At 41.8% G+C, this 276304-nt stretch overlaps 2 protein-coding genes and 1 pseudogene across 3 annotated transcripts; 1 reads left to right on the top strand and 2 right to left on the bottom strand.

The window, feature by feature from the left end:
• Positions 1-44868: 44868 nt before the first annotated feature.
• Positions 44869-242467, bottom strand: ANTXR1 (ANTXR cell adhesion molecule 1). Its single transcript, XM_081157157.1, has 18 exons — positions 242111-242467; positions 220013-220084; positions 215700-215771; positions 193436-193517; positions 192818-192851; positions 191468-191547; positions 188598-188666; positions 187130-187210; positions 175259-175319; positions 165912-166010; positions 149735-149804; positions 148259-148337; positions 120892-120987; positions 110927-110968; positions 102640-102735; positions 101181-101348; positions 89983-90063; positions 44869-48804 (listed from the first exon to the last, which is right to left on the bottom strand). Exons 1-18 carry the CDS (start codon positions 242260-242262, stop codon positions 48544-48546), a joined length of 1695 nt encoding a protein of 564 aa, XP_081013283.1. The 5' UTR covers positions 242263-242467; the 3' UTR covers positions 44869-48543.
• An 18604-nt stretch (positions 242468-261071) lies between these two features.
• On the bottom strand, positions 261072-266754 carry GKN1 (gastrokine 1; the record flags this gene model as incomplete). The annotated part of the gene is made up of 6 exons (XM_081156418.1): positions 261072-261178; positions 262695-262842; positions 263740-263850; positions 264803-264940; positions 265029-265082; positions 266743-266754. 6 exons carry the CDS (start codon positions 266752-266754, stop codon positions 261072-261074), a joined length of 570 nt encoding a protein of 189 aa, XP_081012544.1.
• A 718-nt stretch (positions 266755-267472) lies between these two features.
• LOC308566403 (small ribosomal subunit protein eS6-like) lies at positions 267473-268401 on the top strand (annotated as a pseudogene). The gene is made up of 2 exons: positions 267473-268124; positions 268298-268401. The product of its transcript is annotated as a small ribosomal subunit protein eS6-like (transcript).
• The last annotated feature ends 7903 nt before the right edge of the window (positions 268402-276304 follow it).

The raw sequence follows: 276304 nt of genomic DNA, 5'->3' as shown, positions 1-276304 counted from the left end.
GCAACATAGATTGATGTTTCTATCTATCTATCTTTCTATCTATCTATCTATCTATCTATCTATCTATCTATCTATCTATCTATCTATCTATCTATCTATCTATCTATCATCTATCTATCTCTATCTATCTATCATCTATCTATCTATCTATCTATCTATCTATCTATCTATCTATCTATCTATCTATCTATCTATCTATCTATCTATCATCTATCTATCTCTATCTATCATCTATCTATCTATCTATCTATCTATCTATCTATCTATCTATCTATCTATCTATCTATCTATCATCTATCTATCTATCTATCTATCTATCTATCTATCTATCTATCTATCTATATCATCATCTATCTATCATCTATCTATCATCTATCTATCTATCTATCTATCTATCTGTCTGTCTATCTATCTATCTATCTATCTATCTATCTATCTATCTATCTATCATCTATCTATCATCTATCTCTATCATCATCTATCATCTATCTATCTCCCTTCCTCTCTCTGAAATCAATAAAGACATATTTTTTAAAAAAAGGATAATCCCTTCACAAAATTGGATAGTCAACTCTCATTTTTCCACACTCCTTGTGCTGTTCAGGTACACAGCTCACATGAGAAAGACCTGTGGACGAATGGGCTCTGCTGAGAGAACACGTATTTTCAGTGGCTAAGCACAATGACTTTGCCATAGTAGTATCTTAATAAAAAATACTTGCCGACCTAAGTTATACTCCAAGTAGCTTTTTTCTCCCTTATTATTTTTTCTTTCAGTGCCTTTATTTGCGAGTTAGAGTTTGGTGAAGAAATCAGGAATGACTACTGGCATTTTCAGCAGAAAAGGGTTTGACATGGGGAACTGGGCCTACACAGGCGTTAGAAGGCCCAGGGAAGTGGGTCAGCGAGGCCACTGAAATCTCTCTGCAGGAACTGCAGGGCGCTACTGTTGGGGATCTCAGCTGCCGGTAGCACCTGGGAGGGTGCTTGCCAAAGATGCCTGGAAGCTACTGGCAGATCCCACAGTAGCTGCTCTTACCCCTGGGGAATACTTATTTTTACGTCTCTTTTCAAATTGTATACAAAACGGCTCTCTTTGGTGAACTCTATTTGGATCTCTGTGGGTAAGTGCCCAGTAGAAGGGAGAACTCAGAAGGGTGTGGAGAGTACAGGATATTCAACAGACATTGCTCAGCACAGTCCACCCTTTGGGAATATATGGCATCTATACTGACCCTTGTATCCGTATTTAAATTTCCAAAGCAGAACAAAAAGAATATGATTCTGGCTGACACACAGCAACTATCCCTGTTGAAGTGAAGATGTAACTCACCCTCTTCCCAATAGAGGAGATAAGTTTCACAGATTTATCCATTTCTTCCTCAATCACCATCCCCCTTGATATAAAAGTCTTATGTAATCTTGTGTTATTAACATTTTAATGATATTTTATAAGAGATTATTGTTTTATACAATGTTCACTTAAATTTATTCTCATTTGTCTTGATTACATATCATGCCTTGTGTCTGGGATTGCTTCCTTTGGAATTCCTTTGATGTTAGGCTGCTGGAGGCAAACTCTTTCTGATTTTAATTGTCTGAATATGTTTTTATTTTGCTGAATATAGAATTCTAGGTTGGCAGTTATATTCTTTCAGCATATCATATTCTGGCTTCCACTGTGGCAGTTTGAGATGTCAGACTATTGCTCTTACAGTAGTGTTATTTCTCTGTGGTGCTTTTTAGGATTCCCTCCTTGGTTTTGGTGTGTGGTCTGTAGCTTTGCTCTGTTGTTTCTGAATGTGGATTTCTTTTTATTTATCCTACTTAGGATTCATGGAACTTGACTTTATGGATTTTGCATTGCAAAGTTCTCATTTAGTAACTCTTTGAATGTTGTCACTTTCCCATGTAGTCGCTCCTCTCCTGATACCCTGATTAGGCATATGGTAGACCATCTCACCCCATCCTCCATGCCTTTTAGCTCCCATGCATATTTTCCATCTTTTTATCTTTCCGTGAATCATTCCTGATAATTTCTTCTAATCTAACTTCAGTTCACTAGTCTACTATTAGCTGTGTCTAATTTGTTGTTAAAACAGTTCTTTGGGGGTTTTAAAAACAGTAACTATTGAGGAATACTGTATGTGCCATAAGCTTTATCCATTTTCACTGTACAGTTAAATACATTTTAGTGAATTTATAGAGTTGTGCAGTAATCACCACAATCCAGTTGTAGAACATTTCCATCTCCTCAGAAAGTTCTTTTGCACTGACTTTTAATTTCAATTATATATATTTTTTGTTTTGTTTTTGCTTGGAAGTTCTTTTTTGGTTATTTCTCAATCTTGGCCACTGTTTTCTCTTCCTTGAAGCTATTTTCAGCCTTGTCTTTTACTTCTTTGAACTTGATATTGAGTTATTTTGGGGTCTATGTCTGATATTTCCAATATCTATTTTGTCTGCTGGTTCTGTCTACAATCACACCTGGTGCCTTGTTTCCTTGTATGCTTTGTTCATTTTGGCTGTTTCTTGAATTACTTTTGGGATTCTTTGAGGCCTAGGTTGGAGGTGGCTTCCTTCAGAGAATTTGAATTTATTTCTGTGAGGTGCGTAAAGCTCTACCGGTTCAGAGATGCTTTCTACATTCATGGTTTGAGATTTTGTGTCATTAGGTGATGTGAATTTGTGGCTTAAGTTTGTACAACTCTAGCTCCTAAAGGACCAGATTGGTATCTTGGTCATCACTGTTCCCAGCAGAGCAGAATTTTACAAAACCAGACTACCATGTCTTTCTTAGAGACCTGTCTCCTTTTAGGCCTTGGGGAAGTAGCTCTCAAATTTCAATGTGCCTGAGTAGCCTGTTAAAAAGTGCAGATTCTCTGGTCAATGGCAGAGGCTATGATTCAGTGGGTGGAGTAGCAGCCCAGTAATTTGCATTTATTAACCACCGACAGTGGTCTGGATATGGATGATGGAGGCCCACATTTTGAGAAACAGCATCTTTAGATATCATAGCCTCATTGGGTTTATTGTACAACCTCAGGCAAGACTGTGTGTGAGCCCTGGCTTTCTCTCTCCCAGATGGGGAGAATGTTCATTACAATGTTCAGTAATCATTTATCTCTTTATATTTATGGGCCGACCTACTTAAGTCTATTGTATAGACCACGTTATGGGAGGGTGCACCCTATAGATCCAAATCTGAATGAAATAAGAGCAAAAGTACCTTTTATAATAATTATAGATTTGTTTTTTGTCCAGTTTCTGGCACAGAGCTCCTCAAACCCTTGGAATTTCCTAAGTGATGATCATCATAAAGATGTTTTTTAAAGAGGCAACTTTTGGAAAGCCCTAAGGTCACTGAAGGATGGATGAGTCAGAAATGGTGAATGAGAAGTAGGTAAATGAGATAGAAGGTATTCTTTATTCTCTATTAAATTAAGAATTTAAAAAACTTAAAAAAATAAAACTATAGCAAGCCAAGTTTAAAAAGAGAGAGAGAGAAAGAAAAATCCAAAATTTGATCAAACTTAACTTGAACTTGATTTGTTGCAATAGCACTGTATCTCTGCAGGTCTGGTTTCCCTGGTGTATCAAGAACATTCCAGGTAAAGGCCATACTTCACGCTCAGCCATGAATCTCATGCTTTATACACTTGGAAATAAAGTTCTCGACTGCAGTTAAGTTTTCTTCTTTTTAAAAATATTATGAATGCTCCTGTCCTTTTGAAAATTGGAATGTGGACTGCAGTGTGGCAAATGGTAAGAAGTGGGAGAAACTGTAGGAAAATAATCTGATGTCAATTGACTTTTCTCTTGGAGTAGAGAAGTTCCCCGCCCCTGTGCTTGGGCCCAGGTCATCTGCTTCAGGCTAGAGGGCGGCTTCCCTGCTGTTACGGATGGGTCAGGGATCCCCCTTAGGTATTAGTGGAGCCAGACGTGTTTGGAGATGGCTGATGGGTGGCCTGGGGTCCCCAGAAGCCTACTTGGATGAGAGCATGAGCAGCCTCTTGCTGATTAACAGGATGACTCTGACTTTAACTCCTGCAGGGGATGGTGATCCTGAGGAGAGCCTGGTGCCACCACTTGGACCAGCCCTTGGGTAGGTGGCTGGTTTCTTCGGATGGCAGGGGATCTTTCACTAAAAATGTCAATAAGATAAGATGGGGCACAGCAGCCTGTTTTGGTATGTGTTTTATTGAGAAGCAAAGGGAGGCGAGGGGTTCTCAGCTTCACCACCCCACCAGGTGCCCTGACTTCTGCAGGGGTTTGGGGGGGAACCTGTGTCCACTGCTGCAGAGATAGGACTTATTCAGGGGCACATCTAAGTACACCCCCTGCACTGCTCAGGAGCACTTCCTAGGAGGCCAAAGGCCTCTGTGAACAGGTGGGAGGACCCAGATGAAATCCGGGTTACTGCTGGTCATATGTTAATGTGATCTCATTGGCCCTGCAGGCTTGTGGGGCCCAAGGAAACTTGGGTTACATAAAAAAGGAAACCATACTGTAGTTGGCAAACAAACTGCATCTTTGTGTATGAGTGTGTATGTGAGAGAAATGAGCTTTCATTTAGAACCTTTGGCAGTGGCTTCAGCTAGTTCCCCAGCACTTTTAAAATGACATTTTCTGAGCCTGGAAACCAAGCGGGCAGATCATGGAATTTTGGCTGGAGATCTTTTTAAAAAAAATGTAGGCTAGCAGTGAAAAAGGAGGCGGGAATTTGGCTGGGAGGCCTTTCTGGACTGCAGAGCAAACCAAGCAGGGTTACCATGGCGGCGCTTCTCCTGTTTATATAAACAAAGGTTTTTCCTGACAAACATACTTCATATTTAATAATCCTCAATCCACAAGGGCCTCTTCTCTTTGTGTGTAGCTAGTTCATGCCAGTTGGACTTGGGTAGAATTTTATTACTGTGTGTGGTTGTTTTCAGGCACCCAGTGCACTTCAAAATTAAGTGTTAAGTACTGATATCTTGAAGTGCAAGGCTGAGGGGTGTTTAGTGATGGGAAGCGAGATTAACCTGCAGTATGGAAACGTAAAACAGGCTTTTCCCAGACCTGAAGTCTGCTGGGCCAGGCCACACGGAGCGTTCAGACGTGGAGTGCCATTTTAGCTCAGTTCACACGCCTACTTAACTCCAACTCCACCGACCCGACTTCTCGGTCTCTCTCAAGAGCCCTCCCAGTCACCACACCTCACACTGCGGTGGCTGAGACGTCGCCCTCCTCTTAGCCTGCATTCAGTCATCTGTGAAGTCTTAACAAGCTCCTGTACTGTAAGAGGACGCGTGTGGGTATGAGTAATGGAAAACCCTGCTCTCTTCAACTGACGCACTAAAGGGGACTTACTGGATCATGTAAACTGGGAAAGCGGGTAGATCTAGCCCGAGGAATCGCTGGATCCAGCTCCCATGCCCGTATCTCCAGAGGGTCCCAGGTCCTGGCACATTAAGGAACTGACTGAAGGAGTGCTTTTAGGACTCCTTTTCCTAGGAACGTGGAGTGATCGGGAATGTCACAAGCTTGGGTACAGCTCTCTGCAGTTCCTCTCTTCTGGATATGTGGACACACCTCTAGACCTGCCCAGAGGCTCGGAGCAGTCTCGGGGGAGTCTCTGCAGTTGTCTCATCTCTGCCCTCTGCGGTCTCCAAAGGGAGCACTGAGAGGGTCCGTATCAGCTGTGAGCAGACTTCTCTGCTGATGCCCTTCCAGGGTTTCCCCAGTGAACAAACTGGTTCTCTTCCAAGGAGCCGAAAGTGTGTGATGCGCGTATGCATGGCACCAGGGGAGCAGGACTCCAGTGATCCAGGCTAACCTGTATTACGTCCCCAGGTATCTCCAGGAGCAGTCAATCTGCGGTTCATCCACTGGCTCCATTACCCCAACTTCAGGGCCCCTCACGACTCCAGTACCTTGGTGTCTGCCACCACCCAGAATGCCATAGGCATTTCTGAAAGTCCTCAGGAGTTTTGCTCTGTGTTTTGGGAACAAATCCATGTCTTCTGCCAGGTCCGGGTTGGGCTTCCGTCAGCTCTTCTCTGGTCACCTCTAAGTTGCAGATGCTTGAGATACTACAGGGCTCAGTTCCTGGAGCGGGTGAGGCTGTGACATGCCATGATGTCCACTCCTTCACCCTCTGCTCCACTGTCTCCTTTTCAAGTTTCGTTTCCTCCCAGACCCCCTGCTCCCCTCTCCTCCATGAACACCGCAGGTCCCACCCTTCCAGGCTTCTCTACTCATCGCTTCCTATTTTAACAGGTACAACAAGACCTCCGGGTCAAGCTGGATGGTGACCGCTAGGGCTGGGATCCAGATGTCTTCATTCTCTGCTTTTTAAAATTTTTTTTATAACCAATTAAAATTTTCAGTATCTGGGAGATATTTGAGGGAACTGTTTGTTTAAAATGCTAGATGGCGCCCGGCTGGGCGTGGCTCAGTGGTTAAGCGTCGACCTAGGATCCAGGAGATCGGGGTTCGATTCCTGGTCAGGGCACATGCCCGGGTTGCGGGCTGCAGCCGATCAATGACTCTCTCGTCATTGATGTTTCTCTCTCTCTCCCTAACCCTTCCTCTCTCTGAAATCAATAAAGATATTAAAAAAAAAAAAAGAAACCATCCTCTTTAAAAAATAAATAAATAAAAAAATAAAATGCTAGATGGCCAACAGACATGAAAGGATGCTCATCATCACTAATCATCAGAGAGATGCAAATTAAAACCACGAAGAGATAACACCTCACGCCTGTCAGAATGGCTCCATCAGTAAATCAACAAACAAGTGCTGGCGAGGGTGTGGAGAAAGGGAACCTCGTGCACTGCTGGTGGGAATGCAGTTGGTGCAGCCACTGTGGAAACAGTATGGAGGGTCCTCAAAAAAATTAAAAATGGAACTGCCTCATGATCCAGCGATTCCACTTCTGAGAATATATCTGAAGAAACCAAAAACATTAATTTGAAAGAATACATGCCCCCCTATGTTCATTGTAATGTTATTTACAATAGCCAAGATCTGGAAGCAGCCCAAGTGCCCATCAGTAGATGAGTGGGTAAAAAAGCCGCGGCACATTTACACCATGAAATACTACGCAGCTGTAAAAAAGGAAGGAAATCTTACTTTTTGTGACAGCATGGATGGGCCTGGAGAGTATTATGCTAAGTGAAAAAGATAAATGCCATATGATTTCACTTATATGTGGAATCTAATAAAATGAACTAACAAAGTGGAGACAGACTCATGGATACATGGGACAGACTGACAGCTGTCAGAGGGGAAGGGGGCATGGGAGACTGAATGAAAGAAGGTGAAGACATTAGCCAAAGAACATATCTGCATAACCCATAGAAACACAACAGTGTGGCGATGGCCATAGGGAAGGGGAGGGCGGGGGCTGGGTGGAGGTGAGCAAAGGGTGGGGGGCATGGGGACATCTATAATGTCAACAATAAACATAAAGTAAAAAAATTCCTTGAATAATAAAAAAATCAAATTAAATAATTAAAAAATAAAAATAAAAAAATGTTAAAAGTGGCACCTTGCAAACAGGGGTTTTAGTTTTGAGAGTGTAATTCGAGAACCTTGGGGAAGGCAGTGGAATGATTCAGCAGCTGTTTGCACCAGGGCCCTAAGGAAGGAGGGCGTCTGAAGGCAGCACCCACTTGCTCTAAGAAGTGGTTATGGTCAGAGGCAAGGGCCAGCTCTGAGTGAGGCAGAGCTCATGGGGTCAGAGGAGCGGAGCCTCATTCACCAGGGCTCAGACGGGGGCCATGCTGCAGCTCAGAACCGAGAGTCCTGGGGAAAGAGGGAGAGCAAAGGGCCAAGAAGGGGTCACCTTAGCAAGAGACAATGGTGACTGTCACAGAGTTGGCCCAGGCTCCCTGGGATATGTTGAATTAATTGGTTGGAACTTGTGGGAGTTCACAGTTCCCACAATTCTGCAGGTGGGACTGAACCATGAAAGTGACATTTTGTGTTGTTATTGTGACCCTCTTGCACCCACCCCAAGGTGGGATGACCTGGAGGAAGTAACGGCTCACTCAGTGGACAGAGCAGCCAAGTTGTTTGTCAGCAGAATAAAAATCTCTTGGGGAAAACTGAGGGGCGTCCGGGATTAAAACACAGGCTGTGACGCGAAGCGGCCACCAGGGGGCAGTGCCGCCCCGGCCTGTCTGAGTCCAAACGGGCGGAGTCCCCAGGGAGTCGGGGGGCACGGCGACCGCGGGGCAGGGCCTTCACCGTTTCTTTCCCTTTTCCTCTGCGGGGCGTGACTGCCCCGGGAGGCTGGGGGGCGGGGTGGGGTGGGGTGGGGTGGTCTGTCCCGAGCCGCGTGCAGAGCGGGACCTAAGAGCCACCCTGGGGAGCGCGTCGCGCTGCAGACCCGGGGCACGGGGCGGGCGGCCTCTGAGCCCTTCTCGCCGCCCCTGCTCTGCGGCCCCTCGGCCCCCGCCCTCTCCCCCCGAAACCCGCGGTGAGCAGCCTCCGTGCCTCGGGCACCTTTCTAGGCGCTGGGGCACCGGCCGTCCTGGAACTTGGGTTCTGGAGGGGAGGGACCGAAGTCCCCCGCAGCCTCTCCCACCTGGCCGCCTCCTCCACCTGTTCCTGGGGCCCTCAGGCGCAACCGGCCGGGCGGAAGAGTCTGCCTTTGGAAGGACAGGTGACAGAGGGGCTCACAGCCTTTTGCCTCCCGCACCCCCGAGCGTGGCTGGGATAACTGGGAGCGGTGCCCCGACGGAAGCCGCAATGGCGCGTAGTGACCACAAGGGGGCGCCTGGAGACACCAAAGGGGCGGTGATGCAAGGACCAAACTGTATTTCTCTGGGGCCACAATAAGTCACAGCGACCGGGCAAGCCCGGCTGCTCTTTGAACCAGCTGCCTCCCCCCACTGGCTCAGGAAATTCTCAGGAGTCCTCTGAACACAGAGGTAAACGTTCACCTGCAAGATGCGGCCGCCTGCCTTCCACCTGGGGTCAAGGCGCCTGCAGGGCAATTTACACTGAAAATCGAGTTTCCTTTAGATTTTGGTGGCCTCTTTCTGCCTCCTTAGCTGGATCCAAGAAATGGGCTGTAGCCTGGGGGAGCCGGGCCCTGGAGTCCTGGCTTCTTGTGTAAGGAGGAGCAGCCGAGAAATGGGTTCCTGGCTGATGGATGACCCCCCTAAAGCGCTGAATTAGGTGCTGGGCTTGCACAACACGGAAAGCCCTCCTACAGTTGTGCAAACCCTCATGCTCTCTCTTTCCTATTTTTTGGTGGCTAAAGCCCATCTCCTGCCCGCCGTTTGAGAGCGCCACCAGGCTGTTTTTGAGAATACAATTCAGGAAGTTGACACAATTATGCTCCTCAGCCAGGAGTCTGCATGTCTGACATTTGATTGCAAATTGCAACTTTCCAGGCTTCATAGCTCTGGTGTTGCAAGCGAGAAGGTGAATCTATCTGTAAATATCTTTTTCCTTAAACTTTGTTCTCTCATGCCTCTTTTCTTTTTTGGCTCCTACCCCTTTTTGGCACAAGTAATACAGCTGAGGTCAGCAGGGTTGGGACATTTCTCAGTCCACAGCAGAGAGAGGACCAGGAATGAATGTTTGTGTCCAAAGGTGTGTTGTCTGCCTTAGGGTCCAGGCTGGGGGGTGGCCAGGGCACCTTTGTCTCTGGCTGTAGCTAAAATGAGGGCCCAAGGTGAGAATTTATTTATTTATTTAATTTTTTTGATTTGGAAGTTAAATCTGGTTATTCAAAACAAAGCTGAATTCCTGGGTGTTGAGGTAGCTTTGGAACTCTAGGTCCCACTTAACGTCTGCTTCTTGCTCCATGAACAACAGCTCTGGTGGAGAATGGCCTAGGTTGACCGGCTCGTCATTGGGTTTGGAGGGAACAGCTTACTTGAGATCTGGTGGAGAGCTCATCTGAAAAGATCGGGGCTAGGAGATGGGGGCCCGGAGCACCAGCCACACCCCACTGTAGGTACAAATGGGTCCACCGTGCCTCAGCCTTGCTCCCCGAGATGCCTGAGTGGCTTGCCATTGTTTGAATAGTGCCCGTGATTCTCAGCAGTTACCTGCTGGGATAGAGCCACATTCGGTTAACTTCACAGCCGGTGCCGTGCGGGACCCCCCCTGCCCCGCGCCTCAGCTCTCTGGGGCCTCGCTCAGTGTGCGGTCCTGTACGGGCCAGTCATGTGCGGTCCTGGCTCCGACCTCTGTGTCCCGTCAGCACGAGACTGCCCTGGCCTGGGTAGTCGTGTTTTAGGCCAAGCTTTAACTTTGAAATTGTCTATTGCCTTTATGCATCTAAGATAACATACCTTTGAAACGCCAGAGTGATATTTTCCCAGCCCCCTGGAAGGCACAGCTCCCCCACCAGGGCAGGAGACCTCATTGTTACCTTGCCGCCCCTTCATGCTCTAAATGGCAACTGTCCTGTACACACAGGAGTCTTCCAGTCTCAGAGATTTCTGGCTTTGCTCTCTCCTGCCTCCCTAACCCACCACCAAGGAATTTCATGTAACCCTCCTACATCTCCTCCTTTGATTCTGAAATATAAAACAAGGTGCAAATCTGCCTTTCTCTGGAGCAATGTTTCAATCCGTTGAGATTTTCCTTCCCAGAAACTGTCAGTTTGGCTCAAATAAACCCTTGTAAGGCTTTTTTCTTAGGCTGGACATTCTTTTGTCAACAGATAGGAGAGTTTTTGCTCCCTTCCATCCTGGCCCAAAGGAAGGTGGGCAGTTTGGACAGGTAGAGGGCTCTACTCTACAAGGTCACCCAGGAACCCAGGCCGGTGAGCTGGTTCTGTCAGCCTCTGTAGATGGCATCTCTCTCTGGGTCCAAAGTAACTGCCATACATTTCCCAGCAGGAAGGGAGAGAATGTGTCCATAGCAAGTGCATTTCAGGAAATAATCTGGAAATTTCAAACCTAACTTTTGCTGATACAGCTTTGGCTCAAATAAGTCATGTGACTAAATCTAACTGTAGGGGGTGCTGGGAAACAGACTATATTGATGTCCTCTCTTCTAAATTGTCAACCTCTTCCTCTCTTCTGGTCCCAACCATCAGCATTTCAAGTGTTTCTCACCTTTAGGGTTCCACTCTCCTTGTTAGTGGTGAGCCTCCGCCCCTTCCTCACGCTCCCGCCTTCCTCCGGCCTATTCACCGCTCAGCCCAGGCAATGTGGCTCTTCCCCAACACCGCCCTGAGACCTGTGGCCTCAGTTTTGTTGAATTCATGCTTCCCAGAGCTTCCTGTTATGGGAATAAAGGGGTGTATTTGTCTGCGTGCATCAAAGCCCAATCAAACACCAACAGGACTTTGTAGCCGAGAAAGCAGGGGTTAATTAGTTGAGGAAATGAGGCAGAGCCAGAATCACAGGTAAGCTAGTGGTGCTCAAATATCTGGCTCCCCCAATGACTTCCAGGGGAAAAATCATTAATTATGGTGGCTAAAGGAGTTGGGGTCATGGGCTGTACTGATTGGTGGGGGCCAGGGTAAGGAGTAGAATCACTGTATCGGGTCCTGAAGTCAGCGTGGCTTTGTTCTGCTGGGTTCATGAGCGTGTGATCCGTAGAGCTGGTCAGCTTTCACGGGCCTGGAGCTGAAACACAAAGTCCAGGGGTTATCTTTAGCTTGACCCAAACTCTCTCTCTGCAGTCAACAGACCTGAGGCTTTATTCTTAAGAGAGTTTGACCCTGACTGGAATCTGATGTCCTAAGCGATCAGACAGAAAGGTGAAACGGGTCATGTGAAAGAAGTGGAGTTTCTATGGGGTTGCATCCCCTTACTGGATGATTCTTCAGCTTCCGGTGCATTGACATTCTCTCTTGAATGCTGTCTGTCTGTCCTTCATTCATTTGCTATCACACCTTCATGTTCCCCTCCCTTTGGTCATTCCTAGTCCATCCCTGCCTGAATGGCTCCTCTGCCCTCTGTTCTCTCAGCATTTCCCAGGGCTGGACTCCTTTTTGTTCTTTTGTCTGAACACCCACTTGAGCAGACCCACTCCGAGGATAAGTCAGTTAGGCTGCATGTAACTGATACCCACAGATGGTGGCTGATCTAAGCAGGAGGCTCGTCTTTCTCATGTAACAGAGTTTGGGGCCAGGCTGTCAGTCTGAGGTTGACTGGGCTCCTTTGAAAAGCCTGCCTTGCCAGCATTAGTGCGCGGCTCTTTTCCCCAGGGTGCAAGAAGGCTGCCACATCTTCAGGCATCACGTCTGCATTCCCCCAGGCAGGAGGAAGGGGGGCAAAGCAAAGCCAAAAGGGGGATGCCAACTAAGTCTGTTGCATTTTATAAAAGCTTTCTCAGGAGACCGCCCCCCCCCCCCCAGCACTCCTGTTTCAGAGCAAGGTCCCACGTCCCCTCCTGGCTACCAGAATGTCATGGGAAGTGAGTGACCTAGCTGGGCACAAGCAAACCTGAATAAAACTGGGAGCATAAATAAGAAAGGAGAAGATGAATACTGGATGGGAAAGCAGCAGCGCAATCACCCGTGACTTTAGCACCCATCTGCTGACAATTCAAAAACCCGTATCTTCTATACAAATGACCCATCAGCACATGAAACAATCCTAAACATCACGAAGCATCAGGGAAATGCCAATCAAACCTCAGTGAGATGCCACCTCACGTCCACGAGGATGGCTATGACAAAAAACAAGCCAACACACGAACAACACTTGTTTTTGTTCTCTTGGAACCACAGCTTGGTTTGCTAATTTTTTGCCACAAACTACGCATGTGGAATGTGGTGGATTTTCTTTGCTGGAGATAAAGCCGAATGACAAATAATCTTTGTCGTAATGGCATACAATAGTTTTGAACTTAGCTTTAGAAGAACCAGTGGCAATTCAGGTACTGGACGAGGTATCAGCTGCTGATGTGCTGGGCAAGGCAGCACTCGACGTACCGGCACCCCCTTCGTCACTGTCTTGTAAGTTTCATGTTAAATGGGGTGCTATGGCCTAAAAAAAAAATAATAACCCTTACAAGTCAGAAGAAAATACGGTGTTACTTGAAATTATTTGTGAACACACTTGTCAAAAGTTCAAAACTAAATGGTTGAAATGAAATAAATCTTACACAGTTTAAACCATTTCACTATCCATAAGTTTCTACGCATATAAACTGAAAACTCTGGATATGAAATAAATCTCAGCACTGATAACGATGCAATGTTTTGAAAAACTCACCTCTCTTCTTAGGAAGCAATGCATGCAAATCATGCATGTTGCCCAAGGATGCACCAGGCCTGCCTGGGCCCATTCGCTTTGCCTCCAAAGGCCCTTGCGCACGGTGGGGCCGGCCCTGCGCTGTGCTCTCCAGGGCCCTGGCCTTGTGTTCAAGCTGCTGCTGCAACGTGTTGAGCCCCACCAGGCGGCTGTCTTTTAGATGGAGAATAGAGCAGAGCCATAAAATGTGTCATTTCTAATGGAATTTTTTTTTTCTAGTGGTACACTGGTTGAAAAACACTGATCTAGAGGGGGAGGAAGCGTAGGCCAGGCAGAAATCAGTCTTACAATCTCAGAAGTGACATCCCATCACTTTTTGACTATATTCTTCCAATTCAAAGTATGCCACTAGGTCTAGGCCACACTCCAGAGGAGGGGGCACCAGAGCATGCATCCCAGGAGGTGGGGTCACTGGGAGCCATTTTCGAAACTACCCACCCCAGCGTTCTCTTTGGGCTCAGGATATTTCATCTTGCAGGGAACTTGGATCAATCAGTCAAATCCATCAAAGGTTAAGAGATGGGTAAATTTGCTGACAAATCTCTGAGTAGTTCCCCCCCTTCTCTGCAGCTCTCTTTCCCACTAGCGTCAGTTTCGGTGTTTTCAAGCACAGATGGTGAGATGCTGAAGTTGCAAACAGATTGAAGGGCCAGGCTTCCTCCTGGGACTTTAAAGAGGGAGCGAGCACTGGTTCTCAAGGCTGCTCCTTCTCTCCTGGTCTGACCAGCTCCCTGTGGCTTGGCTTTGCTCTGTGGTTTGTTTACATGGCTGGGCAAGAAAGATGACTTAGCCCAACCAGGCTCCTGGGCCACATGGAGCCCTGGCAGGACTGATTTCAAAGTGAATCGTTAGTCAAAATAAGCCATAACTAGTTAATGATCAGAAATCTTTGCCTTCGCTACAGATACACCACAAGAAACCACGCTCTGGGTCTTGGCATGCGCTCTTCCCCATCTGCAATGCCCTCCCTGCCTCACCAACCCAGCCTTCCAGGTGACCCTTCCTGAACCTTCCTATTTCTGTCCACACCACTCTTTCCCTTTCTTCTCTGAAGTTTTAGAGCAGCTAACATCTGTGCCACCCAGTTTAGCTTCTGGCCACATCCTGCCTCGTGGGATTCTTTATTCCCCACGTGTGGGCCTTAAGCCCTCCGGCCAATAAGATGTAAGTTTCTCCAGAGCAAGAACTGCTTGCTGTCCAATTCCTGTCAACCCACCGTGGTGCCCGGCCCAGGGTAGAGCTCATTGGGATTTGAAGGTGGAGGCTTAGGGGGTTCTTATATGTTGAGCCGCCGCAATCTCCCTGCACAGTGCCTGTCCCTGGCAGGCCTTCCCTAAATCCGTGTGAATTTGATGTTGGTGTCCGTGGCATTTGCATAGATGGAGCCTGGGATTCAGAGGACGGTGATGGAGAGGACTGTGGCCTCTTTCTGCAGGCGGCAGTTGTGGGGACAAAGCTCGTTTTCTTTTTAATCTTCACCTGAGGATATGTTGAGAGAGAGAGGGAGGGGGAGGGAGGGAGAGAAACATTGATTGGTTGCCTCCCGTAAGCACCCTGACCAGGATCAAACTTGAAACCCAGGTATGTGTCCTGACCGGGAATTGAACCTGCCACCCTTTGGTGTACAGGACGATGCCCAGCCAACTGGGCCACCCAGCCAGGGCCACCACTCGTTTTCACTCACATCCCCCCGGGCTCATTCACGCGTCCTCGTGTATTTCCCTCACGGGTCTCTGCGACGCTGGCACTCAGGGCATCTCCTGGGGCGGCCGGGGTGTGCTACCTGCATGGTGATGATCAGTCTAGAGAACTCTCTCTGGCTGGGGAAAGGGAAGCCGGATCTTTATTTCTGGGCAAGCAAGCTCCTCCTCCCCGACATTCCTGCCTTTGGGAAAGCAGTTGCTTGTCTGCTTTGAAGGGCGTGGAAGGGGAATGGGTGTGAGAACTGCAGGGGGGCTTGGCCATGGCTTGGACGCGTCCCTGCACAGGTGCCACCCAGGGGCTGGGCAAGGCGGCGCGGGTGGGTGGTGCAGACAGGCGCCGACCTCTTGCAAGGATCATACTGTGGATTTTGTCCTTGGCTTTGCAGTTCCGACTCAAAGGACAAGGCCTGAAGCGTCCTGGTGCCTCAGTTTGCCACTGGGAACAGGAGGTGGTGTGGGCCTTCTGGTGGGACAGGTGTTTCCTGGGAGCGCTGGGGATCCTTTGACTGCAGCTGATTCTGGGGGGTAAGCTGGGGCGGGGGAGCAGTGTTCCTCACGTTGTCCCATAACCAGCATTTATAACCAGCGTTACTGGGCACCCTTTGGGCTCTACGCTTTGGGGGGGATGGACCCTGAAAACACAAAAATGGCAGGTCCTGGTCCTGGAGGAGCTCTCGCAGCCTCAGGGGAGGAGAACAGGATGACGACAGAGCTCTGCCTCCCTGGCAGGGGCCGCCTGGAGCCTCGAGGAGGAGCCACCTCAGGTGGGAGGCATCTGAGAGCCAGAGGTGGCCATGCTGCAGCTGAGTCTTGACAAATAAGAATTGGTCACTTGAGGAGAGGATTTTCGATTCCTATATCGAAGGGCCCAGGTGCTGAGAGTGTACAGTGTGTTCAGGGGTGTAGTGAGTTGGCCTGGCTACAGTGCGAGGCTTCCAGGCAGGAGTAACAATCAGGCCTGCACTTTAGAAGGATCACTGAGCCTGGTGTGGAGGGGCTGGGGCCCGAGGGTCGTGGTGGGTAGGCTGGCAGAGGCTCTGCAGTCGCCCAGCTGAGTGCATCTGGAGGCCAGCAGGCCATGTAAGAGGCACCGAATCAGGAAAAGCTGGCATCCGTGCTGCCGGTCACTACCAGAACCAATGAGTAGTAGGTCGAGGGTTGAATCAATATGGGCTCTTTATTCAGATGGCGGGCGATCCGAGAAGACGGTGGGTTATGTGCCCTAAAGACCACCGTCTTCCATGTCATCTCAAGCTGGCCTTTTCATAAGGAGAAGAAAAGTATAGTGAAGGGTTTAGAATTCAGTAGAAGGTAGGTAAAGGGCTTGGAATTCAGGGAAAAAGTTTAATTGGATAAAAGCTGCAGCCCGGTGATTTTCTGAGCATCCCTTCATCTGCTGACTGGTGGTTCTTTATCTGCATCCTGGACAGCGGTCGTTCTCTCCCTGGAGCTCAATGGCTGAGATGCCATCTTGGTGGCTTGCAGTCCTTCTGAGGCACGGAGGTTGAATTGCTTGTGGGTCTCCTGAAGTCAGGGGAGGTCCAGTCACACATTCCAGTCCCTGGAATAATAGCTTTCTACATGCAGTAATTACCAAGCCTATTAGCTATGTATCTAAAGCCAAAATAGTTTTAACTTCTTGAGTTCCCCATCAACATCAGGGGAAGGTGGCCAGAGTTCCTGAGGCTGTTCGGTGTGTGTGCAGGTGTATATGCACGCATGCGAGTGTATGGGAGTTCATATGTGCGTGGGTGCATGTGTGTGAATGCAGGAGCCTGTGTGCGCGTGTGGATGTGGATGTGTGCATGCATGTGGAAGTGCATGTTAGTGCGCGTGTGTGAGTGTGGTGGGGACTGTGGGAGGGAATGATAGAGATGAGCTGGGGAGCCTATGTTTAGTGGACCTAGGACCCTATTATTCCTCATTGTACATCAGGTAAACTGAGTCTCTAGTATGTTAAATAACTTCCTCTCTTCATTCAATGAATATTTGACCACCACCCATTTGGAAAGGTGGTATTTCACTACTTTTGATCCTTACAGAGACATTATAAAGCAGTTACTATTATTTCCCCATTTTATAGATGAGGAAACAGGCTCAGAGGGATAAAAACCCTGATGAGATTGAACTGGGTGTCATGTATCCTATGTGGTGTCTGTGACAAATGTCAGCTGGGACTTTTTTGAACAGATGGGTTTCTCATTTTAAATATCCCAAATTGTCTCTCTCTCTTTTTAATCTCAGTGCTTTTCAGAGTCCTCCAAGTATATACGCATGAAGAAAGGTAAGGAGCCTGGCTGGTGTGGCTCAGTTGGTTGAGCTCCATCCGGTACACGGAGAGGCCACCAGTTGGACTCCTGGTAGGGGCACATGCTTGGGTTTCCGGCTTGATCCCCAGTAAGGGGCATGCAGGAGGTAGCCAATCCATGTTTCTATCTCTCTTTCTTTCCTTCTCTGTCCCTCTCTCTCTCTAAAAAAAAAAAAAAAAAAAAAAAATCAATAAAAACATTTAACATTTTAAAAAAAAGAAGAAAGGTAAGGATTTCTTAAAACAATAGGAGTGTATAAGCACACACTCCTCCTAAGGCAGCTCTACGAAGACAAAGTGCGTGGGAGGTAGAGGGGATTCCACAAGGGTCCTGTTTGCAGCACAGTTGACTTCTCTCTGTTTTAATTTAAGCCTCTAAGTCTGGTGCACATTAACACCATGTTAAACGGAAAGAGGAGAGGTTGAGATATATGCTGTAAACCAGCACTCCCATATTTCCCCGCTTGTCTGGGCCACCTGGGGATGCTGTCGAAATGCAGATTGGGACTCAGGGGGACTAGGTGGGGCCTGAGCCCTAGGCTGCAGGTTTGGACCACCCTCTGAGTAGCAAGACTGAATAAAGGAGTCAAAGGCGCCTGCGGTGAATGAAGAGGGGGCAGGGACAAGAGCCTGAGGGAGAAGAGGACGAGTTCTGTTTGGATATGTTGCGTTTGAGGCCCTTGCATTTTTCTTGTGGGAAATTGTGTGGTGATGACTAGTGGGGTTAGAGTTCAATGAGAGGTCAGCAAAAGGTCAGTGAGAGGTCGGAGTTGAAGATGCATACCGGGATCTCACCACCTAGAAGGTTATAGTGGACACCTTGAGGGAAATGAAATTGCTAAAGAAAAGGAGGGAGAGAGGGAGAGAGAGAAATTTGGAGAGAAAAAAGAATAGAGCAGCGGGACTAGAGTGGTGAAGAGACCGACAAGGCGTGGTTCGAACATCAGGGGAGCAGCCAGCAGAGTGGGAGCGACAGAAACCAAGCGAGAGGAAAGGCAGGAGGAGGTGGGGGAGCGTTGGGTCCTCCTGGGTCCAGACCTCCACCCCCACTCTTCTCCCTGTGCCCCGAGTCCTGGGGGAAGCGTCTCACAAGTGCTGCAATGGACTTTCTTGCCTTCTGGACTTTGGTTGGGTTTAAGCCAACCGGGAGCGCTGGCTGGAGGCTGGAGGGTAGAGCAGAGTGAGTTGGGGTATTTCCCTGGCTCTTACCCTCCACCACAGAACCCCACTCCTGTCGAGTGACCCTCTCCACATAGCTCACTGTTTCTTGTAGCTCTCCTCTCTGCTGCTGGCTCCAGTCTACTGCAACATCCCCTGTGAATAAAGGGACTATTTATAGAGGTGTAAGATAGTTTGGGAAAAGCAACCAAGCTTGTGTGCACCATCTGTATCCTGTTTGGAGCCTGACCAATAGAGAGGGGATGGTCGGCTGTACCGTGTTGCAAGAAGAGCTTTGGAACCAGGACATAAAATTTTGCAAGTGAGAGCTCGCCTTGTTTGCCCAGAGCCATTTCCCGAGTAGGATGGGCACAGCGAGTTGAAGGCCATGTGAGACTTGAGGAAGTGCAGGCCACCCCTTCAAAAAGCTTGGCTCCGGAGAGAATGCGGGAGTAAGGCAGCAGCTGGAGGGAAATGCTGGGGCTGAGGAAGGGGGTGGTGCGCTGGGGGCCCTGAGCACATTTACAGGCAGACAGGAAGGTGCCACCAGAGGGGAGGGACTGAAGATGCGGGAGAGCAGGTGGGTGATGGATGGAGGGGTCCCAGGGGGCCGAGGCCTAAGGATCAACACGGGACGTGGAAGACTCAGCTCTGTAAAGGAGGAGGCGTGTGTCCTTTGTAACAGATAAGGGAGGGGATGGGTGGGTGATGGAGCGGGGAGTGTGTGGAAGAGTCAGGGGCCTTGACCGGCCTCCTCTTGGGTGCTTTGATCTTTTTCCTGACAGAGGAAGCAGATCTGCATCTGAAAGTGAAGGAGTGAGGGATAGAATAAAAAGTTTGGAAAAAGCTTCTGGAAGGAGAGACACTGGAGAAAACATGAGTCTTCATAAGTTTTTCTCCCTGTCTCTGGCTGACTTCAGGTTGAGGGTGCAGCCCCCCTTCAGGTCTATGGGCACCTGTCTGCATCCTGCCTGTGGCTCAGCTCATCACGGCACACCTCTGGCCTGATCTGGAATTACAGATCCAGTAGTTACCTCCATCTTACCCTCTGGGCCTCTCCTTTGAGAGGGAGAATCTGACTGACTCAACCCAACCAATGGGTTGGTTTCTCTTGGGCCAGGCCGTCACTTGTGTTTCAGTCAGCTCTGGCCAGGGCGTGGGGTCACCGTTACAAACATGGGCCCACAGGCCCACCCTCCATCAGAAATTGTGGCTCTTAATGAGAGTAACACCCTCAAAAGAGTTTAGTACATTGGGCTTTATTTATTTATTTAATTTTTTTGGTTAACCCTCACCTGAGGATATTTTTTCCCCATTGATTTTTAGAGAGAATGGAAGGGAGGGAGGGAGGGAAGAAGAGAGAGAGAAAGAGAGAGAGAGGGAGAGAAACATCGATGTGAGAGAGAAACATCGATTGGTAACCTACGACATGCATTGAATCTGCTACCCAAGTGTGTGCCCGTGACTGGGATTCGAAGCCGTCACCCTCTGGTACACAAGCCAGTGCTCTAACCACTGAGCAATACCAGCCAGGGCAGTACATTGAGCTTTAGATTGATGTGAATGAAATTGTTTTAGTAAAATTCGTTTGGTTATTTTGGGATGCTGAAATCTCCCTAAGGGATAGCACGGAATTAGCTAATGAGTCTCCAAGATACTTCACTATGAGGTGGAACTCCCTAAGAGAAAAGAAGTGAGTGTTCTCATCATTCCTATTTCCTTCAGGATCCCATCAAATAGATCTGACTGGTGGGGATGTGATTCAGAAGCTGAGGTGGTGGAAATAAAACCTGGGCATGCTCATTACCGATGCCTGCCCCAAACTGCTGATCACAGGCCTGGCTGGGCCTCATAGCCCAAAGTAGAGGCTCTTCTTAAGGCACATTGGTGAGGTTTGGAAAGAGCTAGGGGTTTGGAGTTGGGGAGTCTTGTTTGAGTTCCTTCTGCACCATGTAATTTCAGGCAAATGTTTATCTCACTGAGATTATAATTTTTAAGCGATAACATCTCTGGATGGATAATACATTGGGTTAAATTCACACTAAGGTGTGATAGCAGATTACTCAAACTTTTCCTTGGAGTCAGCTCTGACTCTAAGAAGGCTATTGAACTCTGAATAACAGGAGTAAAAGGAATATCATGGAAAGAAGACATCAATAGGTCTGTAGGCCAGGAATTCTATAAAGAGATTTCTACACATTCAGTCTTGGGCTGATTATTCTAAAGTCTAGGGGCATAGGTGTGGTGTCCACCGAACTTACTATGTAGAAGAAAGACGTCACCTGGCATGCTTGCAAGGGGTTGGTCTCTGTCATGAACTTTAAAACCTGGGCTGTTTTCCACGACTTTCCTTTTCTGAGATACTTGCTGACTTTCCTCTTGCCTTCCCACAACTCTCCTGTTGAAAGAGACAGTTTGGAGCATTGTCAGAGTGCTCAGCTGTGACCCTTCAGCCTGCTGACCCCTGAAAGTATGTTTTCTCTCAATAAAGGGCCAAGTTTCCAGGCTTATTGCTATTTTTCTTTAAAAAATAAAAAAAACAAAAACCTGGGAAACCTTCCCAAAGCAACACAAACACTAACATAGAGACCCCACTGGGTCTGTTTCTCAAAGAGACAATCCATCAAGGCTCACATGCCACATGCATTTCTTTTGTAGAAGATTCCCGACTTGATGTCTCCCCACGGACTTTGTGAGGATGATCTCACCCACTGAAACTGGCAGGGAGGACGCATTCCGATTTTGTCCCAGCACAAGAACAGAAAGGTGGTTGTTAAGCAGATATTATCCAGTTAGTAATCAGACAAGCCCAGTCCCTTCTCAGAAAGATTCGGACCAAATTCTGGAGCTACTTTCTGCAGTAGGATTTACCCTAGACAGCCCTGTCCCCCACCAGGCATCTGCTTCTGGCTTCTGTAGGAGGTGTTAAGGTCTCTGTGAAGGGAAAGGGGACCCCGAAGGAGTGGAATGATGTGGAACTCTTCCTATTGCAAATACATAGAAATGCAGGATAAAATGAAAACCAAATCAATCTATTGCTGGAACTGAAGAGGGAATGGAAAAACAGCAGGAAGTGGCGAGCAGCGCCGCAGCAAGCCAGGGGCGCGGGAGTGTCTGTCTGTGCTCCTATTAGGCTGGGATAGGGCCCATGCAGCTGTGAGAGTTAAGGCCTTGGGCAATGCTAGAGGGGCCTAAACAAGAAAGCAAAAAGATAGGCAATTGCAGGGCTGAGCTCTCCGGGAAAGGAGCACTGGAAAAAAAATTCAGTCTTCGAATCAAGAAGATGCAGAGAAAGTTTGCCTCCGCCTGGGTTCTGGGCAGGGAAAAAAAATTGCAAAAGTGAAAAGTGCTTTGAGAGGTTCTGGAGGCTGAATGTACGCTGTCCATCAGCTGTGGACACCCTACACTAGGAGGTATGCATGAAGAGCGGTCCTAGTTACGGTACTGCTAGGACACATGCAGAAGCAGATGGATAATCACTCTGGTCTTAGGAGCTTTCCATTGAAAAATCAAGCTCAGTTGAAGATGAGTTTTCAGTAAAAAATATAAAACACCTGCTGGAAAGATCCACCATGAACAAGAATTTGCAGACATAATAAGCAGGAGAGTCAATAACACTGAACTTGAGGTCACAGAAAAACAATCTGAGAAAGACTACAAATACAGGGATGTTTACGTGGTTAAAGAGATGAAAAGGAAAAGTGGGAGCCACAGTGAAAGAATAACACATTATAAAAAGATTGAGAGAACATTGATAATACAACGTATTTGCATTTATGTTTAAATTAAAAAATAAGTAGACAAACTGAGGAAAACATGTGGGCACCAACCATCCATATAACCAGCAAACAAAACAACAAAACCCAACAACATTCCCTCCTTCCGCTAAAAAGAACCCCAAAGTACAAAAAAACTCCAAAAGCCAGAGCTTGGAAAGAGAAAATGGGAAGCCTACCTTTGTCCTTGCTTCTTTCTTTCTTTCTTTCTTTCTTTCTTTCTTTCTTTCTTTCTTTCTTTCTTTCTTTCTTTCTTTCTTTCTTTCTTTCTTTCTTTCTTTCTTTCTTTCTTTCTTTCTTTCTTTCTTTCTTTCTTTCTTTCTTTCTTTCTTTCTTTCTTTCTTTCTTTCTTTCTTTCTTTCTTTCTCTCTTTCTCTCTTTCTCTCTTTCTCTCTTTCTCTCTTTCTCTCTTTCTCTCTTTCTTTCTCTCTCTCTTTCTCTCTCTCTTTCTCTCTCTCTTTCTCTCTCTCTCTCTTTCTCTCTCTCTTTCTCTCTCTCTCTCTCTCTCTCTCTCTCTCTCTCTCTCTCTCTCTCTCTCTCTCTCTCTCTCTCTCTCTCTCTCTTCTTTCTTTCTTTCTTTCTTTCTTTCTTTCTTTCTTTCTTTCTTTCTTTCTTTCTTTCCCTTACCCGAGGACATTTTTTTTCCATTGCTTTTCAGAGAGAGAGAGAGAGAGATGTGAGAGAGGCACCGATTGGTTGCCTCCCACAGGAGCCATGATCTGGGTCGGGGATCAAGCCTGCAATCGAGGTAGGAGCCCTTGGCTGGAATTGAACTCGAGACTCTTCAGTCAGCAGGCCAAAGCTTTAACCACTGAGCCAAAATGGCCAGGACTCTCCTTGCGTATTTTAACGCAACGAAGCTTAATATGGTTTATTCACTCTTGTAAAATATATGTTAGCATTAGGATTATCATGAGACTAAGAATGTAGGCACTAAACTTAGTTGCCTAGTATATCAAAATAATCTTTCCATCATAATGACATGATAATGGAAAGAACTGGAAATACTGGACCAGTAGGGCTCCTGTGAATAGTTCTGTAAAATCACATAGTTGGAGAGAATGAATGGGGAACTTGAGTGGAGTCTTGAGATGGAAAAGTAAGTTAAAAAATTGTATAATTGTATAATTCAAGCATACATGCTAGAGAACTTGGGTAGTGGACATGCCTGGTGACCAGCCACCGTCAATGTAATGAATCAGTGTTAGTTTTGTCTCGTCTACCTGCTCATGCTTGACTCCACGTATCTGTGAATTTCCCTCTTTTTCTCCTGTGGTACACATTTTGCCGTACATGAGTGTATCAAACCATCACATTTTACACCTTAAGTTTGTACAATGTTGTATGCCAATTATATCTCAGTAATGTAGGCTATGGGCTGGTCATACATGGCCTTTATTATGTTGAGATAGGTTCTTTCTATACCTAATTTGTTGAGAGGTTTTTTATCATGAAAGTATGTTATATTTTGACAGATGATTTTTCTGCATGTATTGAGAAGATCATACCCTTTTTGGCCTTCATTCTTTTAATCGGTGTATCACACTTACTGATTTGTGTATGTTAACCATCCGTGCATCCCAGGGTTACATCCCACTTGATCATGGTATTTAACCCTTTTAATGAACTTTTGGAGTCAGTATTCTACTTTTATAATTTTGTTAAGAATTTTGACATCATATCATCAGGCCTCATGGCCTGTAGTTTTCTTTTTCTGTACTGCCCTTATCTGGTGTCAGGGTAATGCTGACCTCATAAAATGAGTTTGGGAGTGTTTTCTTAAATTTTTTGGAAGAGTTGGAGAAGAATTGGCATTTATTTAAAAAAAGTGTTTAGTAGAATTCACAGGGCTGGGCTTTTTTTGGGGGGGAGTTTTTTGATTACTGATATAATCTCCTTAGTCACTATTGGTCTGTTCATATTTTCTATTTTTTCATAATTCAGCCTTGGTAGAATGTATGTTTCTAGGAATTTATCCACTTCTTATAGGTTGTCCAGTTGTCCAATTTGTTGGTGTATACTTGTTCATAGCAGTTCCTTATGATCCTTTGTATTTCTGTGTTATCAGTTATAATGTCTCCTCTTTCATTTCTGATTTTATTTGACTCTTCTCTCTTTTTTTCTTAGTCTAGCTAAAGGTTTGTCAATTTCGCTTATCTTCTAAAGAAATCAGCTCCTAATCCCACCATCTTTTCTATTGTTTTTCTAGTATTTATTCCACTTATTTCTACTCTGATCTTTATTTCCTTTTTTCTACTAACTTTGGGCTTAGTTTACTCTTATTTTTCTAGTTCTTTGAGGTGTAAAGTTAAATTGTTTACTTGATATCTTTCTTTTTTTTTTTTTAAATCCTCACCTGAGAATATTTTTTCCATTTATTTTTCAGAAAGAGTGAAAGGGAGAGTGAGAGAGGGAGAGAAACATCGATGTGAGAGAGACACATTAATAAATATTGATGTGAGAGAGACACATTGATTGGTTGCCTCCCACAGGAACCTTGAAACCTGGACCTGGGATTGAGCCTGCAACCAAGGTACATGCCCTTCACTGGAATCAAACCTGGGACCCTTTAGTCTGCAGGCCAACTCTCTAACCACCCAGCCAAACTGGCTAGGGCTCTTTTTTTCCCTCTTAATGTAGATATTTATTGCTATAAACTCTCTCTTAGAGCTACTTTTGTTGCATCTTATAAGTTTTTTTATGTTGTTTCCATTTGTTTCAAGATATTTTTCTATTTTCCTTTTGACCCATGGGTTGTTCAGGAGTCTATTGTTTAATTTCTACGTATCTGTGAATTTTCCACTTTTTCTCCTGTTATTGATATCTATTTTCATACTATAATAGTCAGACTTTTCCATCCACATACCAGCTTGGAACAATTTCAACCTTAAATTTGCAAACACTTGTTTTGTGTCCTATCATATGATCTGTCCTGGAGAATATTTTCATGTTACTAATTTGCATCCTTTCATTTCAACTTGAAGAACTCTTCCATTTCTTGTGATGATGAACGCCCTCAGCTTTTACTTGTCTGGGTAAATTTTCTCACTCCATTTCTAAAAGACAACTTTGCCAGTTGATTGGCAGTTTTTTTCTTTAGTATTTGAATATATTGTCCCACAGGGTTTCTGCTGAGAAATCTGCTGATAGCCTTATGGGGGTTCCCTTGTAAGTTACAAGCTTCTTTTTTTTTTTTCCTTTAAATTTTATTTTTGTTTAAAATATTACAGATGTCCCTTTTTCTCCCACAAGCTTCTTTTCTTTTGTTGCTTTTAAGATTTTCCCTGTCTTTGGTTTTTTCAGTTTTATTATAATAGGTCTTGGAGAATATATCTTTATGTTGAGCTTGTTTGGGGACTTATTAACTTCATGCACTTGAATGTCCAAATCTCTCCCCAGGTTTAGGAAGTGCTCAGTTATTATTTTTTAAAATAAGTTTTCCACTTCCTTCTCCTCTTCTTCTTCTGGAACCCCAATAATTTACAGATTGTTCCTTTTGATGGTGGCCCATAGATCATGTAGGTTTCTTTCCACCCGTTTTTATTCTTTTGTTGTTGTTGTTGTTCTCCTCTGGATAATTTCAAAGTTCCTATCTTCTAATTCACAGATGTTTTCTTCTGCTCGATCCATTCTGTTGTTAATGCTCTCTATTGCATTTTTAAAAATTTAATTTATTGTATTCATCAGCTCCAGACTTTCTGTTTGGTTCTTTTTTATGATTTCTCTTAGTTAAATTTCTCATTTTGCCTATTGTTCACCTGATTTTGTTGAATTTTATTTCTGTGTTTTCTTCTAGGTCATTGAGCTTTCTTAAAACAGATATTTAAAAACCTTTATTGAGGAAATTGCAGATTTCTTGGGTCCCTTGGCATATGATGCTGGTTCTCACATCTCCCTCAAAGGCACGTCTGTCTGTGGATGGATGTGAAATTGTTGTTGAGAGGGTTATACAAGCATGAGACTTATTTGCCCATCTGGATGCCTTTATTCCCCTAGGATTCTTATTAGAAAAATTTTCCCATTATATTTTTGTGAAATATATTAGACATACTAAAAGTTTAGAGAATAATTTAATGGACACCCATGTATGCATCATCTAGCTTAAGAAATAAAAAAAGTACATTTGAAACTCAGTGGCTCAGTGGTTGAGCGTAGACCTAGGATCCAGGTGATCAGAGTTTGATTCCCGGTCAGGGCGCATGCCCGGGTTGTGGGCTCGATCAATGACTCTCTCATCATTGATGTTTCTGTCTCTCTCTCTCTCCTTTCTTCTTTCTGAAATCAATAAAGATATATTTAAAAAATAAAAATATACATAAAAAACAAACAAAAAAAACCTCCCTGTGTCTTCCTCTGCATCTCATTATCCGCCTTTCTTTCTAGTTCTGAGGTTGGTGTTTATCATGCCCCTGCATATTTTTATAGATTTATTACCTACACTTTTAAACTCTAGACAACACATAGAATTATTTTGCATGTTTATAAATTTCACAGAAATGGCATAATGTCACATGTATCCTTCTACAATTTGTTTACCTCATTCAATATGTGTTATGAGATTTTCCACATTGATACTAGTAGCTCTAGTTCATTTTTATGAATATGCCACCATCTATTTATTTACCTAGCTTGCTTTCATTTTTTACTATTACAAATAATACTGCAGAAAACATTTTGGTTCATGTCTCCTGGGGCACACTTAAGAGCTTCTGTAGCTGAGTTGAAGGGTAGGCACACTCATCACTTGGGTAATGCCACACATTTCTTGGGTAGTAATTAAAATGTAAACCTTCCTGTATCTTATAGTCTTGGCAGAGACCTCAAAGTCTGGGCCCAGTTTTTTCCTGATAGACTGTTTATCTGTTTTTTAATTTTTAAAAAATTTTTTACTGATTTTTTAGAAGTTTTAAAAATGTTTTCTGGATACCAGTTTTTTGTTGGGTATACTCATTGCAAATGCATCTCTTAGGCTTTTCTCTTTGTTACTGTTTACTCTGCTTAAGTAGGTTTTACAATTTGAACTGAGTCAAATTTGTTAATCTTTCCCTTTATTCCTTACTGTTTGTGCCCCTTTGGGTCTTATTTAAGGACTTTTTCACCAACCCCTATAATGGAAGGATTTGTTTCTTACTCAGTTCTGGCAGTTTATTTTTAGTGGCATAATGGGTTTTAGTTTCTATCCTCTGGTAGGGTCCTCTGGCCAGCTCTGGTTCTCTTCTAAGCCATGTAAACTATTACTTAGACCTGCAGAGACTCAAGCAGCTTCAGGGACTGCCAGACCCATTTCATCTCAAGGGTGGAGCTATCTTAACCTGTCTCATCATAATTCTCTAAAAGAATTAACATGATTTAGTCAGTGAGCTTGACTGGAATTTTTCCAACAAAAGCTTATTAAAATTCTTTCCTGAAATAGAGTTAGATGGAGATTGGTAATTAGAAAATAGAAATTGTTTAGTATGGGTTTTGGAGCAAGACAGGACTGGTTTTGAAATCCTAGTCAAATCACTAATTATGGGTCTCAGTTTCTTTATAATATGGGGATAATGACATCTAAAGTGAAGAATTTATGATGAGTATTAAATGCTCTGACCACAGAGCAAGCATACTAAGAAAAAATAGCTAAATTTGTTGAGCACTTAATATGTGCTAGTCACAGAGCTAAATGTTTTACATGAATTATCTCACTCTGTCCTTACGACAATCCTCTGAAGTTAAGTACCACAACTATGATCATATAGAGGTTAAGGTAAAGGTTTTGATTAGGTTCAAATCCCAGCTCAGCTATTAACTGTGTGACCTTAGATCTTGCATTTTGGTTTTCTCATCTGTAAAGTGGAAACATAATAATAGTGTATAGTCATCAGGTTACTAGAGTTGCTGACACAAAGTGCCACAAACTGCGTGGCTTAAACAAAAATTCTGTTCCACAGTTCTGTAGGCTGGAAGTCTGAGATCAAGGTGTGGGCAGGGCCATGCTCCCCCTGAGAGTGCCAGGGAAGGAGCTGTTCCCGACCTCGCTCCTAGCTCCTGATAGCTCCTTGGCTCATGGAAACATAATGCCCACCTTTACACAACATTCTCCCTGTGTGTTTGTCTCTGTTACCAATTTTCTCCATTTTATAAGGACATCAACCATATTGAATTATGGGTCCCCCCTACTCCAGTATGACCTCATTTTAACGAATTATATTTACAATGACCTTATTTTCAGATAAGGTCACATTTGGGGGTACTGGGGCGGAGGGAGAGCATAAGACTCCAACATACAAATTTTAGGGGAAAACAATTCGACTCATAACATTGTATGTGAAAATTTGTCATGAAGATGAAGAGTTGATACATTTAGAGTGTAGAACATTGGTACATAGAAAATGATCAGTAAAGTGTTAGCTCTTGTTATACTACCATGAGTCAGACGGAGAAACTGATGCTCGGGGAGGTGGAGTGACTTCCCTAAGGTGATATAGTCAACGAGTGGCAGAACCAGGGCTTCAGCCCAGATACACTGATCCCCAAACTTCTGCACTTTCTTCATCACCTAAAGAAAACAGAAGAGAGATTCATATTTCAAGGCTCCTTTTAGAGGGAGATACTCACCCGGGTATAATTGAGTGCAAAGAAGGTTCTGAAAATTGTCCTCAGCACTTCAGTTGCATATTTGCATCGCATGTAACTTTTCTTATTTTCAAGTAACATATTAAGATAAAACAGCTATCAATGATTGAAATGGAGTAAATTAAAGAAAAAATAAGTTATAAGTCATATAATTTTACTTTTCCTCATTTTTCCTATCACTTATTTACTGCAACCCATCACTGAAGTTCAATTTTTCTTCTTGCTATTTGTTCCACTTAGTATTTCCCAAACCCGGGACCCACATCTCCTCACCAGGGCTTCCCTGCTAGTAACTTCTCCTACTTAGCTGCCCTATGTCCCATTCTTATAATAAGGCTCTCACCCAGGTGTACTGGTTAAAAAAATCAAAGAGGTAAGCTTTGCTGGGGCACATGTGTTGTAGCCCCAGTCGGTTCCCAAAGGCTGCGACTCTGACAGCCTGGGAACAGGGGATGGTAGGACTCACACTTAGGGACACTTAAGAGATGGTCATGACTGGGCAGGTCTGGTCAAGGTTTGGAAGTTGAGAACAGTTTGCCACCTCCAGTCTCAAGTTCACATCTTCCAATTCCTGTTTCCAGGATGATCAGTCCTCTCTCTCCACCAGGTCCTGCGACAAGAGGCCTCACCCATGACATTCATGTCTAAGGTCCCATTTAGGAAGCCCTCCCCCTGCGTGGCAACATCTTTGGGGTCCAGGGAGAGTGATTTCTCTGTAAATCAGGATGCCTGCAGGCCCTGAGGGATTATGACTCCATTTTTCTTTTTCTCTGGTGTGGTTTGTTGTGCAGCTAATTCTCATTGGTTACGCTGAGGCGAGGATTCTTTGGGGTTCTGGAAGGAAATTTCCTCACATTTTCCATTCCTTTCTTCCCAGAGACAGTTTGCTGGCAGAGTACCGGCCACTTCTCTCGGCAGCCAGATGAGAAACAGAGCTTAAGGCAGAGGCAAGATCGCTGCTTATGTGGCCAGCACCATTTTTCAGCATTAAAAAAAAAGTCAGTCCAACTTGGGGTCTTTTTTTTTTTTTTTTTGAAAAGTGAAGGAAAATGCAAAACTTAAAAAGGCCCTTTGCTCAAGAGGAGTGGAAGCTGCTGTTTGAGGAGAGAGGGTTGTGGCTGAGATGACAATGCCATGTTTCTTTTCCCTCCCTGGTCACCGGCGCTCACCTTTGCGCATCACAAGCCCTGGTCTGGGTCTCCGATGGTGGACACAAGCCCTTCATGTGCCTGGGGCCAGGGTCTTCCACCTCCTCCTCCCTGACGACTGACTAACCCAGGCCCTGTGCCCCAGGGATCTCCCAAAAGGGCCTATGTTGTGGGGACAGCCTCGTCTTCCAGTTTGAGGCCATCCCGCCCGCAGGTGTTGGGCTGCCCAACCGCAGCCCCCAAATCACTCCCTCCACGCTGTCCCTTCCTGCTCAAGTCAGCTGTGGTGCAGGAAGGACAAGTCCCACTTTCGAGGACTTCTGAAGGGTTTTACAAATGTTGCCTCAAGTTCTAACCTCTCGCTTTCCATGAAGTTTGTGCTTAAGGAATTGCTATAACTGTTAAAGAAAATGATAAAATCAATACTTGCATGTGGTTAAAATAAAAAAGCAGACAATGTTACAGAAATTCTGGCCAGCAGTGGAAAGCTCCTGTCTCTTATGTCTCACCCTTAGAAGAAAGGACTTTTAATTGTTGCTTTATTTCTTTTTCAAAATCATTGAGCATTGTCGGGCTGCTTTTATTTATTGATTTGAGAGAGAGAGAAAGAGAGAGAGAGATTGAGATTTGTTGCTCCTATTATTTATGAGTTCATTGGTTGATTCTTGAATGTGCCTTGACCAGGAATAGAACCTGCAACCCTGATGTATGGGAATGACACTAACCAACTGAGCTACCTGGCCAGGGCCTATGTTTACTGTTTTTATTGATTTATTGATTTTTATTATTATTATTTTTTAAATGTATCTTTATTGATTTCAGAGAGAGGAAAGAAGGAGGGGAGAGAGAGATAGAAACATCAATGATGAGAGTCATTGATCAGCTGCAACCTGCAACCCGGGCACGTGCCCTGACCAGGAATCGAACCCTGATCACCTGGATCCTAGGTCGATGCTCAACCGCTGCGCCACGCCCAGCCGGGCTGTTTACTGTTTTTAATGAGGTCTTGCTAGAGAGTGACAATTAGCAGTGCACTATGTTGAATTAGAAACTCTGTTAGTTTTGACAAGTGTAGTAGAAAGATCTCGGGATTGTTGACAGGTCTGGGTTCTAGCTGTATAGGTCACTGCATTTTTATGGCTACTCATCCCTTCTTGCTGTGGCACTGGCATTTTGTGGAAGATTGGAGAAGCACTGAGGAGAGCGGACTAAATAATTCATCATTCTGAGGCTCTGGTTCCTCATTTTTAAGTCATTCATGCAATTAATAAGTGCCTACCATGTACCTGGTTTTGCATTAAATGCTGGAGAAACAGAGATGAAACAGTCATAGTCCCTTTCTGTCAGGTGGTAGGAGTAGGGGTTGGATAGAAACAAAAGAGTGAGATTTTATGGCGAGTGCTATGATAGATACCTATGATAGATAGATATGTCACCTTCCAGAATAGAGGAAGGTAAAGTCATGGACGGTTTCCCAGAGGAAGTAATATTCAAGCTCAAATAAGGGTTCTCCAGACGGACAAGGGAGAGGGAAGCATCCAGGCAGAGGAGGGAGCAGTACCTAAGCACGGAGAGCTCGGTGCTTCCAGGGAACCTGTAACCTTTCTATTTACCTACATAGAACATAGGTGCTTGTGGGGGAAGATGAGAAGAGAGACTAGAAAGTTACCAATGGCAGCTAACATGCCTCATATGTACAACTACTCTGCATATTTACGGATGAGGAAACTGAGGCCCAGACTCACATGACCTGAAGGACTTTCAGTTAATACTTGGGGGAGCTGGGATTTGATCCCTGGCAGACTGGTTCTATAGCTCTTTTTTTTGTTTAATGGGTTAGATGACCGAGGAGTTTGGAATTGTTTCTATAAACAAACTTTAAGGTAGAGGAGTGACATGATCAGTGTTGTGTTTTAGAGACAACTCTCGAGCCACCATTTGGAAACCTGTTAGGCAAGAGGTCAGGGTGCCCGGAGAGCAAATTAGGGGAAGACTGCACCGTGTATCAGGCATTGGAGGATGGCCCCTGAATTTAAAAGGGAAATGGGGCTGCACTGGAAGAGGCTATTAGGAAAGTTATTTCAGAGGCAGAATCAACAGAACTTGGTCACTGACCAGATGTGGGAGTTAGGAGAGTATGGGGTCAAGATTGAGGGGCTGAGCCATGGTGATTTGTTTGTTATATTTGGGAGAGGGGGAAAAAGAATTAATCAGGGTTGAACATAGTGCAATCAAGGCAGCTGTACAGTGTTCAGGCAGCCCCTTCGGAAGTGGTTGGAAGACGGGTCTGGAATGCTGGGGAGACATCTGTGTTGAGGGTAGATTTGGGAGTCACTGGCTCGTAAGAAGAACTGAATCACAGAAGTGGATATGAAGACACTATGTGGTAGGAAGAAAGCCAAGGTAAGAGTTCTGGGAAGCATCAGAATTTACGAGGGTTGTGCCTGAAAAGTTGGTTGGGACATCCCTGAGAACAGGTGGAGGGGTGTGGGTGATGGGAGTAGTTAGGAAGATCCCAGTACTGCTCTGGGCTCTGTGATACCTGGAGCCCAGGGCTGTAAGTGAGAGTCAGGTCTATGAAGGACAGGAGGCCAGTGGTGAAGCAGTGATGGAGAGAGGAGGGTTCTCAGAAATGGGGACTCTAGGGGGGACAGAGGAGAGAGGTGGCAGGGAGCATAGAATCCAGAAGTGTTGGGGGGGAGAGAAGACGCTTGACTGTGAATTGAGAGACCGAGGGCACCACAGAGAGTGGATGGGGGAGGGGAGGGAACTCTTCCTAACTGGCCTCTTTTCTCTTAGCTAATTTCTGTGTCTAGTCTGCTCAGGTGGCTGCCTGCTGCTACAGGGGGTAGTCAGACCTTCAGATTTGCTGGGTTGCATCTGGGTTCCTGAAGTGCTCTTGTGCAGGAACCACCATGTATGTTTACATCCACATATTTGGCTTCCACTGACCTGAGGACAGATGTGGAAACAGTAAGCCTGGCCGGCCAGAGGAAGCAGAGAGGCTTACAAAGCCAAACCTCCCTCTGTTTTAACTGGAACATCAGGACCCAGCTTCATTCCTCCAACCCGTTCTAGTCCAAGAGAGAATGGGCGACTTCTGGCCTCTCATTTTAGAGCAGAGTGTGATGATGGCATGCCACATGTCCGATTGGCTAGTCTGGACCACAACACGTCCCGGTGCCTGGCCGTTCCTGAGGTCTCCTTCCAGACTCCACAAAGGTACTTTGGCTGGTTTCTGAGTGTCTCCTGACTTCTCTCAACAGCCCATCTAGTAGGCATTTTATTAGTCTTGTTTGCAACCAAAAAAAAGGAAGCTCAAGATGACACAAATACTAAGTGGGAGAAGCAGAATTTATTTTATTAAACTTCTCTTTTGTTATGAAATATTTCAAACAGAAATATTCCAAGAATAACATATCTGATACCTTCTAGACCCACTGATAGCTCTATGAGACTCTAATATTAAGCCATCCCTGCTTCCCATTTTTATTTTTTATTTATTTATTGAAGAAAAATCTTTATTGATTTCAGAGAGAGGAAGAGAGAGGGAGAGAGAGAGATAGAAACATCAATGATGAGAGAGTCATTGGTTGGCTACCTCCTGCATGCCCTCTATTGGGGATCGAGCCCGCAGCCCGGGCATGTGCCCTGACCAGGAATCAAAGCTCTATCTCCTGGATCGTAGGTGGATGCTCAACCACTGAGCCATACTGCTTCATATTTTTAAAAAGAAAATATTAATGTCATAGTTGAAGCTATCTGTGTTGCCCTTCTTGATGTTTACCCCTCCTTCTCTCTTTAGAAGTAACCATATTTGAAGTTGGTGGTTATTATTACCATGCACATATTTATATTTTTATTACACATACTATACTAAAAGATAATCTATGGTATAATTTTGCATGCTTTCAAGTGTTGCATAAATGGTATCAAACTCAACATTTTTTTCCTGGATGATTCCATTTGAGTGCATTTAAGACATGCATTGGAGATCACAGACAATGTTAACCTGAGCTTGCATTGAGCAATCAGCCTTCATCGGCTCTGACAGGAAGTAATCAGACTCTGAAAGTTCCGTGTCTCACAGAGCCCTTCCAGTTCTTATAACTCAGAGCGCTAACTCCTTACTCAGTTCCTAATGAGTAAGGATGTTCAGGTCAATTTCTTGACTTCCTTGAATAATATTATAGGCTTTATTATTGGAAGTTGGTTTTGGTCAAGCCTTTCTTGCCAAACCATTCTGTATAATGAATGAAACATGAACAATATTTTCCACAGTGCAGAGGTGGGGTGGAGGGTGGGGGGAATGTGGCTCAGCCAAGAAGTCAGAGGACATAGGAGTAGCAGCATCTTTTCGACAATGTTTACAATAGTCGCAAGGTTCTTTTTACTCCTATGTCTTCTCAATGAGCTTTTCCCATTTGGCACAAAGAACTCTCCTGGTATTGAATCCAACAGGAAGTGGAACATTTGAGTTTTACTGAAGGTTATTTCTCAAGTTTTGCCTGGGTAGAAGACAATGAAAAAAAAAAAAATCAAGGTTATCTTCATCAATGATGAGGCCTTCAGTTCTAGAACAGTGATGTACAACTTTTTCTGTAGAATTCTAGGATGTTCAGAATTTTTGGACTTGATGGAAACATTCTAGATCTATGCCACACATGGCTTTTGAGCACCTGAAATGTGACTAGTGTAACTAAGGAACTGAATTTTAAATTTTATTTAAAATTATTTTAAAAAATGTATCTTTATTGTTGAAAGTATTACAAATGTCTCCCCACCCATTGACCCCCTCCTCACTCTTGCCTCCTCCCCAGGCCTTCACCGCACTATTATCTATAGCCTCGCAGGGTTAATAACTACTGTATTGAACAACACAATTGTAGAAGATTTAGATCAATATCTGTTGGGAGAGTTTCAACAAATCTTAATAAATCAAATAAATTCACATTAAGTTGCAACGATTTATTTGTTCTTTCTTTTTCCAAATCTGAAGTTAGTATAAGAAACTGGATAGCTTGGAAACTGTTGCATAAGGTGTCGCTTCTCCAAGAGCTGCTGTTAATCTGTTGTTTGTAGTGAGCATATCTTGTGATTCTGTTGGTGTTGACGAGTGCCAGGTATTAGTGGTGTATCTGCTTGTACCCGCTGTCGTTGCCCTTGCTTCATAGCTCACTCAGCCTACAGCACCATCCCCCAGCCCATTGATTCTGGCTCCTTTAAGTTCAGGTCGTCCTTCGCCTCCCTGTCGTGTAGCACAGCCTCACTCTGGGAGATGGGCAAGAGTAGGGACCAGGACTTAGTCACCTCTTGATTTCAATCCTGCTTTGGACTCTGTCCAAATCAACTTTATTTCTTTAAGTTTTTATTTCAAAGTCATTTTAGACTTAGAAAAATGTTCCGAATAGTACAATGGTACAAAGAATTCTGCTGTATATTATTCGCCCAGGTTCCCGTATGTTCATGCGGTTAACATTTTCCTACCTTTGCTTTCTTCTCCCCTCCCCTTTTCCACTCCTATGTCTGTGTATGTATTAATATCTATTACCTATGTGTCTCTCTCTCTCCATTTATATATATTCTCCTAAAAAAAAAAAAGTTCTCTTGTATAACTACAGTACAATTATAAAAATCATAAAATCAACATAAATACAATACTATTATTTATTAGTATTGTAGACCTCATTCAAAAATTTCCAGTTTTCCCCTAATGTCTTTTATAACAAAAATCTTCTGATCCAGTATCCAGCCCAGGATCACAGGCTGCAATTGTTTTCTTGTCTCAGTCACCTTTAATCTAGAACAGTTCTATAGTCTTTCCATGGGCTGGACATTTCTGAAGAGCAGACAAAGGTCAGCTATTTTTTAAAAAATCCCTCAACTTGTGTTTTCCTGATGTTTCCTCATGGATTTAGCTTCTATATTTTATCAAGAACATTATGCAAGTGATGTTGTATCCTCAGTGCATATATATAGAAGCACATGATATCACTTTTTCATTTGTGATTAATTACTTGTTGAAGGTGGTATCTGCTAAGTTTCTCTATTATAAAGTCACTGTTTTTCCTTTTGGAATTAATAAGTATCTATAGTAAGATATTTTGAGAATATGTAAATATCCTATTTCTCGTCATACTTTTGCCCATTGGTTTCAATATCTACTTATCATTCTTGCTTGAAACAATTGTTACTATTGTGGTTGCCAAATGGAGATGATTTAATTATATCACTCTTTCTGTAGTCAGCATTTATTTGTGAACATTCTACTGTAAGAAAACATTTTTCCTTTTTAATATCTATTTATTTATCTATCATCTATCTATCTATCTATCTATCTATCTATCTATCTATCAATCAATCAATCAATCATCATCTATCATACATCTATTTCAATATGGACTCATGGGTTCTTATTTGTTTTCATGGGTTATATTCTATCACTATCATTATTCATGATGCTAAACTTTACCAGATGTGGGGAGTGGAAATCCCTCGTTTGCTCTTTGACATATTTCTATATTTTTCTGAGTAATTTCTTACTTCCTGATGTGACTACATGTTTCAGTCTCATCTTGCACTTTTTGTGTACCAATCCTGGAATCAGTCACTTATTGAAAGACTAGCTTTCATTGTGATGAGCACATGTTGAGAGAGTGAACAGGAGGCAAAAACCAAGGAGAGGACCTGGGACCCTAAAAGTCAACATAGTCAGGGTATGAATGAACTAGAAAAATACTCCACCTCACAGATAGAAATAGCAAGGAAGCTGGCTTGTCAATGTTAAGTTAAAGGAGAACATTTTCTCTTGAGAATTCTTAAGCATAGGCTGGCATTCATTCAAATTTGTAACCCAAATTTACACTACCTGCATGATTCTAAATTACTTTAGGTTAGAATTTATTTTAAAATAGCTCTGGGTTGGTAATGATTCCAGATATTTGTAAGAAGCAAACATAAGTTCTCTTCGGAGAAATGCAATCACAACACAAACCTCAAAGTTTTCCATGAATAAAGTTCTGAGGAATGTGAGCTCAGAGTCAAAATCAAAAAGCATTTAAGGAGACAAGGCACTATGAGCAGAAACCAGCAGGAACAATAAACCACAGAATCAGAAGCAAAGATTTTAAATGTGGGAATTATTGAATATAAATTAAGCATGTTTTATATATTTAAAGAAAGAAAAGTGGTGATTAATAACTTAAAGTACAAGTGATTATAAAAGGTGAACAGGCACATTTGAAAAACAACCAAATAAGATTTTTATAAAAGACAAATATAAAAATTCAAATAAAAATTCAAATGATGATTTAAAGAGAAAAATAGATATAGGTGATAAATCCATGAGCAGGAAAACAGATCTGAAGGAATTATCCAAATTGTATAATAGAGAGACAAAGAAGTAGAAAATATGAAAAACAGTTAAGAGGCATGGAAGACACAGTGAGAAGGTCTAACATATGTGTAATTGGAGTATAAGAAGACAAGGAGAGAGAATGGAGGAGAGGAAATATTTGAAGAGATAATGACAGAAAAATTTTTAGAATTGAAGAAACATACATGCATACTTCAGATTCAGGAGGCCAAATGAATTTATAGCAATATAAACAAATTTTTGCTTAGATCAATAGCAGTGAAAGTGAGGAATATCAAAGACTATGGGGAGCAGAGGCTATTCCCAGTAGCTGGGGTGGGAATGCCATTTGTCAGCCTTGAAGAGCGAATCAGGGCAGAGTATTATACTTTCCACTACAAGTTTTCATAATATTAAATAAAGACACACAAGATAAAAAATTGTGTTTGTAGTATGATTTCAATATTTTTAAGGGGCATACACAAACAAAAATGACCTAAAGAAAATAAACTAAAATATTTAAGAGGTTTTGTCTTGGTATTGGAATAATGGATAACTTTTATTTTCTCTCTAACTTGTATCTTATAAACACACACTAAAACCTTAGAATAGTTTATGGAAAACATAAAACCATCCCACTGATTCCTCTCTATGAACTGTTCAAATCACTCAGAAAGTTAACATCAGTGTCCCTCAACAGGTGAATGGATTAACAAGCTGTAGTACATTCATACAATGGAATATTACTCAGCAAAAAAAAAAAAAAAGAGCAATCAAGCAACAAAAAGACAGGGAGGATCCTTAAATGCATATTGCTAAGTGAAAGAAGACAACCTGAAAAGGGTATACACCATATGATTCCAGTTTTATAATATTCTGGAAAAGACAAGACTATGGGGATAGGAAAAATAGCAGAGGTTTCCAGGGGTTCAGGGGGAAAGAAGAGGAGGGATGAAGGATGGTGGAACTATTCTTCATGACACTGTATGACACAGGTGGATACATGTGCATTTGGCAAATTCTGTAGGACTGTATAATGCAAAGAGTGCATGCTAATGTAAATTGGACTTTACTATTGATTTATCAATTGTAACAAATGTACCACACCAATGCAAGATGTTAATAATAAGGAAAACTGTGCACAGGAGAGGGGATATTTAGGAATTCTCTACACTACCTGCTCAATTTTTCTGGAAATCTAAAACTTTCCTAAAAAATAAAGTCTATTAAAAAAAAGAAAAAAATGAGCATTTGTTTCATTAGTTGATACAGAATTTAACAGGCAATAGGCTCAGCAAACTGAGGTGAGGAGACCTCTTTACTGTGGACTGAACAAAGCCCTTTCAGGCAGCTGTGAAATATTAGAACACAAATCTACAAATAAACAGCTGCTTTGTTTATGGATGCATTAATAGGTATCACAACAGCTTGACTCCTGATTCTGGATTCTTGCTGTTTCCTCAATGAACCATGACACAACTGTTGAATCTTGCTTATGAATTCATGGAATGGCAGGGAATCTGGTTCTGTGACAGGATATTTGATAAACAAACGAGGCAAATTGGAGCTGATTCTTCTGAGGACTGCCAGTGCTGGCGCAGTTTTTTCCTTCTGGCACCTACCCTAAGTTCCTGGCACCTACTCTTATTTTTCCTCCCAGGCCAACTGCAGAAAGGACTTGACCTCAGTTGACACAGAATGTGGAAGAATGTGTATGCATTGAAAAGTAATCCAGTCAGCTGACAAAGTTAATCAATTTTCATAAGAATTCATTCAGTACCACCCAGTGAGAGCCCACACTTTGAATATTTGCTCAAAGGCAGTGGGAAAATGAGAACTTGTTTATTACCTCTGGTTCTTGAAAGAAAACATAGTCTCAGATAGAGGCTCCATTTCTATTGTTGATTTGCTTAAACATTCAAACATGTTGAAAATCTTCATGTATGTTTATTCATTCAACTAACATTGATGAACAACTATTATATGACAGGCACTGTATACATAGGTTTGTTAGTAGAGAGGCTGCACTAATACATGTTCTATTACGTTGTCAGAGAGTAGGGATGAGAGGAACCTTTTTTTTTCTATGCTTATTCTTGCCTTGACTATAGAGAAGACAACTCTTTCCTGCACTTCCATTCTTCTCTTCGCCCTTTTCTTGCTTTTGCCTGGGAGTTGCGACCTATCTGATTGGCGAGATTATAAGACTCATCCATTTATAGGACAGTGCTATCAGTGGACACAGTTACTATTAATTACAAGCAAGAAAACTTCTTTGCATTCTTTTTTTTTCTTTAATCCATGTGAAATCTATTTTTATGTTGCAGAGATGGAAATTTCATTTTATTTTCCCCCCAATTAGGTAGCCTTTTATTTTATTTATTTATTTTAAAAATTTATTTACTTTTAGGGAGAGAGAGGAAAGGAGAGACATCAATTTGTTGTTCCACTTATTTATGGATTTATTGGTTGATTCTTGTATGTGCCCTGAGCAGGGAACAAATCTGCAGTCTTGGCGTCTGGACTGAGCTTTAACCAACTGAACAACCAGGCCAGGGCTAGATAGCCCTTTATTAAAGAAGTAGCTCTTGGAAATGCCACCATTATCATAAACTAAACTTATATGTCAGTTTCTGAAAATTGTTCTGTTGTATTACCGTCTACTGGCTATCCTTGTCCATTTTCTTTTTAAGTTAAATTTGGAATCAGCATTTGAAGTTACGTAAAAATCTCGTGAGGTTTTTTTTAATGGCATTAATTTGAGTTTGTAGATTATGTATTTGTGAGAGAACTGACATCTTTTCAGTATTAAATCCCATTGAGGGATGTAGTACATACAGCTTTCCATTTATTAAGGATAGTTTATAAAAGTTCTTATAGTTGTCTCCCTATATATTTACAGGCATGCTTCACTTTATTGTGCTTCATAGATGTTGTGATTTTTACAAATTGAAGGCAAGGCCCTCCACCAATAAAAAGATTATGACTCTCTTTATTTTGATAGTAGCTTTATTGCAGTGGTCTGGAATTGAACCCACAAGATTTCTGAAGTATGCCTGTATATAAAATTTATATATAATTTTAAAATTTAAATATACACAATTAATTTTTTCTATTATGAATGGACAGTTTTCTAACTGGTCATGGTCCCTGATGGTGCTGATCATGTACCTGGCTAGCTCACTGGCCTCTTTTATTAATTCTAATAATTTTTAAGTTGATTCTTATGAGATCTTTAGGTAGTCAATTATATTGTCTGCAAATACTGATACTTTTTTCTTCCCGATATTTATAATTACTTTTAAATTTTGTTTGTGTTATCGTACTGGCTAGGACCAGAGGCAGACAATACTGGTGATGGTTCTAATTCTCTCTTTTTTATTATAGAGGAAATATTCTTAACATTTCAACTTTAAGTGTAATGTTTGTGTCATTTTTTGGTGGATACCTTTTATCTATTTAAAAGCTTTTTTTCTCTGTTCCTAACTTGCAAAGGAAATTAAAATTAAAAAAATTAATTAACAATTATTATTAATTAGAAGCAAGAAAACTATGTCTAGGACAGTGCTGGACTGGATCTCTTCTTGTGTTTACTAATGGCTCAAGATTAAATAAAAATGCCCGGCCTGGCGTGGCTCAGCGGTTGAGCATCGACCTAGGATCCAGGCGATCGGTTTCTATTCCTGGTCAGGGCACATGCCCGGGTTATGGGCTTGATCCCCAGTCAGGGGTGTGCAGGAGGCAGCCGATCAATGACTCTCTCATCATTGATGCTTCTATCTCTCTCCCTCTTCTTTCCTCTCTCTGAAACCAATAAAGTTATATTTTTAAAAAAAATTAAATAAAAATAATAATCTTTAAAGACCTCCTAAAAGGAAATATTGAAAAACTTATAAAAATGCTGATCTAAACATCAAAATCTCTTGAGAACCAACAATCTAACAAGTAACATGGGTAGAGGCCAGGGCGTGGGGAGAGTGAGCATTTAGTTTTGGAATTTTGATGGGGCAAATGGAAACGTCTGACAAGGGCTGGCCATGGCACCCTGTTCTCCTGGAGCTCTGCAGGTCTTATTCCTCATAGCAGCGATCATGCCATTGGAGCAGGTACAGACGTGAGTGAGTCTGAAAGTCGAGTCAGCCTTATTGAAACACAGGAAGCGAAGCCAGGGAAACGGAACATGTGTCACACAGACTCTGACTATGGGAGCTCATTACACCCAATTCTGCACAGAGTGGAGAAGGCAGTCGAATGTGATGTTAGAAAGGACTTATTTGTAGTAAAAACTTACATGCCTGTGTAATGCAGGCAAGAATGTTTCTTTTTGGAGAAATGACTGGGACTCACATTACTCCTGACAAGAAAAAAATTCGGAGACATCCTAAATTAAATTACAGCAGGCCAGAGGGTGGACAGAAGAAAACAAGAGAGGTTAATCAGTTAACAACTGGGGGCCAAAACCAACAAGACTGCCTACATTCCTGAATGTATGTTGAAACTTGGAATTAACTTCAGGTGGGTTTTCCACGATTATTTAGAGAGAAGAACTGAGCGGCCGACCACCAGACGCCACCACATCTTGCTTAGGCATGAACTTTGTGGACTCTTGCCCACAGCCGATCCAAAAGAGCCAACACTTCTTCCTTACGGACCGTGCACCTGTCCCAGAACTAGCCCCTTTTACTTATAGCAGCTGTAAATTCTTTCAAAACAACTTACATCTTTCTTCCCCGAACTTAATGTATGAAAGAGCCCGTCAGCTCTAGGATGGTGTTTGTTTTCTCCATCCAGCCCTGCCGCTGTGGTTCCAACTGCAGCCCCCGGGCCTGGTCCTTTCTCTGGCCAGCATGTGGCTCCATAAACCCTTTCCTTTTGAAAAGCTTTCGCTCGTAAAGGTTTTTGTTTAACACTCTCATGTGGATGGCTTTATCCACACGAGGTTTTGGGGTCTACCAACTTTGCCACCGTCCAGAACAAGAGGAACTGAGCATGGCCTGTCTGGACCTTCCCTCAGCCCAGCCCCATCTGCTGTCAGTCGGCTCTCAGTGAAGGCGTGCCCAACAGTACAGCTATTGCCAGCAGAAATTACTAGGCCCTTGGTTCTTTGCTACACCCTGGCAACTGTATTACCACGTCTGATGTCTTTAGCCAGCAGGAAGCTGAGCTAACCTCCCAGGCCCTAGTTTACGGGCGTCGTACTTCAGGCGTTGGGCTGCCTGAGCCTGTGCGGCCTGGTTTGCCACCTCTTGCTTTCCTGCCCCTCTGGCCTAGAATCGCTCCTCTCACCTTCCTGCCTGAGGATCTCCCGTTGTCTTCCCTTCCACCCTATGGAGCCTGTGGTTTGAACCCTTGGGCCACCTCTGCAGACAGAGGCTGCTTCCCACTCCCTTGGAACCCGCTCCAGCTGGGAGAAGCCTGTTTCTGCGATTTCAGATGCACGTAAATCCTTCTGCATCTCCTTACCTAGGAGCCACTCTGCATTCAAGTGGGATATTTATCTATCTCCACAAGAGTTTTGTTGGAAATGTCGCTTCTCATTGATTTTAAGCCAGTTTCTTACAGAATCTATAGGTGTCCTCTAAATAATTCTAAGAGTAAACTAAACCAAAAGACATGTGCTCTGTTTCCTACAAAGTCGGGGTGGGGCTCACAGGAAGGGGAATGTCAAAAGTGATTGTGTTTAAAACAATGAGAAGATAGAGGGCTGTAAGTCTACCACGGCAGCTCCTGGGGGGAGGGGGGAAGCACAACTTAGAAAGTCCTGCTTTAGGACTTCTCTTTTAGGAGAAAATAAAAAGTTTTCTGTACTCTTAGCACTCATACCCAACAATTCTTGTCCTTTTAAAATGTTTTTCAAGAATGCAAATCATTTCACTACACAAAGGAAAATGTCTTTTAGGAGTGGTGTCCGTGTTAATATTTACCAGAAACTCCCAGCTGAGGGTGTCAACTGAAGTACTGAGTGTGCAGTTAATCGAACATGTTTGAACAGAGCTTGGCTTTGACCTGTTCAGGGACTCAGGCATCTCAGGCATTTTGTTAACTGCTGCTGTTGCTTCATAAGTACACTGTGAAACGATATTTAAAACTCAGTAAAGGAGATGTTGCACAATTTGAACTCCAAAATTTAAAATTTTCCCAACTTAAGTAGAGCAGGAAGAATTTATATAACTAAGTGAACATCTGAATGTTGGGTAAAAAGGAGAAGAATCGAAGATTATACCTAGTGGAATTATGAGGCTTCTAAATTGTTATTGGATGATAACTTCAAGCCAACACAATACAACTGTAATCATAATAAAATCCATGTGTTTTGCCTATGCCAACTTTATAGGCTTCTACGAAATGTTTGATAATTATAAGCAATGTTGAACTTGTTTACCATATATTTAGATGGACAAAGTATTATACTGATTGCTATATGCCTGTGAGACTCCAGAGTGAAACATATTTTTCCGAAGACAGAAGGTTAGATTTAGTGATGAATAATTGTGGATCTTCCGCTCAAGTTCACGGGCAGCTCCTGATCAATGATCTTAGTCCCATCCCTAAGGCTTCCTTTGCTTAGCCAACTGGATACATCGGAGCACGACACAGGGTAGTTGAAGGGATTTCATCAGAAAGTTGGTCGGTAATGCAAACAATATGCAGGGTTTAAAAGTTCTTCACACCATCCAGTAAGCATTTTTTCCACTGCTAGTATGTTTCTGGTTTATTTATTACACTTAAATGCAGATGGAATTTATTTTGGTGTAAGGAGTGATGTAGGACTCCAGCTTATTTCCCCCCCTTCCAAATTGCTAGCCTGTTATCTCATTCAATTCAATGATTAAGAATGTTTATTTATTTTTTTAAAAATGTCTATGTGCCCCAAATGCTATGAAAATGGAATACTAATGAAATCTTGGAAAGAAATTGTGGCATGATTTTCTGTTTGCAGATGGTTTTATTCCAATTAAGATAAACTCAAGGCTTAATGAGGACTTGTAAAGAAACAAATTCAGGAACGGGTAAGAGACTCTTTTACTTACCAAAAAATGTAAGTGGAGGAGCTGAATTGAAGCTGCTATGAAGAACAGTGGTTTGTATCAGAAATGCAGAAATAATAGACATATTTTGAAGTGTGTGTAGACAGGATGGTATTTACTGCAGCACTATCTATGTGCCTGGTTTCCTGAGCAGCTGCAAACCTCCGGAATCCTCGCTCTGTAAGTCAAATCAGTAACAGCCACATTTCTTGTTGCAGGCAGCTAGACACAATCCTAAATGAGACGATCTCTTTCTTCTGTGGGCTTCTCCGTCTCCATTTTTCATTTTCATTTTTCATTTAGCATGGACTACTTTTTAAAATTTAAAACTGTTACTGGAAACAAAGAATATTTTGAGTGTCAGACAGCTAAAGAAGAAACGGGAGTAATCAAGACAGTAAGGAGTTTAGCGGAGGGCACAAATGAAATTAATTTGAGAAATGTCATTTCATTTGCAGAACGATGGCCATTTTATTATGACCAGGATGTTAAACACTGGAACAATCTATGTTTTATTTTTATAACAAAGAGACAACCAGTCAATCAAATCAAAAGAGTTGATTTTAGGAATTTATTATATATTTTTTTAAAAAAAGCAACTTCCAGGGTTTGTCATTGTACAGGTTTAGCCCGGCCTCCTATGGCATGGTACAGCGATAACTGATTTTCTTTATAACAATGACTCAGAGGTACTAGAATCCGTAACTGTCTTCTGAATTATCACAGAAAGAAGAGAGAATTAGAAGAAGAGTTTAATGTTAAGTGTATTTTAAAAAAATCATATTCTAGTTCTTTTAAATTGGTTATCCAAGTATGATAATATAGCAGAGCTCAGATAACTAGAAAAGGCAATTGACGATAACGCCCCGTCCCCATCTGGTGTGCATTAGCAGGCATTTTACTGCATATATCTTTATATAGTTGCAAGCTAATTCAACCCATTTTACACAGCATTAATTCTTTTTATTGAGCTAGCATTGGGCTGAAACTGTTGCTCCTTATCTCATAAGTATTACTTTTTCTGATTTTTTTTGATGGTTTTCCCTCATCTGACAGTGTTTGGACTTTAATGTATATGAGATTTTGAGGTCATCTCTGCCCATTCTCCTGATAGTTACAGTGAGGTTACCCATGGCCAAGTATCCTAGGCTAGTTGTTAATTTTTCCTCCAGCTCTGTTCTTGACCTTGGTAAAAGAGAGACCTTGTGCCTCCCTGGAATATGTGCCAAACTCCAGGCCAGAACTGTTTGTGGGCTGGTCATTAACAGAGAGGACCCTCGAGGTTCTTATTAATGCTGTGCAAACAAGGGTCTCGTCATTTCAGTAACTATTTGTACATTTATAGAAGCAATACGGTCATGGGAAAAACCAACAAGCACAGCTTGGTAGAATAACCTGCCATGAAATATCATTGGCTTCATAATAATTTACTACAACTGTTTTTATTCACACTGGATGGGAAGTGCTTCCATCTAACACATGGAATACGAATATATACAACAAAAAGTTGGGTTTTATTATAAAAAAGACTTCACGAAGGCAATAACCTGGGGATTTAAAAAATAATTCTGTGCAGTTTCCTGATCACAATCATATGTCTGCTGCCTTTTACAGGGAATGACACAAGTATTGATAGATTTTATAAACCAGTTAAAGAACTTTCCTGCCTGTAATAGCCTACTGTTAAAACATTGCCTTGTTCGTACAGCATAGGTGTTTTTCCTTCTCAACTGTAATTCTAAGTGATTACGGATGACATGATGAGTCAGTTTTAAGGACAAACCTTGCTAATCTTCAAAATCATCATATATTTGCAGTTCCCTATTTCATCAAAAAGTTCACCGAAACAACATCTCAGAAACTGCACAGGGCTTCTGATGGATGTGCTGTTGGGATCCCGAGTGTTGCATTCGCACCTGATGCCCACCGTCTTTTTTCACAACAATGTCAGCATCTTGGCTTGAACTTTCTCATGGCTGCAGTGAGTTATGTGGCAGTGGTGTGGGGTGGACTGTTTTGTACTGCCAGCAGTCAAAACAGTTGTCATGGGCTCAGCATCTCTACACGGTGAGCCTGGGGGACCCATTCTTCTATGGAATGGTTTTCTGGAGTCCAGCAACGTCACTGCAGGTGGCCGAGACATCCTGGCCCCCACTTCATGAAGGACCATACTAAAGAAGAAGCCTAGTATTCTAAAAATAGACAATACAGGCCAGCTTGGGGGTTAGGGGAGGGAGGATGCTTTCATAAGTCTTGGAAACCATCTCCGATTTTAGCTCTATGAGAAGCTAGGGGATCCTCTGGGAGTGGCAGGCTGGGAGAAGGGCTGAGTCTGAGGTACGCTTGGAGAAGTGTCAGTTTGGCATTGACACTGCACATTTAGTGCCTGTAGTCTAGGCACTGGGCCTAGATCTATTTCCCCTGACTGTACCTTTTATGCCTAAGGGTTTCCTCATTACCCCATGCAATCCCTGTTTGTTTTTGTTTTCTACGTAGGGATGGCAAAGAGGGCTCATCTCTCTCTCAATTCTGACTGATGAGTGGTGGCTCTTTGGAATTGTGATTTGAGGATTGTGAAGAAATCAGTAGGCTCTATGGGAAATAGTGCTGTGATTGATTAGCAATGTCTGTCGTGGCTATAAGAATTGGTGTTTATGGAATGCATGCCAGGCCTTAAGTCCCTGTTCTGAGTAAAGTGAAAGAATGAGTTTGGCTTGATGTGTTCTTAGAGGATCTTTGGAGACCAGAGCCCAAAGCACTAAGTTTATATTTATATTCTGCTTTGTTCCTGAAAATATTTAAGGAGTTTGGGAGAAGAATTTTAAGATCTGTAGAAAGCTGGAGGGGGAGATAATTTTGAACAGGCTGGTGCAGGAGGTCCTGGACAATGGGCTCCGTTTTCAACCCTGGGTGATGAGGCCCAATGTTTAGAAAGTGCGTATGGGGCTTACTGCTCAAAACAGATTCGGAAAGACTTGGAGCAATGGAGTGAGCCCAGGCATGGTGGGAATTTCAGGCAGAGCATTTCTGGTATATTTCATTTGGATCAACAGCTGAAAATAAGTCATATGTTGAAAAGCCAAGGAGGAATCTACTTGCATCCACATAAGTGCCTTTTTGGGGGTTAATCAAAGAACCTGGGGATAGTTTCCTTATTATGTCAGGACCATTGTCTCTCAGCTCTATCTAGAAGTCTCTGGTGCATAGCTTTACCAAGAAAGAAAAATAAAATCAGTGAAATTGTGTGGTAGGTGCTAGTGGTGCCATTTTGGGAAGATCAACTCACATTTGTCTATAGAAAACGGGATCAATTACTTCTTCATATTCAAGTGATTTAAACCAAAGCCAATCTTGAGTTTCATTAACAGGTTGCTCGTTGACAATGTGTTGTCTGTTGATTTAGGGGACCACATCGGGCCAAAGCCAGCCACCCCAAGCTGCTGATGGCCTGTGGGTTTTAGAAACTGATGCTCCCATCAGCATGCCCCTTGTCAATGCCCACACCTGATTTCACTTACACAGCAACATGGCAACGTACCTTTTTCCATCAGTAAACACCTGCTCTTTTCCTCACTTGGAAACTGGGAGAATTTGGAAGGAAACTACGGCGTGTTTTAACTCCTCTGAAAATCCCAGTAAGACATGCTTTTGGATATCTGTCAGATGTTGAGTTTCTTGCCACAACGGCTACTCTGAGCTTTCCCCCAAATTGTAGGCAAAGGGTTTCCACTTTCCTGGGTGGTGCACAGGGGTGAGGATTCCTTGGTTCCTAGGCCAAGGGTCCAAGGTTAAATGATGGAGTTGGAGTGGAGGAGGAAAGCAGCATTTAGAAACTCAGCAATGTTATTTCTTATCCGACTCTGCATTTCACCCTCAGAGAAATGATTTCTTATTGGTCTCCATGAGACACAATCCCGCTTGGAGCATCTCAGCAGTTTCACTCTCTCTGGAACCTTCTAGAGGTGATGGCTGGCTGGCTATAACTGTGACTATAGTTGCCTCATCATGTTTTCAGACAGGACAAAATTTCGATTTCTTTCTGCTGATCGCAATTGTTGGCATACTGGCATGCATGACAAACCAATTTTTAAAGTGTGCGAACACTAGTGGGCTTTGTCACCACTCGTTTCCAAAGCAGAAGCCTCCTTTAACTGGAAAGACTTGTTCTACCACCACAGAGGAGCCTCCTCCCTAACGTTTTTTGAGAGAGCCCAGAGCAGGAACTTTGGGTTCTAGACAGAAGGCCTAGGAGGAGGCCGGGAGGGGGGTGGCGCCCTGTTGGGAGGGGGGGCCTGAGGGGGAGGGGGCAGGGTGGAAGGCGGGCATGGGATGGGAGGAGTGGGAGCACTGGGGGGCGGGGGAGGGCAGTGGGGAGCAGGGGGCGGCGGGGTGTAGATGGGCGCGGGCGGCGGCGAGCTGGTGTGGTAGGCGTTGTTGAGGGGGTACTTGGCGGGCTGATGGTTCTTGACTCTGGTGAAGTTGATGCAGCGGCCCTGGAAGAGAAGTGGAGAAAGGGAGCGTGAGCTGAAGCTTGCTATGACCTCCTAGCAGGGCGTGGGAAGCCTGAAAGAAACATGCAGACAATAGATACAACGTCTGTGACAACACACTCCTGGCGCACAGGAGAACCTGACAACAAATAAGCTCCCTGCTTCCTTTTTCTAAGCTTACTGTGTTGCAAAATGATTGGTTAAAATGCATTTTTCCTGTGGTCTCTCTCTCAGGAAGGAGGAAAAGCAGGGGCCTGATCTTAACCGGAGGCCCAGGGTCAAGCCGAGTACAGAGGCCATCGATTTTAATCTCAACAGTCTTGCCAGCCAGGCGTTATTGTCAATTGTTACATTTCATGCATGAGGAAACTAAGGCTCAGAACAGTTAAGTCACTTTCCCAAGGCCACGCAGCTAGTAAGTCAGTCCCGTCTCCTCCACACATCTTTCCCTGATGCCTCCAGCCTCCACTGAGGCTTTGCTTCCCTCCCTAAATTCTTCTCTAGTTACAATCTGGGCCACACACTGAAGCCTGCATACTAAAATCGTTTGATCTGTAAATGCACTGCCTCCCTGACCAGATGAGAAACTTCCGGAAGGGAGCAGCCTTGTTGTATACTTTGCTGCTACCCCACTGGTTTAGGAACTGCAATGCCGTATTTCGATGCCGGCCATCTTCTCTGAGCTTGCATTTCATGAGGTTAAACCAGGGCCTAACTTTGTTAGGTTCTGATCGGGGGTCTACTACCTGCAGAAATAAGTCATCATCTTCTCACTGCATTGCCCAGAACTCTCAGCTCAAGGTCGAGCTTTCCATGACTTAAATGATGTTGTAACCCAGTACTGTACATTCCCAGTTGTCCAAGCAGCCGTCTTTTACAGATTTATAAATCTAAGCCTTGGTTACAGTTTATTTATGATTCTGGATAAAGCTCTTTCCTTCAACATGCTAAAGTCCTAATGGTTACCATCTGTGATAAATGCCTGCAATGGGCAACTCAGAGTTGGGATTTATTGTACTATGTATTCTGCCCTTCATTCCTAGACATGCTCAGTCAGATCCAGAGACAGGAGATCCATTTCCTTTAAAGGTGAAGGGAAATTCCAGTCCTGGGGAAGGAGCTGCTGGTGCCTGGGGCCGAGTCCCTGTGTGGCTTCAGATTTCCTTTAGGGCTGGCCATCCACTGCTCTCTCCCTCCCTCTAGGGATCAGTGATGGTGGGCTGGGGCAAGAGCGGAGGCCTATTAATCCAGAAACTGGGGAGTGGGGGTAAAGTGGGGAAAAAGACCTCCCTAGTCAGCCTCTCCAGCTGCCATCATTGCCTCTTGGCTATAGCTGCTGGGGGCTAGGGTGGGCTGAGGTGGGGAGAGGCAAGGAGCCCCCTTCCTGTGGTCAGTAACACCCCAGGACTGTACTCACTGTCTCAGGCTTCAGAGCTCTGGGCTGTGGTTCATTGTAGACCCCAGTGCCTTAGAGCTGACACCACAGCCCAGAGCAGCCGAGTGGAGGGGTAAGCTCACTGCCTCTGCCACGCCCTGCTGCATGACACCCCACTGTGGGACTCGATGGAGATAATAATGCCACCTGCCACTGACAGTCATTATGAGGCTTAACCTGATCAATGCTGGTGAAGGCCTTGGAATAGTGCCCAAAACATGGTGTTTGGAAAATGAAGTTGAGTCTAGATGGGGAAACATGCTCAGACACAATAATGACCTTATCTACTGCAGAAAGGCCAGCTGGAGGTCGTATCAGGTTTTCTAACTCCTAGTTTCGTGCCTTCTAAGTGAGCTGCCGGCTAGAGCCTCTACACGCCACACCTGGCTTCTTTAATAAAACTGGCATACAGGAGAAAAAATGCAGCCCCAGAGGCCTGCCCTCTCACGAATCCTCTCACGGCCACGTAACTCCTGTAACTTATTCGTATCAGACCTCCCATAGTGCTTTGTACCCCAGTTCACTGCTGATGCATTTGCACATACTTATCATCCTGTAAAAAGGTGCAGATTACGCAGAAACAAATCCCCAGGGTCAGTTACAGTAAGACGCAATTAGGGCTTCAGGGAGGGGTGTGGCTAAAATTAAGTTCTTAAAACCTGGAGCCTGAGGAGCCAACACAAACACTGTATCACTTAGACCATATAATTGGCCTGAAGATCAGTTTACACGACATCATTTCTTGCTTGCGAGAGGATAATAGAAAGGCCAGATGTTCTCAGTGTCATGTATGCCAGCAAATCTGCACCAGTGTTTGCTTTAAACGTTGCTAGGACGATTGGAGCGCTCATTTCCTACACTGGTCTGTAACCCAGTTTAATTCTCCGCAGTATTGTTTTTGAGTGGTTTGACTCAGCTCTAAGATTTAGCTTTGATCTCAGTTTACCTTGGGGGTTGCTCATTTATGAAGAATGAATGCCAATTATTTTCACACATTAGCAACAAAATGCTCTGGATAAATTCTAAGAAGAATATGCAAACAATATCTCCTGCTAAGGGGTAGCTCAGCAGGATGTTCGGCGGTGTTCCTCCTAGGCTAGAAAATCCCATTTTTATCCTACTGAATCTGATGGTGTTGGGAGGATTATTAGAAATGTCCAGGCACATCAGCTTCTCTATTATCAAAACTCTATGTACTAAGTATTATTATCTTCACTGTACAGAAAAAAAGACCGAGGGCTGAGCTTTATTTAAACAATGTGACTAAGATTATACAGCCGGGGAATGATAGAAGTTGGATTAAAACCAGTTCTGCTTGCTGTAGGCACTAATCCTCTTTTCATTGTATTATCTTGAAGAGACTAAAAGTACAAATAATTTCTTGAGGCACTTGTAGATGTTATCGCACAGTGTAGCACTTGGCCACCATCCGTCAGATCTTGACCTAGCTGTCTAGAGATCTTTCCAGAATATGAGTCAATTCACTGACCAGCTCAAAATTCTTCAAGGCTCCCCATCATCTTTAGAATAAAATCCAAACCCTCCGATGGCGTATCAGCCCTTTTGTGATCTGGTCCTGACTTACATCTTTTAATTAATTCCTTGCTCTTACATTGTGGGATGTCCAGGCTGGCCCATCCTAAGCCCTCTACAAATATTTGTTCAATGAAAGGATATACTATGCCACTTGGTACTCTTAGTATAGACATCGCTTCCTCGCTGAAGGGTGAGCATCTCTGAGGCAGCATCTGGGTCTTCTCTTCCTGAGATCTTTAAAGCAGCACTAGGTTCAAGTTCAAGTTGGCACTCAACACATACTGCTCATATCCCCCAGGGTTTCCGAGGTGGACTGAACCTTTGTTGAAAGCTCAGGTTTTCTCTGCAAGTTTAGGTTCTAAGACGATCAAAGTTCCATGAACTCAAGGCTGTGAGTTCAGGTCTCCTTGGTTACCTTCTCATGGTCTCTTTGGACATCTAAGGTCTTGGGGGAAGGGTGGCAAGCATCTTATGTGCTCTTCTTGATTTCCACACTAGACATGTTAACACGTTACCATCAAAAATAGTTTTTTGGTTACTTTTGATTGATTTACCAAAGAGAATTGTCCCTCAACAAAACCCTTTACCTAAATTGGAGGTGACACACTCTGAAACAATCATGGTGTAAACAGATTGTATTGACCAGGTTCTGGCTTTTTCCCAGTTTTGGAGGGCGGACACCGATGGTTCATGGAGAACAGAGACAGGAAACTGGAGGTGTGGGCTGCGGTCTGCCCTGTGGGGCAGGCCTGGGAGGCAGAGTTCTACCTCCAGTTCTGCCTCTAATGCACTGACACAGTAAGTCACTTTCTCTCTATGGGCCTCAACTTCCTCATCTGTAAAACCAAATTGTGCTAGCTAGATGAAATCCAAGGGTCTTTCAGCCCTAATATTTTATGATTCAATAAAAATTCTAGTTGTTTTGGAACCCTTTCCTCGAATACTTTAATCTGAATTCTTTTGGGACAGTCAATTTGCATGTCTTTTTATACTACTTAGTTTGGCTAACTCTTTGTATTGCATGTTTTCCAGTTGCTTATCAGATTTACAAAATATTAATAAATTGAATTTCAAAATTGGACTCTCCATCTTCTGCTCTTTTGTTACCATGGTAAAAACTCAAGCTTGCCTGTGAGTTCTGAATTTGAGTTTGTGGGATGACAGGGGGGATGTGAAAAGAACTGTGGGCTGATCGTGTGCAAATGACTTGCCAGTGGTGAGCTCATGTGTGCTGAGTGTTATAAAACATCTGTTTAGGTATCAGGCACGATCAGTGGAGAGGGAGCTGGCCTTCAGAGATGGTTAAAAATATGCCACGCTCCCACAGATTAAACAAAATAGTTCTCTATGAACAGAGGTCACTTAAGGAAATTGGATTTCACAGGAAGAATACAAAAATAATCAGATGGAAAACATTTAACATGTACGCCAAGTTTCTTCTGACAAATACCTTTTTTCTCTGGCCTAGTTCTCTCGTTAATTGTCTTGTTTGGAGGGCTGTAGGTATTTCTCAAGTTACAAATGGACTGGGTTTCTGAAGTTTGTTTTAAGTCATTTGTTTAGAATTAGGAGCATAATTTCTAACTTAAGTCACTCTTATAAATGGGGGTTGGTTCTCAGGCTAGACCACAAAAGCTCATTGACATATTGAAGGCAATTGATGTAATCCTCCTGAAGTTGGTGCTCTAACGATAAATGAGACACATGAGCAATGAATGGATGGAGGGCTGGATTGGATGACTTCACAGCACTTTCTATCCCATGATTCTCTTCATTTGTTAAGTCCTTTGTGTATTCACCCTTTTCACAAGTGGATTTTGAGTGCTCACTATGTCCTGGACACCCGAGGTGTTGCCGACAGTGTTGAGCAACCAAAAGCAGTCTCTGCCCTCATGAAGAATATTGGTCACAGGTGGAGAGAGAAAGCTGTCGAGTGATCCCACAGACAATCATATTTGTGCCCTATAACACTGGCCTTGGCCACAGTTGATTGGACCGGGGGTGGACACCTACCTTGATTCTCTCTTCTGGGAGTTTGGAATTACGACTGAGTTTACAGGCAGTCAGTCAGTCAGTCAGTCAGTCAGGGCCGATCCCTTGCATAGAGGGGGTGTAAGTGGGAACTGGGGCTGGCCCTCTTCTGGCACAGGGGGAAGCAGAGCTCTGATTCTATCTCTTAGAGATCCTTCACACCCATTCATTCCTCCCTGCCCTCACTATTGCTCATCCTCTGTAACTTGGGTCACTAAATAAACCGGGCTCCCTGCCTTCAGCCTTTCCCTTTTCCAGTGATATTTTGGTTCCATATAAAATTTATATATACACACATAAATAAATAAAAAGTGTATGTATGCACGTGTATATATAGAGGTATATATGCCTTTATACATATATGCAAGATGTATATATGCCTGTATACATAAAATTTTATATACTTGCACATATAAATATATACATATACATACACATAGCCACGCATTCAGCATTGTCTTCCTGCTTAAATTCTTCAGTGCCTCCCCACCTTCTAGGGGAAAATATCCAAGTTCCTGAGCAGGAACTGTCCCCTGTCCCCTTTGCATTTCTTTCTGCCATCCTACCCCTTTTCTTTCCTATACTTCAGCTTTGGTCCATCGCTTGAAATGAAGTCACCATACTCTGGCTTTTCGTTTAACAGCTTTCATTCACAGGCCTAATTCTATGACAGGGACAAAGTGGCGCAGAGACACCTGTCTTGCTTTTTCCTCTTTTCCAAAGCCTGAGCTTTTCTCCACCTTGAACTTACCCTGTCTATAAATCTCATATACTACACTGCCTTTTATGTGCTGTTCATGGAACAGGAGCCAAGGCGGGTTCTTTCAGTGATTTGATTCATTTTGCTGACACACGTGCTGGCACGCTCTGCTTAATAACTTCTTCGGATGCCAAACTGGGGTTAGATGAAAGCGTGAAGGAAATATTTGGTAACAAGAGGAAACTAGAAAAGTGGACGGGTAGAAATAAAAATGGTACATCTTTAGTGGGACACGTGCAAACTAGGCTTTGTTAAGAATTACTACTGAGAAAAGACTTATTTAACAATAAAATTCACTTTTTTCATCTGATTACAAAGTTTCACATTTTCTTTGTGGAAAATTTGTAAAATGCACAGAAGAAGAAAAGAAGATTAGAATTTGAAATTGTAACACTCAGAAAGTTAATAGTCTGACTTATCCTTTCAGATCTCTCTTTTACTCTCTTTCTCTCTCTCACGCACACATGCAGTGGTACATATGTTTACAAAAATGGAATTGTTCTATACAAATTGTTTTCAATAATATGGTGTGGCCATTTCCTCCCTGACATTTTCAATATTATTTTCAATGGTTGCATAATCTTCTATGACATGGGAACACTAAATGCAGTTATTAAATTCTTTATTGGAATTAAGAGTCTATCTAATTTTTAATTATCACAACGTTTCTAAATAAACTTCTGAAAAGTTCTAGAGTCAATTGTTAGTCTTTGATTTAGGATTTTTACATCCAATTTCATATGTGAGATTGGCCATTTTTCTTTTGTTGTTTACTGTTTCTGTCATCAAGGTTATGTTGACTTCACAAAAGAAATTGGGAAGATTTTCATCTTTTTATATGTTCTGTATTTCTGAAATAGAGTAAAATAAGTTGGTCATCAAAAGCATAGAAAGTTCTTTCAAAATATTTCTGAACATGCTATTTTTCTAGAGTGGAGATTTTTTGATGATTTTAAAAGTTTTCCAGAGGTATTGACCTGTTCTCGAGTCCATTCTTTTCTTGAGTCCATTTCCATAATTTATCCTTCCTTAGAAAATTATTCGTTTCATCAAGATTTTTTTAAAGCATTTGCACAGACGTGTGCTTAGTACACAGAAAATTCTTAGTTAAATAAATCTATTTGTGGAGATACCTTTTTTGATATTAATGTCATATTAATATTATTAATATTATACATATTTACATGTTCTGACTTGTTTTGTGACTTTCAAAATTTTGTCAATGAATTGGTATTTCCAAAGACATTTTTTTTATTGATTTCAGAGAGAGGGAGAGAGAAAAAGAGACAGAAACATCAATGATGATAGTCGTTGATCAGCTGCCTCCTGCATATGCCCTGACTGAAAATCAACTGCAATCTCCTGGATCCTAGGCCGACGCTCAACCGCTGAGCCACGCCCAGCTGGGCCAAAGACATTTTTTAATGATTTATTTTTCAGTCCTGCTGGTGTTGCTTTGTTTTCATTAATTTGTTCTCATATTCATAGAGTCTTTGTTTCTGTTGGTTTTTTTTTTTTGTAGATTTGTTTTCTATTCTTTTCTAAGTTTTAACTAAATGCTTAGCTCATTTGTTTTCATTGTTTAATAATAAAAATTTAAAGTTATGATTTTCCTAAACCCCACAAGTTTTTATTGTGGCATTCCAATTATCACCTTTCTAGGATCCCAGTAATTGTAGTTTTGTAGCATGTTTTAAAACTCCTAAGTGTCTTATGGCTAACTTCCAGGTTTTTTTTTTTTGTTTTTGTTTTTTGCGGTGGGAAAATGTGGCCTATAAAAATACTTTTTTTTTTTTTCTTTCAGATTTTCTTTGTTGCCCAAGTTATAGTTAACTTTTACAACTTTAAAAAATAATATGAAGCTTTCTACTTTATGGGTGCATTGTTAAATAAATATCCATTCATTGTTTTTGTTAGATTAAAGCCTCTATATCTTTGGTTTATTTTCTTTCAACTGCTTGATCTATTGAATTCTAAGGATGGTTTATTAACTCTCCCCCCAATATTTTAAATAATTATATTTCCTCAAATTTGACTTTGTTGCTTCAGTAATTGGGCCACCCAAGAGCAGTAAGGAGGGGGGGACTTTCCCAGCAGTCTGGGCGGAGAGAATCTCTCCTGTTCCAAACAGTTCTCTCTCCCTGTTTGGCGGTAGTTGGTTTGAATGATGGCAGCCATCCTTCTGTCCCTCCTGTCACCATAGGCCTGTCCCAACGGCGAGGAGGAGCCTGTGCCTCCACTCCCTTGAATCCGGGTGGGCTTGTGATAGTTCTGAATAATGGAATATGATGGAAGTGATGTTGTGTCAGCTTTGAGTCTGATAGTAAGGGTCCTGGACATTTCTGCTTCCCATTCCTGGTGCCCTGAGTTCCCATTCCTAGGCCCCTTCACTGTAGGGAGAGGCCGCGAGGGGAGGCTGAGCACACGCAGCATCTTGGATGAAGCAGCCCTCTTGGACCTTTGGCCCAATCAACTTTGCAGTGACTCCAGCTCTAGCCACTGTCTGATTGCGCCTTCACGAGGGACCCCAAGTGACAACTACACGGCCAAGCCAGGTCAACCCACGGAACTGAGAGCGAAAGGAGCCCACTGTTGCTGTAGGTCACCATACTGTTAGAGAACGATACTGAAACTAGTCAGGCCTTTTACTGATTTGCCTTGGGCTCCCTCTCCCCCTACTACAATTTAAATCTAACTCAGTAAGGCTGTAGTAGGCCTCCACATCCTTGGGTCCCACACCTGCAGATTCAACCAACTACAGATGGAAAATATTAGGAAAAAAGTTACGTGGTTGCCGATGTGTTCTGTGTAGGTAAGCCTGTGATGGTTGTGTCTGTACTAAATAAGTACACACTTATTTTGTCCTGATTCCCTACACAATGCGGTATGACAACTATTTATATAGCATTTACACGGTGTTGGGTATTATAAGGACTTCAGATGTTAGAGGTTTCCCCCGCCCATACTGGATCTCAGTGAGGTCCACCTGCTAAGCTCTTCATGGGTTCCTGCCCTTTTCCTTATCAAACTTTGCCTTAATTCTTGCTGTAACTGCCTGTCACTGTACAGCAAGCTCTTTGTTGGCCACTGTATCACCTTCACCACCCAGAGTTGGCACACAGAAGGGCTGCCAACTATTTGTAAAATAAAGGAATGAAGAAGCAGACCCTGCTTTCTAGGAAGAAGGTGAAATGAAACATTTGTCAAATACTACATTAAGCCCTGCGAACATTATGATCCTATTTGTATCTTGTGAATAAGCTTAAAAGCCCATCTAATGGGCATGGGTAGTCATCACTGTAGCTATAATAGCCATGATTTATCCAAGCCGTGCATACGCCATTCTAAAACCTCACCACAACCTTGTAAAGCAGGTATTACTATCTCCATCAAAAAGATAAAGAACTGAAGGCTCTTAAAGGCCAAGGCCCTTCTCCAGGGCCACACAAATAGTAAGTGGCAGGGTCACGATTCAAACCTAGTTTGGTCTGACTTTGAAGCTGATGTGCATTAGAGGCTATGAGGGTTGAGGATGCCTGGAGGGGGTCTCTCCCAGCTGGGTCCTGGGTTCTGGTCACAGAGAGGAACTCTGGAATGAACTCACCCAGAGAACTCAAATAAACCCCTTGAGTCCAGACAGCCCAGGGTACCGAAAGGCGACCTCATGCTTAGTAAGAGCAATCTTTGCTCTTTGTCTGAAGACCCTGCAGTGGGTGTGTGTGGGGGTTGCTAGTGGTTTGGCCCACTCCCCATCTGGTGCCGCATCCACCAACTCGCTCCCGGCTCACCGAGGAAGAGAATTCTTGAGGCCGGGAGATGTGGCTGGACGGAGGCCGAGGAATGCTGTGGCCAGGCAGTGTGAGGACACACCACAGTCTGAACGCCTCACTCAGGTTTTCTGGGAGCTTCTGCTGTGAAGCGGCATCATCATGAATAAAGAAGAAGCCCAATAGAAGTAGCCCAATAGAAGTCCTCCTTCTGGTCATCGCAGTTTCCACTGGGCCCTTCCATGCTTTCCAGCCTTCTTTCTTTGAGGGCAGGGACTTAGTCATATTTGGTCTGAAACAAGCTTCTGGAAGAGCATCAGACACTTGCTCATTCAATCAATAAGCTGCCGGAAGGGCTGAAGGGCCACACTGGCAGCCTGGAGAGGGAGCTGCAGAGCGGGCGCCGTCAGCCTCCTGCGGCCCATTCTTCAGAGCCCAGCTCGCCCCTCCGTCCAGCCTCCTTCGCTTCTTCCCTGTCGTGGTGTTAGTGCCTCGGGGTGAGCGGGGTGGAACTCCAAAACTACCCTGGCTTGAGGTACCCTCTTCCTAACCCCTTCACCCTGGGGCACGTCCAGCCTGCCACCACGTCTGCTACTCTCAGCATTAGGGGTCCTCTGTGGGGGGCACACAGCCATGGGTGGGTTTATCAGCATGCTTATCTACCTTTGGGGCCAGGGAAAGGGCAATCAGGATTGTTAAGTTTGGGATGCTGGTGGTCTGGAGAAAGGGACACAGGAAGGTCAAATTTTGGTGGGACTGGGGGAGGCAAAAGGTTAAAAGTGTGCAGAGCACTAAAGAGAAAGGATGCGAGGGGCTGGCCAGCATGTGAGCACGTGAGCTCATCCCCTCGGCTGGGAGAACCACAGAAAAGGGAGGGAAGGTGGCACCACAGTATGTCTGTGCGTCTCTGACCTAGGGCTTCCCTTCCCAGAGGTGAGCAAGGAGCCCTAGAGAGGTGGTTTAGTCTTCAAGGAGGTTTCTTTCATACGCTAGTCACATGGTATCATGTGGACTAGTCACAGGGTTTTACTGTTTTAGGACTATTCTCACAAAAGGGAGTGAGGTTGACCTCCTCTGCTCCTTGCATCATTTTCAGAGGAAAGTGACATTTTGGAAGCTGTCTGATTTACATGTTTTGGGAAGGAAGGGTAGGACCTGAACCAAGAGATGTATGTGTCTGAGGACTGCTATGCAGGACTGCGCCAGGACGTGGGACAATCTTTTACTTTCTTGCGGAAAGAGCACCTGAGCTAATGGTGGGGCTTGCTGGGCACTTCCTGAAGGAATGAAATGCCAGCCAAATTCCTGGAACTTTGAAGTTGGGCATTTACTGGCCTAGGTGGGGATCTGGGGGCAGGAGAGAGGGGACAGAAGGGAAAAGGTGGTGGAGCTAAAGTGAAGAGCTGCAAAGGGAGCCAGCACTTCATTCTTCACGTGAACAGAGCAATTCTAGGAGGAGCTGTAGCCTAAATCAGAGGCGTCACTCTCTGGATTACTTCAGCTCATTTTCAAAGTGTATTGACACAATCTTCAGTCAATAAAAACCAACAGTGATTTCAACCTACTGTTTGCAAGGAAGTTGTCAAGTCATGGAAACATTACCTCTTCTTTAAGCTTCTGACAAAGTGATCATACACAACCTGACCAAAAGGGTGGTTTCTTTTACAGGAATCAAAAGGAAAGTCCCCAAAGTTCATATGCCCTGAAAAAGATGATCTTATTTGTTTTTTCAACTTGCTCATGCCAAAGTTAATCTGGAATTTGTATTGATATAAGTTATCATTTGAAGGCTAATGACACAGATTTTTTTTATTTTATTACCTTAAATGCTCCTCCAGAGGCAGGGGCTCTGGTCATATTGTTATAGTAGATGGCATCCGACCTGGCTGTTGGCAGGACCAGGTGGAGATACGAACATAGTTTATGCACCAGAGTTTAAAACTCAAAAGGGAAGGGTCGAGGTTTATTTTTTGTTTATATTCAGTGGCCCAATGGTTAACTAAAATTGGGTCTACATCTACATTTGAGATTACACAAATTATCTCTAATACTGTAATTTTAAGCCATTTCCAACTTTAGGGAATTCATATATATTTCCCTAGGCTTGGTCTTGGTTGATTTTCAGATATTCTTTCTTTTAACACCTCCATGTGATTTCTCTGACTAATGAATCCAACACTTTCACTCTAGGCAAACCTAAAAAGTTAAAACTTTTTTGGTTATTTTAGTCATGATAACAGTGATGATGTTTCCCAAGTGTTGGCCCTTGTTTGAACTGAGTTTCAACGATGACCTGTGAGTTTGATTCAGTCTTATTGGAGCTGAAGGGGACGATCTTGAGTCATTTTGCTCACGCAGAATGCTGTCCTTCCAATGATAGCTCTCCTTATCGTTCCCTTGTGGGAGAAATCACAGAACTTTCATCTCTCTAGGTTGGCAAATTAGTAGGAGGGAAAATTAGAAACCAAAGACAGAAAACAATGGGAGGGAAAAGTGTAGGGGACTCAGAAAGGGAAATCAGCCAGATACCAGCTGAAGAGTCACAGACACTATTTGTGTGAGAGTGACATAGGAGGTTGCTTCGAATATCACCCAAGAAGAGGAGCTGGCTGAGTAAGGCTTGGCACTGCCTCTGGTCCCAGTGTCCAAGTTGTTGACCACTGAATCCTTGTCTGTACAACTTTTCTCCCTATTCATGCAGCCTTGAAGTGATCTCAGCTGTGGACCATTGTCCCATCAGTGTAGCCTCCGGGACCTTTTGAGTTGAGGTGACCTGATGTCTGCTCTGAGTGGCTCTGGGCTGGGAGAGAGCCTTTTCTTTCCTTGTTTCTCTATGACCTCCAGGGACCCCCAAAGTGTGGAACATAATGAGAGTGAAGAGGGTCTTTCTGGAGGCAAATCACAAATGGATGTATTCTTTAAATTTACATCTGAAAATGCCTTAAAGAGTTCAAAAAGGAATAGTTTTAGAAAGAGATTATAAAAGTATGATTTATGCAAGATAAACCTCAGAGAAGGTTCTGGGCCAGGTGTAAGTGGTTTATAGACCATAAATGTCAGTCTCACCGCTTCAGAACACAGCTTTTCTTGTGAATGAGGAGAATCCTTTGAAAAGTTTATTTTGATGTGTCGGTGTTCGGTCCCTGGTCCTGTCCTGCTTTAGTCTAAGGAACCCTAGATAAGGATGCCTCCTCCTCCAGCACCTTTCGATCTTCAGCTCCTTCTTCACTACCCAGTGACTCCAGGGCAATGCCCAACCCCTCTGGCCTGAAGTTGCTCTAACTGATATTTAGCCCACCAAGGAGTCTCTGGGGGAAAAGACAGTTATATGACTCATTATAATTTTGCAGCGGGGACAATGACAGTATTGTCACTCTGGAATTAACACTGGGAAAATGTCATTGTCCAGTTAAGACCACTGGAAGAATATCGAACACTGGCTTTTTAAGCTCTCAATATTTTTTACTTTTAAGGGTTCAAATCTTGGGCCAGACTGCCAGAAAACATTACCTCATCATATCCGTCATTGGGTAACAAGAAAACTGAACTAAATGAAGATTGAATTTCATACCAAAGCTCTGAGTTCAAAACCTTGGGGGATCATTAGACAAGCAGAATGACAAGCAGACCAGAGAAAGATCTTTAATGATGGTGACCTTGCCAATGAGCGTCTGGGAGACCTGGGCCGCAGAAGTGAAGGTCGTGCCGGATGGAACGTAAGCAGAGGTGGCCACGGCAGAGGACTGCTGTGTCCCAGTGTGATCAGCCACTCACACCTCCTCACCGGGGCTTTGAGGCAGTGGGCTGGGACATTTTTCTACCCACCAGGGAGTCTAGCTCAGACATCACAGATCTAGTTCTACAATCATCCCAGAAAGCTCACATCTGCTTCCTTCTCTCTCTTTTCTTAAACTACCACTTCTTTTGTTAAATAAAAGCAATTAAGGGCGTTACAAGCTACAGAAAAAAGAGGAAAAAACCACACCCCTGAGGCTTACTACCCCAACACGACCACTGTTAATATTCAGGACTATATGCTTACTTCCACATTTCATCATTTTACTTTTTGTTGTTGTTGTTAATCCTTACCTGAGGGTATTTTTTCTATTGATTTTTAGAGACAGTGAAAGGGAGGGAGGGAGGGGAAGAGAGAGAGAGAAAGATTGATGTGGAAGGGACACATCAATTGGTTGCCTCTCGCATGTGCCCCCACTGGGGCTGGGGATCAAACCTGCAACCCAGGTATGTGCCCTTTACCGGGAATTAAACTCAATACCCTTTGGTGCACCGGCTGACACTCCAACCACTGAGCCACACTGGGCAGGGCCACCATGTTACATTTTAACGGATCCCCTATTTTCAGGTGAAGCAATAAGAACCAGAGATTTCTTTTCTTTTCTTAGAGGGGAGAACAGTCTAGGCAAATTTTAATGGATTCACTGATAGTCTTTGATGCACTGCCCCATGATTAGAACTGAGACCCCACAAAACGCTTTTTACTTTACTTTTAGGTCCCCTGTTACTCTCACTCAATTTAAAGGTTGAATTATGATACAGGGATAAGATGGAGCTTTACCCAGAGAATTTAAAATAAATAATCTCTCATATTGATGTAAGGGCTAATAAAACCACCAAACTCTTAATATCGCATGTGTGATTTTAATGTATTTTAGGTGTATAAAGTTATATAGATCTTTTTTGAAAGGTGTCTTTAAGTAAGTCTCAATGGACGTGACTATTTTGGGGACTGGTGCCCATTGGCTTCCGGTCCTCTGTAATTGGAGGGTCTCTTTACAGCTCCTAGTCAACAAGCAGCTGCTATAAATGTATAGTGTCATTTAAAAGCCTCACACTATTGCAAAAAAAGAAAAAAAATCTCTTCCCGTAAGTTTCCACTTCTCAGTGTAGAAATGAATATTGCTTAAATGTTTCCATCTCTTCTATTCTGTAAATTATGTTTTATTTAACAGACCTTCATTTTATTATGCCAGTTCATATGGGACATATCAAATAAAATCCCCCTTTGTATTTGAGGTAATCATAATCTCTTTAAGAGTCTCAAAACAAATTTGATACAGGAAAGAAGAATCTTTGGAGTGTAGGGAACTCCAGGGGTCAAAGGCTCCATCCTTTAGCTTCCTAGTTAGTTAGGATCAACCCCCAACAATCTCTGCTCAGTGAGATCACAATGGACCCTGTCTTTACAATCCACCAGAGAGCCAACCCCTTGCTCCATATGTCCATTCTAAGTATATTCAGCTGAAGCAAAGACATGGAATATATGTTTTGAGAAGTTGTTTTTAAAGAAATAAAGAAAATACACACACCTGCTGTAAGAGCAATGATTAGAATTTATAATTATTCCATAGTACAAAGAGGCCTTTTACGTGATATACACAAGCTGTAATTTTCCTCGTGTCACAGACCCAGAGGTTGCAAAGCAAGGACTTGTTGCTTCATCAACAACACATGGGAAAACTCTCAGTTAATTGTCTATTTACCTACATTTAAAGATTCCTCATCATTCTAGGCACTAGTGGGAATACGTGGTGGATGAGGAAACCGAGTTTCAGAGAATGATATTTAACTGCAACTGTTTGATTTGCTCCGGAAATTAAAGTCCAGCTCAGCATTGTCTATGGGTCCCTTCAGTAGCTCTGTGTGGAGCAGGCAGCAGGAATCATCACTCCCTTTTATGGCTGGAAAAACTGAGCCACAAAGAGGAAGGTCAGGACACAGCTCCAAGGTTGCTCTGCAGCCATGAAACTATCTTGGCTTCCTATGTGGCTATTTCTACCTGTTCAATAGGGGGAACCATCAACAATATAAATGTTAAGCAAAACAGACTTTGAGTTAGTTGGCCTCCCATTTCTTTAAACCATGGCTCTAACTCTGAGAATTTAATAAATGCAAAAAAGGTACTGTCCTCAGAACAGAGAAACAGTTTCTCTCCAGTAAAAATCTCCATACAGTGTACTATTTTGGTTTTCATTAGCTAAAGCCTATTTAAAAACTACACAGGAAGCATAGAAAGGCTCTGGAAGGGCTCATCATAACCGGGCAGGGAACTTCCTGATGGTGGAGGCTGTGGCCAAGTTCAGAGCTGCTGATCTGGGGCAGATCCTGCCTCAGGTGAACAGGGTACATGGGCACTTTGCACTTTGTACTGATGACCCCGGCTGGGGAGGATGCCCGGGCATGGGAGAATGGAGACAGGACTCTCGAGAGAACTGGACAAGCTGGAAAAATAGGCTAAAGTAAATAAGACAGTATTTAAGATTAAAAGCCAGGTCTAGCACTTAAGCAGAGAAAATAGATTCTGGCACATGGAGCCCTTGGCCCGGTCGCAGTCTGGGTGAAGAGGATTTGGGGGTTTCAGACTGTCTGGTCAACACGAGGCAGCTGTGTGACTGCCCCAGGAAAGCGAATGGATTCTCGGGTCACATGAGGAGATCAGCACCCCTCCCTCAGGTGACCAGCCTACTCCGTTGTGCTCTGTGGTAAGGAGGTCACACCTACAGGGAAGACATTGGGCAAACTGGGAAGCCTCCCAGAACTACTTTATCCTAAGCATCAGCTGGACTCCTTGCTAAAAACTGGGATGCCAAAACCCTGCCCTAGATGTATTGCATCAGGATTACCAAGGGAGTCTGTCATTTTTGAAATACTCTGAAAGTTGTTATAATCTGAAAGTTTTGTGATACATGAAGATAATGAATTTGTTAAGCATGTAGCATAGTGCCTGCCTCATGGTGAAGAATCCAATGATTAGAAATAAAAAATATAGTATTATAATAAAAAAACAAGATCTGCTTTAGCCAGTTGGTTAAGTGAGGCTGACGCCCTAATTTTTATCAACGGTGTGTGTGTGCTAGTAGACACTGGTATATTAGTTAGGTTCAAGGTCCTTAAAGCAAAGAGATTAACCTTTCTCCTTTTGAAGAACTTCTGGTAGGTAGGTTGGGGAGATACATATGCACAGAGAAGTGTTCTAACCACAGCAGGGGCCTATAGCTCACTGTGCTCAAGCATGCTCTGACTAAGCCCCAAATATAATAATAAGGCCTCCAGAATCCTGATAAGGAACCTGAGGACTTATTCCCAGTAAGAGGCTGGCTCTGGGGAAAGTAGCCCATTTGTGCTGGCAGAGGAAGTTCTGGTCTTGTGTTTTATTGCTTTAATTTTTTCAAGCATTAAGCCTATGAAATGAAGAAAAAAAATCTGTATATTATAGTCATTAGCAGAACTAAGAATGGGTTTCCTAATGTCAAAACAAGGTAGCTATTAAGGCTTCTGGCTTGTTTTAATTGGACCTGGGCCTTTCAGACCACCTCTCTCCAACCTTTGGAACCATCTATATTTCTTCTGCCTTCAGGGCCCCCACCCCAATTAAGTGGCAAGTTTAGGTGGGGCTGAGATATTTAATAGGCCTTTGGCTTTTTGGTAGTCTTTTATTAATGCTGCAAGTAACAGTGGTCAGAGGCTCTCTGCTGGATTTCACATTCTGGTGCTGGGTGCCTGGCTGTTGTGGTTTTGTTCCCGCTATGATTTCTGACTCTGGACAAAAGTTGATCAAAGTTAAGGCCGGAATTATTACCCCTCCTAGAAGAGCTTTAGGCTCCCCCAGACAGCCTGGAGTAGGTGCTTTATGAAAAAGCAACCTGGCAGGCACCATCTCCTTCTTGGAGGATTTTGGAAGATGTCACTTTCCTTTCACCCAGTGGGGAGGGCTAAATTATCCTAAAGTTTCTAAGCAGTTTGAATCTATGACTAGGGCACATTGAACTGACAAACTATTAAATCTTCTTATTGACTTACCCTTAGTATGAAAATACAGAAGGACACCCAATCCCCTTATTTTTTTCAGAGCTGAAAATAAAAGTTAAAATTCCCAGTTGTCTTCTATTACTATTGCTTTTAGCTCAAGGACTTTTAAAATAAATTAGCTTTAGAAATGGACCCAGGACTTCTAAAATGCAATGTAGGCAAATCCTGTCAGCTTAATTTTAATCAACAAAGCCACGGGGTGACTTTTCTGCAATTTTCCCATGAGGGCTGGGAGCATAGACTGTAATAACCTTTGCTCCTGGGTGGACACTGTTTTTCTGAGGGGCCTCCCACCCGGTTCCTCTCGGTCTCCTTCAGAGAGCTTAAAGAGGCCGAGTCCCTCCTACTGAATTCTCTGAGGGTTTGGAAGTCACCTGAAGAACCTGCCCCTGAGATAACCTGTGTGCACCTTTGGAAAGTAGCTCTGGGAACTGGCCTGGGGTCAGTCCTCTCGACCTCAGTCTGATCCGAGACAGCAAATTCACAAAACATGTGACTAAAAGGGGATGGACATTTTCGCATGATTTCTTCTCTATAAGAAACCAAGCTTTATAAGGAAGAGGGTCTTTTCTGTATACCCCCTAATGCCTAGAAAACTAAGTAAATTGTGAACCTATAAGTATGCCCCTCACACAGGTCCTCCCTCTAGGCCAGTTCCTTGCCCTGTCCCTACTCCTGACCTGCAGCAACTGATCAATAAGGTCATTTTCTTGTAATAATAATAATGATGCTATGTGCCGGTCGCTGTGCTAAGTGCTTTTCATGTACAATGTTGCGTTGAAGCCTCACAACCTTCCCATGACCTCATGGTGCAGGTTCAGATTAACCAAGATTACACAGTGCATGGTGAGTTGAGTTTCAAACCTGCTCTGCTTCATTGTAAAGTCTCTGTTCTTACACTCGCAGCAAAGCAATCCTGAGCCCTGAATTGGTGTTGCTGATACAATAATAACTACACTATATTGATCTCTCCATACTTCACATAGTGCTCTCACAACATGCCAGTGGCCCATCCTCTCTGAAAAAACCTAGAGAGATTAGGGACAAAGGAGCATTTCTGTGACCTGAACACTGGCCAGCAGCAGGGGCGGGAGGCCCTGAGGTCCTAAGCACTTTTGGTGGGAACTGCTGACTCGTGCGATGGATGTCAGTCCTTGGCAGGAAGCTCGAACAGATTATTAAACAGATGGCTTGTAAGTTCCAAAGACAGGAAACAGTGGTCACCCCTGTGAGCAAAGGTTTGCAGAGAACGAATTGTGCCAAACCTCATTTTTTTCTTTTTGCAAGTCTTACTAGATTCATAGATGGGGGCTGACAAATGTAGTTTATCTGCATTTCAGCAAACCATTTCACTCAGTGTCTCATAGCACATTTAGAGAAAAGATGGGCAGATGTGGGTGTGGGTTGGATGTTCAGTTGCAATTTAGATGGTTCAGAGAAGGTTGAACAAATAGCATCCAAAGGATGCTGATTTATGTAGCAATGACAACAGGGTCAAGGATATAACAAGCACTTAGTAAATATTTGTTGATCGCCTTACACTCATGGGAAGTCTTTAGTGGCCCCATGAAAGGGCTCTTTCTTTGACTTAGCAAACATTTACAGAATAGATGAGGAGTTTGGGAAGTGGGGGGAACAAGGTCTGATCCCCGATGGAGGGAGGGACAGGAAGGGTCTAGTTCTGTCCATTTCCTTTTGACCTCTGGAGCCCAGCCCTCAGACATGGTGATGATTGAGGACAGCTACGGGTCTTTCCTGGCATTTGGGATACACTGTGGTTCCTCAGCACTTAGGAATTCTGAGGGGGCGGTTTAGAGACTACTGTGGGGAACTGTGTGTGTGTTTGGCCTCCTGGCCCACTGCCCATCTAGAAGCAGATCAACTTCACTCATCTGCTCTTCATATTGGGCTTCTGGTAAGACTTCATTTACAGAAGCAGTTCTCTTTTTAGCTCAAAATTGTTTGAAAACTGCAGACGCTGACGATATCTAAGATTCCTTGAAGCTCTAAAAATTAAGTGGTTCTTAAAAATTGTGTGGAGGAGGGAGTGCTAAGGCAAGTTCCACAGAATACTGGCTTTTTTCCCCCATTTCCCTTTCACCTCTTGGTCTGCTCGATCTCCCTGGCAAATCTCTGAACACGTACCCACCTGTAGTCACACCATCTATCTCCTTTCTTCTGAGTGCTCCCTCCTGACAACTCTCAGGTCCCCAACAACTAGTCTTCCTGTAAGTTCCTTGTATCAAACTGCCTTCTCAAGTGTAAGTGACTGATAGCTTCCATTGACCAGTATAGATATTTGCATTATTAAATGATTGGTAGAATTTTCAGCAGTGTGGCCAAGTGCAGAATTGTAGGAAGGGAGAGAGAGATGCTTTGGGCCTGTGGAGCCTTCATGATCTTGCCTAGAGAAACATGGCCTTTTACCTAGGCTCATTAGTTTATTCAGAACTACTTTTTAAAGCACCTACAATAAGCCAGCACTCTACTAGACAGTGGGGGTAAATATTGAGTAAAAGTAACTTCAGTTCCTACTCTCATAAATCTTACAGTTTGGGGAGAGGTGGCTACTTTGCTTAAAAATTAATTCATTAATTCAACAATTACTCATTGAGTGCCTATTGTATGCTAGGATACAGCAGTGAGTAAACCTGATGAAGTTCATGCCTCTTGGGGTTATATTTAAATGAGCACACAATTAAAAAGCCGAGATGTGTGCAACGGATGTTGAAATGGAAGTTTCGACTAGACTCCCAAGTACAAGAGATTCTGAGCAGGTTCCTAATCACCCAGTGCAGATTTCAAAGGAAACATCTGTAAACTGGACCCATGATGCTCAGACCCCTCGTCTGGATGAAAGATATAAAAAGGGCTCAGGGCAGGGAGAAGGCTTTGTAGGGGTGTTTCTTTGATGAGAACTGTGCTGTGCTGAGTCCCCAGTGGCCCTCCCAGCAAGGGGAGGTGGACGGTTCTGTGGGCTTCCCCTCAGCAGGGTAGAGACGGGATCGAGACGGCTGCAACAGGGCTGGCCTGGCACGTGCCATGTGAGTGCCTCCTGCTGAAGGGGCTCTAGCCATCCGGAAGGAGGCCCATGTGGGGTCAGGTGAGATCCTGTCCAAGGCCAGCTAGTGGGGCAGAGGGACTTCAGCAGCAAGAAGCTGGAGGTGACTGCTAGGCTTGGAGGTTGTGGAAGCAAACACAGAAAACACTAGGAATGAGGAGATGGTGTGCATGTCAAGGAAATGGCGGGAGAGAGGATCCAGAGGGAAGCTCCAAAGAATGGCCCACAGGAAAAAAGTCAGCGTCAAACCCAGGCCCGGCCCACAGAGCATAAAGCCAGCTTCACGGTCCCAGCTCAAGGGAGATCTACTTATTCGCCTACCTCTGTTTACTAGTCCCTGCCAAGGAGGCATAAGAAATGGGTTAACAAGCTGAAGGGGACGTGGGGAGAGAAGAGCGAAGTAGGGGAACAGAGGAGAGACCCTCCTTTCCACTGGGTCCAGCCCAGCTGGGGGAGGAGGGGAGATTACTGGATCGGGTTTGAGGTTTTATATCATCTCTTATATTGGACTTCCTAACTACTGAATTTTGAGTGTGATTTTGACTGCAAACCTTCCTGTAACCTAAGAGTGGGCCGAACATTTATGGGGCCTGACCAGTTTGTATCTGGTGGCAGGAGGAAAATCTCTCTCAGTGAACAGAGTTTATAAGGGTTGGAGGGAAATAGAAATCAACATTTTATTTTGATCATGTCACAGGTCATCTTGTTCCACATACCAGGTACCAGAGCTCAGAAGGGGAGAAGCTGGCTCCCCTGAGCGTGGGAACTCCAGCATCATTTTCTCTTCCTGCTCTCACAGGCCTCAGAAATGGACTTGGCTATCACGGATACTCAGTTCTGAACCCACACCCAGCTCTTTTTTTCCCATAGGGCTGGCTGTGAGTGTGCAGATGGCTCTCCCTCTGGCCTCAGTCCTGCTTGGACTGAGCCCTGCTTGACCATGAGTCCTCTGGGGCCCGGCGGGGAGACCAGAGAAGCAGGACCAACCTCTCTCCCACACCCACATCGGTCCATCATGATCGGTGTTCAGTGCCCCCACCCACGTCCCACGGCTGCTGGCACCTCGGGCATCGTCATCTGTTCTAACTTGTAAAAGTCCGAGGAGATGCTGACGGGAACCCAGGCCTCTTGGCATTCAGGCTCTTTCCATGAACCACATTTGGGAGCCTGAGTTAGGTGTTGCCCTGACACTCTGAAACGGAATTTATGCACAAGCATGAAAGAAATACATCTTGGCATTTAATAGAGTGTCAGAGATGGTGTCTGTGAACCTGCCAAGCTGGGCTTCCATAGGATGAGCTGTTCCAGGGTGGAACTCTGGCAGGGCCACTGGCCCTTGCTAAAGGTGACCGAGGCCGTGGAAATGGACTGACATTTACAAAGGATGAGCTCTTTGGGGAGATGTGTGTTTAACCTTGTTGACAACACCTGCTACTTTGTTTGGCATTTTTTAAATGCATAGGACAAAGAAAAAAGGTCTGGTCCCTTTAGGAAAACAGGTTTGTTAATGGGGTGCCCATTTTTTGTGTGAGTTGGAAGCATGAAGCAGACGTGGGAATGTCTCTTGTGTCTCCATCTTAGGCGGTTGGCCATTTGGCTGATAAAGCGATCACAGGCTGCCTAGCAGCATGAAGCAGAGCTCAAAACAGTCTAGCTAGTGAATAAACTGCGCTGCGAATTTGAGGTTTCAGCCCAGCTCAAGCTGCTCTGTGGTTTTTAGGCCCCTCCCTTGTAGAAGGCACCGGCTAGAGGAAAGCCTCTTACAGCAATAGCTTAGGGTTATTTAATTTGCACTTTTTATTTATTTTGTACTACAAACCAACAAAGACATGGATACATATGTTGTTTCCTAATAGTGTAATTATTATATTAATGATTATTGTTACTAAACCAGCATAGGTTAAGGGGTTGCGGTGGGTGCCTGTTCTCAGATATGGCATCTCCAGTTGGAGCTGATGCCCCACAAATGGGCACTGGCCTTCAGCAGTGGGCCTGGACCAGGTTCACCTCAGCGGGCTATTGAAGGAGAACCTCATGCACCAATTTCCACAAGGAAGTCAAGGTGCTTTCCCTGATATTTGCCACCCACCTACCCTCAACCAAAGCACCATGTCTCAGATCCTGGGGAGTTCTCTTTGCCTTTGTCACCTCAGTGCTTTCTCTCCTCTCCCTCTCCCTCCTTCTTACCATCTTCCTCCCCTGCCTCTTTCCTTGTGCTCTCCTCCTTCATCTCCTTCCTGCCTCTCCTCTTCTTTAATACCTGCCACGTGCGAGGCATTAGACAGAAAGGGGTGGAAACCAGCTATGAAATGCTCAGCGAGTGGGACAGAAAGCACATGATGATGGTTGAGAGGCAGAGGCATCTACAAAGCTTCTAGGAAAGACAGGACTTGGGTTGAATTACAGCGAGAGGAGAGGAAAGGCCAGGATAGTTTGGGCCAGGGCAGGGAGTGAGCGGAGGTCTAGAGGCGGGAATGCAAAAGGCACGGCTGCTGTAATAGTGCTTTGTGCGGGACTCGCAGAGAGCCAGGAGGAGTCTGACTGACTGTGCGGGGCGGTGGGAGCAATCCTGCTTAGCGCAGCATTTCCCAAGGAGCCTTTCCTAGGGTATCAGTACCAAGTGATGCTCTATAAACACAATCAGTCATTTACAGTCTTGGGAAATGCAGCATAACATATCCCCCTTTCTCTAAAGGCCCATCAGCTTATTAAAGCATCTGTGAAACCCCGCAGAGAGAAAAACCTGTTGAACATTGTTAAGAGTGGTATTTTCCAAATGTTCGATGCCTACGAGCAGCTGTGGAGTAAGTGTCCTGCAAAACACACCTTGTGTGGGCAGTGGGAGTCACTGATGGACTCAGAGAGGGCGGAGTTCATTGCTGTGGAGAAGTAAAAACTCCCTCCTGTCTGCGAGGTGGGTGTGGGGTGTGCGCTGAGACGTGCCAAACACCTGCTCCTCAGTTGAGCCCCCTCTATTTTCCTGGGAAGAGACTGGCTGTGCTGGTAGGTGCAGAGGGGCGCGTTCTCATTCCTGAGCACTGAGAGCATGTATTGCCCTTGGGTATTAACGAAGGCTCAGTGCACATGCCAAGAAAATGTTTTCACTGGCCAGAGAAGGAGCTGCGCATCCATATGTATGCGCATCTAAACTTTTGCTGACTGGCAACCCTTTGGGAACTTATACTCTCCCTCCTCCTCTTTGTTTAGACAAAACCTGAGCATCCTCTAAGGAAAAGCTTAAGTCATGCCTCCTCCGCAGTCTTTTTGGACCAACCCTGGCCTCCTGCTTGCCCCCTCCACCCATGATCTCTCTCTTCTTCATCTTACGGTCAGCAGCAAACAAGCACTTTATGACACACCATCTGGTTCTTAAATACAAATTTCCTTCCCCTTCTCCTCTGTCCCCTATTCAGGAGTGCCTGCCCCATGCTGTGCCCCAGGGTGCATGGTGCATATGCTGAGTTTTGGCATAAACGACATTACATTCTTCTGCTTTTCAGGGCAAATGAATGTGTAACGGACTCATCTTCCCGCCAGCCCCCAAATGAAGTAGAAAGATAGTCACTTCACTTTTATTTCCACTGCAGTGATTTTGGAGCATAGTGGGGCTCGAGGCCCGTTATTCATCCCGGATGCCTTTCTAAAGGTCAGCATGAACAATCAAGAGGCACAGCCAGGCAGGGCAATGACTTAACACAGCAAAACAATGGAGTGACAAACGACGGCCATCTGCCAGAGCTGCATTCTGCTTTCTGGGCATCATTGAGAGGGATTAGACTTTCCAGGGCAGTGTGTGCTGGGAGGGACCCTGTGGGAGGTGGATGCGGCTGGAAGGACAATCAGGCCAAAAGAGGTTGCAAAAGTGGTTGCAACAACCACCTCGCTGATCTCCACTCTGGCCTCCCTGCAAATGATTCTTCCCACAGCGTCAAGGGCAGTCTTTGTATAACATGAATTAGATTACATCCCTCCTTCTAAACCACCCCCACCATGAAACCTTCACGTTACACTGAGAGTGAAGTCCAATCCTTGGGTTAGAGCCCTGCCTGCCATGGCCCCTGCCTTTCTCTCTGGCCGTACGCTTGCCGGGCCCTGGCCTCTGACTTCCTCCACTATGCCAAGCTTTCTCCAGCCTTGCGAGTTTTGCACTAGTTGCTTGTCCTCTGATCTTGATGTGGCCAGTTCCTTCTAGTCACTCAGATCTCACCTTCAATGTCAACTCTTCAATGTCAACTCTTCAATGTCAACTCTTCAATGTCAACCTCTCCAAACAGACTAGCTGTCTATTCTCTTTCTATTCCACTACCCCAGCACTTAACATTTGGGGTGCAAATTTCATGAAAGGACCGTGGCCTCCTGCTTCACGAGTGCTTAGGACAACAAATATATGTCTTGAATGAATAAATGCTAGTTTTCCCACTTATTTTGAGTCCTCTGAAGATAACTTCCTTATCTATAAAATGGGATTGAGAACACCTACATCCAAGGGTTATTGGAGGAAATACAATAAAAAATAATTGCAAATTATAAGATTCTTGGCAAATACTAGTTATTATTGCTCAAGTCAGGTCAGTTTCCTTTTTGGTAAAATGGGGATTAATATATGTTTTCCAGGAATTTTTCAAAGATAGAGTAGATAATACAATAAATGTACAAAAATTTACAAAAACTTAGAGCAAAGTTTAAAGTCCTACAAGCCCATCCTTCCCTGTGATGATAGTGGAGGGAAGAAGTAGAGAGACTTCCTTAAATGCTTATTAGCTAAAAAATAAAGCCCCAAGAGGCCTGTGTTTTAAAAATCAGTTTCTCCAATTATTTCTCTTTAATTTACTGATCCATAATTCTAAAGTCTGGCAGCCTCCACTCTGCAATGTACTTCTGCTCTTTAAGTCCACATGAAATCAGAATTTCATTGATCTTGTATTATATTCTGAAAGATTCTGAATATATTTCCAATATGATGCTAAAGATTTCGCTATCTCCAAAGGCAGGCTTGTATATTTTAAATTGGTCATGGACTCAATCCAAATTCCCACCTTCCTTATTTTCCTTTGGCTTGCCTTTCTTCTTCTCACTAGACCATTGGTACTGTAGTGACCCTGAACATTGTTTTATATATTGTGATTTCTAAAACTCTGGCAGCGAGCATTATGTTTCAGTCTTGAGGCAGCTCCCAATCAGTAAATTAGCTTGAGCTCTGGTCGAGTCGCTCAGATGGTTGGAGCATTGTCCCATACACTAAAAAAGGTTGGCAGGGGAGGGTGGGGGTTTGATTCCTATTCAGGGCACATACCTAGGCTTTGGGTTTGATCTCTGGTTGGGGCGCATATGGAAGGCAAGCGATCGGTGTTTCTCTCTCACATCTATGTTTCTTTCTCTCGCTCCCTTTCCCTCTCTCTAAAAGTCAATAAAAAGATATCCTCAGATGAACATTGAAAAAAATGCAGCTTGAAATGCCAGCTAACATTTCAATACCTGCCCAAGACTACTGCACACAGCAGGTACTTAACAATTGATTTCAACTGCTTGTTCTTGAACTACCCCTCTTATGTTATAATATCAGAAACTCTGATAAAAATATCCTGTTTTTCAAATCACTATTCTCTCCTTTTTTTTTTTTTTTTAAAAAAAAAGCACACCAATTTAGCAGGATAGTCTTCCTAATTCGGGGCGAAGGGGAAGGGAATGGTAGACTAGAATCATTACACATTTGGAAAAGATTAATGGCAACAACAAAGCAGACAAAAAGCCATTAATAGACTTGTGTTACTAGATTGCAACCCAAAAAATGTTGAGCAATATGATTAAATTTAATAGAATTTTGAAACCTGCTTGAGTCAACCAAGTAAGTAACATTTGTGGGCTGGCTCTGGCCTCTGCCTTCTCCACTCTTGAATTGTTTACAACTTAAGCTGAGTCAACAAGAGTCATTTGACCTTCCTAGAGGCTTAGAAACAAGAAAGTGTACCACTGACTATTAAATGTTGGGCTATTTTGATTGATTTGGGATTTCTGAAAGTGACTAGGTCCATGAATAAAGGTGGCACAGCTCTTTGGTGAAGTAATTGTACTAAATTCCAAGCAACCTTTTATGAAGGGAGTGTCCCCTTGCCCCCTGGTGTATTTTACACTTAAACTAAGTGCCATTTCTAACCAGCCAAGTATCAAGTGCTCAAGACTCACATGTAGCTAGTGGCTGCTGTATTGGAAAGTGCAGACTTTACTTTTGAGGTGTTCAAGATCTAAAAACATCTTTTGTTACTTGTGGAGGTTAAAAAGGGGAGGCCACAAATAATTTTTAAAAATGTGACTCCATCTGTGATCCCACTGAGTTGCCTAGTGTTTGTTAGTCTATACATGGAGGGAAGACCTGGTCAACTCTTCTTTTGGCCACTGAAGAGCCTAAAAGAAAATTCTTGTAAGACTTTAAACTCCTGTCATGAAAATACTTTATCTTCTGATCTCACGGACTTTCAGGGACATGTAAAACTATTTGAAATTGCATCTATCTATATCTATCTATCTATCTATCTATCTATCTATCTATCTATCTATCTATCTATCTATCTATCTATCTACCTATCTATCATCTATCATCTATCTATCTATCATCTATCATCTATCTATTTCTATCACCTATCTATCTATTTTCTGGAAGTGATAGGAAGATTACTTATTTAAAATCAAATGATGTTTTGATTGGCAAGGTGAGGAGAAAGTAGGAACAGGAGGTAGGACCCTCTTCTCTAACCCTGCTGTTTCTGGGGAAGATTTATGAGAAGCTGCATTTCTTTAGGGAGAGACAGTTTGTTCCATGGTTTACAAAGCTAGAGAATTCCAATGATCAAATTGTTACCCCCCCCCAAAAAAAAAAAAATCAACTTGAGCCTGGCTGGCGTGGCTCAGTGGTTGAGCATCGACCTATGATCCAGGAAGATGGAGCTTCAATTCCTAGTCAGGGCACATACCCAGGCTGTGGGCTGGATCCCCAGTAGGGGGCGTGCAGGAGGCAGCCAGTCAATGACTCATCACTGATGTTACTATCTCTCTCCCCCTCTCCTTTCCTCTCTCTGAAGTCAACAAAGACATATACTAAAAAAAATCAACTTGAAAATGGGTTAGTAGAAAACACGTTATCCATAGAGAGCAGGAAAATTATTACAGAGTAAATTTACCCCCAAATTATTGTTCGCCTTTGACACATAAATATATTACCTAGTGTGAGATATTTTGAGCATGGATTGGGTGAGTTTTATAAAGGGCAGACATCAGGGCCTGGCTGTGGATGACATGCAAGGTCAGAACATTCATTCCAGAATCAGAGTCTAGAGCAATTTGAAGGCACAGCAAAACTGCTGGATGGCACTGGAGTTTTTGCGCAGGTAGGGAAGATCTTTTGGAAGTATCCCTCCATGTTGTTTATGAGTGGTCTAGAGTTGGCTTGATGCTAATTATTTGTAAGGTCCAGTTTTTGCCAGGAGATTCTATCTTGACCCATTAACAAGCATATTTGCAACTTTAGGCAGGGGATCTAGTGCAGAACAAGTTTTTGCAGCTGATGGGCTGCAGTGTGGGCCACGGGCTATGGGTAGTTCTCATGCACTTATTCCTGGTTTGGAGAGGTGCTTACTGTTTCCAAGCACAAGTTACCGTGGCCATATCTGGAGGACCACGTGGCATCTTGTAGTCCTATAGATGTGGTGGGACCTTGAGGTGATGGCCTCATGAACTCTAGTAAGCTTGCTCCCACCACCAAAGGAAAAACACTCTCCTTTCCATTTGTCTCACCTAAGAAACCCAACCTTGCTAAGTCAAAACTACTTCCCTTGCTAGAAAGAGAAAGAAGGGGGAACACTGTCTGTCTTGCACAGCCATAGGGATGCTTCCACAGTCTACTTTTATTAGTTATACCATTAAGGGGAATGGATGTCTGTTATGATGTACAATTTTCCAGGCTCTGTGACATTTAAGAGTTTCCCATTACAAATCACCTTTAGTGAGCAGTAAAGAATATGGAAAAACTTATGCAAGATTTACTCACATTTAGAGCTTGTATTCAAGTCAGAGCTACAGAGTCCTTGAAAAGTAGCTATGCCATGGGTGGAGGCCAATGCCTGGATGCCAGTTGCTAGGGTCACACCATGTAATGAGGCAACCCAACCCAGATGTTGGGGGGAAACAGGAATGCAAAGAGGTGCTGAAGGCTAGAGGAGAGAACATGCCCAAAGCTAACTCTGTCATCTCCATGGATTCTGAACACTTTGCTCTTGATGGTATTAGCCAAAAAGAAAAGATGGAAAAACTCTAAAATATTAAACAAATATCATAAGGATGAATTTGTAAAGTGCGGCCAGTAAAGTTTTAGACAGTTGTTTTTCTATTAAACATTCTACTTTCAAACTAATTTTTTAAAAATCAAAATTAATAATAAATGGCAAAGATAAAAGGTATAAAGAGCAATTGTTATAAAGTTTAGGGCTTTACTAATCCTCAATCAGCCTCATTTTATATAGAGATGCCCCTAAGAGACTTTGTGAGCATCCTCTCTTTATTAAAAGGCAGAAGGTTTATTGAGACATCTTTGGCCACTATTAACATGCGGTTGCCTATGAAGGGAACATTATAAAAGTGCACAAGCAGCCGTGACCACCTGGGGAGTTGCAGAAGAACTAATAATCCCTGGGACAAGGAAACAAATGAAGCCATGTCTTCAGTGCCCCGACTAAAAGTATGAGCTATGGACCCTTTCCTCAAGTTCACTTGAAGCTTACTCAGGGAGTGGTAAGTCAGTACTGATTTTAAATTACCATGGTGCTACACTTTGTGGCAGTAGCTGGGTGCAGAGAAAGAAGGAGGGGCTGGACAGTGAGCAGGGGTTAGGGGAGGGCCTTGGAAGAAGCGGGACTTCAGCTGAGTGCTGAGTGGGGGAAGGATGGGGGATGTGAGTAGACAAAAGGCTGGAGAAGGCAGAGTCGGAAGGTGGGGTGTGGATGCTCTCCTCTCCCTCTCTCCACTGTCAGCCTGTGCCTCCTGCTTCACTTCCTCTCCCATCTGGGTCTTCACACCTGCCATTCCTTCCAACCAGAAGGCCTTTCCCTCACTTCATCACCAGAGCTCATCCTTCAGGTCTCCACCAAATGGTCTCTTCTTTTCAGAAGTCTTCCCTGGTCCCCTAGTCTGGGTTAAATCTTCCTCTATGTTCCAGTGGAACCCCAAATTCTTCCCCCCCATGCCACTCATCACATCAAGTTGCAAGTTAGTGCCTTTCTGAGTGCTCCAATGTATGTCCACAACTGCAGGGACCTTGCCTCATTCATGTGAAACCCCCACTGCCTGCCTGGCTGGGTGCCTGCTGTAAAGTAGGAGCTCAAGACCTGTTTTCTGAAAGAGAGGGTGTACCCTGTCCTAGACACTGTGTTGGCAGTTAAGGGAAAGACAGAGAAAAGTAGAATCAGGGAGATCAAAAAACACATGAGGTAATGTGAGAGCACAGCACCCTGTGCAGGAGGCCCAGCCAGAGTGGGAGGGCATCAGTGGAGAGGTCACCTTGGGTATAAAAATGCAAAGGTGTTGGGAGGTGCAAGAAGGTAAGAGGACGGAAATGGAGGGGGTTGGATGGTAGAAACTAGCTCTGCCTTCCAAACTTGGGTCTGGTCCTACCTTCTCTAGAGATCAAGCCCTCCACAATGCCTGCCCTCTCCTCCTGGCTGGCGGGGAGGACTCAACGAGAGCCAAGCAGTTCAGGGATGGCAGGTTCTGGTCTTGCCATTTCCACTAATTTCCTACATAACTTTGGACAGAGCATGAACCTCTATTTGAGTCTCGTCTTCCCAACATGCGAAAAGGGTGTGAGGCAGTGATGGGGAGCAAAGGAGAAAATGTACTGGGAAGCGTTTACACGTCTCTCCATCACCTTTCCAGACCTCAATTTCCTCACCTCTAAAATTAAGGGACTGGGATTGTGTGGATCTCCAACCCATTCCTGACATTGAGAATCAGGTTGAGGGGGGATGGTCATGGAGATGCTGAGAGAAGATAGAGGTATGTATGGATGATCTATAGCAGACTGGCTCTTCTCCACACTGTGAATCCTGGAAGGCTATCTTCTAGGTCAGACTCTGCTATCTATGATTCAACAGAACACTTTCAGGCCAGAACACAGCTTCCCGCCAGCCTGGGGAGGGATGATTCTCATTTGAGGCCTATTGCAGAGTCATAGGCTGTCCCTAGAGATGACCGTTGCCAATGCCCTCAGCCGGGGAACAGGCCCGCTGCAGCCAAGTGGCTAGACATAAACATCACATTTGAACAAAGTAGCAAACTTCTTAAAATGTTATGCGCTTGGGTGAAATTTTACCCTAGAACCAAGTGCTACCTCCCTTAATCCTGATTCTGTTTGGAAGGAAAAACTGAGGTCTGAGGATTTGAACAGGGATGCCTTTATTACTTAACTTTGTCTCGTTCAGCCTCTGTATTTCTCCTCTGTTTGCTATTTGCAGCTTGATACCAGGATTTGACCTTCTGTTGCTGCAGCTGTTTGGGAGATGAGGCAATTCAAAGGTGAAAGTTCAAAGAGAAACTAAAATGATGATGATGATGATGAGTGTGTGAGTGTGTATGCATGTGAAGGATTGGAAGAGAGAGGGAGAGGGAGAGGAGGGAGAGAGAAGGGAGAGGGACAGCCCTCAACCACATCAATTGCCTCCACATTTATTTATTTAGAGAGACCTCCTACTGAGGGGGAAAGAAGTTAGTGCAATAAAAAATCTCAAGATGGTATATTTTGCATCATCAACTTTAGATTTTGCTTCTCTGATGAAAGTTAATTTGGCAGGTTTGGGGTATAGTTTGGTTTTTGCTGTGGACAGAGGATGCCTTGAACATTTTATTTTTTAAATTCAGGAAAGTGAGCCAAGAATTCTAAGTTCTCATGTCCCTCTCCAATGAGATAGTGGAGGAAAGGTTTCCAAGGGTGAGAACTGAATAAATTCTACTGGGAATTCAAACATCCAAGGAAGGTGCTGTGCCAAAATACATCACACCCTCTAGGAACATTTCCTATAATTTGCTTTTTTCCTCCTTTTTAAAAAAATGACCTACTCTGACAAAAATTTAAAAAAGGTCAGGAGACAGTGGCCAGCAAATTGGACTTTTTCTCTGGATTTGTTGGGGAATTACAGTCTGGTGTCAGATATGGACAGAAATTTTGAAGATCTCTGCTTCCTCAATGTAAAAAGTCAATATAAAGCTTATTGTCTGTTGTGCAAGAAAAGACTGATCTTCACATAAAGACTTCAATTATAGATACCTTGATTCTTTTAGTCAACACTGATTTAAACATGAAACTAATTCCAAGAAGTTTTTCATAAATGTTGAGATGTAACTAAACTTCTGTGGAATCAATTGCAGTGTTCAGGGGGAAGGAAGGGAAAAAAATGAACTCCCATCTATTTGAATTATTTACAACTTGTCATTTTATTTAATCCTGATAACACCTAAAGAAGTAGGGATTATGAGATCACTTTAAAAAAAATGTTTTTCTTGATTTTAGAGAGAGAGGAAAGAAGAGGGAGAGATAGAAACACTGATGAGAGAGAACATTGATCGGCTACCTCCTGCATGCTCCCTACTGGGGATCGGGCCTGAAACCCAGGCATGTACCCCAACCGGGAATCAAACCAGCGTCCTCTAAGGGCATGAGTTGACGCTCAACCACTGAGCCACACTGGCTGGTCTATGAGATCACTTTTATGCATGAGGAAATTGAAGCTCAGTGAGGCTGGTTAACTTAACTAAGGTCACAAGGCAGAGATTTAACTTTAACTGGGATTTAACTTGGGTACCCTGATGCTAAAACAATCTCTCTCTTTTCCCATGCCATGCTGCATGGAGATAATGCCACCTTCATCTATGTCTTTTTATTCCATTTATCACCATTTAAATTCAAGCCTCATGATCCATGCTTGGACATTGCAGTAGCCTATTAACTAGTTACCAGCACATCAGATCCATTGTTTCTGAGCTTTGGTAGGATGACTTTAATCTAGCTGTTTTGTAACACAAGACATCTGTGGCCAAATCATACATATAAATTAAAAACAACTAAAAACTCTATTAATATCTAGTCAACCAGAGCTTATGCAAAACTTTTGAGAAACTTTATAGTAGATTAAATTTCTTAACATACAATATAATTAGGTAGTATAATACTTATTCCAGATGAAGATTAGCTCACAGCGGTTGTAGAACTGAGTCCCAATGTTTAGTTGGACCATCAGGGTGGTAAACTCTCATCCATGTTCACCTTCCAGCCTTATGGGGCACTTCTGACTTCCCCCACTCCAGCCTGAGAGGTTTCCTCATTGCTCTGCAGGTTGGCCACAGGCACTTATGGGCTGCATCCTGGTTCTGGAGACCTGCTACCTTGGCCCTTCTATATCCTGCCTGCTTGACTGAGCCCCAACTTTCCTCCAAAGCCCAACTCAAGTCCAATCAGTCCCTGAGGAGGCCTCCTGTCTTCTTGAGCTGCCAGTGGTCATCTTTTCTCTGTTGCTCCCCTTTCCTTCAGCTTTCTCTTGGTGCATGGCTCTCTTTTGGTCTGCTCAGGGAAGCTACCTTGACCACCATCCATTCTGTCTCCTCAACCAGTAGTTCATTCTTTGACGTCAGGACCAAGTCTCATGCTGGTCTGTCTTTCCCAGAGAGCTCTTCACAGCACCTCTGGAATCACTGGATGATTATGATCTTACTCAGTGAAATGAGTGAGCACATCCTGCTCTTGGGTTTGCTCTGTTTACGCTCAACATTCAGTAAACAGAGTTACTAGAGATGCAATGAAGCAAATTCAGAGGAAAATGGAAGTTAGGAGTTTCAAATGCAGAAGGTTTCTCTGTGAAAAGGAAATGACTGATAAGAACTGTGGGACCTATGGGAAGTTCCTATGGAATGTCAACTAACTTCATGTATTCTGGATGCTCAAATGATCAATTCTCACCAAGTTGTTCGGGTGTTGTTGGAAATTTGACATGTTGGTACTTAGGCCAGGTGGATGTGTTGTTTCACTAACAAGCAGTTCAAATGAGAATGTTTCTTTACACAGGCACATCTGCTTTAAAATTGACAATATTCAGGAAACAATGTCTTATCAACACACATAAAACAGTGGTTTTAATTGCCTAGTAAACAAAATGACTTAAAAAGTGATTTCCTCCTTATATTTATAGAATTACATTAAGTGAAAGAATTATACATTAAGTTATGTACAGGATGATCAAAACTGAGTAAAGAAAGAAGATAATATAGGTAAAAACTCCAGTGACTAAGAAAATGCTTTTTTAGTGACTATAAAAAATGGTGAGAAAATGGTTACAGGGGATGATAAAATTGGGGGAACCCCTTGGACTGGCTGAGCAGTATTTTCAAGTGTATCTAAAGCAATCCTTGGGGGTAATTGCTTTTAGTTTTCAAGTGATGGGGCCATTGCTAGCCCATGCGGCACGTTTGTGTGACTCAGGAAAAGGCCCATCTGCGCGTGCATGACCCTGAGAGACAGCGCCTCCTCAAGTTTGTGCCTTAGATGCCCCACTTGCCTCACCCTAGTCCTGCTCCTGGCCATCTCTGCTCAGATGTCCCACAGGTACCTCAAACCTGATACGTTAAAAAGCTAAGTCCCCATCTTCCTTCCCAAAGCTGTCTTCTTCCTGTGCCCTCATCTTGGCGACCAGTGTCATAGCCAGGTCAGTCCCTTAGGCCAAACCCTGGAGGTCCTCCTCGACACCCCCATCTTGCTCAACCTCCACACCCAGTCATTCTGTCTCCTCAACAACTCTTGAATCCAGACTCTTTCTTCCTTGCCCATCGCTGCTGAAACCAGAGGAGAGTTGTGGGAGGACCTGCCACCATGTCTCGTTGCCACCATCTCCACACTGCAGTTACTGTGCCTTTTCTAAGGCACAAATCTGATCATGCTCTGCTTAAAGCACTTGCGGTAATTCTCCACTGTCCTAGAGTGGGCTCCCGTGACCAGCTCCCCACGAAGTCTCCTCTCCTCATCTCTCCACTCACTGTCCTCTTATTACACCTCAATGCTTGTGTAGCCCTGAAGGAGCCACAGGCCCACCTCTGGATCCTTGCTCAAGCTTCCCTCTCTCTAGAATATCCTCCCACAACTCTCCTTCTGGTCTCTGCGTTAAAGTCACTTCTAGAAGGCTGGTGAGATGCCCTTCCTGGGTGCATCCCCACATCTCGGGTAGTCAGCTCCATCGCAGCTTTTCACATGGGATGGTGTTTGGGGACCTGCCCGCTTCTTCCTGCCTCTCAAGGGCAGGGACACAGCTTATTCATCGGGAGCCCCCAGTATCAACACAGTGCCTGGCTCATAGAAAAATGCTCAACAAGTTATTTATTGAATACATGAAAGACTTAAGGAATCCCTAGTGTGGACTTTCAAGTCTGAGAGTCCTGAACTCAAGCGTTAGCTCTGCCCCTTACCAGCTGTGTGTCCTTGGGAATGTTGGTGACCTCTCCTGAGCCTCAGTTTCTGCTCTGTACAATGGAGATCACAGTTATCCTCAAAGTTATTGTGAATGGGTTTGTGCTTCGAAAAACATCTGCAGTTAGTACGATGCTTGACCCTCTTCCAAATCATACATTGAACTCCAGGAAGCCAAAATTAAGTCCTATTCTAATTGGTGTCTCCAGTGATGGGCTCTTAGTGGGAGCACAATAGATGTTTGCTGAAGGTCTGTTTAGGGAAGACAGCCAAGGTGAAGGGGGAAGGAAAAAGGGGTAATGCAGGGAATGCGAAGGAGGGAGAAAAGAGAAGGAGAGAAACAGAGGGCACTTTCTTGGGGCCTACTTATGTGACAGAAGTCTCATCTGCTTTCGAAGGACTGCTCTGAGGACGCTCTCTCCCCTGGAGATAACTTGCCCAGATCATTCTCGCTTCTGCTACAGTAGGAGGACCTGGTACCCATGTGACCGGAAGGTGTCTTATTGGAAGCAGCTGTGCACACAGCAGCAGCCTGGGGCTGAGCTCTGCGAGAGGATTTCACAACCTCTGTGCTTCAGATGAGCTTCAAACGTTGTTTATGTACATTTATGTGTGTGTTTCCTGGGTCTTTTCTGATTGCAAGGAGGCCCAGCCTTGCAAAACAAGCTCAGTGTGCCTTAGTATGTTGTTAGTGCTGATAGTGATGGAATGTACCAGCCTCCCAGCGCCAGATCTGGGAGAGACCAAGGAGCTGAAAACAGAGAAGACATCCAACTCCAGTGGCTTTCTCCCAGAGCTTGTGATGGGAGGTGGGGTTTGAGTTGGGGTAAAAATGACCAAAGAGGGTTTGGACTGGTTGATATATTGACTGAATTCCATCCAGAAAAGACATGTGAAGCAGAGTTATATGTTCTCTTTTCCACCATTTTACCCAAGGAGTAGCAATAATACAGAAGCCAGAAGCTATGTTAACTACCTTTTTTTTTAAAAAAAAAATGTTTTTATTGATTTTAGAGAGAGAGGAAGGGAGAGGGAAAGAGAGAGAGAGAGGCATCGATGTGAGAGAGAAAGATGAATTGGCTGGCTCCTGCGTGCCCCCTACTGGGGATTGAGCCCACAACTCAGGCATGTGCCCTGACCAGGGATCAAAGGGGAGAGTTTTGGTTCATGGGATGACACTCAACCAACTATTCCGGCTGGGATAACCACCTTCCTGATAGGAGAGGGACTTGAAAGTCCATGGAGATTGCAATCATCCATTTCCCTTATGTCTATGAGACATAGGCATAGGGTTTCTAAAGTGTATGGGGAGTTGCCTTCAAACTGTTTCCAGAAGGAAAGAGAAGATGATGCCCTGGATGAAAAATAAGGAATTTGACTAGATCATTGATTCTTAACCTTGGCTGCTCATTAGAATCACCTGGGGAGTTTTTAAAACCCCAATGTCCAGACCTCATCCCAGACAAATTAAATAGAACATTTGGGGTGGGGCCCTGGCATCAGTGCTTTAAAGCTCTCCAGGTGACCACACTGTGCAAGCAGGCTGCAAATCGCTGGATTCCACAAAATTCCATGGGTTGTGAAGTTCCTTATATTTCTGCTTTGAAATTAGTAATACAGGAACAGAATTATCTGCAGTTGGGAACGATGTCTCTGTAATTGGTTGGGGCTTAATATTTAGATTTAAGCTAGGCTAGTTATTCCTCTATTGTGTCAATAGATTTGACTATGAAATTATAGATAACATATATATATATAATTAATCCTCACCTGAGGATATTTTCGCCATTGCTTTTCAAAGAGAGTGGAAGAGAGAGAGACGTGTTGAGAGAAATAATGATGTGAGAGAGACACATTGACTGCCTCTCACACGTGTCCCGACTGGGGTTGGGAGTGAATCCACAAACCAGGTATGTGACCTTGATGGGGAATCAAACCTGAGACCCTTTGGTGTGTAGTCCAATGCACTAACCACTGAGCTATGGGCCAGGGCTTCAATATATTTTTTAAAAGTTAAAAGGTAAATGACAAACTAGGTAAAACTTCAGCTTTTTATATAATGTTAGACTTTAAGTTTCATAAGGTAAGCACCGTATACTTAATGCATAGCACAAGGTCTAATGCATAACAGTTTCTCAAAACATTTGATGAATAAAGGTATAAAGAAGGATTGAGCAAATGAACATATAAAAATTAATTCTAAAATATCTAATTAAAATTGGGCCAAGGGCACATAAGTGCAATTGACAAAAGAAAAATACACATTAAAAAAATTGTTTCACCTCAGTGATAAAAAATGCAAATTAAATTAGCACCTATCAAATAGCTAAATTAAATAATATTGGTGAACATCTGGGGAGAAGGGCTTTTGATAGGTGTGGACATAAGGGTTAACCCCTAAGTGTTTCAGGAGGGTAATTTGGCAATATGTATCAAAGCTTTAAAGTTCTGAATACTGTTTTGGACATTTATTCTAAGGAAACATACATGAATGTGCACACTAATTTGACAACGAGGATACTGATTAGGGCTTATTTATAACAATAACCATTTAGAAATAAATGTCCAAAAAGAGATGACATGAAGAAATATTATGTCACAGATAGACAACAGACTATGACATGATCATTAAAATGATATTATACTAGGATATGTGGTGACATGGAAAGATTATCCCTCAAGTTAAAAAGCTCTGAGGGTCCGTTTATGTCCTTCCCAGATGAACATTCTCAATCCCTTCCACAATTTGTCCTTGAAATGTGAGCAAACCTTCTAAATTCAAAGAGTGGCCCAGGTGTATAAGAAGTCTTGGGGGCCATCCTGGAAAATGCTCACGGGACACAGGTTCTAATTTCCACATTTTGCTTAGTCTCTGAATGCACCCTGTGTTGGCAATGCCCCTGGGCAGCAACTCTTTGTGTTTACAGGGAACAATGAACAATATTGCCAAGGTGATAGTTTAGTGGGTAGAGATGATGGGAAAAGCATTTCCAGCAAAGGAATCAGAATATGCAAAAGCAGAGAGACTCAAAAGCATGTTCAGGGGTTAGTGAGCAATTCCAGACGGCTAGGGCCGATATGGAGTGATTGAGTGAGTAGCAGATGGAAGGGAAAGGGAGGCCTTTCTAGATCAAGCTAAGGATTCTGGGCTTTTTCTTCATCTTTGCAAATCTGAAGCCTTGGAATAGCTAGTTGAGACTGTATTTTAGAAAGAGCACAGCGGTGACTATGTACTAGAAGCATGAAGGGGGATGGTTTAAGCAAAGGATACCATATGCTTAGTGAACCCTTTGAATTTTAGGATCAGATGTGTTGCTGGCTTGCTATTTAAGCGGTTGATTCTGGCACTTCCTCTTTTATGTTGGCCCAGGACTTCCTGGTGGGCCCTAAGGAAAAACAGGACTGTGAGCCCACCCCAGGCAGAAAGAAGAAGAGGTCTCCTGCTGTGGTCCCATTCATGTTTTCCCTGACTTGGGGCTTGGACAGCTCTGAGGAGGTGGGCACCCATCCCAGGGAAGGGTGTGGCTCTGGGCTCAGGCCTCCCCCAACCATCTGCTGTGTGGTGGGGCCTGTAGGTGCTCAGCCCTTCAAGCAGCCTCAAAAGCTTTGTTGGGCAGACTGACTCTGCATCTGTAGGGCTGGGGTGGGTTAACCATGGGGAGGATGGGGCAGGCAGGAACAGAGAAGGAAGAACTGCCAGATTTCTGTGAGGTCTATGCGATTTGAAAGAATTTGGAAATGAACTGAGAATGTAATTAGGTGATTTTTGTTTTTGTTTTTGTTTTAAATCCAGAACCTGTGACTCTGGTTCATGAGCACATGCCTGGATGCAGTCATTTTGAGTTTATGGAAAATGTGGTCAGCCCCATAAATCAGTGCTGAGGAATTCTCAAGAGTCATCACCGTGTAAGTAATGTAGGTTTGCTGAGAGTCTCTTAAGGTGATGCAAAACAAAGCAGAAAAGGCTCATGGACAGAGCTACAATTCAGTTTTCCCTTCCCTGGAATTCTCCTCTGAGCTGCCACAGGGCAGCTTTGAATTCCTCTTCCTAACTGATCTGTGACCTTCCTTGTGTAACTCTGCATGTACATCAAGATGTTTGCAGCCATCGTCATAACTACATGAGCACAATTCTCTGCATTTATTTCTCCCATGTGTCTTAAATTTTAGCAGGGTTTCTACAAAGAAAGCCCGCTGGAAAGGAAGCTGGACAACCATAATAATTTTGTGACAAACCTGGGTCAACTGTGTCTTAATTCTCAGTCCTCCTGGACTTCAAATAGATTATTTTATGTGATTGGAGAATGGAGACTCAAGGAGGTGTTGTGTTTCTTGAAAGCATACAGAAAATCTTCAGGTGTTAATACAGACTATCACTCAAAAGAAGTGAATAAGAGATGCAATTTAGGTGTAATTTATTAGAAGAAATTCTATGTTTTCATTCGTTGTTGCTGGATTTATTCCATCAGTCGGTTCTTCTATCTTATATATGATAATATTTCTTTCCATCCCTCCTGTTTCCAAGCCCCTCCCCCTTCTCAGGTTGACCCAGTTTATGAATCAGTTTGGGCCAGACTGGTCAGTGGAGAATGAAATATTAACTGATCTAGTGGAGATGTTTTTCAGTTGCTCTGAAATGGGCTTGTACCAGCATGTTCTGTCACAAAAAATAGTACTTCTGACCCTGAGTGTAGGTAGCTTACTATTTCTTTCTTAATCTGTTAGCTGAGTCTCATGCATGCTAAAAAAATTAATTTTCCACGGAAACCAGATGTATGGTTTATAAGGCCAAATACCACCCTGAGTGTAAAGTTTATGGCCTGGGCTCATTTCTCTTAACTGTAGAGTTTATACTTTAAAATTGGCTCTAACAGTGTGTTTTTGTTGACCTTCACAGACAAAAATACAAATTCCATATGTCATGAAGGTCAAGGTGGCCAAGCATTTCTATGACCTGGTTTCTTTCATGTCATACTTGCCTGCTCTCCCTGCGACAACCTGGAGCAGGAACAGCTCACTGGGCAGTAGCTTGCACAAACTATGACACTTTTGACCAAATCCCTTCAGCCACAAACCGTCCATTGTCAGCAAGTGCGAAGGAGAGAGGCCTGCCTAACAGGGTCTGCCCTCACGCTTATTAGTTGTGTTGTGTTGAAGAGTGAGTACAGTAAAGATATGGGCACATTCGGTACACGCTGGTTGCAATATGGTTTGAATTTTTGCATAAAACCTCCACAGGAAGTAGAAAAGCACAATGTAAATAATTATAATAATATTTGCCATTGACTGAGCATGACTATGTGTTCAATATTGGCCAGATGCTTTATAAGCATTACCTTCTCCAACCAGCCACACTATGAAGTAGTTAGTATCACCCACTTTATAGAGATGGCGTTCAGAAGGGTTCAGTGCCTTGCCTGGAGTTAACTTCCAGCCAGGGAGGAAGTGAGGTTCAAACCCAGCTACCTGCTTTGAAGGGAGCTTGAGATCAGACACCTTCATTCTGCTTTTGGGTGAATGTGCCTGATTCCTTGAGAAGCAGATGGAAGATGCAGCTGAAAGCTGAGAGAGAATTTGGCTCCAAGATTTGCTCTGTTAAACTTATGGAAGAGAGACTTGCTCTTATAAATTGTGGCAATGACGTGATCTGAGCAGAACTGAGGTTGTTTCCAGTGTTGATACGATCGGAATAGAACAAGTGATTCAGCACCTGTTTCCTCATTTACAGAATGAAGACACGGGCAGATGGCTTCTCAGGCCTGCTGGCTTCTCCCTTTCTAAGTCCTCTTCGTTGGAGATGCTGCAAGTTTGGTCTGGACAGTTTTGGGGAAAATCTTACCAGGATAGAAGGTCCTCCTATGATTTTGGACCATTTGGACCCAACAGCTGCTGGAAGATGGTGGAGTTTTCTGTGGTCCCATTCCCTTGCCCCATCTTGTGGCCCTGGCATCCTGTTTGTCACCACTGCCCAGTGTGGTGGGGAGCAGAGGGCCTTTCTCCTGGCCTGGTCCAAATTCAGAACCAGCCCCTCTTTACCAATAAATCAAGTTCAGGTCCTAGGGAGCTAAACCCAACCTATTTCTGTCAAAATCCTTTTCAGAAAGGCAAGTCAAAACTCAGCGTCTTATAAAAACACAGAATTTTGTAAACTAGTATCTATTTGTCACTGCATGAGATAATCGCTGGATTTGGTTCCCCAGAGTTATTCTAGCTCGACAGAGACAGAGGGAGACAGAAAAAGACTGTGTATGTGACACCGTTATGGAACCCTACCGTGTCTCCCGGCTGTGGACGCATCACTGACACGCGATCGTATCCTTTCCTCAGTAGGACCCACAAGGCATCGAGCTTTCCCTGAAATGAAAAAAAATGCACCAAGGTTACATATGAAAGCAGACCAGTGGCCAGCACAGACATGTGGAGCTTCTATGCTCCTTTGCTCATGTGAACAACACAGCACCGGCAGTGTAGCTGTGACGGGGTAAGTGACTCTCTAGTCCAGGGGTGGGGAGCCTCCCACCCTCGGTCCATATATGGCCCATTAAATCATCCCAGCCATCACATTAGGGGTGAGTTAAATGTTTGACCAAATATAGCAGGCTAATTTTTAAGTTGATAATTTTGTATGACCTTCGAACGACGTTTTAACTATCCAAGTGGCCCTTGGCAGAAAAAAGGCTCCCCACCCCTGCCTAGTCCCTGAGTTTAGAAACAAAGGAGAAGAGACACCTTATAGAGGACACCCGCTGCTCATGCAGTAGATACTGGGGACTTCAGTGCAGCTCAAGTTTACAAACACAGAGAAACTCAGTCAGGCTGTTGGCTTTTGCCCTTGTTGCATTTCTGGGCATATCCTAACACAAATCTATATTTTCAACTTTCATTAGAGTTTCTTTTTTCCCCACTTGGTGCCCAGAGTTCACAAATGAAAATGATGACAGATCCTGGAAAATTACTAAACAGAAGTGTCTAGAGGGTAAGACCAACGTAAGGCCCCTGGTGTGTAGATACCTGGCTATCCCCTAGGTTCACTCAGGAACAACGACTTGCTCAGGAACCCAAGGCTCAAGGGACATATTACCCAAAATCCCAGATTATCCCAGATCACAACCTCTTTGGAGTTGAGGTAACTGGTTGAATTTGAGAAGAGTGTCTTCCCAGTATAAGCTGAAGGCAGTCTCATGCCTCTGGCCATTCTAGTGCCCTAGGATGCTGAATGGAGGCTGGCTTCTGCCATTGCAAATACCGAACAAAAAGACATTTATTTACTTTTGTTCTTAATATTACCCTTGGCTGGTGACTCCATCAACAGGCAGGAGTCCCCTTTACTTTGCCTCATTTTTTGTCATCGTTCTTGCAGTAGGCAGAAAAATCCCCTCTCCCCAGCTTTCAAAGATGACACCTTATTCTCCGGCACCCGTGAACATGTTACCTTCCACAGCAAAAATAACTTTACAGGTGTGATTAAGCGAAGGATCTTGAGATGGGGAGATAATTCTGGGCTATCCGAGTGGACTCCATCTAACTACATGGGTCCTTAAAAGAAGGAGGCAGGAGTGTCAGAGTCAAAGAAGGAGACATGCCCACAGAAGCAGAGTGATCTAAGTGACAAGGACTCAACCCACTGCTGCTGGCTTTGGAGATGGGAGGGGGCTATAAGCCAGTGAATCTGCCTCTCAAATCTGCAAAAGACAAGGAGACAGATTTTCTTCTAAAGCTTCCAAAAAGAATGCAGCCCCGGCCTCACCTTGATTTTAGCTCAACGAGACCCATTTTAGGATTCTGACTTCCAGAACTGTAAGATACTAAATCTGTGTTGTGTTAAGTCACTAAGTTTATGGTGATTTGTTACAGCAGCAACAGGAAACAAATACAGCCCTTATCACTCCCTGACATATTCTATGTTTATTTACTTAGCATCTGCCTTTGCCAACTAGGATGCCAGCTCCATGAAAGCAGAGGTGTCATTGGTTTTGTGAACTGCTGTGTGCCCAGCCTTTAGGACAGCATCTAATGCTCAATAAATATTTGTTGGATGAATGAATGTACTCAGTGTCACTAAGTGCTGGGTTAAGTGTTTTGACATGTGTCTTCTCATTTCATTCTCCCAGCAGTTCCAGAGTTTTATGGAAAGGAAATGGAGATTCAGAGAGATCAACTAATCTACCCAAAGGCACACAGCTTGTTCACTTGAGAGGTGTGATTGGACCCCAAGTCTAATTCTAAAGCTCATATACTTCCTACTGTACTGATGGCAGATTCTTCCTTGTGCAATTTTTCTGGCTGGAGAGCCCAAATTTATTTATTTTATTTTAATTTTATTTTTAAAAAATGTATCTTTATTGATTTCAGAGAGAGGAAGAGAGAGAGATAGAAACATCAATGATGAGAGAGTCATTGATCGGCTGCCTCTTGCACCCTGGACTGGGGATCAAGCCTGCAACCCGGGCATGTGCCCTGACTGGGAATCGAATGGCGATCTCCTGGATCCTAGGTCGATACTCAACAGCTGAGCCACGCCCCACAGGGCTGGAGAGCCTGAATTTAGATCCTTTAGAATAGAGATTTTAAACTGTAGGTTGCAACTCTTCAAGCACTCATGAAACAATTTTGTGTGTTAAGAACAGAATTTTTAAGAAATTAAATAAGATAGAAAAGATCAGAGTAAATTGCACGTGGTGAGGATAAATATTATTTTGTGTGTGTATGAGTGTATGTGTGTACACGCACACAAGTACACTCAAAGGCAAATACTGGGCCAAAATGTGTTTCCCACCTGGGTCTCGGTCAGGCATGCTGGGGAGCACTGATCTGGAAGAGTCTTTGAAAGATAGCTCTGGAAAGGCTGGGGGTGTCTGGAGAGTTCAAGTTCCTTGACACAAAGCTTTCACAGTGGCAATGCTAATTTAAGAATATCCTCTCCAAGACTTCATGTTCTGAAATTATTTTCTAGTGGGTTATATTCAGATACCAAATACATGCTCTTGAACCTTTGTCAACTGTTGCTCAAGTTCTTGTGGGTTAAACTCTGCCTTGCTAAGCACAGTGTTTCTCATCTCCTTTGCAAAGTATTTACAAAAGCCTCTGAAAATATTGTGAAATGACTAGAATGCTGTGTTCAGCATGGTTTTCTGCACTCACCCGTCTCAATCATCAGTTACATGTTTTCCTTCAAGGTTCTTTGGGACAAGCATTTACATTTCAGCATATAACCAGGTGGATTTCCTGGAAGAATGCCTCTTTTTCTTTTTCTTGCCCTTTTTTTGGGGGACTAACAGTATTTGGTTTTGTAAATCAGCCCACCCACCCACAGCATTCTGGGAGCTACTTGCTCAACTTTTTGACAAATGAGGGTCAATGAGGTGAGGCTGAATGAAAATTTGGCTGTTGAAGCATATTAATTAACTCAGCAGAAATTTAAAGCTACATGCAGAGCAAAAGAGCAGAAGCCACCTGGATGTATAACACCAGGAAAATGGGTCGTAAATTATGTTTTCCTTTGTGTCAACAGTTTGTAGTGTAATATTTAAGCACAAAATGACTGAATTCAGACTGCCTGAGTTTGTACTCTGGGTCTACCCCTCACGAGCTCTGCTGCCTCAGACAAGTGGTTTCATCTCCCTAACGCTTACTTTTCTCATTTTTAAATGAAGATAATAACACTGTCTATCCTATAGACGTGGTATAAGGCTTACAATTAGATAGGTACTTGTCTCATAGGAAGTATTCATTAAATATTATCTATGATCATGGTACAGTCATTAAGATGATCATTTGGGAGCCTCTGTACAAAGAGGGAAAACTATGCAATGCAGAGTGTAAGAATCCAATAATTTGGACTTTATTAGCATATCTCTCCCTATCCTCTCTTCTGTGCTTTTCCAACCACATTTCCCCCTTTCCCTCGAGCCATACTTCTTTTTCAACAAGACAATGTCTGGCTTCCCTGGCAGTGTTCAGTGGCCCCAACACTCCGCCAAAGGTGCTCTCGCTAAGACCACCTATGGCATCCCGAGTGCCAAGTACTGCGGCCACCTTTGTGCCTCGTTTTACTTGATTCTTCTGAGGGATGTGATGTGCGGAGCTTCTCCCTTCTGCACACTGGCCCTGGGCTTTTGTGCCATCAGCCTCTGCCTTCTCCCTCCCTCCCTCCCTCCCTCCCTCCCTCCCTCCCTCCCTCCCTCCCTCCCTCCCTCCCTCCCTCCCCTCTCCTTCCCTCCCTCTCTCCTTCCCTCCCTCTCTGATGAGTCCTTTTCAGACCCTTTTGCTCCTCCCCTCTGCCTACCCTCGACACAGTGGGGCTCCCCTGGGCCCCCCTCTAGTCTCACCCCCAGGCTGAGGCTCGCCCTGCGTACTCTCATCTAGTCTCATGGCTCGAACTTCCCCCTTTTTGCTGATGCCTCACAAATTGTATCTTCAGCTTAGTCTGTTCTTCAGCTCTGGATCTGGGAATCCAATGACCTGCCAAATCTCACTTGCAATGTAGACGTAGCACAGGTATTGAAAACCAAACATCACAAATGGAACTTTCTTTCTCCAAACCCGCTCTTCCTTTTTAAACCCCGCCTTGGTTCATGGCACCACCACCCATCCACATGGGCAAGCTGGACCACCCTCCCCACCTCCTCACATCCACACGCCCACCACACCTCGTGGATGTTCTCTCCGCAACAGCTGTCCAGCTGCCTCTTCCTGCCCACCCCTGGCCCACCATCTCCATGGGTGCTGCCTCCGCCCAGGCCCTTATCTTGTCGCTCACTTGGTGAACAGTGTCCTGATTGGTCCTTTACCTTTAGGCTCTCTGCCCTCTCTCCTACTTGATTAATAACAGTTTTCATTGCTAGTCTAAATGAATGCCTTGCAGTTAATAAAATAAAGCAAGAAATATCTTAGTAGCAGTGTGAATTTGGACAAGTTGCCAAACCTCTCTGTGCCTTAGTCTTCCCATTTGTATAATGGGAGTAGTGTTCGATTTTACTTTTGAGGGCTGCTGTGAGGAGGAAAGGAGTGAGTGCACGGAAAGCCCTGGATCGGGCCTGACTTGTGGTATGTACTCCATCCAGGTAAGCTGCTGTCGCTGGACTCTCCTGGCCAAGGAGAGACTAGCTAGTTCTAGTTATATCCTCAGTATTCTGAGGTCTGACCATCCCACAAATGAAACTGCAGTCCCCACTCCATGGCATAGAAAACAGCCTGGGTAATGCACACATTCTATACCTCTATACCTCAGGGGGCTTTTTATTCGGGAGCCTAAGTAAGCTTTAGAATAAGTATGTTTATTCCAGAAGAGAATAAAAAATAACTCTCTAAAGCAAAGAGAAATGCATATCAAAGGCTCTAGGAGCCTTGATTTTTTGAATGTAGGCAAAAGCCTGTCATTTCAAGGCAGTGGCTAATGTGCTTATTAATAGCATCCGCTTGGGGCCAGAAAAGCCTTAGGGAATTCTTTCAACCGTCCCTGGGCTTCACCAGAAGTCTGGGGAGGAGCCTGCGAGTTGACTCTACCACTCATCTCAGCTTCGAGTGTCCACCACTTTCAGGCTTCTCCACCAGACACATTCAAGATGCTGGTCCTCACTCTCCAGGAGAAATGCCCAGCTGCTTCTGTGAACGAAAAGATCTCCCCAATCCCCTGGGGACCCTCTGCCAGACTGTATTAGCTGACGTTTAAAAATAGCCTCCTTTCATTTGAAGTTGAGACATTTTGACTATTAAGTGAGAAATTTACCAATTCTAGGCTCCCAATGCACCTCAGCCTCAGACAATAATTTCTAATCCACAAAGTCAGACAAACTGGAAGTCCTATGTCAACTCGAGCTTTTGTTTCTTCCTAAACAACAAGATTGTGCCAGGAAGGTTGATGCCACCGTCATTCGAAGCACGTGGTGCATGGCGTGTGTGGCTGGGTTTTTCTTTCCGTTTGCTTTCTTTTTTTTGGCGAGCAACAGCTGTGTCTTCTTTGCTGGCTCGTCTGCCTTAGCCAGGCGGAAGTTAGTCAGAGGCTGAGAATCTGGAGCGTGGTTCGACTTATAGGGCCCTTATAGACTAACACTGGAACCTTTCCATCTTAAAATATATGGTAAATATTGTGCTCCCTGTCTCCCTTCAAGTGAAATAAATTAATGCATGAAGTTGGAAACTTTCCTACACCTCCCCCCATACATACACACACGGTAATTTCTGTTTGTTCCTTCTTCTGTTGGTCTTTGTTTAAGAAACGTTGGGAACTTTTCTAAAAGGTAGTGACGAGGGACAAAAAATATCTGTTCAGCATCAACAGCACATCTGACAACATTTAAAGCTCCGTAGTGTCTTACTGGTCTACCTACAGCTTCATCCAGTACAGTTGCACGGTTACAAGGTCAAGGGGCTAAAAGGCCAAGGACAACAGGTGGGCCTAACAGAAAATGAGCAGGACACCGCCCCTCCCGGGCCCTGCAAGAAGCATGGGCCGGGCTGGCTTTTGCAGAGAACAGCCAGTCTGCCTGGCCAGCCAGGGTCTGGCTTTTGTCCTTCAGCTGTCATTTCTGTCATTTCCAGTCATGTGGAGGGGCTACTGGAAAATGAGAAAAATGGTTTCTCTGAAGGCTGCAAGCCTTCCAGCAAACCTGCAAACAGTCCTGGTTTTAATCTATCGGTGGCCATATATCTGGGCATTACTTAACTTGTCTGAAATGGTCAGTCCCAATTTAATGAGAAACATGGGGTGCTGTAAATCCAGGGGGTGGAAACCAAGCTAAGGCAAATTCAGGCCAAATAGTCATGAGCCTGGAATGAGGAAAGGGTGAAGTGTGGTCAGCGTGGTCAGTGCCTTAAATTAGACTGGGGGACGGTGGAGAGAAGCCCACTGCGGACTCCTTCGCTTGATGAGTTCCCGCTGGGTTTGCTTAGCAAATGTGCCCACCTGCTTCTCAAATCTAGTTCACGAAATGCGTGCAAAAAGTGAATCAAATGCAATACATTAAAAGATGTATTTGAGCCCTGGCCGGTGTGGCTCAGTGGTTGGAGTGTCGACCAAGCACAGAAGAGTTGTGGGTTCTATTCCCAGTCGAGGGCATGTACCTGGGTTGCAGGTTCGATCCCCGGCCCTGGTGGGCACGTACGGGGGGGCAACCAATTGATGTGCCTCTCTCACATCAATGTCTCTCTCCCTCTTCCCCCCCCTTCCCTTCCACTCTCTAAAAATCAATGGAAAAAATATCCTCAGGTGAGGATTAAAAAATATAAAGATGTATATGATTCTGACCACTTTCACTGGAGAACTAGGAGTCTTCCCAGTATCCCAAGTTTTGCCCAGGGTAGGGGTGTTCTCCCTGTTTACAGTAGGGGCAGAGTAGATCGGTTTGTCTCTGCGAGCTACCTGGCCCCATCCACTCCCTGTGTTTCTCTACCTTCCTGGCTCTGTGCCTTGGAAACCTGACCTCTTCAGATGTCATCGTCCGGTTTCCCTTTGGTTTGGCCAATAAGTGGCACCAGAAGGAGATGAGAGGGCAAGATTAGGGAGAGGCTGGGGTATTTATTCCTTCTACTCCCCCCTTGACCGCCTGCCTCCAACAGTGGGTGCTTTCTTACAAGGCCCCTGCAAACATTTTCTTTTCTTTTTCCCCCTTTTTTTCCATTTATCCCTTCTATGCCCTCTTCCACCTCCACTCCGCACTGCTCCCCGCCCCCCGCCACATTCATCACACCGTTGTCCACGTCCCTGAGTTCTCTCTCTTTTTCTCCCCTTTTTTGCTCAATCCCTCCCCCCACCAGAGCTGTCTGCCTGCTCTCTCTATCTGTCTGTCTCTATTTTGCTTAGCAGTTCAGTTTGTTTATTAAATTCCACATATGAGTGAAATCATATGGTACTTGTTGCAAACATTTTCGGTGATGGGCCAGAAAGTAAATATTTTAGGCTTTGTAGGTCAATAGGCAAACGAAAGGAAATCATGTAGGCACTTATACAGCCATTTAAAAACATAAAAACCATTCTTAGTTTGTGGGCCATATAAAAAGAGGTGGCAGGCCAGGTTTAGATTGCTGATCCCTCTCTATGGCCACAGCTCCCATTGGGAGACTTCAGCTCTAGGGCACTGGCTCCAGTGACCCCATCTCTCCTCCTTGCCCTTAGGCCTAGGGGTGTAACAGCTCCCACTGTCACTGGCCCTGGGCGCCTCACCACGGCTGTGGGTTCCCGTAGCCTTCCCTGACCACACCTATGTTAGTTTAACCCTTCTGAATGTGTCTTCTGTTTCTTGCCTGGATCATGACAAATCCAGTGAGATGGTTCAGGAAAGGGAAGCAGAGTTTACGGTACTTCATGAGGCTAATGTTTTGTCCAAGGCCTAGAGATGTCTGCAGGCACTGGGGCTAGAATGGGGTTCATCTTAGAGCATGCATCATGTTAAATAGTATAAACACTGACCTTCTGGTAGGAAGTCTGCCCTGCTTCTGGACAAACAGTATACAATTTGATTTTTGAGTTCCTTTCTGTGCTTCTACTTTCAAACCTCCTTGTTCGGGCCCTTTCCTTATCCCACTCAGCCCAGATACACATAAGATGACCTCAAAGAGATGGCAAGAAGAATGTCACCTTCCTGGGACCAGGAAACCTAAGCGATCCATGTGAGTCACAGGAGACAGTGTAACCGGCACGAAACTCTGGAAATGGTTTCATAATTACATCCTATGCCTCAGCTCTTTAACAACAGAAGGTGGAGTCCCTACTCTGTGCAGGTACAGTGCTGTTTACTGCTGGTTCAAAGATCAGTTAAGCATAACTGGTGCCTTCCAGGCGTCAAATCTGGTGGAAAGAATATTCATAAACATGAGCAGTCACACCAGGGCAACTGTACATCTCCCACCTACCAGTGTGAACTGAGCGAGCACTGGCATGAGCTGCTCTGCAAGCAAGAGGTGTTCACACTTTCTCAGGTCCTAACAAGGGAGTCCTGCTGAGGTGCTTAGTGAGCATCGCAGGTCTTTCCCACCTGGCTGTTTGAGTGATTCTTTGAGACTCAGATTCTCAGTCCCTTGGCATTAATCCAGTATGTGTTTGTGGTAAAACAGACTGTGAAATCCAATGTGGGTCTCCCTACTGAGACTCCTGACAAATCAACAAGTATAATCATGGACCCTTTGCCAGACACCACAGTTCCTGCCCTCTGGGAACCTCTGTTGAAAGGCTGGCTGGGACTTTCTGTGACAGTTTCTTAATGGGGCTTGCTAAAACCCAGATAGCTGGGCACCATCCCCAATGTTGTTGATTCAGCAGATCCGGGTTGGAGCCTGAGAATGTGCATTTCCAACAATTCCTGGGGGTTGCTGATGCTGCTGGTCCAGGGACCACACTACGAGAACCAATAATTTAACACAATGAAGGAAGCTCAAGAGCAAGGGCTGTGGAGGGAGTGGTAATTGGGGCAACAGAAGGGTATCACTTGGGGAATTTAGATGTGAAATTTGAAAAGGGAGGCATTGGGGGAAAATGGAATTTCACTTAATGAAAATAAGTGAGCAAGGTATGATGGATGGAATACTTTTGAAAGCCTTTTGTGAGACTCTGAGCCATTAGGTTTGAGACATTAGGCCTGGGAATCCATATTTTTAAAGCTTTCCCAGGTGCTGCTCATACTCGGCTAGATTTCAGAACCTCTGTAGACTCAGAATCCAGGGATGCCTGGCACGTAGTAGATGCACAATAAACACTCAGTGAATTGATACTAATTCCAAGTGGCTGGTTGGGAATGTTTTTAGATTCCGAAACCTAGTTGTCCATGTCCCTATTTATTTCATAAAACTCAGTCCTAAATCACCAGTTAATAGAGGAATAATGTGCCGTCAAGTACAAATTAGATTTTTCAGACAGGATTAATGTTCTCTCAACGTCCAAGAATGCAGAAATAAAGACCTGGTTATAACCAAATATGTTGTGTTAGTCACAAGGTACAGATGGCTGCAAACGGCACCATAGAAAAACCTCTCTTCTTCGTCTCTGAGATCCTCGTTGGCTCCTTGCTGTCTGTGCACCCATGCACGCCACTGCACGCTTCACATTAGAAAATAATTACAAGCAAACAGCTGTTAGTCAAGCAGCTACATTTCGCCCACATCTTTTCAGAGTTCAACCCATTGCCTCAGGGGTTTTATCTTAAAAAAGAATCTCACTGTTTTAAACACGGCAAACCAAAATGAAAATACATTGCAATTAGTGTGGGCATGAGCTGGCTTGGCTGGGAAGAGGCAACTACCAATGAAGTATCACTTGCTGTTTAAAATGGTTATTTCTTTTGATTTCATTGGAGATGGGATGTCCTAAAATGAACAAATAACTCAGAGAATAATGAATATTATTTTGGCTGTCATTGGAAGAGGGGTCAGGCTATGTGTGTGTGTGTGTGTGTGTGTGTGTGTGTATGTTTGTGTGTGATAAGAGCTGACTCATATACTAAGTCTTTCATTTGAGGTTTCGGAGTTCGTCCAGTTCTGTTTGGAGCACAGATCTAGAGGCTGTAGACCTGAGTTGGGGATCTTGGGTTCTAGACTTAGGCAGAGCAAGGGCTTTGCTGTTCTCAGTTTTCTGAAAGAGTTTTATGAAATGAAGGAGAGGGGACAGATTCTCTCAGAGTCTTTTCAGCTACGATTTTCTCATGTTCTTTGACAACTGGCATAGTGCAGATGTTAATGGGCAAACCTGAAGAGCAAGGGTACTGAATGAGTCACATATATTCAAAGCCATTTGTACCCCAGAGCAAGAGAAAGAGGCCTTCAGAAAGCATGAACTGCCTCCTATGGTTTAAACTTCCTAATAAGCCGAAGAGATTTTAAAGTTTGAAGCTGTGGCAGGAAGAGAGATGGTGGAGAAAAAAGAGGTTTTGCTCATAGTCAGAGAGAGTGAGTTCCAAATGGGTGGTCAGTGCAATCCACCAGTATATGCTGATACACTGGTGGGAGGGGAACGGGCTTATGTTATGGCAAGAGAACTAGAGATTAGGCTTTAAGGGGAATCATTCCATTTTTGTTAGTTAATGAAATTGCCTACCAATGAAGTGAGATGCTATAGAAATTTATGAAGATCCTCTGGAGTTACTACCCAAGTCTACTTTCATTCCACTACTTGCCACAAAGAATTTATATGCATAAATGCATAACCCATGGACACAGACAATAATATGGGGAAGGCCTGGGGATGGGGGCAGACGCAGGGTGGAGGGGGTCAATGGGGGGGGAAAAAGGGGACATCTGTATTACTTTCAACAATAAAGACAAATTAAAAAAATAAAAATAAAAAGCCTAGTTCTCAATCTTGATAATGTGGAAATGGAGAAAAAGTAAGTACCTGTATTTTTAAGTCCATGATTTGAGAAATTTGTTCCATTGTGATAATCTGGAATTTGGTTTGATATTTTACCACGTCAAAGAGTCAGATTCTTACTAGGTAAGTGTTTTATCAGGAGTGAGGGTGGATTTTTGAGTAGAAAGAAACACACCTTGATGGGAGAGTACCACTTGCGGGGGGAGGAGGGCCGGCGCATGTTGTTGTTGAGGTTCCGAGGCTCAGGGAATTCGTACTCCTGCTCTGGCATCTTGACTCTTGCATTCTTTGCCTTTTCCAATTTAGCCCCTTCTTCTGTGGAGCCCTTTTCTCCCCAACGAACCTATATGAAATAACATACAAAAAATCAAAATGACAAAATAAAATATGATGCCCCAGAGAATGGGGATCACAAATACATGTGTGATAAGCAATGCAGGTGCTCCCCAATCCTCATCTTTGGGCTTTGAGGGCCAAGGAAGAGAGAGGTGTGGAAAAGGGAAATGGGGAGGGCTGAAGAAGTAAAGAGAGCAAACCATGTGGATGGATATTTAGGGGTGAAATTGTCCAGGCTGTGGAGACAGCAGGTACAAATTTTTTGCAGGGCCAGGTAAAAACTTTGAATTTTACTCCAATGAGAGAAGAAGCCACTGGGGGGTTTGAGCAGATGAGCGATCTTCTCTGATTCATGGTGGGGAAGATATGGGGGTGCACAGTCAAAAGGCTGTACCTGCCATTTCTCCATCTGATGCCTCATAATTCACATCCCCACCAGACCTCAAGTATGAGTTTTCATCAATTGGCTTGGGTCTTCCATCACTGAGTAGTCAGCACATAGATATGAGTACAACAGTCCACCCTTATCCATGGGGGATACATTCCAAGACCCCCAGTGGATGCCTGAAACTGAATAGTAGCAGGCCCTGTATATACTATGTTTTTTCCTATATACACTTACCTATGATGAAGATTAATTTATAAATTAGGCACAGTAAGAGATTAACAGTGATAATTAATAATAAAATAGAACAGTTATAACAATATACCATTATAAAAGTTATGTGAATGTGGTTTCTCTCTCTTTCTCTCAGAAAACTAGCATGAACTTCTTTTTCCTTCTTGACAATTTCATGAATTGAAGATTCATTCTCATGATAGGTCTTAGCATCTTTAGCACATGATTTTTTTCTTTCTTAGTAAGTCAATAATTTTTACCTTTTCACTTAAAGGAAACATTTTATGGCTTCTCTTCGGCACATCCGAATGGCCAGCATCACCACTCCTAGGCTTTGGGGCCATTATGAAGTAAAATCCGTTACTTGAACACCAGCACTGCGATGCCTCCCCGGATGACCTGATAACCAGGATGGCTACAGTGACTAACCTGGGGGAGCCTGTGCAGTGTGGATACACGGAATGAAGGGGTGATTCACATCCAAGGAGGGTTGGAGGGGGACAGTTCGAGATTTCCTCATGCTACTCAGAACGGCGTGCAACTTAAAACTTATGAATTGTTTATTTTTGGAATTTTCCATTTAATATTTTTGGACCACGGTTGGCCGCAGGTAACTGAAACTGTGGAAAGTGCAACCGCAGATAAGGGGGGACTACTGTACATTCAGCTGTTCTCTTACCTCCATCCTTTTAATGCCTCCAACACCTCTTCCACCATAGTAAGAGGCATCCACCGTAGGCCACTTTTTCTTAGGCAGACCATCATCGTCTTCCTCCTGCAGAGAGATCGTGGACATGAAGGAAGCAAAGCACAATTGCCGTAGGTATGTGTCCACGGCGGCAACAAGGACAAGAGTAGATGACCTGGGTGACAGCCAGGGCTACCTCTTACTGGGGCCTTGGGTGAGTCACTTAACCTTTCTAAGCTTACTTTCCTTCTCCGTAAGTGGGAATAAAAGCAGTACTACCTGTAAGGTGTGGCACCATTCTGGGACTTGTTCTCAAAGCAGTTTCTACTGCTTTGTAGGTAACTCATCTCATCTACGTGCTGATGTCTTGTGAATTTATATCTTCATCCCTGACTCCTGTCAACTCCAACTGTTGACTTGACACTGGGACACTAATAGTCATCTCAACAATAGCACACCAGAGAGAAGTCCCGATTTCCCCACTTAAACCTGCTTTGTAGTCTTCCTTACTGCCTGGGAGTCATTCTTGAATTTTCTCTTTCTTTCACTGCCTCTCCCCAACCCCATCTCAATTTATCAGCAAATTCTCTTGACTCTACTTTTAAAAGATCCTAAATCTGTGACTTTTCCAACTCCAACTCCATCACCAAACCACCACACTGGGCCTAACTCCCAATAAGCTTTCTCCTGGATACTGTGGTAGCCTCCTAACTGGCCTCCCTGCTACCCTCTGATCGTTCTATGCTTCCTGTAACCCATTCTCCACAAAGCGGAACCAAATCCAAACCCTACTTTTGCCTTGTGAGCTCTGGCCTTTGCTCACCTCCCCAGCCTTTTTCCTCACCACCCTCCACTTCTCCCCCGCTCCAGCCTGCTTGTCCTCTCTCTGTCCCTCCAATGCTCTGAGCACTGTCCTGTCTCGAGACCTGGGTACAAGCTGTTCCCCTGTCTAGGAATGCTTTTTCCTTGGTCTGCTCATGGCTGGATCCTTCCTATCACTCCTCAGGGAGGACTTCCTGGACATCCTTCTAAAGTAGCCCCAGTCCTTTCACTCTATTGTTTTATTTTTAGTTATGGACCTTATTATGGCTTGGTATTTATTTACTGTCTGTCTCTCCATGCTGGAATGTAAGTCCCCTGGAAGCTTTTGTTTGTCGTGTTTACCATGGTGTCCTCAGCTTTTAGAACAGCACCCAGCGTGTGGTAGGTGCCCAAAGATTATCTGTTGAATTTGCAAATAAATTTAACAAGATGATTCAAATAAAGCAATTAACTCAGTGTCTGCAACTCAGCTCAGTGACAGAAAATTGGCATTTATTATATTTTTTTAGGATGAAGGAAGGAAACAAGAGGAACTTGTAACTGTATAAATGGGAAAGAGAAGACTAATTAGCAAAACTTCTCATAGCGCCACTGCAGTTATTCTTGTTGTGAGAAACAGATCACAGTCTACAGCCATGGATGGCTTATAGGGCGGTGGCATGGTTTCTTTGGGTAGAGAAAGAAAGCTAAAAAAATGGGTCTGCAAAACAGAGGAATGAGACAAAGAAGACGAAAGTGCTCAGAGCAAGCCTGCTTGTGTTGGTGGCATCTGGGGAGTCAGGCACTCAGGGTGGAGTCTTATGTAGGGCCACCACTATGTGCAAAGGGGAGTCCCATGCAGGAGGTAAGGTACAAAGCACAGGCAAGTGGTCCACAGAAAAGAGAGCAGAACCAGAGGTGACGACAAACAAAACAGTAACATCCTAAGGCACTGAGACTCCCTGGGTGACTTATAGTGCTTAGGTTGGGCAGGATCCTTTTGGAATTAAAAAAATTTTTTTTAACATGTCTTAAAGGACAGTGATAACAGCAGATCAGAGGACTTGCAACGTTCTGGCAACTGATACTTGGGCTGGTCTCTCTTTCTCTCTGTCTTTTTAAAACAGACCTGTCCTTCTTCACATGGGACTGTGAGTCCTGAAGGCAGAATGGATTCTGTTGACCCTCGTATTCTAGGTCTAGTACAAAGTCTGGTGCACAGTAGGTGCTCAATAAACACATATCGAATTTGTGATAACCATAGTTGAATATATGTAGTCTTTACCATGTATGTGCCAGTCACTCTTCTAAGTGGTTTATATGTATTAAGCCTTTAATATCACAATGGGCAGTGAGGTAGGTGGTGAGCTTATGCCCATTTTAGGACAAGGAATAGAGAGGGTAAGTGACTCAGGTCACCTAGCCTGTTTGTGGCAGAGTTGGGTTTGGGCCCAAGCAGCCTTACTCTCGTTTGACTGTTTCTCAGTGTTGGAATTTCTGGCTTTTGTCCCTTTGTGCTTTGCTTTCCAACCATTTGATGGTATCAAATAAATGTTAGTTTTCTACTTCTTAGCCCTTGTAGCTGCTAATTTTAAAGACTTATCATTGTAAAACATGACAAAATAATAAAATAAAAACAAAAAGCCTGAATAATAAAGTAGTTCACAGTATTTTGCCTAATGACAGAATTTCAGAAGGCTTGTAATGTCAAACCAGGAACCTTAGGCATCTTACCTATATAGTTAAACTTCACCACTGGAGGCGGATGTGTGTGTCTGTGTGTCATCTATGGAATATGGCTTCAAAAAGCCTGGGCACCCTGGCCTAGTGCCATTTTCTAAAGGAGGAAACTAAAACTATATCACCCAAAGATGAACATAGCAGCACCAAGGATGTAAGAGATTCCAAGAATAAAGCTGCTTTACTCAATAGGGGACTGAAATGGTTTGATGAGTCTCCTAATTTTTTAAATGACAAACATGAGAGCCCATCTAGTTGAGTCTTTCCATCGCCCAGAACTGGACAGTCAGATTCAGAGCAATGAAGAGACCAGTGGAGGTGAAGTTCTGGTTTCCACTTGCACACCCAGCTGCCCTTCCTCTCATCCCTTCCCTTGCCCAGGACTTGCTGCTGCCCCCGTTTCTGGGCTGAGCCTGAGTAAGGAGCCGGGGCCGGCCTCCTGCGCATGTGCAGGGCCCCTCTTCCCACAACAGGAAATGCCAGCACTTAAATCAGCTCCACGTGCTCCTGATCCATCAAGCCTGCCGTTTAATCCCCTGACCCAAGCTTGCCTGCCAAACTCAAACAACAGCAAAAGACAACACGGAGGCCCAGGGTTTGACCAACGAGAGAGTCAGAATTTCCCTGCAGTTACCATGGCTCTGTTTACATATTCTAGCGACGGGAGGGTTTTGCAATCTTCGGATGAGAAGGGAATCTTTGATGTGTCTTTGGCCAAAAATTGATGGAGTAAATTCACAGTCTCCAGCAATTCCACTAGGAAAATCGGCAGCACCCGAGGTGACCTTCTACATCTAATGAAGTACAAGCGCTCTTGGCAAGTTGCCCTCGCTGCCCTTCAAGGATGTAGCAGGGAGAGGAAAACTGCAATATAGAAATTCTCTATGATTATTGGAGAACAGATGGATAAGCTGAATTGCTTTGTGTGAGCAAAGCCACAGGAATCAGGGGTTGGTGGGCAGTTGACAGAAGATGGGCAGAAAATAGTGGAACTGGGTTACCACTAAAATGCTAGGGCCCACCTTGAGGAGATGGCCGCGAGACCCTCCCAACAGTGGAAACGACAGTGATGCTAAAGAAGAGGCTGTTTAACATTCTGCCAGAAGTTATTCATTGTAAGCACATCTTTTAAACCTTCAGCAAAAGTCCCTATGCAGATGGCCTTGTGCCAGCGGTGCCTTCGGGGGAGTGCAGGAATCGGGCTTTTTAGATGGTGTCTGGCAAAAGAAGAAGAGGAGATATCACAGGAGAAGCAAGAAGTAGGAGTTAGTGGTGCCTGGAGAAACCGCAGAGGTTGGGGAGGGTGCTGGTTTCCCATCAGGGGAAGTTATGTTTAATTCTTAAAAGGATGTGGTAGCCCCAGACATCCAGTTGACCGATGTTTGGGTCACACAAGCGGCAGCACATTTCTCAGATGGTAGAGGCCCATCTGACCTGCTTGTCCTCAGGCAGACCTGGGCATGTCCTCGGTCACAGTCCTGCGCTAGAAAGAAATAGCTGTAGACTCTGAAGTCGGATGCACACACTGGGTTCGCCCCCAAATGGGTTAGTCCTGTGCTGCCCTCAGACACTGAACTTTTCCGTCTTTCCAGTCATGCCAGGCTTTTGTACTGTGCTCCATGCTTCAACATTTACAGCTCCTTGTGCTTGTAACATCCCTGCCTACTTCTTCTACACATCTTTTAAGATATGGCTCAAATGTAACATGTTCTGTGAAGATCTCCCGGAGTCCCCAGAAAATTTAATGCTCCCTTCTTTTGTCCCCCACAGCTCCTTGTAGTGACCTCCCCTCACTCAACAAATGTTTAACTATTTGTTATTAAGCAAATCAGTGAGTAGAAGGGTGAGATCTCTGATCCCAGGGCTGCCTCACTCCTCTATATAGACTGTGCTCTGGACAATACCACAGACTTGATGTGGACAGTGCCCCCTGGCGTTGTGCATATGGTGCCCCACTTAGACTTAATCTACAAGTTCTTAATATTCCTGCTTCTATGATATCCAGATGGCCAGCTTGACCCAAATAGGCTTTCAAACCCCAGTTCACTGCAGGTACCAGAGAGAACTTAGGAGCATGTAACAGAAACAGAATCAAGCCCAAGGAAATAGTTTTAAATGAGCCTTTGAATTCATTTAACATTTCATTGAACTGTAACACATCTTAAATCCTTATAATAAGCCCTGATAGCCCCAAATGAAGTCATTCCTACCTTCTCTCACTCAAGCCACTGTAGCTGAGCCCCTCTAAGCTAGCACAGTGTTATATTTTGAGAAAAATAAAGAGAATGTAGCTGTCAATGAGATCATTTACATTTATAGAGGAGTAAGTTTTGTAAAGGTGATGACATGAAGTAAGTAAAGGACAAAGGCCACAGAAACTCCCAGACCCAAGAGGCTCTGAGGGGCTGAACCTAAAGTAGAACCGGCTGTCTGCGTCACCTGAAGTCTGTGGGGATAATCCATAGAGGTCACCCTGTCAGTCTTGGAGATTAATTCCTAGGAGTGATCCGAAAAATCCAGCAACACCTCTGTTTGTAAATACAAAAATTCCAAATGACCTAAGATTTCCCTGTTCTGAGCTGCAAAACATGTCGTGGCACCAACATACCTGTTCACATATCCACAGTGACTGAGGATGTCGCAACACCTATCCTGCATTCTTCAATAAAGAATAGTGTGTTTATTATTTTTTAGAAGCAATGTTCCTTTTTAAACTATTGAAATATTGAATACTGAATTCTGGGCCTGTTCTAGGACTTCTTTTTGATGTGTGTGCATGTGAGTGTGTATCAGTGTGCAGTTGATGCCCACTGGCTGTAGCGTGGCCCTTCACCCCTCCAGAGTGGGAGGTCACTCCTGCTGTCTGCGTAGACGTAGCCGTGAGGGGCACCAAGACTGTTGCTTGGTCCTAGACAATTTGTATACTTTTTTCATCACTCAGTTATTTTCATCTAAAAAATTCTTGTCTCAGAGAAATTGTGAGGGTCAGTGAGCATGATAATAAACCTAGAAATAAGTTCATCATTCAAAGGCAGGTGCTTATTGTTAATTGGATGGCCATCCAGTGTGAATGCCTTCAATATACATCTCTCTCCCTCTCAGAGTCAGAAAATCCATGGAAAGCGACTCTACTTAGAACTATGCCATCAGCTGAAGTACCCCATTATTGGATTCTCCCATAAACTGCCATCTATTTGGAATAACTAGAGACTTAGTGAGGAATCCTTATCCTGCTGCCAATTAGAGAAGAACTGCCCCTCTGAGTTGTTAAATTTAAGCTTCCTTGCTTTTGTTGAGATCTCGAAATTTCAAGTATTTTTTCTTTGTCTCTCTTTATACAGAAGTATCACTGTTGGTTGCATGGAATCTCAAAAAGTCATGACTTTTTATATTGTGCATATTGATAATCCCTATTAAAGAGGATCACTGTGAACACATTATAAAGTTGTGTTCATTCTTGAAGTTTAGTTATTTAAATAGTAGATATTCTTCCCTTGGGATATGATGCTAAAAGAGCTGATGGAAGTTGGGATAACTGATACTTAACTTGTTCATATATATGGATGGCAGAGAGTGTTTGACTTCATATAGGTAATAATTGAGTATTAGACAACGTGTTAAGCTCTTTGGGGATAAATAAAAGATGAATTACATATAGGACTTGATCTTTAAGTAGCTAATAGTCTTAAGCTTTAACGCAGAAGGAAGAGTCAACGAAACACCTTGGGAATGCAGAGAAGGGAGAAATAAGAGATTAGTTCCGATGACAGGAATTACAGTGTGGTTTGTAGAAATAGCAGCACATGAGCTGTGCTTGAAGGACTGATAGGATTTGAACACAGGGAGCTGGGGTGGAGAAGGCTGTCTAGATTCAGACTATGATTTTCAGGGCATTGTGTAAAATACTCTGTGTGGGCTAAGTTATATTATCTGTTTCTGTAAGATTTCTTTATTTTTTTCCTGCCAAAACACATTAGGTGGGAGATTAGGGCTTCTAAACTCCCAGGGCCAAGGGCCTCTCAGGGCCAAGGCACATGCTAAGGTAATCAGCGCCGCCTGCAGCCCGCCTGGCCAGCGCAAAGGCTTGTTTAGGTCTAACACACCCCTTGAAACCTCAAGTATCCCGAGGTTGTCATTCTGTTTCAGAAACCAGGTCTGTCTTTCTCAGGTGAAATTTCTCTAAGAATATTAGATGCAACTGGAAAAACTCAACTATTTCTTTTGCTTTCAGCTATTTCCTGGTATTTTTCTGGTTGGAGCTTTTACCCTCCACCAAAATTATGTTGTTGAGTATAAGAGCTCATTCTACACATACCCATAGAGCTGTCTGCGTGTGCCGTCCTATGCTAGATGCTGGGGTCTGGGGTAAGCCCCGCCCCACAGTCTTGTACCTAAGTCCCCCTGCATATTTTGGCCACAGTAGCTGCCACATCACCTTCCAAAGACTAATGCAGAGCCAGCACCAGAAGAAAGGGCAATGGCTCCTCTAACTGCACATAATGAGGGGAGGGAACCCTCCCCTTGAGGCAAACAGACCAACCTCATCAAGAGTTTCGTGACCTAGTTTTCTTTTGGAAGTATAAGAGACAGCTGCATAGAACAGAAGCACAGCCAAGCTGGAACCTGCTGAGCTAACCGCGGTGCTTTCTCCTGAAGGATTAGGAAAAGGCTTTCATGGATGTAAAGAGGGCTCCCCGCCCCCCCTTCTTTGCACAGCAATGTAATTTCCTCCCCTGATTTCTGGGCAGGAAGTTAGCATTCCAACAAGATGTGCTTTAATTGATGGCAGCTAGTAAATCCCTTGGCTTCCATGCATATGGTTCAGGATATAAGAGCCACATGGAATTTTAAATTTAATCATTCTTTCTGTATGTAGGAAACTTGACAAAGGCATTGGGAAGAGGAATGGTGACGGGGTGGCGCTTGGTTTGCACACAACAAACTGTAAGGATTGAGGACAATGAACTAGAAATCTCATCATTAGAGCCGTTGGTCCCACTGGGTTTTCAGACCTGGACCCTGGTTTCTAAATTGGTGAGTGTTGCTTCCCGGGAGGCCAGGTCTCCTGGGAGTGATCGGAGGACCAGGAGGGCCACTGGCCAGGCTCTCCTGCCCCCAGATGCTCCTTCTCCTCATCAGCCTTCAATGCCTCTGCTCTACTCTACCCCAAGCAAACTGCTCACTGGCCAATTTATGGTGGAGTCTAAGGTATTTTTCTTCCTTCAAATGATGAGAATTTGAGAGCAAAGCCAGGATATTAACGTATCCCCTTCCAATGTATTTTCATTGCTTCCTGGCAAATCTTTAGGTAACATTGTTTTAAATTAAAGAACAGGCTATTCCTAGAATCACTGATTTCCCCTGATTTACACACATAAAGCATAAGTCTCTGCAGGGAGAAAAGAACCCTAAAGTGTCTCTTTTAGAGGAAAAATCGGTACCCTGGAGCTCTGAATAATTGTATTGATAAAAATATCTATGTTTGCATCTCAAATTCTATCTTTGCAAGGAGAAAACCTTCCAAAACTATCTGTGACTGCCAGTTTAGTTCAGTTCTTATTCATCTTTGGTTAAGAAAGAGCCAAAGACCTCCCTCCCTGCAGCTTCATATGCACTGGGGGCCTGGGCTGGCTTAGCTCTGCTTTGCAAGGGGCCTGAGTCTCAGGCCAGCCCACCCAGCTCTCCGCCCCACTGCACCACCCTGTCCACTTGGTTACACCCTGCTCTGGTCACTCACCTCACTTTCCTCAGCAGGGGGTGGCGGCATCTCCTTGATAATCTGAAAGAAAAAAAAAAGAACAAGTCAGTGGAAATCTCCAGCCATCTGCTTTCCAAGAGGCCTGCTCTCAAGAGGTGCCTTTGTAGTGTGGCCATAATTACCATCATAAGAGGTCCAAGCAAGGCAGGCTTAATCAATGCCATGATGTCTCTTTCTGGACAGAATAGCTCAGTTAGTTAAAGCACGGTCCAGGCTGAGGGTTCCATTCTCAGTTGAGTCTGTTGTGGTTTTGTATAAAGAAAAAATGTTTCATAGGTAACAGTTTCATCTCTTACCCCAGGTAGCTATCTTGCAAATTTATTCACTCATTCATTCAGTCATTCAGGCCTGGAATCATTCACCCATCCATCCAAGCAGCTATGTATTTAACAAAGAATTATACACAACAGAGGTTAAGATGGTGCTGCATAGATAAGTCAGGAATGGACCACACTCAAACTGTCGGTAGCCCTGTTAACTGTCACTGGTCTCAAGTGGTACCCACCAAAGAAAGGTACAGGGTGTGACAGTCAGGCAGACCGATTCCCAGCAGTGGGCAGCAAAGAAGGGGTAGCCAGGATATTTTTTCTGGGCTCTGAACTTAAAGGGGTAGAAAGATTTACATAGCAACATTATAAGACTGTATTCTGCAATTGCCCTGTCATCGAGGCTGAAGAGACACATTTGGACACTCTGGGCAGGCAGCAATTGGGAGCCCTTTCCAATCAATGAGAGGATGAATGACACATGGCAGAAGGACCGGGAAGGAGGACAGCTGGATGGCAGTAAGCAACCTCTTCTTACTCTTGTGTTCAACTTGCACACCTCATTTATAAAAGGAGAGCCCCTGCAATTAATTGGAGTCTTTTGCAAGGCAGTTTAGCCCTGATCTACTGTGACTCTAGCATGTCCTTTGGTGGCTCCCTCCTCTCATCTCAAGCTTATTATTGGAATTTTGGGTCACCAACATACAGTCCTTTTCCTTGGGAATTCTGGTAAATACAAGCTCATTATGTATCTTTTGATGTCTTAGGGTCAGGGCTGTTGTGGACCGCTTGTGGATGGATGCTTGGGCACTGCCCACAGGACCAGTTCCTTAATCTTCTAGTTGGAGAGCTCTCCTGGCTGCAGGGCAGACCGCATACTAGGCACCAAGCTCTTCCCTACTAAGCTCATATCTCCTCTGACTTAATGATTATTCTGGGATCTCATTTGGGCTCTGATTTCCACTGTTATCATCCATGCTACCATTATCTGTAATGCCATCTCTGTATGTTGAGACAGGCTACTGCCTTGAGGCTCTATTAACAGCAGCCAGGGGACTGGGAGTCCAATCATCTAAAAGGACAGTATTCAATTAATTAAGAGGCAGAGGCTGAGGCCTCCAGGGGCTTCGAACTCTCATTTCATCTGCCTCCACTTCCTGGCCATTGTGGGAAGCCCGCTGAAGGTCTCCGGAAAGCACGAAGCCATGATTTTGCTCACCCACTCAACGCTGGCTCTGAATTCCTTCAGGAGATCTCTGGGGAGGGCCCTTACTGCCCAGTGCTGAGTTCTCATCATCCCAGGAGCCCTGATGACTTAAAAACAGGAAATGCCTGGGAACGGGAGGGAGAGGTGGGGGCTGGGGACAGCAATCTAGAATGTGCCTCCTCTCTTTGGACAGGGTTAGGGAGTGAGGTGGGATGGAGCAGAAAATTTGGGAAGACAGACAAATGATGACAAGGGCGCTGTGGGCATTACACAGGAAGGACCCTGGGATGTGGACGTTCGGTGCAAAGCAGCTAAGCTTTTGTCTTCACTGGGCTACCAGCTGCCTCCCTCACTGCCCGCAGCACAGGGGAGTTGTCAAAGCAACCCCAGACCTGCCTTTTCTTACAAGCACAACATGGTAGAACTAAATGGCAGTGCTGGGGGTGGATCTGGGGACACTTTTCGTATTTCTCCTCTCAAGGCCAGCCCCACTCCTCCACTTCCTGCCATCTTTAGGCTGGGTATTTGGATGGGGAGAGGTGACCATTTGCCTCCTTGGTATAGCTGCTCTGGAGTCTTTTGGGGATTAATGGGTGGACTGGTGAAGTAAAAGAGGGTAAGAAAAATGAGGTGGAATAAGGGACTTCTGAATTCTCTTAGTGTTTCTTTGCTACCCAAAAATTTCTTGAAACTGTCTCTGCTGTGCATTGGGAGATATGCCTCCTCTCCCCACTTAACAGTAATTTTAGCTCCGATTTTATCCATCTTTGTTAAGGTAGACATGAGATGGGGCCAGATTTGACAAAGAGTGTTGTAAGGGTAAAGGAAAGAAAGCCAGAAAAGATCAGGTAGGATATTATTCAACTGAAATCTTACTGGCAACAGTAAGTCAAAACAAAATCAAGTTTTTATGTGCACCTCTTAGTGTGGCTGATGGAAATGGTCACGAAGGAAGGTGCGGAAATACAGTTAGCATGGCATGAATACCATGGAAAGATCATACATGCCCAGGTCCCGTGTGACACCTGGGAACTTTGGTTTTAAGAGTCAGTTCAACTGTTTAGGTCTCCATAAAGCTGTTTCTTAAAATTTATTTTATAAAATGTTAAGGTGAAATAAAACACCTGGTGAGTTTATTTTGTTTGTTTCTATTTCTCCAGAAGTATTCAAGTTCAGCTCCTAGTTTGTATGTTTTGATACAAAAAGAACTGGTTTGTTCTTTTTTTTAAAATCCTCACCTGAGGCTATTTTTTCCATAGCTTTTCAGAGAGAGTGGAAGAGAGACAGAGAGAGAGAGATGTGAGAGAGACACATCAATTGGTTGCCTCCCATCCACGTGTACCCCAACTGTGGGTGGGAATTGAGCCTGCAACCGAGGTATGTGCCCATGACTGGAATCGAACCCAAGACCCTTTAGTCCATGGGCCGAAGCAGCTCTAAGCGCTGAGCCAAACCGGCTCGGGCATTGCTTCGTTCTTGCTAACCCAGCTGCGACGGGCCTTGCATGGAGTGCAGAAGGCGGCCTACCCGGTTTTAACGGGGCCTCTTCCTGGCCCAGGTGACAGCCACGCTGGCTGTCTAGACGCTGCCCCTGAGGTCGTGAGCGAGGGCAACCCGCTGCATCGGAGGCAGGCACCGGGGCTCAAGGAGAAGGCTCTGATGCTGACAACAGCAGAACAGCACTTTCGTGGCATTCGGTCTTATTTGGAACCACACGAATAGCTTTTTTTGTTATGAAAAGAGAAACTTGGCAAAACAACAAAAGCTGGATTTCTATTTTAAGCCGGTGCAGGGGAATAACAAGACGATGAGTCACAGCCATCCACCTCTGTTGTCGTGACACTTGGACCTAAGAATGTCCTTCCTTCCGTCCCGTCTCCGTAACTCAGAGCCACAGCGCTACACTGTATTCATGTCCACCAGGAAAATTCATGTGTTTATTTTTTTTAAATCAAGCAAAAGCGCTATATTTATTGTAGCATTACTTTAATTAAAAATTTAAGATGCTTTAAATGGTGGCGTTTTTGAGTTTAATTTTTAAAAGTGTATTGTTTTATAAGATTGCAGTTTTGAATGTTCTGCTCTGAACCTCTTCCCCCATTAGTCCGGTTATTTTCATGGGGCTGAAATTCCATATGCAGGGGTATTTTTAGGAACAGCCTTCATGTTATAGGAGAAGTGATGGTATTTAGAGAGTGTTCGGTGTGCTTGCTACTTTGGTGTATGGTTAACTTTGGAGACAGAGAAGGAGAGACCGTTGGCCCGGTCTGACTTCCTCATCTGATTTATGGTCTTTTGTGCTTTCCATGTATAGTAAAACCCCACGGGACCTGAGTAATCATAGCCCTTGGGGTTTTGGTAATTTTGGATTATGAGCTCATGTGTAGTTTGCATTTGCCTATGGGAATTCTATGAGGACTGGTTTGAGGGACCAACCTGCCAGAGAGGATTCACGTTTCCTTCTGCAGATTCCTAAACACTTCTAAACTGTGATGTTCTCAGCTTGTAACTAACAAAACCCCAAGTAGTATATATCTGAACTTTAAAAAAGAGAGGTTATGATTCTGAATTTTTAGGTACATGCGCACACACACACACACACACCCCAAACTCATAGCCCATTCTTTCACTCAAGGTCCCAGTTTTAGGCAGAAGACCCAGTTCCAACTCCCAAACTTTTGTGGGCCTATGTAAAGCTATTTAGACCAAATGCCTAGGTTATTTAGATCAGAAAATCCCTCCTAGGACCACCATTGCTTTGAGGTCAGCTAACCATAAGAGTTCCAGATCCATCTTTATTTTGGCCTTAGAAATGTCCCCTATTTTCTTGTGAGCCTGGCTATACATTTAAAACAACTTTTATTATATTTTTTCCAGGAGTTTTTACTGTTTGTCTTGATTTTGTTAAGCAGTCCACTGTATTACCAGTTAAGAGTACTTGATTTTCACAAATGGTTACCTCTTGCATGCTTAGAGGGGTTAGCTCAAATAAATGTATTTAGATGGCTAAAGATATTTTGAGCCTTTGATTTAAAACACTGCATATCCTGGACTTTTAGGCTGATCTCTTAACACCAACTCCTCTGCCACCTCCCTGGCCTCATGGGTTCTGTGGGAGGAGGAGCTACCAGGACAGAACTGTGTACAGAAGAAAGAAAGGCCAATTGAGATCTTAAAGGCCTTCTAAGGAGAGCTTTAATGTCTCAGATAGAAGGGGATGCTTGCTCTCACACTTTTACATTCTAGACTTCCATTCTGATTCCTAGTCTTTATAATAAATATACTTCTAGTTAAGATAAAGAAACTAAGGGAAAATAAGCAACTGGGTGTGGAAAATGCCTATGAAGTAGGAGATGCTAGCTGATGGCAGATAAATGAATCTTACTACTATACAAACAGTATAAATACAATAGAAACCTCATAGCTGATTAGAGTGGGTTAATGCTGGCCAAGTACTGCCTGAATCCAGTGATTGTACACTGCAAACGTTTATCAAAGGCTAATGCCAAGGGTGTTGATCTAGAATGTAGTACAATAAATTTTCAAAGAAATGAGCTTACGTTTTTTTGGCATTTGGAACTCAAACTTTAAATAATTTTTGGCCCCTCATCTCATCTTCCTTAAGACTGAGACTATTTAAAAGGCCAAATTCACCAACAACTAGAGTGAGCGTAATGGCAGGAATTTTCACATTAGTTGATAGTGCCTAAATGCTTCACACAGTAATTTAAAAGACTAGCTATGCATATTTCGTCAGAGTCACTGCAAAACAATGAGTGAGCCCAGTGAAACAAATCCATGAATTTAGATTCCCTGAGGCTTGGAGGAGCCTCTGGACTGCCTGGGTTATAGGCAAGGTGATGCCAGCCACTGGCAGTGCTTGTGGGATTCCAGCAGGGCACACAGGGAACAGGATGTGTTGGTACTGTTCACAGTATGTTCAAGCTTGTTGGCAATGACACAGCCTTCAATGAAAGCAGGAAAAAGGTCGCATTTCAGAACTCAGGAATCAACTACTTCAACATTCTCTAGGGTTATGTTTTCTACACAGTTTTTGGCAGAACAATAGTGCCCTTTTAGATGTCAGTATGTCAATGGGTAGGGGTAGGGATAGGCCAAGGAAGGGTTCCAGGGTCAAAATAAGTTTAGATATTCACAATGCAAATTATCTCACTAAAGGCTCTGAGAAGTCTTGCAGTGAAGACTGAGTTTAATGGTGTCTTTCAAACTTATTGTCCAAATACCCCTTGTTTGGAAGTGTACCTATTCACATTGTAGCTACTACTGTTCTGTGGACAGAGTTTGTCAGTGCTGCCCTTGATTACTTGTATCATATAATCCTTCGCTGGATTTGATGTGTAACTAGGTTTGAGAACCACAGGCCGGGAATCTTGAAGGGGAAGCGTAGATTCATTTACAGAAGGTACAAAAATAAGGGAGCAATCTTACAGACAATATGATCCCAATTTTCTAATTTTTCATGTGAAGAAATTAAGGTTCAAAGGATTTACCTTTAACTGATAGAGGAAGACCTCTATGGGAACCTGTTTGTCTTTAATGATAGCTCACCCCTTCCCAGTTCACCCAACAGGCTTGAGGATGTGGTGGGTGGGTTATAAAGCACCCACCACATCCAGCTGGGCAGGAATGAGGGAAGCCATGAGGCAAGGTAAAAGTGAGCACAGACTGTGTGTGTGGGGCGTGTGCTGCAGAACTCCAGGGTGAGGGCAGGCCATGGCCGAGCTCTGTGTGTTAGTGAGAAATAATCTTGTCCGCTGCAGGGTGAGGAGTGTCCATATGGGAATGGGTGGAGTCTGGAAAGAGAGCATGACAGGTCTAAGCTAGGGAGCTGCTTGTACTAGTCAGGTTTCTATTAAACAAACTGTCAGTAAATCCCTTTGGGGATGTTAGGCTTGGTTGTCAGCCCTGCAAATTAGATATTATGCTTAAAGGTGTGGAGAGCACTATCAAAGACTTTATTTTTATTCAATTTAAGGCATATTAACTTCTTGATCAATTTTTGTCCTTTGCAATTTGTCATTGGAGAGGTCTAAAGGCCTTATTTGTTGAACTATCCTTAAAATTCAATAGTGAGTTAAACATGATCTTCTACATAAATTCTTTAAAAACCACTGTTCATTAGAGATCAACAAGACCATTACAAACAAAACAAAGGAGAACAGACCTCTGTTTACGTGGGGAGAAGTGAGTGCACCCACATTACCCCATTCCAACAAAATAAATAAAAATATTTGCCACTATTTGAACAGAAATAAGTGTGCAGTTGCCCCATCAGCATGCTTGGGCAGTTCTCTTCTGAAGTGATCAGTATCTTGGCAGCAGGAAAGGAGACTACATACAATTGCTGGATCTAGGTGTAGGAGTGGGCAGGGCAAGTGAGGTGGGAATTAGGGAAGTGAAGATGTTCATAAGAGGATTCAGTAGATTAAGAGACCATGCAGGCATTTATTCTATCCCCCAGATCTTTGATTTGGAGGAGTCAGTCCCCATTGCCAGTCAGAATCTATCAGTGTCTTGCTATCTGCTGAAATTTACGCCGATGTGATGTGGCGGCCTTTGTTGTGCACATAAAAGCTGCCAGCCTCCCTGGGCTGCAGGCTCACATCGGGGCACCGGCTCTAACATCTCTCCTGCATATCCCTCTAGAAAACACATGACCGTGTCCTGCCCCCTTCAGAGAGTCATTACTCATGAAGGAAATGAGTGATAAATTTGGTTTGGGGGACACCAAGAATCAAAAATCTGGCCAACTTTCACAAAGAAGGGTGAAGACAGTTTTTTGTAGACATCATAAACAGGAAAATTAATCTCCAGAGTCTTTCTTTGTAAAGAAATTCTTCAGGACTTACAAAATCAGATCACATTAAGGCATTCTGGCTGCCTTCCAAAGCAACATGGACTTAATCAGATAAATTCATTGAAAAATAATTTGAATATTGCAAAATAATATGGCCTTGGGTGACACTGCTTCCAGTAATGAAAGACATTAATTAAGAGATGTTTCCCTGCAAATAAAAACCACAGTGAGATATCACCTCACTGCAAAGACCAGAGATAACAAATGCTGGCGAGGATGTGGAGGAAAGGGAACCCTTGTGCACTGTTGGTGGGAATGTAAATTGGCGCAGCCACTATGGATAACGGTATGGAGGTTCCTCATAAAATTAAAAATAGAACTACCATATGACCCAGCAATTCCACTTCTGGGTATTTATCCAAAGGAGAGCAAATCACTCTCCTAAAGAGATATCTGTATCCCCATGTTTACTGCAGCATTAGCCAAGACATGAAAACAACCTAAGTGTTGGACAGATGAATGGATAAAGGAAATGTGGTTTATATATAATATTATATATAAACAATGTGATACTACTTAGCCATAAAAACAAAAGAAATCCTGCCATTTCTGACAGCATGGATAGATCCTGAGGGCACTGTGTTAAGTGAAATAAGCTGGACAGAGGAAGACAAATACAAATACTATATGATCTCACTTATATGTGGAATCTAAACAAAAAATTAAGTAAAAGAAACAGAGATCAGATCAGTGGTTGTCAGAGGCAGAGGGGTGGAAGGTGGGGGAACTGGGTGAAGGTGATCAAAAGATATAAACTTCTAGTTATAAATAAGTTCTGGGGATGTAATGTGCAACATGATGACTTTAGTTAATATACTGTATTGTTTATTTGACAGTTGCTGAGAGTATATCTTAAAAGTTTTTATCACAAGGAAAAAAATTTGTAACTGTGAGGTGATGGGTGTTAACTAAACTGACTGTGGTGATCATTTTGCAATATATACATATATCATTACGTTATGTTGTACAACTTATACAATGTTGTATGTCAATTATATCTCAATAAAACTGGAAAAAAAATTTCCATCAATATAAATTGAATGACACACAATACAGTAATATATTCTTATTAGAGTAAATACTTTTAAATATTAATAATGATAATACACAGCACTTACTATGTGCGAGGTGCTGTTTTTAAGTAGTGTATATATCTGTAAACCCTTTGCCGTATACCTATGAGGTTGGTGCTCTTGTTGCCTTTACTATATGAATGAGGAAACTGGGGCACAGAGAGATTAAGTAACTTGCCCAAGAACACACAGCTAGTTAAGTAGTGAAGCCCTGCTTGGCTGTTTAATGTTTCTAGTTGCCCTTGCCCAGAGGTAACTGTTTTTAATAATCAAAGGGACAAGGTGAACACAAGTGACGCTTACTACAACAGTGCTTGCTACCAGCCTCACCAACCCTGGCCACTCACTTCTTTAAGAGCCCATTGCAAGGCCCCCTGCCCCCCTAAATTCCAGACTTGAAAATGTGCCTCTTTAGTTCTTTTTAAAAAATCACTGTAGAAAGCACTCTGGCTGACTCATGTTTTTTGTTGTTGTTTGTTTTTGTTTTGTTTTCCCACTCAAACTAAATAGCTGTGCAGCCTCAAGTATTTAAAACAACATCTAACTCTTGGGGCTGCTGTGGCAGGAGTCAGTTTGACATCTTGGTGAGATCAGCCAGTCTGGACTACACTAATTGACCCAAGACTTGCACCTCCCTGATCCCTCCCTGCACACACGCATTCTTGTCTGCTCTAAGTCATCTCTTTCCCTCAACACCCGGAGGCTTCTGCTGATGCAAGAGTCTCTCTCTTTCCAGAAGTTCTGCCACATGGATGCACCTTCTGGCTGAGTTTCTCATCTCCTTCATTTACCGCCTCTTTAAATGGTCACTTGAAGCCCCTTCCCTCCACTTGCCCATCCAGCACTCTTGAGTTCATGGTCTTGGCTCACTCAGTTCTACATACAGATGTGAGTCCCCCTGCACTGCGTGCTGAGTGGTGGAGTTTCAGAGAGAACATGTGACAGGCTCTTGGCTGGAGATCCCCCTGCCGTAGGACCCTCCCTGGGAGCACTAAGACACAGGAAACAGGAGATGCCATGGCAGCAGGGCAGCGCTCGCTTCCAGCTCCCCTGGGCTTACTGCGTTCTTTCAGGTGGGCTGACTAGTTGCTAAGACCAGGTGACCTTGGGAGAGTATCAGCTAGGGCAACTCAGTAAGTGTATGTGTGAGTGTGTGTGTGCACCATGCATACACATGTATATATACTTATTACATGTCAAGTAATACTTGTCATTTACAATCTTGTGTGGCTCCTTCCTAAGTACCAGAACTACAGCAGCCACCTCAACTGCCCCACCTAAAGGATGTGTCCACTGGCAATCCCACTTCCCTAACCCATATTGATTCCTCATGACTCTTGCCTGGTTCCATCAAGCAATGTTAGTTTACTCCAATTTGTATAAATGGTATAATTATTTGTCCTCGAATTTTGCACAGTTTTTTGTCACTCTATTCTACTCATGGTCCTGTTAACTTTGCATCACCCTTTGCTTTGAGTGGCCCGAGGCCTGAGGAAGGATGAGGAGCTTCGGGCACTTACCACGGTGCAGCAGAGGGGCCAGAACCACCAGAGGAGAGCCAGGGCCAGGAGCAGGAACAGGATCAGCAGGGCGATCGCCAGGATGGAGCCATCGGACTGCGGGGCCAAGAGAAAGGGTGGTAAGCCATGGGCAGGCCAAGTGTGCAACAAACCTGAGAGCTCAGAGTGAGGCAGGGCAATACCTGTGCTCTCCCTCTCCCATCACCAATATGCAGATTTAAGGCCCAGAGAAGAGCACAATTTGTCAAGCAAATTATTGAAACTGCCCATCATTCTGGGCAACCACTCCATGTAGCCAGTTCTCATGAGAATTAGATTTGTTTATTCAGTGAGGCCCTGCTCTTCTCTTTGAGCAACACTCTAAAGGACCAACTCTGAAAGAGCAAGCAGGTGGCTGCCTACACACCCGGGCATTGAGGTGGCCTACCACTGTCCATCTGCCTTTGGACCATCACCCTCTGCCCAGTGGCACCTCCCACATCCTGGATCTGCCACCACCTGGCTTGGACCCAGGGCACCTCTACTCAGGACTCAGCCTGTTCCCCAGAACCCGTTCACATAGGTGCATGCAACCAATTCCTGAGGCTGTGAATAGAAAGTTTAGATCTGCTGATAAGAAGCAATAAAGGGGAGAGGGATTGTAGGGAGTGAGGGTGGAGAAGCTGCTGCTGAACCTGGGAGGGGAAGGTGTGGTGGCTGAGTCAATGCTGTCAGGGTTATAGGAGGGCCCGGGAATGAGGCAGGGACCAAAGGCAAATTCCACCCACTTCAAAACATGCCTAGGCCAGCCCTGAAAATAGACATGATTGCTGTGGCCTGAGATAGTTGTTAACTTTTAGTAAACAGAGATCCTACTCAGTGTTGGTATTCTGGGGTTGCTGGTTCAAGCAGCAGGTGTAAGTCTCCTCCACCCCGCCTCCCTGGCTACTGGGAGTGGAGAAATGGGTACAAACTTATGGGAGAGGAGGTGGCAAGGGGCTTATTGTCGTAGGTATTAATTGTTATAGGTACTCCTAAGTAAAGCTGGCAATTCCACTTTTAGCCCAAGAAAATAGTCAGATAATAATAATAAAGGGGAAACCTAAATGTTTAACAATTAAGAATGGCTTAATAATACATTCTAGAACTACCATGCAATTACTATGCGGACACTGTTTTCAAATAACATTTAAATGACATGGGATAACATTCCTGATATAATCAGTGGAAAATGAGAGAGAAAGACTGAGGGATATTTACTAAAATATTAATGGTGGTTTTGCTGGTAGTATGTTTATTGTATTTTTCTTTTTTTAAAATTCATATTTTCTTTTAAACACATCATGAGGGAAAAAACTATTTATGTTGTACTTTAAGAGCCCGCATTTGGGTCTCCTCCTTTTGGTGTCAGGGCTCACCTGGCCCAGGGGTTCTTACCCAGAGCCAGTGGACCAATGTGGTACCCAAAAGAGCTCCAATGGATGGAAGGTTGTGACCCTCCTGAAATGACACCCACAATTTTTGGTACCTGTGTCTTCTGGGGAGACCACTCACAGTGCAATCAGATTCTCAAAGCTGCCCTTCTGGCTCTATTTATAGGGGAGGGAGGTGGGTGGCCTGTGCAGGGTAACAGTAGGTTAATGGCAGAGGCGGGACATGACTCACTCCCACTGAGTGCTCAGGGGGGGAGCAACTGGAAGCTGTTTAAAGGCAGCTCTTACTCCCTGGAATGTCTTTGACCAAGAGGCCAGGGAACTAAATACCCTAGCCCCCAGCAAGCCAAGGCTCGGGAATGCCAGATTGCCCCTGAGGGAACTGCAACCTCACAAGTGCAAGTGCAGGGCTGGGCAGTGGGTGGGGAGAGAGCACAGGGGCCTGCTATGGCCATGGTCATGGCCATGGCCAAGAGGATGCCTCTGGACCTACAACTTTTATGCATGAGCAACGGCAGAAGGCGATGCTCTCAGTGATGACAGAGACCATGTGTGTTTTCCAAACTTATTGTTAGTTAAGCACAACCCTCCTGATCTCTCAGTCTCTATATTCCACGCCCATACAATGGAAATGCAAAACCTCACCTGCCTCACTGCACTGGCGTGAGTATAAAATGAGCTGTGAGATGGAAGGAGGTATGGTCGGGCAATTGGGATGAAAGCTATCATGTCCAAACTTTGAGCTCGCCCTTGCTGTTTCCCCACGACAGAAAACATGGTAGGCATTAAGGGTCATAAATCTGTTTGTACTTGGAATAATAAGTGGTTTTGGTTACCGAGAGGCGTATAAAACAGTGGTCTTCTAGTATTGAGTTATAATTAAGTGAAGACTACAGACTACATTCATTCACAACCCTCCCTCCCCTGATTTTATATTTCACTGTAGACAGAGAAGCAGAAAGGCTGATGTGTTGTGGGGAAATATTTAATTTTCTTTCAGAAAAAAGGGGGTTTCTTGTGAAGTGGGGAGCGTGGAGGACCTGGCCCACAAGGGCAGAGAGGAGGCTGCTGCGCTGGGGGAAGACATACTGGGTTGGGACCAAGATACCTTTGGCCTTTCTCCTTCCAGGCTTGGCCTGCCCCTTATGAGCCACAGTTCTCTTTGGCTGTATGTGAGGAGGGCGTGTGGGACTCAGGAAGGGGCAGACGCAATGAGGGGCACTGGGGGAATGCAGTGTCCAGGGTCAGGAACTTCTGGAATAACTTTCTCCTGTTCTAGAGAAAGTCCTCCTTCCCTGAAAAAGCCCCCAAATGCACTGCCTGGCAGTCAAGACCTTCTAGCCGCCATTACTCACGCAGTGTGAAAGAGCACCAGCAAACAGAGGGCATACTTTTTAATAAACTTAAACCCGAAGCTAATGTTTTACTGGGAGATAATATACACACAGTCTCAGAGGTTTGCTCATGTATTCATTCAGCAAACATTTATTAAGGATCTATTCTGTGCCCACTGAGCAGACCTCTGGGCTACAGGATTGATTAGAAAGAACCGAGGTGCCCACAGTCTGCTGAGGGAGATATATAAACAAATAACCACAGGCAAGGGGCTGTGTGTTATTCAACATCTGTATACCCAGCACCTCTATGTGCCAGGCAGTGAACAAAATAGACAGTCTCTAGGCTTAAAGAGCTTCTGTTCCAGTGGAATAGTAATAATGATAATGATGATAATAATAACTGTTATTGGTACAGTTAATATTTATTGAGCACTTACTATGTGTCAGGGACTATTCTATTACTAACATGCTTTCTATATATTAGCTCATTTAATTCTCATTAATAACCTTATGAATTCGACAGTATTTTTTTTCAATTTACAGATAAAAAATATCGATGCAAAGACAGGTGAAGAAACTTGCTCAAGGTCACAGGGAGAAACTGGAATTTAAACCTCCGCAGTTTGGTTCCACAGCTCACAGGTTTAACCAGCCGACCATCACTCTTAGCAAGTGCTAAGAACCAAGTGCCTGGGAACTAACATTGGAGCTCTCCTGCAGGGCCAAGGAGAGCTTGGCATTCCTGCATAGAAAGGCAAAGGCAAAGTGCATGGCTTGGGGGTGAAAGGGAGGTGAGGTCCCCACTGTGAGAGGCCAGCAAGCCAAGTATGGATTCTATCCAGAGCCCAGGGGGATCCTTGATGGATTTAACTCAGGGCACTGTGATTAGATTTGTTTCTTGGGAAGCAGCTGTGGACACTGTAGAGTATGGACCTGAGGAGGGAAAGATTGGAGGGTCAAAGGCCCAGGTGGAAGGCTGAGGAAATTCTGCCAAGTTCTTTTAGGAGGACTTTTTATATGGTCACTCCTTCCAAAATTCTTGCATTTTCATGGATGTGTTCAGTACTGATTTTACTAACACTAGCTGACTGTTATTGTGTATTTATCCACCTTCCTGGGATTATGCAAAGTGCTGTACATGTATCATCTCATTTAATTAAATAAGCCTCATTAAAGCAGACTTGTTGTAGGGTCTGTTGTCCCCTTTTTGCAGGTAAGGAAAATGGAGACTCAGTGAAGGTATGTAACCACAAGCCACTTATGAACATATTTATACGCCCACAATTTTAATGTTGCAAAACTGGGAATCAAACCCTTATAGTTTGATTTTGGAACCTTACCCCTCTCTCACTTAATCGTTACACTATTTTGTCAGAATTATAAAAATCCACTTAAGAAATAATCTGTACTTGAAAGACTAAACTGTAAGTAGCCACATGAGAGATTGAGACTGAGTTTGTAACTCCTGCCTCCCCTCTGATGGAAGGAAGTTCACTCGCATGGCCCAGCGTGGATCACGTGTCGCATGGGAGGCCATGTACTTCAGAATGAAGCTGGAAAGAGCCTGCTTTCCCCTTAAACATAAGCTTGGCTTGAAGTGTCAATCAATAACCTTGTGAAGAGGGACTGACAACTCATGTAAGGGTGGCTGGATGTTACCTGTTGAGTACATAGCACTATGTAGAGACACAACACCTCTGCACGGCTTCGTAAACGGTATTTGCTTCATTCATGAAAATAGTGCAGTGATTCTAAGCCAGTCCCTTCACATCTTCACCAAGTCCCAAGGCACCCCTCTCCCCCACCTCAGGTTCTAAGAAATAGGCTCTGCCAGTCTCAGGGAGGCATGCGGAATGTTCCAGAGCCCACACAGCATAGCCTGGCGCCCCAGAACCTAGGTCCACTCTGGGCCCCGTTCACTGCTCTGGCTCCTTGGGCTCTGGCCTCTGACTGCCCTCCTGTGGCCCAGCTCGCTGTGTGCTGGCACGCCCTGCGCTAGCTGCCACCTGGTCCAGAAAGCTTCTACTTGGATCAGAGCCCAGGAGGGTCATGGGCTCACTGCTGCTCTCAGCCTGATTCAGGACCCATGTATGGCTCAGGGCAAAGGCGGGCCACGGCTGGAGAGAACCCCAGGCCCACATGGCCACCACCACAGGGCTGAGTGGAGCCATTGAGGTCAGTGGTCCCTCTTATGGAATTGTGCCTGCCCAGGCCTTATCTCCTCAGGTGTCTAGCGGACAGGGGACAAGGTGGCTTCTGAGAACTCACTTAGCCTGAGCCTGCCCACAGGCCTGGAAATAGACCCCTACTCCGGACTCTGGAGTTGCTTTAAGTGGGGACCTGCACAGACCGGATTTTAGGATACAGAAGCTGACTTGCCCAGCAAATTCTCAGTCTGACACCCGCAGGGCTGGGCAGTCCCTGCACGCAATTCACCAGAAACCTTGGAAAAAGATTTCTGAGGGGGAAAAAAGCTGCAGATAAATAGCCAAAGACTGATTCCTACCATTGTTATTCCCTGAACAGCCTAAATATCAACACAAGTTAAATTCTTATTTTATTTTAAAAACTAAAAACAAAGTTTAAAAAAATCAACATGGCACATTAATTTAAAAAAGTTTTTGACAAGAGGTGGGGGCTCTGGGCTGTGTTACCAGAGCTGAAAGGAGAGGTGTGGTGAAGCAAGCAGCCTAAGGCAGGGCGTCTTCCAGGCGGGGGAGGGGAATCGCCTCTTTTCTTCAATGAAGAGTTTCACCCCTTTTCCCCTGGTCAAACGCTGCAGGATAGAGTGCTCTCACAGAGGCCTCCCGTGGGGCACGCAAATGTGAGATATTCAATATTCAGCCAGCCCTGCTCCTCCTGGGCGTTTGTTGTTAGGATTGTCTTAACAGCAATCCTGGCTTGAAAGGCCAAATCTCTGCATATTGGCTTTCTTCAGTGCCTCTGCTCCCAGCCCACCAAACAAGGGCTTGTCTTCTAAGACAAGGAGGCATTGTGCTCGAGGGCACAGATTTGGAAACTTGAATAATGAAAGCATCCCTTAGTTGGTAGGTTTCTAGGTAATTTTGGATTTCTGACACATGGCTTGCAGGGAGAGATGTTGTCTGGGCCTGCCGGTGGTGGGACAGGAGAGAGGCAGGCCTCTGGACGATAGGGCGCCAAGCATTGCTGCTGCTTTCGGTTTGGTCTGTGGGGTGCCATGGTCCAGGGAGGAATTAATGGGAGGCTGGGGGAAGCTCACTCAACTTAAAGAAACTTTGAGAAATCCTCCATCTCAAAGTCTGGAGAGGGATTCTGCATGATGCCCGGCATGAGACCATCACAGAACCAACGAAGTACTTGGAGTTTGGCCTGGGTGACTGTCCCCACTCTTGTGTGTCCTTCATATCGAGGGCACCCTGTGGGTACATCCCAGACTTTCTCTTCCCCTTTACTCATTCAGTAAATAAGGCTGGAGTCAACCTAGCATGCTGCCCATAGGGAGCAGAGGTGGTCCTCTTCTGTACCATGCAGGCAGATTTTCTGGGGGGGACCTGACGCTTATACAATTTTGGGGGGCCCCTTTAAAAAAAAACCCCATAAAAATACAAATGTAAAATAATAAGGGCTCCTCTCAGGGCCTTAGAAGAGTCTCAAAGGGACCCTTTTAAATGGGGATCCCTGAAACTTAAGCTTCATCAGCTTCCTCTGCCCCGGGTTGTAAGTTTTCCCCAGACAGGCCCCATGCCCTCCATGAGGCTGGTAAATCTATTTAATTCTGGGCTTCAGTTTCCAGCCCGCTTGCTGCCACACTCAGCCATAGTCTCCAGCCCCAAATAATAAAGGCGATACTGAGGCTTTCATCTACCATTTTGGGGGGCTCATTTCTGTTTGTCACATGCTTTATTGCCCCCACTATAGTGGTCCCCAATATCTCTTATTTTAACTTACCTCTGGATAGGTCCTGGTAACAATTACCTTTGACAACAAGAATATACACAAATTATTAACAAAGGTGCTATGAGGGCCCTCACAGATGGGTGGTGGGTTTGCCATAGTTCTATGCTCTGTTTAGCAGATCTTGATATTAACACTGAATTACTGAAGAAGATGCTCAGAATCTTTCACATGATTAGACTATCTTTTAAATATTTAATGTGAAAGAATGAATTAGCAGGTTTATTCTGCCACATTGAAAGAATATTAGTCAAACTCTGCCACAAATATGACAGAAGATTAGCTGATGATCCATTAGAGCTTCTTAAAGCTGGCAATGCTTTCCTAAATTAAGCTCATAAATGGTGGTGGCACAGGCACCCCAGGATGACACAAGGAGGGTTTGCTATGGCCAGAGGTTCCCCAGGGGCCCCTCTGTCTCCATCCTGTGCCAGTCCTTCTCTCTCAGGTATTCAAAAAGTTGTCTTTGAAGCACTGTTGGGAAGTCCTCAAGGGAAAGAGATCCTTTAGCCAGAGGCAGCTCCCATCTATGACTTTATCATTTCATAGCAACCTGCTTTGTCTAAATACCAAAGAAGCCATCAGGTGAGAGGGAAATTTGCAGAGATAAAGGGACTAGGAATGCATTGACTTGTCATGCTTGGATGGGAGACCCTGTGAGCAGTCAGAGGAGTGTCAGCCCCAAGGGGAGGGAGGCTGGAGGGCTCCACTGTGCCTCTCTCTGCTCCAGGCTGCTTTCTTCTGCCCAGAGCAGAGGCTGGAACTTGGGAGGTGTCACATTCCAGTGCTCTGAAGTGGAATTTAGAACCATCCTCAGCAGCTGGTCTGAGCTCTGTTTCCTGCCCAGACAAAACTGGCAAAGCATGGCAAGTTTTATTTTGAAAGATGAAATTTAAGTCATTTTATTGCTGCTGAGACATTCTGGATGGGCAAGTCCAGAGACCAGAATTCTCTCTTGCTCCCAGAGCTCATATATTCTGACTGTTATTTCTGGAAGTAGCCTTAGCAATTCTAACTTCTCTGCCCACTCCGCCCTGTATTTTATTGGAACTCTATTCCCCTAGCATCTGTAACTACTCTCCTGAGCCTCTTTCCTCCTATCTCTGATTATTCCTTGCCCACCTTCCCCATGGGTTTCTCTTTGTATGCAGTCCTTCAAATGTCAGCATGCCCCATGGATCCATTCTTTTTGTAAGAAAAATATATACTTTTTATTTTGCTTAAAGTGCTTATCTATTTTCCCCCACTTTAAAACATTGTGGTGAGAAATATACATATATATATATTGAAGTGTGCAGTTCAGTGGCATTTAAGTGTGCAATTCAGTGGCATTTAGGGCATTGATGGTGTTGTACAAGTCATGGACACACTCTTGGTCCATCTTATCTTTCCTTTCTAAGACTTTCCAGGAGCTCTCATTTCCTCTTACAGTTTAAACTCTCATCTGGATATTGATGACTTAAGTCTTTCTCTCTAACCTAGATTTCTCCTCATGCTTCAGGGTCAGAGTGAGGGTCATTCAACTGCCTGATAAGTCCTACTGAGACTTCAAACTCAAGAGTTCAAACTGAGCTCATCACTTTTGCCTTCAAACCTGCCGGACCTCCTTCCCTCATTCAGTGGCCCCACTTATCAACCCAAGTGGGAAACCTGGAAGTCAACCTCAATTTTCTTTCGCTCCCTCTCTCCTCCCTGATGCCCATCAGTACATCTGATCCTTCGAATTCCTAAGTACATTTCCAATCGGCAGGTCACACCATCTCCAACACCTTTGATTGGGTTTAGAATCCTATAATTTCTTTCCTGAATAGTTGTAGCTGTCTCTTCACTGTTTTCTCCAGCACCGTTCTTGCAACCCTGACTTCCACCCTCTGTAAATCAAGACTTATCTATCTAAACTGTTATTCTGACAGCTCTGTCCACCCATGAACTCTTTAATAGCCCTTCCTTGTCTATAGTTCTTGGGAATTTGATTAAAGTGATACACTTCTTCCTCAGAGAGTACACATTTACATTTACACACAAGCCCACAAGCTTTGATAACAATTTCAAGGGGGGGGGGGGGAAGGGTGTCTATCAAATCCTCAGAATTCGCATCCCCTAGGCACAAGAGTCCTTAGACCACACAAGGTCCTTCACAACCAAGCCTCTATTTCTCCAACCTGCTCTCCTACCACCTCCCTCTTTACACTTTGTGCTTTGACAAAACTAAAGTGCATATAGTTCCCTGTTCATATCTTGCTGTTCTCATTTTCTTCTCCCTGAAACACCCCTTCTTCCTCTCACTGCTTGGTTAACTGTTTCTCATCTTTCAAGTCTTCCATAAAGCACTGCCTGATTCATTCATGCCTTACATATTTATTGAAAACCTACTATGGGCTAGGTCTCCTACAAGCACTGACATTAAAGATGGTCATGGTCTCTGTAGTCATAGACCTTGTAGTAGAGTGGGGAACACAGACAAGTAAATACTACCACTGAACTCTGAGTCCGTGCTCCCATTTTATATTATGTCTCTCTCTTAGCTTCTATTGTATATTATAGAAATATCATTATGTGCTTGTCTATCTCACTGAACTATAAGCCCCCCGAGGACATGTATCTGACTTTACTCATCTTTGTAACTTTGAGATGTAGTAAAGTGTTTCCAATGTAGAAGGACTTAATAATAGTCACTCAACTTATTTATTAAATTGAGGGAAATAAGAATTTAGTAGGCTAACACCTTATGCAGCCAATAGGTGGCAGAAATGGCACTGGAGCCAATGTTGTCCAAGGCTGCTCACCTTCCCCTTCAGGGCTCCATCACTAGAAACAGCTCACCACTCTCACTATAAAAGAGCTTGGGCTTTGGAATCAAGAATAGATGATCTAAATCTGAATTTTTCTACTTACTAATGTGTGGACTTTGGATAAGTTACCCAACCTCTCCTAACTTTCCTTATCTCTACATATATGAAATTGAGATATTTCTACTTCCAGGGTTGATTTGATACTTACATGAGATAAGGTATGTGTAGAGGTCCTGGCACATGGCCATCCTTCAATATATGTTACTTCCCTTTCCATTCCCTCCTTGTTCCCCTGCCCAGGCCATGTTTCTGATGATGAGCCAAGGCTTGGCCTAGGTAAATGAATTTGATTCTTGGGAACAGAATGCTAACTTTGGCTGGAGCTATGGTGTTGATGGGTGACCCCAGGTTACATATTTAGGAAACCACAGGCCCTCAGGTTGCCATCCTAGTGTCAAGGAAAGGGAAAACCAAGTGAGTTTTCCAATGCTGAATTTAATATCCCTCATTAAATCTGATCAGACATTAATGAGAGTGAAACATAATCAAACATGATTCACTCTTGCTACCTGAGAGGTAATCTGGGTGAGAAATGGGAATAAAATGGACAGATATTGAATTCCTTAACCCATAAAGTAGGCTGTACATAAAAACTATTAGGTGAGAATTACCTATGCCCTTGTGAAACTCTTTGAAAAGCATGGCTAACGTAATGAGGCTGTCCATGTAGTACACATGGCAGAACTCCCACATCCAAATTAACCTAATTCCAAGCTAGTGGCTTTGGATGCTGTAGCCATTGCTCAAAGCATTCTGAAGCACCTCCCTTGGAACTGTTTTTGAAACCACTTTATAGGCCACACAAAGAAAATCTTGCACCATCTGAGTCATGCTTTGTCAAGGAGGTTCCCAGATTGATAACCCACCATTCATTATTCATTATTCATCACAACTACAACTTTTGGGGTTGTTTTGAAGTCAGATGATGAGGATGTGCTCCTATTGCCTTAATGAGGATATTCAAATACTGTGCCTTCAAAGTCATAGCAATTTCAGAGCAGGAGTTCAGAAGATACTTGGAATAGTGACAGTGCTGTTGGAGAAAAGATATGACCTTCTAAGGTAAATATTTTGAAGGAGTAGCAATCAATTGAATATAAATTCCAGTTTGCTATGAACCTTATTACTTTATGCTTTATATGGATAATACCAGAAGGACTTAGATAAGCCAGCATTAAGATGTGATTAAGGGAAAGATCGATGTGATACTCCTACAGGTGCAAGCTTTGAGGTCCTCTATATCAGGGTTGTCCAGCATCATCTTGGTCCTGTTGCCACCCTGACCTATTAGAGACATTTCATGTCACTAGTAATGGCGAGAGTGGTAAAAAGTAAATCTTGGGTTCATTCAGTAGTTTCTTTCAGCTCCATAAAATGCATAGAGCTTGTTAATTAAAACCCATTTTTAGAGAATAGTGCAGACAAGATGTAGCTTGTTAGTGCTCGGAATGCCTTCGTTCCTGTGAGTGGGCTGTTGGAGTAGGGTTACAAAGAACAGTCACTTAGTAATTTAAAATACTAAGATCCTAGAAGAGAAAGGCTAATTTTTAATCTTCATTTTTCGTTCCATTAGATACAGGATTTTGCCTACTTGCCTTTAGTGTAGCTATTTATTTAATGCGTATGCTCAATTGGTATTATTATCAACCCTCACTCTTAGTCACCATCATTATTGCCTATTTTTAGTAAGTAAGCAGACCTGCTGCATGCTGTTGGTTGTTGCTTTAGATTATGAACTCAGGAAGGTGGAAGCCATGCCTATGATTTAGGTGGCACCTCATAGAGATAGATGATACCAGCAGTTACATGAAAACAAAGTCTCTAAACTGTATAATAGGGTATCAGGAAACCAACAAATCATTTTCTATTGCATTTCTAACACATGTTTAGCAGTAGGAGACACAGAAGGAAGAAAAAGTCAACCTCCAATCCTGGAAGATGTTATCACAGTCCAGTTAGGAAGTTAGGGCTGACTCACAGGGCTTGTTTAGAAGCAGCACAGGTTCTGTGTAGTTAAACTCTAAATGATGCTACAAACCACAGTGTTTGAGCTCAGAGCACAGGGAGGCCAGGAGGCTTGCCAAGGTCAGTGAGGCATCCTGGGACAGGTCCAGGCAGCACTTGGCAGGCCTTGCAGCCACAGTGACATTTAGGTAGGTGGAGAGAAGATGAGAGGGCATGCCAGAAGGAAAGTAAAATGTGATCAAAGGCACGGAACTAAGAATGAACATAATTTTATCTAGCGTGTAGAAATATAAAATAAAAATGTTTGATCATCAGTGAAGATTTTTATCTATTAGGGCTCAGTATATTCATAGCTTTTAAGGCCAGCAATTCAGGGTCAACTAAGGCTGCCAGGTTGGACTCAGCATTTGTTAGATATTTATTTTGGCTGCATTTGCACCTTTTACGTACAATCTCAACCTTTATAGATACCTTTGCTAAGACCATGAATTTCAGCTATGTAAGGAAAATAAAATTGTCTTTCATATTTCCTTGGCCTACAAATGAAGCAGTTTTCCTGATGCTTGGTTATGTGTAAAAGAGACCCAGAAATATTTTAGTTGTCACTTATGCAAGTGCTTTTTTATTAAAAAAGAACAAAACATTAAGCCCACTGCTTTGGGCACTGACTAAATTAATATCTGTTTCAGCAACCACAGTCATGGCAAAAGAGTGCTAGTTATGCAATGCTTGTGGCACAGAACCTTCTTTTGGAAAGATATAAATTTTATTACTGACCTTTGAATTTCCTTGGTGCCCTAATGAACAGGTGAGAAGCTGGCTGCTTTGCAAAAGAAAAAATGTTTATATACCTTCGTGTGACTTTGTAATTCTATAGGGAGCATAAGGAAGAGCTTGCCTCCTTTTTGGGAGTGCAAACAATACAAATTACGTTAGACCCAAATAATATCCTGATTACAAAATACATGTAAGGACCCTGGGGCTGGCTGTGATTTGGCGCACTGTGACTATGAAGTGCCAACCAGGACAATATGGTCTGGGGCAGGTTGCTGTCACCTCTGATTTTGCCAATTTTTGACCATTTAAAGAGTTGGCAATTATTCTAGTGTTGGCAGAAAGGAGATCTTCTCAGGCTCTCTGCTTTATGGTCCTGTTCCCCAAACTGTTCATTTCTCCTCTCTTCTCTCTCTCTCTTTCTCCCTCACACACAGTTTTTGGATCCTCTTTAAATTGTGCACTTCTTCCTACAATTGTTCTTTCAACTGAATGTTCTAATCCAGAATGCTCAACTCAAAAGATTCGGCTATTTGAAACAACCCCAATAACTCAGGAGCAGGCATAAATGGACACATTGTACTAAAGCTTATTTACTCAGCATATGCACTATACTCTCTCAAGTTCTTCAGAGATAAGAATTCCTATTTTATATACAAATTACATAAGCCTGCTTGTCTTGATATCTCGGCTCCCAGAAGCTTAAACTATCAAATTAGAAAGGGGGGAGGGCATCTCGAATGTAAGATACATGTATAATACTGAGAAACGAGAGGTCAGGAAAAGCAGAACCATAAACTTAAAAAACATAGTGATCAGATCAGAAGGCCACTCTAGAACAAACAGCCTCAGAAATTGAGGGTTTCATAGTATTCTGGCAAATTTTAGTTCATGATAGCAATGGTGGAGAATAAAATGTAAACATTATATAATATTTCATTACATGCATTTTGTGTGAAAAGGTTTCCTAGGAAGAAAGACCTAGGAGTAGGTGAGGAATGAACTCCATTTGCGTGTTTTTCTTGGTTCCCTAGGTTAATGATCTCACTCCAGTCGCTTTGAACCTGTGACAACGATGAATTGGTCCTCTCTCCCATCCAGAACTAACTAGTGAAAACGGTCCTTAAGATACATGTCTATTTCTCTTTTGCATCACCCCGTCCCCATTAATAGTTTTCTTTATCTATCTTGTTTTTTATTCTGTTTTTTTAAAATTTTATTATTTTTGTCTTATTTTTTGGAGGGGCTTACTCTGTTGTTCTCTACCTCTGTTGAGGCCTATACTCTGCTAGCTTTTCTTCTTTTCTAATATAAACATTTAAGGCTCCAAATTTCCCTCTCAGAACCACTTTAGCTGCATTGCACAAGTTTTATGTGGCATCTTCATAATTGACTAGTTTTCAGTATTTCACAATTTCCATTATAATGTTACTTTGACTTATAAAAGATTTAGATGGGTATTTGAAATTTCCAAACACATGAGATTTTCAAAATTGATTTGTAACATGATTTGCTATCAATTTTTAGTGGAGTTTTTTGATCACAGGATATGGTCCATATGACATGGATTTGTTGAAATTTGTTGAGACTTTCCTTAAAGTCTAATACATGGCTACATTTTATAAATGTTCAAAGTGTGCTTGAAAAGGAATAGGTATTCTCTCTAAGATGCAGGTTTCCTATATACAGTAAGTCCTGAAATAGCACTCCTGGCCATCTCACAAAGTTGGCTGTAATGCGGTTGGTGATCAGTTCCTGCCCTCTGCCTATCCCCCACTCTCCAAAGGAGAAAGGTCAGAGTTCTTATTTTCTACTGTGGACAGGGGTGGGAGGTACAGAAGAAGTGATTGATACATGAAATTCAGCATACATTTCATTACCTTTACCTTTGTATAGTACAGAGTGATGGGAAAGATTTCACTGAATTTAAGATGCATCCCTTGTAGGATGCCTCATTATTTTATGAGCCATTAGGGAAAAACATTGCCAATTAAATTATGCTACATTATTGATGATCTGAAACATCTTGATTTCAGTGATGTTAAATGTGAAAAAAAGTGTACCTCAGAATTATGAAATAATGGTATTTTTTCATTAACCATATAATTTCATAACCCTCATTTCATTCAACCAAAAATTTTTGGGGCCTACCTAGATCATTTTCCTATAGCCTTATTGTGTGGCCACTAGACCATGTGTAACTACATTATTCAAATAGTTTATATTTTATTAATTTTTTTGGCTGCTTGATCTATTAATTACAGAGAAAACTACTTAAATCTCTTCCTGTGAAGGTGGATTCATCAATTTCTCTTTACAGTTTTGTCAATGTTTGCTTCATATATGCTGAGGATATGCCATTAAGTGCCAACTAGAATTATACCGTCTAGGTTAACTGTTCCTTTGAACATGATATAATGGTCCCTTTTATACTAATAATGGTTTGGTTTTGCCATAAAGTACATTTTACCTGATATTAATATAGCTATACTAGTTTTATTTTGATATTTGCCTGATATAACTTTTCTCATACTTTTATTTTCAACCTTTCTATGTCTTTCTATTTTTGAATGTTTTATTGTAAATAGCATATAGTGTTTGTTTTTATTTAAACACAATCTGTGAATCTGTGTTTTTTAACTGCTGAGTTTGGTCCATTACATTTATCTTGGTAATGGATTGTTTCAATTTGACTTTTATTTCTAGAAGTAAATATTACCATCTCACTATGTGCTTATTACAGAGTTTTCTGCGGCATAGAGTCAGAAAAATATTTTTTTTATTTTATTTACTCTCAAAACAAGGAAATTTCAAACATAGGGCAAACATTCTTTAAAATACTTAGAGATTAAAATGCTGAAAGTCAATTGCTCAAAGATCCAAGAAAAACAAATCAGCACAAATCCTCCAAAACATATTTGAAGAGATATTTTTATGCATACAAAGGTTGTCAAAATAGAGATATTGGCAAACAACATCTGAAAGCTGAGTTTTGCATTTTGATATTCCTGTGGTCTTCTGCTTTTTCTAATGACAGTACAAGAAACCACAGGCCATCTTGTTAAAATAATAATAAGAAAATACTACGACATTGTAAAAAGACCTTGAATTTGTATGGTTCTACTGAGATTAGCTAATAAATAGGTGAGAATGATTTGTAACTAGTATAACAATTATTTGTAAACAGAAGGGTGTGTTTTGAGGTTACTCAACAACAGATTGTTCTCAGGAGAAGTTTTAAGCACCCTCTGGTCTGAAATATCATCTCATTTGTATTAGGTGGAGGTTGGCCAATCTGAATCTCTCTAAGAGAAGCTGTCTCCAGTGTCACCAACAAAAGGTTCTCATATTTATTTTCAAAATATCAAAGCCAAACTCATTTGTTACACTTTACAGGGCTGATCGTGTTTGCCTTACCCCTTCATTAGCACACTTTTTGTTCTAGAATTACAGACTCTCTGCATAGGAAGGAATCTGAAAGCTTTTCTAGTCCAATTGCCCATCTGATGCATGAATGGCACTTACATAATTCTGCCAAGTGTCAAGTTGCCTGTGCATGCAAACAACCATACCAGGGAACTCCCTCCCTCCTGAAGCAGTCAATTAGAAAGACTAAAAACGGAGCCACAAACTGTGTCCATCACCCTATTCTACTCTTTGGATCTCTGCAGTAAAAGCAGATATACCTGTTTCAGGACAGCCTTTCAAATATTGAAAACAGTTATCAGGTCTTTCTTCATGCCTCCAGACTAAAGAGGCCCACTTCTATAGATTATTCTATATAATCTACCACATTTGGTGTTATTTTTCATATATTCAGTTTCTCTAGGCTCTCCCTGATGTGTTTTTTGTATTTAATACAATACTCGAGTGGATACTTTACCTTCACCAAGTCAGAGGTTCCATGACCTCTTTAGTCTGAGACACCGTACTTCTGTTAATTCAACCAGAAGTCAGAGTCTCTTTGGGAAGCACATCAGTGTACTGATTCTTACAGAGCCCACAACATCCGCGCAAGGAGACTCATACTGAGTACCTACTGAGTACAGGCCCTGTTCCAGCTAGTTAAAGACCAGGATGTTAGCCACATTGATCTGATCCCAAAGCTCATCTTTATTCCCACTTTTCTTCTCCAACTAAGTCTTTCCCCTGTGTTTTGCTAAGCTATGTATTTCGAAGGACATATCCCCTATAATTACAGCAAAAATGAAGGCCGCCCTTTTTCAAGGGCTGGCTATGAAACATTGAGTCACTTGTAGCCCTAGGACTGTGGATTGGTCACTTTTGGTACAAAGCTCCCTCCAGCCCAAATAATGTAAAAGTACACTGGAGCCTATTCCCTTTCCAAATGACCAAATTTATAAATCAGTGGTATCAAAAGTAATAATATTTTGTTAGTATACTTGGAGCATACAAGTGCTGGAATCATCTTCCTAAAATTTTGCTTTGTGCTTCCTTTGAATGGCTTCCCATAGCCCAAACTCCACCTTCTGTCATTCAAATCCTCTGCAAGGTCAGCCTTCTATTTCCCCTCCAGTCCAGTCTCCCCTTACTCTTCCAGGTTGTGTGAAAGGGGGACAGGTGGGTGTGGGAGCTAGTTGGACAGGAAGCGGGATGATGTTAGGGTGAAGAAATCTATAGGGGAAAACCACGGTGTGGCCCCTGGTCCTGTCCTCCTGGATTGGTTGTTGGTAAAGGACTTGTCTTCTCCAGGGGTCTCTTCTTAGAATTGCAACAACAGTTTAGGGAGGGTCTTGTTGGGGAAGACATTTTGGGCTGAGCAAATCATGAGCTGCTCATGTTATTCCTGAATGTCTAGAATGATTAGTCCAGCTCCTTTGCGGGAAGGTGCACATCTTGAGTAACTGGGTCCATTAAGGGGACAGTCCTGAGTATGCACTTGCTTGTGTCAACTTACTTATCCAAAGGTCTGTGTGGAAGCTCATCAATCTTTGGAACAGATGGGGAATTTCTGGGTGCCTGCACGATATTTGCCTTTTATACTCCAAAGTGTATAATATTTCTCTCTTGGAGTATACATCCTGCCTTGGAAGCTATGCTGTAGGAATCTGGAAGTCAAAGACTGGCTATTCTTCTTTGAGGTCTAACACTTTGCCCACAGTACTATTTCAATACATGTTGGTCCTGCTCTTTGGCCCCATTCACTGTACTTCTTTTCTTAATGAAGATACGCACATGCTTATAGCTGTTGGTATGAATCATCCATCCCAGAGTAGCTACCTATTTTGATTGATGGACTGTTTTGCTGACCTTGGAAAAGAAATAGAAGAAAAATGTCTTCTCTATTTTCTACTTTTTCTGAAGAGCAATAATTTTTTATTATGTTGGAAGGCAAGATTGCCACCACTCAACACAGGCTACTGGATTCATTCCCTACCAGGCCGGTGAAATTCAAGAAATTTTGGCAAGGGCAGGCATGCCAACTCTCTGTTTACCTAGATAGCCTAATGACTACAAAACTGGGCTGGGTTTGTATTTTCCTAAGTTATTTCAAAACAATTAGTAAGAGAATTAAACTGACTTACAAGACAGACCCAGGAAGTTGCCTAGGACAGAAGTCTGCAGACAGTTCTGCGATGTGGTCCCTGCCCTCCCTTTGCAGCTTCTCTTAGCTGCAGCCACTATAGCCTCCATCTCTGGGCTCCAGATCACCCCCTTCTGAGCCAGCCCTGATCAAGGCAGTTCATGCACCCTCAGCTTTGGCTGGTGACATTAGTAGAACTTCCATAGCCTAAGTTTCTGGTATTTCAGGGTGAGCTCAGGCTATGCCAATGTTCCCCAAGTCACACACAGCTTTTCTGTAGTTACCGTGAGACCTATTCTTTTTTTTAAAGACAAAATATATTTATTTCCTGAATGAGGAGAAATTGGAAGTTAACATCAAAACTGCATCATGTATTAAGTTTAAATTAAATATTAAAGAAACTCCAAAACATGGCAGATAAAGACGGTTTTTCCAACTGGTCCCAATAGTGTTGTCTCTGACCTTCTCTGCTGTTGCCCAACCCAACCAGTTACAGTCAAACTGGCCCAAAACACACTTTTACCCAGGCTGCACCCTTAGCTAACCCCAGTGCTTTCTTTATGACCCAGTTCACTTATCATTTCTTCTGTGATTCCTTCTTTGATTCCCCAGACACTCCACTTCATGGTGTCACTGGCTTGAGCATAGTCCATTTCTCTTAATATTAAAGCACTTATCACATTAAATTACAAATCCTTGGAGTACTTGTTTGTTTCCTATGTATTATATCTTTGTGTTCCTTGGACTAAGCAAAATGAGTGACTTAGATTCTATATTAGTTTCTCTGGTTCTGCCTGGTATCCAGCCTTGTGCTGTAGATCTTCATAAACAAGGGGCGTGCCTTGAATCTTGATCCAGCTGAGTGGGTTATTTCCAGACCCCCTTCTCCAGGTCCGAATTCCTGACAAGGGTCTCCTGCTAGTGGAGCTGGTGTTATGCTGAAGAGGTTTTTGACTGTTGCCCTGCCTGGGATCACTGGTTGTTGTTTCCCAGCTGGCTGTTTTTTTTTCTTCTTAAATCATGCTCAAGCTCCCCATGCTCCTTGGATGCACATATTGGATTACTGGCCACCCTCTTTGGAAGTCTATCCTCCAGCCAGGGCTCAGTGTGTTCTAATCCTACTTCACGCTCGCTTTCTACTCTTCCTACCAGCAGGTGCCATCATGGTCTCAGTATGACCCTTGAATAAATCCATTCATTCACTCAGTCACCGGCTATCTACTACTATGGCCAGGCATTGTGCCAGGTGCTGGGTTGCAACGGTGAACACGACGTGGCCTTTGTTTTTCCTCAAGAAGCATATGGGCCACACTGTACAAGAGAGGCAATTGATCTTTTAGTGTCTGTGCTTTCTTTACTCCAAGTCCAGTTGTTTCCAAACTGATAACCTACCTCTGTAGGGCTGCTGGAGGCCACTTTCTTGGGAGATGTTGGGAGTGATGAAGTGTTAAAAACAATACAAATGATAACTGGGCTCTCTCTTCCTGAAACAATGAGCAACAAGTATGTAGCTCAGCAGGCCTCAGTGTGAGAGGAGGAAAACAAAGAACAACTTGGACCATGGAAATGGGGCATTTGGAGAGAAAGTTTTGCAGTCTTTGTCTGGCAACACAAAATGGGAAGGTCCCTAGACTGGATGTATGGGCCAAAATTATTCTTTTAGGCAAATTCCTATTTTTATAGCAGAAAATATGATCCAAAAGAAGGAACACAAAAGAGGTTTCTCATTTTAAAATCTTGGGATTCTTAAATGAATGGAATTGGGAGTAAATCAAGAGAAAAAAATCATTTTTCTTTAATAGATTAAAAAAAAAACTTTGGAGAACAATTAGTATCAGGTAAGTAGAATGATAAGAGACCTGGATATTTATGATTTACTTGGCAAACTTACTAAAGTGCAGAATCCTGGGCTCCCTGCTAAAAAAATTCTGATTCTTTTGGGTTTCACAACCTTGGTACTATTGACATTTTGGACTGGATAATTCTTTGTAGTGGGGCAGGTTCTTTCCTGTGAGTTGTCATGTTTCTCTCTCTTTCTCTCTCTAATACCTATAGAAAAACACCAATAGTTCAGGAAAAGAACAGTTTAAATTCTTAAAAACCTGAAGGATAATATGATTTAAAAATCCTTGGGAAACAGGTTGGCACCATGTTCATCCCCACAGAAATCAAATCAAATCAAATCACACTCCAAAACCACAGGGAGTCGCGGCTCTGTCAGGGGCCACTGGAGGGTCTAGCCTGTGGTGAAATTCTCTCCGGAGCTGCAGCTCTCATGTGTCTGAAATGGTCCCTCCTCTGAAAAAATGCCCACAAACATGCTGGGCATGATAGAATACTTTAAATAATAATAGAAATTTTCTATGTGGTAATAATGCATCAACTTTAGTGAATACTTGTTTTAATTCATTCTCCTATATAGTCTAAGTATTCTCTTTATGTTACTCTTAATTGATTTACTGAGAAAACCTTTTTTTCAAAATAGTGAACGAGGTGGGTTGGGGAGCTGGGTGAAAAAGGTGAAGGGATTAAGAAGTACAGACTGGTAGTTACAAAGTAGTCATGAGGATGTAAAGTTCAACATAGAGAATATAGTCAATAATATTGTATTAACTATGTATAGTGCCACATGGGTACTAGACTTATCAGGGGGATCATTTTGTAAGTTATATAAAAGTCTAATCTCTATGCTGTACACCTGAAACTAATATAATATTGAACTTCAACTGTAATGGAAAAAAACTAGTGAAGAAACTGCTACCTAATCCCACTTGGTTTCTCACCAGGCCTAATCCAGTGGTGGTGTTTTCCCTTGTTATCCTGCAGGCAACATCTTCAAAGTTTTCTCTAGTCTGTTCCTAGGCTCATCATGGACTCAAAAGAAAGCATACCCTCTTAATCAGGGACACGTTGCCTCTTTATAATCTGCAGAACATAAATAGCAAATCTTTTCATGAGACAGGCCATTGGACTTTTACTTGGCAAGGAAAGAGAATGTCAACAGGCTAGTGAAGAGCTGTGATTCTTTGACAGACTACCATGTACCTCCAGCCCCTTCTACACTTTACCTTTAATCTTCACAGCAACCATGCAAGACAGGCCCTGAGAGAGGCTCAGGTTAACGTGCCCAAGAACACCCTGAAAAGTGGAGGGGCTAGGATTTGAAATTGGGATTTTTGACTCAATATCCTAATTTCTTAATTTCTCCATTATGATGCAATTATAGGGCAGTTCTTAAAATGACAAACTTCTTTTTGATATTTCCCTTAAAATGGCACCGTATTAGTGGTTTTCTCATCTATTGCTAGAGGCTGGGCAGAACAGAAGGCCGATTAAGACTATGGAGATGGGATGCCTTTAAATATGCTGGTAAGAGCATTTCGGCAGTTTGACCATTTTCTATAGTCATGGAGCTCAACAAAGTTTACCATTTGTATAGGAATCTTTTAGCTCTTGGATGGAAAAATCATTTTCCTGTAAAACTTCATGGAATTTCTGCTCCTGGCAGGGGCAGCAGTTATTCGTTGTGAATCTTGAAAACTTGTGACACAGTTGTCCAAATGGGCACCAAATAAAGCGAGGAAAGAAAAGCCTCGACTACATATTTTAAAATTATCTTTGGTTCCAGTTGATGCAGCTGGCAGGCTGCAACTGGCATTGACAAGACTAACCCTTTACTCAGACCCAAGGGATCTTTTTTTTGATCTAAAAACCTTGTCATCTGAACCAGCTGCTGCCCAAGAAACGAACGAAGTCCAAGGCCTCAGTTCACATTCTGGATGACCACACATCCGCCTGCTTCTCTGTTTAGCCCAGCAGTGGCTTCAGTCTTCTTAATTTGAGCTTCTGTGTAGGGCCCTGCTGGGGACTGGAGTTTTATGTTTGAATATAGGTCCCTTTGTCTGGATGAATTTGGACACTGAGTCTGTCCCCGTTAGTCACCTGGGCTTGGCTGAGTGACAAACATGTACTTCTAAGGATACATCTTGTCTTAGAAGAGTCCCTGTGTTATAACAGGACTCTGAAGCGAGCAAATAACTTTTTGGGAAGAATCTGCAACTAGTTCAGTGATTTTGACCAAGCTTCTAATATAATAACAGCTAATATTTATTAAGCACTTACTACCTGCCAGGACTTCTGCCAAGCACTTTAAAAAAAATCTTTATTTGAGAATATGCTTTTATTGATATTTAGCGGGGGGAGCGGAGAGAGAAAGAATGGGACAACAGGCCAACCAACTGAGCCACCTGGCCAGAGCTTTTAAAAAAATTAATGAATTAAGTTTATTGGGGTGACATTGGTTAACAAGACCATACAGGTTTCAAGTGTACAACTCAACAAAACATCATCTGCACACTGCATCGTGCACTCACTGCCCAAAGTAAAGTCTCTTTCGGTCCCCATTTATTCCCCCTTTCCCTCTGGCTATCACCGCACCAGTGTATGTGTGTGTGTGTGTGTGTATTTTTTTTTGCTTAATCCCTTCACCTTTTTTCACCCAGCCCCGTCTAACCCCCTCCCCTCTGTTCCATGTATCTTTGCTTCTGTTTCTATTTTGTTTATTATTTTGTTCATTAGGTTCCACATATAAGTAAGATCACATTGTATTTGTCTTTCTCTGGCTTCTTTCACTTAGAATAACATCCTCCAGGTCCATCCATGCTGTCACAAAAGGCAGGATTTCCTTCTTTTTTATGGCCGAATAGTATTCCATTGTGTAAATGTACCATGTCTTTTTTTTATCCACTCATCTACTGATGGGCATCTGGGTTGTTTCTAGATCTTGGCTGTTGTAAATAATGCTTCAATGGACGTATGGGTGGATAAAGTCTTTCAAATTACTGTTTGCGGTTTCTTCAAATACAGTATATTGCTAGAAGTGGAATCACTGGGTCAAAAGGCAGCTCCATTTTTAATTTTTTTGAGGAACCTCCATACTGTTTTCCATAGTGGCTGCACCAGTCTGCATTCCCACTAACAGTGCACAAGGGTTCCCTTTCTCCACACCCTCACCAACACTTGTTTGTTGATTTATTGATGACAGCCATTCTGACAGGAGTAAAATGACATCTCATTGTGGTTTTAATTTGCATCTCTCTGATGATTAGTGATGTTGAGCATTTTTTCATATGTCTGTTGGCCATCTGTATGTCCCCCTTGGAGAAGTGTCTACTCAGGCCCTTTGCCCATTTTTAAATTGGATTGTTTGTTTTCTTGGTGTTGAGTCGTATATGTTCTTTATATATTTTGGATACTAACCCCTTATCAGCTGTATCATTGGCAAATATGTTTTCCCATACAGTGGGTTCCTTTTTCATTTTGTTGATGGTTTCTTTTGTTGTGCAAAGCTTTTTAGTTTGATGTAGTCTCATTTGTTTATTTTTTCTTTTGTTTCACTTGCCCTCGGAGACATATTAGGGAAAATATTGCTATAAGAAATGTCTAAGATTTTTACTGACTATGTTTTCTTCTAGAATCTTTATGGTTTTGAGACTTATATTTAAGTTTTTAATCCATTTTGAGTTTATTCTTGTATATAGTATAAGTTGGTAGTCTAGTTTCATTTTTTGTACATCTGCCCAATTTTCCCAACACAATTTATTGAAGAGACTATCTTTACCCCATTGTGTGTTCTTCCCTCCTTTGTCAAATATTAATTGACCATAAAGGTGTGGGTTTATTTCTGGCCTCTCTATTCTGTTCCATTGATTTGTATGCCTGTTTTTATGCCAGTATTATGCTGTTTTGATTACTATGGCCTTGTAGTATAGTTTTATATCAGGTAGTGTGATACCTCCAATGATGTTACTTCTTCCTATCCATGAACACGGTATATTATTCTATTTATTTGTATCTTCCTCAATTTCTTTCTTCAATGTCATATACTTCTCTGAGTACAGGTCTTTTACCTCCTTGGTTAAATTTATTCCTACGTACTTTATTTTTTTTGTTGCAATAGTAAATGAGATTGTTTTCTTAATGTCTCTTACTGATAGTTTGGTGTATAGAAATGCCACAGATTTCTAAATATTAATTTTGTATCCTGCTATTTTACCAAATTTATTTATCAGTTTTAGTAGATTTTTTTGGTGAAGTCTTTAGGGTTTTCTATATACAATATCATGTCTTCTGTAAATAATAACAGTTCTATTTCCTCCTTTCCAATTTGGATGCCTCTTAATTCTTCTTGTCTGATTGCTGTGGCTAGAACTTCTAGTACTATGTTGTATAGAGTGGTGAAGGCAGACATCCCTGTCTTGTTCCTGTTCTTAAGGAAAACACTTTTAGTTTTTGCCCACTGAGTATGATGTTTATCATATATGGCCTTTATTATGCTGAGGTATAATCCCTCTATTCCCACTTTGCTGAGAGTTTTTATTATAAATGGGTGCTGGATTTTATTAAATGCCTTTTCTGCATCTATTAATAAGATCATGTGATTTTTGTCTTGCAGTTTGTTTATGTGATGTATCACGTTTATTGATTTGTGAATATTGTACCAGCCTTGCATCCAGGAAATAAATCCCACGTGTTCATGGTGTATGACCTTTTTAATGTATTACTGGATCCAATTTGCTAATATTTTGTTGAGTATTTTAGCATCTGTGTTCATCAGGAATAGTGGCCTATAATTTTCTTTCTTTCTAGTGTCTTTATCTGGTTTTGGAATTAGGATAATGCTGGCCTTGTAAAATAAGCTTGGGTGTCTTCCCTCCTCTTGAATTTTTTGGAATAGTTTGAGAAGCATAGGTGTTAGTTTTTTGAATGTTTAGTAAAATTCATCTTGGGGCCATTCTTGATTCCTCTCCTTTCAAGCCCTACATCTAATGGTTCAGGGAAACCATTAGCTTTGTCTTCAAAATATATCAGATGCTGACCACTTCTCTCATCTCCATTGTTCCTTTCTGAGTCAAGCTGCCATCATTTCTGGCCTAAAATATTGCCATACCTTCCTAACTAGTGACTGTCCTTCCATCCTTGTCTTCCCACAGGCTGTTCCAGCAGCCAGAGTGATCTTTCAAATATAAATCTGATCATGCTGTGCTTCTGTGCAAAATCCAAAGTTCTCACCAGACCCTCCACTCTCCATCCCTTTTATCTCATTGTCATTGCTCTCTTCACTAGTGCTCTTCCAGTGACTGATCATCAGCCTTCCTGCTCTTCCTTGAACACACCAGCTGCCTGGTCTTGGGGGGATGTGTGTGTCTAAGCACTGGGGCTCTCTGTTTGGCATGTTCTTCCCCCAGTAGCCTCACAGTCAACTTCAAAGTCTCTACTGAAATGCCACCTTCTCAATGTATCTCTATCTACATTACACTCACTCAAGAAGTACCAAATCCCCTTACTCTGCTTTATTTTTAAAATAGAATATATTATCTTTTAATGTAGTGGGTGATTCATTTGTTATGTTTCTTGTTTACTATCTGCCTTCTTTTTCCTCCCCCTCTCTACTAGACAGAGATTTCTGTCTGTTGTGTTCTCTGATGTATCCCAAGCACCCAGGACAGTGCCCAGCACATTGTGCATGATCAATGAATATTTGTTGAATAAATGAATAAATGGACCTGTATCTCAAATCTTAGGGTGGTTGTAACTTTGTTGTAGACATACAGCATTCTCAAATGCAAAGGGGAATAATGCAGAAGATGTTATGAGGTGGTGTTGATCCAGGGTCAGTTTTCCAGAAAACTTAAGACATGCACTCAGATGAAGATGTAAGGTGTAAATGTAGGCTGGAGTGAGTTGGGAAAATGGCAGAGGGACTTTACTCAGTTTTTTTCATTTTGCAGTACATTAGTAATTAGTGTTAATTAGTAGTACATTAGCAGTTTTGCAGCACATTTTGCAGTACTTTCTTCTTGGCTTACAGGCTCAGGACTTAAATTTTTAGTCCTGTTTCTGCCATAACACAGGTTTGGTTCTGAGGTATTTCCCCTTCTCATTTCCCTGCCCTCGAGGCCTCAAGGTCATGGCTGTTTCTCTGGTATGATCAAACAAAATGAGAAATACAGGCCCAAATTGTTGGATCATTCAGAGCAGGGAGGAATCTGGAATGAAGTTGTTAGATTTGGGGTATTTTAATAATTTCCTGAAGGTTGGCAGGTTCCAAAGGGTCAATTTCTAAAGGAACCAGACAGGGTACATTTGAAGAAATTTCACTGCTTGTGCACACAGTTTTCGTATTTGGTCTCCAGATTTGATGTCCCACTGACAGATCCTTGAGATGCAGACATTTCTCAGACACTTGTTTGTGATAAACCTAATTGCTATGGTCAAATAAAACTTCCCTCTAGTCTGTATCCATTGCACTGGATGACACTGCTTTCAAGAAAACTGGTTTGCTCTTAACACAGGATGAAAAGTGTGTGGGAGGGGTGGAAAGGCCAGAGGTGGGAGGGAGTGTTGTCTGTCAAGAGGCCTGACTTCCTGCTCACTTATTTTGCCTGGTTTCAGTGCTGCCTGCCCTCTCTCCTCCAGCTGTGATGGTGTTAAGGACACAAACCCCAATTCCTGAGGGGTTCTAACAACATGTCCTCCAAAGGCCGGCCAAGAATTGATCATAGCATCTGCCTAAGCTGACCATCAGGTCAAACACATTTGTCTCTAGAATGATCTAAAGGAAAAAGTGCATTTGGCTGCAGAATCTGAATATTCAAACAAAAGTTATTTTGGAAATGCTCGTGTCAGGGGCTGGGGTCTCTATACAAGCTGACCAAGCCCTGACTGCCCTCTGATGAGCTAAACTCCTGAGATGCTGACAGTGGGCAGGAGCAAGTACACAGGCCAAGGTATTCTCAACCATAGCCTTGGAACTACCAATCTAGGGCCCAGCCCAGACTATTTCAATTGGTCTGGCACGAGGCCAGGGTGTCACTATTTTTTAAACGCTCTCCAGGTGATTTTATGTATAACCAGAAGCCAAAACTACTTGACAGCAGGATCTATAGAAGGGGCATCGGAGGAGCTGGCAAGGAGTACGCAGTCCCTACTGCTGCCTCCCAATCCCTATGGCATAGAGCCCCTTTCTCCCCTTTCCTGCTTCATCAATTTTCCATTTTCTCCTGGATTGTTTCCATACCGTACAAACAAGCTTCGGTTTCTTCCATTCTAAATAAAAGACTCTCTTTATACTCTTTATATATCTTTCTTCAGTTACTGCCCATTTTCCTGCTCCCCTTTAGAGAAAAACTCCCTCCGACGTGCTTTCTGTGTATACTGTCCAATTTCTTTCTGTGCATTTTCTCCTAAACCCGCTTCATCCAGACATCTCCCCTTACTGCTGCACAGACACGGGCCCAGAGCCTTGCTAACTGGTCATGCCAGTGCATTCAGGTCTCACCCACAGTCACAGGAATGGGGAACCTGGAGAAGCCGAACACAGGTATTCCTGATACACCGCAGGGCGCGGCACGCCCCTCACCCAGCCCATAGTTGGCCCAGCAGTGTCAGGATGAAAGCTCAGTGAACAGAATGCAAACCAGACAGCTTTCCAGGGAGATGAGAATGACAATGAAAACTTTGGTAAAAAGAAAGGTGATGACTTACACAATGTGTAGTGGTGATGATGACAGAACTGGAGATGAAAGACAGGCCATCGTTCATGCTGACCTGGAGTGCGGCTTTCCTGAAAAGACAACAAGGGAACCATGGGGTCCGTGGGGCTAAGAACCGGACACATTGGTCCCCTGTGTGCTCTGCTCAGAACTACCCTTCGGACTAGTCTCTTCCCCTGAGGGCCTTAGCTGTCTTCTTTGTAAAATGTGGAGCATGGACTCTAGGACCCCTCCTACCTCTAACATTCCAGGGAGATGTCAGGATACGCTTGGCTGGCATATCAAGGCAGTGCCTTCAGCCCTTCTTGCATTGCAGCAAATTGCACTGAATGTGCAAAGCCTGCTTCCACTTAATTTACTTGTCACATTGTAGTAAGGTGAAGGATTCTTTAAAAATGGTCCAAATCAGTGGGGCTAAATGGATCAAGCTATAAACCTAATGTTCTGTTGTCTTTATCTGGATTCTCAGAGATCTGATTCTGGTGGGGGTAGCTTTGTTACTACCCAGCAAACACAGAAGCATAGTAACAGATGAACTAATTTGCCTTCTACCTTTTATCTAGATGAGACTCACTGCAACAGGAGCTTAGCTTGCATTTTGCAGGAAGGACACTATTAATTTGTAGAATCAGTGGAATGAATGAATCACAGACTGATGTTAGGCAACCAGAGTTGGAGGCTTACAATTTGAACAAATGATTAAAGGCACAATTCAGAGGAAAGAGTTTAGCATTTTTTTCCTTAAAGCCACCATTCTATCTTCAGCCTGTTACAGACACATTCACAGAGTAGCTAGTTTCTTCTGGTGACTATTTTTGATGACATTTCACTAGCACTTATAATTGCACCATCATGACATTTCCCCCATAAGTTAGTGCAGGGAGCCTTGTGCACTCTGGGTGAACACTGTATGCTCTGCAGAGGAGCAGAGGAAGGAGCACTGAGCTTGGCTTCCAATGGTCTGAATCTGGGCCTTGAACCATTTGTGGACCCACTTAGCCTTTCCAAGCTTTCTTATCTCTACAGGGGTAATAATCATCTGGCAGGGCAATTATGATGACAGGGCAAAGTAATGTATGTGAGAGTGCTTTGGGAAGTGTGAGAGCTTTCTGGGACATAGTTGTGATTAAGCCAGACAGACCTTGGTTGGTGCCCAAATGCTTCCATTTACTGCTGTGTGACCTTGGGCAAGCTCCTTAAATTCTCAGCCACAGATTCCATCCACATCTGTAAAACTGGGAAGATGTGAGTATCTTGTTTGTCGGAAACTTGGGAGGGTGAAGTGGGACACCCTTTGTAAAACATTTATCCCTGTGCTTGGTTCACTGTAAGTATCGTTCATCATCATTACTTGGAGGAGTCTAGAGAAAGGCCCCATTATGACAATGAAGGGACACTGTTTTCTTTTCCCTTTGTCCCCTCTCCCTTCTCTCTTCTCCCCGAGGCTCAGTTGCTAGTGGAAACTTACATGCCAACTTCTTTTAAGACAGGTGCTGGACACAGCAAATACGTATCTTCCACAGCAAAGGGCTTTTCATCTGTAAAAAGGAAGTCACTGGATTAAGAGGAGTGAGGCAAGTTTATGACTTCAAATTCAGTGATTCCTAAAGACCATCAGCCAAGTCCTGGGAGACACTAGAAAAGTAATAACTGTTTGAAATAAAAACTCATTTTGAGCTGTAAAATCCACTCAAGGTCTCCTGCTTGAATATTAGTCTCTGATCCTGTATGTCCAGTTGAGTCCATCAGCAAACAGAGACCAAGTTCTTACCATAGACCAGGCATAATTGAGGAGAAATAAGAAAATATTAGGCTGGTCCTCAGGGAGCTTCAGGTCTAAGTCTAGTTTGAGAGAAAAGCCATATTCATGGGAAAAGTTCACTGACAAACACAAGAAGTGGCTAAGCCAAAATAGCATTTGGCTTCAGAAGTCAAAGAGCTCGCTTTAGGTGCATGACAAGGCAAGATCTCAGGGAACACAAAACTCGAGCTGTGCTTCAGGGGAGAGATGGGGAAGAAGCATTTCTCTTGGGAGGGATGGCATGGGCAAAGACAGAACCAATGAAAAATAGGTTCCAGGGTAGGACATAAATGGGATTTGAAAAGATCAGTATAGGAAGAAGTTAAGTTTAGTCCGAGTTATTTGAGTTAGACTGAGGGAAAAAATGTTGCTGGTTTTTGGGGAAAAACTCAAAGGGGTGAGTTTTAGAAGTTTTAGCTGTTGCAGCTATGAGAGATGGATTAGAGTGGGGGCACCCAGGAGGTGGTGAAATTCTTGCTCTTATCTTAGGAGAAAGAAGCTGAGAAAAGCTTAAGCAGCTTTAATCAAAAACTCGTTAAGAACTTCGCTGTGTTCCAGATTTTGGGGCCAGAAGCAGGGCTGAAGAGTTACTAAACTCAGTATATAGAAGTCACTCCTTCATATATTATATGGAGTATGTGAATGTTGAATTATAGTATATATACACAACATAGTATATACACAAACACACTATACTTCAGCATTTATTGGGTACATACTCTGTACAAAAGACAATGATAGGACCTGTAGGTGATACAAAGATGAATAATATGTGTCCCTTTAATTAAGCTGTTAATACAAATACCTACATTAGAAGATAGAAAGAATATATATATATTCTTTCCATAGCAAGACGATATTCTGCTGTTGGCATTTGCTGTGAAACTGATGTTTCTTAATGACATTTGAATGTGGCTGGCACTAAACACTTGCCCGCATGGAGATTAGAGAGCCCCATGCCTTCCATGCCTGGATTTAAGGATCAGAGACACCTGGGATGGGAGTTAAAGGACATATCTGAGTGCTAAGCACAATGTCCTCATGGAAGGAAGAGGAAGAGAATGGCCAGTTACAGTATTCCCCTGATGTCTAGGGAAATTATCAGTATGAAAAGTTAGGGAAGTAATTTCATGTCATGCCATGTCATTCATTCATTCATTCATTCATTCATTCATTCATCTATCCATCCAACAAATATTTATTGAAGGACTACTATGTGCTAGAAACACAGGCTCTGAGAAGAGAAACGTGGCCTCTGGATTTTATAGGAGTCACAGGGGAGATAGTTATTAAACACATTCATTTTTATTAAAAAAATTCTTTTGAATGTCTACCAGGTGCCAGACACTGTGCTAGGCCTCACACTGAACAAAAGAAATGAAGCACCTCACTCAAGGAGCTGACATGCTGGTAATTACACAAATTACTATGTAATTATAATTGTGGTGATAATAAAGAAGGGGAAGGAGGGGGCCTGCTCTCGTCTGGAAGGTCAGGAACGGCCTCCCTGAGGAAAGGCTGTGGAAGCTGAAGGCCGGATGAAAGGGAGATGGAGTGGGAGGGAGGCCGCCCTGCAGAGATCCTGGGGCAGGAAGGAGCCCAGACCACTGGAGAGCTAAAAGAGAGCCAACAGGCTGTTAGATTAGAGTGAGATGAGGGCTCAGCATGAGACTAGAAAAGGCAGCAGGGCCAGACGGCCAAGGCCTTGTAGACCATGGTGGGGTTCTGGGGATTTTTCCTAAAAGCAACCGGCAGCTAGCTAGTGGAGGTTCCCCTCCAATTTAGAATTAGCTTTGGCAGGTTATGGAATGTTGCCAGAATAGTGAGGGTGTGTTGAGTAAAATTATGAATCTTATGACGACAGTGGTCGATCACCCAGACCCTGAACTGAGTGTTATTATTTTCAAGATGCCTTTTTGTCTATGGTGACAATAATGACAGGGGCAGGCTGCATGTGGGTACTCTCTAAGGGCTCCGTGTACATCACATAACTGAAAGGGAAGCTTGGATTCATATCCAGGCAGTCTGCCTGCCATCTCTTGATAAGAACCACGCTTTATCTCCTTCACAGTGACCTTGAGAACTAAGACAGGGTTCATTAGGCTCACCTTCCAGGTGCAAAACGGAGGCTCAGCGAGGCAGCAGTGACCCATGGTGGCACAGCGAGTCAGAGGCAAAGCAGGGCCGGAACTGAGTTCTCCACCACTCTTTCCTCCTCAAAGCCCCTCCGTCCCAGGAAAGGCTTGTATTAGAGAATAAACTGAAATCGGGACAGGCGTGGCTGACTAGAACCTACACTGATTTTCTTTTGGCCATGGCTTATCCTACTGTACATGTACTAGTAATACCTGGGTGTGCGGATTGCTGCCCACGGAGCCTGCTCACAGAGCCACAGAGCAGCCACAGAGCAGCCACAGAGCAGCCACAGCAGGCCTCATGACTCCTGGCTGCATTCCGTGGGAAGAGCTGGGTCACCCCGAGGAGGGCCTCCAAGTCAGTGCACTGCAGTGACATGCCGGGGACACTCCAGGACCTGGCATGCCCCTGTGCTGTGTTAGTGCCCAGGCTCACTTCCTGGGCTTTCTCTGCACAGCTCCTGTCCCTTCCCTCTGTCCCAACCAGAAAGGAGGGAAAGGATGAGATTGGCCTAGTCAAGTAGACATTTCTCTTTCTCTCTCCTTTCATTTTCCTTTCCTGCCTGGGAGTCCAAATATTTCTGGAGCAAAGCAGAGGAAAGCCTGGCTGGGAGGGCTGAGGACTTTGCCGAGCCTGCAGGAGGGGCCTGACACAGCCTTCCATCAGTTTATCAGCTTCCGAGGCTGTGGGCCCGCTCTGGGGAGCTGGCATTTTCTGCTCGGAGAGGAATTGTTTAGTTTGGAGCCTGTTTTCACTTTACCACAAAAATGAGTGACTTTTTTCCCCTTCTCTCTAAACAAAGGAGGACCATTTGGTTTCCATAACTCAAATCATCTGACTCCTTCCTGGAAAGTCCACTTGGGAAGCAGGGCACAAAGCCTTCCTCCTGGGCTCGGCCACATTTGGTTCAGGTGCCAGGCCAACCTCGCTGCCACCTTTGTGGAGCTGTGATGTGTATGGGGCCATGATCCACTCTGAAGATGACTGAGGTCCGGGGTCCTCTGTCCACCAGGCAGCAGCCATTTCGCGGCGTGTAGCACTGAGTGGGGGCAGGGCCAACAAGGACCAGGATCTAGCACCAGCACGTGGCTTGTTTGCAACGGCAGAAAATTAGGGAGGGGCAGGAGTTGGAAACCAGAAGTTAGGGGAATTTTTAGATGATGTGTAAATATAAATTTGTTTGTCTTTTACCAAAAAAATTTAAAATTCAGTGCATACCCATGACAGGTTAATCTGATGCATTTGTCTACAAGACTCTGATAATCAAACAAACTTGATTTAAATACGGATTTGGGGAACAATGAATGTCATTATGCCAAACTGCCAAACACGCCAAGCTTGAGAGCTGGGCATCCCTGAGATGAGTGCAGAAAGCACAGCATGGGGCAGGGTAGCCTTCGGGGTCAAGCAGATCCAGGTTTAAATCCCTGGTCTTCTTTACCAGTGGGTGACTGGGGACAAGTTGCTCATCTGTAAACGGTGATGATGACATCATTGCACAGGGTTGTGTGGGGAGTAAATAAGAGTGCATGAAAGTATACACCGCGTTACTTGGCACTTAATAAATATTCAGTTAATATTATTCAACATTATCACATGAGCATCCACACCTTTAGAATAGTCTATGTGAATGTGTGCTTTAAAATCAGAGGAACTAAAGATTGAAATTTCCCAAATCTCTGATTGCTTAGTTTATTGTTTTATCAAACTAACATCTTTTTAGGCATTATAAATTCCTAGGAAATAAAAAGTTTTAGTGAATGTTTATGTGTACATATATATGTTTACACACACATATATATACACACATATACACATACATCTGTATCCACACATTATGTCTATATTTCTATATCTAATTTATATCTATATCATCATCTATATCAGTGATTTTCAACCAGTGTGTTGCAAGAATTTTTAAAATATACAATACTTGACTATTCAGTCAGGGGCACTGACCTCTTTTCCCTTAGACTGTCAAATAAAAAAATGACAACAGCCAACACAACAATAGTCATCTGATGTGCATGAATCAAAATTATACCTATTTTTCTGTCAGATCAGTAAAAATATATTTTTTGGTGTGCCACAGAATTTTAGTAATTAGTGTATGTGTGCCCTGAGATGAACAAGGTTGAAAATCGCTGATCTATAGCTATACCGATTTTGTCTAACACTATATACCCATGGTATCACTTGACATTATTGTTTTTTTTATTATTTACAATTTGGGAAACTCAGGCTCTGAGAGGTTAGGTAATTGAGTCAGTAGTAAATGTCAGAGCTGGAATTCAAACCCAGGTTTTGTTGAGACAACTTGCCCAAGGTCAACCCAACTAGTTTTTCTACAGATGTAATTTAAACCAGTTAGCATTTAATATTGTCACAGTCGCACAGCTTGTTTTATGATGTAGCCTGAAGCACCCTAAAGCTGAGTCTATTTACACCTGACCACTTTGGAGGCAAATGGCCAAGACTCCCCAAGGTTAAAGTGGGATAAGAGTAGGAAGCATGTTTCCTATGAGAGGGGACCAGGGTTGAAAAACTCTGTGATGAGGTTCAGGCCCTGATCTACTATAATGAACCCATGTTCCAGAGCCATACAGCCAAATGTGTACATTCCAGGGTTTGGACCTTGGATCAATGCAATTCTTTTCAGACTGGTAAAGAACTTCCCAAAATTCTTCACTGCATTTGGTGACTGTCTAATGGATTTGGGATAAAACCAGGATTAAAATTCATTAGCCAATTCAAACACCAATCACAGTGAATCCTTTTATAGGGCTGATTAAATAATTCAAATACTTTTCAGGTCTTGGCAATCTTTTCTTGATATAAATATTTATTTCTGACCAAAAGGAAAAGAAAAATAACCCTTAGTTTTATCTGGGGATGCTTGCTGAAAGTCTCCAAAAGCTGATGTAAGCTCCAAAGTAGAGTTTACATTCCTACTGTGAACAAAATAGTGGAGGCGAGGGACTAAATGAGCTCACCCTGCTCTTTCTCCCAATCTCCCCTGGGTCGAGGGAGCATTTTTATGGCATCCCTGAGCCAAGTATAACTGTTCAGCACCAAATTATCAGCTAGTTTGGGAATGTGTCTCTGAATGAGAACAGAAAGGCTAGAGTTAGGCTGGATGTTTCTACCCTTTCACTGCCTTCAAAAGTAGCCAGCTTTAAAAATAAGTTAGGCTTTTCAAATATTGTGCAAAAACCTGAAATAAAATCACATTCCTCAGGACTCCAGGTTGGTGAATTTCAAAGCATCTAGGTTGAGCTTTCTGGAGCCCCAAACAGAAAAAAGGTTGTGGATTTCCCCACTGGGGCTCCTGCAATGACAGTTCACAAACTTGGGAGTTCTGCAAAGCTAAAAGAGATCCATTGCTTAGAGTAGAAAGAAACTAACATTTATTGGACATGTACTATGTGTCAGGCCCTGGGCTGGAAGGTTTTCATAGGTGGTGAGATAATAAGCCTATGGATTTTTTTTGTTAGAAGACATTAAACTCTCCATCAGGGGACAAAGCAGAAATTATGGAAGTGGAGAGAGTAGCTTCTACTTGGAAAGGCTGAACAGTGGTTCTGAGTTTGGAGCAATGAGAACCAAGAGTCAAAATAGAATAGGGAGAGATGGTAGTGAAGTGCAGGTGGGTGGGGCCAAGTTGGGAACAGTCCTTAGAACATAAAATATCCATTGTAGTGTCCTCTCCTGCCCAGCCGAAGCCAGAAGGATGCCTATAACGTGGCAGAACCAAGCTGGCCACCATCCTTTCCCTCAGATATGACCCATACCTACCTACCCCTTTCCTGGCCTGGAGTTGTTGCAAGATTTCATTAGAAGCCCTCACTGTCTAGTGACTATGAGATTAGGCAATGAGCTTGGCCAACAGGTTCCAGGTAAGTTCCCTGGCTTATACCTAACTATTTCACCAGTTCCTATTTGTTATAGGTACCACGGACACATCTTTTGGTTTCCCTTCCTGTTCTCTAGGGCAGGTTGGAGAAAGATGAAGATTAATGGGCATATTAGGAGCCTGCGCTCTGGTGTCCCATCACAGCTCTGCCACCCACTGGCTACGTAGCCCTGTCTGTAACCCAGAGTTCTCACCTATAAGATGGGAACAATACTAATTTCATAGGTGGTTATACATTTTAATGAGGTGATGTGATTAAATGCTCAATACTTCATAAGCACTTGACATATGTCAACTGTTATTAGTAAAGTAGGGCACTTCTGGGCCCACTGTCTGAGGCACCTGTAAAACACAAGATGTGAATGTGTGTGCAAACTGAGTAGGTCTTGCAGCTTATCAACTGTGTTGTCTTAGGGCTATATGGTATAGGTGTGATAAGAAGAAAGTCCTCTACCCAGAAAGGATCTGTGGACATGTACATAGTGTAATGGTTCTCCAACAGGGGTGATTTTGTTCTTCAGGGGACAGTTGACAATGTCTGAGACATTTTTGGTTGTCAAACTGGGGGAGGAGTATTATTGGCATTTAGTAAGTAGAGACCAGGGATAGTGTTAAATACCTTTCAATGCACAGGGCATCCCTCTACCCTCACCAAAGAATTTTCTGGCCAAAAATGTTGAGAGTGCCAAGGTTAGAAATCCTGGTATGACTACCATGGCTTTATATCTTTCTTTGGCCCCTTGTAGAGAGTCCTACAGATATTATGGGTGGTTCACAGCCCCCACGGTACTGGTAGAATGCTCAGGAAAGTTCAGAGGTGTTATAGGATGATGGGTAGAGGAGGTAGAGAGCGTAACAGTTCAAGGGCCACTGGAAGCCACCTGGTTGGAGTAAGGAAGAGAGAGTTCCTTGGTAAATTCCTCCATGCAGGTTTCGATGGGTCCAGGTTTGCCTAGATAGCTGGCACAGCACCAGAGCCACTCTGCATGGTGGGGCTGTATAACTGAAATGGGGTGCTCCAGAAGTGGGGCTTAGATTGCTGCTGAGGTTCTGAGCTGCTGTGGGTGGGAAGGTTATAGAGTCAGAACACCTTACCTATAAATAGCAATATAGGACTTAGCTGAATGCAGTCTTAGAAGAAAATGAAGTGGGTTATCTGGGTCACTGTGTACATGAGGATCAAGATTACATGGTGGACCCAGGAGAGAAAGTATAAGGTGAGGGACCATGAGTCTATTCCCAACGGAGCTAAGGGACAGGAGGCAGCAGCCCTGCCAGTCTCTGGATTGTCTTTTTGGGGCTTACATTTTTCCTAGTTCCACACAAGGTTGTGATCCTCACAGTTATGGGCATACCAGCTTTTAGAATTGGTCTTCAGTCCAGCTAATCTGGTTTCTTACAGTTACTGTTATTTTTATTAATTATAAAAGTAACACATGTTTAGTGTGAGAAGTTGAGAAATACAGAGAGGTATACAAAAAGAAACAAAATCCTTGGCAGTCCTAATTTCCAGTGATAAACGTTGTTAATGTTTTGGGGTACACTATTCAGATTTTTTCCATGCATATTGTTTTTTTACATAATTGGAATCATATTGCACAAAATGTGATGGCATTTGGCATTCATCTCTATCTGAAGTTAACAGGGGCAGTTTTAGGTGTTGCATGGAAATGACATGAAGATAATGGGGCTCAGGGCTCTTGCAAAACACTTTATCCTTTCAATAAATCTACACCAAAAATTCTTGACTGTTGACATTTATAAAACTTACAAATTATTTTCTAAGCAAAACATCAACCTTTAAAAATTTTCTAAGCTTGAAGTCCGAATAAGTGGTGCACTCAAGACAGCTGCAATTGACTAAGGATAAATATACTTTTTAAAGCTTTGTTTTTCCTTGGTTGAAGACAATTCGGGATTCATGCACAAGGTATGTGTCTCCTGACACACAAGCTTCTGCAGCTGTGCACAATTAGGTTTGGAAGGGTTTTACCTTGGAACTGGGATTGAGGAGCAAGTCTACAAAGATGGCCAAAGCCTTCCACACAATCATGGCCATGAACTAGGCAAATACTGGCTGCTCTTAAAGAACACAAACCTACACAGAAACTAAGAAGAGGGGTGAGATGGAGGCTCCATGTACACACTGGAGTATCAGTGGATGTCACTAAGCTGCTGCTGTATACACATTAGGGGCCAGAGCTGAATTGCACAGAGGAGAAAGCCACAGGTAACACTCTTTGTCTTCCATTCCCTCAGCAGTACTCAACTTTTCTTCTAAATGAATGTTGAGCAAATATTTAAAGAATGTCAGTTATAAGGGGGCATGGATTATTAACCTGCCTGCGCTGGTGTTTCCACAAGTTTGGCCCATCTCTGTGTTAATCACTTTCTCCTTCATCATCCTATTGAAGTGATAAAGCACTATTACGTGAGGAAGGGAACAGTCCCTGCAAGTCCAGCTGTGTGGTGCAGAAGTAGAGGGGGTGCAGCTTTCCCTATCAGGGCAGCAGGGCTGGGCGAAAATAAGTTTCAGGGAAGTTCATAAGCAAATCTCTCCCCCAACCATGCCTCAAACAAGCACACTGCTTGCCAGAGTCCACATGCAGCTTACAGTGTTCGCTTGGAGGCAACTGCACACTTGATAGAGCAAGGGCGACACCAAGGGTGACTGTCGGCCAGGGACTGCTGTTGCAAACTTTGAACTGTGTAAACTCACCCCCTGGAAGAAGTTTTTTGCCCCCAAATGAAAATCTTCCCCACCTAATTATCTCTGGTGGCAACTCCTTTTTAAAATCCCTACTCCTTCCCAGATTACTGGGGCTTTTGTCTGACCAAACAAAACTACAACACATTTCCACTTATCTATATTTTTGTCTGGGCCTGAAGAATGGGAACATGCACTAACGCAATCTCATCAGGGGCCACTTCAGAAATGAATGGGCAAAGCCCGAGCTCCCTCTGAAAGCAGGAGCAAGGGGAAACACCACCAGATGCACGAGAAGCTCCTGACGTTCAAGGAAGAGGGGCCACGCAGAAGAGGAGCCGACCTGAGAGCACACAGTCAGCTGCATACACTGACACAAAGTCAGCGTGGGCTGGGGCTCTTCCTTCCCTGGTCCAGGGCCTTTTCCTTGAATCTGGGTTTAAGTCTTGACTCTAATATGCTCTGTGACCTTGGGCAAATAGCTAAATCTTTGTGAGCTGAGGTTTCTGTCTGCAAAACAAGGGGGGCCGGGGAGGGACCAGTGCTCAGAGTTACATGGATATTCAGAGTCAGGGGACCTAAGGATCTATGGGGATCTGTGTTTTGGAAGCAATGTTGAGAAGAGGTCAAACCCCTCAGGAGTAGGCCGCCTGGGGTCCAAATGGCTTCTACCTTCTGCCATCTGGGTGACCTTGGGCACTTCATCTCTCTGACTTTCAATTCCCTTGTCAGCAAAATGGGGATACGACGAACTCCTTCACTGGGCTGCTGCAAGGATGGAACGAGGTAGGTGGGGGAGGGCACAGGGCAGGTGCTCCTCAGTGGCTGCTCTCACTGGGATGAAGCTCCCTGATGACTCTGAGTTGCACAAAGTGACATCCCATCATCTTCATACAACATCAGACTCCCAGGTATGCATCCAAATTGCACTAAGTACCCTTGACCAACAGATGCAACACTCTAACCAGTGAGGCAGGAAACAATAGGCTTTTGTTTGGGAAGTTTTGTGCTCTCTTTCCCTCTCCCTCCCTCCCCATCTGCCACCATAGGTGCAGGTCAACACTCTCCTTAGGGTGCCCACAGCACCCCGGGGGGACCAGATGTTTTCTAAGATAAAGTATAGTTTCTGGATAATTGGACAGATTTTTAAAAACAAGCACACTGGGACTTCTACATTCCAGCGAGTGTTGTCTCTCTTTCTCCTGGGAAGCTGACCCGCTCTTTGGAACTCCTAGAATTGCCTTCATGATTAATGTTCAGTTTGAAAAACTCTGTTCAAAGGGGGCAAAGTTTTATCCTTTGGAGAGTGAACAGAAAGTAAACCAGAGCCATGTCTAGTGAATAATGTTGGAGATCAAGCTGGGAAATAACATTTTTTGCATCAAAAAAAAAAAAAAAAAGAAGTGTGTCTATAAATCCGGGAATCTGATTTCTCACATGGCTTATAAATGGAATTTTAGTGAGTTTGTTAAAAACAAATTTCTTTTGTTTATGGCCATACCTCATACATCTCCACACAACACCAGGGTAGTCTAGCATGTTTTTTATTATTGCATTAGTAAAAAAGTCAAATTTTAAAAATTTACTGTTCATTAAAATGGATCATTTCTCAGCTCATACCCCAGTGTCTCCTTTTTAGTGTTCTAATCTCTCTGTAAATGGATTTCCAATTGAAAGTGGATCTTTTCTTGGCACAAAACACTGAATACTGGAGTAGGAAAAGTGCAGCCAGAATAAATAAAGTTCGTGTGAAGATTTCCAAGATATTTTTTTGGCCAGGAGTGAGTTCAGCCTGGTCATTGGAGAGCCAACCAAATGCTAACTTAAGATGTGTGCTAGGCTTAAAAAATTAACAAAAATTTTAAAATTAAATTTTAAATAATGGTTGTACTTTTTTTCTTATTACACAAGGACCGGTGATTGTAGAAAGTTTAGAAAATACAGATAGAAAGAAGAAAGTAAAAATTAAGAGTGGTCTCATTCAGAAGTAACTACTGTTAACATTTCAACGGATGTCTTTTAGTCTCGTGCATCCGATACTCTTTGTAACTTATTTTTAACACACAAAGCTACATCATTAACATTTCCCCACATCAGTAATTCTTCTTTCCCACAACATTATTTAATTGTTTAGGAGTAAAGTGTAATTTATATAACAAATTATCTATTGTTAAACATTTGTTGTTACCCTTTAGATGTTTTGGCTCTTCCTCCCCTCCCCTCCCCTCCCCTCCCCTCCCCTCCCCTCCCCTCCCCTCCCCTCCCCTCCCCTCCCCTCCCCTCCCCTCCCCTCCCCTCCCCTCCCCTCCCCTCCCCTCCCCTCCCCTCCCCCTCCCTTCCCCCTCTCCCTCCCCTCCCCTTCCCTCTTTTGCTCTGCTCCTCTTTTGCTATCATTAGCAATATTACGATGAACATCTTGTAGCCAAGTCTTTGTAAACATTCCCAATCATTTCCTTTTGACGAAGTTGAAATTGAAATTCTGGGTCCAAAATGTATAAAAGCAATTGATTCATTTTAAGAATTGACTTACAAAAGACTTAGTGGTCTCTCACTAATGATGAATAAAAACACTGACTTCCCTTTATCTTTGCCTATATGGGGGGTTGTATTTCTGTTAATCTTTGTTAGTTTGATAGATTATTTCAATTTGACTTTCCTTGGTTATAGTAGCATTTTTCATATGCTTATTGACCATTGTTTTTCTTGTAAATTTCCTTTTCATATCTTTTACCCATTAATGTGGTCACTCCCCCCCCTCCCGCCCCCCGCCCGCTGATTTTTAAGAGCTGCCTGTGTGTACGAAGGTTATTGGCTCTTTGTTTGTTACATGTTTTATAAATAATTTTGCCAGTGTTCTGCTTCTCTTTAGATTTTGCAAGGAGTGTAAGAGGAAAATTAAAAAAATATGTACTCAAACTTTCAAATTTTTCTTTTATGGCATCTCCCTTCAGTGTTATGCTTAAAAAGTCTTTCTCCACTGGTAAATTATGTAAATATTTTTGTTTCCATCTAGAATTTTTATAGTTTCATGTTCACATTTAAATTCTTCATCTGGAATTTGTTTAGATTTAAGGTGTGAGATAAAAATGAACTTAATTGTTTTTCCAAGTGGTTAGCCAATTGTCTCAACACCATTTTTTGAATAATATACTCTTTCCCCTCAGCTAGAAAGGTTACTTTATTTTATACTAAACTAACTTAAGTGTTTGGCTTTGTTTATGGACTTTGCTTTTCCTGTTCCAATGCTCAGTTTGCCTTTTGTGGCATCAGCCATCCATTGTTTCAATTACTTTGTATACATCTTAAAATTGGCTAGGGCAAGTTTCCACATTTTTTCTTGGCTATTCTTATATGTTTACTCTTCCATATAAACTTTAGAATTATATTGTTAACTTAAAAAGTCCCATTAGATTGTATTAAAAGTAAATATTAACTTGAAGACAACTGTTTCTTTATGATACTTAGTTGCTGTTCCATTTAATAATAGTGATCATGATAATAATAAATTAATAGCAGCAGCCAACATTGATCCACAGTTTGTTGTGTGCCAGATACTGTTCGCTTCCCACGTTAAACCTCAAAACAATCCATGATAGAGGTGCTATTATTGTCATATTATTTTACGGATAGAGAAATTCAGGCATGAGGATGTTCAGTAACATGCCATGGTGACACAACTTTAAGAGAGAGCTAGGATTCTTTTCCTGGGTGGTTTGGTTCCAGTCCCTGTACTCATGTCTGGTAATTTTTGCCATAAGCATCTTTACTGTAGATATCTTTTGCTGCAAATGTGAATTGACCTATGGCAATTTCACTGGAAAAGATAAAATAATAAAAAATAAAAAAGGGAAATTTAAAAAGATAGACTGAAAAATAAAAAATTAATAACAAAGTTAAAAAAGACTTTACTGTGAAAAACAAAAATACATTGTTCACAATATTATACATTTTTGTTTGTTGTTTTGTCTTCTTGCTCGGCATAGCATTTTTCTGTTTTTGCCACAATTTCTTACTTCAATTAAAGAGATATGAGCTTCCAAATAAATAATTGATTATTAATGCTCTTGAAGACTGTGAGTTAGTAGCTGCTTCTCTTATATTTGCTATAGCTTGGCAAACGTTTGATTCTGATGGGTGGAAGAGATGATTGTGTTCACCTAAGGATTTGCAAACTGATATGTGATCATTTTCTAGAAGTGTGCAATCTGGCTTCACAGTTGTTGTTATTGTCCAGTATTTTAAGACCATTATGTCTACTTGTCACTGGATAGACCATTATGAGGGCTAATATTTAGACATAACATAAAAATGGGTATAACTGCACAAGAACTCCGCCAATGGACAAATGAAACTGACAACTAGCTTAAACACATTAAGTTTGCCAAAAGTACAGCAAACTGTCAACCAGTTGTTTTATCCTTTACAGAAAAATTGCCCTAGTGCCAATTAGTGTTCAGCAAATATGTTTGCAGTGAAATGCTTGTGGTAAAAATGTTTATGACAAAGATGTTTATGGCTAAAATACCTGGACCCATATCAGATACTGGCCATCTGTCCCTTAAAGTCTGGTAAAACTTGGGTGAAAAAAATCTGGGTCTGGTGCTTTGGGTGGGGAGGGAGGGGTAGGATTTCCTCGTATCTCTCTTCCAGTTCATGCATTTCATCTTCATCTGTGTCTAATCACACTGCTTAATTCATCTATTAAGTTGTATTTCAGTGAATAAACTTTTTCAGTTCTAGAATTTACACTATGTTCTTCTGAAAATCTGCCTTTGTTTAATGTTCTGCCCCTTTGGTATGTTTTATCTCTTTACACACTTTAAATGTGTTTATTATACATTCTCTTTCAAATTGTTCTCTATTCCCCTTTTCTTGCTTCTCCTCTTGTTTCTTTCGTCCATCTTTATATTGTTTGCCATTTGGTACTGTGAGCCCATCTTTGGAGGGGGTTGTTGACTGCAGGAATGCTGTAGGTTGGGCTGGACGTCCACTGCCTCTGCCAGGGCCACAGATCAGGATGGTCATAGACACATTTTGGGTGGTATAATATCTTACCTTTATTCTTCTGCCTTGAGTCATGAACAGCTTTTCCAGTCCTCCTTTACTGTGTGGTGCAGTCCTTTGTAGCTTAATTTCTGCAGGGCATTCTGTTCTTGCCCACTGCTTTGCACAAACTGGTGTCCTGTATTTGCATCAGTATAAGGATCCAGACCTGCAGGCCTGGAGTCCACAGAGCTTAGCTTTCTGCTTAGATAATGCATTCCCTATTTGCTTCCTGTACTTGAGGGTTTCCTCCTCATTCCTTTGAACAAAGTCACATGTTACAACTTTTAAAACCATATTTTACCTAGAATTTCTGGACCTATTATATCAACCACATGTCCAGAAATTGTTTTGGATTTCTAAGTGGTTGATTCATTGATGTTATTTTTAAGAAAAGGCAAAGAAAGTGGGTGTTAACCTATGTTTTTTATTTTCTGGTTATACTTATCATCTAAGAATATATTTAAATAATTTTTAATTTTTGGCATTCATATGTTGGCATTTTACTTGTGTCTTAGTATAATAAATGTTTAAGGATGTTCATAGCCATTTAAAAAGGTATATGTATCTTTCATTTTTTATTCAAAGACTCACAAAATCATGTTAATACCTCTCACTATAAATATTCATTTTCAATTTGTTCTTTTATGTTTAACAGTTTTGCTTCATATAATCTGCTACTGTATTATTTGTTGAAGACTCTGAGGCCTGTATTATGTTTGTACAGGCTAGAGAGCCACAACAGCCTTACCTTCATTATTAGGCTTTTAATTAGTCTTTTTCTAATTAATAACACTTATATTTTCTTGTTGTTATAAAACATAATGCAGCATTTAGGAAAAAAATCTTGAGAGAGGAAATATATACTATAAAAATGAAAGAACTCTGTAGGGGGAGCACACTCAACTTTCACACTGGGACTACTCAGGGATATTTCAAAATGTTTTCGAATAGCAAATACTTTTTGGAGACATGAGAGTCTTTCCAAGTATTAAGAAAACTAACCAAATGTTTCAAATGTTTGGAATTACTCCAAGGCCAGGAATTCCAGATGTTTGTAAGGAAGCCATTGCATATCTCTGTTTAAATACTCAAGTGGGTTTTAAGATGGCAAGGAGGGGGAAAAAGGCATACCCTTCAATTCTTCCTCTGTAAAAGCAGGGTATTACCTACTCCATAAGGCTATCAGGGGGGCAAAACTAGGGGTAAGAGGCAGGTCAATAAATGTGTGTGTCCTCCTGGTCCTCTGTTCTCTTTCTATCTCCCAGGGCTGTTGTGGCAAAAAGATGTGAAGCATTTAAAAGCACATAGCACTGTAGAAAATGCAGTATATTATTACTGTTCATCACTGCAGATAATGAATCAATAACTTTCTGTATGATGGATGCCAGATGCAAATAATAACCAGGCTTCTTGGACATCTGTCCTCCCGCAGTCAGTCTTCCCCTTGGCTCCTGGACAGCTGCACGAATCACACATGTCTTTAAATTAAGAACTTTCTTGCTACAAATGTCTTGTGAAATTGCCAAGGTTATGATAATTCATCTTTTGCATGAAATGCACTTAGTTTTACTTTCATATTCCTGTATTTCATGTCAGATATTCACTATGATGAGTTTCTTGGCAACTCCAAGCAAGAATCATCCAGGCTCAGAAGAATTCCAGCATCTACACATGCAAGCCTTACAGTGTGGCTTTTGGTTCATTCCGAACGAATAAGGTTAGACCATCTATTTTTCACTCCTGTGCTTGAGAGTCCCTAATACTTTGTTACGGAAAAGTCAAGCTTTATATCCCCTCACCAATCAGCACTGGCACTGCCACCTGGGAGGGGGTAACTCAGTACACATGCTGGCGGACTGGGAAACGAGGGCCCTGCTGCCTTTCCCGAGGAGAGCCGGCGTGTGGCAGGGGCTCGCTCTGTGCTTGCTGCGGGAAGACCCTTCCTTGCACGGTTGCCCGGGGGTGGCCCTGCTGGAGGATGGGGCTGGGCATTCCCTTCCCTGAGCAGGCTGAAGGAACCCACAAACTCCGCAAGGACTTACTGAGGGTGACCGACTCGTTGATCTTGAAGCTGCAAAGGACCCTGTCCACGTTGCGAGCGTGCCGAAAGCCATTCCCTCTCACGACTACTTGAAATGATTCTGAAATGAAGAGTAACGACACGACACGTTATTTGACTGCAGGTCATTAACCTTGGATTTCCCATCTTCTCTGATTTAGGGTGTTTGTCAGCTATTTCACCAGGCTTAAAATATTTGAAAGTTAGTTCCGGTCAGAAACCCAAAGTGACCATGTGAGTGCCTTTTGTCACTTACTAAGAGTCCACAAGGAAGACTTCTTACTTTGAATTCCCTTCTTGCCTTTGCTCTTGCTCTTCCTTCTCCCTGGAATGCTTTCCTCCCTGTCTTTGTCATTTAAATGTTACCCACCTCTCAAGTCACCCAAATTTTAAAAACTGTGATCTCTGCAGCCTGCGGGCCACAGGGGAAGGAAGGACTCTCCGTTTCTTCTATCAACTCAACTGCTCTTGTGTCTCTTTTACATATTGGATGCCCTTGAAAGAATTTCTCAGGTGCCTAACATGTCAGGGCATTGGCATTCCCAGTCTGTCCTGAACAGTGATTACATACTATCTGGTGTTATTCTTTTGTCTTTTCTTCCACAACTAGAAATACATTCCTTTAAGTCGAGAATTATTTGATACTGCTTTGGCCCCCCTGCTCTGCAGGGCACACAGTACTCATACCTTGTGTAATGTAGTGGTAATTGAAGTTTGCAAAATATCAGAGTCTTGCTTATCCATGACCAGTTGTCAAGGGTTACCTGTTTGAATTACAGGTGATCCCTTACTGTAGTTAGTACTCACTTCTCTCTGAATAGAATGGAGAATACATATCACAGGTCTCTGGCCTTGCATATTAATTTCATGTTGGCATAATGCATGTTGAGTCAATTCATGGTAATAAAATCCTTATGAAGTAGAAATAATGATAGTTTAAAAATAGTCCTACCAAGGGGGCAAAAAAACCCAGCCCTTGTTAATTAGTTAGCAAAATGTTTAGGAATTTTTGCTTAAGTTTGATGGTAGCTAATAGTCAATGTTCCACTTTCTTTTACTTTTGTCATCCTACTGTGTATAAAAATTGGGGCTTGGGATAATGCTGCATGGCATATTAAAAAAGAAATCAACTAAAATTCATAGGAAAAAATGCAATCTTTGTGAAAGTGGATCTTAAACTGTAAATTGCTATCCAAGTAGAAATTTTTGTTGGAGGAAGAATGCAATTAGAAGACTAGCATATGGGACTGTTCCAAACTTTAATAAATGTCATGAGTGTATGTCACTTTAATTCCCAGGAAACTAACTGAGAGGTCTTGTTTGCCAAGAGAATAATAACTGATGTTAATTGCTCCCTCATTTGGTGCCAGGCCCTGTGCTCAGCGCTGTATGTGTCTGATGTCATTTAAACCTCCCCACAGCCCAAGGAGGTGAAAATGAGAAAACGGAGGTTCGTGAGGTTAAGTCATCTGTCCAACATCATACAGCTAGTAGCTGTCAGAATCAGAGCTGGAATCCAGGTCTGTCAGGCATCAAACGCCATGTCCTCAGAGCTCGGCCACTGTGCTCTTTACCACAATGCTAAAATGGATCCTCATTGTCTTGTGACATATGACTAATCTAAGAGATTGATGTTGTGATTTTTTTTAAAGCTTATTTTATTTTTATTTTAAGCAGACTTGCCCATTTTGCAGAAAAGTGGAGCTGGCCTGGATGGACAGCAAGAAACTGAAACTGAAGCAAAAGAACCCAGAGGCACTGCATGTGCCACAAAGAGAACAATGAGAACAGAATGCTTTTTACAAGTATAATGAACCATAACAAGGAACTTGAGATTCTGACATTTTAAAGAACTTGCCCAAGGTCAAGAAATTAGTAAGCAGCAAAACTGGGACTTGTATCCAAGTGTTCACTGCCTTAGTTTAAAACTGTATTAATTAAGGTCATGGGCACATGGTCTTTCAGGACCATAAGTCCTATAAATATTAAGTATTTATATATCATATTAATGCATATACACAATTGCTAAGTTTAGAAGGATCTGTGACATGATACCACTGGTTCAACAACATTGTGGAAGAACCCTTTGTATCTTATTTACTCAAATTAAACCTATAGAAGCCTCTTTCTGGTTTTAGTTTGAATGCTAGGCTTCCAAAAATCTGCCACTGAACGCTTTTGTTGATTCAAGATGTTTTCTGCCTCATTTCTGTGCCTACTTCTGGTTTCCTCCAAGATCAGCGGAGAAGAAGAAGACCCTGGAAACGCAGGCTGCGTGCCGAGGTCTCTTCTCTAACAACATCGCATGTTCTAGCATTACCGGCTCGGCTGCTGAGTCCTCTATAAAAGAGGCTGCCCGCGCCTCTGGTTGGCCCGGCCTCCCGGTGTTTAGGAAGAAAGACAGCAGGAACCCATGACGTGGCAATGGTGGAAACCCAACAATTTAACCCCCGAGGCCTGAGAGGAAGATGGAGGAGGTAATGCTCTGGAAACACAGGGGAGGCGAGCTCCCACCCTGCGGGGTGCAGTTGCTGTGCTAGTGCGCACATGTGGTTTGCAGAAGAGCCCAAACATCTGACTCAGCAGCCCGACTAGAATGTCAGCTCATCACACACACAAGTTATGTAACAAAACCCTGTCAAGTGAATGCGCCAGCAAGTGAGAACCAGGACATAGCGATTTAACTCCCCTTATCCACAAAGCCCCAAACCTACCCTTCGAAATATGCTCAGCTAAGTGTTCTTAGGCAATTTGCACATTGGGTTAAAGCTTTTAAGAGGTGTCTGGGGATTATAGGGCTTTAGGAAGGAATTTCTACTTGAAAACCATATTTAATCTAATCTTTTAAGACACATATTTTTAAAGGTATCTTTAAGACATATGTTCATTATGATTCTCTTGTCACTCGTATTCTCAATTATAATTTTAGCTTCCTGATGGTAGAGGCCGTCATCTCTATTTCTTCAGAAGCTTTGACTGTATCTAACTCAGGGCTGAGTCAGTCTCAATATAAGCTTATTGAATGAATAAATAAATGACATCTTGGTTTAGAAAGGGAATAAAGGGGAAGGACAAGGTGGCCATTTATTCAGGTACCAGTTGGGTTTAATCCTGTTTGTTTTCTGAGGATTAATAAGGTCAATGAATGAAATGATGTTTAGCATCATTAGTCCTTAGGGAAATGCAAATCAAAACCACAACCAGATATCCCTCTACCCTCACTAGAATGGCTACAATATGAGGGACGGATAATAAGTGTTGGTGAAGAAATTGGAGCCCTCCTACACTGCTGGTGGGAATGTAACATGGTGTATGTGCTTTGTAAAATAGTTCAGTAGCTCCTGAAAAAAATTAAACACAGAGTTACCTTATGACCCAGAAATTCCACCCCTGTGTATACATCTGACAGAACTGAAAATGTAGGTCTACACAAAAGCTTGTACATGTATGTTCACATTCTTCATAATAGCCCAAAATGTCCATCAGCTGACGACTATGTTATTCTTAGAGGGGAATATTATTTACCCATGAAGTTCTAACACATGCTAAGACATGGACAAACCTTGAAAACATTATGCTAAATGAAAGAAGCCAGATACAAAAGGCCATATATTATATTCTTCCACTTATATGAAAAGTCCAGATTAGCAAACCAATAGAGACAGAAAATGAGTTGGCTGTTGCCAGGGCTGGAGGAAGGGGGAAATAAGGAGTGACTACTTTGGGTTTCTTTTTGGGTGATGAAAATATTCTGGAATTAGACAGTGGTTATGGCTGTATACCTTTGTCAATATATTAAAATCACTGAATTTACTTTTTACAGGGGTGAATTTTATGGTATGTGAATTTTAGCACAATTTAAAAAAGAAAAAATTAAGGTCAGTGACTTATTCCACTCTCTTCCCTCCTTTTGTATCTTATTTTTTTGAAATGTGGAACACATAATTTTGAAATGACTTTAATAAAGACTGAAAATGAGATACCTCTATAGTCTCCATTTTCTCTGGTTTTCTAAGACTTCCCTGGAAAACTATTAGTGATATTTCATCTTGTGAGTTTGCATTTGCTCTCCTATTAGATGCTTAATGTAACATCTACAATATAATACAGTGACTAATGTATGTTAAGTGCTTTCTGATGCTTAAATTATTCTAGAATTTTAAAATTGTATAGCTATTTATTTCTTTATAACAGCTTTAGTGAGGCATAACTGACATACAATCTTGCATATAAAGTATATAACGATAAATTTTGACATATGTATATAATCATGGGACAATACCACAATTGAAACAGTAACCACAACCATCACCCTCAAAAGTTTCCAGGTGCCCTTTGCAATCTCTGCCTCTGTCCTTCCCCACTGCCACTTCCAAGCAACCAGCAATTGGCTCTCTATTTTATACATGTTTGCATTTTCTAGAATTTTATGTAAATGAACTCATACAGTAAGTAATTTTTTGTATAACTTTTTTTACTCAGCATAATTACTTTAAGACTTATTCATAATTATTTTGATGTTTATGCAGTCTATCCCTATCTATTGCTGAGTATTATCCATTATGTGGATAAACAGTAATTTGTTTATCCATTTACCTGCTGATAAACATTTGTGTTGTTTAGTTGTTAAAACGGGATGGTTATAGGCACTTGTATGTAAGTATTTGTCTGGCTATACATTTCCTTTTCTCTTGGGTAAATGCCTAGGACTAGAATGGCCATGTCATATGATAGGTATGTGTTTAATTTTTTAATAAACTGTCAAAACTGTCTTCCAAAGTGATTTTGCCATTTTTACATTCCCCCAACAGTATATGAGAATCCCTCCTCCAAACAGAAATATCTTTAAATGAAGAGGAAGATGGAGCAGAGAATTAAACTATCCATCCAGAGAGGTGCCTAAGGGCGAGGCATGAGTGCTTTGAAAAATAACGAAAAGGGAAAGAAATGAAAAAGCTATTTGATGTTGTTTAAATGTGTCCGTTTTTAAGCATCTGATTTCCAAATGGTAAACGCAAAGCCTAAAACTACCTTCCTTTTCTGCTCCCTCGCTTAGTTTTATTACGAACAGTGGGAAACAACACAGCGGGAATAATACAACTGCTCCTGAAATGACAATGTGAGGAGCTAATTATAACCTCCTTCCATTTCTGGAGTACAAACACTTCAAATGTGGAGCAGTTGGCAGGTTGCACACTTGATTCCAATTAGTTCCTTCTTGGACTGCTTGCTTACACAGTGCGCTGTGAACCGTTCAAATTCACGGCCAACTGAGTGGGGCCCGAGGAAAACCGTGCTTAGGCGCTTAGGCAAAGGGGTGCATTTCCTACAAAAGGGCTAAACTAGGCTGGGCCAATTCTAATTATACAGAGACTCAGCTGCAAAAATATTTAATTAGGAACATTAAAAAAGAGTCTGTATTGGAAGGGAAGCAGAATTATTTAAACCCAGCTGATGTTAAAGGTGCTATAAGGCTCTCCATACAGCAGGTGACTTCCTACATGTTTTAGAAGAGGGACAGTAAATACAGTGACAGAAGAACCATGCTAAATGGTGACCACAGGGTTGGCCTGAGAATTAGGTGACAATAGGGACTGTTGAGGAGTATGGTCAACTGAAAAGAGTACATCTTTTAAAGGGAAGTATTCAGTCTCCAATAATTATTATCTTGCAATAAATACAGGCCCAGTGTTGCTAGATCTGATTTTTCAAGACAAGATGAAAATTTGAATTCTTAGGTGAAATCAGATTTTTAAACGTTAGCAATAAATTTAAGATATCTTAAAAAAAATACAGTGCGGACCAAAAAGAATGTATGTGTAGCCCAGACAGGATTTGTAGGCTGCCAGTTTATAACCTCTGGTGGTGGTTTCCAGATCATCTCTTCTCCTATGGACATGCCTTTGTCATGCCATTCTTAACATACGGGGCTTGGAACCATAGTCTGAACCGGGAATAGTAGGACGTGGAATTAGCTCTCTTGACCTGGACACTGGATGACTACATCAGCTTTTTTTTTTTTTTTTTGGTCAGAAGCAAACTTGTTAGAGATCAAGATAGCAATGATTCTTCTTGTTATTGCTTTTCCCTACACCTGCTTGGATGCGAAACTGGCTCTTTGAACCCAAGTTCAACATTTTATATATATTTGCCTATTAAATTCCACCCTGTTATTTGCAGCCCAACATATAAAGATCTGTGTTGGATCTTAGTTTTGCTGTCCACCCAGTGCATTATCTCTCTAAACTCTATCAATGTTCTCCCCAATATTTTTTCAGTAGAGAAACGCACAGGCATGTTTTTCTCATATAGGTATAATGGTATCAACATTAAGATTCTCACATTGACCTTTAATCCTCATTAAAATGATATTGATGATAATAATGTCCCCTTGTTTTGCATAACAGTCTATGCTTTTCAAAGCACTTTCATGTAACTGGAAGGAGCCTGGCAGGAGCCTGCAGAAAATCACAGAGGGGGTCTGCCTAGGTCTACTTGACAGGAGTTCATAGTCATGGACAACAAAATAGGCTCCAGTGCTTCATGAAAGCCATGTTTACTCCAGAGAATGATCAGCAATGGACCTTAAAGAAACCCATGGAAGAACTTTTGGTGTAAGGATTTCTTTAGAAAGCTTCATTTTCTTCTTAGTAAAGTTATTCTCTAATCAGTATGGTTTAGCCATTTTAATTCTAATTCAAGAGATATGGGAGCTTGGCTCTTCAAAACCTAGGGTAGCTTCCATCACTGTGTCTTATATTAATTTTTTCTTTATAAGAAATAAAGGAAATAGAATTGGATAGTTTACTCAAACACTGGAAATGATGGTTTGTCTACAAAATGTCATATTGCACATAAGCCAGAGATTTAAAAAAATATCTTAAGTAAGGTTCCTTGGATTGAATTTGCCAGAGATTTGTCTGTTCTATTGATTCTACCAAAGAAACAGCTCTTAAAAAATTTATCAATTGAATTGTTTTAACTTGTTTAAATTTATTAATGTATTTTAATATTTTCTTCTTGCATTTTCCTTGGCTTAAAAAAATCCTTTATTTATTTATTTTTCTTTTTCACCTCATAAGAAACATATTAAAACCAATGCATTTTCTGTGATCAGTTCTCGTGGACCCTGATATTTCTGTGACATCATTTTACATGTGCGGTCTTTTTCATTGTCTTGAATACCTCAATGGTATGTAAAGATTTCGGTTTACCAATCTTTGATTCAAGAATTATTTAGGAAGATACTTTTCTGCTGTCCAGGTTGAAATTTTGTTTTTATTTTTCCCTTGCTCTTTCTGTCTTTGGCTATTATTTTCTAATTTTTCTTCGTTTTAATTAGACAGTTCAAAGGTATGATAACTTCCTAAGGGGAATTGAAAGGAGTTAATAAGGGTGAAATTAGCAAAAACCAGGGCGTTGTCTGTTGAAGGAATATGGGAATCAGGGCCTTCAGTCAACAGGTATTGACTAATGGTTAAGCGCCACGTGGTCTATTCGGACGTGGAGAGAAATAAAGTTCCTCATCTGTCCTCAAGGGCCCTGAAGGAGGCGACTTGACTGTGCTAGAGAATGAACAGAAGTGCACGCATTGTTGAGAGTCTGATTCACTACAAGGCTGGAACACATTCAGCAGGATTGCTGGACTGCAAGCCTGGGTTTTCCTCATCAATGGGGTAATTGTACAATTAAGGAACTCCCCTGTTTTCCCGTTATTTTTAAATGAAGGAACTATAAAAATTGTGGGGGCAGGTTTACCTTGAAGCTTATGAACACTGGTTGAGGCTCCTCACTACACAGACCCCTTTCAAGGCTCTGGCACTGGGTTCACGTGGTCATATGCTTTTGTCAGATTTGCAAAGGTAAGATTTTTCAATTCCTTTTCTATATTTATTGATTTTTTTTTTCTTCTTTTTTTAGAGAGAGGGAGAGAGAGAGATACTTCGATTTGTTGTTCCACTTATTTATGCATTTACTGATTGATTCTTGTATATGCCTTGACCGGGGATTGAACCTGCAACCCTGACGTATCGGGAGTGATGCTTTAACCAACTGAGCTACCCGGAGAGGGTCTCAATTCCTGGGTCTGTCCCTGTAGCAATTGCAGCTGCCCCTGCCGTCTGTCTTACCAGGTAGCAATATTTAAAGGTCAGTAGATAATCTTGGTTAATTGCTTTTCTTTGGGAAATTTATACATCTCTCTGAATCGTCATCAAGTATTGTTAACAACTTTGTATGTTTACATATATACTTAATGTTTTGTTGTTGGCAAATATTATTCAGTTCCTCTAATTCCTTGAAAGTCTTTCAGTTATTCTAAAATGCAGTGTAGCCAACAAACTGGAATGAAATCATTAAGAAATTACTTCATTTATACCAAAACATGTCAAAGAATCAAAATGTATATTGTTTGAAAAAGACTGAAAGTTGTTCTTCAATGCTTATAGGGTTGTATAATATATTTTCTGTGATAAATTAGTAACTGGCACTGGTATTTTAGAGACTAGGAAGGTGATATTGACAGTAACCTCTCAATGGTGAAAGACTCGAGCTCCTGGAGCACAGGCACTCACAGGGAGCTTTGTGTCTCCAGCAGCCAGGACAGTGCTTGGCGTTCAGTAGGTGCTTATTAATACTTTTTAAATAAATAAGGGCAATGGGAAGCCTGTCAGGACTTATAAAAAAGCCCTGCGTGGTTGAAGTTTTAGGCAGTCTGTTACAATACAAGACAATAACAAGACCCCAATTTGGATCAGTTAAAGACAATATTGTGATTCAGAGAAGGCTGATTTTTGTCTAAGTGGAAACTTCCTGTATAAAGGACAATATTATAATGATCCTTTACTAGGGCAATTGGAGTTGCCTACACTATTTTGTGAGGACTGGTAGATTGAACAATTAAGATCAATATTGAATTATGGAGAGAGGCCAGCACCAATTAAATAATTAAATAGGTCAACATTCCAGGGGTGGCCTGTGATCACCATGATCATGAAGGGCTGCCATGAGCATGAAGGGTTAGACTCCACTTCTATTCAGATCAGGGTGTTGGTGATGTGTGGGAATCCAGTGGTATTTCTGCAATACTTTCATAATTAATCCCGTGAAAAGAGGGAGTTTGGGCAGACTTTTCCCAAGTTTCAAACAACTGACATGTTGCTTCCTTCTTTTCTTTTTTTCCTAAAAGCAAATATATTTAGCAATTTCTACTTCTCTCACCACCCCCTCTTCCGGTCTTGCTTCCCTTCTTTCCCACCAATGAAGTCAACATGTGATTTGAGCTTAAAATTTCATTTGTATGAAAGCAATTAGCACTTAATTTCAATTTACCTCCTGCACATATGGTGGATGGTTCAGCGGCTAGAATTTCGATGCAGGACTTCTTCAAAATCTAGAAGGAGAGGAAATAAGAAAGTCAAAGTACAGCTTATTTGTTAAAACAGAGAAGTAGGGTTTGCTTTTAGTTCCCAAGACAGTAAGAGTCGAGCACATTCTGTTGCAGTGGGTGGGTGGGGAGCACTTTACTAATGTCCTTAATGTCAAACACTCAGTGAGCCAACATTCTGTTAGATGCCGCCGTAAGAATCATTCATTCATTTGTTCTTTCGGCAGATATTTATTGAGTCTATGATATGCCAGACCTAGCTGTGGAGAGGTTTGACATCTTGTTGGGGAAATATACAAATGAAAAGACAAATAACAATGGCTGGTCATATGTGATAGGTGCCAGGAGAAGGGGCAGACAGAAGGAGCTGTGGAGCTCATGGGGCAGAGATCACTGAGGTCTGGTACATTGGGAAGGACTTCATGGAAGAGATGGGCGCTAAGGGTAGGACTCAGTCAAGTGAAGTGGGGTGAGTTAGGGGCAGTTGGGGTCCAGGCAGGGAATGGCATGAACAAAGGTGAGAAAGCAGAAACACACAAATCTCTTTAGCTGGAACAAAAGGAGCTTGAAAGGTAGAAAAGAGAAGAGTGACAATAAAGCTGGAGAGCAAGAGGCAGAAGGCCAACCCTCTAGAGGGTCATTTTCAGATTACTGTACTCAGTTCCTTTTTTGTTAGAAAATGTCTGGAAAGAAGTTGATGAAGAGGGTTTTGAAAGCTGCTTTGCTGTGTCCCACACTTCAGGAGGATTCCCTACTCTTTACTTAAGTGGGAAAGTAGTTTTCCCCCAAAGGAGAGTCTTGTAGGATTGGGTGGAGTATATGGGGGAATCTCATGACTCTTAGGGAGTCAATAAAGAAGGCTTCCTATGGCCAAAGCAGGGTATCTGGCTGGTAGGGTTTAAGCTTCTCTCCACAGTCTCTAAATCCTGTCTCTTATCTAATATTGATTATAAAATTTCAACCAAGCATTTTAAGCAAGTATAGGACACTGAGTTAATTTACTAAGCAAATGCAGTATCTTTATTTGGGCCTTAATTTGGAAATTGAGATGGTTCAGACGGCTGAAGGAAACCATTTTTTTATTTATGAAAGGGTTAATTGTTAGAGGAATTGATGATGAAATTATAAAACTTAAAGTCAGTAAAAGAAAAAGTATCTTCTTGCATTGGGAAACACTCTTATTTGTGTTGGTGTATTTATTTATATATGTTCCTCTGTTCCAGCTTAAGTGAAACATGCCGTGAGTTACAATCAAATAAAAGACACAATAAATTACAAAGAGGAGGAAATGGATTATAGGAAAGATAATGAGAAGATGAAAAAAGGGGTGAGAACATCACAGAAAAAATATACTGTGAGGAGTTTATTTCCTTGCTAGGAGGGGCTCATGGATTTAGTTCTCAGCTTTCTAGTAGCAAATGAGGATAGATAATATTTATGAGATTCTCAGTCTGTAGAATGAAAACAAGCCAGTTTCTCAGAAGAGAAAATATTTACCCATTCCAGAGAGAAATCTGGATGTCCTCGTAGAGAAGCATTGGGAAAGGAAATGAACAACATGCTTCAGAAAATCTTGATCTCATGTGCAGATGACAAAACATTCAAGTGTACCCACTGAAACACGTGCCCTCACAACCATGTATTTTAGGCAACTCTCTAATACCTGAAAGTCATAAAAAGCAGCTTTTCTTTTTTCGATAGTTCTAAAATTCAGATTTCCAGCCACATTCCTTTCCATTCTTGTATAATTTAAAGGTATTTTTGTACTTTGATCCTGCTATTTGTTTTCAGCTTCCCCCTGATTTCACAGTGGGAAGCAATTTGTGTCTTTCGGTCAGCACTTGCCTTCTTTCCTTGGCCTCTGGCTTGCTTACCCAGCCACCTCTGCCCCCACCCCAAACACAGGACAGTTTCCGCTAGTCCCCAAACCTGTTCCAGCTGTAGAACGATTCATGTGCCCCCAAATCCCAGCACCCAGAGCCCATCTCTGCTAGAGTCAGTGGTCCTCACATAGCTGTCTCTGGGGACCTGGCATCACCACTAGCTCTTGAGTTCCCTTCATTGTCACTGTGACTTGGGATCAGGGACCCCAAGGATAGATGCTGGGCTTCCGAATTTCCTTGCTGGCTTCTCCATTCTCTTCTTTCCCTGGGATGGTCTAGTCCTTTAGGTCTCTTATGTAAGCAGCAGCGTCCTAGGATTGGGGCTTACCAAGATCTTGATATGCAGGTAACAACTATCTAACTTGAATTGCGATGATAGTTCACAGTCTCCCCCCAATTTGCTGTCATTGGTCTTCCTGCCTGAGGGAACACCTCAGCCAAGGGTTGACATGACTGAGCCACCCCCTTCAACATGTCCTCAGGCAAGTCTTCACACAGGCCACACTGGAAGAAACAGAATTCACCCACATGGAGGAACTTACTAAACAGTGGCCTTAGAACAACCGCAAAGCTACTTTTTGATGTTTTAAATAAAATTCCTGAGGCATTTGACATCCCTTAATAAATCACTTTATCATCCACAACAAAAGATTTCAAAAACAGTTTAAGGATAAAAACTGAGCTATTGGATCTATCCTGTCCCCATCCCTAACTCCACCAAAACACATAAATGAAATTTTTCACCCATGTAAATTCTTGACTTTGAACCAATGTTTTTGATCCAACTCTAATACTTAACCAGGGGTCAATAAAGGCAACACCCGTGAATCTGGAACTGCAAAGACACACTCGCAGGGGCTGTCATCATAAACACATGCTGCATTATTCTCTCAGTGTCTGCAATTAGCTGATAAATCTAAGGAGTGTATGAAGGCCCAAAAAATGTCAGCCAAGCGCTGTGATTCAATCCAGTAAAAACATAACTTTCCCAATCTTAACTTAAAACATCTGGAAGGAATGCATTGCCGCCAATAGAGTAAAATTTATCAGTGAGGGGGATGGGCAGGATTCGTCTGGCACTGTGGCTTCTATTAGCTTGAAATGTCTGGTTTCAAAAGGTAGGAAGCCACAGTGACACTGAGTGGATTTGGGGGGTTCCCTTGGTTATTAGCAGCCCAGACTGTACGGTAATCAGTCTGTTTGAACTTCCCCACCGCAGATCAGCTTAGGGTCTGGAGACTAGATTGGGGGGGGGGTGGAGGCGAAGGGTGCGTTGCTCCATCAGAGCAGTGGTAGCCATGGAAGAGGTGTGGACATAGCACTGGGGAATCATCGCTGGAATGAAATCACTAGATGGAGTGGAAGGGACTCTGACATCAGGGTGATGTCAGAGCTGAGAGTACAATTGGCCTGTAATAGAGACTCGTTAGACCACGACTTGCCTCAAATATAATCCAATGTGAGGGGTTAGGTCCTGGCCCTGATCCTGTACTTACTTGAGCTAGGGTCCTTGACAAATCCTTTAATTTTTCTGAACCCCAATTTTGGGGACCAATTTAACATACTGAGTAACATTTTAGAATCTGGAATCCTATTGCTTGGGGCAGCTCATTCCTGAGCATGTGACCTTGGGCAAGTTGTGTAACCTCTCTGAGTCTCTGTTTCCTCAGCTGTAGAAGTGGGATAGGAACAGTACCTACCGAGTAAGGTTGCTGAGTTGGGAAGACTGAATGAGGTAACGTGATAAAGCCCACAGAGCAGTGCATGGAACCTGCTGAGTAAGTCCTCAGCTAATGGGAGCTGTTATTAAAGGTTAAGTACTTGGGCCCTGGGGGCAGATAGATTTGGGCTCTAAATAGATTTATGTTCAAAATCTAAACTCTACCCCTTACTGGCCATGTGGACTTGGACAAGTTATCAAAACTCTGAACCTCAGTTCCCCCTTCTGTAAAATGGGGTAAGAAAAGCACTGACCTGAAAGGGCTATAGGGCTATGTGATGGTAAAATGAGTAATGGATGTGAATGCAGAGACACTTAGTTTGTAAAGTGAATTGGACTTAGGTGGCAGCACTTGGATTGAAAGGCAAGGAAGAGAGAGAGATTCACGGAAATCTGACAAGGTTTCCGTTTATGGACAGGTCAAACAGATGTGATTGGTCAATAGACAGTTATTGACAATCCTTGGGCCACCAGCCAGAAAGTGCCTTTCATGAAAAAAAGTCACCAAGAAACGTGTTCAGAACAACCGTAGTAGTAAAGCACTTAGGAGAATGTCTGACATACAAAAGTAGGTTTACGGTGGCAAGTATGCGAAACACAGTTTATTCTTGTGTTGTTACTTATTAATTACTGTAATATTTTCCGTATGAACAACTGCAAAGCTTCTTTTGCCCATTCCTGTATATTCGGTCCTCAAACCATGGAGCTGTTACTATTAGTTTTGTTATGACCCCAACTGCTGCTCTTTCTACTGGGCCAAGATTGCAGCTCATAGATGCTTATAACCCATCAGCAGCACTGGCTTCATGCTTAATTTGCTGGAAAAAGAAAAAGATGGCTAATAATAGTATCCTGCCACCTCTTGGAAAGATTTCAAAAAGAAGATATATGGGGAAACATGTTTGAAATCCATAAAGAACTATATAAATGCGACGTGTTGCTACTGGTATACTTACTTTTGCACATCTCGTTAGATCGCTGGCAGAGGAAGAGAGGAAGCAGATGTGAAAGAACTTTGCCAAGTAATAAGAACTACTCAGTATATTTAAAGTGAAATCCATTGTGGACCATTTCAGGTTGTATATAAGAGTTTAGTTTTTTGGAATCTAAAAACCTCAGGTCCTCTTTCATAAAGTTCTCAGTTTATACAGAGATTTTGCAAGAACCCTTAAAGGATTATAAAAGTTTGCATAGAGTATTAGGAACACATTCTTTGCCACAGGCACACCTAATTTTTTTTCTAATTGCTCCGCCTCCCTCCCCAATAAATAACCAATCTTTATTCACTTGGCCATTTCCTGTTAGATAATTGTGCGTGTGTGTGTGTGTGTGTGTGTGTGTGTTAATAAAAAACCAGCCTCTTTTATTCATTCATTGAATGGTTAGTTTCACACTCAGGGAGAGTGTGGTGTGAAGGAGCATAGGACAAAGGAGATTCTGAAACTGAGGAAATCCTCCACCCCCCCAAAAAACCTCTTTCCTCTCCTGTTTTCAGAAGGAAAGCTCAGATAGCTGTGAATTTCAAAACGTGGTTTATTTCGTAAGATGAGCTTGCTGACCTGGATATTGGCGAAGCCAGTGGCCCTCCCTGGGCGCTGACCCCTGCAGCGAGCATTTCACTGGATTTCCTTCTAAATTCTGCCCTTGCTTTCACAATGGACCTTAACAGATTCCTAGATGTAGGAGGCGGAGCTGGGGGAGTGGAGGTGGGGGGCGTGTGTGTGCTGAGGATTAATTGAACGTGGCTTTCTGCAATCTTTGTAGCTTTTTCAAGCTATTATTTTTATTACATATGAACTTCTTAATAAGCCAAATAGAAATAATAGCTTAGTTGAAATGCCTGGCCTGAATGCCTGCAAAGTCTGAGTCTAATTAATGACTGCTGAGGCCATTAATTTTTTAAGAAATATTTTCTGCTCACTACGGAAACTACAATTGATTCTATTTCTGTTTCCCAGGCCTGCAAATGTGCATGGAGCCCCAGATGCCATCTTTTACAGATATAATCTTGGAAGAGAGGTTGGGGGAAGGACCAAGGGGGTTTTATAAGACACAGAGCTACAAACATACCCCCCTGTCATGCAGTGTATGTCGTGAAGGGCATGCTACCCCCTGGGCTGCTTTACAATGAATAAATGGCCACAGCATGGCCTTCGACACCATGGGAAATACGACAAATGGATCAATTTCTGTGATCACACAATTTAGCAGCTGGCCCAGAGGAATGGCACAGAGCATGAAAAAGATCCAAGAGCCAGGCAAATGGTTCCAACACTTGGTGCTGCTGGAGTTCAAGGCAGGGCAGGTTCGTGGTGGAGAAGTGACCAGGGCAGGCTCCCTGGAGAATAGACGACTGGATTAGGGCCTTGAGGCAGCATTCAGATGGCGCGAAGGAGGGGAAGGGGGGGTCAATTTGATTATCCCAGTCACATAAGCCTGACTGAAAAGAAGGGCGGCTGCAGCAGAAATGCAGAACTAATGAGCTCTGGAAAGAGGATTAGCTCTGTAAAGACAGGTACTTTCCAGGACTGTGGGGATGTGATGCAGACTGTGATTCGGGGGAAGCCCTGAGTAGCTCCTAGTGGGGTCTTGGAAGAGTAGGCGGGAGGCAGGGCCTGGAAGACTGGTGTTGCCTTTTGTCGTAGCTTTGCTAGGATCCGGGCCACATTAGGGACTACACTCCTTTCACCTTCCCATGAACAGAAGGGATAGGTCAGAACAGGATATGGTTTTCATAAATAAAATAAATACATATACACCGTGGGATAGATTTACTCCTCAGTTTTGCCGATCTTACAGCTTGCTCGTTAACAAGGACGTTCATGCCAAAACTTGCAAGAAATCCTTGCAAATATAGTTGTTTGCTCAATACTTGATGTTGATCAAACATGCGGAAAGCTCTGTGAGCTGACTCACCCTCCCATTAATAGGAAGGCCGACGCAAGCCCAAATATTTATTTCAGGGAAACGCTCCTAGATGGAGATGGCTGGGTGCTAGTAACTGAGCTTTTCTTCTCATAGACAGTGAGCCTGGTTCCAGGCACTGCCCTCAATTGCACACAAGGTGGGGACAGCTGGGAGGAGGAGCTGGCATTTCAAGTGCTGGGATTCAAAGCTGCAGACCCATCTCAGTGTCATCTGAACCCAGCTTCCAGGCAGGTTCCCGTTTCACTGCCGGCAGCACTTTTGATAAAGCAAACAAAGATCCGGAGCCTGGTTGGGCATATTTTCATTTGAGGGCTGGCACTGCCTTTCCCAGTTGTGGTCACTGGAAATTCCCCGAAGAAGCCACAGTAACAGAAGGCAAAGGAATAGCTTCTTCCTTTACAGTGTTACTGGTTTAAAGGGCTGCAATCTTCCACCCAACCAAAGTTTGTCTTATAATTTTATCAACCGGATATAATACTGTCCTCAGAGGTAGTGTCCTGATCAAGTGGAGGGAAAGATGTTCCTTCCAGCCTGTGTCAGGCGGCCAGCTTCTCATGATGACGGAAATCCATCCGCTGAGCAGAAGTTGGGATTTTCAGAGATGCTCTCCACCCAGCAGTAAAAGGCAAAGAGCCCTCCCGCCCACACACGGTGCACTCAGGTTGGACCACATGGGTTCGTCTGGCCTCTGCTGTAACTTGGTGAACTGCGTCAAGCCACTTCACAATTTTGGTTGTCAGTGTCTCCTTCTCTAAAATGGAGCTGCTTCCTGGCCTGGCCACATCATTCACTAGCGCCTTGTGGCCTTTCTCCTCATGGCCATTAGAGACAGACCTGGGTCTATTCTGGATGACAGCCCACTGATGTGTGGCCTTGGACAAGTTAGCTAACCTCTCTCTCCTTTAGAGTGTCTGCTTCTGCAGAGGGAGTAACATCTACATTAAATTATGGTCATGAGAATTTGATAATTATGTGAAATGATTTGCATGGTGTCTAGCACATGAGAACTCACTAAATGGTGGCATTTCTGATTTTTATCTTCCTAAGGAAATGAGGTGGGAGAAGAAGACTCTTGAGTCAAGGAACTGGCTTCTAGCCTCACTCTCCCCGTTAGACCTGTGTGCTCTTGAGTAGGTTATCTGAGCTTCAGTTCCTTCACCTGTAAAAATGGGAATAAGAGGACAGTGGCACCTTGGTTTTCGAACGTCTCTGTTGACGAACATTTCGGGTTACCAATGCTGTAAACCCCAAAGTAAGTGCTTGGATTTTTCAGCACGCCTCGGAAGTCAAACATGCCACACGGCTTCCACTGAGGGCAAGATCCTGAGGCCTCGCTGTTGGCTGTGGATCCCTCGGTTGTCTGTTTCAGAACTCGAACAGTCTTCTGGAAGGGATTACATTCGAAAACCGAGGTACCACTGTAATTCCTTCACAGGGTTGTTATGATTTTTAAATGGGATAATGCTAAATGGAATAAAGGAACAATGCTTGGCCCCTAAATCAGTTATCTGCAGCTGTTGATGTCTTTCTGCCTTTTCCCTATGTCCTACGGGTGGGAGACTAAAATGGAAAACAGATGAGAGCACTTTGAAAAATATGAGCAGGCAGACTTGGGGTGGTTTATTCAACCTTCCTGCACCTCAGTTTCCTCACCTGTAATCTGGGAATAATGAGTTCTTCTTCAGGGAGGGTTTTTGAAGTGCCTAGCAGAGGAGTTGGTGCAGAGAAGATGCTCAATAAATCATAGTGCTTTTTCTTCTTCTTTACAGACCTAATTATTATTGATCCTCAGTGTTTATTTATTTGTCATCTAGAGGGCATATGGGTAAAGTGCTACGATCTCTAGATTCCCCAAGAGTCTTGATTCCAAGCATGATTGTTCTATTGCCAGACTTTGTGCCTGGCTATAGCTTCTCACAGTTCCTATAGTAAACTACCGTGGCCTTCCGGGCGCCATGTGATTTAGCCTCTGCTTGCATCTCCACTTCATCTTCAGCCATTCTCCACCTTAAATACTGCCCTTCTTACATTCTTCTCTGCATCACCCTAGGGCTCTGCTCTGCCAGGAATACTCTATCCATGCTCTTCAATGAATAGCTCCATTTCATCCCTTAGGTCATCTCCTCAAAAGAGCCTGGATTCTTTGTCAGCCCCTTCACTCTTAATCTCAGAACTGTAGTATGTTATTTCTTTTATACCATATATCCCAATTTTAATGATACATATTGATTTGCTTGTTTTTAATGTATCCCTCCTACTAGATTATAAACTCCACCAGGGCAGAGTCTCTCTGTCTGCTTTACTTGTAATTGAATGGCCAGACTCCACCATAAGAGGTTTTTAATGAGCATTTGATGAGTAAATAAATACTAGCCCCTGCATCTTAAAATTAAGGTCATTATGGGTAGAGGACTTTATAAACCATTTGAGCTTATTGAAAGCTGCCCTGTACTCTTATTTTGGATAATTAAGCCCAGTCCTCTTTTATTATGAGAAAATAATCAGCCACAAAACAACATCCATGGGAACGAGCTGTATTAGATGCCTCACATGGGGGGAAAAACGAGAGCTTTCTTTTCAGTATCCAGAAGGAGAAATGAACTTACTTCTTAAAAATAGCCAACTTTTAGGCCATAATTATTTGTCTGACTTGAGAAAGATGAGCCCTACTGCGCTTGTCCCTGTTTCTCTGTCCAAGCAAACAAATTAACAACTACCATAAATACAGGTTTCACATATTGGAAGGATCGAAACCACTAGCATAACTCCCAGATAAAAGCTCCTAAGAATGTTATCATTCAGCTAAAAGTTTGGAGTCTCAAATTATTATTATTTTTCCCTTTTTGGGGGATGTTTTTGCTAAAATTTCTTGAACATCTTTGAGTTGTTTCCATTTGGGGGAGGAGAACTTTATAAACACCCTGACTCAAGTTGAGCTTGGGTGAGTTGCTAAGGTTGAAATATTTAGGGACAACAGAGATTTATGCAGATAAAAATTATAATTTTTATTATATAATAAAAATAATTCAAATTATTTGAGGAGGAACCAACTACTGAATGACGTAGACACATGTCCCTGTTTAGAATCCAGCCATCTGAGGGCAGGGCTTCTGCAGTCGCCTCATGATTAAGCTCCTGCCTCTGGCTCTTCCTAGTCTTCCTTCTATATACACAGTCATCAGATTCTCTTCTTAAATATCACTTGTTAGATATTCAAATGTTTCAGTGATTGCACCCACTAAGTTGAAATTAAAGCCTCTTTAAGGCTCTTGCCAATTGGTTCCAACCCAATGTCACATTACTCCTGACTCCTTTACTCAAACTCTCCCACCAGACAGGCAGGTATTATTATTGTCGGTGGAACATGCTTTACTCTGGGCTGAGGTCATGTCATCTCTTCTTTGGTGCTCCCTATCACCCCTCCTCAGTGGTTCAGGGGCTTAAGTCTGCCCCAGTTTCTCATGAAGGCTTCAGTCCACAAGCATCCACCCCTGAGCTTCCAAAGGATTCACAATCAGGCCTAGATCCTGCTACTAATCATGTCTTACACCATTTGGATGTTGTTTTATATGATTATTGCCATTCTTGTTGCTTATATTGTCAAGTATGCCACCCTGACCCTAGAAATTATTTACAGCAGGGGTCCCTCACCTGGGAATCCACAATTGGGACTGATAGTTCTTTATCCCTTTAATTACTTCCACTTTCTGGTTAAGGGAGTTTAAGTGAGTTTCTGTTCCTTGCAAACAAACACATCTGGAAGAAGATGCCTGTCACATGTACATGCTTAAGAAAGGAGTTTCCAGCCTGAGGTGGGATTATTTTTCACAAATCTGAAAACTTAAGGTCACATGTATCAACATTCGGAAATACACCTGGGGCCTTTATTTAAAAGTACAGATTTAAAAGATACAGATTCCTGGGAATAGGGCCTGGGGATGAGTATTACAAACAAGATTCCCAGGTGATTTTTATATATATTCAAGAAAATTTGGAGAATTAGGGGAATCTGACATTAATGTTTCTCATGTGATGGTGAAGGGACATGAAAGAGGAAATAATTCATATGCCTTGAGAACCAGCTGTGTGCCTGGAAAAACCACCAGTGTTATATCTTGCAATCTTGTTATTAAACAAATCTATAATATAAGTCTTATCATCAATCCCTTATACAAATAAGAAAATAAGTGAAATGACTCATCTAAGGATCTATAAGTGGTAATTTGCTGGGCGAGCATTTAAACTCTGGGCTGACCAGATCCTATCAAACCTTGGAGGGAGGGAGAGGGAACATGAAGGCACATCCATGCTGGAGGTTTCTTAGGTCAGTCTCGGGGAGCTGGGCAGGTCCTGAGCCCCTGGCTGGTAACCTCTGTGCCAAGACTCCATCTAGGAGGACAGTGATCCTCTGAGCTCAGCATTGGCCTCCTAAACCCTGAGTATGGAGCCTGGTGAGCTCCACCTGGAGAAACCACTGGCTGTCTGCCTGGTCCCAAAACTTAAGAGGCAGAGGCTGTAGCGTCTCTGGACTTCATTACAGGTGCAGCGCACACACTCACCTTCTGGCTGAGGCTTTAAAGACCAGCGTCATGCGATATGCCAGGTGGAACAAGGGCCTGGCCTCTGTATGGAAGGTGGAAAAGAGAGTCCTTGGAAACCAGTGTTCTGTTCATTCACAGGAAAGGGGTGATGAAAAGCCAGGTTGGGATGGAAAGGAGGGTTGGTGATTGTGCAAACCCTGGAGAACACTGAAGCCCTAATATTTGGGGATTATAGGTCTAAAGCAGTGGTTCCATTAAAATCACCTGGGAAGGTCTTATAAAATCCTGCTCTAGGTGATTTCAATGGGCATTCAAGGTAGAGAACTACTGGTTGAAAGTACCTCCCATGGCCACGTGAGACCAGTTGAACTCACAAATTCTCTGAAGGCAGCTTGCATTTAGTCACGGTTGGGAAAGCTGAGGCCTATCAAGTGTGTACCATTAGCAACAGTCTTTCCAGTGTGAGAACTGGGGGCAGCCTGAGCTCTGGCCGGCTGCCAGAGCAGGGTTCCTGTCCATGCTTAATTTTCCATTGTAGGGTAGAATTGGCACAGGAGAATGAAAAAGGAAACAGGTGCGAAAGGCAGGAGGCAGAAGTGGGATATGACGGATACAAAGATATACAGAGGAATGTTCTCTCAAGAAGGAAAACACCAGCCTCAGAAGAATGGAACTGGAGTATTTACAGCAGGTCAGGGGCAGACAGGGCCCAAAATCCAGTCTCAGAGGAGGTGGTCTACTCACTGAGTGGATGATGCCTTGCAGAGCCTGAAAGCCATCATTTACAGGAAATACGTGGTCCTTACTGTCCGCAATCCGGGCCAGCTGAGAACAAACACACACGAGATGTGTCAGGCTTGGACATGGAGAACTGAGGAAAGTCACTGGGTTCAGGGGACTCCATTTACTTTGAGAACCCAGAGGAACTTGAGGCTTTGACTCGGCTCAGGGGCCTCACTGAAAAGCCTCAGTAATAATGAGCTTTCCAGCGGCCTCCCTGGAGTGAGCCCAGAGGGTTGGTGCCAGCTTTTACATTTGTTTTAATACTTTTTTCCTTGGGAGCAGAGGTAAGATTGCCCAGCTAGATGAACATTTGGCCTGGGTTGGTGTATTTATGAATTTGGGGGCAGGCCATTGGCTCATTTTTCTCCCATTCACCCAAATTTCTGTTGGCAACTGTTTTCGAACCAAACAAACTCATTTCCTTTCAGAGCAACTTTAAAAATAAATTCAGGCTTTGGTTTGGGTGAGGACAGAGATTGGGGATGCTTATCTTTGCCCAATGTGCTCACTGAGGAGAGGACCCTGGTTATGGTATGGCTGCTCCTGCTTTGTGGAGCAGAGGACTGAGAAAGGAGAAACTGCTCTGTGAACTTTCCTACCCTCAGGTCTCTGTACATTTCTGTGATTGCCACAGACACAGTCAGTGCCGGGATTCTTATTGATTGCAAAAGCAACATAGAGTCATTGGGAAATTTCAGAAAACCCAGGATTGTTAAAATAATTTTTTAAAAAGTTACTCATGATCCATCTATTCATCCATCCATCCATCCATCCTCCACCCATCACATTTCTATTATTGTTAATTTGATATATATACAGCCTTTCATAGTTTTTCTATGCAATATACATTATTTATTTAGAAAGTGGACTCATACTAGTTCCAATGTTTTGCAATCCTATTTTATTCACTTAACAACATATCCTGAGCACCGTCCCATCTTATCACAACAAAAAGAAATTACAGACTACACTGAGCATCATTTATTTAGGTTATTAGCAAATTTTCACAATTTGCTTATATATACTTATACATACTTTTTTGCCCACTTGCCAATTATTTCCTGTTTTTGTATTGAAAATGCACTGCATGTTTTATGGAAGAAAAAGAATGTTTGCCATTTAAATAATAAAAGATTTTTTACATTAAGTTTAAAAACAACCAACAAGTTTTCCCAGTTAATTCAGATGTTTTGACACCTTGGCAATTTAGCATGCACCAAGAAAGGCAACCAAGAAAGATGCTGCCTGGATAGTCAAGTGTATCAACAAATGGCTTTACATTCCTTACTCATCCAGTAATTCCCTTCCTGCTTAGCATTTCTGGAAAAATACTCTATCTAAGGGGTATTTATGTTGCTGATGAACACTCTGTACCGAATCATTCACAAACCTGGTATGCTCCCAAACTGCAGGAAATCCATGATCATACCTGTGTTTCATTGAAATCCTTCACACCGACACAGTAAACAATTGCACCAAGGTCTCGGGATCTGTTAGCCTGGGGCAATGAAAGAATAGACATTAGAGAAAAAAGCAGTGGCAAACATACTCCTTTTGCATTAGCCAGACTAACTACAATGGTCAGGTATTTATTGAGCACCTACTATGTGTCAGGTACTGCAATGTAGACGGTAATCCCTGTCCTCAAAGACCTTATACTCTAGTGAATGTCTCACTCTAACATAATGGACATGAGGGGAGTGATTAATCTAATTGGAAGTGTTGAGAAAGCCACAGAAATGGTCTTTGAAAGATGAAGGGAAGAAAGGGAAACTGTAGGCTAAGGTAAGTCATACTACCTATTCTGGGGAAATGATTATCTTTTCTATTTCTCTGATGATTTTTTTTGGCATACTTTTTCTTCCTCTGTAATGGCAGCATGGTATAATGGAAAGGATGTGGCCTTTGGAACCCAATATACCTGGGCTTGATACTTGGTTTTGCTCTGGAAAGTGTTATGGGAATTAAATAAGATAATAAATGCAGAGCTCCTCACACAAGGTCTAGGGTGATGCACATGCTTATAAATGTCAGTGCCCTTTGTGAATAAAGCCATTTTCATTGCCATTGAACACACTTGTTTAATGGTATGGGGATTATGGTCCATATTTGAGTAGGTGAACCCATGACCCTTTCTGCAGTTAAGTATTGAGAAGGCAAGATAAAAAACAACATCCAGGTTTTGGCTTGATTTTAATATTTGATTTATGAAAGGCTCTAATAATCAATTTCCAGGTTCTTCTGTGTTTCAGAATCAAAAGCAATAATTGGAAATCCTTGGTGCATACAGTAGGTGCTTAATAAATAATTGATAGCAAACATACAGTAGGCGCTCAATATGTGCATGTTGATTTGAATTGTGTTCTTCCTCCCTTATGTTAGTACTCAAACTCACTTGTGACAAATACTGAATTTTATTTTATTTTATTATATATATCTATATGTATCTATATATCTATATATTGATTTCAGAGAGAGGAAGGGAGAAGGAGAGAGAAATAGAAACATCAATGATGAGAGAGTCATTGATTGCCTTGCCCCGACTGGGGATTGCACGCCTCAATCTCCCGGATCCTAGGTTGATGCTCAACCTCTGAGCCTGGCCTAGCCAAATATTGAATTTTAGAAGGCACAGAAACATACATCTTTTTCCCTTCATGTTAGAAATATTTCTTGAGGCTTTCAGAATAAAACAAACTTTTAGACACAGTCTAGCTCCAGCTTTATCTGCAACAACTTCTGTGACACTTTTCCTCCAGTTGGGCTTTATATAGAATTATCAAAAATGGAAAGGTTCATTTTCTTTATATATCTTGAGTTTTATCTTTCTTTTTCAGAAACCTTCTTTCTATTGGTGTTGGCACTCCAAATATTTTCCCAAGTTTGTCCATGCCATACCTAAAATTCTTTTCTATTAACCCTTATTTTAAGCATCTGACAACTATCATTTATTTTATATTCAGTTATTTCCTTATTAGGGTTTTTACTTTATTTGACTGTTGTTGGGCATCCAGATAAGCCATTTTGCATTCCCATGACATAGTTTCAGCTTTAGAGTATAGAAATTATATCATTTCCCAAATGCTCAGGGAGTGTGTGTTTCCCACTGTGAATTATCCTTTGTACTAGTGAGTGCTGGGGGAGTAATGTGCTCACCTACATAATTTCCTCATGCCAGCAGACACTTCAACAAGCAGAATATTACTGCCTGGTAAGACCCAAGAGGGCAGCAACTGTCTTACTGTCTTACGCACCCCTGCGTCCCTAGAGTCTAACAAAGTGCCCAGCACATGCCAAGTTCTCAGTTAACACTGAGTGGATGAATGAATGAATGAATGAATGAATGAATGAATGAATATATACTTCTTGCTCGCTGAGGGAGCTAGGTTTAAATGAAATAGTAGTCAAGAGCTTGAGGTAAGCGTAATGCTCTGATTAACTCTTCCCCAGAGGCCAGAACCTCCCTCTCTCACTGCATGTCTTTTTCCTCATTGTGTTTCTTTCTCTAATTTGGCCTGAATAAGCCTTTGTCACTAATGAGACTTTAATACATTCCCACGATTAACTGGTTTCCTTGGGCCATTTATATACATAGCTCTCACATCTGAAACTTGAAAGGAAAAGATTTCCTAAATATAAATGCTATCGTTTAATTTTTGAATAAACCCCCTTTTCTGAATCTCTTTATACAAACTGAGAGTTTCATTTAGAGAGAATTATTTCACTTGCTTTGAGGGGTATTTCATGAGAACACAAAGAAAAGGAAAAAAAGAAATATCGAAGGAGAGATTACAATTTACTTTGCCTCCAATTAATGTTCAACTTTGGTTCCTAGAGTGAGAATCTCAATGATTAATATATTCTGCCAATATTGGCTCTTAAATATTTCAAGTAATTCTTTCCCCTTCTGTTTTCAGTAGACAATATGAAGGAAAATTCAGAAAAAAATGTTTTTGCTTAAAAATGATATACAGTATTTTAAAGCTGCTGGATCGACATACTGCTTCCTATAAAGGCATGATAGATATTTTTATTCCCCCCCCCCAAACATAGAGTAATACAGAAATATTTTGAAAGGGGAGAAATATCTGCCACGTATAAGACATGAAGATTCACTTTAAAAGATAAATTATTATTATTATTTTTTTACATATAAAACACTATTTTATCCAGGTTTTATTTTCCCCCCACCAAGAATAACCATCATTTTGGCCAAGTAGAAAGATTGCAGCCCATTTCAGAAGGAAGAAGGCCTTTTCCATGCCTGTTTGGACAGACACAGGCCAGACCGTCGCTTACCTCCCTCTCTGAATAGAAAAAGAGAGCTTCATGGAGTTCTCCATCAGTCAGAGCAATGATGACGCTGGCTGTCCTGTATCCTGCTCAACACAACACAGACCCGCTCAGTCCATCCTGCCGCACCAAGGGAAACCCTCTCTCAGCCCTGAGAGTCTCTCTCTTACAAGCTCAACCACCCGAGGTCAATATCGTGAGAATCAGCAACTTTTCTTTTGGGACTGGAAGCAATTCCAGCACGAAGAAGAATGCAGAGACGGACTCTAGTGGGGACTGGGCTTTGTCTCTGGGTTTCTCAGTCTTATCTCAAAAAGCAGCCAAACCTGGTGAAACGGTTTCTGGACCGATAACTAGGAGTAGCTCCAGTGAATCAAATTTCTCTTATTTCTAGGAACAGTCCATGTGACGGTCACCAAGGCCTGGGGACAAACTCTACCACCTGGGCTGTCCAGGGGTCCTTCTTACATGCTGTAGTTGACCACGTGCACCACCCTTGAAGAGCTGGGCAAAGAATAACAGCCATCGTGATTTAGATTTATATGCTGACTGAATTAAAGCAGTTGGAGTTGGAAAAACCTACTATTACTTCTTGCAGTGATTTTTAGGCTTCTAGCAACGTTGCTGATGGTTGAAATATATTAACAAGTGTTGGTGTTGATCTTGGATCTGTTTTATTTGTTGTAGTTTAGAGTGAAATCAGAAGTAGACACTTCTACAGGCCTGGGAGAAAAATTCCCACTGCAATATTGAATCTTGTAAATGAGATTTGCCTTAGATAAAGAAATGTTATTCATAAAACACACTATAGTAATTTTAATAATAGCCAAAATAATACGAACAATAATAATAATAAAAAGTAGTTCTATGTGCTAAGTACTCTATTATGTACATTTTTGGTATTTTTTTCATTTAAATGAAGGAAATTTCAAACCAAACTGGTGTCTTAATCTTAATTTCATATCCAATCATAGCAGTGAAGGGATGAAGAAGCTTGGAGCCCAGAGAAGGAAAAGAAAATACATTTGACATAAAAATCCAAGACTTTACTAACCCATTCAAGTATTTACTAATTTAATGAATTCAACATACAAAACTGTTCATGGGCATTGCAGACTATAGCCCATGATCTAATTAATTTTAAATCACTTTTCTTAACATCAATAGGATAGTAGAATTGGACCTCGTATCTGTCATCTTTCAATGCATTCCTTCTTTGTGATGAAGTGTGTGTCCAAGGACTCTAGTCAATATCAAATATGTCTTTTGAAACATGAAATTGCCAGGCACTTTTTCAGAAACAAACACAAAAGAAAGTTAAATAATTCATAAAGGTAATTCATAATATAGTCTTACCTTGACTGTTTTCATAATAAATCTGCTCACTGGCCTGGAAAACACATGAAAGGGCCATTAGACAGCCAGCCAGCCACTGTTTGCTACTCCAAATCCCATACTGGACAGTGGGCTCTGATGCTGGATATGCAGCCAGGGCTCAGTCTTCATGTAATCTACCCATGCTTCATGCAATGGATGGACGTCAATGGATGAACTTCATCTAAAGTTACCCTGATATTTAACTAATATACTGTGAACATGGATGCATGTCCTACTTCTCATAGACTGAACTTATCTTCCTTAATATTGAAGTCACTGAAATTCTGTCTCAATCACTGAAGCAACACGTAGAAAAGGTGACCTTGGGAATGGGAGGATTTGCATGTGGCATGACTCCTGAGTGTCAGCCAAGTGCTAACTAACAAACCTTTCATCAGTGTCAGGGAAGGACATTTCTTCAGTTCTTTTGGATAGTGTTATCAGCGTACAAGTTTACAGGGAAATCTTATTTTACTCTCTTGCCATTGGGTATTATTCAGTTCCCTTAATACATGAGCCTTATCTCATCAGCCATCCTTATGTTGATGTTTCCATGTTACACTTTGCGTTTGGAGTTGAAAATTGTTTTAAAATTACCCTTTCAAATCCTTCATGCATGTAAGTGTCTCCTCCTGGCAGGACCTTCTGGAGTTCTTCGAGGCCTTGACGAATCTGTTCTCTGAAATCCAAAGAAACCCTATTAGTCATATTAGAGCATTTTTTTACTGTGCTGTTGATAGTCATATGCATTAGTCTTTTTCTTATCTCCGTGGACAGTCTACATTGCCCCAGTGGTCCTCCAAAAAGCCTGTCAGAGGGAAAGTCTTTGTAGCACATTACCCATTTAGGGTCAGCCATAGCGCAGGATGAGTGAGATTTCAAGGACTGAGGGGAAGGATACTTTAGGAATCTCCATCTGCTCCGGAAATTCTTCCATTTCTTTTATTTTTGGAGAGAGAAGAATGAAGACAGAGAGACAGAAAGAGAGAAACATCAATTTGTTGTTCCCCTTATTTATTCATTCACTGGTCGGTTCTTGTATGTACCCTGACCTGGGATTGAACCCCCAACCTTGACACATCAGGATGATTACGCTCTAACCAACTGAGCTACTGAGCTAGGGCTTCCATTTCTTTAATAAGACAAAGTTTTCATTCTACTTTGGAAATGGGCCTTAAAATGCAACTGCTCCTGAGGGGAAACACAGCAACTTAAACATCTTTATATCAAGATGCAAACGGCTCTTGTGAACCAGAAAGAGGTGAGTACCAAGAAGTCAGGGCAAGGCCACCACAAGGACCGCAGGTGGGAGGAGCAGGCGTCTGGAGTGAACTCTGCCATGCTCACAGTTGTGCCAAAGGAAACCGTGTAGTCAGCTTTAAAAACAAAAGTCTAGGCAATGTATGCTTTCCAGGACAACCAAGTGTTTTCTGTGGGCTGATGCCTGTGTTTTCTTACTCTGGTTGCTCACGGTGGCCTTGGGCAGGAAGAGGAAGTGGGTTATGGCATTAGGAAAGGGTCTGATTGAAAGTGGGAAACATGAATGGTCTGGGGATCAAATGGAATCTTTGTGGACCATTCTCTCTGGGATGTAAGATGTGTTCCTGTCTTTTAAATAGCCCCATACTGTGCTGAAAGGGCAAGACAGTATAATTTCTGTACAAACATTAGCCTTATTCATAAACTGTAAGCCTATGAAAAGTCCGAAATTACCTTCCTCTCACTGGGGTCTCTTTAGTGGCAGAGGGTGGAGGTGCTCTATTTAAATTAGGAAGGGAAGCTTCTTTTGAGTAGGGAAAGAACCTAACACTTATTAGATGTCCACTACTCAAAGATTTGTTTTCATCCTCACAGTAACCACTCAAAGTGGTTGTCCTCATATTATAGGTGAGGCAACTTGGGTTCAGAGGAGTTAGATAGAAGATCAGAGACTTGAATTCAAATCTGTATGACTCAAAAAGGCTTTCTACTCTGCCAAGCAGCCTCCTAGCAGACAATAGTGCTGGAGAAGTGGGAAGTTGTCATAATACTTGAACTAGTGAAGAGCAATAGCAATTTCTAATACCATCTGAGTACTTAAAGTGGGCCAAGGAATGTTTGAAATACACCACACACACAATTAATTCACTTATGCCTTATAATAGCTCTATTTAATAGATAACACTGTTATTTCCATTTCAGAGAGAAGGAAACTGAGTCACAGAGAGGCTAAGGAACTTGCCAAAAGCCCCTTAAGTATTAAGTGACAGAGGTGGGATTTGAACCTAGAGGCTGTGTTCTCAATAACCATGGTAAACTGTTTCTCTTTTGAATGAAGGAAGGAAGGAAGGAAGGAAATTTACTGCGGTCCATTCTGGCAGGATGTCTAATGCAAAATTAACCTTTTGTTAAAACTGATGTAATGGGGTAGCCATGGGTGAGGCTGGATCACGAGGCTATTGAAGGGTTTAAAAGACAAACTGAAAAGGGGTTAACCTGAGCCTGCCCCTGGCCTGGGCGACAGATGCTTTGCAGGTGGAAAGTGACTTTGGGAAATACACTGACTATTGTTTGATTACCTTTTATCAGCTGCCCAAGTCAAAAACTGAAAGCCTTCCTTGACCCTCCACCTCGGCTCTCCTCTCTCCTTACGTTGCCCTACATAATCTATCATCAAATTCCATTAGTTCTACTCTAGAGTATGTGGGTTTTTTTATGGTTTTTTTTTTTTGGTTTCAGAGAGAGGAAGGGAGAGGGAGAGATAGAAACATCAATAATGAGAGTCATTGATCGGTTGTCTCCTGCACGCCCTTCGCTGGGGATCGAGCCCACAACCCAGGCATGTGCCCTGACTGGAAATTGAACCATGACCTCTTGGCTCATAGGCTGACGTTCAACCACGGAGCAACATCGGCCGGGCCCTTAGTTCTACTCTAAACATATCATGAAACTTTTCTATCTCTTCTCCCGATGCCATGGTCTAAGCCACCATCACCTCTTAGACCACTGGGAAAGTCACTGGCTATCTTTCGACTGCCCTCTTGCCCTTCTTCCATTCATTCTCCACATGGAGGCCAGAATGTTTTTAAAATATCAACCAAAACATGCCATTTATTTCCCTGCTCATAACCCTTCAATAACAGTCAATTACACTTGGGATAAAATCCCCAAATCTTGCCCTGGCCTGCTAGTGCCTACCTGGAATGGCTCCCTGGCCTCCCTATTAGCCATATCAACACCACTCCACCTCCACTCTCTGCACTCGAGCCCCTCTGGTTCTCCTATATGTCCTGTTTTGGTCTCCACTATATCTTCTGTGTTTACTACAGTACCAGGGACATTCTAGACATTCAACAAATATTTACTGAAGAGGTGAAAGGGGGGAACAGACGTCTCAACCATCCTGCAGAGAGGGCAACCGTGGGGGCAGAGATTAGCTTTACTTGGCCATGTGCAGAGAGGCCAGGCAGGAACCTACCTGGTAACTGACCTTAAGTCTGTGCCCATGTGGTGGTTATAAACCATTCGCTATGTTATACTTCTTTACATTACCCCAATATTTCGTAAATCCCATCAAAAGCCATAGTTTAACTTCAACTCTGTTGCTTGGTAATGAAACAGGGCATATATCTGTGCGTTAGAAAGAAAGGGGAGAGTAGTGTCTTCCACCAAGTCCACCATTGGGAAGGCAGAGGGTGGCACTGGCAGTCATCTGGTAGAGGGCAGCTTGGTCCTGCAGGCTGACAATTTAATGAAGGTAATCACAGTGACAAGATGGCATGGGGTGAGGCTGGGATAAGAGGGTGAGGCTGGGATGGGAAAATTGGAGTTTGCTCTTGAACACATGAAAGTGGTACCACAGAACCTTCAGAATAACTGGGGGACACTATGGAGGAAGGAGCTAAATTCTGACAATTAGTGGGGAGGAGATCGGACATTTAAAGGTAAATGTGAAAAAAGTAAATGTGGTCTTACTCTTGGTCATGGACTAGTGAGGTCTGGGATATATTGGTAACACTAAAATTGGAATATTGGGTTAAGACAGAAGCTTTAAAAAGAGGGTTAAAAAAAGCATATTAGGGGAATGGAAAAGGTTCCTTGGCTTCACTGTATTCTTTTCCTGCCAAATAAAGTCTGGGAACTGGGGTGTTTTCTCTGAGCCTATTTCCTTTTCTTTATAAGTATTTTCTTGAGCTTTCTATTTTTTGTTACCAGGACAAGCAAAGGCTGGTTTGGAAGCTGTCCTTATTCTTGATGCTTTGTGTCTGGCAAGATATTAAGTCACTAGTCCCAAGCAGTGCTCACAGCCTCCCAGATACCACCCTGACTTCTCCAAAGATCAAATGACTTATGGCCCTACATCCCCATTCCCTGCCCCTTCTCTATGTACCCACAACATCTAAGCAAACAAAACAGATGGTTTCATGGGAATGGTGGGTTCGTTTCAATTCTGGGACAATGAAACTATTGATAAGGGCCTATTTTTTTTTTTAGCTCTCTTAGAAATGGGAGAAAATTGGGAGAGAGATCTGTTAAAGGGGGTGATAAGAACCTCTCTGATGACTTGGTTATTACCAAATGAAATGTTATCTTCCTGGGAAATGAGAGGTCAGGAATCCTATGAAGGCAGGCTGCTATTAAAGAGTCTCCTGTTTTCCTTGGTGGTTGCACATGTCTGCCAATGTTCTTACTTAGAAGTTAAGGGTTCTCAGGCCACATGTCTTGTGTTCCTTTTGCAACCCCTGCAGCACTTAATTATGGGCCTAGAGAAGGTGATATGTTGTTGAATGAATGGTCCTGGTTTGGGCACATTCATCAATCCATTCATTAATTTCCACAACTATTTATTAAGCATGGTACACCCAGCACTAGTCTGGTTTATAGGGACGGGAGGTGGGGTTGAGGAGAAGTGGGACAGTGTCTGCTGGACTTTCTGTTGGCCCTGAGAATTTTCTACACTTCATGAAGATTACTTTTTGAGATTCCAGCTGTGTTGGGACATTTGGATATTTGTTGATGAAAACATGAAAGGATGAACATAAGCATGTCAAGAAGCACTTGAATAAGCATTTATCCCAAGTATCCCAGTGATGCACCTACTGAAAAACCCTTCTTGGGTTATGCAATGTCTACCACATTTTCAGTCTATAAAAACAGCCTCCACCACCCCCTCAAATAAGCCAGCATCAGCTTTGCATTGTTGACTTCTTGCCTCCAATAAAAGAGCCTCTGTGGAGCTGGACTTTTCTCAAAAGCCCTGCAGTTGTTGCCTTTGCAGCCTCAACTTATATAGTAAACAAACATCACTGCTTATTACCACTAATGCTGCATTCACATTTCCAGATGACTTTAGGGCTCTAGCATTGCCTACCAAAAACACGGAGCGAACAAAACAGTAAAACATAGATTAAAGACATGTTGCTACTACTTTTGGAATCATGAAATTCCACAACCAACTGTAATCATTTGTTTATAATATATATAAACCATAGCCTCTTTGGGACTTTTCCTAAGAATAGGTCAACATGATTAATGACATGAAGATACATATTGAACCAATGATCATTATATATATTTATCCTCACCCGAGAATATGTTTATTAACTTTAGAAAGAGAGGAAGAGAGAGAGACATAAACATCCATGTAGGAGAGAAACACCGATTGGTTGCCTCCTGTATGCATCCCAACTGGTGTTGATCAAACCTGCAGCCCAGGTATGTGCCCTGACTGGGAATCAAACCCACAACTTTCTGGTGTACAGGATGACACTCCAACCAACTCAGCCACCCGTCCAGGGCTTTATATATTTTTAAATGAGGTATAATTTATGTACAGTAACATGCAAAGATATTTACTCATTTCCTTTGCAATTGTTGAATTTATTTCTATAAAGTTATTCATGATAGCCCTTTATTATCTTTTAACATTTGTAGGATCTATAGTAACATCCTCTCTTTGGTTCTGCAGTTCCTCTATGGATTGTAATATTCCTCTTTATCATATACTACCATAAGTTAATATTATAACACTTCTCATATAATGGAAGAAGGCTTTAATATTATACTTTCACATAATCCCTTCTCATTCTTCGTGCCATGACTGTCATGTATTTTACTTCTATGTATGTAATAAACTCCAAAACAGTGTTATTATTTGTCCTTTTATGAAATTCAGAAAATACTTATTTCTGTTACTCTTCCTTTTTTCTTTTGTAGATCTAGTTCACCTGGTATTTTCCTTCAGCCTGAAGAATTCCTTTAGCATTTATTTTCTTGTAGTGCAGATTTGTTGGTGATGATTCTCTTAGGGTGGTTTTTTTTTTCCCTCCTCTGAAAATGTTTTAATCTTGCCTTCAGTTTTAAGGATATTTTCACTGGATATAAAGTTCTAAGTTGACTTTATTTCCTTAAGATTTTAACCTTTTGTCCTCTGGATTGCATGGTTTTTTTTCCCTTCTGATGAAAAGTAAGTGATATTCAGTGTTGTTCCTCTGTTTGGAATATGTCTCTTCTCCTTCCCCTCTGACTGTTTTTAAGATTATGTCTTTATTCTGGTTTTCAGAAATTTGACTATGAAGTACTTAGGTGATACTTTCATTGTATTTGCCCTGTTTGGGATTCTTTAAGCTTCTTGGATCTGTGTGTGGAATACTATGTTTTATATCCCAATTATGCATACATTTGACCAGTTGATATTATCCCACAAATTATAGACCTGCTTCATACTCCTTACCTCCTGATCTTTTCCATTTCTCTCTTCCAGTTTAGATAATTTATATTAACTTGTTTTTAAGTTCATTAATCCATTTTCTGTTGGTATTGTATTTTTCAGTTCCACAGTTTTCACTTGGTTCTTTGCGATTTTTTTTTTCTTTCTGATTTCTCATGTCTTCTTACACTATATTCACCATTTTTGTTAAATTCTTTAAAATGTCTATAATAGTTGCTTTAAACTCTCTGTCTGCTACTTCCAATAATTGAGTCATCTGTGGTTTGCTTCCATTTTCTTGATTATGGGTCACGTTTTCCTACCTTTTTTCATGTTTTATAATCTCTTAATTTGTATTTCAGACATTACGCAGGAAAAAAGCAAGTGGAAACTTAGGTATAACATTGTTTTGTTTTGTTTATTTATTGAGGAGTGCAAGCTTTTTATCACGAGGGACTGATTATTTAGATCCTCCTTGAGTTAGGTTGAGCTTGGGTGGGGCCACAGCTTTAATTAGAGTGTGTTCCCTGTTAGTAATCCAACTCTCAGCATTTTGCCCTGTCCTGCCCTTATGGTCTTTTCAGTATTTGAGCTGTAGCTTCTTATATTTTTGCTTGATCTTTAGATTTAACCCTGGTAGGACTCTGGAACACAAGCAACACAAAAATCCATGAGATTATGCAATTTCCCTCTACTCTTCAGCAGCTTCTCCAGTGCTACTTTCTTGGAACAGTGCAGAAAAGAGGTGTGGGTGAGGCGGTAGAATTGCAAGGCTGATAGATTTCTCTTCTCATTTGGGGCTCTTTCAGATAATCTATTCCTCTGGCAAACATTGTTGTCTAAGGTTCAATTGGCTTTTCTTCCTCCCTGCAGAGTCTCTGTCCATGGCTGACCTACTTTTCCAACTGCCCATACCCAGACCAAGCATCCACCCCCAAGAATGGAAGCTTCTGCAGATCTCTGCTCAGCTCTAAAGAGGTTGTTTCTCTGTAATTCAGTTCATCGGTGCTTCCTGTGTGTCTGCTGGCCCCATAGAAACATATGACTTCTATTATGCATGGACCTTTCTGGTTGACCATGGAAATGAAGGTTTTTCATATCCTAACTAGAAGCATGCATACTGTAAAGTCTTTTTCTAAATGTTTGTGACTACACATTTGTCTCAAATCAGGAAGAAAAATGCTACTGACTGATTACTGGCATATAAATATACTCAAGTATCTCTCATCTTTGAAAAATTAATCCTCTCTGACCCTACATCTCCCTCCGGCTACTGACCGATTTATTTGCATTCCTCTTCATTACACAGCTTCTTGAAAAAGTACTCATTTTCCCACTCATCTGTCTTTCCTGGTGGAGACTTTCTTCAAATGGAGTGATCTTTTGCTATCTTTCACAGTGAATGAGAGAGACTACAAGATTTGTTAGAAGCTCTATATGCATGGTGGGGCATACCGATTGGTGGATGACCAGCTTTTGTCAACAGGCTTTTTTGTTGAGCATATGTAACTTTTTTCCCTTTCAGAGAGACTTATTTCTACAGTGAAGCAGTTTTCAAACTCTTTCCTTGGGTGTTTGGTCTGGAATTGACAAGGAGGAGAGCTAGAAGTAGCAACGTTTGTTATGCAGATGTCTACATAATCTCCCAAGTCTGATGTCTGACCATAAAACCATTCTTGTTTAATTTTGCCAGAGAATATACTTCTCTTCTCTGGTGGAGCTACAGAAAGGGTAACTTTCAAAATGTAGTGGAGGTGGGTGCTTCTGAAGGTTGAATAGCTTCCTCAGATAAACTTGTAAACAATTTCCAATTTTCATCATGTAGCCTTCCCTTGGCTTTTACAGTATCTGACAGTTCCAGTTTTTGAGCTTTCCAGGGTTCTGCAAGGCTTCAAGTCTTGTTTCTCTTCTGCAAGATTATATCTGACTTTTCTCCACACTTCTTACATTATTTGTCACTCCTCTGTCTTCTTTCTGTCCTCATATATAGTGTTTTAATGATTGAACTATTTCTTAGTTTCTTCAACGATAGTCTTTGTGGTTTTGTTTCACAGTCTCCTGGTTTGGGGTGCTTTTTGTGATACAAAGGGCCAAAAATGTCTCTACACCTCATTTTAAAATTGAAATCCATCACCTTTCAACCCATTTGGCTCTCCCTTTTGTCTCCACAACTCTGCTGAAACTGCTTTTGTCAAGGTCACCAGCGATCTCCCCACTGCCAATCCATGGTCACTTCTCTGGCTTCTTATTACTCAGCGTCCTACAGCAACAGACACAGTTAACCTTTCCCGCAATTTAAAATCCTTTCTTTTCTTCATTTCCATTACAGGATATTCTCTCCAACTCCCTCTTCAGTTGTTCTTTCTCATATTTTTGTGTAGGCTTTTTCTTTTCTTCTAGAACTCTAAAAACTGGAGCGCCCCAGGGCTCAATTAGATCTCTTCATCCTCACACCTACATTTTTAAGGTAATTTCATTCTTCTCAAGACTTTGGAGGAAGATAGACTTGAAATTTCATCCTAGTTCTGCCACTTCCTAGGCATTTCAACTTCAGATTTCCCAAATGTAAAATGAAGGCGTGGAACTGTTAAGATCCACCAGCTCCCCTCCAACTCAGAATGGTGCATCCGACTTTATATGGGGGTGAAAGAGTGAGTAGAAACAGAACCCAAGCATTGGCTGGGAAGTGGAGAGGCCACACTTGGCAGATAGGAGTAGTTCATGATGCGACATGGGGTTAAGTGCAGACCAGTAACTGAGATTCATGAAGAAAAGCCCGTCAAGTAATTTCCAAAGGTTTCAGCCTAAGCTGGCATAAAGGACAGGAGTGATGGTTTAATCACAGGGCAATGTGATGAATTTGTTCAAACTCCTCTTTATACAGCTCTGTTTTGGTTGGTTACTCATTTGTACAATGGTTTCCACCATGCATTTCCTATGGCACCACTTGGCTTCTGAAACAAATCCTTGTAAGATATTCCCCATCACTAACCTTTTTCCCCAGTTGAACCATATTTTGCAAGAGATGGGAGTGGTAGAAAGTGGGCTCTATATCCAGGGCTGCCCAAATATATAGCTTCCTTCCATGAGAACCTTCAGTTTCATGCTCTTTTTAGTTCAATAGGGACTGGTTCTCTCTTGGTGCTGGTGGCATATAAAATGTTCAGGTTGATATAGTTGAGCTCAGTACTACTGACCACAATGAGTGTTTGGAGAAGCGTAGGATAGAGTGGCACTCTGCCAAGTCCTGTGCAACAGAGACTGTGGAGCCCACCCTCTTGGATGAAGGCTGAAAGTGGAAAGCCCTAGGGTAGATGATCTGTTTTGGTGAGATCACAGCTCTTTAGTATAGGCTGGTGGAGGCTGCAGTTCTCTCCAAAGAACTTCCCTATCACCCTTTGGAGCAATATTGGGCTGTAGGTGAGAGTCGGCAGAAGTACACGAGGTCCATGCCAGATAATCCAACCCACAAGTCATACATGGACACAGTCTATCTGAGAAGAAGAGTTGGAGGATCATACTAGACACTGGGAGAATGTTGGGCAAAAAGAACTCTTACAAATAACTAGTGGGAGTATGAACTGATGCAGCCCCTTGGAAAACAATTAAATCACGCCCAGTGAAGTTACATATTCACAGATTGTAAGACCTAGTAATTCAATCCCTAGTTGTGTATCACAAAGAAATTCTTGCTTCTGACCCCCACCCCTTCCCAGGAGACAGGTATAAGAATGTTCATTGCAACGTTATTTATAATAGCAAAAAGTTAAAAGCAAACTAACTGCCTCTGAGTAAGAGAAGAGATAAGTACATGATGGTACATTATTATAATAGAACCTGATGCAATAGAAAAGTACACATCAGTTTAAATGAACCAAACACAGCTACATGTATCTACATAGAAAAAGTCTCAGGAACATAATGTTAAGCATAAAAAGCAAGTTCAAGAAAAATACGTTCAATATGACCATTCGTTATAAAATTTAATATGAGAAAAATATAATATATTGGTCATGGGTGTATAAAAATATACAACATCCTTTAAAATGATAAACCCCAAATTCAGGATAGTGATTGTCTCTGATGAGGAAAGAGAAAGGCGAGTGTACACAGGGCATGTTAATACCTGTAACATCTTATTTCATTAGCATTGTGGTGGATAATGACTGTTCATTATTCTTTGTACACTTTCGTTGCACTCAAATAATGAATAATTTTAAAAATTGTTGAGGGTGAGTAGCAAAAGCTGAACCTGTAGTTCACAAGGAGGCATCGCTAAATCTAAGGTTCGAGTCCACGCCTGGGGCTGAGGCAGGTGACGGACAAGCAAGGTGCTTCGGTCATGGACCTGCCTGACGTTGACCGATAGTGGAGGTGATTTTGTTGGGTCAAAGAAAATCTCTTGGTTTTGGCTGTCCAGCTTCAGATATAGAAACCCTACCTACCATTTTTTGGTTCTGTTGACTACTTCTGAAGTTTGCCTTGCTGGCTTCATCAGACAAGAATATTTCTGAGTGCTGCTCTGTCAATTGTTATCCTTTAAATGTATTTTCCACATGAGGGATAGTAGGTGAGGAAGGGAAGTAACTTTCCTGAGTCCCTGTGCTGTGCCAGGGTCTTTGCTGGGCACTTTTTATGCATTAATTCACAAAAGTGTCACAACAACACCATGTAGTGGGCATTATTATCTTTGTTGTACGTATGAGAAAACAGATCCAGAGGAGTGCAGTAACACATAGGTGCTGGGGGACCCGACTGGAACCCAGAATGGTCCTGGTACAAAGTCTGACTTGTGCTACTACATCTGTGGTGTCCAAAACAGGGGTGGGACAGTGTGCTATACCCAAAGACACAGGGAACATACATAATATACATAGACATTGTTTGTTTGTTTGTTTGTTGTTCATTTATTTTCTGGAGCATAAATTGTACTCCAAAATTTGAGAAAGAACTCAACGTGATTTTTATATAAACTCAAACTATGGAATAAGATACAAATGCACATGCATTTTTTAAAATGAAAGGGTGTTAAGAGACTTTTCTTGCTTTCAATAAACGACTTCAAACTATAGCCTAGGACCCCCAAGGACACTTTTACTTTCTTCTACTAACAGGGGTACTTCAGAGAACAAGCATGAGAAGCGCTGGACCACACGACTCTCACAGATTGGTCTGTTCCCAGCCGCGCTGAATTGCTTCAAGGTGGGTTCTTCTTACCATCACTGAAACTCAGTGGGAGGAGCCCTTAGAGAATTACTTCTAGAGACATTGCCTGGGCGCTCCTGTGTGGAAGAGGTTGCTCTGGAGCCATCAGGCAAGGGAAACGCTAACTTTTATGTGGCCTCATGCTCAAGCAGAATTTTCTACCTACACACCTCTATGCTAAACACTTCAGGGAAGGAGGTAGGCCAGGCAGAGTTGGAGACACACTCTTTGAATTACTGTTGGATATGCTCTGATGATTTGAGTGTGTGTGTGGGGGGTGGGGGGGGGTTTCCAGGAGGATTTGGGGTAATTCCTGAGCTGTTTGTCAAAACCCCAACCACCACCACAATAATAACAAGGCCACTTGCTATACGCCTGGGGCTGTTAATGCTTCCAGCAGCTCCATGAGGCAGGGACTATCATATTCATTTTATAGGTGAAAACAAGAGGCACGGAGAGGTAAGGAACTTGCTCATGAACTCAGACCCCATGCTATCGTCTCTCAATCAACAGGACAGGAGATAAATAAATGCTCCGCTCTATGCCTCTTAATTTGTCAGCAAATCTTGTACTTCAATGGAAAGTACCTCAAAATGGAACAAATCCCAGTTCTTTCAAGCACACAGTATCTGAGGACTTTTTCTCTCTCTTATTTTAAATTTAGAAAAGGCTTTTAGAACTGTCTCTTGGGAACGACAACCTGTAATCATTCTGCTCCAGGAATCAAGTGGTGTGTTCAGAATATGTCATTTTCCCCTGTGACACTAATGGCAAAACCACACTCCCAACCAAACCAGAAGATGACTGAGAGGGATAGAGGAGTGTGGTCTCTTGGTTTCCACTCAGCAGTTTGAGCCAAGCGTTCTTGGCGTTCACTGCAACTTCTTAAGCAGTAAGCAAGACGCTTAACCTCTTCACCCCATCTGCGAAGTGCCGATGCTACCTCTTTACCTCTTTGTGAGGGATACTTCCAAGCTGAAGTTGTCAAAAGGCCACGAAGATAAAACGTCTAGAAGGCATATGTTCCCAGGGAACTGTTTTTCTGGAAGAAGCCAGAGGGTTTGGGGTGGTGAATTGTGAATTGGATTTTGTTTTTAACTTAAAGCTATATGTAATAGTAAAATTGTGGGAAACCCTGTAGTACAGTGGTTGAGGGTATGGACATTGGGGCCATGATGCCTGAGTTCAAATCCAGATTCCTACACTTTTACAGCAGAGTGGCCTTCAGCCTTCTCTGACTCGGGGTCCTCATCTATATAACATATATAATAAATAATATAGTTCCCATAACAACCTTACAGGGTAGATATTATCATTTTCTCTAATTATAATTGAGAGAAAAATTCTAGGATATTGGTATATAATAAACCATTACTAAAAGGTTGTAAATAGACTCATATGAATGCATATGTATTTATGCATTTGCACATATACATAGTGCTTGCTTCCATTTAATTATTCCACAGATAAGAAACAAGAGAGCAGCATGCATACACATGCAGTGAACATGCAAGCTATTGAATGTAGTAGGAAAAACAATCGCTGGATTTAAAGATTTTCATTTTGTGAGTTTAAAAAAATTCTACTGCCCCTGGCGACTTATATGAATTTGGGCACATAATTCAATCTCACTGAGAATGATTTTGCTTAGTGAAATGAGGTGTGCTGGATAAGATAAAATAATTCTTTGACTTGTTGTTTTGTTATGCTTTGTTTTATAATCTTGCAAAGTTTGGCGAAATTTTCTGTTAAAGATAGTGAACTGGGTCTACACATTTAACCCTCCTTTCTGTCTAAATGATGTAGGAACAGCTAAACTAGCATAATAGGGGAAAATGTTTTTCACTGCTGGAAAATAGGTAAGGATGCCATATACATGCTAGACACTTGGAAGAATTTCTGCAAAACTAGAGCTGTTGACATCATGGTGAAGGAAAGACCTACTAGCCTGGAATTCCAGGGCATGAGAAGAAAAGCCTGTGGTTGGTGGTGGGATAAATTCTTAACACAGGGATCCAATGTCTCTATACCTGACCATTTTCCTTTGGCTTCAGTTTCTTCCCTACCTTGGACATACTACTGGGTCTTCAGCCTTTCCAGGAAAAAAATTACATTATGTACGTCTAAATTTTCCTGTCTTCTTTAGCCTGGAATCTTCACAGTTTCAATAAAGATTTACATGATGTCTGACAGAACTTATCCCAAAACCCAGTACTGAAAAACTTAATTGTTTCTCTTTTGATTTACTATCCTATGGAAATGTCTCAGAAGTTAGGAAGAAAAGGACCAATTTAAGGAATCTGAGAAAATTCCCCTTTTGAAATTAACTCATGTAAGAAACATACAATTCTAATTCATACTCATAATGAAGATATTCCATCTCTAACACAATAGCGAGGTGCCACACACACACACACACACACACACACACAAACACAAAGGAAAAATTCAGAATCAGGAAAATATTCATAGAGGTGGAGGACATTATTTGTCAGTTAAAAAATGAAATGGCACTAAAAATATAGAACATTGATGAAATAAATTAAAGGCATAAATAAGTGGAAAGACAGTCCCTGTTCATGGATCAGAAGACTGAATACAGTAAGGATGACAACATGACCCAAAGGGATCTATGATTCAATGTAATCCTTATTAAAATTCCAGCGGCATTTTGCAGAAATAGAAAACCTTATCCTAAAACTCATATGGAATCTCAAGGGACCCCAAATAGCCAAAACAATCTTGATTAAGAAAAGAAGTTGAAAGACTCACACTTTCTCATTTCAAAACTTGCTACAAAGCCACAGGAATAAAAACTGTGGGACCGCATAAGGACAGACATAAGGACCAATGGAATAGAATAGAGAACCCAGAAATCTGGTCAAGTGACTTTTGACAAGGGTATCAACCATCCAATGGGGAAAAGACAATTTTTTCAACAAATGGTGCTGGGAAAACTGGATATCCATTTGCAATAGAATGAAGCTGGACCCTTATTTTAAATCATATACAAAAATTAACTCAAAATGGATCAAGAGACTAAAAGTGAGAGATAAGACTCTTAGAAAAAAACACAAGGCAAAAGTTTTATGACATTGGGTTTGGCATATTTCTTGGGATATGGCATCAAGTATAGGTAACAAAAGAAAAATTAGATAAATTGGACTCCATCAAAATTAAAAACATTTGCATCAAAGGACACTATCAACAGAGTGAAAAGGTAACCCATAGAATGAGAGAAAATACTGGCAAATTTTATATATTAGTTAAGGGATTAATATCCAGAATATACAAATAACTCTTAGAACTCAACAACATTTAAAAAGAACCCAATTAAAAAATGGGCAAAAGACTCGAACAGACATATTTCCAAAGAAGTTATACAGATGTACCAATAAACACATGAACAGGTATTCAACATCACTAATCACTAAGGAAATACAAATCAATACCACAATGAAGTAGCATTTCACACTCAATAGGATGGTTGTTATAAAAAAACACACACCCAGAATATGACAAGTGTCAGAAAAGATGTGAAGATAGTGGAATCCTTGTGGGTTATTGGTAGAAATACAAAATGGGACAGTATGGTGATTCCTCAAAAATCAAACATAGAATTACCATATAATCCAGCAATTCCATGTCTAGGTATAAGCCCAAAAGAATTGAAAACTGAAACCTGAACAGATATTTACATGCCAATGTTCATTGCAGAATTATTCCCAAAAGACAAAAGATGGAAACAACTGAAAAGCCCATTGACAGATGAATGGGTAAATAAAATGTGGTATATACATACAGTGGAATATTGCTCTGCCTTAAAAAGGAAGGAAATTCTAATACATGCTACAACATGGATGAACCTTGAAAACACGCTAAGTGAAACAAACCAGGCACAAAAGGACAAGTATTACATGACTCCGCTTATATGAGAAATCCAGAGTAGGCATATTTTCTAACATTCATGGACAATAAACAAATTTTAATCATAAACTAGTCCATCAACAAAATTATTAAATTTTAAAACAAGAAATTATATAAATCACATTTTCTGAAAAAAAATGCAATGACTCTAGAAATTGGGGAAAAAATTAGTGTGAAAACTGTGAAATACTTGTATTAAATCCAATATAAAATTATAAATGTAAACTATTTAGAACTTAACAATGAGAAAGATACATGTCAGAGTGTATGATATTTAACAAGAATGAGGTTTAGAGTATAGTTTATATTCATAATAACTTTTATTATTAAACAAGGAATAAATAAACATAATGAATAAACTTTCAATTCAAGGAGCCAGAAAAAGAGATGAAATAAAAGATAAGAAGCAGAAGACAGGAACTAATAATAGTAAAAGAATGAAATAATGAATCATAAAACAAAACAAATATACAAGAGAATTGATGAGTAAGTTTAAGAGACAAACCATTAAGCAATTTGAATGGGAAAAAAAGAAAAAAAACTTTTACATGATGTAGGAAAAGAGATATAACCACAGATACATAAGAAATTTTGAAAACTAAAAAAGTATGTTATAAAATTAAAATATCAATACGTTGGTAATTTCTACCACTTCTCAAGGTGAAAAATATGGTAACAATAAGTCACTTAAGAATTTAAGATAACTGTCAAAGAACTGCTTTACTAATGATTTAGGCTTAGATTGTTTTCCTCTGAGTAGTATTAAACCTTGAACAAACACATACTTTCTATATTAGTTAAGATATTCAGCTTGTAAAAAGACTGCCAATTCATTTTTCTAAACTCGCATAACCCTCTTATCCCTAGGGTGACAAAGATAGTATAAAATAAAATTACTGAACACTCTTAATATTAAATGTTGATAAGTAATATCTTCAGGCTTATAGTAAATCAAATCCAGAAATATAATGAAAGAACAAACCATGATAAATAAAATTTATTCCATGAGTGTAAAGATAATTTTTTATCAGGAAACCTTTTTATTTAAAATTTTCAAATGGACAAGACAAAGATAATGAAAGAAGAAAGCTATAATTATCTTGATATGACCAAAGGGCATTTAATAAAATTTAACATTTATTTCATACAAAAAATTTTAAATAAATTTGGAAGAGTAATTCCTTAATATAGTAGATAAAATATCTGTATGAAGTCAATATCCAATAAAGCACATAATTAAGAAACACAAACCATTCCCGTTAAAGTCATTCCCATTAAAATTTGAAAATTTTAGCCAATGTAATAAGACACACAAGAAGATACAATAGCTATAAATGTTAGAAAAGAGAACAGGAGTTATCATTAATTACAAATAGTACAATTGTTTTTACCAGAAAACCACTCCAAAATTAACTGGAAAGTGTTGGAACTAGTAAAATGTTTCACTAAAATGATGGGATAAGAAATAAATTTATAAAACCTATAGTTTTCCCCCAAGCCAGTTTTCTGAACAACTTCGGGATCATAAGCCTCTTCTGATACAAACTACAGTTTCTCTGACTTGCAAATTTAAAAAATTTCGTGGAGGTCAATAAAAGCCCATGGACTCCCAAATTATAGGTTAACTGCTCTATAGTGAATAGTAATTTTAAAAATACAACAGAAAAGAAATTATTCACAGTGGAAACAAAAGTTTAAAGTGCCTAGAAATAAACTTAGGAAACACTGTATGAGACTGATCTGAAGAAAAGAACAAAACCTTACTGAGGGACATAAAGAAGTGTTAGCAGATATAGCAAAAATGCAATGCGATTTTGCTAAGGTTATTATGTATTGTTCATACAATTCAAGTGAAAAAATCACAAGAATATTTTGGAACATAATAAAAATTATTTAAAATACACACTGTAAAACACAACATACAAAACAAAACACTAAACACCAGGGAAAATTTCACCCAACATTAGAAGTGAGGAATCACTGGTCTTCCAGATGTTAAAACTGATTAATTAAAATATGTAATTTGGTTCTAGCATAGGGACGGAAATGTATTACATCAGAATAGAAAACCTAGCAGTGGACCCAAGTTTATGAAAGGGTTTAAGTTTTCACATTGGTAGCAAAAGACAATTCAGCAAATGGTGCTAGAAAAATTGGCTAAACACTTGGAGAAAAAAATTATTCATCTTGGCCTTATCCCATACATCAGAAAAAATTATAGAAGTAATTAGCTAAACATAAAAAAATTACAGAATATACTGTAAGTAAAGATAGTCATAAAAAGGACAATAACAGCCTACTCACAATAATGAATACTGGTGCTAAATTTTTGAATAAAATACAGAAATAGAATTCAGCTCTACATTAAAATAATAATATATTACAACCAAGTGTAATCATAAATGCAAGAATGATCCAATATACAAAAACCTTCTTAATGCATTTCACTGTATTAGTAGGTCAAAGAAAAAATATGATCATCTCAAAAACTGCCAAAAATGCATTTGATTAAATTTAATATCTATTCCTGATTTCTTTTAAATTGTTGGACTTCCTTGACATGATCTCATTTCCAATGATGAAACATTCAAAGTATTTCAATTAAGATCAGGAAAAGACATGCAGGGAGTTTTAAGGAAATTATATGCAATAATTAACATTAAAATGATTAATTTGAAGAGTACTTAAATTAACATTATATCCTTTATTGTGCTAATGAAGAAGCCTAAAAAATTTGTTAAAATTTGTCAATTGTTTTGCAAACTGATGAAGCTAAGAAATCTTGGAAGAGCAACATGATGTAATGCAAAGCACATGAGTTGGACAGAATCCAGAATCAGAATACTAGTTCTGCCATTTTTATTATTTGCCTTTAGCAAGTTATCTAAATTTTCTAAATCTCAGTGTCACTACCTGTAAAATTAAAGTAAACAGCAGGTAAAATGGAGCAAACTTGTCACTAGCCATCTCTCCTGCTGATTATAACAAAACTCTGCACAAAATAAAAAAGCAAACACACAAGGGCTCTGAAAAGTAAACAAAGCAGGTGGATTAAGGCAGTCTGTTAAAACTTGGAGAAACCACTCACACATAGATGAATTCAAATTTTGTTTTGCCCTTTTCTCTCATGTCTTTAACCTGAGTATGGGTCTCAGTACATGGCAGTGGCCTGGAATGTCACCTAAAAGGCCCAGAAGCCCCCATATTTCTGACCTCTGGCGAAAGGGGAACTTGTGGTTCAAAGAATTTGGAGAGAATCTCCATTTTTATTTCTCTTGTGTTACTCCTGGTTTTGCCCCAAGGGTGGCCTTAGTAGAGAACTATACACAGCAATGTGGTGGCCAAAACTCCAGGAGAAACCTCATTTTTCTTGCTAGAGGACTTGGAAAGAGGGGCCTCAGTGGGTAAGATAGTGCTGGGGAATTCTGGAGAGGACAGAGCTGGAGAAGGGGATACCTCTAATTCTGTGTATGAAGCTGTGTGAGTCCCAGGTTCATCTTGAGCTGCACATGTGGAGGACAGACCCAATGCAGCTTAGCAAAGCTTTTAAAAATGGAACCAAAATAAAAACCACCACCCACAGAAGAAGTGATAGAACTTGTGGTCTGAATCTAACCAGGGTGATTTCTTACTAAAGCAAGCAAAGAAAAAAAAATCAACATTTTCTAGAGGATTTGAATATGACTCAGAATCTGAACAACATAATATTACAAATTTCTAGGATATAATCTAAAATTACTCAACATACAAAGCACCTAGAATATGTGACCAATTCTTAAGGGAGAAGACAAATAAGATGGGAATCCTGAGCTGTTGGAATTAATAAAGAACTTAAAGCAGTTATAATAACTATGTTGCATGAGGTAATGATAAACACACAAAAAATAAATAGAAAGATAAAAGTTCTCAGCAGAGAAATAAAAAAATTAAAAACAACCAAATAGACATTTTGGGACTAAAAAACACAGTATCTGCAGTAAAAAATTAAATAAATGAGCTCAATGGCTGAGTGGAGATGACAGAGGAGAGAGTCAGTGAACATGAAGATAGATGGATGGAAATGATATAATCTGAAGAAGAGAAAGAAGAAAGATTGAAGAAGAACTGAACAGGGACATGTGGAATCATATCAAAAGGTCTAATATTTGTGCCATTGGAGTCCCAGAAGGAGAGGAGAAAATGACTAGCATATACAAAATATGCAGCAAATTCCCCAAATTTGGTGAAAGACATAAATTTATGGATTCAAGAAGTTCAGCAAAGCCAAAATAGGATGAACTCAAAGAAAACCATGCTCAGACACTCATAGTCAAACTGCTGAGAATTAAGGATAAAAAATAATCTTGAAAACAGATAGTGAAAAATGGCATATTACACATTAAACAATGAATCAAACAAATTACCAGAGACTGCTTTATAAATTGAAGCAATAATGGTTGTATAGAGGTAGATAAGAAATAGTACATAAAGTGCTTAGCAGATAAAAGACACAAATGATAGTTATTATTCAAACAGTAAATCTACATTTTGTCACATTATATTTATTTTCCATTCTACTTTTTCAACCTTCTCATAGTTTCCCCTATGTGATTTGATCCCCAAGAATTGGATACAAATATACCTTTGATATTATTTCTTTTGATTTACCCCAAATATTTGCTCTTGTTGAAATGAGAGTCTCTGCTAATTCATGTTTTGTTCTTAAACAAGTTTTTAAAACTGTATGTTTCCTCAATTATTACATATAATAATGCATCTTTTACTGTCTTATAGGGATGTTGTGAAGGTCAAATGGGATATAGAAAAAATATATACAAATTCCTGTGACCAACTTAAAACAATGAAAGTCCAGCTTGGACCAGCTTGGAAGTTCTGAAAGCCTAATTCTTTTAGGCTGAAAGTATCCTAGAGAGAGATGGCTTGCCCACATTTTCACATAGGCTGATAAGGTTAGGGATGTGTCAGTAAACCATGTTATGCCTTGTAAGTTGATCCCTAGGTTAGGCTAAGCAGTCACCACATGAAATCCTTACAGCCTTTAGGAAAGCTTTTCTGGCAGTTGTTTGCTACATTAGCAGCCCTTATATATTAAATCTCAAGCAAATGGGAGATTCTAACCTCTGTCTTCTCCTTGGCACAGGAAACTAAGGATAGTGAAGTTAAGGCACAAACAATTAGATTGAAAGTAGGATTCAGATGGGTAATTTGAACTAGCATAACCAAAATGGGTCTGAAAACCTAGGTACCCCATTAGTGTTTATAAATCTGTGACCCTCCCTTTGCCCTCCCCAACTTCCCAGAGGCTGTGAAAATAGCACAAAAAATATCCACAAGGGATGTGATGTGTGAACTTGGTCTCTTGGCCGAACTCTTAGGCATGGAGTAAGTGGAGTCACCATGAAGTAGTGCTAGGCAGCCTCGGGTTGTAGGAAATGTGAGGAATGGGTGAGAGGGAAGTTTTCTCTGAATAAAACACATCTCCGCATAACGGACGCCACCATTCAAAGCCTGAGAAAGATTAGGAGTCTTGAATGTAACCCAAGGACTAGAGACACTTTCTCAGAGCTTCTTAAAATCTTTGGCCAATGTTTAAAAAATGTCACACAGGTTTATTGGGCTTTGTGATTCTCTGTTTATTAACATAAGGCAGCAAAACAGAGTGGGAAAATGTGGGGCCTGCGACCAGTGTGGGTTCTGCTTGGTATCCTTAGGACTAGATGTGGCTTCAGCTTCTCCTTCTGTTAATAAGGAATAAATTCCTATCTTTTTGTTTGTTTTTTAAATCCTCACTGGAGAATATGTTTTAATTGACTTCAGAGAGAGAGAGGAAGGGGAAGAGAGAGAGGAAGGGGAAGAGAGAGAGAGGGAAACATCAGTGTGAGAGAGAAACATCAATCGGTTGCCTCCCATAAGCGCCTCAACCGGGGATTGAACCTGCAACCTAAGTGTGTGCCCTGATTGGGAATTGAACCTGCAACCTTTTGCTGCATGAGTTGATGCTCCTATCAACTAAGCCACCTAGCCAGGGCAGAAACTCCTGATTTTAAAATGGGGTTTCTGTGCATCTCAAATGGCATGCATGCATATAAAAGATACTGCTGAAAGAAAAACAGGATTTGAAAGCATCTAGATGGCACGGAGTATTCTTTTTGTTACAAATGGGAAACAAAGACATAGAGAAAAATGAGGACTAGCCCTGATTTGCTGTGTTGGCGCAAAATCCAGACACCTTACTCCATCCTGTTAGTTAGTTTTAGAGGAAAAATATTATGGAATAAAGTCTTCCTGCCCTCCTTAGACTTAACCGCCTTCCCTTTTTCCAACATGTCCATATATAAGTCCCACATGTGTTCCCCCCATGGTGCTTCTCTCATGGGGACCATTTTACTTTTTAAAGAGTAGACAAAGTATCATTAACTCAAAACTGTCATCTCCACTCTCAATATGCCATCCCAACTGAATAAATGACATCTCTATTATCGATAGTTTTCATCTGCAGGTGGTAAAACCCCAAATAATATTTTTGTTAAGCTATGTTTAACTAATCCTTTTATGTCAACAACATTTTTCCACATCTGATTCAAATTTCCTTTTGTTTTGTGGTATCGTAAACCCTCCCTTTCTATTCCCTGCCTTAGTAATTATGTATTACAATAGTTCAAGTTCTTACTTCTCTCAGTGTGCTTGTTATACGCCTGAAACCTTAACCCACAGAATAAATCTAATTTAAATAAATGTCCCCCAAGAATTGGGTTTGCTAATATTTTGCTCCAAGTTAGCAGGCCAAGTCACCAATCAAATGCAAGATTTACCTTAATGTAATTTAGTCATTTATAAAATTTCACCAACATCAGGAAATTCTATCAAAATCATCGCAGAGTAAACTAGCAGATGGGTCAATGTGCAAAGTTCAAGGCTTAAGTGAAAATAGAGAACTATTAGATTAAAATGACCGATAGGTCAAGGTTGGCAGTAGGGCAGAAATAGGAGAACTACTCAAGAAAAGATGAGCATTTTTATGACAGGGATGGGCATCCTTACCTGTCTTCTGTTAGCTTCATTAGGGTTGTTCCTTGAGTAGAGAAGACAATAAAGGACATTCTTAGCTGTGGGCTGGAAAGGAAAAGAAATTCTATTAGGGCAGATAAAAAGACTGGAATGCTATTTTCTTCCAGGCTTCCTCCTTGCCCTTCCCTTTATATCACAGCAGCCAAAACTGAGGACCTACAACCCAAGGGACTTCCACAGTTGGTGTAAGTATTTAGCCAGCAGCAGAACTGAAGCTATGGACCAAAGAGAAGACCCACGTTGTCTGCCTGGAGGCTGGTTCTGATTTGACACCACCACTCAGTGAGTGCGGATTATAAGGAAGGAAGCTAAAATTCATCACTGCCTGTTCTCTGTCTGAAGAAATGTGTCCCTAGAAGAGGACTGGCCTGCATGGTGTCTATAAAAAGGGGATCCCGATAGATAAAATTTGATAGTGTCTCTGCAGTCGTCTGGTATGTCCTATAAAGGAAGAGAGTGTCTGAGTGTTGTAGCTTGATCCCATCAGCCATTAAGATCACACATGAACTCCTTTTGCTCTGAAAGCAGGATCACGATCAGCTTTTAATTTCTACTTGGCTTCCCAAGGACATTATCCTATAAGTAGAGAATGTCTGATGGGCCACAAGAATATCTAATCCACTTGGTAGTTATACCTCTCATTATTAATGACTACACTGGCATGATTTTAATACGGCTGTACTTAGGAGCTTTGTCAATGTAAAACTGACAAATTTTACATGTTCTGGGAGTCAGAACAACTCTCAGCTAAGGACCAAACATGCTTCTCTGTCTGCGGGATGGACTGTCGGACTGCCGTAGATTCACCAATAGAATGCCATCCTGGGGGGCTCTCTCTGGGCGGCCAGCTGGTTCACGCATCACAGCACCAGCCTATTTCTTCACAATGCAATAACCTCCCAGACCTGATCTGGCTCCAATTCTTATAGTTCTCACTTCCTAAATATTTCTCAAATCTGTCTCTCTTTTTTTCATCTCTTAGCTTAGGAACTTGCCCTCAATTATTTGACCACTGCAGTTATTGCCAAGGGCTGACTTGCGTGTCATCATTCCTTGTTCCACTGTTTCCAGAATTATCTTCCTAAAATAGAAATCAGATTTTGTCAATCATTAGCAATCAAACCTCTAATGGCTCCTACTGCCTCCAGGATAAAGTCTACACTCATTACCTACTATATGTTTGAAGCATTCCTGGAAACCTTTAACATGGTATTTAATGCTTGGTAGGAGCCCAAGCAATACCTAGTGTATTGAATATTGGTTTCTTGAAACAGACTTGGTTTCTCTGTGCATAACAGAGGCTGCCTGTTACTACCTCACCAGTGCTAGCCCAGCAAGATACCATGTCCTGAATAACAATAATAATGATCATATTAATTGTGGCCAAACTTATCAAGTGCTTACTATGTGCCAGGCACTGCTGTAAGTGATTTGCTTGTATTATCTCATTAAACTTAGAACAACTTTATGAAGTCAGTGCTATTATTATTCCTATTTTTACACAAAAGAATATTGAGACCCATTGGGAGAGTGGTGGATCTGGAGCTTAAAACCACACATTCTGATTCTAGAACTTGGGCTCTTAACCACTATAATATTCTGTCTCCCTGATATAGAGTTCGGCTTTTGGAAAGAATAAATTTTATTTTATTTTATTTTTAATATATCTTTATTGATTTTAGAGAGAGGAAAGGAGAGGGAGAGAGAGAGATAGAAACATCAATGATGAGAGAGTCATTGATCGAGCCCACAACCCGGGCATGTGCCCTGACAGGGAATCAAACCCCGATCGCCTGGATACTAGGTCGATGCTCAACCGCTGAGCCACGCCCGGCCGGGCAGAATAAATTTTAAATGTGGGAAATGTAGGTCTCCAAGGGGCCGTTGGAATATTAGTCTGGGCTAGAGACATAATTTGGGAGTTCTCAGCATACTGATGTGAATAAAACTGTTCAAAGAAAGTGTCATCAGTGAGAAGGGATGCGAGCCAAATTTAAAACCAACATCAGCATTTACGGGCTTGGCTCTGGTCAGTGAGACGAAAGGAGAACTAGAAGCCAGAGGAGAGAATTTCAAGGAAAGAGAAATCTGATTCAAAGGAGGCTCCTCTACCCAGCAGAAGCAGCCCTGCAGGGTGCTCACTGGCCCTGTCCCCCAGGGCGCCACTTGGTGCCGTGGGCGAGAGCAAGCAGCTGGCGGGTGGGGATAACAGGCAGATGGCAGTGGGTTAAGGGATGGATAGGAAGTTAAGGACAGAGAGACAGCGAGTCTTTAAGTGTAGCTCAGTGAGAAACTGGTAAAGAAATAGGTTAGTATCTACAGGAAGACATGATCAAGAGATCTGGTGTTTCTCTTTTTTAGACGAGGGGCGGGAGAGATTAGTTTATGTCTATCAATAGTGGAAATGGAGCCAGGGGAAGATAGAGAAAACACAAAAAAGAAATAAAGACATGGAGGAGATTGGAAACAATGGGATAAAACGGACTAAGATTCAGAGATTGACCTGAAACAAGGGGGATACTTGAATCTCAAAGACTGCCACACTTTGAGGAGTTCCACATGCCGGGAGGACCAGAGGAGACGACCAGAAGAAAGTGCCTCGTGGTCTGGGTTAAGCCATGCCAACCACAGTGGTCCTCAGTTTCCTTATCTATAAAATGAGAGGATTTGGATTAAGTGGTCGCATAGCTCTCTGAACCCCTACCTCTAACTTTCTTTGATTCTAAGATACTTAAGTGTCTGGAATTGCTGAAGGAACTGGCGAAGAGAGGTGTCGAGTACCCACTCTAAATCCGGTAATGGGCTAGCTGGTTTGCACATGTTTTCTCCGGTAATTTTTACATGTAAACTAGGGTTCAGCTGAGGTGAGTTAATTACTGTGGTTGCACAATGGAGATTAGATTCAAATCCACATCTGCCCTACTTCAAAGCTTTTCCCAGTAGACTCCTCTGCTGCGGCAGAACAGAAGGCTAGAAGGGCAGAGACACAGGAGATACTGTTGAGTGTCTGGAGGCAGATTTATTTTCTATCACTCCAAAGGATCAATGGATAAAAGCGCAGGAAACGATATTTTGGCTCAATGACCAAAAAACAACAACACTTTTCTGGAAACTGGAATTGTTCAACTGTTGGACTGTTTGCCTCAAAATGCAGCAGTTTCTCACCAGAGCTATTCAAGTTGGGAATGAATGCCTCTTAGGGTACAGAAGTTGGTAGGTTGTTCTTTTCGATTCTAAGTTTCTATGATTCTCTTAACTCTTTTGCATTTAATACCACCAATGTATCTGCTTCTCTCCTTTCTCTCTGCTTTCCCCCACCTTCTCTCCTCTCAGCATCAGTTTTTCTCATTCATCTGGGTTTAGATGCCTCTTCCTGCTGTAGCTTCCAATTTTTGGTATCACGGAGAGGGCACCTCCCTCCAATCAGGCAGGCAGGTACATGTTGAGATCAGCAACCAGCTTTGCAGGGCATACATTTGCCATTATCCTGGTCTCAGAGGAGAACTTGTCTTCTGAGACAAAAGGACTTTATTCAAAAAAGTATATGGGTACTCATATTGGCTGGAAGACTCTACAGAGGCCATCAGCAAGAAAAGAGCTGCCTTAGAATTTACAATTGGAAACAATTGTACCAAAGACCTTGACAGCTGACATCAAGCACCTCCATGAAAGCTATCACACTTGTTTATCCCTTGGAGGCTGCACCTAAGGGGTGAAATGACCTCCTTTCCTTTACTAGTTGGTGTCTATACTTATTACAAAGTGGGACCTCTAAGGTCCCTGCAATGTTTATAGTGACGATGTTTAAAACTGCATTGCCCTCTTGGAGAGTGATGTTAAGAATTCTGCCTGATAGGGCACACAGCTAGTTAGCCAGAAATGAGGGAGTTCCCAGAATGTGAGACTTTCAGTGCTAAAACTGGAAAAGTTCTGGGAAAACTGGGATGGATTGGTCATTTTACGCACACCTTGCACTCCCTCTTAGAATGAGCCAATTGCTTCAGCTTGATACACTGTGCAAGAGCATGTTAATTATCCTTCTAGAAGAATATATTATTCAACAAAGGAGGGACAAAGTGAAAATTTTGGTCTTAAATCAAATTGGGGTCCTCTTGAAAACACAAAGCCAATAGTCATTCTAATATGTGGCAAATATTAAAACAAAGTCTCGTCCAAGATCTGAGAGTCTATCTTTGTCCAAAAGCACTCCCGAAGCAGTTAGTAATCTGTAGAATAGCAAATACTGGCTGGTGTTGCTCATGGCGAACTACACATGTGTTTCTCACCTGATGAACTTATGAGCCAACTGTTCCACAAAGTAATAGATCTCATTCCAGTGGTGCAGCACACTTCCTGATCTAGGAAAATGAAAGCAGACATTACTTAATCAGGTGTTCATTTGTCTTTACCTCTTATCATTTCTCTTCATATTCTATTAATTGATATTCGATCTATCCATTAATTAGGCTCATTATCTGAAACTTCTATAAATTTGGAAATTATTTGAAATGTTAGAGTTCTTAAATTTTTTGTTAAAGAACTCCCTTTACCACACTTCCCACCTCTTCCCACTCCCATGCCACACACTCATACACTAAAAAATGAACAAACCAACCAACCAACCCTGGGCTCAACCAGACTTACAGGTTAGTTTCAAATCTTTAAGAAACTATTTTTTGTGTGCTATTTAAATTATCCCTTTGATACGGGAAAAACAGCAACTCCAATTCATTTAAATGAAATTAGCTTAAACTAGATGCCCAAACAAACACAGATAAACAAACCCCCTCCTCAAAAAAACAGCCCAATTTCATTTATAAGTATAGAGGCAAAATTTCTAAAGAAAATATTAGAAAAATAAATCCAACAAGAATCCAAAAGAATAATAATTAATTAATTGGCAAAGGTTATTTCAGGATGTATCGATAGTTCAACATGTAAGGAAATCTAATGTAACTAGTCATTCTAATAAATAAATTAAAACCACACAGACTTTTATTTATTGAAAAGGAAGCCCTTACCGGAAAAAGAGAGAAATATTCTCTAGGGCACATGAAATTATAGAATTTTAGGTCTGGAAGGGGCTTCTTTATTTCCCAAGGTTGACTTCTGTTTTACCGATACTATTTATTATGGCTTCAGTTTAGCTTATAAGTATTTTCATAGTGCTCGTACTCAATCTGTTGCAGTGACTTCTTAGTAGGTTTCTCTATTCTAACCCATTTTTTTTTTAATTAAAAAATTAGGCAAGTAATGAATAACAAATCATGGAAATTCAAGAATTTTTTTTTTTTTAGCTTGGGGAAAAGAAGGAAAACAAAAAACAGAAGTAAGAAAGTATACCTGAAGAGAACATATCACTTGTAACCCACTCTTTTCTGTAGCTATGATGTCTCTTTGCTTTCACTTAAGGATCTGTTTCAGCTGAGCTCTGCATTTCTGCCTGTCATTCTAATAATTGTTGAGGTTAGAGTTTGTTCCTTTTAGTCTGACATTTTTCTACTGCAAACATTTCCCACTGGTTTCAGATTAATTTTGTTTTTTATGCACTCATTTGCCTTAATTTTAGCTTCTCGAGAGTTATTTGTGGCTATTTTTCTTTGTTTCAGACTATTTTATAGATACTTAAGACAAATCTGTGCAAAGTAGATTTTATGCCTTCCTCTTCATGGTACAATATCCTTAAGAATTCTCATTGAATGTATTCCAGCTCTACAAGGAGAATTTATTTTTCTCTGCCCCATATCTAGACAGATATGTCTGTCAGACAGAATGTTATGGTCCTACAGTGGAAGACTCCGTATCATAAGGATATCATCTCACTTTACCCAAGTTAATCTATAACTTCAATTCTAGGAAGAATTCTGATAGAATGTTTTATAAAACTCCAAAACTGACTTTAAAAATGAAATGAAGATGAAAGGTTTAAGAGTCATCAGGGCAATTATGAAAAAGAAGAGCTAAGCTTGCCCTATCAGACATAACAACCCCGTATGCATGAGACATGACACAATAGCAGAGTCAACAGGGTAGAGCTGAGGGCCTAGACCTCAGCCCACGTGAGGTCTTGCTGTAGAGTGAAAGAAGTGATTCAAATTGAGGAGGAAGAATAAACCCTTCAATTTCTGATGCTGTGATAATGGGTTTCTTACTGGGAAAAGCCAGTTAGATCACGGTCTCATGCCAAATGTAACCCCAGGTGTATTAAAGCCCGATGGGATGACAAAACTTCAAATTCACTGGGCGAGCTACAGAAGATTATTATGTCGTCAGGTTAGTGAAGGGGTTATTCAACCCGACACACAAAGTAGGGATTTTTTTTTTTAAAGAAAAGGATAATTTTGACTACCTGAAGTACCTAAAATTCTGAATTACAAAATATACCATAAACAAGTTCAAAGACAAGAAGAGAGTGAGGGAAAATTTATCTGCAACAAATATAAAAGGCAAAAGATTAGTGTCCAGGATATGTAAATAACCAGTACAAGTAAACATTAAAAAAGCAAACAACAGAAAAATAGACAGATCCGGCAATCCCCTGAAGGATGGTAAATCGGTATTTGAAAAATCATTCAACTTCTCTAGCAAATATAGAATGCATACGGGATGGGCAAAAGAAGGTTTATAGCTGTGAGAATGCAAAACACAGAGCTTATTCTTGCACTATTATTTATTAATTATTGTATTATTTATCTGTAGTACAACTGTAAGCTTACTTTTGCCCACTCCTGTATTTAAATACTTGTTTGGGGACGAGCAAGCAGTTTCATGTGGCAGCAGCGTAGAGCCCACAGATTAGGGGGCAAGGAATTGGGAGATGGGGAAAGGGGTCAGGGTGAGGAGGGTGATGGGGCCGCTTCCTGTCAAAAAGAAACCTTTCCAATAACCCTTTTCCATTCCAGGCTCTCCTTTTTTATACACACCTATCATCTACTTGTGACACTAGACGTCCATGCTAGCAAACTCCTACTCACTCTCCAAGATGCAACTCAGTCTCTGCCTTTGACAACAGAGATGGGGCTCCTTGTCCCTGCACCTTGCTCTCAGGGTACCTTGTGTGGTTCTCAGTCATCATACTCAGATTTTAGGTTGGAACCACTTTTTTCTGAGCTCTTCTTGTGAGGGCCTTAAGGATATTTTCCTCTCCGGCATCTACCTGTTTGCTGAATGGAGGAAAGGAGAGCATGGAGAGGAGAAGCCTCTATTGCTCATGGAAGCTCCTGATCTTTTGCCAGCTGGATATCACCTCTTCCTCTTTTGTTTGGCTAAATACTCTGGGTTTGGGCTTGGATGGCTCCAGCCAAATCCTGTGACCCTATGTGAACCCGAGGAGCCTTCCCAGCTGGGTCAATCATTCTAGAGCACAGCTCCGTGGTGAATGATGATCTATCATCATCAACGATAGATCTTGGAGCTTATACTGGCAGCTGGAGTTCTCCCAAGAGTTTACCAGAACTGCATATCCTACTCCTAGACTTTTAATGCTTTAGAAATCCTCATTCATTAGAATCCCAGATATCATCCGGGACAGGATTCAGTTGTGTACTTTAAATCTTCAAGACTGGTCCTGGCTGCTCTCCTTAGCAGTGGGGTAGATGCTCTGGTCCTGGGGGTCTTGGTGAGGGCCTGGGGGACATGGCCCTATGTTGTGTAAGTGCCTCAGGATAGGCACCACATGACTGACTGACTATAAGCCATGGTCCAATCCAGAATTCTGTAACTCCTTTCCAGGAATCAGGAGAGATCCTTGGACACTGGTCATCTGTGCCCACTTCAGAAATGCAATGTTGTGCTCTGGTGCATATAAGCAGGACAAGTACTATGTGAAGGTTTGGTAACTGAGGGGTACTGTAAGATGCCTAAGGATTTGAGAAGAACCCCCACACCTCCTCCATCCTGAGTTTGTTTTCTTCATCAGTAGAGAAGTTATGCAGTGAGGGGATTACACTGGGAGGGAAGGCAAAATGTTGGTGAAAGAGGAACTTGGACTAGAATTGAGGGACTATTCTTGGCTCTCTGCTTAAGGAGTTGGGGTTTGGAGTAAATCTCTTCTTGGTTTACTACTTCTTTGTTCTTAAGGACTAGCTCTATTTCACAGCCACAAATCAATCTGCATTCTTTTGTTTATCAAACAGGATCATCCAATAATAATTCACTTTCTTTGGTCTTAAAACATTTCATTTTCACTGTTCTTCTGAATAACATGTAAAATTTATACAATTTTGGTATTCATCTGATTTGCTGCTGCTAAATATAGGGAAAGATTCAAGAAATATCCTGGGGTTTTAAGAAAAGTTTAGATTTATCCAGAAAACTTTCTTGTTAATGGGCAGGTGCTGCTGCTTCTTAAGGAGAAAATAAAGTGAGGCCTCCAAGATAAAACTGGAGGTGAGGAGGCATTGACTGGCTTGTTTCTTCCATTCTAACTCTGGTCATAACTGCCCTGTTACTGTTGAGGTTTGTTTCATATTTATACATGATCACTCTTTATACGATTATGTAAGCCTCGATCAAAATATACCCCCTTTGGGACACACTTGAGATGTACATAGCCTGTTCCCTCAAGCATCGAGAGTAAACAATCTTCTAAGATTCTGGGAACAAATTGACTTTGTCTTCTCTGGGTTACCATGAAATCCCAAGGGGCCTCAGCTACTAAAGGGGCAGAATATAGGTTATCTATATCTGCATCTTGGAATCCTTATTACTGAGCCTCCTTACCCACACACGCATGCTCTGTCCTACCCCAAGATCAAGGCACCCCATGGAAAGGGAAAGAGCCCCGGTGGGGGTGCTACTTATATATCTTTAACCCAAAACCCCAGGAGCAAGAGGCCTGCCTGCCTGGTGTCACAGTCCTCACCTCTGCCTCACCACCACCCAATGGCCAGAGTTAGACTTTCTAACCCTAAACTCTAAATACCTTAATCAGACTCCTCCCCTTCTTTCATAGGGATATACGTGCCAAGTCTTTGATTGAGTTTGGACTTCCTGTTAAAACACGCATGCGTCACCTGCAGTCTGCCTTGTAAACAGATTTTCTGGTTTGAAATTTGCCCTAGTAGCTACGCCCAGAATAATCGACCCAGGGTAGTGTGTCCATGTTCAGACCCTTGGCTTCCTCTCAACCCCGAGGACCTAGTTGGACTCCTGGTCACAGCCAGAAGTAGGGTGTTGTTTGGGGAAGTGGCAGAGAGTGGATCCAGTTCCAGCATCTCTCTACCCTACAACGTGTAAACTATCTCATTTATCATACCAACCAGTTTAAGAGTTAATGATCTTCCAATCCTAGTTATGGAATCCTAATGTTCTCTTCAGGCAGTAATGGCTCTCCCAGCCATTATGACCAAAGCACCAAGGTAAAAATAAAAACTCTTTCATAGCACCAATATAAGTAGTACTGGGAAATTTTCCATTGGACTCTGTTGTGGATTTTTTTTTTTTAATTGGATTTAACACACAATTGCTGGGCAAACTAACTATAGTCACAGAGAGTTGAAATGCTTGGTTTAGAAATCAGTGGATGTGAAAGGTCCCTGATATTTGATTCAATTAAATCCTAACTCAAATACAACTCTATCCCCCTGAAGACATCCATGGGCTAGGTATCAGGATGGTGTGGAGGACTCAGGCCCCTTCTTGGCATTTTGTGCTTTGGTTCCTCCCAGGAATTCTGCTTGAACACAGTGTACAGAGTTCTGTGCTCGAAGAGTCTTTCAGTATACCTGGGTCCACTCAAAATCTGAGTCAACACCTTCCCACACCACCTTCTGACTTGGCGTTGACAAGGGCTCCCCAGATCATAGGGAGGCAAAGCCACCAGTCCTCACTACTAGTCCCACAACAAGGTCACTGCTGGGGGAAGCTCCACTGTTTCTTCCTTTTGTTTTCCTATGCCCTCTCCAGTGTTTGGAACATGGCAAGAATTCAACAGCCCTGGCTGGGTAGCTCAGTTGGTTAGAGCGTAGTCCCCATACGCCAAGTTTGTGGGTTGGATCCCCGGTCAGGGCACATACCAGAAGCAGTCAGTGAATGTATAAATAAGGGCAACAACAAATCAATGTGTATGTGTGTCTCTCTCTTCCCCTTCTTTACCCTCCCTTTTCTCTCTCTCTCTGAAATCAATAAATAAAAAAAAGAAGAAATCGACAAATTTTTGTGACATTGCATTCATTGTGTGTTCCCAGCGAGGGATTTTGCATTGCGTTCAGATTACGTTCAATTACTTCCAAGGGTCTAATATGCAAAGAGTAGGAGAAAAATAAGAACTCTGAGTCTTATTCTGATTTGTTTTCAGAAATACATTCTTTTGTGTTTATGTGAGTTTCCAAACCTCCTTGTGGTTAAGCTCCTTAGAAACGCAGGCTCTTTCCATTAGCCACACATACAACCAGAGTCAGAACCAAGTGGGCCAAATTGAGTTTAAATTGTTTCCCCTTCTTTTGCACATGGGTTAGAATAAAACGAAAGGGAAAAAAGAGAGCTCATAGTTGGAACCATCACTCAGGAGTTTTTTAAATCTGGAAGAGCAGAGTTGCTTTAAGGATGGAAATTATAAAACTGTCAGTTTCTGCTTTTCCTTAGCCCCACCCAGTTGAAGTCACTGATGTCCTCAGTGACCTACCCAGGTCCCCAGCGAATCCTGAAGGGTATGGCAGCCTCGGGAACCATTAAGGGGGACCAGCAATTACTTCTGCCATGAAAGGCCCCGAGTTCATTTGCCCCCTCCCCCCATTCCCCAGCTTCTTTCTTGGCCTTCCTTCCTCCCTCCTAACCTCACACTGCAGCCTAACTGGCTGGAACCCTAAACCCAGCCCAGGCCTTCAGCCCTTACCCTCCTATTACTGTCTGGGGTCACGGCCAAGCCTCCTTCCTGCTCAAAAAGCTTGACCTCAACTCTTGCTTCCACTCCAACTTCTTCAGATACCAGTCCAGACCCAAACCAAGGCACTAAGCACTGCTCTTTGAGTTTGAGGCTACTCACCCTGCTCCTGTCTGTGCCATGGAGACCCCAGCCCAGGATGCCCAGCCCCACCCTACTGACTCGGGAGGAATTTCCCTTTTAGTCAATCCAACACATGGCTATGAAAACAATGACTTGTAAGCTATAGAACGCAAACTGTTAGTGATTTGGGAAATCAGTTTGGTGGGATGTTGCCAACATTTTGAAAAAATAAAAAATAGACTAGAAATATCAGGATATATTGCATCCAGAAAGCAACGCTATATGAAACTTTTGGCCAATTATATGTAAGTAATGTATACATACTGTGTTAAGATGTAAACTGTATTTTTTCTTGTGGGTCAAGATCAAAGGATATTATAGCAAAATATATTCTCCTTTCACTTCCACTAATTCCCTTTTTCCCACACACACACACATACAGGTTGCGAGCATATATATACATATCAGGAAAGTTAAAAATATTTTCTGATATCAACTCTTGGTATCCTGGTGCAAGTTCAATGCAAAATTGTTATTGTTGTTGCTAAAAAAATAACAGAAAATTGGTTAGCTGCCCAAAGGTATTTCCTATAATTGCAATGTACACCAAGATATGATAAATGAGACTCATGGGTCACCAGTCAAAGCCACCAATATGATCTGTAGATGACCAGGCAACCACGACCAGACAGGGAAAGTCAGAGGTCCCCTTCACATGCATGCCACAAGGACACAATACGCCTCCCCTGAAACACACAGTCGTAAGAGCGACAGAAGGAGGTGGGAGCAAAACTTAAAAGTACAAATTTATTGAGTTTAAATTTTTACAAAGATTTCCAGTTTGGAAGAAAGTTGCCTCCCCTTCTCACCACACTTGCACCCAGCAAGAGTCTTTCAAGGATAAGCAAAACAGCTTTAAATTATTTTCTATGTATTTGAGTATAGTGAGACTGAGTTTTTTTACCCTAAGTAATATTTGTGATTACTGTATTTTTTTATACTGGATTTTTAAAAATTCCTAAGAGTAGACTTTCTTTGTTAAAGTTTATACAAAATTCTAAGACTCTTGATAGCTATGACCAAACTCCCCCAGAAATGTGGGACAATTTACTTACTCAAGGCTGTCCAGACCAGCGGTGATGAGCACCAACTCACTTGCTCATGTGAGCTCCCACTTCTATCCTTCCACTACTAGTGTGACATCCAAACAAGATGTTTCCCTTTCTAAACTTCAGCTCCTCCATTACGCAATGGAGACAACAGTACCTACCTCCTAAAGATTGTGTTGAGGATTAAATCTAATGTTTGTAAAGTGTGAAGCATCTTGTTGGAACACAGCGACCTCCATGCAGGACACGGTGGCTGCTGGAACTCATTCCCACCCTCCCGGCTATGAAACCCTCAGGAGTAAGGTGAGAAAGGCTCATTTTCTTACCCTTCACCCACACTCAGGATTAGCTCTCTCTGAAATATCTGTAAGTTTTATAATTGAATATAGATTTTCATTAGTTTTTATGTGGATGCATTTTATTTTATTATAAACCTTTTTTTTTTCATATTTATTGTTCACTTGATTTTCTTCGTTGTTTTTCTTTTTTACATTGAGTACCAATTAGGACCAGCTACATGGTTAGTAGACCCCAGTGCAAAACGCAGGGCGTCCTGTACAAAGATTATTAAGAATTTCAAAATGGCAACAGCGGAGCATTAACTAAGTGCAGGCCCCTGGGCAGCGGCTGGCCTTGGTCTCAATATTCTCGGTCCATTTTCTAGGGGGTGCGAATGCTTGCTCAGCCCAGGAGGCAGCACACTTTTTCTGCAGAGGGCCGGGCAGTAAATAGTTTAGGCCCTGAGAGCTGGATGGTTGCTGGGGCAACTCTCAGCTCCGCCGTCGAAGCACAAAAGTAGCCATTGATAGTAATGAGACAAAAGGGGTGTGGCGGTGTCACAGTGAAATGTTATTTGCAAAAGCAGTCAGCAGGCCAGAGCGGGCCACCCTCTGTCTCAGGGAGTCACTTTCTTTCGGTCCTCCTCACGACAAGATAATATAATCTATCACTTTTTCCCTTGGTAGCTGGGGGTTCAATGTACTTTCAATACTCATTTCCTGCTATTTATTGTTTCGAATGTGGACTGGGAAAATCGTGCCGTGGGATATATATGGAGGCATTCTTTGTGACCTAATAAATATTTCATGGGCATTTGAAAGGAAAGTTTATTCTCTGAGGGGTATTGGGTTCAAAATATATTTATTAGCTCAACCTCATTAATTATTATTCGCATCCTCGGTGTCCTTTGAACGCGTAAGTATTCAGAGAGATGTCTTTTCAGATTCTGCTGAGGAAACAATTTGGTTTTCATCTTCGACGTTCAAAATAAATGCGCGTTGCCGTAACACATTTCCTAAAGACCTGGATTCCTAGGATGTCTTGGTGTATTATTCCGTTTCTGTACTGTTAGTTTTGTTTTAATTATATTTCAGGTTTGAAGTTTTTATTCAAGTTTGGTCAGGAGTTTTGCATGTGAATGCACATATTGATATCAGATATATGCTAGCTTCCTAAAATAAATTGGGAAACTGCATAGTTCTTTATTTTCTGGAAGAGTATAACTAATACTGAAATTTTCTGTTCCTTGAAGATGTGATACAAATTTCCTGGAAACTAACTGGTCTAAACCTAAAAGACATATTCACAGGGCAAATTAGTCCTTCTCATACGTCCAGATTTTATTGGGGGAGGGAAAAATCAGAAAGACTGAGCATTTCCCCTAAAGAGATTAAAAATCACATCAGACTGTTACTATCTGGGTTCAAATTTATGGCTTTCCATTCACTAGTAGGTGGACTTGGGAAGAAGAAGAGGCGTTTGGGAACTAAAAGTCAACTAGTTGGAGTTTTTTTTGTATATGAGAATATAGTATGAAAATTTCTTTTCTATCGTGTATTAAAACTTAAATTTTTCACTTTCTCTTTTAGGAATCCATTTTTTAAAGTTTTCTATTTTGCGGTATAAACTCACTGATAACATCACTGTGACTTATTAACTTTTCTGGGGCCATTACTTCTGTTTCTTTTACAACATGTCTTTTTCTTATACTTTATTTCCAATACATCTTTCATTTTTTTAGGTCAATATTTTCAAGTGACTTTTATTCCATAAGGAAATATGGATGACACACATTTTAAATTTTTGTATGTCTGAGGAAGCCTAGTTAGGGAATTTATTATCACATTTCACTCAAACACTTAATGTTGTAGACTAAAAAGTAAAAGCCTAATGCCAATCTGAGTTTTGCTTTTGTTATGGGAAAGGGGATGCCCATTTTTTTTTTGCCTTTTGGAAGTATGTACACATTTCTAATCTTCTATTTTAATAATTTATCTAAGATTGTATAAGTTGTGGATCCTTTTAAAAATTAATTAGGCTGAATATTTGATTAGTCCTCTAGAACTGAAGACTTTAATTTTTCTTCAGCTCTGGAAATGATCTTTTATTATTGTTTTTTATTGTTGCATCTCTTGTAAATGTCCTCTTCTACCTTCCTAGAATTTATATCTTATATATATATATATCCTGTATTCTTCCTCTTGCAGTTCTGAGAAAAGTTTCTTAAACTGTCTTCTGATGAACTGAATTTACTTTCTGTGGTGTTCAAAGTGCTGGTCATTGCTTCCAACGGATATTCGGAAAGCGGATTTTCTCTGCAAAACTTATTTTCAGCTTGTTCTTTTCTTATGACAGAGTGCTGTTGTTTGTTGATGCAATATTATCTCAAAATTTATTAAAAATACTAATTAGACATATATTTGCTTAAATGGCTTCAATGGTCATTGCTACTTCTTTGATATAAAAACCAGTCAGTATATTTTAAAGTTTTTAAAACTTGACAAACCTCTTGGGTAATTTCTTGAACAAAATTATTGCTTTTTATAAGAATCCATATCTATTTGAAAATAGCTTTTGCCCTGGCTCGGTAGCTCAGTTTGGTTAGAGCATTGTCCTGATATGCCAAGGTTGTGGATTAGATCCCCGGTCAGGGCACATACAAGCAGCAACCAATGGATGCATAAATAAGTGGAACAACAAATTGTCCTCATTGTCTCCCCCCACCAAAATCAATAAATAAAATTTAAAAAAAAGAAAAAGAAAATGGCTTTCTGTTTTTTTCACATGTAAGTGACATCTTGGCTAGATACAACATTTTAGGTCATACATTTATCCATCAAAGTACTCTACCACTTAATGCTGCAGAGCTTTTGTAGGTAAACTGTGTCCTTTCCTACTCATGAAATTCTTCTTTTGTCTTTGAAGTTAAAAATTTTCATCAGGAAGTGTCTAAGTATTAGTATCTTTTAATTAATTAATTAATTAATTAATTGTGATGGTTATTTGATGAGCTTATTCAATCTGCATTTTCTGGGGTTTTTTAAATCAGAAAAGTTCTCTTCTATTAAATCTTTAAATGTTTCTTTTAGACTATTCTTTAGCAACCCAAATGATCTCTTATATTGGATATCTATTTCTGTCATTCATTATGTATCAAATTCTCTTCCAACTAAGTCAATTCCTATTCAAATTATGAGACTTTCTCAAACATCCTTTTACATTTATTTCGTTTTCTGCATTGTAAGTTCTGCTCTTTACTGCTTATTACATTTTACATTTTTACTTATTACTTTACATTTTTCCATAGGTTTATATTTCCTTAACTGTTCTGGGTCCCTTTTCTTCTCATTTTATATTTTATCCCCTGTTTCACATACTTCTTATTTTATTTTATTTCATTGAAGTCATAAAGCATATGATGCTAAAACTGACCTCTTTTGCTGTTGAAAATTCTTTCAATAAATATGTTCTTCTACCTCAGGAATTTTTGTTTACTTACTTATTTTAAGTTGCTAAAACTTTGTAGGCCCTATTTTCATCTTTAAAAATGGGAAGGTGTAACTGGATCTGGTATTTGCTTCTCAAATATTATATATATATTCAAATTATATATAATATATAACATATAAACATATATATGACATTGTTTTATACTTGTAAGTTTCTCTAAGAACTTAATCTTGAGGAAAGGAATGGCTAAAGCAAGCTTTTTATTGTTCCACCAGTTGGGGGAGAGTAGGGAATGGAATTGTTCCTCATCATTTCTCACAAAGAAACTTCATCCTTGCAAGGTTTGTGTTTGTTTTGGACACAGTTGCGTTAATACCAACTTGCCATATGTAGGGGTTTTTGGCCTGGAATCTACTCCAGGTTCACAGACCTCATTCCTGATCTCTACTATATCCACATAATCAAAGACAGGAGGCCGAGGATCCATAGGGAGAACTCAGCAACGCTGGACAGGACGACTGTCACGAAGACGCCTGGTGTCCCTTCAACTCTCCAGTGCAGCTGCCTCTGAGTGATGCTGACACACATGGCCGCAGGGTGCGAGGGGACTGCTTTTCATCCCTCTTATGTCCCACTCGGAACTTCAAACTCACTTCTAGATTTGGAATTATTCTTGGGGCTCCTCTAGAATCTTCCTCTACATTTTTTTACAACTTGGCAGCAGAGTTGAAAGTAGGCCCTGGCTGACCTCCTTCACATTCAACCCATCTGCTTTGTTTCTAGTGGAATTTCTCACAAGTGTGTTGCATGTCAGGTGTCCCTGTCTTTTGTCTTCATATGGGATGCAAGCTACCCCAGATGCCTACTTCAGACTTTCTTTTTTTTCTGGGGGTGGGGGGAGCAGTTTTATATGACAGTAAGGGAGTCAGTAAAGGAGAAGCTATCTATGTTCTGCTTCTTTTTCAGAAGTCAGAAAAAAAATTTCTTTCTCATCTCCCAGAAAGGCCCTCAAATCATTAGATTTCAGTTTCTGCATTTATGATGCATATGGCCTCTCTCCGTTCTTTCCTGCTGGATGTATTTATAGTATGCGCAAATGTAACAGATAATATTTAATGATTCAACAAACTGATTTTTGAATGCTGGGTAGGTCCTTCAGAATCTATAAAGATTAAAATTACAACATGACATTTATTGAGTACTTACTAAGCATCAGGCATTGTGCTGAGCATTTTACATTCATTTCCATTTAATAATAATTGCTAGCACTTGATGACCACTTCCTGTGTGTACATAGGACTCTTTTCTGAGCACAACCCCATATGATAATACTATTAACTCCTTTTTGACAAGTGAGGAAACTGAGTTCACCAAGAGATTAAGTAACTTGCTCAAGGACACACAACTAGTAAGTGGTAGGGGTGGGACTTGAACTCTGGTGGTCTGACCCTAGTGTCCATGTTCTTAGTACAAACACTAAACCTGTGTTCTTAACACCTATGCAACACTGCCTCCCCATGGAGGGGCTAGGAAATGTACAGTTACAATTCAGAGGGTTAGGTGCTAAGATATGGAGAAGTACTTGAGAATTTCCACAAATTATTATGGGAACTTGGGAGTGGGGGTACAGAAAAAGCTTAAAATTGGGGAACTCAAATGGAATCAGGAATGCTGGACTGGTTGCTTATTTTAATGGAATTAAGGTTTACAAGGGGCTTCACCTGTTTGGCTTTCAATCCTCTCACATTTTGTTCATTTAATAGTGTCCTTTATGACAGTTAATAATCAAGAAATAATTTAAAATCTAAACTGAGATCCTTTTAAGAATAAAACAGGAAGCAATTAATATTTATACTGGGACAAAAAGTATAGGCCAGGAATGTCCTGGGTCATACATTTGTTTATTTATGGTTAGATTATGGCTGTCCAATGGTCTTTTGTACTCCCTTGACCTCACATTGTTTATTACTATGACTGGTATACAGTTACAGCTAGAATCCGTCACTTCTATTTGCTATGTAATTTCCGTAAGCCTGATATCTATGTTATCTTTTATGTAGGGAATAATGGCGGGATGACTATGATTCTGATCATAATCCTTCTGCCACCAAGATACTGGGAAAGCCCTGATCCAGGGGCTTCTTACAGGTACCTATTAATTGAGACTGTATATGGCTGAGCATCAGAGTTTAAGGAAAAGATGCTAAAGCCATTAAATACAACCCCAGGAAAAAAAACCCTAAAGCTTATTCCTCCCCATCTCTTGATAATGGGCACATTTTTCAGAATGTCTCATCCTTACAACTCATATTCCCTGAGTTGTAGGGATGAGACATTCTGAAAAAAAGAGAGGATTTTGAATGATGCGACGTAGAGAGGAGATTATTCTTAATTTTTGTCAACTAGTGATGAGAGGGTACCAAGTACTAGTAATCATCTCAAAGGGTAAGAGGGGCATTACCTCTGTAAAGACAGGCCTGGTAATGTAGGGCATTACAGCTAAAGGCGAGAGAGGGCACGGGGTAGTTTAACCAACTGCATAGTGTGGTTCTGTTGGAAATGACAAAGGTCAGAATGTGGAAAGAGGTAAAGCTAGGGAAATACAGTGGCTTGTGCAAGAAGGCTCTTGAGTACCTTGCTAAGGAATAACCTTAGAAGAAACAGAAGAATGATTGTTAAATATATCGCAATGTTAAAGATGTGAAGGTTCTTCCAAAAACTTGTAAGGCTTTCCTAATTGATAGTAATAAACTCTTGTAGTTGAAAAAAATAAGCAAAAATAAAAGAGCTTTGGAGGTCTTTAAAGATTAAAGGGTTAGGGGAGATGATGTCAAGATTAGATTTGTATTCTAGAAAGGTTAATTTGGTACCAGTTTATAGGGTGGGGGGAATGGCTAAGAAAAGACATAAAAGAGACTAATTTAGAGAATGTTTCAGTGAACTGGGTGAGAAATGGCCTGAGATCAGAACTAAGGCAGAGAGTGGGGTAGACACAGGAGAAATGTGGGAGCAGATAGTCCTGTGAGAAAGAGGATTGCTCCCAGATCTTGGGCTTAAGTGGCTCAATTTATAGTGATGTCATTCACTGGTTTAGTGTATTTCTTTCCAAGGTCTACAATTTCTAGTGGCCTAATTACCACTAAAACCTTCCTCCTTCCTCCTGTCTAGATGAATGAATGCTCCTTCTGCTCAGATGTAGTCCTGGGATGCTAGGAGTCAGCATCATTGGCTTGCCTTGTTCTACTCTGTGGTCTTTCGGTTAGGGATTCTCAATTCGGGTGGTACCATCTCACAGGATGGCATTTAGATACAAATGTAGAGGCATTACTTATTGGTTATCACAGTGACCAAGAAGGCTAAAGACATTTACAAAGTACGAATCAGAAAGGCTAAGCATCCTCAGTCCCTCTCAGTGAAAAAGTGTCCGACTGAAAATGCCAAAAGCACCCCCATTGAGAAACACATTTAGTTGAAGCCCAGATACTCGTAATTCAAACTCTGAATCAGCCTCTGCAATACTCGGGCCTCCTCTTGGCTCAGCTGTTGCAATGTTCCAGCCTTGCAAATTCCCTCATATTGCACAAACTATGGGCAAAGAGATTCTCAGCTTTCCAATTCATGTCTGATCTCCATTTCTACTTTTCATTTAATCTAATTGATTGATTCCATGGTCTTTTGCATGTTAAGGTTCTTTTTATCTTTGTGCGTAGATCATGAGTCAGAGAGGCTTGGGTTTGAAGTTGAATTTCGTCACTTAGAGTGACCTTGGCTAACTTTTCTAAACTTCAGTGTCTTCATGTGTCCAATGGTGATCATGACTGTACTGACCTTATGTGGTTGTAAAGACTAAATGGGATCCTACAGGCAAAGCACTTACCACAGTGCCTGGAAGCTAACAAGAGCTCAGTAAATGTTACTTACTATTTCTTCTTGGAATTGATCTAAAATTTTCTCTGCTTGCCCTCTGCCCTAATCTTCATTGTAGCCTTTAGTTTTGGCTGCCTGGAGTCCTTCCAATGTCCTTATGCCTAAAAATCAAGACGTGTGGGACTGCTTCCTGCTTCTTTTACATCCCTTGCAGCTCCCAGAACAGGACATTGCTTGCAGTAGGGATTTTGTTATCCATGCCTTTAATGGATTACATATTTGTTATTGGGATTGACAAGATATTTATGCCAAATGAATGAAAGAACCAGCTCAACCAAACTGAAGAAATCTAATTACTTTTTTTCATTACGAACCTGGCATGTCTGAGAAACATGTCAGAAAATTTCAAATACCCACTTGGTCTTTTGTTGCCGAGTAATGGCTGGGAGAGGAGAAATCCAGTCACTTAGTCACACATCAAAAAGACAAACATTCTAAATTAGCATAAAACAAATCCCATTTGCATTTATGTGACAGCCAAGTCCCACTAAGGGATGCCAAAGTTTGTTCTTGGACCACTAGGAGTCCTTTTGCATTTGGAGATAATTACAGGTTATCTTAGGACGGGTGCCTTCCTCCAACACTCTAGGATTCTATTCTCAGCTTGACACTGAGTGTTACCAGGTCTCCACAGCTAAGGAAACTGGAGGTAATTACTTGGCTGACACAGACAGAAACATGAAACAAAACAAAAACACTTCTGCCTTATTTATTTTTGACCCATATGCCAAACCTTCCAATTTGTAGGTAATTCTAACAATTGTTACCTGGCCTGGTAAGCTCTCTCCAAACCTAGAAACTAATTGAAGGAACATTTAAAACCAACAATAGAATCCATCTCAATACCACATACATGCACACACAGACATTCCAGGCCCCTGAAAACTTCTTTTTCTGATGCCTTAGAATTTTTATTGTAGCATTTTCAAGGTATCTTCTAATGAACTCTGTTTCCCTTATTCAGAGCCAATATCACATTTTCACTACTCAAAGTTCTTTTCCAAAGCATATCTGAAAACAAGTTACATCTGTGTGTTTTAACACATCTACAGAGTTGAATTTCCCTTCTCGATCAGGTTCAATCAGAACAAATTACTAATTTATTTGACCTTTAAGTTCATCATAAGCAGATCCCCTTAGAGTCCTTCCTCTCCATCCCTTCAGATCTGAGAAGCATCTTTGTGGGCTGTGGGGGAGGGTTAGAGTCCTGAAACTTTCAATCAAAGATAGCTGACTTAAGCAGTAGCTCTTCAATTAAGTATATTAGTTGCCTTTTACACCAACATTTACTGAAACTCTGATACAGGGATTTTAAATTCCTAGAATCCACCCAGTTCCTCTAGTTGTGTTGACATGTGCTTCCCATTTTGATGCAACTGCACAGGGCATTGATGAGTGAGAAGTGCTGGGCTGGGAGTCAGGAGTAGACATCATCCCTGCTCTGTCACCATGTAATCTTAGGTCCTTGGATTGACAAAGGTTGAACAGATTTCTCACCTGTAAGCAGTATTTACCTTAGCTACCAAGCAAGGCTGTCTTTGGCACAACTGTGAGATGGCATAAGTTTTGGGAGACTTTAGTTCTGACTCTAAAGATTTCCTTTGTGAGTTAGTTGGGAATCCGGAAGGTATTTTCCCAGGAAAACAATACTATACCTGGTAGTGAGGTTCCCAGCCTGATGCCATAAAAATCTGTCTAATGACCATGTCCCTGAAGTATAAGACATAGTAATGATCGTACAGATCATTACCACCATGGGATCATCCAATGGTGGGTCTTGGGGTAGGAACTCTGAGTGGCAAGACAAGGTCTCCTTGTATGGGGTAAATAGAAAGATGAAATTGGTACTGGACAAAAAGGAAGTGGCAGAGGGAGGAGTACAGAGGTTCTAATGGGGAAGGAGCATATGGTAAGCCTGTGGGGGGCCATTACAAATGCAGGGATTTATTGGGCGACAGGTTGTGGCTTTAGCAAGTCCTATAAATAAAGTTATTCAGTGCTTACTGTCACCCTCCAGCTCACTGTCTCCTCTATTCCCTCTTCTTTCTATGTCACCGTTCTATTTTTGAAAGTAAACATGAATATAGCCAACACTTCCCTGACACTCACAATAAAGAATCCTCCTTTTCCATTGAAATGCCTAATAGCTCTCTACAAAATAGACCAAAATATAATACATAAATACACAGTGCAGTAGCAGAAGAGTCCTGTGAGATAGAGGGGAGGTACAGTCATGTCTGTGGGTTGGTCAACTGAGTGCGTTAATCTTGGAGGACCCCCTGGAAGACTAAAAGGAGGCTCCTCGACTGTTTTTCTCTGGATAGAGGCCTTTCAAATCCCTGATTGAATTTCCAGCAATCGACTTTTCCCGACTGTAACCAGAAAAGTATGTTTAAATGAACATGAAATTCCATCGGTACAAAGCCTTGTGAAGCTCAGTCCACCAGCCCCATCACCGAAGCCGCTAATAACGCCCTATTGTGTTTCTGTGGTAGTCTACGTTGTCATTATGAAGTCTTCTGCTCCTGGTTGAGAAAACATGACGTTCCATTAAATGTATAATCTGGGTTCCCTCCAGGCCAGAGATGCATCCTGCTTAAAGCCGAAATGAGCTGAGATTCAATGTCATGGAAAAGAGGAGAAGCATCTGCTGGGCAAAGGGGAGCTGAGGGCTGGGGAGAAGAATGGGGAGTGCGGTGCCCTGTGACCCACTGGCCAAAGGATCTTAGAAGCCCAAGGGAAAAACAAGTCAGCATTCCTTCTCTTTCCACTCTGCTGTGGTTGGGTGCTGGACAGCCCTGGCTGGAAATGTTCTTATCTGCGAGAGTAGATCATGTCTTTAGGGCTCCCCCAGGGGCCTGTTAGCTATCACTACCTTTTGGCCCATCTCCCAGCTCTGGGCTCCACGGTCACAGAAATGAGCCTGGATCCAGACGGCAAGCTTGAGTTGTGCATGCTGCCCCTAGCAAGTTCTAGCATGGTGTTCGTTCAGCACAAAAGCATCCCTCTCTTCAGACAATAGGGCAACTGAAGGAAGTCAGAGGAGTCCCAGTAAATGTAAAGCAGGTGCCTGTAAAGGTCTCCCCACCCTTTGTTTCCCGAAGCATTTTGGGCTCCACAATGATATGATGCGTTTAGAAATGTACTCTAGGATTAAATATGAAAGAAGCAGCATCCTCTACGATGGCGAGAGGCTCAGAGCTCAGCACGCTAGTCAGCAGGCCTGAAATGCTTGTTTGTTTGTTTGTTTTTTAATCCTCGCTAAGGATATTTTTCCCATTGCTTTTCAGAGAGAGTGGAAGGGGGAGAGAGAGAGAGAGAGAAACATCGATGTGAGACATCGACTGGTTGCCTCCTGCACGTGATCTCCTCCAACCAGGGCAGGATGGAGCTTGCAACCGAGCTACGTGCCTTTGGCCAGAATCGAACCCCTCTGCTCGCAGGCTGATGCTCTAACCACTGAGCAAACTGGCTAGGGCTGAAATGATTTTCAAAAACTCAAAGTAACATATTTTTGTTGAATATAAAAGTAACATGTTCATTGCAGGAAATTTTGAAAATCAAGAAAAGCATAAAAACAGAATTCAAAAATCTTCCAGATAGAAATACTATTACATATTGGGTAAATACAGGGTGTCCCCAAAATGTATACACACTTTAACGGCTGATAGCTCAATTTTGAACATTAAATGTATTTTAATGAACACTGCCTTTATAATTATTCAAAGTGTATGTATTCATTTTTCAGGGACACCCTATATACATATGTGTTTGTTTGTTTTTCAAAGGGAGAATCATAAAGTATATAATGTTTGGTAACTGTATTTTCACCTAAGAGTAGATTATGAGCATTAAATGTTTTTCCTAAAATCTCTCACAAATGTGCATAGTATTTATCATGCCTTACTTCATAAACCCCATTGATGGACATTTAGTTAATTTTCAGCTTTATTCATAAACAACACTGCCATGAACATACATATAAGCGCTTCTATGGGATGCTCTTGGATTTTTTTCTTTAGGACATAGACTTCCAAGATGGAAAAGTAGAAACCCATTTTTAAAAAGCATTTGATACATGTTGCTAAAGTACCTTCTTGTCTTTGTTATCCAATACAATTACCACATGTGGTTATTTAAATTTAAATTAATTAAACTTAAATAAAACAAAAAGTTCACTTCCTCTAACACACTAATCACATTTCAAGTGCTCAACAGCCACATATGGTTGGTAGCTACCATATTGGGCAGCACAGATAAAGAAAATTTCCAGCAGCACAGAAAGTTCTATTGCACAGCACAAGCCTAGAAAGACTGTACAAATTTATATTTTCCTTATAAAATATGACAGTGCCCACCTCTTACAAGTTGGCCAGTACTAAATAGTTATTCTTTAGAAATATTTGCCAACTTAATACCAATTGTATCTTGATTTTTCATTTCTTTGATTAATAGTAAAGTTGAACTTATTTATTTATTGCCTTTGATACTTTTTTTTTGGCAAATTGTTTATATAGTAAGCTTATTTTCTATTGGGATGACCTTTTAAAAACTGATTTTTATATATATTTAAAGAGTAATTTCCATTGCAACAGTATCTGCAACTTGTTATTATCCTTTATTTATGGAATTTTTTTCCACTTATAGAAATTTAAATTTCTAATCTATTTACATCTTTTTATAGTTTTTTCTATTGTTTCTGCCTTGTTTCAAAAGCTCTAAAACTAAGATTATAGTAATAGTCATCTAAAATTTCTTCTAGTGCTCTCACAGTTTCCTTTTAAACATTAAAATTTTCAATCCTGGAATTCATTTTGGTGTGTGGTGTAAAGTATAAATATAACCTTTTCTTTTCCCATGCTATCAACCATTTGTCCAAGAATCTTTTTTTTTTTTTAAAGAACAAATTAATTCCCCACTGATTTGAACTTCCACTAAATGCTTACATATCATTGGATCTGTTTCAAGATTTTCTACTCTGTCCACCTATCTTTTGGCTTTTACCATCTTGTTTTTATTAATTTGCTTTATAATACATTTTAATATTTGGAGGTATAAGTAGTTCTTCACTATTCTTTCCCAAAAATGTTTTAGCTCTTTTTGCCTGTCTTTCCCCCCCTCTAAGATAAACCTAGAATCATTTTATTAAATTCCTCTCAGCACCAAAATAAATGCTTTCAGAACTTTGATTGAAAAGTTGAATTCAATTTATAAATTGATTTGGGGAGAATTGATTAGCTCTACAGTATGGAGTGAAGTCATTCCATTCAGGGACATGGTGATTCTGTCCATTTTTTCAAGGTTTCCTGAATGTCCTTCTCCACCAGCTTAAAAAACAACATTTTTTTTGAAGCACAGTGATCGATATCTCTGACTGTTTTCAGACACAGTCTCTGAATCTGTGAGTGGGTGCTTCCAGCCACTAGAAGTAACAAAAGAAATTCCATTTCTTAGCATTGGAGTGTATTTTCAGTATCCACCTTCCCATAAATCTGCAAGAGAGATCTCACTTTTCATCCAAAGAATCTGGAGTTCAAAACAGCCTTTACGGAAAAATCAAACTCTAGGGGCAACTGCAAAGCACATTTGGTTTCTAGCTGGCCAGCTTATTCTGCAGGACTCTTTTTTCCAATTCCCAAATACTTTCCAGTCTGTGAAATTCATCTCCCCACCGCTGCAGCAGCAAGCCCGACCTTGGCGCTGGGCGCTCGCGCATTTTAAGGCGCACGGATCTCCTTGGGGGGCTTTCTACTGTTGGGGCTGTTTATTAGTAGACAGCACGGAGATTCTTTGAATGGCTGCGGTTTGGCAAATCCAAGGGGGCTTGGGAAGCGTTTAATCGGTCAGAGTTCAGCTCTCCCTTGAGCACAACCCCACGATCCACTTTCGTAAGGAACCCAGGGCTCCTGCACCTCCCTGGTAGCCCACCAGTCAAGTCGCCGAGAACCTGAATTCTCCTGCATCACGGATTCTCAAGCCCGGGGCCGTGTTTTTTTTACCCGCAGGGGACTTTTGGCAACGTCTGGAGACATTTCTGGTTGTCTCCACTCCGGGACTGGGGGCGGGGGGCGAGTGGGGGAGAGGAAGGCTGGGGGGGGGGGGGTCCTGGGATGCTGCTGACCACCCCGCCGTGCACAGGACGGCCCCGCAACAAAGCATTCCCCAGCCCGATGAGAAATGCCCTGCATGCCCACCGACTGCCCAGCCGGCATGCATCACACTATTAGGAACAAAGGTAATGCACCAAGTAGGGCAGGGTTTTTAAAAAGCAGCCGACAGACTTTAAACCCCCCACGCCTCTGACTTGAGACATGCCCGAAAGTTCTGCCTCTCCTAAGCAAGCTTTCCTCGCTGAGGTTTCTACAGCAAATGAGAAGGAATCACGGAAACGTAGTAGGTCAACAGCATCCTCACACTCCCTGGCACGTCCCGGGGTCGCAGAAAGCGAGGCAGAAAAAAAGTCCCCCCCCCCCCAACAAGGAGCGACGCCCCCTCCCCCTGCGGGCTCCGGGCCGCAGAGGATGAGACGCGCGCTCCCCTGACAAAGGCGCAGCGCTGGGTCCCTCTGGTCCCTGGACAGTCGTGCCTGTCCCAAAGCCACCCCGCCAACAAGCCCAGCCCGGGGAGAAAGCATCATCAGCTCAGCCCAGCGTGGAACAACTTAGGGCACTTACTTGTCCAAAATGAAGTACAGGTCAAATCCCCCGTAGCAGGCTGGACCCCCTTCCTCCCTGCGTGCCCCATGCCCGGCGCAGATGAGCACAAAAGTGGCCAAAGAGAGCCACTTGAAGCCAGTGCCCAGGGCTCTCGGCTCCACGGTGGCCATGGCCCGCAGCCCAGGGACAGGGTAGGGTCCTCTCCTTCCCACGCTTCTCGAACTCGCCAGGACCCTCAGGGGCGCGCCATCCGAGGGGCCCCTCCTCTCGGGCCCTTTATTCCTCCACTCTGTCCCGAAACTCCCCGGAAGCAATTGTCTGGAGGAGTTCAAGGTTTTCCGTCTGGTTTCCGCCGCGATTCGGCGTCTAGGTTTCGGGTTTCAGGAATCCCAATACTGTACTCCGCGTTTTAAAGGGGCTGCTTCTGGCTCCGGCGCGCCGGCCGCTCCCGGGCCGCGCTGAGGTTTTGCAATGGAAGCAGTTCCGTCCAGACGGTTCTTTGTCCCAGATTTTAAATATTATGGGGTGGGTTTGCAAATTGTTCTTGGTTGGGGGAGTGCTCTCTGCCTTTCCTCCCTCCTCTCTGCCCCGTTTCTTTTTTGGATGGGGGAAGAAAGTCCAAAGGGTGCCACCTTGTGGCCCGAGACGACGAGAGCGCTCTCCGGCTTTGGTGCGAGCCGGGCGGGGCGGGCTCTCTTCTTTTTCTCACGCACCTTCCCCCGCGCCTCCCCTGTCTTCTCTCGTATTTTCTAGCCTTTTCATCTCCGTCCTGTCCTCTCCTCTCCTACGTCTTCTGATAAGGTCACTGTAAAAGTTTGATGAGAACTTCTTTCCTCCAACCACGGTGGCTCCCACCCCAGACTGGGACCTTTCCAAACAAGCCATTGTGCAAATTAAGCAGAGAAGAACCAGGCCTTTGTGATCTGAATCATCCATTATTGTACTCTTAGCGCAGATCATACAAGGGACCGTCGGGGTCCATTCATGTGGCTGAGAACAGCATGACCAGTCCCACAGAGAAGCCTGCTCCCTGCCCGCGTGGAAAGACTGAGCTTTCTATGTTATCTCCATCTCCAGAGCTTAGGGATTCTGTGGGAGTTCTTTTCAGCCTATGAACTTTGACTTTTTTCACCCTATCTTTGATGTGGGGCAGAAGAAATAAACAGCTTACAAGAGTATGGGCTTTTCAAACAGTTTGTGACTGGCCTTTCTAAAGTGAGGGATCCTCTTTAGAGTGGCCCCCCCGAGCCACAGTTCCAGGGTGATCTCTGTTTCAGCTTCCGATGTCTTTCAGTCTGGGGGTCCTCAGTGCATATACATGCTCCATTTTCCAAGATTTTTTCTCCAGACACACATCTTCCCTTCCACTTGTGACCCTGTAAGACCCTCACTCCCCAATATGACCATCCATGGTGGTTTTTCCCCACTTTGTGTATCGTGGAATCCTACCGTCTTGGAATAATCTATTAAACAATAATTTTGTTGTCAACTTTGTAATGCATTGCATTAGGCTTCCTCCTAAATGTTTCTTATTGCCTGGTATTCACATACACCCCACCCTCAAACTGAGTAAGACTGATCTGGTACCATACATAAGTATTACAATATTATTGACTATATTCCCTAAGTTGAACTTTACATTCCTGTAAAGACACTCTTATTAAAGAGAGGTCAGAGCACAGCTCCCAGAGGGGGAAGGAAATTCAATATGAAACAAACTTCTGGGGAAGGGGAGAGAGGGGAAGAGGCTTCCCTGGGACAAAGATAGTGTTTTAATGGACAGAGGGGTAGAGGGACTCAGACACTTGAATGTCCCAGCTGCCTCCACCTTCCTCCAATATTCTAGAAAGAGGTCTATTAATACAAACTAATCATTCTACAGATATTAAATTGGCTCTACCTTCCTCTCCCTTTAGCTCAGAGAAATCCATTCCAGGCACTTCTTCTAATTAGAGGGTTTTTTGCCAGCCTCACTTATTACTGAGAGGTATCCTCCAAACATGCCCGTGAAGTGAATTTGACATTGAGCTATGGAGATATGGTTGTTCTGATGAAAGGTTGAAGTAGAACAAAGGTATCTAGAATTTATAACAGGTAAGTGAAGCCCCTGGTGTGATCTTAATGTGGTGGCTCAGCAGGTCTGCAAGAGGAGATATCAGGTTCTTTGAATTGGAAACATTTTTTTTGGTTGTTGGGATATAGCAGCCTTATAATTAATTAGTCCATGTAGGGAAAAGGGAGAGGTGGATCAGTCACTTGAGGTTGGAGGACTGGGGAAGGACCTTCAATGGATTCCTCCTTGCATTTCCCAGATTAATTTTACTCAGAGATATCCAAGTATCAAAATCCCCTTATGCAAATGTTACCATCTTCTCAAGGGACCCCTCAATGCTCTGATTGGACTGAGGGTGCCTGGGCTTCTAATCCCTTCCAAGGACTCCAGGGTTCTGGAGGAGATTAATTGGCTCTCCCAAGGTCCATAGAGATAGATATATAAGTTTTGGAAGAAACTCCTCTGCCTCTCAAACTCAAGTGGGTGGAAGAACAATATGAGTGGTGGTTTTGGGGCTATGGATCGATATTTCTGAGGTTGGAGAAGCACAAAGGCAAATTGAATATGCATGTGGAAGTGTTTGAATGGTAACCTGGAAGTCAAGGCAGGGAAGAGCTTCTTGCAGGAAGAAGCAGTTAACAGTGCCACATGCTGTAGATGGGAAGAAGATAAGCCCTGAGAACATGCCGTTGATATGACACAATGTTGTTTTGTTACTAAGGAGCATTACAGTGGAGTGGTACAAGGGGGTGTTAAACTGCATTGGGTTACTGGGAAGGGGAACTTCTCTTTCCATAAGAGAAAGGGATAAGAGGGTAACTTGTGGGTGTTTTATATGCCACAAGGAAGGATTCCAATATATCTAAATGTGCCAGGAATTTCACTTTCCCTGCCTTCCAAAAGACTGAAGAGTTTGTCTTGACTGATCATTTTAAAACTTTAGTCCTACACTCTAACTGCTGTTCTACCTGAATTTGCCAGGCTTCTTTTTTTAAGATAGAAATTGTTAAATATGACCTGCCTATCTACTAGCCACCAGTGACTCAGTCTCCCTTACTGGCTCCCACTCTCCAACACATGTGACTGAGCCCCTTTTGTAAAGCTGCCTAAATCAAAGTTTGCTGTCCTGATAACATTCTCATTTAGTCTTCCAAGAATCTCATTGGGCACTAAAGCACCATTTGTCTGGATTCTTGGCAAAGGTTTGAGAAAATGTTCCAGGTAATACAGACTATCCAAGAAAACTAAGGAAATTTTTTACATAGAAATATTTGTCCACAATAAAAACAGGTCTGAGATTCTCCACCTAATTTTGTGCCAATCAAATAGGTCCAGTGTTTGCTAGGTTCTTGGAGGTCCCACTGATCCTTGGGCCATATTGGTATCCCATAGCTTCATAAGGCAAACCATCATTTAGTGAAAATAGTCTCTTTTCATTGTTATGAGATTTCCTTCATGCTTGTCCTTCATAGAACCACCATTTGCAAGAAGTCAAGAGAGCATTCCCAGAAAAATTTATAATCTGGAACAACGGAGTTTCTAAAGAATCTAAATCAGGTCAATAACGGCTTTTGGCCATGGGAAAAGCAGAGGTACTGGTAATAATTTTAAGCCTAGAGGCAGAACCATAGTCTAGAGCAAGATACCTTGATGGCATCTGATAGCCCAGATCATTCACAACTTTAGCCCAGAAACAACCAAAGCCTGGTTGAACCCAACATGCCATTAATAACCTCATCTAGAGCTCAACCCAGTCTAGCTGTAAAATAAATTTAGTCCAATACATTCTTTGATTTAATTTAGGGTATTCTAAAACTCCACCCCCAAACCCTGTTAACAGCTACCCAAATGCAGAGATAAGACTCACTTAACACAGCCCCAACACAACTCTGATCAATACAGAACCCTGAAAAAAAAATGAGCCAATTTCATATATAAGTCAACGTCAGCCCCAAAACAGGTTCTACTTAATCTGGTTCACACCTCAGCTCAGCTCAATCCACAGACCACCTCAGTCCATCCTAAACCAAACCCAACCCAACATGAAGTTTAATCACCAACTTCCTTTTAGTCCAATCCAGGTAGAGTCTAGCCAAAACTCAAAGCCTAGCACAGCAAACCTTATAAAGAACGTATTCCTACAAAGATTCAGATGAGAATAATATATAATTCATATCAGCATATCCTAAAAACCCATCCCAGATCCTTGCAAGAAAAAACCTTCAGAACAAAATGTTCATTTTACTTAAAACAGAGACCAGGCCAATCCTACCCAGAACCCAGACAAGGGATGAAATAGACCAGTACAGTCAGAGAACTGACAAACCCAGAGTTTACAAACACCCAATGGAAGACTATATCAGACAACTCAAGACTAGCACAAAGCTAAATACAAGATCAATTCAGTCCCTTTCTGCCCAGTTCTGCTCAACCCTGGTATATTTAAGCCAGAGACCTCAGACAAGTTTACAACTTAAGATACAGAAGAAAATCTATCTAAGACCCATCAAACCCATAACTCCTTCAACACTGGTTACTGTGTCTAAGTCCCAAGCCAGAAAGACCAGTGGTTCTCAAAGTGTATGATGAGAATGTGTGGGCTGGGGACTGAGAAGGTGATTGCAAAGAGATTTGCCCCCTCTCAAATACCCAATGGAGCTTTTTCAAGATACACATATTTGTAGCGTACCAGGAATGGATGTGGGGTTTTCAGGGATATGTGTAGTTTAACACAGCCTTACAGTTGCCCAATTTCCTTCTTTCATGCCTCATACCTACTCTTCTTCTATGACCTATTTAAGTGGGCAAAATGAATGGTAACTTCCATAAACTCTTTGATCACTAGGCAGGACAGCAGACTAATTAATAGAGTGATCACACATCAGGCCATTTGGGGCAAAGCACAGCTCCGCCATTACTAACTGGGTGACTGTGAAAATGACATGACCTGTCCACAACACAGCTTCCTATCTACAAAATGGGAATAATAATATTACCTACCTCATCGTGTTGTTTTGTGGTTTCAGTGAGATAATGTATGTCATATGTGGCCCTCAGGGAACACACAATGGATGTCGGCTTTAATTATAATTGGAGGATTCTGGGAAATTGCATGTGAATTTCTCCTAGAGATGAGAAGAATAAATTTAGAAGAACCACTTTCAGATTGTTTGATTTTTGTAACACCAATGAAACAAGGCTGTCTCTACACCATTGGCATTCACATTGTTATCTTTGAGAAATGCAAAGATGAAGATTCTAGCTCATCCTGAAACTACTGGGAGTTGATGGTTTCCTAGGATGCATGCATAAAACAAATAGAAAACATGCTTTGGGACTATCAATAATCTATTGGCAGCAGTATTTCTTCTGTGAGCCAAGAATGCTAGATAGCTAAACGCTAACAAAATGTCTGAGAAAATGATTATATTCTTTCTGATACTGGGTTTTTTAAATCTAATGTTATGAACTAACAATTTTTGAGATAGAAAAATCCATAAAAAAGAATCTTTGTTATTTTTTAGCTTTATTAATTAATTCATTCATTCAAAAATAGTTTTTGGATATCTGCTATAAAGTAGGCCTGTGCTAACGACGCAAAAATGAATACAACACAGAGCTTACAGAGTTTAGTTGGGAGACACAAAGGCATAAGCAGGTATTGGGACAACAGTGTGGTTAACTTATCTTCTAGAGGAAACACAACATGTACCCCCCACCCCACCATGCTAATTCCAAGGAGTAGATCTGACATAAGGGAATCTTCAGTGTTATGCTGTTGGACTACAGCTCTTTGGGATGACTTGTCCCAGAATGTGAATAAGTTAAGACATGACAAATGCCTCTTCCTACTATTAATGAGATACCCCTTCTCTAAGAAGATCCAAAAGTGATCAGGAGGGAGCACATGGCAAAGAGAACAAGATCTGGGCTACTTATACTGTTTCAAGTTGGGGTGAAAGAAATCCCTAGAATCCTTGTTCCTACTCATAAACCGTCATGGATCACCAGGGATCTACCTGATAAGTTTGCCTCTGAGCACTGATTCCTTAGAGAACTGCTTGGGCAGCAGTCAGAGCTGGGTTCGTTCTTTGTAATAAGTTTTCAGGCTCCATTGAGCATGTGTCCAAAATGGATGTCTAAGAAACAGGCTCACCCTGGAACCTCAAAAATAACAACATTTTCCCATACAGTGGCCAAAGTAAATTGAGAAAGTCATATGTCATTTGTTATGAAGGGGTCTTTGTGTCTCCTGGGACAGAATTCTTTTTTTTTATTGCTCAAAATATTATAGATGTCCCCGTTTCTCCCCATTGATCCCTTCCACCCCACACCCACCTCCTCCCCAGTCCCTCACCACACTATTGTCTGTGTCATCGGCAGAACTGATTCTTGAAGCTAGAGCAGATGCATCTCAAAACAGGCAGAGCTCAAGGCTCTGATGGTGCTGCTACCCAGGCTTTGTTTTCCTCTCTACCACATTCCTATCAAGGGTTAAGGACTGACTTGCTATGAAATCTTCATCGTGGTCATAAATTTAGGCACTTAAAGTGTGGGTTTAATACATAGAAAATAGTAGAGTCAATCAATAAACATATAAAGAACACTAAAGGCCCCTACAGCATAAGGGAATTTTCATCTTGAGTGGAAATGGAGGAAAAACCCAGCAGAATTATTACAAACTTAAGAGGCAACAAAGAAGAAATAAAGACAGATGCTCAGAACACTACCCTTTAAAATAAGATTTACTGAGAGGCAGAGGAAAAACCTCAGGTGATAGACAAGAAGGCTTTAGAATTTCGTGTCTGAAAACAAGAACTATAAAACTGAAGTATGGAGGGAGTTTATGACCAATTTAGTAAGTAATGGGATCAGTTTAAAATACAATTCTTAATCATGCAGCCAGTTCAGGAACTGTGGAAAAGAGAGAAAAAAAATAGGAAAGAAAAGAAAAACATACAAATTCCACAAACTCCATGCATACAGTAACATTTTTCAAATACTTTCCCCACATATCAATAGTTCCTCATTAATTATGTTCTCCTAACATGAAATTAAAAACAAGAAGCACAATTTTCTAGTGTTCATTGCTGTTACAATTCAGATATACACTGGTGGTCCTACTATATATCTTTGGTTGGATTACTTTCCTTCTCTCTGAGATGTCTCTATATCTTTTCTTCAAATTTCCAGTATACTCTTCTTCACTCTTAATTGATACTGGTGTTTCATATTTAATTGGGAAATTGGAATCCAGAAGACATTTATATATGTGAATCTTACACTCAGGAACAATGAGTATAGAAGTTGAAGCTATGAGTGTGCTTGCGTATCACCCAGGGCTAAGTGAAGACAGTGGTAAGAAATGAGAGTCAAGGATGGAGTCCAGGGGAACGTCAGCATTTTTACACAGTTTGACAGAGAAAGAAGAGCCAAGAAGGGAAATAAGATATTCCGAGGAGGGAATATTCATGAGTATCAATTGGGGTGGAGAGGGTAAGAAGAAAAGAACTGAAAACTATTCATTAGATTTAACAACTAGAAGTTTTTCATGAAAGGAGCTTAATGGACATGATGCTAGGGAAAAAAAGGAAAATTTATGGGGAAAAAAAGAACTATTAGAAATTAAAGCACATGGGTTGGGGGGATGGGTGAAAAAGGAGGAAGGGATTACAATGCACAAACTGACAGTTATAAAAATAGTCATAGGCGTGTAAGCACAACACTGGGAATATAGTCAATAATATTGTAATAACTACATATACTGTCAGATGGGTACTAGACTTATCGGGGTGATCACTTCATAGACTATGTAAGTGTGTAATCACTATGTTATACACTTAAAACTAATATAATATTGTAATGTAATTTAAAACATTTTTAAATTAACAAATTGTAATTTAATTAAATAAATTTTAATTAAAAACATTTTTTAAACATTTAAAAAGAAATAAATAAGATTAAAAAATTGAAGCATAAATAGTAAAATTGAAAAAATTCAACAGAATGAATAAAAAATAAGATTTCAGGGAATAAAAAGATAAGAAGAAAAGGATGGGGAGGAAAATATATGCTAAATAATGGACAAGTGCAGGAGGTCCAACATCTGAATAACATCATTACAGAATGTGAGAACAGAGACCATAGGGAGAAGAAATCACAAAGAAAATTTCCTAGAATGAAGGACAAGAATTTCTAGTTTGAAAAGAGCTCTGCTTGTTCAAAACAAGGGCTAAAAGTAGATCTCCCCACAACCCCCCCTAGTAAATTTTTGAACATTTGGGACACAGAGCAGGTTTCATGAGACTCTATAGGAAAAATGTCAGACAGAGAGGAACAGAATGGCTTTGGTCTCCTCAACAGCAACATTTGAATCTAGTAGGTAATGGAGCCTTCAAACTTCTCAAGAAAACAATTTACAACCCAGAATTTTATACTATCAATAAAATGCCAAACTATCAATAAAATGCCAGGATAGACTAAGACGTGTTCAGATATGCATGATCTCAAGAAATTTACCTGCCATTAATATTTTCTCAATGTGTGCTGGAGGAGCTTCACCAAAATGAGGAAGTAAAACAAAAAAAGGAAGACATGATACCAAGGTACAAAGGAACCCAATTGTAACTGTTAATTTCGCTAGGCTTTCGTGGTTAATTGTTTGGTCAAACACCAGTCTAGATGTTGCTGTGAAGATATTTTAAAAATGTGATCAACATTTAGATCAGTAGACTTTGAGTAAAGCAAATTACCTTCCTTAATGTAAGTAGGCCTCATCCAATTAGTTAAAGGTCTTAAGAGAAAAGATTGAGGGGCCCAGGAAAAAAAATTATGCCTCTAGACTACCTTGTGACTCAAGATTGCAATATCAATTCTTCCCTGGGTCTCCAGCCTGCTGTCCTGCTCTGCAGATTTTGGACTTACCAAACTCTACAACTGTAGGAGCCAATTCCTTAAAATAAATCCCTCTTTCTTGCTCTCTCTTTCTATGCATCCTATTGGTTCTATTTCTCTGGAGAATTCTGACTAATGCACCAGTTCAGGATAAAGGCAAAGAAAATTCTTAGGATGGCAGCAAAGTGATGTTTTAGCATAACAGGCATGCAGATGGCCTAGAGTGCAGCCAATCCAGATAGAAGAATGACGGTCTCCTGAAAAGATTCTGCCACAGGGGAAAGAGAAATTGATAGCTACCTTGATGTGATTGACACAGGAGAGCTAAACCTCATCTTTAAAATAGAAAGTCAATGGATAATGTCTGAGACTGATACATCAATATATATCAATGTACATATCATTTAGAAATATGGCAATGTGTAAAAGTCAGAAGAATTAGCTGAAATAGTTAAAAGGGGCAAGAAATGGGAACATTTTGTTATAAGACTTTTAGACAGTTTAACTTTTAAACTATGTGCTTTTATTATTTTGAGTATAAATTTGCAATAGTTTTAAAAATAAGAGGCTTCAGATTTTGCTATAAATTCTGCTAAGGAATTCTGCAAAGTTTGTTTCATTATATTGGGTTATTAACACAAAGGAATGCAAAGTTGTTTGTAAAAGTAACAATCACATGGACTATATATCAATACATGGAGATATTTATACAATAAAACTGAAAAAAATAGAGAAGTTTGAAAAACAAACAGAGCACAGAGTAATTTATAAACATTGAAGACAACACTGAAAATTATATATAGTTATATATAGTGTATACATGTGATATATATATATATATGATTTTTGGTGTTTCTTTCAATGTTTTTAAATTACTCTGTGCTCTGTTTATTTTAATATATATGTGGATATATATACACACACATAAATATATGCACAGTTATAATTAAAATATAAAATAATGCTTAACATTAGGAGAATGATTAAAAATTTTGGATCATTAATAAAATGGTATGTTACATGGCCTTTAAAATGAAACACATGAAAACTGTAAAACATGAGTAATATTTCATGTTATTACATGAAAAATTTAGAATATATGTTAGTTATGATGGCAACTATGAAAAATATTTATGTAGATAAGAGCTCTAAAGTAAATTTTACAAATCAAGTAGTGTTAGAAACGAGTAGATTAAAGGAGACAGTGGACACAGTGTAACAAGTTAACTGTGAAGCTGTGAAAAGGGCACTAGCTGGAATATGGGAGTCCCAGGTGGGAAAGAAACAGGCAAAGCCAAATTGAAGGAGGTTTTTGTGTGTGCTTGTTCCTGGGATTTTTTTTTTTTAAAGATGGGAGATGAGAGATAGAAGGAGGGAAGGAGAGAGGTGATGGTCTTGGCATGAGGAGGCAGGAAGGTGGGATTTAGAACACAGAGGGAAAGGTTTGCATGGACCAAGGAACTGAACTACTAAAAGACAGAAATGTTCCTCAGGGGTCACTGGTGTTGGATTTCGTTTAATACTTACAGCTACTATGATTTTGATATCATGTTCCTCATTTCATGAATGAAAGCCTGAGGCTCAGAGAGGTCAAATAACTTTCTTAAAAAATCTGTGTGCCTGTAAGCAATAGAGCTGGAATGCAGGCCTGTACTTACAGTATTTGTCTGTGCTCTTTCCACCATGTGACTTTTTGAGATAGTGGGAAGGATGTTGACAAGTCTGTAAGCGGGAAGATGAGGAGTTGAAGAAGTTTTGAAAGACTAAGTTTAAACATGATAATCCTTTTTGTGCAATTTTCTTCCACCAGAAGAGTTCCTGGGAACTGGATCTCCCGGATTCCATTCAAAACATAGTGCTTGGTGTAACAAAGTACTTAAGTCGACATTTCTTTACTCCACTGCCAGCACACCTGTTTTTGTATCATCAATTTGCAAACTACCTATATGTTTTAAATAATTACCATATTATGGTTAGGCAAGCAGATGATAAAACTTCTTCCTTTGACTTATGTAAGGGCTAAAGATCCTTGAATTCAAACACAGGGGTGCTGTTTTCTTTACTGTAAAATTACTTCTGCAGAGCAGAGCTACAAAGCCAGTGAACAAGGAAGAGTCACTTGAATAAAAGTGAGGTAATTTCATTTTGTTTCCAAGAATGTTGGTAGGTTCCTGAGGACACCCCACTCCCTGGCTTTGAAGGGTGAACCCTCAAGAGGAAGGGGGAGCTGAGATCCTGCCAGCACCTTCAGGCACTCTGTTCAGCCGCACATGCCTACCCACAGGCCTATGGTCCTTGGAGCTTGTGAAATTCAAGTGCCCCTTGAATATGACATTAAGTATGTTTGGGGTCAAAGGCAAAGATTATCTACTAGTCAGAAGCTTAAAGGTCATTTCAGTCCACCTGAGGCTGAGTCTTCCTGAAGAGGGAAGGAGGGGAAATAAACCTGTGTGCAGAACTCAGAACAGCCACCCCCTTTCAGCCCCTGAGAGAGCTTAAACCTGGGTGTCTACTTCTGACCAAATTGCTGCCAGTTTAATCTTCACACTATGGACACCTGCACCATCTTTGAAGTCAAATGATCTGGAAAGGAAGCTTAACAGATGCTAAAACTTTTGTGAAAGGGGCTTTGTAAATGATGGAAAGGGAACGCAGGACATAGCACTAAGAGTGAGCTGGGATGAGTTTGAGGGTGACAGGGAAAATTGTAGAGTGACAGATTCTCTGTCCACCAGGGTCCTGCATGGCCTCAGTTACCAGTGGAGATATTGTATTATACTGGTGAGCATTCTGGTCATCTACTACTACAAAATAAACCACCCCAAAATGTAATGAATTGAAACAATAGTTTATTATTATTGTTCATGGTTCTGTGGGTTGACAGGAGCTCAGATCGGCATTTCTCATTTGCGGTCTCTCACATGGCTGCAGAAGATATCAGCTGGGCTACAGTCATCCAAAGGATCATTTGGGCTGGATATTTAAGATGGCCCACTCACATGGCTGGAAGTTGATGGTGGCTATTGGCTGGGAGCTCAGGTAGAGTTTTTTATTGTAACATGTATATCTATCCTCTCCATGTGGCTTGGGCTTCTAACAGCTTGGAGACTCAGTTTCCAAAAGGAGTGGTCCAAGTTGGGCACTTCAAGCAGTAGATGTGATGCAAATGGGGTTTGCAATGTACTTGTTTGGTTGGCTATGCTCTATGGCATTTTTGCCCTAGCCATGAGAAAAGTTTCTTCCAGGCTGGTGCCGGGTCTTCCACCAGGGACCCAGAATGAGACATGTGGAACAGACCAGAGCCAGCTGGATTTATAACTTAATGCAGAGATGTTAAGTCAAGCCAAGCCAAGCCTAGGTCAGCCAATTCCCAGCTAGCTGACCACAGATGGTTAAAAAAAAAAAAAAAAAAAAGCTTATTATTGAATGTTACTGAGATTTTATGATTGTTGACTAATGCAGTAGGCATTATTAGCCTTATGTTCTTTTCCTGGAGCCTGAGCAGTTAAATTAACTTACCTAAGAACCTATTATTATTATTATTATTATCATTATTGTTTTAAATATATCTTTACTGATTTTAGAGAGAGCAAGGGAGAGGGAGAGAGAGAGAAACATCAACGATGAGAGAGTCCATTGATCGGCTGCCTCCTGCACACCCCCTACTGAGGATCGAGCCCGCAACCTGGGCATGTACCCTGACTGGGAATCAAACCGTGATCTCCTGGATCCTAGGTCACTGCTCAACTGCTGAGCCACACCTGGCTGGGTAGGACCAATTTTTGATTTGAGCTCTCCTTAGTCCAGCACTCCACACTGTCTGCTACACTGGTACTACAGGCAGGTGTGACCAAGCTCCTACCCTGCCTTAATGGGATGGTGAGTTGGAGGAGACTAGTTTCTAGGGACCTAAGTGAGAGTGTTCCTGCTTATATTACTTCCCTAGGAAATTCTTAGAGATTGTTAACAATTTTGATCTTGGGGTGTCTGTGGATTGAGAGGAGGGTTGCTGTGTTGAGTTTCATTGTTTCTTGAGCAATTTCCACTGAAGAGATAAATAACTGAAGAGGCAGGGCCCATCAGTAGAGCTCAAGCATGAAAGACAGAATTGTTGATGTAACTGCCTTATGTGGTTAGCTAAAAGATTCAAAAGGTCCTGGGAGGGTGTTGGTCTCATAGATATTAACTCTGCGTATGTGTGCATGTGTGTGTGCATGTGTGATGATGAGAGGGATTGGAACTCTGTATCCTAAAGCTGTAACATTTGATACTCTTCACAGGGAGAACAGAGACATTCATTTAAGACTTCGCTTTTGATATTTACCCAGATTAAAGCTCTCTCTTTTATATCCTATGCTTGCTCTCTCAATGAATGACATGTGAATAAATGTGTGAGAGAAAAAGCACTGGACTCATGTTTATTTTGAAATAATTTTAGATTTATAGAGAAATTGTGAAGATAGTACAGAGAGTTCCTATATACCTAGCTTCCTCTAATATAAAATGAAAGAATATTTTACATAACCCTGGCACAATGATCACAATGGTGAAATTAATGTTAAGACAATATTAAGAAGAGAGTGTTAAATAATATTAAGAAACAAACATTGTCATAATATTATTAACAAACCTACAGGCTTCATTTGGATTTTACCATTTTATTCTTTAATGTTCCCCTTTCTGTTCTGGGATCCAGTCCAGGAGACCACATTGTATTTAGTCATCATATCTCCTTAGTCTCTGCCAATCTGTGAGTTTCTCAGTCTCCTCATGGGAAGTTGAATTGGGTCTTCAAAAAAGATATGTCCAAGTCCTATCCCCTGCCACCCAGGAGAGGGATTGCTGGGTCATATGGTAGCTCTATTCTTAATTTTTTGAGGAATCTCCAGATTGTTTTCCATAGCGGCTGTACCAGTCTATATTCCCACCAGCAGTGAATGAGGGTTCCCTTTTCTCCCCAACCTCCCCAACACTTATTGCTTGTTGAAAATAGCCATTCTAACAGGTGTGAGGTGGTATTTCATTGTAGTTTTGATTTGCATTTCCTTAATAGCTAGTGATGTTGAATGTCTTTTCATATTTCTATTGGCCGTTTGTATGTCTTTTTGGGAGAGGTGTCTGTTCAGGTCCTCTGCTCTTTTTTTAATTGGGTTGTTTGGTGTTCAGTTATATGAGTTCTTTATATATTTTGGATATTAACCCTTTGTCCAAGCTGTTGTTTGCAAAGACATCTCCCATTTGGTTGGTTGCCTTTTTGTTTTGATGAAGTTTCCTTTGTCCCCTCTCTGTAGAGTTAGGATTGTGAGCTCCCTGGCACATTTGATGTGGAGTATTGCCAACTAGGGAAGCTCACCCAAGCTTTGATGTCCTTAGTTTTTATTGGGGTTTCATTATATAGGCATGATTGATTGAATCATTGGTCAGGTGACTAAATTTCCAGCCTCTTCCCATCCCTGAGGTCAGGCTGATGTTATGTGGCTCAAAGCCTAAACCCTCTAATCACATGGTTGGTCTTTCTGGCTCAACTAGCTCCTATTTTGAGTCATCTCCTTCATAGAAACTATCTAAGAGGCCACCATGAGTCATCTTATTAGCATAAGCTATCAAGTGTGGTCTGAGGAGACCACTGTGGATAACAAAGGTTTAGAGACTACCTCCCAGAAACCTAGAAGAGAGGCCAGCAATATTTTTTTTTACACATCTTCCTGTCTAATGTAAATGCAACCTCTCCCCCACCTCAATCTTCCATTGATGGTTCTCTTTGTCCCCTCCCATTATTCTGTTCCCTCCTTAACAATTCATTATTATTTATATTGTGTATTTATTTATTTATTGCTTTTCTCCACTACTGGAATGTAAACTTCGTGAAGACAGGCACTTTAATTTTTTTTTTCCTGCTTTATCTCCAGTTCCTAGGAAAGTCTGTCACATAGGAGGCACTTGATGATACTTGTTAAGGAAGGAAGGAAGGAAGGAAGAAAGGAAGGAAGGAAGGAAGGAAGGAAGGAAGGAAGGAAGGAAGGAAGGAAGGAAGGAAGGAAGGAAGGCCATAAATATAGAGTTGCAAATAAGATGTGATATTGATGATGCTCTTAGTTAAGGGACTGAGCTGTAACTTATGTTCTCTGATTTGAATCTGGTAGATCAAGATAATACTAGGAAAGGAGATGGTTAAAATAGATGCAGGCTAATTTGAATATCTGAGTAGGAGTGACTGAAAGGTAAGGTTTGGCATACTTTCTCTTATGTTTGTATTTGGTTTTACTTCTTGATATTCTTAATTGGTTATTTCTAACTTTTCAATATTTGGGAAGTATAAAACTTAGCAAGTAGATATATGTATCTATTGATATGAAAGAACCTTGGAAAAATCGACTTTAGGTTAAAGTTTGTTAGTGAATGTTCTGGAAAGATTCAACTATTGGAGGTTTCGTTTAAACTACATAGTTATGTCAGAAGTACAATTGGGAGGAGACCAGAAAGAGACTCTAATAATGGGCAAGGACTTATCTAAAATATTTTCTGTTAATGTTTCTCTCTTAGATCAGGCTTGTAACAGGATATTATCTGCTCCGATCTGGTGCCTCTTGGGGGTATGAAGTCACTAAAACTTCTGATGACCCTGCCAGCCAGCACCTCCTCCTGACCTTGGTGGGCCTCGGTGCTAGGGTGAGACACGGTTTGGTGTGAGCTACTCAGGTTATTCACACGGCCAAACACAATTGTCAATGGGAAGCTGCACTGCAGGCTTCCAAGCCATGATTTAGAGCCCTGTGGACAGCGGGGCTTGGCCCTGGCACAGCCAGGAACAGCAGCAGCTTCTCCCTGCAGACTTCTCGGCATCCTGGTGTTGAATGAACTCATTTTCATTTACACCACTCTTCCAGGGACATGGGTCAAAGGCTGAATGTTTGGAACCACCAGCCTCAGAATTGAGCAACAGAGGAGAGGCGTCTGCCTGATGTTGGAATGAAAGAGCAGTTCCTTTCCATCCACACAGGTTTACCCTATAATTGTCTTCATATTATCTTACTTATTGTGCTTTTCACTTTTTAAAATTACAAGTAAGTATTATGTGCAAAAGACTTTAAATATGTATGTAAACTATAAAGACTAATGATATAACACACACTCATGAACTCCTTGCCTCTCAATCTAGTTTGAGAGAGAGAGAAAAAGTATTACCACTACCTTGGAAGTCTTCCATTTGTCCCTCCATGAACCTTTCTTTCCCTGTCAGTGGTACACAGTTATACAAATTTTTGTGTTATTTTCTTGCTTTTAGTCAGGTTTTACCACATATGCATATGTGTGTGTGTGTGTGTGTGTGTGTGTGTGTGTTGTTTAGTTTTGCCAGTTTGGAGACTTATTAGATAAATATAATATATTTTCTCCTGCAATTTTCTTTTTGGACTCAAGATTATTTTTCAGAGTCATCTATGGTTGTTGTGCTTGGCTGTGATTAATTTGGTTTTCTTTTTTGTAATGTTTAGTGTTCTACAAAGTAAACACATGATGATTTATTTGTCTATTCCACTGTTGGCAAACATCTCGATTGTTTCGAGTTTTTTGGTATTCCAATCACTGCCACTATGAACATTCTTGCACATGTTTCTGGATGCCTATGTGCAAGAATTTCTCTAGGATACATACTTAAGAGTGGAATTGCTGGGTCATAGGATAGTCACGCCTTTAGCTTATTAGACAATATTGAATTATTTTTCAAAGCAGTTGTATCAATTCGTGCTCTACCTAGGATCCAGGAGGTCATGGTTTGAGTCCCAGTCAGGACACATGCCCAGGTTTCAGGCTCAGTCCCCAGCAGGGGGTGTGCAGGAGGCCGCAGATCAATGACTCTCATCACTGATGTTTCTCTCTCTCTCTCCCTCTCCCTTCCTCTCTCTGAAATCAATAAAAACATATTTTAAAAAGTAAATGGCTTAAATGCTCCAATCAAAAGACCTAGGGTAGCTGAATGGATAAGAAAACAAAGCCCATATACAGGGTGTCCCAAAAAAATGTAAACACACTTTAACAGCCGATAGCTCAATTTTGAGAACAAAATGTATTTCAATAAACACTGCCTTTATTCAAAGTGTGTGTCTACATTTTCAGAGCACATCTTATATATGCAGTCAGAGAAAGAAAAATACCATATGATTTCACTTATATGTGAAATTTAATGAAGAAAAACTAACAAATAAAATAGAAACAGACTCATAGATACAGAGAACAGACTGACAGGTCAGAGGGGAGGGAGGTTGGGGGCTGGGTAAAAAAGGTGAAGGGATTAAACAAAAAACAACTCACAGACACAGACAAGAGTAAAGTTGTTTACAATATCATTATATTAGCATCTTAATACCTATGTCTTCTGTAGCTTACTACCCTTTTCTTATTCATAGCATTGCTTGTGATTTATCTCTTTCTACCTATGGTCAATTTTACCTAAAGTTTGTGAATTCTCTGTTTTTCCAAAGAACCAATTTTTGACCTTGTTGAGCATTATTAGTATTTGTTTTCTATATTATTAACTGCTGATATTGTCTATATTATTTCTTTCCTCTTCTTTATTCTGAATATTTTATGCTTTCCCCTCACTTTTGAAACTGAATGCTTAACTCAATTTTTAGACTTTCTTCTCTTACAAAATGAACCTTTAAGGCTATAATTTGCTATAGCTGATACTCACAAATTTTGATAGGGAGTGCTTTCATTAATGCCCTGTTGAAAATATATTCTACTTTTCATCATGGATTTTTCTTTTTAAAAAATTATTATTTTTTTTGTTAATCTTCACCCAAGGATTTTTTTCCCATTGCTTTTTAGAGAGTGGAAGGGACGGAGGGGGAGAGAGGGAGAGAAATATTGATGTGAGAGAGACACATAGATTGGCTGCCTCCCTCACACACCCCAACAGGCGCCAGGGATTGACCCTGCAACCCAGGTACTTGCCCTTGACTGGAAATGGAACCTGCGACCCCCGGGTATGAGGGCCGATATTCTAACCACTGAGCCACACTGGCCAGGGCTGCTGCCCAATTTTACAACAATTGGGACTACCTTAATTTATTGGGAGGGAAATATTTATTCTACTTTAAATTGAAGTCAGAAAATGTGTTCTTTATGACACCAATCATTTGAAATTTTTAAAGATCTGATTTATTCCTCAGCATAAGATCAATATTTGTAAGTATCCCATAGATGCTTAAGAAGAATATGTATTTTGCAGTGTTCTATATATATCTTCATTAAAATAAGTTTGTTGATTGTGTTAAAAATTTTTATATCCTTAACTGCTTCATCTACCAGTTATTGAAAGATATGTGTTAAAAAAATCTTTAGTATATAGTGAGATTGTAAAATTCTCCTTGAAATTCTCACAGTTTTTCCTTCATATATTTTGATAGGTGTGTATAACCTAGAATTCTTATATCTTCCTAATGAATTTAATTTTTTATCCTGAAATAGTGACTAAACAATTCTTCCACAAAACATGGGATTCACTAGTTCCCAAAGTCAGCCACGTGACATTGTCTCCAGTGTGTAAGTCACAGTTTTATTTCTTTCTCACCCACAGGAAGGCAGTATCCCAGTCCTTGATCTTTGGTGGGTCTTTGGTAGGGCTCCACATCTCATGCCTTCCGGATATTATGGAAGTTCTACTACACTTCATGTGAGCAGCAATAAAATTGCCTCAGGATAAAGACAATTATTATAATTTCCTCCCAATTAGGATGGTAAATATTGGCAGTTTTTCAAATGGTGGAAATTCAAGTCTTTGTTTGGTAGGGGTATATAGGGATATCCCATCTGAAGACATGGGAATGGATTATATATATTTTATGACATCCAGGATTTAAAGGAAATAGATAGAAGTGATTTTTAAAAATGTTTTTTACTAATTGTACTAATCACTGGTGTGTATACCTGAAACTAATATAATGTTGCATGTCAATTGTAATTAAAAAATAAAAAATGATCTAAATAAAGAAAAACAAACAAACAGAAAATACGTAATATTTGGAGTCTCTATTTTCTTTGAGATCTTTCTCTTTCACTGGATACCCCAGTGTTGTATGTGGACTGTGTGACTTCACTTCCCTGGCCATCCAGTGTGGAGGTAGTGAACTCTTGAACTAAACAGGGTCCGGGAAAATGGGAATTGATATTCAAAAGTATTAGGTACTACTTCTTGTGCTGGAAAGACATGTAAACATGGGAGGTGAGGCTAATATTTTGGTTCAGCCATCTTCTGCCATGAGTACAGAAAAAGCCATCTGCCAGATGGAAAGAAGAAGAAAGCAGAATTTAGAGAGGAGCAGAGAAGAGCGAGCACGTGGCTTCAGGGAGAGAGAAGGAGACTTGGGTCTTGGTGTCAATATAGTTCTTGTCTCCAGTCTCTTTGATACCAGAAGCTTTCCTTACCCTCAGATTATTTCAGATACCCTGATATCCTTGCAACAAACCCCCGTTTTCTGGCTTAAGCTACTTTGAGTGAATTTCTGCCCTTGCTGATCTTAAACGTTACTGTGCACAACAACCATAGGGTAGTCTTCAGAGCAGTCAGATGGTCTTGGAATCATTCCCAGAGCCGTGGTTAGTAGTATCTGAAACATCTAAAGGGGCTCTTTATAAGAAACAGTTCCTGAATATAGGCTAATAGTTGGGTCTAATGCACTTCGACAACTTGCTACCAGGACATTGCACTTTTGATCAAATGGAAATCATACGGAATTTTAGGTTAAACTAAATTCAACACTAAATAGTTTTATTGAAACTTAAAGAAACCAAATATAATTAGGAGAAAACATTTCAGAATGCCATGATTAAAAACCATTAGAATCCATATTTTTCTGCATAGACTATTTTGGTGACGACACCCACAGCAACGTTTTTGTTCTGTTTTTACTTTCCAGATATACCTCCACAGAAGGAAATGTTCAACTCGAGTATACTAGTACTGAAGCACAATGATAAAGCAAAAGCAAAGGTTGCCCCTGATAAAAAAAAAAACAAAACAATATCAATGTCTTTTCAAGGATCTTTCTGGGGGTGTGGGGATGTGGGTAAGGGGTAGGGAGAAGGGGATGCCATCCAGTTTCCAAACTAGCTCTGCGACAATTTCAAGATCTAGCTAGCTAGCTATCAATATTAAATCAGCTGATTCAAAGATCTGGAAAATTGCTGTTAGGTTAGGTTCTTAGGTGGATATTTGCTTTTGTGTAAGTTATTCTTTGAAAGCCCAGAAATTAAGTGATTGTTTGAGCTATAAAAAGTCAATAGATTCTACTGGCATTATCCTTTCATTTAGTAACTCATGTATTTCTTTGAATATGTCTTGAGTGTTCTCTAGATTCACCTTGAAAGGCAGTATTTTGGAATGCTTATGAGCTCAGAATCCAGAGCCAAAGTGCTTAGAAATAACCCAGGCAAGGGTTTTGTGACCTCTCTCTGGGCCTCAGTTTCCTCATCCAGGAACAAATGAATTAAGATACTTAAATCATATAGAATAGCGCATGGCCAGGAGCAAGCACTACGTAAGTATTAGCCTTGACATCTCTGAGTAGTTGGTGTTCTCTGTGGACAAACCTGAGAAGAGCCTGACAGCCCCACCAGCACTGATGCGGAGCACACAATAGGGAGGTTACTCACCTTGAATTTCTTCAGCCATGTATGTTGCAACCCCCTTGCACATGCCAACGATGGGTTTTCCAAACTTGTCCAGGTTCTCGACTTTCTCAGAGTTGAGTGAGTATATCAGGCTTTTGGGAGGTGGTCCCCCTGGTCCTTCACCTTGAAGCTGAGTATAGAGAAGACAGGTTAAAAGAAAGAGAGAGGATGAATGCTAAGTCCAGTGGTTTGTTGAATTGACCAACAGGCAGTATTGCTTAGCTGTAATTTTTCCGTAATCAAAATGAAGAACTAATTGCAACCATGTATATCTCAGAACTTCTAAGGGTCCCAAGGCATTTAGCTGGCTTAAAACCTCAGCTTCTCAAATGAGCAGAAGTCTGAGGCTAAATGTATTCTGAAGTTTGGGCCTCATTTGGTCGTCTCCTAATTCTTGGATTGGGCTACATGATAACCAGCTTCCGAGAAGGCAGTCAATTTATTTTCTCTACCCTATAAATGAAAGGTACCCATTGATCTGTTATAGGAATATAAACGCAGACAAACATTTTAAAGAATGATGCATCCCCTCTCCCTAACCATCCCAGCTGGGGTTGCCAGATAAAATACAAGACATCAGTTAAATCTGAATTTCAGATAAACAACAGGTCATTTCTTTAGTATAAGTATGTCCCAAATATTGCATAGGACATACTTATCCTAAAACATTTTCCATTACTTATCTAAAATTCAAACTTAACTGTGTATCTTCTATTTTTTTCTAAATCCCTGATTCAATTCTTGCAGAAAAATGTCCTTGGAGAAGTGCTGAGGCTCTCCTTGGCATGAGCAGAGTTTTGCTCCTGTGACAGCAAATGTTAGATGTCCTGAGAGCCTCTGTAGGGGCAGGTGGGAGCCACAGCATTTGAGTATGGTGGCAGCTGCTTCTCCTCCGGCACTTACCAGTTCCACTTCCCCTTTTGTGTTGCGCACTACTGAGGTCAAGAAGGAATGACTGTGACCTTCTCTTTATTCTGGAGATCATAAGACCTACCCTGAACAAAAATAAAAAGACTTTTATTTTTACCTTGTTTTTCTTGACCATTTCATCAAGGGCTTGAAGAGAAGGCATGACACCCTTGTTCATTCTGTGCACAATGCACGCCTTCTTGTGAAACACTCTGACTGCGGCATAACCCTGTTAGGAAGGCGGCAGGCAGTGAGGAGTATGCTATGCAAGCAGCTTTCCCATCAGAAACCAGTTTCACCAGCAGAGGGAAATGGAGCTCTGAGATGATGATGAACTGGGATAAGAGCGCAGGATCTGGCCCTGTTTGGCAGTCATATTTATTGCTAACATTTCTAAGGATAAGCCACTAAATCTTTGAGGTGTCAGAGACTGAGTGTCTAACTCGTTGCTTTATCTTCAGGTTCTAGCATGCTAAGACTCACTATATATATATCTGTTTTGCTGAAATAAACTTTAAAATACTATCACATTTTAATCTCCTTTGATCTTAACATTTCAAGGAGGCAGGTAAGATAGGAATTAGTTTTCTAATTTATCAGATGATAAAACTCAAACAATAAAGAGTTGGCTTTTTAAAAGCACAAAGTTTGTTAAATACATAGCTGGGTCTTCTAACTGAAGCCAAATTTGTTTGTTTTCTTACTTTTCTTCCCTTACCAATTAATATTATCATTTTCATTTCCTTTGGTCCTTTTGAATTACAAGTGAAATGTCATTTTTCGTCTTTTTAGAAGGAAATTGAAGATAGAATGAGACAGGCTATGCTTTGGCAGCAGTAATATTTTGATGGTCTTTGATCAGTATTGAGGGCATCTGCAGGCAAAGCAAAGTGACGTTCGTATTTGTCTCAGAGCCCCACCAAAGCCTTGAACATAGTGGATTCTAGCTGCTGTTCATTGGTTTGAATTTTAACTGACTGTGAGGAATTATTAACAGCAGTTATATCTAGGGGGTGAAACTGGGTGAGCAAAATAGGCACTTTTACTTATAACTATGCTTCTGTGCACTTAGAATTTACTTTTTAATTTTGTATGGTTAGCAGGCTTTTTTTTTTTTCTTTTTTAGTTATAAAAGAAGCCTCGTATTTGTAAAGAATGGAAATTGCATGTTGGCTACTTACAGTATTGAAATCCCAGATTGCATTCCAGGAGTCCAAGCCATTATTATTGTCAATATTGGCCACGTTATGTTCTCTGTTGACACTCACTGACGGCTGCTCACTTTCAGCCGTGTTCTTGTTATCGGTGATGTCGATATTCTGAAGTGTATAAGAAATTGATAATGATTTAATGTCACATTTCTTTGCAAATACATTTTGGTAACATGCTTTAAAAACTGAGACTTACGTAGTCAGCAAGGGCAGGAGTCAGGAGGACACCAAGAAGACCAGCAAAGAAAATCTGAAATCACAAATAACATTGGTCTTCGGTCACATGGCAAAACAATCTTTCTTTCTCTATCCAAGCTCATAGAAAATATTTACTACTTTTACTACTCTGTTGAGCATTCTCTCTGTTCTTCTTTGACCTTGTATGTTTTTAACTATAGAAAGTTTTAATGATAATGTAGAATTGTAGGTTACTTATTCACAGTAATTATGTTAGTGCGATATATAGTTTTAGAATTTTTAATGTAGGGCTTGTGAAAAAAATCAAGGTGTTAGTAGAATAAAAAATAAATTTGAAAATGAATAGCATATTCATTTTGCTAATGAAAATGGTTATGAGTTCTGAGAATCACATCTGAAAATTATTTAAGTTAATTTTCCTATTTGATATAAATACTTTCCTCCCTTCCTGGATTTCCTAATAGCAGAAGTAGTCTTTTTAATTTTAATTTTTTTTAAAGCAATAGATTTGTAAACAGGTTGAATACTGATGCTGAGAGGTGAAGGAAGGAGTGCCTGACTGTTGAGTGTGATTAGCAGAAGAGAAGTCAATAACTGTCCCAGGGTACCTGGGTTAGTCATTTGTCACTGGGTACATGATACTGCTTGTCAAAACACAGAGCTTTATGCAGGGTGCTTGATTCTGAGTACCTGTTCTCACTTTTTTTACCTGGGACAAAATGGTTTGGAAACTACACCGATAATTCAAGGTAATTTTTTTATTTGCTTAATTTTTCTCCTGATAGCTTACGAAGGATGTAAAAATTAGTCTCCAAATAAAGTACCAAGAGATGAAATCATAGATGAGGAAACTGAGCTTCAGAAGTCACTTTAAGTGACTTGACCAAGTTTGTATCGGCCAAGATTGTATCTTCTGTTCATGACAGAACTAGGAGACATCCAGATCTGACTTCTTTTTTTTTTTAACTTTGTTGTTTTTGAAACTTATTTCTAAATAATGATTTTGCACTCTATTATGAAGCAGAGTCTGCTGTAATAAATTTTAGTATTTAGTATGTTGAAACATGAAAATACTAATCAGATTCTAGCTCCGTGCATGCAGTATTAAGAGACACATGATACACAAGTTACTTTGGCAGAATTTTGTGGTCCACCTGCTACACTCTTAGCCTTTTATCTGGAACCACAGGTGAGATGCTTCACTAGCTCCTGCTTCAGGTGTTTTCATGAATAAATGACTATGGGCAGGGTCCAAGGCAAGCAGTTCTTACTTGGAGCTCCATTTGACAGCAGAGGATGTGAAGGTAAGCCTCTAACTCATTTGTTTTGATAAGATGCTTTTTCTCTTGCCTGAGCATACTTAGGAGTTTTGGTAAAAGAGGAATGTAAGAATGAGGGGAAAGTTCAGACATTTTCTAGGAATTAGGGACTGCTTGCTCTCTGCCCAGACTTAAATCAGGAGATCTAGATAGTAATTTTATTAAAGATAGCATGGTATAAGATGTTCAGACAGCTGCTTAATCCAAGTATAACTATCATTCTCTATAGAGATGCTTATAAAGGGCAGAATTCCATGAAAATAAAAGAGAGATATTTTTAAAACAAAATTTTCCATTATGATGAAATTGTCATAAGAAGCAGATGTTCTTAGCTCAAAATGTTGACAGTTTCCTATTATAAGGTAATAAATTCAAAAGGAAAATTCTACTCACTGTGAACTTCATCTTGGCTTCACCAAAGGGATGGAGTGGGGAAGATAGGCAGGTACGGACTCAGACAAGAAGCCTTCTCATATTTGTACTTGACTGGCTTTACTCGAGCTAGGTGTGACCAGGTGGAGTCAAAGGCTTATCGCCCTTCATTTCCCATATCCATGTCATGATCCAGTATATCAAGAAGCCTTTGGAATATCTGCCTAGTTGGCAAGGCACTTTGACATGGAGTTAATCTGATTCATCATTTGTTGAAGTTGAAGATATCACAACAAACTCAACATGACTTATGATAACTTTTGGTCCAAATGAAGTGTGGGTGTGGGTATTTTATATATTGATATTACTCAGATTCAGAAAAGGAGTAATCCCTAAAACCAAACAAGACCAAAGATGAGAAATTGTGGACACACTAGGCCTTCCAGGTAGCATGTGTGAATGTGGGAATGACTTCATCTCCTTACCTTTATCCAAGCCCATTATAATGGTTTTGCTTAGGCTGAACATGTTCTATTAGCTAACCCTACCAAACCTATCCCCTTTTCTGCAGCCCTGAGCTCTCTCCACAATAGTACCATTTATCCGGTTGGGCAGCCTGGGGGCTGCCTTCAGCCCGCTCTTCTGACCACTACATCCAGTTAGTTACTCAGCCTTGTCATTTCATCTTAGAAATGACTCTTGTTCTTTTTTGTGGCACTGAAAAAGAACAGAGGTGGTCAGCCACTTGAGGATGAAGCTGAACATCTCCTCCCCAGCCACTGGCTGCCAGAAACTCATTGAAGTTGATGATGAATGCAAACTTCGTACCTTTTATGAGAAGCATATGGCCACAGAAGTTGCTGCTAACACTTTGGATGAGGAATGGAAGGATTATGCTTGAATCAGTGGTGGGAACAACAAACAAGGTTTCCCCGTGAAGCAGGTGACTTGACCCATGGCCCTGTCTGCCTGCTGTTGAGTAGGGGGCATCCCTGTTATAGACCAAGAAGGACTGGAGATAGAAAGCGCATATCTGTTCGGGGTTGCATTGTGGATGCCAATCTCAGTGTTCTCAACTTGGTCATTGTGAAGAAAAAAAGGTGGTGGTGGGGAGATATTCCTGGTCCCACTGATACTACTGTGCCTCATTGCCTGGGGCCCAAAAGAGCTAGCAGAATCTGCAAACATTTCAATCTGTCTAAAGAAGATGACGTCTGCCAATATGTTTGTGAGAAAACCCTTAAACAAAGAAGGTAAGAAAGCAGGACTGAAGCACCCAAGATTCAGGGGCTTGTTACTCTACATGTTCTGCAACAGAAATATTGGCGTATTGTTCTGGAGAAATAATGTACTAAGAAAAATAAGGAAGAGGCTCCAGAATATGCTAAACTTCTGCCAAGAAAATGGAGGCCAAAGAAAAATGCCAGGAACAGCTCTGGACAGGTGGTTCAGTTGGTTGGAGTGTTGTCCCATGCACAAAGATTGCAGGTTTGATCCCCGGTTCAGGCACCTACGAGAGGCAAGTGATCTCTCTCTCCCTCTCTCTCTCAAACCAATAAAAATATCCTTAAGTGAGGATTAAAAAAAAGAGAGAAAAATGCCGGGAACAGATTGCCAAGAGATGTAGGCTCTTTTTTTCTGAGAGCTTCTACCTCTAAGTCTGAGTCCAGACAAAAATGAGATTTTCTACAAGTAACAAATAGGTAAGATCAGACATCAAAAAAGAAAGAAATGAAAGCAATGCCTCTCAACTCTGTCCTTGCCCATAGCTCCTCTCACCTAGGCTTTTACAGTTAAGTAAATGATCACTCCATTACCATCTTTTATATTTCAATGTATGCCTCTACCATCATTAGAATCTTTCACTGGAAGCCTATGAGATAAACTTTAAACTCATGGAATGGCATCCAGGGTTCTTTATAATAAGGTTCTCAGAGCCTACCAAACTGTATCTGTCAGTCTCCACCATGTACCTACATTCTAGCTCCACCAGAGTTCCCATCATTCCTGGAATATTCGGGATGTTCCATGTCTCTATGCCTGCACACATGCTGTTCTCTCACCCTGGAGTGCCAACCCCTTGCCTTTCTTTAATTGTTAAGCTGCTGTTCATTTTTTTCAAGGCCCAGCTCAATACCACTGCTTCTATCATATTTTCTCCTAGGAGAAACTTTATTTTTTTTATTTTTTTATTTTTATTTTTTTAAAAATATATCTTTATTGATTTCCGAGAAAGGAAAGGAGAGGGAGAGAGAGAGAGAGAAACATCGATGATGAGAGAGTCATTGATCGAGCCCACAACCCGGGCATGTGCCCTGACCGGGAATCGAACCCTGATCGCCTGGATCCTAGGTCGACGCTCAACCGCTGAGCCACACCCAGCCGGGCGAGAGTTCTTTTATAGTTCCAGGAAAAAATGAAGTTTCTCACCCGGCCGGGCATGGCTCAGCAGTTGAGTACTGACCTAGGATCCAGGCGCTCAGGGTTCGATTCTGGGTCAGGGCACATTCCTGGGTTGTGGGCTGGATCAACGACTCTCTTATCATTGATGTTTCTATCTCTCTCTCCCTCTCCTTTCCTCTCTCTGAAATCAATAAAGATATATTTTAAAAATAAATAAATAAAAATAAAAGAACTCTCTGTCCCTTTATTTACTTCTGGATAATTTATTTTTCAGATATTATGTTAAAATAATTTAAAAAATGTTTTCATTAGAAACAGATAGTAGAAACTGTCACAGGCAAACAAGTAAATGCTCAGGAGGTGAATTTAAGTTTTAATTTTTTTCTGTTCTTCCCTACAAATTTACACTAGTAAATCAAATTGCTGAAGAGGAAAACTTTATTTCATTAATTGATCATCTATAAATTTCCCCTTTGGAAACCTTTTTGAGCCCATGATTATCCTTTCATGAGTGGTTTGAAATCACAGCATGTGGTTACATGTTTATAAAGCTTGACTCACTCTTTCAAAATGTTGGTATGGGTGGTAAGATTTCATTTATGTTTTTAATGTGTCCATAAATTTCTTTCAAATTCACTCTTTAGCTGCAAAAGATCAATAAGCCTGGGATGGGAAGCAGATGTATGAAGACATCTTCATCTGCTTTGGGAACTGTCACATGGCTCCAAAGTCAAAGAGTGGAGAGCATGGTGCCTCTGCTCAGCCACGGGTAGTCATTTTTGTACATGGGTGCAGTGCCTAGAGCACTTTGTGCGTATCATACCTTACCAAGGACTTGAGGTTGACATTTTCTACAATGGGCCTGTGAAATGCTCCATGACAAATAAATAGATAGAGAGATAGAGTGCAGGATCCAATAATCCCTCTCTTGGAGATGGACAATGCACATTCACAGATCAAATGTACTAAGAAATCTGTAGAGGAGAAATCTATGTCATGTTGCTTCATCCAGATTCTCAACTTAAATGGCCATAGCCCCCAGTTGTTTTTCCTTTTATTAATTTATTTTTTCTAACACATGTTGACATCCCTGGGGGACATGTGATACCTCTGAGGATGTACCCTGGATTGGAAAATCCATTTGGGGAGCTACTGATTGAAACTGGAAGCCAAGAGACTTAGACTCTGTTCTTCTTTCTTCTTTCAGTGAGTCTTTTTTGCCCTCCAGGATTTAGGTTTCTTATGGGTCAAAGAGAAAAAATTCCTTCTCTATACATATTGTTATTTTAGTGGCACCAAAAAATCAGAAGCCCCTCTTCCTCTGTACTTTGTGTGTTGTATGTATGAATGTGTTTGTGAGTGTGTGTGGGTAGGTGGGGTTAGGGCGGATGCTCAGCCCTTACCTCCACCCTTGTCTCTCATCCAAGGCCAAAAGTCTTAAGGAAGCATGAGCAAGTCCCTTGCTCCCTTACACTCCAAGAGCTATGTTTTGTATGATTCTTGTCCCATAGGAGAAAGACAGAACATATCCATGCTTGTTTTGTGTCACCTCCATAGAATCTAGACTATGTTGGCACATATATAATGCTCAATAGGCCCAGTTTTAAAAATTGTAATTGCATAAAAAGAGGTGCTTAAGCTAGAGAATAAAAAATATGGATTCTATTTATTTATTTCTGAGTTTTGGAATCAGCGGGAGAGGTGCTGACCTACACTGGCTATAGCGATGCATCAAGGAAGTCCCAGGAGATGGTGTGACCCCAGTGCCCTACGGTCAGTGTGGGGCAAATCGCTTTATGAGTAAGTAAATAGGGCCTGCCCTGCCCACAGAGCTTGATGTGGGCCTATGCCAAAAACCAAGGCTCTATGGTCATTTTATCTCATAGCACACACACCCAAGGCCTCACTTTCCCCACACCCTGTCATGTCGAACTGGGTGGGAACTCCTTTTGTGTGGAACAAATGGGATACAGTTCATGAATAAAATCCTCATACTGTGGATCTGGAGGATCTTTAGCGTTTTCCCATGGAAATCAGACTTGAGTGTAGAAGCCTCTTTAGGCAGAGATTCTGTCTTAGTCTCTTTGCCTTTATTGTTGTTTTCCTGAGCATCCTGTGCACCAGTTTGAAGATCCTTGGGATGGTCTCAAGTCAGGTGGCTCATTGTGAGGTCTGAATACATTTTGTCACTTCAGGGGAAACTTTTGTCCCTGCCCATGATCTTGGTTTACCAGCCTGCAGCTAAGACTCCAGTTACGGTTCCTGTGGCTTCAACTCCCGGGGGTTGTGGCAGTGGTGTACTTGTATCAAATCTGCCATATACATCTGTGGCCAGGAATGACATCCAAAAAATTAGCAACCTGAAGGTGTAAGTTAACATTTTAATAACTATTGTTAGAAAGTTTCTAATTCTAGAAAATCCATGCTTATGATATAGTTGTTTTTGTATAGGAGAGAAATTCTTCTTAAATAACAGCCAAGTGGAGGGAGCTCTTTTCTGAGGTATCACAGAGCCCTGTCCTTTTGCTGTTTCCTCTGGAATCATTGCCTTCCAAAATAATATAGACATCGCTGCCTTTCTGTTGTTGCTTGCACATCTGTCCAATAGCATTTGCCAAACCTTTTGGATCCCCCCACTCCCAGAGACAACCCAACTGGAACAATCTTGCTAAAAGAAGGTCCCCTGAGTGATGACTTCATTTATATAAAATATATGAGAGTAGAGATAGAGGGATGTTGAACAATGGAACCTGGCTAAGTACTTCCATTCTGACAAGGATTTGCAGAAAATGTGCCCCTACGAGGAACAGAAATCACAAAGTGATAGTAACATGTTGCTTTATAATGATCTCATAGCTCATTCAGATATAAGAGCACTTATTCCTTCTTCAGTGTTCATTATGAAGCAGGTTAAAGAAAATGGTGCAAAAGCACTCATGCTCAAGGTGTGTTTCTTCCACCCTGGCAGTCAGGCCTGGAAAGGGCGGACTACTCTGATGAGTATTCTCAGAGGAGCCTCAGGGAATTTTGAGCTTCCAGGTTTATTTTTCAATTAACAGTGAGTCACCATCACATCCTGAAAATGTGATGTTCCAGGTAAGCACAAGTGCTGCAGAAGATTCAAAGTTGTAAGACAACCAGTGCTCATGCTGCAGGATCCTGAAATCTACACGAGAGACAGGGCTGGCTTCACGAACATGCGACCAGTGTAGCTGCACAGGGCTCGTGCTCAGAAGAGAGCTCCATGCTTGAGTTTAATGCTTTGCGGGTACCATCTTGAAATTCTTCATAATTTTATTTTTGAATCTGTGCTTTGTAAGTAAAGTCTGATGAGACAATGGAGCATGCACCCGAGGGCTTGGAGGTGTGGCTCATGTGTGAGCCCACCTCCTGCCGCTCCCCACCTCCTTAGATAGACCCTGGGTGCAGGTACAGGAAGTGTCATGGCTTAACACACAGAGCTGCAGGCTGAGTCACAGGGTGAGGCCAAGTGCTGTGAACTTGGGGTTCAGTGGCTGTGAGGAGACCAGCTTATAAGATTCTTAACGCTCTCAGATTTACCTCAGTTCATCATAATTAGATAGGAACAAATTGAGTCAGAATTATTTCCCTTATCAAGAAACTACAATTTGCTACACACTGAGCTTGAGATATGTGAATTTAATACTCACCAATTGCCACTTGAAACTTCCCTTTCTCCCTGGCCTTTGTGCTCAGATGTATCCCTGCGTGTCTGAGGCCCCTTTCTCTTTCTCACACCTGTGTGGTATGTTCCAACACCCTTGAGCTCCTCCCAGTAAATTAATATTGTAGTTGGTGGCCATGGGTGTTTCTCTAGAAAAGCAATCACTTGATTTTTTTTGGTAATTGACACACCTTTAAACTTGATTTGGTCCCTTCCTAAAGGAACATAAGGCACGTATAAAAGGAGGTATCTAAACAAGTATGTATATTTAAGAAATGTAGACACTATTTAGTGTTTAAAATTGTGTGACTCACTTTAAAATAGAACAAAGGTATATGCAGATGATGTTTGGTGGGCATCTTGTATATCTATTAGGCTATGAGTCTTTTGGGACAGAATCATATCCCATAGTCACTGTCACATGATTAAGTTCAATCAAGGATGATCTCAACTGAAATTCAGGTACAAAATAGATTCTACTAATTTTGACCACTTTCCCCAAATCTAGAAGAGGTTATGCAACTTGCTCTCTATTATTGAATGGGAAGTAAAAAAGAAAAGAATTTAAACTAAAAAATAATCCTCCCTGGACCTGCAATAGTATCCGTGGAATTCAGCTTTCCTTGCCTGTGGAGAAGTTCTTCCCTCTTCCTTTTGGCCTCTGTTCAAAATGTTTGCTTTATGTCAGCCCTACCCTTCACCTGATTACCTACTGCATGGAGAAAATAGAAGGTATCAGGCTTCCAGAGGTGTCATCTATCATCTCCCAATCTCTAGCTTCACCCATTCTTCATTCCCTCTCATCTTGGAGGAATGTGCTTTTAACAGATTCCAAGACCAATGTCTCCACCTCTGAGGTTCACCTTCCTCCATCAGATGGCTGTCCTTGTCTCATAGTTTGCTAAGAGATGTTATCATGAGTATATGTTGAATTTTGCTAAGTACTTTTCTATCAAGATGCTCATATGGCCTTTTATTTTTATATTAAATATGTTGAATGATATTGATTGATTTCCTAATGTTAAATGAATCTTGAGTTCCAAGGAAAAACTTCATTTGGTGTATTATTATTTTTATATATGGCTATATTCAATATGCTGACATCTTTGAAGATTTTTCCAACTATATTCATGAGGTATATTAGTCTCTGGTTTCTTTTGTCATAATATCTTTGTCTATTTTTTGCAATCAGAGTAATATTGGCCTCATAGAATGAACTGAGAAGTGTTCGCTTCTCTCCTATTTTCTGGTAGAATTTGTGTAGAATTGATACTATTTCTTCCTTAAATGTTGGGTAGAATATGCCAGTGGAGCCATCTGGGCCTGGAATTTTATTTGTGGGAAAAGTTTTAAACTACAAATTCAGTTTCTTTCATTGATATAGGGCCATTCAAGGTATTTATTTCTTCTTGAGTGAACTTTGATAATTTAACTTTAAAAAACTTTGTCCATTTATTTCAGGTTGTTTAAGTTGTGGACATATAGTTGTTTGTAATAATTCCTTATTATTCTTTTAAAGGGCATAAGATCAGTAGCGATGTAGCAATGTCCCCTTTTTTGGTGATATTAATAATTCATGTCTTCTTTTTATTGAATGGTCTGGCTAGAGACTTATCAATTTTATTGATTATTGAAAATAAACCATTGGTGTTTTTCATTGATTTTTTTCTTCTTACTTTTCTCTATCGAATTTCATTGATTTCTGCTCTTTTTTATTATTTGTTTCTTTGTGCGTGCTTTGGGTTTGATTTGATATTTGTTTTCAGGTTTTTTTCTTTCTTAACCCTCACCAAAAGATACATTTTTATTGATTTTTAGAGAGAGAGGAAGGGAGAGAGAGAGAGAGAGAGAAACATCAATCAGTTGCCCCTCTAATGGGACCCAGCCAGGGATTGAACAAACAACCTAAGCATGTGCCCAGACCAGGAATCAAACCCACAGCCTTTTGAAGTGCAGGATGACACTCCAGCCAACTGAGCAACCTGACTAAGGCTAGAAGTGGTTTTTTAAAAATGTTCAAATAATTAGGGACTTCCCATATATCTTAGTTCCATTTAAATTTAATTTAATAATGTTGTTTGAATTTGCAATTCTCTAATAACTTATGAGGTTGAAGTGTTTTATCTATAATAAAATGATAATATTATTTATTTATTTATTTATTTATCCTCACCAGAAGATATTTTTTCAGAGAGAGAGAGAGAGAGGGAAACATCTATGTGTCGATTGGTTGCCTCCTGCACATGTTCCTACCAAGGGCCAGGGGACAGAGCCTGCACGTGCCCTTGGCCCTAATTAAACCCAGGACCCTTCAGTCCATGGGCCTGCGCTCTAACCACTGAGGGAACTGGCCAGGGTGATAATATTTTAAAGTAAACTTTATTGGGAGCTTGCTCTGTGGCAGTTGTAAGTATTTAATGTACGTGAGCCATCAGTGTTCACAAGGACCCTTGGAGGGGGCACTTTGTTACCTTTTCTTTCCACATGAGAAATCAGAGAAGCTGGAATTCAAGTCCAGGTGGGATATTTCTGGAGCTTCCGTTCTTCACGATGTCTTGTTAGTGCTTCTTCTTCCTCTAACCATGTTCTTTGCCCATTGAAAAAATTGTATTTGTTTGTTATTTTCCTATGGATTTGTAAAAAATTTCTGTAAATTGAATATATGTAAATTTCTGGTCACTAAAGGAAAGGAGTGATTATATGATATAAAAGACAATGAAGAATATAAATATGTTTTTGCTTGTCAGCAATAGATACGGCCAATACAATGTGTGCTTTGGATTAGCCATAACATTCTACTTGTGCCTCTCCTCTGATACTTAACATTTACTATATTTTAATAGCTTAATAGTTATTTGTATCTTATGAGAGTAAATTTTCTGAGAGCAGAGGTTCATGAGGTCTAGTTTACCCTTCTGTCTCAGAATATTCTTCCCATGATTTTCACAGGGTAAGAAGTCCCTAAGAATAGAAGGAAGAAGGGAAATAAAGGAGGGAAGGAAGGAGAGGAGGGAGAAAGACAAAATGAATAAACGTAGCGTGAAAGGAAAATAACATGATAACATCTAGGCTATGGAGGGAAAGAACAGGAAAAAGTACAGCCTGACGATTTGAGTGTCTTTTGTGGCAACTGAGTACATGAACCTCTTGCTACCTCTACGATCACATCTTCTTTCCTCACTCATACCACTTGGGGAGATTAGTTGGAAAGAAGACTACAGAGTGAGTTAAGAGCCAAGCTAAGAGTCTTCAGCTGTGTCCCAGAGTTGATGGAGAACTTTACAAAGTTTTGAACACAAGGGCAGTGCAGGTGAAGTGGTGCCTTTAAACCATGAATTAATAGTGATGTTGAGGATGAAACAATGGACAGCCCTGAAGCAGGAGGCACAATTTTGGTCTTTTGACACAGACAGGTTTTGTCTTTTTGGCACAGAACTAAGCTCTCTTTCCCTCACATCTAGATATGGCGATGCGACTGGTCTTTACCAATGGATA

Source organism: Miniopterus schreibersii, assembly GCF_964146895.1.
Source record: "Miniopterus schreibersii genome assembly, chromosome: 13".
In the NCBI taxonomy this organism is placed as follows: domain Eukaryota; kingdom Metazoa; phylum Chordata; class Mammalia; order Chiroptera; family Miniopteridae; genus Miniopterus; species Miniopterus schreibersii.
This window is presented reverse-complemented; position numbering and strand designations above follow the sequence as displayed.

Bases quoted from the DNA above. Each gene is read 5' to 3' on its own strand.
- ANTXR1 (XM_081157157.1), bottom strand. From the start codon at position 242,262: ATGGCCACCGTGGAGCCGAGAGCCCTGGGCACTGGCTTCAAGTGGCTC. The intron at 215,772-220,012 runs GTGAGAAACACA...TTTCCTTTCCAG, and splicing joins TTGGCTCATAAGTTCATCAG to CCCACAGCTAAGAATGTCCT. The intron at 149,805-165,911 runs GTAAGTCCTTGC...TCCTTTTTACAG, and splicing joins CAACGAGTCGGTCACCCTCA to ATGAAAAGCCCTTTGCTGTG.